Consider the following 288,358-nt stretch of genomic DNA (forward strand, 5'->3'; position numbering starts at 1 on the left):
GTTCATAGCATATGTCTTACTCAGCAGGACAAGGATGACTCCCAGTCCTGCAGTGTGAATTTCTTGGTCAGTCTGTCTGGATGCTCCAGCTCTGTTCTCCAGAAGATTTTTCCTTATCCTTCACAGGGCATGTGGCTTCATGGTCAAAGGGCTGAGCAATCACAGGCCCTTTTTGTCCCAGAGACTTAATGACTTAATTCTGGAGGGCTTTGAGATCTATCAATTTGCTGGACAGAAGGTGTGCACTGTTGATCATGTTTCTATTCTGAGCACTACTACTTTGCTTCTTCATTTCTAAAGGACAGACTGGGAGCAGTGTTTTTCAACTATTGGCCACGAGCAATTAGTGAGGTGTGAAGTCAATCTAATGAGTTGCCACTAGCAATTTAAAAAGAAAGAAAAAACAGAATAGGGGCACCTGGCGCTGGCTCCGTGGTAGAGCATACAACTCTTGATTTTGGGGTTCTGGGTTCAAGCCCCATGTTGGGCTAAGAAAAACAGAAAAGAATAAAATCTATCCAGCACATTGCACATAGCAAAGATAAGTGTTGTTTGTTAATTATTTTGCTGTTATAAATATATTTGAATATGTGTACTGGTTTGCAGTGCAAAAGTATATAGGTTACTGAACATCACTGCAGATCTCATTTTCTAAAAGCACTCTTTTGAAGAGGCCTGATGAAAAGATTTCTGTAACTAAAATGATGACAACAAGTAATTCAGACAGAGGTAGGGTTTTTAAAAAATTGAGGTATGGGGGGTGGTGGTGCCTGGGTGGCTCAGTGGGTTAAAGCCTCTGCCTTTGGCTTCAGTCATGATCCCATGGGATCAAGCCCTGCATCGGGCTCTCTGCTGTGCCAGGATCCTGCTTCCTCCTCTCTCTCTGCCTGCCTCTCTGTCTTCTTGTGATCTCTGTCAAATACATAAGTAAAATATATATTTTTTAAATTGAGGTATTGGGATAATTACTTCTATTTTCTCTTTTGTTTTGGGTATCAAAACAAAGATTGTAGATACTTTAGCAATGAAATTGAGAAATTAGTGCTAGAGTTATTAGAATAGCTCAAGCCATACTTTATAAATTTTGGAGCATTTCTGCTTTCTCCACAGCATTTGCCCAGTTTTTTGCTCATTGGGAACTCTATGAATATTTGTTAAATAAAGGAATGAAATAAAGAATGAAGTAGACTGGGGTGCCTGGCTGACTCAGTTGGTAGAGCGCGTGCGACTCGATCTCAGGGTTGTAGGTTCAAGCCCCAGGTTGGGGGTAGAGATTACTTAAAAAAAAAAGAAAGAAAGAAAGGAAAAAGAATGAAGTGAACCATTCCTGTTGCCTACTTTTTTTTTTTTTCCAAAGATTTTATTTATTTATTTGATAGAGATCACAAGTAGGCAGAGAGGCAGGCAGAGAGAAAGGAGGAAGCAGGCTCCCTGCTGAGCAGAGAGCCCAATGCGGGGGCTCTATTCAATGCCCCTGAGATCATGACCTGAGCCAAAGGCAGAGGCTTTAACCCACTGAGCCACCCAGGTGCCCCTTGCCTACTTATTTTGACCAGAACCTACTTTTCCAGTCTGATTTTCCTCTATACATCTTATGATCCTACACTGTGAATATTAATTTGCCTTTGGTGTTCTGAAAGAACATTTTTAAAATTTGCCAGATTTGAAAATTATACTTACTTTGGGCAAACCAAGCACTCTAGTTACATATTTAATATAAATATTTAAAGAAATGAAACAAAAGCTAACATATGTTTTTTTTTTTTTTTTAATTTAAGGATTTTATTTATTTATTTGCAGACAGAGATCACAAATAGGCAGAGAGGCAGGCAGAGAGAGGAGGAAGCAGGCTCCCCACAGAGCAGAGAACCTGATGTGGGGCTGGATCCCAGGATACTGAGATCATGACCTGAGCCGAAGGCAGAGGCTTTAACCCACTGAGCTACCCAGGTGCCCCAACATATGGTTTTTAAAATGCAGTTTTTCCTTTTACTATGTTTGTGTGGACAAACCTCAACATTTGTCTTCTGGTTAAAAAAAACAGGTGTTAGTAATCAGAAAGGGTGTACCATATTAGGATTCCAAATAGTACAGAAATAAGGGAATTTTCCTTATGTTGTAAATTGCCTTCTCAGCTTTCAAGGCTTTAGAAATTGTATTCTGGCTTACCGGTTTTTTCATTTTTCCTTTCACAGTACAATGTGCTCATTTGTGTACACTTATGTTCAATGTCTATGATAATGATTGCTGTGTATGACTGATCCACAATTGGATAAATTATGAAGATACATTTTTCTCTTAATTATATTATGGGATTCTGCAGGAATGTTTTAACAGTACAATATATGCCATAATGAAAATATGTAAGCCAAAATTTCCTGGGCATAAGAAAGTACTTCAGTTATGTTGGTCCTGCCCAGCAGGCTTTGACCATCTTGCAAGTTGTAGATACTGGCTCTGTGGGAGGTCTTTCTGGAAACAAAACTCACAAAGCTGAGTTGTGAAGCTCTGAGGAGGAAGGAGAGGGAGCTCTGTCCTCTGACACTATTGTTGCCTCTAGAATACTTTATTCCCTGCCCCACCCCACCCCCAACCACCAGGAGAAAACAATGAAACAAATTGCAGGAAAAGAGAAAATAGAGTAAGTTCACTTTAATTAAGCATGCTTTCTGCCTTTAAAAAAGTACTCATTCTGGGGTGCCTGGCTAGCTCTTTAGGAACAGCATTCGACTGTTGTGATTGTGAGTCCCACTTTGGGTGTAGAGATTACTAAAAAAAAAATGCACTTTAAAAAAAAAAAGTATTCACTTAAAAAAAAGTATTCATTTTGTGATGGGAACTGAACATCTTTTAAGAAGTATAAACTGGGTTATAAGGAAATCTTAATTGAATTGAAAGACCTCACCTAGACAGGCACAATTCTATTTTGTCTTTACCTAGCCTTGAGAAGCTAGATTATTTTGCCAAGATATTATAGTAGGGAACCTGGAGTTCAGAATTCCAGTATCTAGTCCAAGCTCTTGTTTGAGTTTGACAGTTTAGCCTGTATCTCCTTATTTGTAAGGTGAAAAGTGCATTTGCTTGTAACGCATGTATTCTTTTTACGATTTTTACGTAATCTCTACACCCAGTATGGGGCTCGAACCCACAAGCCTGATATCAAGACCCACATGTTCTACTGATTGAGCCGGCCAGGCGCCTCTGCTTGTAATATTTTTGATATGTCCATATAGAAAGGGGAAACAATTATATAGGCTTGTTCTAGAAAAAATATGAATAGCCCACTTAAATATGGAGCGCTTTGGGGTGACTGGATGTCTTAGTCAAGTGGCAGACTCTTGATTTTTGCTCAGCTCATGGTCTCGGGGTCCTGGGTTTGAGCCTCATATTGGGCTCCCTGATCCACCAGGAGTTGACTTTAGGATTCTATCTTTCCCTCTGCACCCCACCCCTCCACCCGCTCTTTCTTGTGCTCTCTCTATATGAAATGAATAAATCTTTAAAAGAAATGGAACACTTAAAAATGTTTTTGTCTATTGGCAAAGAGTTTAGCTTTAACTTTTTTCCCTCTGTACACCAAATACATTTCAACATGTAGACTTTGCTAGCATTTAAAATCTTTACATAGGTTACCCATTTAATAGTACCTATAATAATAGTGACTTTTTTACTAAGTAATCTCTACCCCTATTGTGGTGCTCCAATTCACAACCCCAAGATCACGAGTTGCATGCTCCACCAACTGAGACAACTCAGGCACCCCTAAAAACCTGACATTTTTCAGAGCTCATTTTGTGCTAGGCATTTTACTAAGAGCTTCCCCTGTAGTAGTCTTATTTAATTTAGTTGTTTTGTAGGTATGCATTCCTTCCATTAACTAAGAGCCCAGCACTGTGAAAAAGTGTTAATTTATGAAATCAAGTACTTCAGGGGCACCTGGATGGCTCAATTGATTAAGCGTCTGCCTTTGACTTGGTCATGATCCTAGGGTCCTGAGATCAAGTCCTGTATCCAGCTCCTTTCTTAGCAGCAAGCCTGCTTCTCCCTCTGCCTACTGACCCTCCTGCTTCTGCTTTCTCTGACAAATAAATAAAATCTAAAAAAAAAAACCAATTTCTATGAATTCCTCACATTCCTGAATAATGAAAGATTATCAAAATAATAATTTTTGAAACTGGGTAACTGGGTGACCAATACGTAGGGCTTCATTATACTATTTTACTTTTGTTTACCTATGAAAATTTCTGTGATAAAAAGTGAGAAACACAAATAGGAAGCAACTCTTCCCAAGATCAGCTGGTCTGCTTTTATGTTTTTTTCTCTGTTTCCAGCTTAGCATGACAGTTGCTTACATATGGGGATGAATTTTTCTGTAGCTGGGGAGGGAAAGATTGGTGGCGTTTATACTGTGACATCCCTCCCCTGTTCTTTCTAATGAACTCTAAGAACTCTAAAGAGTTTCTTTACTCTTTTTTTTTTTTTTTTTGAAACCTCTGTCGTACACATAGGAATCTATACAAAGATGTTAATGGCTTTCTTTGGTGGCAGGTTCAAGAGATGGCACAGTTGGGGACCTTTGCTCTTTTTATCCACCAGAATCACTTCCTACCCTCATTTGGGAAGAGCAGCTTCCTTCCTATGGAGACCAAATCCTTCCTGACTCCTTATAGTTCTGGTGGGGCTACTACTCAAATTACCCCACCTCTTGTCTATAGGACTGGGTGTATGATCAGAGACTGGATACACATATACTCTACTTGTTGTTGACCACATTAACTGACCTATGGACGGACACACGACCTGAAACAGGTCAGTTGGGATCCTTTCCTACAATCTTATTTACAGATGGTAAAATAAAAATAAAATAAAAGCCTCTCTTTTCCCTGGGATTGCTAGCTGAGGTCATGGAGCTGTCCCTGGTAATGCTTTCTCCACCCACCAGCCTATAGAAGCTCATATGTAATAGGAAAGAATAAGGTTTAAACATTGAAAACAGCAGGGAGAGGAAGAGTAGGATCAAAAGAGAATGAATATGGAAAAGAAATGATGATTCTAAATTCCTGGATCCTGTCATTCCTGAAGCCTCTATCCTTTCCTCCATTGTAAGGTGGGAGTCAGTACTGGCTCCTTTCCTCCAGTTAGTGTGAGTTGGGGTTTTGTTATTTATATCTAAAAGTAAGGTCATGAGGAGAGCTACTGCTCAGTACTTCAGGAGTATTATCTGAATTCTAGCTAAGAATTACCATCTAGCATAGTGTCTGGTACATGGCAAGTACTCAAGAAAGCTGTGTTGGGAGACTTCTAGTTCATCCTTGATAATTGCTAAGCTCTTTGGTTATTTCTGTGACTTTTTGGTGTCTTGATTAAAATAGAGATAATATTCATCTCCTTCACTTTCTTGCATTCTGAATATAACTTGAAGATTATTGCTGATTAAATTCAAATATCTTAAATATGCTGTTTTCGCAACTGAAAGCAATATTTTTGCATAGCTAGAAAAACTGACTTTCAACCCGATTCCTAGTGCAGTTTTCTAAGAAACCCTTTCTGATGTGCAGCGTGGCAGGCCCACCTCAAAGCACATCAATCATCTTCTCAGCTATCAGGCACCTTTTACAGGATTTTCTGTGATCCCGGTGTCAGTGCACATTCTGTATCAAGGCAGAGGTGATATGTGGAAATCTGGCAGCTACTTAGAAGGGAGTCCAGGCAGTTCTGTGCCAGTGTAATTAATGAGAGTCATCGCTCTGGAAGCCCGAGGAGAGTGGGGGTGGGGAAGGATGTCTTTCACCAGTAAATGGCATTTAAGAAAAATCGGTGCTTTCATAGCCCTTTTGCTACACAGAGGAGGTTAAGTCAAAGGACTGCTGTGAAGGGCTTTCCGTAACTTGCTGCACAGAGAGGTCCCCGTGTACAGAGAAGCAAGGAAGATTCAACCCCAGACTTTTCAGCAGGGCTGATTTCAACCTTGAATTGAGCTAGCATAACAGCAGGAGTCCCTTATGCTGGGAAAAGAGGTTACTTCTTACAGAAAGATTGTAGTTTAGGTTACCAATAGACCATGCAAAAAAGGTACTACTATATAGGACCTTTGTTCTACCTGCCCAAAGAAGTGTGAATTTAGATCCCATTTTTTTCTGATTCCCTTGTAGGCTGTGAAGGAAGGGGGTATTATTTGTTTTGTTTTTTTCTATTGACTATTCGGTAACCATGGAAAGGTTTGTGTAACCTAGAGAGGCTGTTTACTGCCCACTGTCTAATCCCTTTGTTACCATTCCCTGTGTTTGTCACCAGCGGCAGTGGGGAGAAATAGTTCTGTCTGGCTTCTAAACACTGAGCAATGTAACAATATTTTCCTGGTTTTAGTTGGTGATTTTTCTATGATATATGGAGTTAAATAAAAAAAAAAAAAGCTCAGAGGGAAAAGGTACCTTAAAAGATTTATGGATCTCTCCATATGCCCTAAACACTTAAGCACATGATTAAGTATGATTCGCGCAAAGGGAGGGAGAAAGGCCAGGAGATGGGGTTTTATCTGTTATCTGTAATGCTTTACTTAAAAAAGAAGGGGTAGGAAGCAGACATATTATATGGGCATTTGCTTTGATTTCAGTAGGTTCGAAATATTGCATAGTGGAAAAGTTTTGAAGTTCATACAGTTATGGAAATTGATTAAAACTTTCAAAATAAAGACTGCATTACAAACCAAGTGCTCTTATTGTGAACTTTGTGTCTGAGCTTATTTTAACCCATGCATCTGTGGTTTTTCAGGTATAAAAGAAAGACAAACCCAGGAGGTTTAGAGTGGGTAACTTCTTTGGTTGAGGGGTTGTCTTGATGGGTGTGTGTGTCTCTCTCTCTTATTCTCTCTTTTTGGCCTTCCTATTCACCATGGAGATTACCAGTAAAACAAAGCTCTAAAAAACATATGTTTGGATGCAAAGCAAGAAGCAGTTTGAGGGTAGAAGAGTAGTTACCTGTTTAATTTCTTATACGCTGGGAATTTTTGTCCCGGCATGTTAAAAAAAAATCAGGGAGCTTTCTTTTTTTGGAGCTGAAAGACCTTATATATATATTTTCCCAAACTGAATTTTTCCTGGTACGCTGACATGAAGAAATTCAAATGACTATTTTGGTGGTTTTTTTTTTTTTTTTTTTTTTTTTTTGAGAGTCCAGGATTGCTTTCAGGATAAAGTTTCTTCTTGCCCATGGTGCTTTGCTGTGACATTGTAATTGCCTCTGTTGAACTGAATAATACAAATGGGTTGTTTCTATGGTATCGGCTAAGTGGGATGAAAAGGTGAAACCCTAGATCTTGCGCTGAGAGGTCACGGTTCTACCACCCCCCACACTAACTGTCCATCAAAGCAGACGGGCAGCCCCAGCCCCGCTCTCCCTGCTCGAGCACTCATTTGTAACTTCCTGAGCAAATTCACGCATGAAAAAGAAAATGACTTTCGTTTATGTTGTCACTAAGCCCAGAAAATCCCTGCCAACCCTATGCTGCCAGCTTTTCTAGGACCTTCTTATTGGTGGAGAATTTTAAATTGAAGGTGAGTGAGGAGCAGAGTCTCGAAGTCCCTCCCAGCCAGGCTTTGAACTAACAATAGGGCAGGTTGAATGAAGGCTGATAAATGCAAATCCTGGAATCTTGAGACTGGATCACAGGGTGGCTGCCGAGGCCAGCGGTTGTCAGCCTTCCAGCAACCGCACCAACCTGGTCAGTCACCCTGTCTGTGCGCACAGTAGATTTCCTCGTTTCCTCGCTATTTGAGTGCCTACTGTGTGCAGGCTTTCCTCCCCCGTGGCTGTGCTCTTACAGCAGGTTCGGTGCTGGAGTCTGCCAGCCGTTAAATTAATTTGATTGAATAATTGACCCGTTAACATGTAGGAGAAGCATCTGGAAGAAGAGACGGTGGCGGGGGGGCGGGGAATAAGAGTGTTACCTACACTCCCCTCTTTCTCAGTCTAAGCTGCAATTTACTTAAGGCAGATCTCCTTGGTTATAAGGCATAGTAAGTGCTAGTTTCTTAGAATGGTAAGGTGACCCTAAGATGGACGGTTCGCGATTTTCATTAAGGGTTTTTTTTTTTTTTTTTTAAACTTTAGTGCAAGCTGCAAACGGTTCCCATTCTCTGCTCTCTCACTTCCAACTTTGTTTCTCCAAACTCCTTTATCCTACAAACACTGAAGCTCTTGAGAGCACTGCCTAAAACTGAGTATCGAGGAGGTGTCCCTGGGTTTGGGAATCTTTGAAAGCTACGCGGGAGAAAGGAAGACTTTATTCTTAGAACTTCTGGCTTTTGCTTGCCAGAGAGCCTCGCAAGGGTGCGTGGGCCCAGGGGTCCAGGTCCAGCCTTCAACCCCCTACCCCTGGCGGGCTGGGGCCCTTGGAGGCGGTGGGAGCTCCAGTCCACTCTCTCCTGCTCCAGTTCCTGATTTCCTCGGGAGCTGCGGGGCTGGGAGGGAGGGGGCTCCAGTGTGAGCGTCAGAATTTGAATGAGAAAGCAGGTTGTGGCGGCGGCGCCCCGCTCTAGCCTGCGCGTCTCGGGGGCTTCTGCTGGCTGTGGCGAGAAGTGCGCTTCTAGGGGGCTTTTCCGTCCCTCGACAGGGTTTTCGACTTGGGAGTCACAAGGGCCCGCAACTCATCACCCCAGCACTTCGGAGGTTGCTCCTGTGCCAAGGACTCCCAGGAATCCGTCAACTGCTGAACACTCAAAGTTGAGCAGGTCAGTGCTTTGAGGGGGACCGGGCGGAACGAGAAAGAGGGCTGGTGGACCAGACCAGGTGTGCCAGAGAGCAGGTGGCCCGAGGTCCTCTCTCCAGTCCCGGCCGGGACACGCTCTCCACCGTGTGAGTATTGTTGTGCGTGGGGATCCTCCAAATCCCCTGCGCGGAGAAGTGGTCCACCGCGGGTCGTGTGTGTGCGTGTGGGGGGGGGGGGTGGTGGGAGGCTCTTAATTCAGAAGATGTGGGTATGCGCGTGCCCGCGCCAGAATTTACTTCTCGAGTCACCCGTGTTGATGAATGGGGTTTGCCCGTTGGAGGGTGAAGCTTTGCTGTAGGATGCTTCACCCACACGCGCGCTCCCAGGAACCCGGCTCTCACCTCCCGACGGCTCCGAGAGAGCAGGTCCGCGTTTCCCAGCAAGGGGAGTGCGGTGTCCATTACACTTGGGGAGTCTCACGGCTCTGCCTGCACTCACTGACCCCACTCAGGACCCTCTCGGTTCAGAAGACCGGGTACGCTCAGCGCCAGGAGGATTTACTCCATTACCCTTTCCTGGAATTAACGGGAGCACCGGAGCGACGCCGAGCGGGGCGGTGGGGGCAAGTCCCGGCCTCGCGGCGTCGCTCTCTGCGCCTGCGCGGGGTTCCCATGGCGACGGCGCCGCGAGTCCGAGATGCCACCCGGCTCGCCCTTAAGCCCAGTCCCCTGTTGAGCGTCGCGGCGGGCCCCCTCTCTCCTCCTTTTCTTTGTTGTTTGTAACTCGGGATGAGTTTATGATCTCATTTTTACGTTAGCAGTTCAGCATTAAAACAATAACCAACTAAATGGAAGTAGAAGACTCCCCCCCCCCCCCCGGCTATTTCGTATTACCATTTTGATCTTAGACGGAAGAAAATGGTGAGAAGTTGCTTATTGAGGCAGTCACTGAGACCTTACCAACACTGAATAAAATATATTCCCTTGGAGGTGAGATATTTACAAAATAAATCAGGTGCTTCTTCTCGAGCAGTAAGGTTACAGACTTGTGCCCCCTTTATGCAAGTGGTGAGTGGGATGAGTGCAAACCCAAGCACCTGTGTCCTCCTTCTGGCACGTTTATGAAAAGAGATGAGCTCCAAAATGGACCAAAGTAAAATGCCAGTGAAAAGAAACAAAGGCTTTCCCAGAAGGGGTGATTGTTTTTCCCTGCTGCCCCTCAGTTTTGGTCACTTCTGGGGTTAATCTTCTGCAGAGAATGTTTCAAGAAGTCTTGATGGGAACCAGTCAGATTTCTCAAGCCTCCTGTTAAACATGTCATTTTCCTTTTCAAATTGTCTCAGCAGCTCTGCCCCTTTTAAGAAATCCCATTTGTTTACACACAGGTTAGCATTTGGCAAGGGTACACATCTTAAGGGTTGTGTAGAAGGAGCTGCATTTTGTTGCTTATTTTTTTAAGGCTGTATTTGGCAGCAGGATTAATATGCCTAGTTGCTATTAAAGAAACACTGGTTAATATCGACATAACTAATCAAAGTTTAAAATGGAGTTACTTTTTCTGGAATAAAGTGTGACATAAAAATACCTTAGATGAAGTACTAGGGCTACTGTCTCAGTGTCCCCTGCTTTTAAACAATTTCCCTTCAAGAGCTGCAAATGTTTGTGAGTGGTAGAAGTTTTCAGACAATATCCTCCCACCATCAGCAAATGAAGTCAACGTAATATTACTTCTCAGATATTAGCAAATAACATGCTGTTAAAGTTACCTCTCCCATCCCATTCATTATAAGTGCTTAAGATGTGATATAGTCCATCTGATGCAAGTGTTAAGAATGTCCAATTGAGTTTTCCCCCTTTTCTCATAATTAAAAAAATAGAAAAACTCTCAATTTTCAGGTTCAGATACTTTGTGACCCTGTTTGGCGGTTTGTAACTGGCTCCAATTCCCTAATTCTCAGTGACATGTGTTTTTGCTGGTTCCAGGAGGTAAACTGCAGTTTAGCAGATCACGGGATAATGAGATTGCGAGTGCTTGGGGGAAGGCTGGGGAAAGGCTATGAGAAGGAGACAAAGGGAGGGAAGGTTGATGGGCAGAGCCAGAATTTATAGCTGCACCAGATTCTGCATAAAAACTGTGAAAGTCCTTGCTTCTGCCTTCGAGATACATTTTCTCACATCATCAGTATCAATTAAACTTACTTTTAGAATCAGTCTTCTAAATAATTAGAAGGATAGAATTATAAAAATAGAATATTATAATGGTGCTTTATGTTAGTGTGCCATAATGTAATATACTTGAAAAACTCTTAATTAAATGTTTCCTACGTTATTTATTCATTTAGTCCATGAACATTTTTTGAAAACTATATATAAGATTATATAATAAATCATTCCAGAGTCCTGCCTTCAGTAAAGTTAGAGTTGAATTCTGAAATCATTCTAATGCTGTTTCAGGTTTTCAGAGTAGATACTTAACAGAACCAACAGAACCCTTAAGGAGAACAGTTGATTTAGTGTTGAGCGATCCTACATCTAGATTCAGAAGCAAATGCTTACACTTTGATTTAAAAAATATGCTGAACACCATTTTTGAGTATTTTTAGATAAAAATTATATATAGTAAGAAGCATTGTGAGCACCTATTTTTTTTTTTCTTCACATTTTTGTAGTGCAGACTGGGCCCTAAAACTTGCTGTCTTCACGAGTACAGCACCATGTTTGGGAGGAACAGAAAAACCCTGTAATTCTCAGATTTCTTAGGTGAAGATAAGGTGAGTGATTGAGTAGTCCTTTGTTCTGACTCCATGTTTCGTGACATCATAAACCTCCTGCAGCTCCCTTCTAAGAATAGTGTTGGTCTGCACGCTTGAAGGATCATGACTATTATTTCTCTGAGAAAAAAAAAAAAAAAGATGTAAAATTGTGATAGAAGGATGAAAGGAATACAGTAGGGCAATTACAAATTTTAACTTTCGAGATGCCACACTTCTAGACATTTTTAGTGAGTTTAGACTCTACTGAAATCCATTAGAGCTATGTCACTTCCCCTGGCATAATACTGACCAAGGTTGACAAAGTCTTCCTCTTTTGTAGAACACAGAAGGGTAGGGAGGCGGTAGTCTCCTCTTGTTTCCACCACCTCATGGGCTTGCCAACAATCATCAGCTCTGAGAATCTTGCTGAAGAGCATGCCCATTTGGTTATTGGTCTTTGTTCAGGAAAATCAGACTCAGCTGTGAAGTGTGGCCCAAGTGGTGCAGAACTCATTACTTTGAACAATGCCTCCTCGGCCTGGGAAGCATGTTTTCTCTTCTCACTCGTAGGTTCTTATTCCAGGCTGGCTGTGCTCACAAGGAAAATCATTTAGACACAGTTCAGTGGACACTCACTCACATCTCTTTGACACCCGTGACCATTTCTGTTTAGGGAGGAATCGAGGACTGCTGTGGTAGGGTGTGCTGAATTAGAAGTGCGTTTTAAGAAGCCCATGAAGAAGTTTACACAGCTTTGTCTTATTATCATCACGGTCTCTTGTCTTCTGTGCTTCAAAGTAGAAGAGGACAGGATGGGTGCAGAGGGGACAACCGCGAGAACTTTTATAGCAAAGTTAAAAACATTCTCCCCAGTCCTGCATTTTGGATGCACTAAGTTAAGCACCTTTGCCTCATCATCATTGTAAAATTGTGGAGCCACATCTCTGATTTCTAACGATCCCGCTGTTCTGGGAAATCCAGGGCATGCTCCTATGAAATCCTTGCTGTAGTCTTGAAATTACTTTAGTTGTGGAGATAAAACGGTCAACAGCCACGTCATATGATTAATCCAATTTCATTGCGTGACATTGAGAGTGGGCACCTCCTGATTATATATTTGGTTATATACATGCGTATCTCTTACAAACACATGGTTTGCATATATGCAAAAGAGTCTTTTTTCACTGACTATCTATTTTGGCCTGAGAAATTCTGGCATCATTACGATTTAACATAATGGGGAACAGCTTTTCTGGTTATTTATTTAGTAAGTATCTTATGGAGTTCTGCAAGAAAAGGAGAAAATGAACATTAATATGTTCCAACCATGTGCCTAGACATTTATTGTCTCTTTAAAGCCCACAGTAATCAAGAGGCAGGAATTATCTCACGTCACTGATGAGGCTCACAGAGGTTTTTCCCCTGACCTAAACCAGCATGGAACTGACTTGGAATTTGAGGTCTTTCTGCCTACCCGTTCAATCATATCATATTGCCACTCAGGAAACAGACTAAATTAAAAAAAAAAAAAATACAGAGTTGGTTTTCTTTTCAGACTCACAATTCTATCCAAAGTACAGATAGCTAGAAATGTTTCTCATCGGCTTTTTGGTGAGTGGAGAATCTGCATTCACTGTATGGAGTTGAGAAGGTTATAAATTCAGGCCTGGTTCCAGAAAGGCTTTGTTTATAAACTGTGTTGGCTATTTGTTTAGAAGTGAGTGCTGTTTAGGTTCCCTTCAGCAGAGGCTTTTCCACATCAAAGTGGCCCACTTATTTATCACTTTGGGATTGTTGTCAAATTGTGGTGGGTCTAAGGACCCTTTGTGATTTTAATGTGTGTTTTCTGGCATCCCAAGACTTTGATATTGTCTTTATCATATATAACCTTTGTCCACCTGCTTTCTTGAAATAGTATTGAGAGACTTACTGCTGGAATGAACCAGAGGGTGTCTTCCAAATTAGAGATCACAATTATCTTGGATAGTTGCTAAAAATTTGTGAACTTAGGCTGGCGTTTTGGTGCTCCCAAGGTAGCTCTGCTTTATTGTTGGGAAATTGAGACTGGGTTGTACTGGGCTGGTTTTAGATTTGTAGTATTTTTGAGCTGGTTTATCCATGCAGAAACTGAAGTTTAGGAATGTCCACACTCACACAGCTGAGTTGGGACTTGAGCCTGAACATTGCCAGCAGACATCTGGTCTAGTGTTAGTAGTGGCAAACCGTGCTGTAAAAGCACACCTCATCCTGGGCCTTCTTTGCTCCCTATGATTGATACAAGCGGGAAAGAGAAAGCTTCAGAAAATGGATGTTGGACTCTGCTTTGGAAATCAGTCTTGGCTATAGGTACCACACAGGACCCTGGAGGGTTCTCTGGGTTTCCCTCTTCTTGAGTAACTGTGGCTTACCCTATTTGCTGTCTCTTTTCTCTGTGGCTGGTTCTTCTGTGCTTCACAAGAGACTTCTGCCCTTGTACAGCCGTTCAGGTGCCAATGAACAATCAATTCTCACTGAAAGGCAGAAGGATCTAGTTTAGTGCTGGCATATGTAGGTTACTTATTAACTGATCTGAGGCAATCCTGGTTTCTTTTCATCTCTCTTCACTTCCTTGTTGCTAATCCACGAGAACCAAACATTCAAATTTAGCTTCCTACTTCCTTTTTCCCTCCCTCTTCAGTTTCATTGAAGGTGCCTCTGGACTGGACAGTGGAAAGGTCTCCATGGGGTGTTAATGTTACCTCTGCAAAACTACCCTTGGTGGGAACTTTGAAGATCTACGCAGTTTTTTTTTCAGGAATCAGAATACTGGACCAGAAATTCAGTGAGTTGTTTTGTCATGTAATTGTATGCAATTTTGTTCTCTAGATCATTTTTAAAAAAAAGATTTTATTTATTTATTTGAAAGGGAGCACAAGCAGGGGGAGAAGCAGGCTCCCTGCAGAGCAGGGATTCCGAGGTGGGGCTTGATCCAGATTAGGACCTGAGCTCAAGGCAGATGCTGAACATAGTGAGCCATGCAGGCCCCCCCCCCCTTTTATTCTTCCTAACAACTTTTTCTTAACTTTGAGTGATATGGGAGATATTGAAAAGAAACTTATCTTTTTACTTTTTAAAGATGTTATTTATTTATTTGTCAGAGAGAGAGAGAGAGCGAGAGAGCGAGAGTGCACAAGCAGGCAGAGTGTCAGGCAGAGGCAGAGAGAGAAGCAGGCTCCCTGCCGAGCAAGGAGCGCAATTCTGGACTTGATCCCGGGACCCTGGGATTATGACCTGGGTGAAGGCAGCAGCTTAACTAACTGAGCCACCTAGGTGTCCCGAAACTTATCTTTTTAAAAGAGATTTCTTTATAGAAAAGAGTTCTATGTGTTCATATAAGGAGTTAAAATTATGTAACGATCCCTTCATATTTTTTTTAAAAAGATTTTCTTTTATTTATTTGACAGAGACACAAGAGTTGGTTCCATACAACCATTTGTGTAAAAGAATAGGAAAGGAAAGGTTGAGGAAAAAAGAAGGTGCAGGAGGGTTTCCTTGTATGCATATAGAATATCTCTGGAAGAATATACAAGAAACTAATAATGTTGGTTGCTGGGAGACATATATGAGGTAAACTGTTATTGTATACCCTTTTGTGCCTTTTGAATTTTGAGACTTAATCTTAACTAAAAGTAAAAAAGAAAAAAAAAAGGACATTTGGGTTTCAATAATAAAGAAATAAATAATCAGGGGCGCCTGGGTGGCTCAGTGGGTTAAGCCGCTGCCTTCAGCTCAGGTCATGATCCCAGGGTCCTGGGATCGAGTCCCGAATCAGGCTCTCTGCTCAGCAGGGAGCCTGCTTCCTCCTCTCTCTCTCTCTGCCTGCCTCTCTGCCTACTTGTGATTTCTCTCTGTCAAATAAATAAATAAAATCTTAAAAAAAAAAAAAGAAATAAATAATCACATCTTGACTCCTAAGTTGTAGAAGTAGGAGACTGGGATGAAATTTTAAAGAAAAACAACTTTCTTACTATCTTTTTTTTTTTTTTTAATTCCAGTATAATTAGCATATAGTGTTATATTAATTTCAGGTGTATAATGTAGTCATTCAACATTTCTGCACATTACTCAGTTCTCATCCTGATAAGTGTACTCGAAATCGCCTTCATCTAGTTCACTTATCCCCCCTCCTACCTCCCTGCTGGTAACCACTCGTTTATTCTCTTTACTTAAGAGTCTGCTTTTTAGTTTGTCTTTTTTCCTTTTCTTTGTTGTTTGTTTTGTTTCTTAAGTTCTACATATGAGTGAAATCATATGGTATTTGTGTTTCTTTGATTTTTTTCACTTAGCATTATGCCCTAGATCCATCTATGTTGGTGCAAATGGCAAGATTCATTCTTTTTTATGCGAGAGTAATATTCCATTGTGTATATAGATACCACGTCTTCTTTATGGGTTGTTTCTATAATTTGGCTGTTGTGAATAATGCTGCAATAAACATAGCGGTGCGTGTATATTTTTAAATTTGTGTTTTTGTATTTTTTTTTAAAGATTTTATTTATTTATTTGACAGAGAGAGATCACAATCAGGCAGAGAGGCAGGCAGAAAGAGAGGAGGAAGCAGGCTCCCCGCTGAGCAGAGAGCCTGATGCGGGACTCGATCCCAGGACCCTGAGATCATGACCTGAGCTGAAGGCAGTGGCTTAGCCCACTGAGCCACTCAGGCGCCCCTGTGTTTTTGTATTCTTTGTGTAAATACCCAGTAGTGGAAGTACTGGATCATATGGTAATTCTGTTTGTAATTTTTTGAGGAATCTCCATGTTTTCTCCAATGTTTTCTTCATTGGCTGCACTGTTTGCATTCCCACCAACAGCATACAAGAGTTTCTTTTTCTCTACATCCTTGCCAACGCTTGTCATTTCTTATGTTTTTGATTTTAGCCATTCTGGCAGGTGTGATGTGATACCTTGTGGTTTTGATTTGTATTCTTTCTTACTATCTTTTAAAATCTCATCGAAGTTTACATTTAGTATTTTTTTTAAAGATTTTATTTTATTTGACAGAGAAAGACAGCGAGAGGGAATACAAGCAGGAGTTGTGGGAGAGGGAGAAGCAGGCTTCCTGCTGAGCAGGGAGCCCAATGCAGGGCTGCATCCCAGGACCCCCAGATCATGACCTGAGCTGAAGGCAGATGCTTACCAACTAAACCATGCAGGCTCCTAGTATTTTTAAAAAAAATATTTTATTTATTTATTTGACGGAGAGAGAGACACAGTGAGAGAGGGAACACAAGCTGGGGGAGCAGGAGAGGGAGAAGCAGGCTTCCCACACATCAGGAAGCCCATGTGGGGCTCCATCCAGGACCCTGGGATCATGACCGGAGCTGAAGGCAGACGCTTAAAGACTGAGCCACGCAGGCACCTGCATTTAGTAATTTTTCAAAGTAGTTTTCCTTCAGCTCTTTTGGATTTCATTAACAGGGCTGAGGAAATTTTTTTTTTCTTTCACTTTTATATTTCTTTCTTTGTGAAGTTTTCTTCCCTCTCATAAAGCATCACCTATTGGCTGCAGCCAGATTCAGTGGGCCAGTGGGAATCAAAGTTGTCCCATTCCTGAGCAACTAAACCTATTTTCTGCTGGCATTGTGTTTATGGAGCAAAAGCTGGAAAGTACCCTCCACCCCTTACCCCATTATTTTCTCCCATAGAGGAATCCCTTCAGTTTATTATTATTTTTTTCTTTTCCTGAGTAGTGTCCAAAGGTGAATGCCAGAGAAATCTTTTCTTCTCCAATTGAAAAAAACAAAACAAAACAAAACAAACTTGTGTACAAATGTTTTATTCTGAACCATAGCTTTTTTTTTGTTTGTTTTAAATGGTTGTAAATTGGAAGTATTTTTCTGTTTACTGGATAAGTCATTAAAATGCAGTCTTGGAAGAGAGTGAACACAAACTGTGTACAAACTTCTTTTTCACTTGTCAAAAGAGAAATGTGAAAACTACTGTTTAGTGTCCAAGTTTTAGTCAAAAGCAAAAACTCAAGTCGAGCCGTTCTCAAAACATTCTTAAATTTCTCCTCTCAAATTTGGTGAAGTAAAAAATTATATATCTGCTTACAAAATTCTTCCCTTTCTTTTTTTTTTTTTTTTAAAGATAACTATTTTTCGGGGCACCCAGTGGCTCAGTTGTTAAGCATCTGCCTTTGGCTCAGGTCATGATCCCAGGGTCCTGGAATCGAGCCCCACATCAGGCTCCCACTTGGTGAGAAGCCTGCTTCTCCCTCTTCTACTCCCCCTGCTTTTATTCCTTCTCTCTCTGTCTCTCTCTGTCAAATAAATAAATAAAATCTTTAAAAAATAAAAAAAAGTTAACAATTTTTCTTTTTCCTTTTTTCTTTTTTAAGATTTTATTTATTTGACAGACAGAGATCACAAGTAGGCAGAGAGGCAGGCAGAGAGAGAGGAGGAAGCAGGCTCCCCTCAGAGCAGAGAGCCCGATGTGGGGCTCGATCCCAGGACACTGGGATCGCGACCTGAGCCGGAGGCAGAGGCTTTAACCCACTGAGCCACCCAGGTGCCCCTCTTTTTTTTTTTAGTAGGCACCACACCCAGCCCTGGAGCATAGCACAGGGCTTGAACTCACCACCCCAAGATCAAGACCTGAACTGAGATCAAGACTCAGATACCCAACAGATTAAGCCATCCAGGCACCCCCCACAAAATTCTTCTTTTTTCTTTATGAAGATTTTTATCTATTTATTTATATTAGAGAGGGAAAGTGGGGGGGCAGAGCGAGAGAATCTCAAGCAGATTCCCCGCTGAGCCAGAGACCCTTGATCTCATGACCCTGAGATCATGATCCGAGCTGAAATCAAGAGTTGGCTACTCAACCAACTGGGCCACCCAGGTGCTCCCCTTTCCTCCCAAATTGTCTTTGCTATGTTACTTTTTATTTGTTAGACTGAGCAGATCATATGTTTTTATGCTTAACAATTTAAAAAACTTAAAAGGGTATTTGGCGAAAATTCTCTCATTTCTGTCCCTCAGCCATCCAGCTGATTTTCTAATAGGCCAACAGTATTACTCATTTCTTATATATATATTTTTTTCAAAACGACACATATGTGAAATTATATATATATAAAACATAGAGTTGTCCCTCTTGTCTGCGGTTTCCGCAGCTTCAGTAACTGGAAACAGGAGATTCTGCTGTTGGTCAGAGGTGAGTCACAGCTCAAGGCTCCTTCACGTCCGTCACTCACCTCTCTTCATCTCCTCACGTAGGCATTTGTCCTCTCACATCACCACAAGAAGGTGAGTACAGATACAAGATACAAGATATTTTCAGAGAGAGACCACATGTCTTACATATATAACTTTCATTACAGTATATTCTCATAATTGTTACACTTTATTGTTAGTCTCTTACTGTGCTTAATTTATATATTAAGCTTTATCATAGGTACATATTGGAGAAAAAACATTGTAGGTATAGAGCTCATAGTAGGTATATTCACCATTTCAGGTATCCACTGGGGGTCTTGGAACGTCTTTTGTGTGGCTAAGGAGGGAACTACTCTATATGCAAATATATATGCATGCTTTTTTTCTCTCCTTTTAAAAAATAGTAGTGCACTAGTCACATAATCTTTTATTTATTTATTTATTTATTTATTTTTTAAAAGATTTTATTTATTTATTTGTCAGAGAGAGAGCGAGCGAAAGCAAGCACAGGCAGACAGAGTGGAAGGCAGAGTCAGAGGGAGAAGCAGGCTCCCCGTAGAGCAAGGAGCCCGATGTGGGACTCGATCCCAGGACGCTGGGATCATGACCTGAGCCGAAGGCAGCTGCTTAACCAACTGAGCCACCCAGGTGTCCCCTAGTCACATAATTTTGCATTTTTTTTTCTAACCATGTCATTTATCATTCTATATCAGCCTATAGATCTTCTTAATTCTTTATTTTTAAAAAGATTTTATTTATTTATTTGACAGAGAGAACACAAGTAGGCAGAACAGCAGGCAGAGGGAGAGGGAGAAGCAGACTCTCCACTGAGCAGGGAGTCCAAAGCGGGGCTCCATCCGAGGACCTTGGGATCATGACCTGAGCTGAAGGCAACTGCTTAACTGACTGAGCCACCCAGGCGCCCCTTTTAATTCTTTAAAAAAAAAAAAAATTCTTTAGAGCAGTTTTTAGTTCATAGCAAAATCGAGGGGAAGGTACAGAGATTTCTCACGTACTCCCTGACCCCACATGGGCACTCCCTCCCCCATTATCATCATTCCCCACCAGAGTGGTACATTTGTTACAACTGATGAACCTATTTTGACACATCATTATTACCTAAAGTTCATGGTTTACCTTACAATTCACTCTTGGTGTTGTAAATCTTAGGGGTTTGGACAAAGGTATAATGACATGTACCCATCATTATGGTTTTATACAGAATATTTTATTATTGTTAAAACCCTGTGCTCTGCCTATTCATCTCTTCCACTTCTGGCAACCACTGACCTGATTTTTTTCACTGTTTTATCTTTTTCAGAATGTCATATGGTTGAAATCTTATAAAAATGTAGCCTCTCAGATTGACATTTTTACTCAGTAATACGCATTTAAGGTTCCTCCACATTTTTTCACAGCTTGACAGCTCATTTCATGTTAACGCCAAATAATATTGCATTGTCTGAATGTACCACAGTTTATTTATGCATTTACCTGCTGAAGGACATCTTGGTTGCTTCCAGGTTTTGGCAGTTATGAATACAGCTGACATTTATGAATACATACAAATACGTGCAGATTTTTCTGTGAACATAAGTTTTTTTTTTTTTTTAAGATTTTTATTTGTCAGAGAGAGAGAGAGAGTGCGTGTGCACACACACAAGCGGGTGGGAGCTGCAGGCAGAGGGAGGAGCAGACTCCCCGCTGAGCAAGGAGCTAGATGCAGATGGAGGACTCCATCTCAGGACTCTGGGTTCATGACCTGAGCCAAAGGCAGATGCTTAACCAGCTGAGCCAACCAGGCACCTGTGTTCCACATTCTTGCCAGCATTTGGTGCTGTCAGTGTTCTGGATTTTGACCCCTTTAATAGTTATTTGGTGGTATCTCATCATTTTAATTTTCATTTCCTGGATGACATATGGGGGTCATCTTTTCAGATGCCTATTTGCCATCTGTATATCATCTTTGGCTGGGGCCTGTTGAGATCTTTGGCCCTTTTTTTTTTTTTAAAGATTTTATTTATTTATTTGTCAGAGAGCGAGAGTGAGCACAGGCAGACAGAGTGGCAGGCAGAGTCAGAGGGAGAAGCAGGCTCCCTGCGGAGCAAGGAGCCTGATGCGGGACTCAATCCCAGGACTCCAGGATCATGACCTGAGCTGAAGGCAGCTGCTCAACCAACTGAGCCACCCAGGCGTCCCTCTTTGGCCCATTTTTAATTGGAGTATTTTCTTGTTGTGTTTTGAGTTTTTTGTGTATTGTGGATAACAATCCTTTTTCAGTTGTGCCTCTTACAAATATTTTCTCCCAGTCTTGTGGCCTGTCTTCTCATTTTCTTATTAACGTGTCTCACAAAGCGGAAGTTTTTAATTTTAATGAAGTCCAGCTTATCAATTCATTCTTTCATGGTCATTGCTTTTAGTGTTGTATCGAAAATGTCATTGCCACACTCAAGGTCATCTGTGTTATCTTCTAGGAGTTTATAGTTTTGGATTTTGCATTTAGATCTGTGATTCATTTTGGGTTAATGTTTGTGAAGGATTTAAGGTCTGTGTCTGGGTTCATGTTTTTGGGATGTGGATGTCCAGTTGTTCCAGCACCATTTGTTGAAAAGACCGGTTTTGCTCTGTGGCATTGTCTTTGTTCTTTGTAAAAAATCATTTGATTCTATTTTTTTTTTTTTTCCTTTGGTGAGCTTTATACCCAATGTGGGGCTTGAATGCATGACCCCAAGGTCAAGAGTCACATGTTCTACTGACCGAGCCAGCCAGGTGCCCCAATCAGGTGATTCTATTTATGTGGGTCTATTGCTGTACTGTCTGTTCTCTTTAATTGATCTATATATTTATATATTTATTTTGCCAATACCAGGCAATTTTTCTTAATTGTTGTAGCTTTAGAGTATGTCTTGAAATTGAATAGTGTCAATCTCCAAATTTGTTCTTTTTCAATATTGTGTTGGATCTCCTAGTTTCTTTAATTTTTTTAATGGCTGCATATTTTCTACCAAATAGGTGTGCTGAAATTTTAAAAAAATATTTTATTATCTTTTTAAAAGATTTTATTTATTATTTATTTCTGAAAGAGACAGAGAGAGAGAGCAGAGGGGAGTAAGTCAGAGGGAGAAGCAGACTCCCCGTGGAGCTAGGTGCCCAATGAGGGACTCGATCTCAGGAGTCTGGTATCATGACCTGAGCTAAAGGCAGTTGCTTAACCAACTGAGCCACCCAGGCGCCCCTTTAATATTTTATTTTTAGGTAATCTTTATACCCAGCATGGGGCTTGTACTCACAACCTTGAGGTAGAAAATCACATGCTCTATGGACTGAACCAGCCAGGGGCCTCTGGATGTACTGAACTTCAATCCAGATTAATGGTCAGTAAGGTTGCTTCTGATATTTGAAAACTGTTGCAATGATTAACCTTAAATATATACCATTTTACACCTAAGTACAGCTTAGTATAATTCTACTTGGAAGTAGAATTGCTAGGTTAAAAATATGTACACTTGTAATTTTGATAAATATTGCCAAATTGGCCTCCATAGAATTTGTGTTTTTATTCCTATCAGAAATGTATTACAGTAACAGTATCTCCACACTCTTATCAACACAGTTTGTTACCAAACTGTTGAATTTGCTAATCTGATAGGTAAAAGTTGGCATTTTGGTATAGATGAAACTTGCTTTTCTCTTACTTCTGGGTGAGCAGAGTGTCACAGCAAAAAGTGTCACTTCATTTTTTTTCAGTCGAGGTCGAAAGATCAACTTTGAAAAGAAACGAATAGTTTTTTTTTATCACTGCCTGGTAGAACAGGGCCAACACACTTAACTTTCTTAGATAATGTGCATTTAGTAGCGTTTCACACCTTACTTTCAAATCTCAACATTTCCCTTATCTCCCTAGGACTAGGAGAGTTATTCTTTTTTTCCTTTTTTTAAAGATTTTATTTATTTGTCAGAGAGAGTGAGGAGCACAGCAGGGGGAGGAGCAGAGGGAAAGGGAGAAGCAGGCCTCTGAGCAAGGAGCCTGATGTGAGACTCCATCCCAAGCCTCTGGAATCATGACCTGAGCTGAAGGCAGATGCTTAAACAACTGAGCCACCCAAGTGACCCAAGACTTATTCCTTGATACCTGAAAGCACCTCCTGGCATGCATGTTGGCAGAATGGTATGAACATTGTTGGCTCTGGCCTTGGTTCTAGTCTTTGGAATCGAAGCTAATTTGAATTCTTTGTGGGGGCATAGGTTCTTATCTCATAGCATTACTGAAGGAGAAGATGAAATTTTGGACATTCAGACTTCAGTGTATTCTGATGCTGTTTGCATCAGAAGGAGATCCTTCTCTTCCTTGAATGGAGATGAGATTCTCATGGGATAATGGAAGATTCTGAGGGCAGCTGTGAATAAGACCCAGCCACTAGGATATTGTATCTCCACTCCAGTTCCCGTGATTTTAAAGAGAACATAGTAGGTATTCCAAGGGGAGGAAGCTATTCAAGAGAATATAATAACTGAAAACATATAGGCCAGTGACAAACAACCAGGAGTTAGTTACAATATCTTTAATCTTTTTTATAGTGGTTTAAGAAAAAAACCCACCAAAATCCACATGATAAATTTCATTTGAGGAATTTTATAATACTGTTTAGTTTTATTTCCCAATGTTTCTCATTAATGTTTTCTATAACGCCTTTCTTCGGATGACAACTTCAGACAAGTTGGTTATTAGTTAGATTTAAAAAGAATGAAGAACTTGCAAGCTTGAAGAGATCAGTTAATGTGAAGTTCAGTGGATATATTTAACTTGTCGTAACTTCACTAGCTAACTATTTTTTCCAGAGCTACATTTTTATTTTTAAAATATTTATTTACTCACTCGTTGAGTGACTGACTCTTGATTTTAGTTTTGGTTGTGATCTCAGGGTCATGGGATTCTCTCTCTCTCCCTGCCTGCTTGTGCACACTCTCTCTCTAAAAGAAAAAAAAAAATTATTTATTTATTAATATTGACCTTTTTTTAAAAAAGATTTTATTTATTTATTTGTCAGAGAGAGAGAGAGAGAAAGCGCACAAGCAGGCAGAGTCGCAGAGAGAAGCCGACTCCCTGTCGAGCAAGGAGCCCGATATGGGACTCCATCCCAGGACCCTGGAATCATGACCTGAGCTAAAGGCAGCAGCTTAACTGACTGAGCCACCCAGGTGTCCCAGATTTATTTATTTTAGAGAGAGAGAGAGAGAGAGAGAGCATGCGCACATGCATGTACATGAGTGAGGGAGGAACAGAGAGAGAAGGAGAAAATCCCAAGCAGACCCCCCTCCCTCACCTGAGTGCAGGTTCGGTCATTGGCATTTGTGCCCATGACCCTGAGATCGACTTGAGCCTAAATCAAGAGTCCTGGTGCTTAACCGACTGAGCCACCTCCCCACCACACCAGAGCTTCTTAAGAATTAATATTTCAGCTCATGAAAAACAAAGCTGATTTTCCACAACTTAAAAATATTTGACTAGATTTTTTTTCTGATCTCTTGAGCTTGATGGTTCTTATGACCAACTCAGGTTTAATATCTTATTTCCTTTTGTAATATTGCTTTGAGGACTTTTTATATTTCCTTCTTTTAATTTCTGATCTTGGGATGCCCGGGTAGCTCAGTCATTAAGTGTCTGCCTTTGGCTCAGGTCATGATCCCAGGGTTTTGGAATTGAGCCCTGAGTTGGGCTCTCCGTTGAGGGGGGAGCTTGCTTCTCCCTCTCTCTGCCTGCTGCTCCCTCTGCTGTGTTCACTGTCTCTCTGTCAAATAAATATATAAGATCTTAAAAAAAAAATGATGGAAATTTGCCAACTCTGATCTGAGCATAGGGAAGTAGAGAGGATTGAAACTAGGAAAGCCTGCATTTTGTTAGTAACTCTGTGGTACCTAGTAGTGCGTGCTGTCCCTCTTTCTGTCTTTCCCTCTCTTACGTTATTTATTGAGAAGCAAAATTGCATGGATCTTAAGAGGGTGCAATCTTTGGGGGAAGAGTGTGATCTTTGGAGTTAGACTTTTCTGAGTTTAAAATCACAGTGTTGTCATTTGGATAACTGTGGACCTTAGGTAATTACTTAATATTTCTGGGGTTCTGTAAAATGGGCCCTTAGGATTATTGTAAGGATTAAATGAGATAATACAAATACTTACCACAATATCTGTCACATAGGAAGTGTTAAAATATCAGCAGTTATTACAAAGTGACAGGCACTGAACTGGTTCATTTTTGGGCTAGATCGTCCTGATTTGGCTGTAAGACTCCAAGGCTCTGTGGCTTTAAACGTGAATTCCCAGGGTTGAGTTCTGTTTCTAGCAATATAGTTTACCAGCACTCTGGCTGAAATAATTTAAAGATGCTGGATACAATGTAATATTTTTTTAAAAAGATTTTATTTATTTATCTGACAGAGATCATAAGTAGGCAGAGAGAGAGGAGGAAGTAGGCTCCCCGCGGAGCAGAGAGCCTGATGCGGAGCTCGATCCCAGGACCCCGGGATCATGACCTGAGCTGAAAGCAGAGGCTTTAACCCACTGATCCACTCAGGCGCTTTAACCCACTGAGCCACCCAGGTGCCCCGATACAATAGAATATTAAATGCAATGAACCAGTGTGAAAGTAATGAATATTCAGGTCAAAAGCTAGGCGAGATGGGATCTGTTGCAATGACTTTGACTTTTTCCTTGAGGGCATTTGCCAAACCAGTTTAACTTGTACTTCTTTTTTTCATGGTCTTGAGGACAAAAGGGATAAGAGACTAGGTAAGACATCTGAGTGGGACCCTTTGGTTATAAAGCTGGGACTTCACAAGGCTTCTCGCTCAATATAAAGGTGAATTAGAATGAAAAATCAAAACTCCTCTCTCCTAAAAACTGTTTAAGACTGTAAGAAAAATCACCTTTCAAAAACTGTGGTTCTGAACAAATGCTTGCTATTTGGTCCCAAGAATTTGTGAACCTAACTAAACTAGCTCCAATACAGATGTGTATGTAGAATTATAATAAAAACCTCAAGATGAAAATTTGATTTAAAGTACTTCCTAGGGCACCTGGATGGCTCAGTCGTTAAGCATCTGTCTTCGGCTCAGGTCATGTTCCCAGGGTCCTGGGATCAAGCCCCGCATTGGGCTCCCTACTCAGTGGGGAGCCTGCTTCTCCCTCGCCCACTCCCCCTGCTTGTCATCCAACCCCCTTTGTCTCCCTCTCTGTCAAATAAATAAATAAATAAATAAATAATCTTTAAAAAATAAAAAAAGAAAAGTAGTTCCTACAGGCCTGCTGGCTGGCTCAGTCGGTAGAGCGTGAGACTCTTACTCTCAGGGCTGTGAATTCAAGCCCCATGTTGGGCATGGAGCCTTCTTAAAAAATAAAAAAAATAAAAAAAATCGTACATTGCAAGTGTCCCTGGAACTGTGCAAAAGCCAATTTCCACCCTTCTTTTGGAGGGATCTATTTTTGTCCTAGACATCAGAGAAACCTCATCAGTACAATTTGAACAAAAATAAGCACTTCATATTAAAAAAAAAAAAAATGATCGAAAACAAGACGTGAGCTGAAAAATAAGAAACTGTAAAGATGAACCAACCTATTTGAAAACCATATAGAGCTTGAAAAAAAAAGAATCACTGAAAATCAGAACTCAGTGAATGGGTTTAACAACAGATTAATCCAAGCCAAATAGGGAAAATAGTTAACGGAATGATCCATCCGAAGAAAGTTTCCAGTGGCAACACAGAGAAGCAAATGACGAAAAACCCAAAAGAAAGGTTAATATGGAAGTTGGAGAATTCAGATCCCACATAAGTTAATAGTTTCAGAAAGAGAAGAGAGAATATGAGAGGAGGCAACATTTAAAAGATAATGCCCAGGACTTTTCAAAGACCAAGAAAAAACACAACTGCCCATAATTCATGAGGTCACATGAATCCCGATCATGAGTAAAAAAACTTCCACACATAGATAAAATATAATTAAATGATAGAACACCAAAAATAGAGAAGCTCTTAAGCAAGGTCAGAAGGGAGAGGCAGTTTATCTTTAGAGACATGATGAGGGGCACCTGGGTGGCTCCGTCCCTTAAACATATGCCTTCAGCTCACGTCATGATCCCAGGGTCCTGGGATGGAGCCACATACTGGGCTCTCTGCTCAGCGGGAAACCCGCTTCTCCCTTTTCCTCTGCTGCTCACCCTCCTTATGCGTGCTCTCTCTTTCTCTCTCAGATAAATTATTAAAAAAAAAGACATAATAAATTATCCTGATAACGCAACAACAGAAGATAGAAGAGAATAAAATATTATCTTTCTTGTACTGACAGAAATTAACTGTCAGTTTAGACTTTTATTTCCATTAAAAATATCTTTAAAAAATGAGAGTGGAGACTTTGCAGACTTCGCAAAAACCTAGATTTTGCTCTGCAGATTATCACTAAAAGGGTACATTTCAGGCAGAGGTAAATTATTTCCAGATGGATGGCCTCAGAAGCAAAAAGTAAGGATGAGCAAAAAAAAAAAAAAAAAAAAAAAAGGGAAAAATTTATAAGTTAAAGCACATACTGATTAGATAAAATAATAATGTCTTTAGTGGGAACTAGATAAAACAAATGAGGGTGCCTGGGTGGCTCAGTCATTGTCCTGATTCCGGAATCCTGGGATCTAGCCCCACATCGGGCTCCCTGGTCGGCGGAAAGCCTGCTTCTCCCTCTACCATTTTGCCTGCTTGTGTTCTCTTTCTCTCTGTCAAATAATTAAATAAAAATTTTTTAAAAATGGTAAAAGTTGGGAGAAGTAAATAGAGTTAATATCTTATAAATTTCCTGCATAGTTTGGGAGGAAGTCAAAGATACTGGTTAAATGTAGATTTTGGTTAGTGAAGTGTGTATGTTAAAATTTCTGAAGCAACCACTAAAAATGATGGAACAACTTTCTAGCTAATGGGGAAAATTGAAATGAGAAAAATAAATCTTGAAGTCAAAAAAGCTGAGAAAAGAAACAGAATAAGACAAATAGCAAGTACAAAACAAGATAGAGAAATAAATAACGAATGTTATCAGTAATTATAATCTGAAGGAACCAAAGATTTTTACACTGGATGAAAAATGAATTCAGCTCTTTGCTGTTTATAAAAGACATGTCTGAAACATAAAGATACAGAGAAGTTAAAAGTAAAAGAATATAGAACAATAAATGGATGATTAAAAGCCAGAAGAAAGCCTGCAGTATTGACATTGGGCAAAATAGACTTTAGATAAAAAACAAAAGAAAGGGGCACCTGGGTGGCTCAGTTGGTTAAGCAACTGCCTTCAGCTCAGGTCATGATCCTGGAGTACCAGGATCGAGTCCTGCATCAGCAGCCAGCTCCACGGGGAGTTTGCTTCTCCTCTCTCATACTCTCTTTCACTGTCTCTCTCTCAAATAAATAAAATCTAAAAGCAAACAAAAAAACCAAAAGAAAGTCTGCAGGATTGACAATGGGCAAAATAGACTTTAAATGCTGAAAAAGCATTTTTAGAAAAAAAAAATGGTTATATTGGTTAAAAGTTTCAACTCCTCGGAATGATGAACTTTTTAACAAAATTTATTTTTTTTAAATTTTTAAGAAGATTTTATTTATTTATTTGACAGATAGAGATCTTTGGGGGAGTCAAAAGGTATATGTGGATTTTCAACTGTGTGGGATATTGGCATCCCTTTCCCGCATTATTGAGTTGCTAACTGTATTACTAGTGAGATTTTAATCTGTTTCCTCAGTACTTGATAAAGTGGGGGAAAAGATCTGTGATCATATACAAGATTTAAGCAGTAGAACTTGAATAAGTTTGAGGTGATAGGCATGAAAATCACTATCTCAAAACTGCAGACTATGCATTTTTTCCAAATACACTTAGAACATTTATAAAAAAAACATTCAAACTTTGTTTGAATGGCAAGTCTTACAATTATTTAAATTGTACAGTTACAATTTTTTAAAGATTTGATTTATTTACCTGACAGAGAGAGAGAGTATCAAGCAGAGGGAGCAGCAGGGAGAGGGAGAAGCAGATTCCCGCTGAGCAGAGCACCCCATGTGGGGCTCGATTCCAGGACCCTGGGATCATGACCTGAGGTGAAGGCAGACACTTAACCAGCTGAGCCACCCAGTCACCTTGAAGTCTTAGCAATTACTGAATAATTGTGTCATACAGACCATATCTGTGACCACAATGCAATTAAGCTCAAAACTGATTAAAAATATAACTATGAATAATCATAGAAATGCTTCAAAATGACCTTTTCATCAGAGAAGAAATCGTCATGGAAATCAAAGTATTTTTATCTTCTAGTAACTAGAAGATAAAAATACTTTCATTTTCTTGATGATAGAAGATAAGAAAAATGTTATGGGTCAAAATTCAGGGTTGGGGAAAGAAGCTAAAGCGTGTATAAATCCTTATATTAGAAAAGAAAACCTGGGGCGCCTGGGTGGCTCAGTGAGTTAAAGCCTCTGCCTTCGGCTCAGGTCATGATCCCAGGGTCCTGGAATCAGGCCCCACATCGGGCTCTCTGCTCGGCGGGAGCCTGTTTCCTCCTCTCTCTCTGCCTGCTTCTCTGCCTACTTGTGATCTCTGTCTGTCAAATAAATAAAATCTTAAAAAAAAAGAAAGAAAAGAAAACAAAACCTGAAACTTAGCTAAATGTTGAATTTAGAAGATTCAAATAGGGTGCAAAAGAGATTCAAAGAAAATAGAAAAGAATAGTAGTAATACTTTCATGTTATTCATTACAGAGGAACAATAATGACAAATTTTGGCTTTTCATAAGAGCTAGTAATGTTTTTGATAAACATATGATGAGAGTGACTTAAATAGAAGAGAACAGTACAAATAAACAATTACAGGATTGGAAAAGCAGATGTTTTAGATACTAAAAAGACTGTATTCTGAACTAATTTATGCCAAAACATTTGAAAGCTTAGAAAAAATTAATGAATTACTAGGTAAATATAAATTTACCAAAACTAAATTTGACAAGATAGGAAGGCTTAATAATCCTAGAATTTTTAAATAAAATAAACCAGTTGAAAACAAACAAACCAGTAGCCAAATATTTCTTTGTAAAGGAAGGTCTAGACTGAGGTTTGGTTTTTTGTTTTTGTTTTTTTTTTTAGATTTTTCTTTATTTGATAGAGAGGAAACACAAGCAAGGGGATTGTGGGAGGGAGAAGCAGGCTTTCCACAGAATAGGGTGCCCCATGGGGGGCTTGATACCAGGACCCCTGAGCTGAAGGCAGACACTTAACAACTGAGCCACCCAGGTGCCCCCTGAGATGGATTTATGAGCAAATGTTTCCTATCAAACATTCAAGAAAAAGATAATTTCAAACTCGTATAAATTCTTCTGGGGATTAGAAATCCATGTTATAAAGCTGTAATAACCTCAATAAAAAGTGTTGAGAACAATATGAGAAATGGAAATTGTAGGCCAATAGGAACAAGTAGGAACATACACATAAAAATCATAAAACATGAGCAAGCTAAATCACCAATGTATTGAAAAGACAATACATCGTGAACAGATTGGATTCATCCTGGAATCCCAGTGTTGGTTTAACATTAGAAAATTTACCAGGTGCTCGCTTCGGCAGCACATATACTAAAAATAGAAAATTTACCAGATTTTGGTAAATTTACAGCAGATTAATGCTGAAAGATCTTATCACGTGCAGAGAAAGTGTGTTAAAAAGTTTAATGTTATGTAAAAAACTGTTCAAGAAATTGAAATACAAGGGAACTTTCTTAATATGGTAAAGAATATTTATAAATAACCTACAACAAACATCACTGTTAATGGTGAAACATTGATTTTTTTTTAAGATTTTATTTATTTATTTGGGGGGGCTGCAGGAAGAGGGACAAGCAAACTTGGCTCTGAGCTCAGAGCCCAACTTGGGGGCTTGATCTCATGACCCTGAGATCATGACCTGAGCCAAAATCAAGAGTTAGAGAACTGAGTGACCATTCAGGCACCCCAGGATCCATTATTCTATGCAATATTGTTCTTCATAGTTGGGTTTTTTTAAAGATTTAAAAAAAAAATTATTTATTTTGACAGAGATCACAAGTAGGCAGAGAGGCAGGTGGAGAGAGAGGAGGAAGCAGGCTCCCCGCTGAGCAGAGAGCTCGATGCAGGGCACAATCCCAGGACCCTGAGATCATGACCTGGGCCGAAGGCAGAGGCTTAACCCACTGAGCCACCCAGAAGCCCAATAGTCGGTGTTTTATATCCTGTTTTTTTTTTTTTTTTTCATATGGCATTTTATCATGGACATTTTTCTACACTCTTTTACAAAACCTTTGCAAACACGTTTGTTAACTACCTACACGACTGGCAAAGCTAACCCAAGAGTTGAATATTTAGAGTTCTGATTTTTTTGTATTATAAGAGATGATGCAGTGAACATTTCTAGGTATACATTTTGGCCTGTATCTTTAATTACTTTTATAATAGTATATTTCCAGAAGACTATTGCTAAACCAAAAAGTAGGGACTCTGTCAAGTGCTGGATACATACTATATTTTAAACTAGTCTTTTCAAAGGAAGTGTGCATGTTCTTTGGAGGGTGGACTGTATCTCATTGCTCAACTAGCTCAGAGCATATTCAGCTCCTGATTGCTGTAAAGAAATAAAATACACCAGGAACTTAGGGTTTAGTGGTGTCCCCTTCGAGCCTTAAAAAAATGAACAAAGTACCCTTTTATTTCTTTCCCTTTGTGGACATAGCTGGGAGGGGGCTCGCTTGGAATTAGGCTGTTTGCAGAGCCCTTTAACAACCAGTTTGGCAGTGCTTGGAAACCTGTGGGAAGGCAGGGAGGGAGCTTGTGACAAGGGGGTGAGGGGGTGGATACAGGACAGTGACCTGCCCGCAGAGAAGTGGAATGGGGCCCCTCTGACCAGGGCCCCCCACAGCTCACCCAGGCAGTGTTCTGAACTGCTTGAAAAGCTGGCAGTTGGGTCTGGTCCAAAGGAAGAGGAGATGGGGCCCTTGATACGCTGTCCTTGCACTGTGTAATTCTCTTTACCTAAAATTAGTGGAGAAATTCTAGAGGAGCTGCTTTCTTTGAAATTTAGCTTTTAACTGAGTTTGGTCTGAATTCTCAACTTCTAGGGATAGCTCGGTACAGAAATTCCCAAATGTGTTTTTAAAAGCCATGAGGTGCAGGATGCAGTTTTGGGAACTTTTCCCATATGCCTTCCTGTCTTTTTAAAAAATTTATTTATTTTAGAGGGGAAAGGGCAGAGGGAGGGAGAGAATCTCTTAAGCAGACTCCCCACTGAACTCAGAGCTCCACAAGAGGCTCGATCTCACGATCCTGAGATCATGACCTGAGCTGAAATCAAGAGTCGGACACTTAACCCACTGAGCCACTGAGGCGCCCCATGCCTTCCTGTTTCTAAGCACTTATTACTTTATGAACATTACTGTCAGAGCCTATTAATTATGTCTTTTATCTCATAGCAAGGCTTAAAGAAAGGGAAATCAGTACTTCTCCATATAAGCTAAATGCTACACTGCTAATGGGAATAAGCTGTGCTTTCTCAGGGCTATTTTAATTCATAATTAAAGGCAAAGCGGGGGCGCCTGGGTGGCTCAGTTGTTAAGCATCTGCCTTTGGCTCAGGTCATGGTCTCAGGGTCTTGGGATCGAGCCCCGAATTGGGCTCCCTGCTCAGCAGGAAGCTTGCTTCTCCCCCTCTCACTCCCCCTGCTTGTGTTCCCTCTCTCTCTGTCAAATAAATCTAAAATAAAATAAAAAGACATAGGGATTGGGATATTGGGGAGGGGTTGCCCATAATCCTTATTAATAGAGTGTGGGATATTAAAGGTCAGAAGGTCTGAGAGAGCATCTCATTCACCACCACCCCTTTTTTGTACACAGATGAGGCAGCTGAAGTACAGGGGTGTGAAGAGATTTACCTGACAATTTAGAGGTAGGACTGGTTTGCACCTCGAGCCTCTTAACTTCCAGTCAGGCATTTTTCCATTGCCCTTTGATGCCTTACTACATCCTGTGAGCTAGTTATTTCTTTTCCAATAGCAGGGTGAGTGCATACATTATGTTTTTTTTTTTTTAAGATTTTTATTTATTTATTTGACAGAGATCACAAGTAGGCAGAGAGACGGGCAGAGAGAGAGGAGGAAGCAGGCTCCCTGCTGAGCAGAGAGCCTGATGTGGGACTTGATCCAAGGACCCTGAGATCATGACTTGAGCTGAAGACACAGGCTTAACTCACTGAGCCACCCAGGTGCCCCCATTCATTATGTTTTAATTTCGGGCTATAGCCTTCTTCCCCTAGCAATCTGGAGAATACACTGATCTCTTCAACAGTTTTCACAATGCTGGCTGGCCAGCAAATTTGGCCTTGGTGTTTCTGAACTTGGTCCAAGTAGCTCACTCAAATTTCATTGCAAAGAAACCTCCCACTATCTGATAATCAGAGGACTGACACTTGACTCTGATCTCTTGCAATCTGTCTACTTCAAAGGCTCCTGGCTGGAGGAACAGGGTATGCAGGTTTTTGAAGTCACATTTAAGCTTCTCCTCCTGCCTCCTTTCCTTCATTGATTGGCCCCTACTGGAGTTGAATTGAAGGGTTGGGATGGGAAGAGTGCCTATCACCAATACCACAGCTCTAGGCTCCTTCCATAGGGAAGCGGAGTGTCAGGGAAGGAACTCAGCTGGACGGAGTATAGCGTTGGACTGGACACAGTGGATTTGGAGTCTGAAGACATGGGTTTGCAACCTGTTGTGTCCTATTAACCTCTTTGAACTCGTGCTTAATAATCAATGACTTGGGGCGCCTGGGTGGCTCGGTTGTTGGGTGTCTGCCTTCATCTCGGGTCATGATCCCGGGGTCCTGAGATCAAGCCCTGCATCAGGCTCCCTGCTTGGCAGGAGGCCTGCTTCTCCCTCTCCCACTCCTTCTGCTTGTGTTCCCTCTCTTGCTCTGTCTCTGTCAAGTAAATAAATGGAATCTTAAAAAAAAAAATTCAACAACTCAGGGCTATTGTGTTAGGTTTTTATTTTATTTTGTTATTTTTAAAGTGTTTTATTTATTCTAGGGAGAGAGTGCACATGCATGGGGTGAGGGGCAGGGTGTGAGTGGGGGTGGAGAGGGAAGTAGAGGTAGAATGTCAAGTGAATTCTGCAACAAGAGCAGAGCCCGCCAGGGGGGCTCCATCTCAGGACCTGAGATAATGACCCAAGCTGAAACCAAGAGTTGGAGGGTTAACCAACCGACTGAGCCACCCAGCCACTCCAATAAGTGTCAGTTTTTTTAAAAGGCAAGATATAAATGGAATATTGTACAAACCATAGTGATTTGCAAAATATATATTGAGAGAATGGGAGGAATGAGAGGGGTAGTGGCAGTTTTTATGGAAGAGGGGTGCCAAGGAGAATGGACTGTGGTGGTAGCAGTTGGGGTAGGTGAACAGGGAGAAGTAGTGGTCAGCATATCAGCGTATCATAGACAGATCCCTCTACTTAAGGGAGGAAAAACAAACAAACAAAAAAGCAACAACGTGGATGGATCTAGAGAGTGAAATGCTGAGAGATAAAAGCCAGTCAGAGAAAGACAAATGATTTCACTCACATGTGGAATTTAAGAAACAAAAGATCAAAGAATAAAAGAGAAAAACAAAAAACAGACTCTTAACTGTGGAGAACAAATGGGGTTACAGGAGGGGGGGCGGGTGGAGGGTTGGTGAAGTAGGTGAAGCGGGTTATCCCGATGAGCACTGAGTAATGTGCCGAACTGTTGAGTCGCTACATTGTACACCCGTAACTAATGTTAACTCTACTGGAATTAAACAATTTAAAAATTGTATATGTATTTTTTTGTGTGTATATACATTTATGTTATATATACATATATGTATATATGTTATATAACTATATATAATGTTCCCTTCATCCTGCAAAGTTCTTTTAAGGATTTTCCTATTTTAATTCCTTAGGCACAGTGTTAAAACTGATTTCCATTTATGAATTTGAATAGTTGTTTTTTATTTATTTGACAGGGAGAGAGAGAAATATATGTATATAGAGAGAGCACTCAAGCAGGGGGAGTGACTGGCAGAGGGAGAGGGAGAAGCAGACTCCCCACCGAGCAGGGAGCCCCATGCGGGGCTTGATCCCAGAACCCAGGGATCATGATCTGAACTATAAGCAGATGCTTAATGACTGAGCCCCCCGGGTGCCCTAAATAGTTACCCTTTACTAAGCCATTCAAGTGACTTGAATAGATTTGCAGTGTTTTATAAAACTCATGTTAAAGCAGTGATAGAGATTTGCCTCACATTTAAAAACCACTAAGGGAATTCTGAAGCTTAAGAGAAAGTTTCAGGTTTTGCTTTGCTTCCTACACCTTCAAGGGGCATGAGGAAGACTTTGCTACCAGAACAAAGGACTTGAATGCAGTAGATCTCCAAGGAAATCTCCAGAAAATACAGAATTATATACTGAAACTCAGGACTAGTTAAAAACACTTGCCCCATGTCCCCCTGAGTCAGTTGTTAGAGAGGAAGCTCGAACGGAGTGCTTATGATTGCCAGGCGGCCTCTCCTTCCATTTTGCTCTGCTGACAAATCTCACCAGTCAAGACTCTTTGGTTGCAAGTGATAGAAAGCTCACCGTGATGTGGCTTAAACAACACTAAACGAAAAAGGGGATGTACTGTCTCATTTACCTAAAAAGGGCAGGGATAGGTGTAGCTTCAGGTGTGGCTTCAATGATACCGGCAGGACTTCCTTTCTTTCCATTCTTCTGGGATGGATCCAGTCTCACACAGATCCTCAAACAGATCCCTTGTTTTGTTTTTAAATATTTTATTTATTTATTTCACAGAGATAGAGAGATCACAAGTAGGCAGAGAGGCAATGGGATGGTGAGGGGCGTGGGGGGGGTGGGGGTAGGGAAGGGGAAGCAGGCTCCCCACTGAGCAGAGAGCTGGATGCAGGGTGCAGGGCTCCATCCCTGGACCCTGGGATCATGACCTGAGCCGAAGGCAGAGGCTTAACCCACTGAGCCACCTAGGCGCCCCAGATCCTCCTCTTGTAGTGACAGGATGGGTGCCTGGAACTTTAGGTTTCGAGGCCTCAAAACTTCAAGTCCAGCAGAAAACTGTTTTTCCAATAGTTCAGGCAGAACCCTATGCCTGGTGCTCAGGGGTCTGAAAAGGCTGTGGCCCTGGGGATGCTGTTCTTTGATTTGGCGGGTCTAAGCCACACGTCCACCTGAGCTGGCTTGGGCCAGACACCAGCTACACCTGTGCACGTAAAGGAGCTTTCTAGAGGAGAGCCAGAGGAAAGGGGTTGGGGACAACAGCTCACGGGATGCCTGCAACTGTACCGCTTTTTCTTAGGGGACTTTTGTGAAGCAGTTGTTTGTGTAAAGGATTTCTTTTTCCTCTGTAGAGTGCTAAAAACGTTTTTAAACATCTTTGCTTGTTACTGAAAATACTTCCTGCTTTTCTTAAAGGTGTCATCCGAAATTTCCCTTTTTGTAGGTGGTCCTGTCCTACACTTACAGCTTTCTAAGCATCATATAATTTGACATTGGCAATTTTAGTCATGAACCTACAGATAAAATGGCAAAAGTAAACAAATGTGGAATGATTATAAAGGTGACTTATCATAAAACAAACTTAGGAACTTGTAAACGTTGTGGATATTTATAGTTCATCTGACAGGTGACTCCTCTCTGCGTACTTAACCTGGCTTCTTTCATTTCTTATGGCTGCCTTATTTCTTATGGAGTTTTTTTTTTTTTTTTAAGATTTTATTTATTAATTTGACAGAGACAGCACAGCAGGAGGAGGGCCAGAGCGAGAAGCAGGCTCCCCGCTGACGGTGGGCTTGATCCCCGGACTCTGGAATCATGACCTGAGCCAAAGACAGATGCTTAACTGACTGAGCCAGCCAGACACCCCTCTTACTGACTTTTTGGAGTGTGAGGTCTTTGAGTAGAGTTGATTACAATTTCCGTTTCAAATTACATTTATTTTATAGAAATACGTTGATATGGCTAGAGTATCACAATATATTAGTAAGTTACTGAATTAAAAAAAGTAGATTGCAACATAGTAGGACCTGATTTATATTTTAAAAAGAGGCCACAGTAAACATGGCAGTTGTCTCTGGGTGGTAAGTGACATCACAATGTATGTTTTGTGAGCTTTTGTGTGTGTTTCAAGCTCTAAAAATGGGTAAAAATAAATTGTTAAAAGATACATGCATTTATATAGCATTTCCTGTAACTTTACCATCCATTAAAAAAAATCTTATTAATCTGAAGCCAGTTTTAATAAACCAGTTACTTCCCTATATAAAGTTTTTTAGTTACTGTAAGTTATTAATTTTATGAATTGTTGCAAGGATTAGGCATCTGTGTGTTCTGTGAAGAGTTCTAAATGTAACATGTATGTTCCATGGACCCCTTGTGAGGTACAGTAAGTCCCAAAGGAAAGTTGAGTCAATTTTTAAACATCTCTGCTTCTGCTTGAATATTGACCAAACAACTTCAAATTACGTGAATGATGCAATGGAAACACATCTCTAATGTAATCTGAATTGGTATTTTTTCTCTTTTTTTTTTTTCTTAACGATTTTCTTTATTTATTTGACAGAGCGAGATCACAAGTAGACAGAGAGGCAGGCAGAGAGAGAGAGAGAGAGGGAAGCAGGCTCCCTGCTGAGCAGAGTCCGATGTGGGACTCGATCCCAGGACCCTGAGATCATGACCTGAGCCAAAGGCAGTGGCTTAACCCACTGAGCCACCCAGGCGCTCCTGAATTGGTGTTTTTTGAAAAATCATTGAAACTGCATTTTAGTAGATATTTTCACGTATTGTGTTCTTGCAAATGGGACCATGAACCCTTGGGGAATCCCAGCTTTGAGACTCCTGAGGCTGGGTTTCCTGCCAGCTTTATTTAACAGCTAAGTTCGGATGCAAGTGCTGCATTGTTTGGGGTCACATCATAATTTCAGCGTCATGGGATTGAGCCCCATGGGGAGCTCTGTGCTCAGAGAGGAGTCTGCTGGAGATTCTTTTTCTAACTCTCCCTCTGCCCCTCCCCCCACTCGTGTGTGTATGCTCTCTGATCTCTCTTAAGTAAATAAATCTTAAAAAAAGAAAACAATCCCACCATATTGTATAACAGTCTAGTTCCTTCTAGCCTGTGATGGCTAGAATCTTGGGTTTGGAATCCGAAGATATGATTTCAAGTCCCACTGTTACCCTTCCCTAGCAGCATGGGTGAATCACTTATGTTAATATCCTCTTCTTTCCTTCTTTCATCTGGTTAAGAGGAAGCCAAGAAAGAGTCAGGTATGTTCATCTGTTTTGCTAATTATTTACAAAAGCACATTATTATTTCATCTTCTAATTCTGCTAACCTTCCCTGGATTGAGAATAAACAGAATGCAAAGGAAAGAATGACACAGGAAACCATAAGATCAAGTGAGTAAGGAAAATTGAGCTTAAATACAGACAGGGTTCTCTTTAATTCCATGTAACTCAAATTATTTCTAATATGAATAATCAGGGCACCTGGGTGGCTTAGTCAGTTGAGTATGTCTGCCTGTGGTTCAAGTTGTGATCCCCAGGTCCTGGGATCGAGTCCCACATGGGGCTCCCTGCTCAGTGGGGAGTCTGCTTCTCTCTCTGCCTCTTTCCCTCCCCTCAGCTCATGCTCACTCTTTCTCCCTCCCTTAAATAAATAAAGTCTTCAAAAAATATAAATGAATAGTCAATATACTTCTGTAGAAAACAGGTACTGTTGATAATACTAAAATTATTTCCAGTTCTTACAAAAAGGTATTATTAAATATATAGATGTCTTTGGGGTGCCTGGGTGGCTCAATCAGTTGAACGTCTGACTCTTGATTACAGCTCAGGTCATGATCCCAGTGTCCTAGGATTGATCCCTGCATCAGGCTCTTTGCTCAGTGGGGAGTCTGCTTGAGGATTCTCTCTCTCTCCCCACTATGTGCACACGTACTCTCTCAAATATTTAAAAAATATATAGATGTCTTTGAAATTGCATGTATGTATATGTATTTTATACACACATGTATACACACACACACATACATACATATGTGAATGCACAGAAAATGAACTGGAATGATACACACCAAACAAAAGTGGTCATTCTAAGAGAGAGACTATGGAATGAAGGAAGAAGGGTTTTTTAAATTTTTAAGGATTTATTTTTTTAAAGATTGTATTGATTTATTTGACAGAGAGAGACACAGCGAGAGAGGGAACACAAGCAGGGGGACGAAGAGAGGGAAAGCAGGCTTCCCGCTGAGTAGGGAGCCTTGAGCTGAAGACAGATGCTTAACCACTGAGCCACCCAGGTGCCCCTAAATTTTTAAGGATTTTTGATGGATTTCAGTGTTGACTTAAAAAAATTCATGAGCATATATGACTACTTTATTTATATAACTAAAGATACTTTTTTAAAGAAGAGCTCTTTGTATTCAGTATTCAGTATTAAGTGGGAGGGGGTGTTATCTCCAGTAATCAACTGTTAGCTGTCATCTTTTGTAGTTGGATCTATAGGTGGTTTTAACTTAGATTTGTGGGGCTCATTTTCTTTTTAGAGAGCTTATTTATTTATTTAAGGATTTATTTATTTATTTATTTATTTATTTGTGGTGGGGCGGGGGGAGAGAGAGAGTGAGCCCATAAGCAGGCAGAGTAGCAGGCAGAGGCAGAGAGAGAAGCAGGCTCCCCGCTGAGCAGGGAGCCCGATGTGGGACTCTATCCAAGGACCCTGGGATCATGACCTGAGCTGAAGGCAGTGGCTTAACTGACTGAGCCACCCAGGCGTCCCTAGAGAGTTTATTTATTTGACAGAGCAAGCGAGCAAGCTCAAGCAGTGGGAGCAGCAGAACCAGACTCCCCGCTGAGCAGATAGCCCAATGTGGGACTCGATCCCAGGACTCTGGGATCACGACCTGAGCCAAAGGCAGATGCTACCCAGGCACCCCTGGTAGGACTTATCTTCAGCCTGAGGAAGTAGGAGCGACTAAGCCAGACTTAGCCAGGCGGGAGTGAGGCATGAAGCCAGAACAAAAATGGATATGTTGGAGTCAGGTGAGATTGCTGCTGGAGAGGGTTAAGAAGGAGCCTTTGAGCCAAGGAGAAGCTCTGGCAAAAGTGTTAGGAGCCTTCACCAATTGTTCCATTGATGAATAGACAAAGCTCTGATAATTTATTTTTTTCACCAAGTGGCTGACTTCATCCTGGAGTATCTTTACAAAACTCTACATTGTTCTAATAGGACAGATAACAAATCGTTTCCCACCTGTGGGTTTTTCTTCGTGCCGGCCCTGCTTGGTGTTGCCTGGCTTTATTCTGTGACCAGGAAAGGAGCTGGAATTCTGAAAAGTTGCTTTAGCCAAATCCTGTGAACAATGGGGGCCTTGTTCAGGGTTATGCACATCAGCTTTTGGAGGAGTTTAATTCATCAGCTCAGATCTCTGCTTTTCAAATGCTGGCTCTAGTTAGCATTGTGCTCTCTGTGCAGGGGCAAGCCTGACGGAGGGGCAGGCACCGCTTCTTGTCTGCACGGCTTGAGACCTGTGCCCATTTCTCCTTACACCAGTGAGTGTAGTGTGCGCTGAGCCAGGCCTTAATGGTCCTGAATGGGCCACCAGTGAAACCAAAAGAGGGAGGCAAGCTTTCTTACCTGTTTGGCTTATCCATGGCTACACAGACATTGTTATAATTTCTAAGATGCCTAAGGATTGATTGCACAGTCTGCCAGAGGGGTACTAAGCCAAAATTCAGGAACTGGGAATGATGGTTACCTTTCCTCCTAGAGATGAAACTTCCTGAGAAGTTATCGGCTTTGCCTGGTTTTGGTCCTGGCCAAACATGAGCGAGGCCTGGAGCACATCAGCCCGTCCTGAAACTTATTCTCTGGTTGTAGATTTATTCCCCCCTTGAGATGGTAATGACTGAATCCCGAAAGGTGCTATTTGAAAAAGCTACTGTCCGTGGTGTGTTAAGTGACGTCCTACCCTCTGGGAAGACTTGTGGGAAACTTCTTAGGACTTAGGGGATCCCAGTTCCACGTTTGGAGAAGTTGTATGGGGCCTGTGTTGCCTCATCATGCCGGGTAACTGATGCATTATGTTACCACGGTGAGCGTGTGGCTGCCATTTTCCTCATGTTTGTCTCCCTCTGTTTCCCTCGACAGAGCAATTTGGTTTTGATGCTGTGCCAGCAATCTCCTGACAATGAGCTACTGGAACTTGGAGAAAAGAAACTGTGTGCAGTACCGCAGGCATTTTCTGGTGGACAACAGTGTATTTCATGGTGAGCTGCCTTTTGTGTTTGTGAAGTTGGAGCTTTTAGTTTATTTCTGACAGCACTTTTATTCCAGCGCCCTGGATGCAAATATGGTGTCGTTGTTGGGTCGAACCAAGAGCTCAAGTTAACTCGTTTATGGATAATTTGCCTGAGAAGCAAATTGGTCTCATCCACTGGTCGCATCCCCTCCAGGTATAAGAAATGTGCCTGCCCCAATAACCATAATGGGGTTACCACTTTCTTCCTTACAAATTAGTTTAGATCAGTGCCTTTCCTCCTTTATGCTGTCAACTCCAATCCTATCCTTTCTGATGTCTGAAATTTTGGGAGGCTCAACCCATAGTAAGTGTTCAGTTAATAAATGCAAGTCATCAGTCTGCTTGTTACCAGCATGGTATGTGTGTACTGTCAGGCCACAGAGCCATTCAGAGCACTTACCTGTCATTCTCAGGTGGCCTTACTGTAGCCACCAATCAGAGAGGAATCGAGACTTGTCATTCCTCCCCGCAAACTAAGATGAATTGCTTTTCCCCTGCTGGCGTGTGTGTTTTGTGATACATAGTCAGGGATAAGCTCTGTCAATCCTGCTATCGGGATATCCTTGAGTGAAATTTATTTAAGAGTCAAAGATTTACTTGTGGTCAGTATTTTTGGAGCAATCTCCATCAAAAGCTGGGGGAGATGTAGAGGGTAGAGGGAGAAATTTCCCAGGGATCAGAGTGCTGTTTAACAATCCTATAATCTCAGCTGCCTTCGACTTTCCAAGTTTAGTTCTTCTTTCCTGATTTGGTGACAGACTATAATGCTTTATTATTGCTTTAAGTTAAGTTTAAGAGAAGCTCAGACTTACTTACTTTATTAAAGTACTTAAGAGTTGGGGACCTGGGTGGCTCAGTGGGTTAAGCCACTGCCTTCAGCTCAGGTCATGATCCCAGGGTCCTGGGATCGAGCCCCACATGGGGCTCTCTGCTCAGCAGGGAGCCTGCTTCCCTCTCTTTCTGCCTGCCTTTCTGCCTACTTGTGATCTCTGTCTGTCAAATAAATAAATAAATAAATAAATAAATCTTAAAAAAAAAAGTACTTAAGAGATTACAATTTTTTTTTCTTTTTTCACATTCATTATGCTATCCCACTATAGGACTTTTCTAGGGTAAGGAGTACTTTATCTCACAGGTCAAGAAAGGGAAGCAGAGATGAAATGACTGTCCCAAGTTAACCTAGTTAATTATTATCAAGGTCAAAACTAAATCCTGCCTCTACCTTTCCAGTCTGGCTCTCCTGGCATTGCAGTATCTTGCAGGTGAATGACTCCTTAGCAAAGGGGAGTTGTGACCTTATCCTGTGACCCTGAGTTCCACTCTGTTTTTCTGTGAACCTCATCTAAAGTTTCTGTTCATTGCTTCATCTCTGTCTCTCTCTCTCTATCTCTCACACAAACACAAACACACACACACGGCATTTGCTGTGGGGTATTTTCTGTTACAAGTTTTTATTTGTAATAAAAAAAGAACAAATATGGTAAGTGAAGAAACGAAGGAGTTAGAAAAAGTACCTTTATTTTTTCAAGATTTATTTTGCATCTAATTAGATAAAGTTCAGATTTAAGTGCTTTCATATAGTATTTTAGAATGCCTTTGTCCAGAGATCTCAAAGGCTTAATGACTTAAAAACAATTTTCTGTGCATTTTATAGTTGGATTACCGCTTAGTATATTATCATATCATGCTGAAGGCTTGATGAACGCTCGTATTGCTTCGGTTCAACATCTTTGCACGGGTTAATGTTCATCCCTTTTCATGTGGAGGAAGCTGAGGTTCAGGGAAGTTGTGAAACGGTGATCTAAATTTCAAACTCTGATCTTTCTAACTCCAAAATGCCATTATTTCTTTTGTTCCAGACAGCTATCTCCCTTTTGGCAGAGAAATCAGCACTCAGAAGCTTAAGTTCGATCCAGGAGTAGTTGCTCTGCTATTAAGTAGCTGTGTTATGATGTGGAGCAAATGGTATAATCCTTTGAGAGCCTCGTTCTCTCCCTGTGAAATGAGCCTGCTGGTCTTGATGATCTCGAGGTTGTCTATAGTTCTAATACCTGAGATTCTATTGAAGTACTTCTGAGAATTACAACAGTAATTTTTGTGAGGTACCTTTTCACTGAACATGAGATACACAAGGGGGCAGTAGAATACTTAAAATATGAATTGGTTGCTTACATGTTAGAGCTACGGTTTTCAAGTAATTAGAGATACCAGATTTTCCCAAGATTGAAAGGATGAAAGCAAATTAGAATTATGATTGTATTCATTTATAATAAGGCAGTAGCTATAAGTATTTCTGATAGTGTAAAATACCATTTTGGATTTTTTTTTTTAAGATTTTTATTAATTTATTTGACAGACAGAGATTACAAGTAGGCAGAGAGGCAGGCAGAGAGAGAGGAGGAAGCAGGCTCCCTGCATAGCAGAGAGCCTGGTGCGGAACTCGATCCCAGGACCCTGGGATCATGACCTGAGCAGAAGGCAGAGGCTTTAACCCATTGAGCCACCCAGGTGCCCACCATTTTGGATTTCTGTGCCTAAGGATATGTAATTCGGGAAACAGTGATGTCTCTACTCCTCCTCTTTGTTTACCTCTGCAAAAATGAACGTCTGTCTGTTAAGATGGGAACTTATTTAACTTAATGGAGATTTGTGAGGAGTCTTGTACATTTTAAGCCAGGGGAGCTCTAGAGACAGTATCTGTGTAGAGGATTTCAGAGCGTGCCTGAGAGAAGAGAGAAGGCAGGACCTGTTGGGTCAGAAATGTCTGATACCTTTGGAAGGGGCTTCTGGAATATGGGATGTGAGTTTGGATGCTTTTTGCCTACTTGGTTTCTCAAGCAGGATGCTTGGTTTCTCCCTGTTTATGCTGAGAGCTCTTCTCATTTAACCAAATCAATCCAAACAAAAAGAAAGAAAATCTGTTCCATTATAAACAGAAAAAAGCCACTTCTGCTGCAAGGTAATAGACTTTTAGACTATGCAGACTTTGTTGTGCAAATTGTGCTTGTTGGACTCCTTACATATAGGTTTAAGCAATAATCTGAGGAGGAAAGAGCTACATGAAAAATGGACTATATGGGCTACAGTGATCAATAAAAGTGAAAAATCACTTTTTTAAAAAAGTAAAACAGGGATGCCTGGGTGGCTCAGTCGGTTAAGCCACTGCCTTTGGCTCAGGTCATGATCCTAGGGTCCTGGGATCGAGTTCCGCATTGCCCTCCTTGCTCAGCGGGGAGCCTGCTTCTCTCTCTGCCTCTGCCCGCCTCTCTGCCTGCTTGTCCTCTCTCTCTGACAAATAAATAAATAAAATATTTAACATTATTTTTATTTTTATTTTTTTTAAGATTTTATTTACCCGTTTGACAGACAGAGATCACAAGTAGGCAGGAAGGCAGGCAGAGAGAGAGTGGAGGGGAGAAGCAGGCTTCCCGTCAAGCAGAGAGCCCGATGTGGGACTTGATCCAAGGACCCTGGGATCATGACTTGAGCCTAAGGCAGCGGCTTAACCCACTGAGCCACCCAGGCACCCTAAACAAAAAATAAACACACAAAAAAGTAAAAATAGTAACATTTGTAACAAAAAGTAACAAAAGTAATAAAAAAGCAAAAAGTAACATTTGTATACTGTTCCACAGTTCCAAAAGCATATTCATAGCCTCATTTTCTGAGTATGGAGGTGGTGGTATGTTTTCATTACCCATAAACCCACAACCCAAAGAGAAACACTGTTAATAGTCTGTTTCTGTCCAGTATTTTATCTTCTCTTTCCTCTTTGCAACAATGCTAATGGTAGGAATGGAATGGCTGGAAAAGTTAAAAAATGATCTGTATTGGCTGACAAAAATGACTTGGTTGAATTGACATGGTTCTGTGTTCAGTGATGAGAGCAGCCCTGATAGGAATTATGAAAATCTGTTTTTTATTTCCCACTCATCTGTCCTTTGCCCAGATTCTTAGGGAATCTAATGATCTGAAGGGACTGTGTACCTACTGAAGAAGTTAATTGCTGATGTTTGTCTGTACTTGGCTTTTATTCACCTGCTATGTTTGAAATAGGGGGGAAATATTTGGGCAAAGAATGATTTGTGTTATATGAATCTTTTTTTTTTTAAGATTTTGTTTTTAAGCAATTTTTTTAAAAAAAGATTTTATTTATTTATTTGACAGAGATCACAAGTAGGCAGAGAGGCAGGCAGAGAAAGAGGAGGAAGCAGGCTCCCTGCCGAACAGAGAGCCCGATGCGGGGCTCGATCCCAGGACCCTGGGATCATGACCCGAGCCGAAAGCAGAGGCTTTAACCCACTGAGCCACGCAGGCGCCCCTTTAAGCAATTTCTTTACCCAATTTGGAGCTCGAACTCATAACCCTGAGATCGAGAATCACATGCTCTACTAACTGAGCCAGGCATGTGTCTTGGAATCTTGTTTTAACAGATTGTACTTCCACGAATTATTCTTACTTGAAAATTACCTACACTGTCTCCTGTTTCTCTTGGTTGTAGTGAATTGTGGCATTTTTTTCTGACTTGGGACAGATTCTTAAAAACAGTAATCAATGTATCTGTAATTAATATATATAATTTTTTATGCACATACATTATTCCACACATTTGAGTTTCTTAATAGAATAAATTTAGACGTGACTTAACTTTTGTTTTTATGCACTGCTAGTTATAATTGTGATGTTGGAAAGAATTATTAATTGCTTTCCTATAAATTATTATGGTATTCCAACTTACACTGACATTTATTTCTGTTGTTATCATGTTACAGTGAATGTTTCTGAATGACCATCACAAATCTAGAGTAGGAAGGTTTTGAACTGAATTATGAGTATTTCTTACTACCCAGGGATAGAGTGAAGGATAGTTCTCTTATTAAGTGTGTAATATGTCTTTTCAAAAAGTGCCTTATATGTATTCTTACTTTGCCTCAAGCAACCCTCTAATGCAACTAATTAACTTAGTTAATTAATGTAATGAATTGCTTTTTGTCTGACCTCCCTTTCTTGGCCAGAGGCCTTCTCAGTGATGGGAGTTTAGAAACTTGACTACCAGTTTGTAAAAGAAAGTAGACTTTAAGTGAAATCCTGGAGATTAGTTCTGTTTCTAGTTTCACTACTAACTTGTGTTGCCTTTGTCCCTTTGGGGGGATCCCTCAGTTTCCCTCTCTCAAAAGTGAGCATAGGGGTGCCTGGGTAGCTCAGTGGGTTAAGCCTTTGCCTTCGGCTCAGATCATGATCTCAGAGTCCTGGGATCGAGCCCCACATCGGACTCTCTGCTCAGCAGGGAGCCTGCCTCCTCCTCTCTCTCTCTCTGCCTGCCTCTCTGCCTGCTTGTGATCTCTGTCTGTCAAATAAATAAATAAAATATTAAAAAAAAAAAAAGTGAGCATTTTGCCAGCTTCCAAAGTTCCCACTAGCAATAGTGCTTGAGGTCCCTGTGTAGTCAGACATCAGGATGGGTATGTAGTGAATGAGAGTGTCCTTCAGGCCAAGATGCAGGAAGGAAAGGCTGGAACAATGGTCATCAGAAGGAGGTAATATTATCATTTGACTGTAAACTTTGTAGTTAGTTTTGCACTGGCAGAACATTACATTTCTCTTTAGGGAGAAGATGTGTGTGTGTGCGCATGCACACGTGCACGTCCAAGCATGCATGCGCCCATAAACACCCGTGAGTTCTGACCATGGAGAGATTATTAGTTAGGACTGATACGCAAGCTTTCAGGACAAATGTCTTTATATTCAAAAAAGAAGAATGGAAAAGTTTACTCCCCCTACACTAGAATTCCATCTTATACTGGAAAAAGAAGGAAGAATTCCAGGTCCTGCCTGGTGTATATGAAAGGACAATGAACTTACGCAGAAGGGAATTATGGTTCTCATTAATGAGGCTGTTTTATTAATGTATTATGAATTCAGCAGCAGCTTCTGGGGCTTGGGGGCATTACTAGATTTTATATTAGTGTCATTACTAAGCTTAATTTTTCCATCCAATGATTGTATAAACATCTTCTAGGTCCAGAAAATATGAGTACACATAGAATTACTATTAATGCAATGACAGTCAAAATTTTGCAAGCATCATTAAGCTGAAAAGTATTACCTCTTGGGAGCATGTGGTTGGCTTAGTTGGTAGAGTGGGCAACTCTTGATCTTGAGGTCATGAGTTCAAGCCCCACACTGGGCATAGAGATTACTTAAAAAAACGTATTGTCTCTTGGGAGAGAAACACTGCATGCAAAAAATTTCAAGCATGAGTTGAGAGAGAGGTTGGGAAAAAAAAGAAGATAGGTCATAAGGGAGAAAATGTATTGAGTCATTTTTATTTTATTTTATTATTTATTCATTTTTTAAAAAGACTATTTATGTATTTATTTGACAGACAGAAATCACAAGTAGGCAGAGAGGCAGGCGGGGGGTGGGGAACAGGCTCCCCGCCGAGCAGAGAGCCTGATGCGGGGCCTGATCCCAGGTCCCCGAGATCACGACCTGAGCCGAAGGCAGAGGCTTTAACCCACTGAGTCACTCGGGTGCCCCCAGTCGTTTTTATAATAGAAGTAATTCTGGAACAGCCTCCCCCAGTCAATTCCTCTTTAGCCCACTTCTCAAGTTTCCCCTCCCCCATCCCTCATCCCCAAAGGATGGCCACCAAGGCAGAAGGCATCTAGTGAGGTATTCCTTCAGGTCTGTGATGTTCTGCTGCCCCTCGCAAATATGCCAGTGTTACTAAAGGCCTGGGCAGAAGCAGAACGAGCCTGACCTAGGTGTGACATGTTTCGGGGGCTGCCCTCCAGCTGGGTTGCTTTGGGTGAGTTTCTCCCTCTGGGATCAAGTTGCCATGTCAGCAAAATGCCATGATTTAGGACAAACGACTTCAACACTTCTTTCTAAGTGCTTGTGTTTAAAATTTTTTTATTTGATTTTTAACCTTCTCTCCTCATCCCACTTTAAGTGGAGGATAATTGGAAAATTTGCTGTGAATTAACTGACCAAATTGATTTACGCACTTTCCTCTTTCCGTTGTCGGGATAAATTACAGCCAGCCTTACAAAAGTGGATACTTATGTACTCGTTATAACACAACAGAAATAACCTTTTAATATGAGCTGTTACGAAACAAAATGGTTTTTTAGCTTTTTGGGAACATGTGCTATTCTTTCATTTCCCGGACTTTCAGAAAAATTCTCAAGGAAACTCTCAATGAAATGCTACTTACTTTACATTTTAAAATTTGAGGTTCATTTCTTTTTTGTATTTCTCTATGATGGACTTTCCATCTGTGGCTGGTTTATGGCATATTCTCAATTGAGTGTAGCATATACAAGAAATTGTTTCGTTTTTCTCCAATGATTGCTCTTTTTTTTAAAAAAAATAAGATATTATTTATTTGTTTGACAGAGAGAGAGAGACAGCAAGGTGGGGCGTGGACAGAAGCAGAGGGAGTGGGAGAGAGAGAAGCAGGCTTCCCCGTCAAGCAGGAAGCCTGGCGCGGGGCTTGATCTCAGGACTTAAGGCAGATGCTCTCAATAGCTGAGCCACCTGGGTGCCATCTCCAGCAAATGCTTTCATTTTATTTTTTTAAAAAAATATTTTATTTATTTATTTGACAGAGATTACAAGTAGGCAAAGAGGCAGGCAGAGAGAGAGAGGAGAAAGCAGGCTCCCTGCAAAGGAGAGAGCCTGATGTGGGGCTCGATCCCAGGATCCTGGGATTATGACCCCAGCCAAAGGCAGAGGCTTTAACCCATTGGGCCATCCAGGTGCCCTCCAGCAAATGCTTTTAAAAAAGTACTCTTCGCAACATCTTGGGTGGATTCTATTACTTTCTGACTACTATTTGGTTGTTGAGGGTCTCATCTAATTTACAACATTCATCTCAAACTCCTTCATGTTCTGTCTCCTTCCTGACCTCCCTGGCACAGGCCTGAGCTGCCAGATGGAGTTTGAGGGTGGAGGCTCAGGGAACTCTGCTATACCTCTTCCCCTTGAGGAATTCAGGCCTGGCTCTTCAGGTTTTGGTAGAAGGAAGAGAGATGGAAAGCAAAGTTCTAGAAGCCACAGCCCGGCACCCGATTTGTCTGTTGGTGGTGGGGAGGTGATCCAGACTCCCTCTGGGTCCATCCTCTGTGAATGTTAATTTCACTTGGCCCCTCACCAGGGACTCTTTCAGAGAGGACCAGGACCTGGCTCCCTCCAACCCCACCCATTGTCTTTCCGAATTCCCTTTGACTGAGGCGTGGCTTCCCTTTCCCCGGGACACTGGGGGCAACTGTCTGGTCCTGGCCCTTTTCTTATCTCTGTGTTTGTTCACAAGATGTCATTCTGCCTGCTCTTTCCAGACCTACTGACTATAGTCTCTCTTGTCTCTTCTCACACTGTTAAATGGGTGACTCCCACAAGCCTATAGAAATCTCTGAATCATTCTTTGGTAGCTCTTCCCCGGCTTGTCTCTGGAGGGGAGGGGTACTTCCTCTGATTTCATTCCTCAAGACTGCTATCCTGGCACTCCAGGCTTGAGGCTGTACACAGAATAGGGGTTCAGGGAATGTGACTTTGAACGGGGAACGCTATCCCTTTAACCCCTTGGACCCCTCCACAGCCACTCTACTCTGGATTTTGCCCACTAAGATTTTGAATTTGGGTGACTTAATTTCCCCAGAGGTTCTGGTGTTCTTCATTGTATTTGCTTTGTGCAAGTTTATGTAGCTGGGTCGATCAGAACCAAGCAATGATCTAGATTCCTATAAGTCCGTGCTGAGTTGTCTCAGCCTCTTTTCCCCATTCGAGAATCTAATGATGGGGAGATTTTGCTGAGTAACTGAATCCACTGTGATATTTCTTGTTATGCTTTCTATGTTGAGGCTACTCACATTCTCTAATGACAAGGGGACGAAAAGATCTGGGTAGAGTGCAAGATGGCAAACAGAAGATCCGGATATTTGGGAAGCCCAGATGGACGAGAAGTAACAATGTTCAGTCTTTGAAGCTTTATTAAGCTTTAGTAGTTAGAAGTAATGAGCCTGTCAGTAACCTTTTCGACATCGGCCACAGCATCTTTTTCCAAGACATGTCTTCAGAGGCAAAGGAAACAAAAGCGAAAATGAACTTTTGGGACTTCATCAAGATTAAAAGCTTCTGCACAGCAAAGGAAACAGTCAACAAAACAGAGAGGCAACCCACGGAATGGGAGAAGATATTCACAAATGACACTACAGACAAAGGGCTGATATCCAAGATCTATGATATCCAAGATCTATAAAGAACTCCTCAAACTCAACACCCAAAAAACAGATAAACATGTGGGCAGGAGATTGGGTAGGAGACATGAACAGACACTTCTCGAAAGAAGACATAGAAATGACTAAGAGACACATGAAAAAATGTTCATCATCGTTAGCCATCAGGGAAATTCAAATCAAAACCACATTGAGGGTAGGAGAAGAATAAATGAAACAAGATGGGATTGGGAGGGAGACAAACCATAAGTGACTCTTAATCTCACAAAACAAACTGAGGGTTGCTGGGGGGGGGGGTTGGGAGAAGGGGGGTGGGGTTATGGACATTGGGGAGGGTATGTGCTTTGGTGAGTGCTGTGAAGTGTGTAAACCTGGCGATTCACAGACCTGTACCCCTGGGGATAAAAATATATGTTTATAAAAACAAAAACAAAAACAAAAAACCCACATTGAGATACCATCTTACATCAGTTAGAATGGCCAAAATTAACAAGACAAGAAACAAGTGTTGGAGAGGACGTGGAGAAAGGGGAACCCTCTTACACGGTTGTTAGGAAAGCAAGTTGGTGTAGCCACTTTGGAAAACAGTGTGGAGATTCCTTAAGAAATTAAAAATAGAGCTACTGGGGTACCTGGGTGGCTCAGTGGGTTAAAGCCTCTGCCTTTGGCTCAGGTCATGGTCCCAGGGTCCTGGGATCAAGCCCCATATTGGGCTCTCTGTTCATTAGGGAGTGCTTCCCCCCCTCTCTGTCTGCCTCTCTGCCTACTTGTGATCTCTCTCTGTTAAATAAATAAATAAAATCTTAAAAAAAAAAATTGAGCTACCTTATGACCCTGCAATTGCATTACTGGGTATTTATCCCAAAGATACAGATGTAGTGGAAAGAAGGGCCATCTGTACCCCAATGTTCATAGCAGCAATGGCAACAGTTGCAAAACTGTGGAAATATCTGAGATGCCCTTCAACAGATGAATGGATAAAGAAGATATGGTCCATATACACAATGGAGTATTATGCCTCCCTCAGGAAGGATGAATACCCAACTTTTGTATCAACATGGATAAGCAGAGGAGATTACCTGAGTGAAATAAGTCAAACAGAGAGAGTCAGTTATCATATGGTTTCACTTTCTCATGGAGCATAAGGAATAACATGGAGGACATTAGGAGAAAGAAAGGAAAAATGAATTGGGGGAAATTGTAGGGGGAGATGAAGCATGAGAGACTTGACTCTGAGAAACAAACAGAGTTTTAGAAAGGATGGGTTTCGGGTTTGGGTGAGCCTGGTGGTGGGATTATGGAGGGCACGTATTGCATGGAGCACTGGTTATGGTGCATACACAATCTTGGAACACTGAAAAAATAAAACAAAAAAAACAAAAAAAAAAAAAGAAGAGGAAAAGTTGATTTGGGGCACCTGGGTGGCTCAGTGGGTTAAGCCTCTGCCTTCCACTCAGGTCACGATCTTAGGGTCCTGGGACCTGACCCTGCTCAGCAGGGAGCCTGCTTCCTCCTCTCTCTCTGCCTGCCTCTCTGCCTACTTGTGATCTCTCGCTCTTTGTTAAATAAATAAATAAACTAATAAATAATCTTAAAAAAAGTTGATTATGGTCATAGGTATAATTAATTTAGAACCAAGCTTTTTTAATTATAATTTTTAATATACTTTTATTAAATAGATAAACATAATCATCAACTGCAATTACTGCTTATGTTTCAATAAAAGTTAAATTATGAAAAGCAAAAAAAAAAAAAAAAAAAAAGTAATGTGCCTGTTGCCTTTAAGTGAGAACCATGGCAGCCCTTCCTGTTGGACTCAAGTTCTTTCTCTTAAACCGTGGCCGTTGGAAGTCCAACCAAGCAGAAAGCCCCTTGATTGTTTTATTCCTTTATGCTTGGGAATACCAATTTTCTGATTACTAAATTAGAAAGAAGAAATAACATGTCTAATAAACAGTCAACGTTTCCTTCAGATTTGCAGACTTCTCACATTTTAAATGGTTGCTTATGAGAATTATTTCCCCTTAGACCGGTGTTACAAATTTAAGCCTTTGTTCTTTAAGCTGCATTTCCATAATTATAATTAATTTTCCCCTGCTCTCTCATTTTCCCAATTGTCTTTTTCTACTCTGTGCCTAATATATGCACAGAGATTGATGGGAGGATGAAATGTCTTTCCATGAGTAAATTCAGGGTTCTTTTAGGGCAACATAATTATTTCATTTAGTTGCACACGAGATCCAGGTTTTTTTTTCTTGGACCACAGTAATCATTATTAGCGATTGCATTTGTAGTCATAAAACCTTGCTATTTCACGTCTATCAAAACAGGTTAAAAAAATGCAAGTTTGTCTTTTTGTACTGTGTAAATGAAAAGTCACCCCAGAGGCTCTGTGATACTTTGTATTTTCTTAGGACTCGTTTCTCTCAGCAAGTGTGTTTGAGGTTTTTGTAAGTTCCAACTCTTGGTGTCAAAGGGGTATTCAAATTTCACACTTAAGGCTCTTAGGCTTAGCGTGAAGTGGTTTCACCCTCCAACAGCTTCCACTCCTGTCCACATGCTGGTAGCTCCCAAGAGTGCACTGTGGCTTAGACAGCCCCTTGGTGCTCCTTACCCTGATGTCTACCCTCTCACCTGACACGACTGATGCTGTCCAGGTCCTGTGACCCCACTCCCCAGATCCAGGACTCCCTCTTTGGTGCCCGTCAGCCTTGCCAGCCTCAACCTACTCTTCCCCTCCCTCATTATGCTGCAGCTCTGCTGATCTTTGCGTTTTTTGCTCACAAAACTTACTTCTTCATTTGTCTAGCTTTCAACTCCTCCTTCAGACCCCAGAGGGAAGGTCCTTTCTGCAGGGAAGCCTTTCTGACCTCCCAGCCTCGGCCAGGCCCTGTTTTAGGCTCTCCTGTCACCATAGGCTGTGGCCTCACTGCCATTCCTTCTAAGGTCCAGGAGAATGGAGACTTCTTTGACGTCTGTCTCCAGTACATAGTAGCGTGCACTGCATGCATTATAGTAGATGCTTAGTAAAATGCTGCTGAATGAATTTATTCCTTTAAGAAGGGAGATAAGAACCATCTACTCTTTCATTAGTTTTGCACTCTGAATTTGGCTCCTAATCTTTGTGCTGTGGAATGTATCCCTTCTCTGGCTGCCATCCCTCTTCTCTCCTTTGCTCATGCTTTTGCTGTGGAGAACAAAAGAATACCCATAAACCATCTCTTCCTGAGATTGAGAGGGAAAAGGTCACTTCTGCTGAGAATCCTAGTATGCTTTAGAAAAGATGATTACAAACGTATCATGTCTTGAAATGGAAAAGGACAAACTCATTTCTTTAAAAGAATTTTGGACCTTTTGCATTCATTTAATACTGCTTTCTGGAATTTCCGCGTTGGCTATATGTGTGTGGAGTTTATTCAACTCTGAATATGGAGGTTTCACTCATTAAAATAACACTATCAGTAAAACCTGCCTAATTGCAGTGTTTTGCATACTATTAAAATTCTCTGCTGCCTGTGTCTAAAAAATCTTCAGTCCACAGAACTGAGGGTTGTCTGTGGGCTAATTCTTAACCCCAGAGAGGATTGCATAGACCTGCTCCAAAACAAAAGCACCAGTTTCCTCCATAAAAGAGGAGGATAGGAGGCCTGGGGGTACCTGAGAAGAATAATCAAACAGCATATTTAAGACTTAAGGAAATGCACCTTTATTTCAGATTTACAAACAAGAAAAGTGGTTCTCATCTAGGCCTTTCATCTGAGAGTCCCCAAGCAATATAAGAGTACGCTCCTGACTTCCAGGATGCAGAAGTTACTCAGAAACAACACCTACATGGGTAAGATAAATGTAGAATTTGTGAAAACATTCTTTTGGTCCAATTTTGTTCTGCCTATTTCTGATCTTGGTCAGAATATGTGCCATATCACAGAGTTCTTTGAATGTTTCGTATTTAAATATAAAAGATGGCGACTTATGCTCAATTAGAAGGGAGAACGGTGAACACATTTATTATTTAGTTCCTATTTTTATTCCTTGCTAACTTGAAATCGAACATCGATGTACATTCACAAATGACCATTCTTTGAAATTACACCGGTGTCAGAATTTCAAGGTATTGTGCTTTTAATCTCGCAGGAGTTTATCTCTGGATGTGGAGATTTGTATTAATTAACTCTTAGAGTCAGTGGTTCCCAGCCTTGTCTGCACATTGGGATCATCTGGGGATATAAAACTGTTGTGTATGACCCCCTTGGAGATTCTGACCTAATTGGTCTGGGGTGTGGCCAGGGTATTGGAGAAGTTTTAGAACTCCCCAGGAGAGGCCACTGGGCAGCCAATTAGATTCTGGTGGGTTGAAAACCCCAGGCTTAAGGTGACAAATACATAGTCCCAACAGAGCCACAGTATTCATGAGTTTGCTAAGGATTATTTTCTGTGATAGCCTATATTGTACTAAATCTTAAAAGTATGGGAAGAGGAACATTTGATAAGGCAGCTCTGGATACAAATAGTGTGAGTATAGAGGAAGCAGGAAAATGGAGAATGGTCATTTATGCTTGGGATTTTGTGGATGCTGGTTTTCTTTAAAAATTTTTTTTTCCACTTTATTTTTATGATGATAGCAATATAGGCTCACTGTAAGAGAGCTGGAGAGTACAGAAAAGACCAAAGAAACAGGAAAAACAATCGATAATCTCAGTATGTGTTTTGTTTTATTTTATTTATTTTAAGCAGGCTCTATACCCAACGCGAGGCTTGAACTCACAACCCTGAGATCAAGAGCCGCATGCATGCTCTACCTGCTGAGCCAGCTAGGCACCCCTCGGTGTGTGTTTTATGCCGGCACATTCTTAAAATGATTTAACAACCAACATTAAGTAGCAATTCTCAACTGTGGTTACACGTTAGCATCTTCTGGGGTGCTTAAAAAATAGTGATGGTTGGGTTCTACTCCAGTCTTGTAAAATAATCTCTTGGGTTTGGGATCAAGATGTCTTCTCCATTCATTCATTCCTTATATCCACATTTTTATCTGTGTATATATAGCTATGCCTCTATATCTCTAGTCTGTTTATCTTTAAGCGATTTTGATGTACTGGGAGGGGTGAGAATCAATGGTCTAATGTTGCTGATTGACTGAAACATTGATGTCCACTATATTAGGTATTAGTTTACATGAAAATCTTGATTTTTATGCAGATGGGGGCAAGTGATATGCCCACCTTCATATCAGTATTTTCTTTCCTAAAAGATTTATTTCGTATTTTATTTATTTGTTAATTAATTTATTTTTAAAGTTTTTATTCATCTCAGTGGGGGGAAGGGAGAGGTCACAAACAGGGGGAGAAGCAGAAGGAGAAACTGACTCCCCACTGAGCTGGGAGCCTGACAACATGGGGTTCGATCCCAGGACCTGGAGATCATGACCTGAGGCAAAGGCAGATGCTTAACCATCTGAGCCATCCAGGTGCCCCTCATATTTTTAATACCATGTTTTCTTAGTGTCCTTAAAATGTGGTTTGTCTCATAGCCAATAGATCTGTTTGTTAAACATACAGAAATAAAACTTTGAGCATTAACTGATCTCACAATGTTATCCACGGCCTCCTGGTGGTGAACAGAAATACTTTGGGAGGGTTCTTAAGAACAGGCAGCAAAGAATATAAAAATAGCATTTTGTTTTGATTAATCCATGATGAGGACTACACAGTTCACAGCAGGATAATTAAAGAGTTGATACAGAAGTAAATATGAAACACAGGAATTGCAGGAACAGTGCCTTCATTTGGAGTAGCTCAGATGTAACCCTGTCGATCTTGGTGAAAGGGGTACCTAGAGACCTGGAGAAGCACACACATTTTCTTGTAGAAGGCAAACTGTGTCAGACATCTGTTCTCCTTTGCGTGAGAGAAAACCAATGCTGGGGACCCCTTCGTTATTCCTAGAAGTTTCAGAGTTAGGAGAAATCTTGTCTTAGATTACTCTTATGTTGCATGATACCTCCTTCTTTGTACGTGGGGTTCTTTGGGGGCCACAGAGAGGAATTTGTAGCTGATGCTAAGATAACCAAGTTTAGACCTATCAGGAGGAATCAGTGGATTCTACACTGGCATATTCTTGGGGCACCATCAGGAAATTTTAGGGTTGATCCTGAATCAAAGTTGCCTCTAGAATTCGCAATGGTTGTTGTTTTTCTAGCTAATCTCTCTTGAATCTTTCAACAAGACAGTTTTACAGATAAAACTCAGAGAGGTAAACAATTAGCCACAAAACACATTGTTAGATGATGGAGCTCAAACCCAGGTTTGTCAGCTGCTGCTTCTTCCATTGTGGTACAATGATGTGTTATACAAACTTGTTTCTTTTAAAGCAACTCAGATGTGGGTTTGAGTGTTTTAGAAGAGCTTCAAGACCCTCTAGAGGCCACTAAAGGACTCCACAGAGGCACCAATGTGAGTTACCTTTAGGCTGAGAAAGGCACTTAGAGAACCAGGTAGGTGTGGGGGCTGGGAACTGGTTGGAAATGGAGCTGTCCTTGGGGTGTGTTGGAAATCCTGCATTGAACTCTGCATTTTTAACAAGATTCCAGGTGATTTGTCTACACTCTGAAATGTAAGCAGCGTTTCTCAGAGAGATCCATTGGGCTTACGTGTGAGCCCTTGGGCACGAGGGGTTAGTTCCAACCTCCAAGGAGCAGGTTGGAGAGGAGGGAGTTAGGGGGAAGGGAAGAACTGTTGCCCACCAAGCAACACATTTAGAGAGTGGAAACATGTGTGAGGGGGACAGCTAAAGCCAGAGACCCCAAAGGCTATCCCAATGCTCAGATTTCCAAGTGAGAGACATGAGGGCTATAATTTTCTTTGTAGAATGGACTTAAAAATGTGAACTTCCAATGTCTAAAACCTAGGAAGGTACAGCTAAGGACATAAGCAGTACCCTGGTCTGCAGTGACGCCTGATGCATCAGGACCAGGAAGGACTTGGGAAACTATCTGACTGAGGGATTCTTTTTTTTTTTTTTTTAAGATTTTATGTATTTATTTGGCAGAGAGAGAGATCACAAGTAGGCAGAGAGGCAGGCAGAGAGAGGGGGAAGCAGGCTCCCCACCAAGCAGAGAGCCCGACGTGGGGCTCGATCCCAGGACCCTGAGATCATGACCTGAGCCGAAGGCAGAGGCTTTAACCCACTGAGCCACCCAGGCGCCCCTGACTGAAGGATTTTAAACCAAACCCACAACTGGACTTTAGGACATTAGTGAAATCACTGAACATTATTCAAAACACTCTTAGGTATATACATATACTTTTGTGCAACCTTCTATGAACGCAGTCTTTAGTGTTTATCACATTTCAAAGTAATCTGATGTGAACGTCTGACTAAAACCGATCCCCTGTTATAGAAAAGAAGGTGACTGGTGCCTATTCATACCAGTCGGCTATTGGGAGAGTTAATTCTAAATGCCAGCCTTTTCCCTTTCCACCTCAACCGGCCTTCATGATCTGAGCTAAGCATTATGAAATGCTAAGTGGATTTTCTGTGGCATAAATCTTGTAAGTCTCTGCTTTTTCTGATTATTGGAACTGGTTCGATCTTAATAGCATTGGAATATTGTGACATAAAAGGAGTTTTACTTGGAACCATTTCAAAGCCTCTGTGTATTGGCCAGGTGAGTATGAAGATACTCACTGCAGAACTGCTACAGGGCAGAATGTTCTGGGCATTAGCCTTGTTCGGTGCATCGCTGAGGGCAGCAGGGTTCCATGACAGAGGGCTCTCTCTACCTGGTGGCCTCCAACGGACTTTCGTGTGTGTCTGTGTAGCTAAAAAGTGATTATGAACTCTCTGTGGGGAGCCAGGTGCTGAACTTTACAAACAGAGTAATATAATCCATGTAGCATTTAGATCAGGTAATGATTTCACTATCTGGTAATTTACTGTCTGGTAAAGCATTGACTCCATGAATCCAAAGGACATTTAGAACTTTTTCATTTCTAAGGATAAAGCTTTTAAAGCTGCTGCCCTGTAAAACCACGGATGAATGGCATTTACTTGTGGAAGTTACCTTGCTGAGGTGGGCCCTCTCGGCATCTACCAGAAAATAATGCGGTACCCAGATCTTTGTGAATTATGTCCAGGTCAGGAGGATGATTTTTTTTTTTTTTAAGATTTTATTTATTTATTTGACAGAGAGAGATCACAAGTAGGCGAGAGGCAGGCAGAGAGAGAGAGGGGGAAGCAGGCTCCCCGCTGAGCAGAGAGCCTGATGTGGGACTTGATCCCAAGACCCTGAGATCATGACCTGAGCCGAAGGCAGTGGCTTAACCCACTGAGCCACCCAGGCACCCCAGGAGGATGGTTTTTGACAGACAAATACTTAGTATCTTACTTTGCGGCCTGTGTTTGAGACCAGCTTTCATAGATGGATGTTCCTATTTTAGCTCCTGAGAAACCATCTGGGAAATAATATTCTCATAAGCCTCTTATTCTGAATCTTTAATTATATTTTTGATCCCCTATCCCTTACCATTTGTCCTAAATAATATAAATCAGTGCAGAGGTTTAATATCTGGCAACTATAGGCACCATGATGCTAGTCATGTATCATTTCTTTCTTGGATACGTAACAAGTTCTGCATATAGTATAGTACTAATTTATTTCTAAATTAGATTAATTTATATAAAGAGATAAAGTGTTATTGGTTTCTTATTTTATCATCCTTAGTATTCATGAAGAAGCAATTCTTTCCTCTTTTCTCTAAGGTCTTTAACAAAATTAGCCTTTGTAACCATTTTTGTGCTAGTTGACTGTGAATGAGAAGAACTAATGAAACAGAAAATTAAAATACTTTTGATGTTTTAATTTTAATACTAATCATTAATCTACACTTCATAGTTATTTTCTCATTGATAAGTTTATGGCTTTAAAAAGCGTTTCTATGTTTTATAATTTTTTTTTTTTTTTTTTTTGCTACAGGGCTTTAGTAGATTTTTGCAATTCTTACTATTTGTATACCTTGTCAAGGAACAAGAATCTTGGCTGCCAAAAATCAACTTGATTCTTGGCAGAAGGCTTATTTGTGTATGCTTCCAAGCATTTCACTGCCCATGTGTACTTTTTTTTTTTTTTTTTTAAAGTTAAACATAGGCCATCTTGAATATATTTTCACCTTTAGGAGAATATGCATTTTTCTATGAGTCCTTTAGAGGGTGGTTGTATACAATAATATTCCTGCTATTTTGGAACTAAAAGCCCTGAAATTGTTGTGTAGAATTTTCAGGGCTGGAAAAGACCTCAGGGATCTCAAGAAAATTATTTAATGCAGCCAGCTTGCAAGATCCTTCTAGAATGAAATCTCTAGAGAACAGGGAATTTGACTTTAGAGCCTGGCACGTGAGAGACATCCAGTCAGTGAACGAATTAGTGACCTCCTACATTCCGTCAGGGAGGCTCCTGAGGTGTGGGAGGTGAAATGGCGGGCCTGAGGGGAGTTTATCTGAACTGTTAGCAGGTGACAAGAACGAAGTCTCTTTTGCAGGGTGTGTTATACACATGCCACACTGTGTGCCTGTATTCACACACTTCTTGGTCTCATGCTAAATAGAGGCAGCTTGTTGGTTCCCAAGTGCTGGTGTAACTATCAGCTTTCTGTTCCTGCCTGTGGTCCTTATTCCTCAAGCTAGTCTGAGCACAGGGTGCTGCTTCCTTTTCTGCTTCCGGCCTTAAATGTTTGTTGACCTAGGCTCTATGCTGGGGATTCGGCAGTTAACAAAGTAAAATGATCCCCATCTGTAGAGAGTTTCAGCCTTGCCTCTCTTTTGCTCTCCTCTTCCCTCCCTGCTTCTTCAAAGCTCACATGGGACCTTTATGTGATGGACGCTTTTTCTTTGGAAATAATTTTATCCTCACAGAAAAGTCGCAAGAATAAGAATACAACAAAGAAACTTCATCTGTCCAGATTTACTTACTGTTAACCTTTATACCATTTGCTTTCTCATTACAGACTTGCATACTCACTCCTTACACATACACATGCACACTAAATTATTTTTTCTGAATAATTTGAGAATAAATTACATACTTCATGGTCCTCTGCTCCTAAATACCTCAGTGTATATGCCCTGAGAATAGGGATCTTACCTTATATAATCATGGCACAAAGTTATCAACTTAAGTAGATTTAAAATTGATAAGGCCTTTTAAATTTTTTTAATGTCCTTTATTTTTGAACTTTTTTTTTTTTTTTTTTTTTAATCTGCTCTCTACCGGGAAATAGACCTGGGGGAAGGAAACTAGCAAACATGGAAAAAATATTGTGACATCATAAAGACCAGAGCTGAGGCTGGCCTGATCTGTGCTTGCTTGATGCTCTGCTGTTGCCACTTTGAAATTCTTTATTTTTGGAAAAAGTCTCGTATTTTCATTTTTGCATGGGACCTGGAGATTATGTAGCCCATCCTGCCTGGCATACCTGAATCTGATTTTGTAGGTAGTGTTGTCGATAAGGAATCTGAGGCTGAGAGGGATTTAAAATAATTTGGCTCAGGTTGCTGAGCTACTTGGTGGGCAGAGATTTTGAATTTCAGTCTTTTCAATTCCATATTCTCTGACTGTCTTGTCGCTTTCAAGTATTCCGTGTCCCCTCCTCTCCCTGCCCTGTGTTAATTATTTTAGATTTAGAATTGTCCTTGCTCCTTTTCTCCTCAGGAACTTTACCTTCTTTTGGCACCATCGGCTATTTCTCTTTTTTTTCCCTAAATTGCTGGGCTAAAGTGCTCACTAGAAGTCCATTTGGAAAACCTCAGTAAGCTGATAATTTTTGTCCCAAGGGAACTGCCCATGAGTAGTTTCCATCCTAATCTTCTCTCAGATTTATAGAGAGAAGGCTGCCTCTAGCCACTCCCTCATTCAACCCTTTATCCCAATCACAGCAACTGGTTTTTTTCGTGCTCCCAGCTTTGGGAGTCCTTCTGTCGTCCTTTGGTATCTGAGGTCCTGCTTCATTCCCAGAGTCTTCAGCTGGGCGTTCGAGAACTATCTGGAATCTGAGTTTCTGTGTTTGGGGGAGTCTTCCTGCTCTCAGACTTTCTTGGGGCTCACTGACAGGCCTGGTGCCTTCTAGGCTCTGGGAAGACATCTGCAAACAAGACATTCACTGTTACTGTTCTTAGGAGTTTCCGTGGTTGTCCTCCTTGTGGCTGTGCCTCATCTGCCTAGGATGGCTATCCGGCAGAAACAGAATTACTTAACCAGGGTTGTTGTTGGGGAAAACAAGATGAGGAGAAAGGCTAAAGAAGCAGAGTCCCTTGAAACTTGGGGAAGAGGGCCTGCGAAAGGAGATGTGGAAGATGCATGGTTGAACTTGTGGAGGATGACCCCTCTCTGTCTCATCCAGAAAGTGACAAAGGACTCCATTCATGACGTAGGTTAGGTTAGGAGTTTAGACTGTTGTGATAGGACTTGCACCGTGACATATTGAAAATTGTTACCAGGGGAGTCGGTACCATCCGTTTACTTGGTTTTCTTCCAGAAAGAGGGCTGCTGTCTCCCTGCCTAGGTCATTTATGGTCACCTTTGCCCTAAAGCTCATCTTTTGTTATGAAAATGTCCTTCCCAGACACTACAGGATTAGATTTTCAGAGGAGCCCATCTCCTTCCTGTCCTTACTGGTTATGGCCATCCAGTTCTCCCTGAAACCCACTTCCCCTTCCCAAGAGAGTCTCTTGTCAGCTGCACTAAGGCAAAGAGCCCTGAAGGCGGCTGGGGCTGCCGGCGGCTCCCTGTGCAGAATGAGCCTTGCAGTCTGGTCACTCCTTAGTCAGGCCTTGGCTTTGGCTGGCCTGGGAGACTTTCCAGAGACGGGGCTGTTGACTCTTCGTCCTGACTGCAGTCAGGGGCCATGAGCTGTTCTCCGCTCTACTCCTCAGAGCTTTGTTTAGAGGGAGGTTGTGTCATAATCGAGAATCTTCTTCTCCCCTTTCCCCCACTCTTCTCTCCCATGGTTATCTTTGTGTTTGCACTCCTCACGGGACCAATTTGAACATGCAGTGCTCTGGGCTTCAGGATTACCAGATACGATGTGGGGGTTTTCATTTTGCTAACCATGTGTGCCTCCCATTTGAATGTACACACTGTAATCCCTATTTAACCGACTGTAACCAAGCCATGCCTGGGCAGATAACATCATTTACATTTTCAGTACACCCAGAGATGTCAGATGAAGGCATGTAAAATGTTCTCCACTAAAATACCAGCTCTGCAGAGGCACGGTCATTACATAAGCAAACAGTCCTGCTTTAGCTGGAAGTGCTGGAGAGAACAACTACTAGGTTCATTCTGGATGCTTAGACTCCCTCCGTCCAGCCCCTCCTCCCGAGGGGGGAGGTAAAGGGGCTCTTCCGCTCAAGGGTACAAGTGCCTCTGGAGTGCTGTGGGGGAGTTTGAATATGTCACTCCTTAAGTTTTGAGTATGTTATTAAAGCTTCAGCCCTGAGAGAAGATACTTGTTTTAATATATGTCATTGTCAACAACTATTAGAGATTCCCACGTGCCTACCTATCTCTGGTTAGTTCTCCTCTGTTGATGTTTACAGTTAAACCTGATCAGAACTGATGGGAGATATCTAAAACAATTGATGCTGATTTATAACTTCTGGGTACCTCTATGTATATCAGGATATTCATTCAAGCAACTCAGATGTCAACTGAATGTTCACATTTTCCAAGTCTCTACCAAAAGCGTTTTGAGGGCTGCTAGTGTTCACTGGCCATGAGCTCCTGGGTTTAGAATAGGGTGTGTGCATGAAATTTTGCCTGTGAGGTCTCTGTTGTTTGTGTGGATAGCTCTAGCTGGCATCAAGCTCTGAGCCGACCAAGGATTTTATTTTGATTTATAGTGACATCTTCATCAAACAGAGAGTGATGTGCCTGTAAAATTTTATGCTAACCTATAAAATTTAAAGCGACATGACCGATAGTCATCTTTCCAAAAAAAATGAGAACTTTTAGTTTTAATGCCCAGAGTCTTGAAGGGGAGATCAATAAATCATCAAGGAAGCATCCTTTCAAAGAGGCAGTGGGGCCAAAGGGTGGCTGGCTCATCTTAGTCCTGCCGAACAGAACAATATTTGATTTGGTTAAAGCTTAGTCTGTTTTGGGATTCGGATGCTTAAAAACGTGTAGCAGTTACTGCCCACTGAAGCACATCAAGTTTTTAATGAAGGAGGAGGCCAAACGGGTTCATTTGACAGGCATGTGTGATCTATAGGACATGTTCCATATTATTAGAATATGTAGTTCTCTCCAGTGATGAATGAACAGCCACGAGGAGCCTGCTGTCTAGGTAGAACCCTTGTTTCCGCCATTCTCGACTCTCAGGAGACATCTTTGTAGTACACTGGGTTTACAGTTCCTAGTTCTCCTCTGTTGTCTAGCAACTCATTCTTGCTGGCAAGGATAGTAAGGGTGCGTATGTGCTATGTGGGAAGAACACTGGATTGGAAAGCCCTGTTTCAAGTAACCCCTGCCCCTGGCACTGTCAGGCACCGTCAGCTTTGTGATCTTGGGCAAGTCATGAAGAGTCTTGGAGGCTCAGCTTCCTCATCTGTGGAGGCCAGATGATCGTGGTGGCTCTTTCTGCTTCATATATCTGTTGTCAGGTTCACAAGGCATTAGTTCCTGAGAGGGCTTTGTAAGGGGTAGAGTATGAGGGACCATGTAGGGGTGGCAAGGTTATCACAGTTTCTGCCATTGGGCATTTAAGTACCTTGCATACACCTTTGAGGAACGCTTAACTTTTTCTTTGAAGATGAACTCACAGTAGTGTTCCATTGTGTCCTGTGGCACTTGATGCCGAAGTTCTAGCAATTTGCTGGGGGTGGTCCTGACAGGGGTTTTGGAGCTTCCTGTAACAGTGATTTCCTTAAATGCACTGGTGATGAGTAGACCACAGGAAGGCAGCAGCTTTCATCTAGTGAGTCAAGTCCATTGTAACTACAAACTGAGAGCAGATTTCTGGTGCTGTCCCATAGACACTTGGGGGCAAAGGTCTCTGGCCTTCAACCAGCTGTTCTCTCATGTCTGTGATTCACACTGACCAAGTGATTGGACAGTACTGTGTCTGCTTCAGGGCCAGGTACTGCTCAGGGCTGGGGCTAGTAAGTACACATAGCCCTGAGTGGTCATGGGGCTTTTGGTGAAGGGCAAGTGCCCAGTGTCCCCAGAACGACCTGAGCTAGCTCAGGGTGAAGAAGGGAGGCTTGGGCGGAGCAATACCACAGCGGATAGGTGGATACCCTCTGTTTTATGAAAGCCAGTGTCCTTGCTTACCCTGAGAGCTTGTGTCTTCCTGGAGCACCCACGTGGAAGTCTCCCAAAATCTAGCTCTTGAATTTTGCATGTATGTGTAGGATTTTTGTTGAGGTTTCATCTGTCTGTGTAGTTATATTGCTGATTTTGCTATACGGTCTATTGAGGATTTGGGGTTTCCTGTGTAGTTGAGTGCACAGTGAAATTTCACAAAAAGACTTGAGCTCTGATAATTCTCATGGGTGTTCTACAAGGCTTTCTGATGAGAAAATAGATTGCAGGGTATAAACTGCATGCTGAAGATCTCCAGACTACCTGACCTGGTGAAGAGCACTGGCCCTGAAGACAGATTGTGGGGATTCAGATCTCAGGTCTATCACTCATTTGCTGGGCCAGCTCAAGGAAGTTACTTGACTTCTCTCTGCCTCAGTTTCCACATCTGAAACTAGAGAAAGGATTATATTTAATTCACTCATACGGGCATTGTAAGGATAAAATAAGGTATGTACAATGCTAGGTATGTGTCTGAAATAGAGTCAGTGCTTCATAAATGTCAGTAATTCTCAAAGAAAGTTCTCCATCATTTCAATAGACCAATGGGAAGGGATTATTTTCTCCCTAGTTGAGAATTACTAAACTGGCTAGACTTTTTATTATTATTTTTTAAAGATTTTTAAATTTTTATATATTTGACAGAGAGAGACACAGTGAGAGAGGGAACATAAGCATGGGGAGAGGGAGAGGAAGAAGCAGGCTTCCTGCCAAGCAGGGAGCCGGATGCAGGGCTTGATCCCAGGACACTGGGATCATGACCTGAAGCTGAAAGTAGATGCTTAACGACTGAGCCACTCAGGTGCTCCCGGCTAGACTTTAAAAAAGAAGTTCTTTTTTTTTCCTGAATAAAAGAAGTAAATGCCAGTTCTAAAAAATTAAAATGTAGTTAAATATCAGAAGAAAATACTAGAGATCTCATTGTTAATCTTTTTCCTATATTTTTCTAGTCCTTCATTCTCTTCCTATATACAAATATTTTACATAATTAAAATATTGTATATTTAGTTTGTATCCTTTTTTTCATATAGTGTACCAGGCATTCTGTAGGTAATGACAATGTCTCAAACATTGTTAATGGCTAGTTAGTATCCTAAAATCTGACTGCATATTTTATTAATCATTCCCTTGTTGATTGGCATTTAGATTGTTGGCAGTAACTATAATAACTAGTACTAATGAAATATTCTTGTATATACATTTTTATACCCCTGATGGCTTTTTAAAAACTTATGCCCTTAACTTACAGTTTCTCAGCAGTGTGTGAAAGGTCCTGCGGAACCAAACCCTCACTAAGTCACCGAGGTGGGAGGACCGTGTCTGCAAGGGGTGTGGTCGGGCACCCCCCCAGAGGCTCTTTCCCCGTGAAGTCACTGCTGCTCTCTGCTTGCTTTTGTACTACTTCAAATGCACATAAAATTGTGACTATGATTTAAAAACTGAATGGCTGATTTGAGATTTTGGTTTTCCAGGTGATTTTCCTTATTCAGCATCTCTGTGTTCCCAAGCCAGAGGCCCTAACAGCTTCTGCCATTGTGGGAAGATTCTCTAACTGGGAAGAGTGAGGAATTCTGAAGCTCGGCTTGAAATCCCGTAGATGGTTTTCATGACCTGAAGCATGGAGCCGGTGGGAAGGATCTGGGCCTGGAGTTAGCATGGGTTTGAAGCCTGGTTCTAGCACAGCTCTTCAGTCTTGGACATCTTGGCCAACTTGAATCTGTCTCCTTCCCTAAGTTTAAAATATGAGTACTAATGTAGCGCCTTGCGGAATTTTCATGAAGATCGGAGAAGGTATTGTTTACAGTGTTTGGTAAATGATAGCTTTTGTAAGAATTGCCTCACAAAGCGATATGGCTCCCATGTTTGTGTCCGTAGGTTTTCTCGATGGACTTGGCAGATTCGGAGCAGATGTGCGCCATGCTGTTGGCCTAAGTTGGTCTCAATTTGGAATTATGTGGCTGGCGAGATTGAGGTCTGTGTGGAGATGGTATAGCATATCACCTCTTCAGCATGGGACTTGATTAAATAAAGTTCTGTCCAGCCAGTGATTGGAGTGGCCATTCACTCACCTTCTAGAGATTGAATACTTATTTGTCTAAGCACAGGGCTGTGGCCCTTGGCCTATACTAACTCATTTACCTTCAGAAATACCCTATGAGGTGGCTGCTAACATCTCTGCATTGAGGCTCTTTAGGCTCAGAGAGACCCCCTTCCGTCAGGTAGTTAGATATAACAAGTAAAAATCCAGGAAATTTTGCATGGGACGTACTTAACACTAAAAAATTGTTTGTAGTTTATCTGAAATCCAGACTTAACTGGGTGTCTGTTTTATCTAGCCACCCTACCCATAACTTCCCCAAGATCATGCAGTGAGTGGAGGACAAAGCTGGGACTTAGATTTTCCTCCATCTGACTTTGAAGCCCATGCCATAGTCGGTGATGTGTCTGTGAGAAATCAGAAGTAGAACTCAGGTGTGAAATGTAAGGAAATCATTGTTAGATGGGGTTTAAAATCCTTCTCTCACTGTCAGTTGACAAGCTGCACTCAGAGACAGTTTTCTCTTTCACCTGATTGGTGGAAGATAATTCCCTATTAGATCTAATGGTTAGAAATAGAGATAGCTAATGAGGGCTTATGAGATACCTATTATATATGCCAAGTACTAAGCTAGAACTACTCTGGAAAGAGCACAGTCTTTTCAAATAAGGAGTTCAGATAAGAGATTAAACATTCCAGAGCTGTGTGGTTCTTGTGGTGACCCAGTCAAAGGAAGCACCACTGACCCTGAAAGCCTGTTGACCTAGACTTGACATTATACATGAACTTCTGCTGCGAGAACTCTGGGGCATAACTCAGGGCAATGTGTGTCAATCACCCAGTGTCTCTGCTGACCCTAGAGTAGGTGTTTCAGTATTAGTCCTTCCAATGGGCTGCATAGAGAATTACTTGTTGCTGCTGAAGAATTGGATATTTAATAAGGTGTTGATATTTCTGGACTCTCAAAACCCATGAGTTTTCCTTGGTGGTCAGACACGCTCAGGGTACATGCCTGCTTTCTAAAGGCTCGCCCGCCTGCTTGTGGGCACTGCCCATTGCTGTGGTGTTGGGCTTGGGCTTCATGTTCGAGCCATAGGTCAGCTTTCCAGGGAGGAGCCTGGGGAGCTTTGAGGGCTAGAAGGCAAGAAGCATGAAGAACCTACTGGGAGAAGACTCGCTGTGGATGAGGAGGGGAAGAGCTGTCTGTTCCCTTCCTCTTTCCTCACTCTCCCAAGACTGTTGTGTGGCACCTCTGGAAGAAAAGGGAAGAAGTTTGCCTTTCTTGGACTGAGTGAGAAATTGACCTAAAGCTGCCTTTTGCTTTTCAGATAACTTTGGTTCTGGCAGATCAGAGGAACGAGAAACCCATCATTTGACACCAATTTTGTGTCTTGGGGACACTAGTGTCTTTTTATAGAAGATTATCTGGGAGTATTAATCATTTGAATTATTTAACAGAAGTGGGTATTTCTGATACCTCAAATTTGGGGGTACCATTCTACATTTAAAGTACTGTTTCATTTAAACAGTGAACTCCACTGCATTTCTAGGTTGATGTAAAGGATTTCAAGACTAATAACCATAGTATGACAATGATAATGCAAAATAACTGATTCTAAGCACTTTATGCATATTAAATTCTTACAATAACACTTGAAGGAGGAACTATTATTATGCCTGTTGTACAAATAAGGAAACCAAGGATCAGACCATTTAAGTAACTTGTCCCAGTTCACACAGATGGTTGGTGGAAGAGTCAGAATTTAAACCCAGGTAGATGGGCTCCTAAACTCTTAACTGTTTTGTTGTATATTTGTGCTTGTGTGTGTATATATATATATATATATATACACACACACACACACACACACACACACACACACACTCACAGTCTTGTGAGAAGGATATCCTAATTATGCATACTCACACACACATCTGTGACATTCAGATTTCTCAGAGGATTTAAGAGTAAACAGTAGGGTCTGCAGATGAGATGAGGGCCATGGCAATTGGGAAACAGGTGAACAGGAAGTGGGGTAGAGCATGATACCTCAGGGGAGAGGGATGGGTTAGTGATCTGGGCTGGGTGTAGATGGGAGCGGAGTAGAGGGGTTGATGGTGACATTTATGGGATAGGCAGTGCTGGGATTGTCAGGGGTTCAGTGGAAGCAGGGAGAAGAAAATGGCAAGAGGCATTCGTATTAGAGAATTCTGGGAGTAAGGGAGTTAATGCTCAGGGTGGAGACACCTAGTTACAAGTCTGAAATGCAAGACTACAGTAAATTGCTTGTGAAAGACATGCCCTGCCTTTTAGTCTGTCTTCCTGTCTCTGTAAAGAAGTTGATAAAACATGCAAATAAACGCTTATGCATATTTTAGGGAAAACTGGACTTTAATAATATGCTGGTTCATTCACTAAAACTGGCTTTTTCAGACCCATTCTCGCTACCTAACTTGCCCACAGGGATGTGATTTTTACCTGAGAAGTAGCCATCACTGCTCAAGTATTTAGAAACTCTCCCCGCTTTCATTCTAAGTTGGAAACCTTCCAGTCTCTTCTATAATCATGGATGTGTTTGTGTGTGGAATAAGGACAGACATCAAGGAAAAGCTTCAACACTGTCAGTAATCTGTGCTTACCTGGACTGGCAGGAAAGTAGTGTGCTGTGGAGAAGAGCACAGATAGCTTCCTTTTTAATGGATTGCTTTTGCCTCCAGGGGAGTGATCTTTGCTTCCGAGAGTGTGCGTGTCTGTGTGTGTGCTTCTGTGTTTTTCTGTGTGTGTGTGTGTGTGTGTGTGTGCATGTTCATTTTCTGCATTCAGCCTGCGTCACTACCCTGGTAATCTGTGTTTCTCAATGGCCCCTTGTAGGTGAGGAGGGTTTTTCTTTGAAGGCTAAAGAGCTCCACTTCCCAGACATAAAATGTGCACAATGCCTTGAGGGTTTTAAGCCCTGCGCTAAGCATGCAAGTCTCATACCCAAACTAGCCACAGCGCCTGCATTCCCACAATAGCGGCAGCCCTGAGCAGATGCTTCCAGTGCTCTTATCTGGCTGTGCTTTTCACTTTGGGACAAAGTTCTGTAATCATATCTCCTGGATTTATTTTCTCCACACCGTAAAGCCTGAATTGTGAAGATCGCATCATGCCATAAAGGGCAGCAGGAGCCAAGTTCTTGGGGCTGCTGAGGATTTCTTTGCCTTTTTTTTTTTCCCCCCCTCTTCTCCTTTCTGGAGATGTGTATCAGAAAAAGGCTTTGCCTTTAGAGAGGAATTTGACTGCTCTTGCCAATAATGTGTAACAGTATTAAATTTAATGGCAGACCTTGAAGTGTATAAAAACTTAAGTCCAGAAAAAGGTAAGAGTCATACTACTAATTTTAAGGTAAGTGGAATGGTCCTAGTGAAAGATGGGATACAGCTGTGATTTTATTTTATGTTTAGTTAAGTTTAAATATTTATTTGAACTCTTGACAGCCTATTTGAGATAGTCTATTTCAGTCTGAGATAAAAAGGTAAAGTATTTTTGATGAGGCGAAGTGGTTTTTTGTGTTTTTTGTGTTTTTTTTTTTTGCTTGTTTTTTTTTTTTCCCCTGGCAAATGTAGACTTCTATAACAGTAAAATTTTCAGGCTGATGAAGAGGAAGCTCATTGTAATGAAGTGGTCAGTGGCAAAACCACTGTATTCTTAGGTTGCAAGTCAGGGATGTAGATATGCTTAAAAATTGTATGTGTCTGACACCTAGGAACAGTGAGCTTTGATGTAAACATTCAAGTCTTACTCAGTTTGAGTTAGGAGTAAAGCTGTATTTTAACTTTCTACAATAATCTGTACAGAATGTATTTGTATCAGTTAGAAAGAGTCATGTACAGTGAAAATAATTAGCTTTATAAAATGACACGGTATAAGTATTCAGCATAGATAAAATGGAGGCAGAATCCATGTATCATGTTCTTAGAATCTGTCAGCTCCTGTAGCATGAGAGAAACATTTGAAAGTAAGAGCGAGGAGATCAGAATTTAAATTATATGGAGATTGCTCTTGAATTATAAGAAATACTCCTGCCTGGTCAGACAGAATAAATGACATGTCAAGAAATGTCTTCCAAACTTGTCTTCCAACTGAAATTCATCTGTCATTTCAGGTTATTCATGTGCGTCTACTCAGATGTAACTTTATCATGTCAGTGCTCCTTGTGAGAGCCTGTCTGGAGACTGTTGCTAGTTTATGGTATCAACTTCAATGTGTCATGTTCACGGTTCCAGCCTTGATGCCTGCTTTTTATTCAAAATATGAATTAGACCATGGATGAGATTTCCAGAGCACAGCTGAGTTTTCTAAGCCTGGGAAGGACCTTTTACATAGAAATAGGGTAGGATTTGGGAATTTGGATAACTCAATATGCAGTTTGTCAGAAGGATTTTCCATTTAGAGTTTTATCTTAATATGTTTGGAAACTCTCCTGTATGCTGAATGCAGGAGTAAGTTGAAATGCATAGCATACTATGAGGACTGTCTGGCTTTGCACGTCACAGAAATAAGGATGGAAAGGACTTCCATTACTTTTACCATAAAAGTAATCTCTAAGATTGAATTAAAGTGAAACATTATGGCAATTTGAGTGAATTTTTCTAGTCATCTAAGCTTGTAAAATGGATGAATGTGAGGTGTCTTGTTTCAGGGATGATGTTTTCACGTACAGATAGTCTTATCTGTTGACCTAGAACCTTGGTACCATCTGCTACTAATTTTCCCCTTGGCTTAGTATAACCTACATGACGGCAGTGTGCACACTGTGTATTGAATGTCCTATGCTGATGTCAGTGTAGGAATGAGTCCTAGATTTCTAGAGCAGAATGAAACCATAGCCACCTTACTCTTTTAAGGAGAAAAAATAGGCTACACATTTTTTTCTCTGAGACATGAAATAGATTTTTGGCTGAAATTGAGCTCTCCAGTTCCCAGATCATGATGGCTGGACCTACTCTATTTAATCATATACATTTTTGCTTTTAGGAGATGCTGAGCATTTTAGATACTTGTGATTTCTGTCTTTATGTCATTTGAATTCTTAGTATAAGGGAGGGGAAAATCGAGAGTTTCTCATGAAATCCATAACTGTTAATAAATAATTGGTACAAAGATATGTTGAATGCTTTATATACCAAGTGCTAGTGGGGGACATGAAAAGTGAATAAAAGTATTAACCTTTTTTTCAGTAATTCATAGTATAGTACAAGGACATGCTTCTATCATGTAATTATGGTAGCACCGTAATAGAGGAACATTCCAGTGGTAGCTTGAGTGTGGAGAAGTAAGCAAGGGATTTCTGGAGGTAATATTTGAGCTAAGCCTTGAGGAATAAGAAGGATTATATCTTGTAGATAAACAAGGATTGAAGATGAAGAAGTAGGCAAGGGCAGAGTGTCATAATAAAGACCTCATAATCCAGGCTAAGAAATTTGAACGTTATCTCTCCCTGCCCCCTCCCCTCACCCCACCTAAAGGAGAAGGTTTTAAGCTGGGGAGAGATTAATGTGATTTGAATTTCAGAAGGATCTCTGACAACAGTTCAGAGACTGGGGGTGGAGAGATGAGACTAGTGCAAGGGAGACCAGAAGGCTTTTGCAATAAATAGGGGAGGGTACCGTGGTCTCAACTTTCTGAGCTTAGACCTTTCATGAGAAAATACTGGACTCTGAAGTTGACATTGGTGTCCTTTGCCCCAGTCAAACCTGCCCTTTGATTGCTTTTTCCTCTGTACGCACATTTTGTCCAATTACTGTCTTGCAGTTGGAATATATTAGCCACAAGTAGGTAATTACCTGATGTGAAATATAATATTTCTGCTCTAAGTTTACAAACTCTTTTTATTAGACAGGATTTTGCCTGACTATGAGTAGCTCTGTTTTTCTTTCTAAAAAAATTTTATTTATTTATTTGAGAGAGCGAGAGAGAACACAGAAGTGAGAGAGGAAGGAGGCTTCCCACCAAGCATGGAGCCAGATGTGGGGCTTGATTCTAGGAACTTGGGATCATGACCTGAGCTGAAGGCAGACACTTAACTGAATGAGCCACCCAGGTGGCCCTCTTTTTTGCTTCTACAGAGAACGAGAAATGTTTTCCCTAAGAAGCTCAGAGCACTCCAGCTGAACCTCTTTTAGGTTATAAGACATTGATTTGAATGTTGTCATGCTGCTTGTGTCATCAGTCCAAATATAACAGTAGGGAGGTCAGTGGCCATATCTTGGTATTTAATTTTGTTCAAAATTACTATTTCCCTATTTAATGAAGAAGGTGAAGCTCATGATACTGTGTACTTTCTTTCATAGATCAATTAGTCTAGTTCTGAACTACCTAGTAGAGTGAGTTCTTTATCATTGTTCTTATTTGGCTTTTCTTTTTCTTTTCTTCTCCTTTTTTTTTTTTCTTTTTATATATTTTCTGTTCTAGATAAATTTTAGAAATAGACTGGATAGTCTCCAAAGTAATTCTGTTTTTTTTTTTTTTTTTTTTTTTTTATTGGAATTGCACTCATTATGGAATAATTGAGGTGAATCACTAACTTTAAGATACTGCCTTTTAGGAACATAGTAGGACTCACTAAATTTTAAGTCTTTTTGATTGTCAGTAAAGATTTCGAGTTTTTTTTTTTTTTCAAAGATTTATTTGAGAGGGAGAGAGAGAGTGTGAGAGCATGAGTGAGGGGGAAGGGTGGAGGGAGAAGGAGAGAATCTTGAGCAGATTCCCTGCTGAGCATGGAGCCTGACTTGGGACTCCACTCACGGCTCGCACCCAGGACCCTGAAGTCACGATCTGAACTGAAACCAAGAGTCGGACTCTTAATCGGCTGAGCTACCCAGGTGCCCCTAGAGTTATTTTTCTTGAGGTAAGTTGTCTACATTTCTTGTCAGGTTAATACTTGTGGTGGTTTTAGTTGGTATTATGAATAGATTTTTGTCAGTTGCATTCTCTCTTTCCTTTCTTTCTTTCTTCCTTCCTTTTTTACAGGGAAAATAACTTTATTTTCTTTGGGGGTATGGGTAGATGTCTAGTCTCAGAATTTCTAGAATTGCTTCTTTGCACCAGTGGGCTTCATGACCTTGAGCATGTTGAAACATCACAGTTTTGCTCAAGGGCCAGCACTTGCACACTGACAACGTTACCAATCTGGACATCCTTGAAGCAGTGGGATAGGCTCACAGACATGTTCTTGTGGTGTTTCTTGAAAGGGTTGTACTTTTGGATGTAGTGGAGGTAGTCTTGGTGGATGACAGTGGTCTTCTTCATCTTCATGTTGGTCACCACACCAGACAATATCTACCCTTGGACAGAGACATTACAAATAAAGGGGCACTTCTTGTCAATATACATGCTCTCTGTGGCCTCCTTGGGAATCTTGAAGCCCAGACTGATATTATTGTATCCCAGGAGCTTCTCCTTGCCAGTTTCTCCAGTTAGGACCCTCTTTTTTAGAAAGATGGTCAGCTGCTTTTGGTAGACACGCTCAGTCTGAATGTATGCCATTTTAAACACAGTAGTATAAAAGAACTAGTACAAGAAGTATGTTTTCTTCTTTTAACCCTCTCTACCTCTTTCCTAAATAAATGACTTCTAACTCTTTTTACTAGCCTTTTTTGTAGGGTTTCAGTTTTACTTTCATATCTCTAAATTATGTATTTATACTACTCTGTTAATTTTTCAGTTTTTTCTTTTTTTTTTTTTTAAGATTTTATTTATTTATTTGACAGACAGAGATCACAAGTAGGCAGAGAGGCAGGCAGAGAGAGAGAGAGAGAGAGAGAGAGAAGCAGGCTTCCTGCGGAGCAGAGAGCCCGATGCGGGGCTCGATCCCAGGACCCTGAGATCATGACCCGAGCCGAAGGCAGCAGCCCAAACCACTGAGCCACCCAGGCGCCCCAATTTTTCAGTTTTTGATATCATCTGTTGATTTCCTTCTATGGTAGATGAGGAATTAGCTCACTAGTAAAATCCCCACATCTCTTTCAGTTACTTTGTTAGTTGGCTATCTATGTAACTTTAACAATTTCACTTAAACTTTTTTCCTCTGCTCTGCCAAATAGAAATACTCTACCTAGTGACCATAGTACTCCCTTAACCCATCCTTTCTCTCACTTGTCCCTCCTTACTTCTCTCATATATAAACATTCTTTCATTCCTTTTCAGTATTCATTATTACTCCTTCCATGTTTCAATCACAGGTTGATTTTATTTATCTTACTTTTTTTTTTTCCCAAGATTTTATTTATTTGAGAGATGAGAGAGACAGCACGAGATGGGAGAGGGTCAGAGGGAGAAGCAGACTCCCTGCTGAGCAGGGAGCCTGATGTTGGACTTGATCCTGGGACTCCAGGATCAAGACCTGAGCCGAAGACAGTCAGCTTAACCAACTGAGCCACTGAGGTGCCCCCGAACATAGGTTGATTTCTTTTTTTAAATATTTATTTATTTATTTATTTATTTGACACACAGAGAAAGAAATCACAGGTAGGCAGAGGTGGGGGGAAAGCTGAGCAGGGACCCGGATGCGGGACTTGATCCCAGAATGCTGAGATCATGACCTGAGCCGAAGGCAGAGGCTTAACCCACTGAGCCACCCAGGTCCCCTCATAGGTTGATTTTAAAAGTTTACTATCAATAAGCAAAGTTTACATACTATGACTGCATGAAGTTATGTGACTGTGGCTACATAAATATTCACCAGAGCAAGTAATCACCTAATTTAATTTTTAATTGCTTAATTTTAGTTAAGGATACCGCTTCAGAACATGGTATCTGAGGAAAAGGGTAGATTCTGGAGATTTCTATACCAGATGATGACATCAAGCTTATTAGAAACAAATCGAGTATCTAAAAGTCATTTTGACAACTAACAATCTTTATCATAACTCAGGGAGATGAATAAAGTTGTTTCTCCACTTTGGGGGTGACAAATCTGAGGTTCAGAGAGAAAAATAACTTGTCATAGTGTAATTTTGTAATTGGTAGAGCTGACATCTGAGTACTGTTGGCTGACTTTGGAGCCTGAACTTGCAGTCATGTTCTCTCTTAGTGATGCTGTTACTTTCTTGGAGTTGGTAAGATACAGAGGCAAGAAACAATTGAGTGCCTTCTCTGTTTAAAAAAAAAAAAAATTTACCATCTTTATGGTTTAATTTCTTCTCTCTGCATGTGGTGTTCCCTGGAATAAATGGGCCTGCAGCTGTGTGAGTACTTTCTGATTAAGAGAAGGAAGAGCTGTGAGGTAGTTGACATAGGGCTTGGCATAGGGAAGCAGGGGCATAAGAATGGTTATAGGGTGGGACCAGATCTTGCAGGTTTTTAATATCCCCCTGAGGAGTCTGGGCTGCATCTAATGAAGAAGGAAAGAAAACGACTACTATGGAACTTTGGAGTTGATGGGTGATATAAAAGTAGTAGTTGAGGAAAAAAGAGTGGTATTTTAAGAAAAACGTGGTATTTTTTTGGGAAAAAAAGAAGTACCATGAAGGACCAATGAAGGATCCTGCAATCTACCTGAGAAATTGGTTCAAGCATATCAAGGCCATGAACCCTATTATGGAGGTTTTCAGGAACAATCCATTACTATCTTTAATTACTTGTCAACAAAACAGAAGTTATCATGAGTGACTTAGAGTTACTTTGGCTGTCTCTTTGAAGAAAGGTAAATGATTATTTCTATTGATCTGTTTATTATTTATTTTTAAAGATATTATTTATTTATTTGACAGAGAGAGACCGCGAGAGAGGGAACACAAACAAGGCATGTTGGAGAGGGAGAAGCAGGCTTCCCGCTGAGCAGAGAGCCCGATGCAGGTTTCGATCCCAGGACCCTGGATCATGACCTGAGCCCAAGGCATATGCTTAATGACTGAGCCACCCCGTACCTCACTATTGATCTGTTTAGAGAGTAGGTTATGATTGTAGATGTATGCAGTATAAGGTTTTCATCTAATTACTGCTTCTTAAAATCAGTGTCCATATTGTCTGTTTTTCCAGGTAGGGTGTGAGAAGATAAACCTTGAAAGAATATATAGGCAGGGGTCTGAGGCGCCCCTCCCCCCAAGAACAGCTGTAAAATCAGAAGAGAAGGGACAAAATAAAAGACATCTTTAAAAGACCGTTGATTTACTCTCTTATAATTTCTCCTTGCACATTTTCCCGTCTCATGTCTTTGTTCATTTATCATCATTTGCCCATTCTTTTTTCCTTAAGTGTCCAAAATTATATCTAATGACTGTTTTTAAAAAGACCAAGCAATACTGACTCATATTAAGTAACTAAGTAAAATTCTCCCTCGCCTTTCCCACTCCTTAGATTTCACCGTAGTTGACACTTTCTTTGGCATGTGGACTTGGCGTCCTTCTAGGAGTGTGTGTGTACATGTGTGTACGCAAATGCGGAAAGGGACCGCGCCACTAGTGCAGGTTTCACAGGGAATTACACTTGTGGGTGAGGAAGAAGGACAATGGAAAAAGCAGATTGTGTGGGCTAAGTCACAATCTACCTTCCTGTTGCTACTTGTTCAGCCCTTGTTGGAAGATGAGACAGGACTTCAGCTTGGACCTAGTAACTAAATGCCTCTTCTATTGTTAGCATCCTCTTGGTGGTAAGGTTAATTTCAGTCATTTTGTGCTTTCCTTATTTTCTGATTTTTGCATTTTTTAAATTTACTCACTTCTTTTCTCATGTTCTTATTGGTGTTTTGAAAAATGAAAAGGCCAAGAAATCCACTTAGAAAATGAGAGAAGGCAGGCATGGGGAGCATAATAAATAGGGATATACAAATTTTGGTGGGCGCGTGGGGAGGAAGAGGGACCATGTCTCCAGTTTCTTCTTTATCATTTTAATTTTAATCTTATGTAAAGAATTTGACCAGTCCCCTTCTCCCATTCTGATGCATAGTCATTCTGAACTTTATTTCATAGTCTCTCACTATTTACTTACTTTTTCCTATCTCAAATGTGTGCCTTTTGGCGCACTGGGTGGCTCAGTTGGTTACGAGACTGCCTTTGGCTCAGGCCATGATCTCGGGGTCCTGGGATCAAGTCCTGCATCAGGCTCCCTGCTCAGTGGGGAGGCTGCTTTTCCTCCTTCCACTTCCCCTGCTTGTGCTCGCTCTCTCTCTCTCTCTCTGTCAAATAAATAAATAACATGTTTTTTTTTTTTTTAAAAAAAACCCAAAATATAAAAAAACAAATGTACGCTTTTTTCCTGAAAAAGTGATGAATGCAAGCAAGATACACACAAGGGGACAGAAGAACAAAAGGAACGGAGAAAGGAGCTGTTCCATTCTCCCTACATTTGAGTTTCTTACTTTTCCGGCTCTGCACACTCACACTCACGCTTCTGTTGGTTGTGATCGTTCCTCCTCAAAGTCTTCCTTTTTCTTTCCAGATGCCCTTGCCCTAGTTTTCTCATTTCCTTTCTCTTTTCACAGAAATAAGGTTTAGGCTCAATTTGGTTTATAAGGCCACATGCGAGTCCATGAAGGTAAGAACCCATGGTTGGCTATTGCCCTGGCTCTGATGTGTATCAGCTGTAAGATGCATCAGCAGTTCCCTGCTCTTCTCTTTGGTCTAGGGGGTCTTCTTAAGATGCCTTTCATGATTTTTCTTGTTCTAAGTTCAGAGAAGTGTCGTTAAGAACAAACACAAAGCAATACAAATATTGGCAAAAGGCCTGCAGAGAACCAGAGAGCAACAAAGTGATGAAGTTCTGAAGTTGTCAGTAGTCAGTGCAAATAGTGTCTGCAGGCCTGGCTAATGTTCTCTTTCTATTCCCAGGTGGTGATCACCCTTATTTGTTTGTTTGTTTGTTTTAAAGATTTTATTTATTTATTTAACAGTGAGAGAGAGAGAGAGAGAGAGGGAGCTCACAAGTAGGCAGAGAGGCAGGCAGAGAGAGATGGGGAAGCAGGCTCCCTGCTGAGCAGAGAGCCCGAGACCTTGAGATCATGACCTGAGCCAAAGGAAGAGGCTTTAACCCACTGAGCCACCCAGGTGCCCCTATCTCCCTTATTTGAAGAGAGAGAGTACAGTTTTGATCACTGCAGTTAAAGAAGGTAGTGGAGGAAAGCAAATAGTAACAGAATGGAAAATGGATTCTTTCTTTAGGAACAGGTTAGGTTTAAGAGGCTGGACATAACATTTCTTGATCGGACCATCCACTTTTATAAATCTGTGGCTTCTAACTATTGGTTTTTTGTTTTTCGTTTTTTTAAAATTTCTTCTTTTGAGGTATATGTGTATTGGGGGGAGGGGGGTTTCCATACCATTGCTTTTTTGTGCTTCTTCTTTATCCTGTATTCATGTATTATTGTCTTCCTGATATGATTCAAAGTTTACACTTCTTTGTTCAATTTCCTTAATTTCTCATTCAAGTTTACACTTCTTTGTTCAATTTCCTTAATTTCTCATTCATTCAATACTTAAGTTTATTTTCTTGTTTTTTATTCATATTGCTGGAATCTTTTCCCATTCTCACAGCAACCTGTTCTCTTTTTTCTTTTCTTTTCTTTTTTTAAATATTTTTAAAGATTTTATTTATTCCCTTGACAGGCGGAGATCACAATTAGGCAGGGAAGCAGGCAGAGAGAGAGGAGGAAGCAGGCTCCCTGCTGAGCAGAGAGCCCGATGCGGGGCTCGATCCCAGGACCCTGGTATCATGACCTGAGCCAAAGCCAGTGGCTTAACCCACTAAGCCACCCAGGTGCCCCTGTTCTCTTTTTTCTTAATCGTTTGTTTGTTTCTTTGTATCCCCAACGAGAAGAGAAGGACGCTAGTGTCAGGGAGAGCCCCAGAAGTACTAATCTAGGACTTTTTTCAGTGCTGTGGTATAGTGCGGGGCAGGAGGACAACTATAGGATTTGAAGTAAAATAGCAGCAGGAAACAAAAGTTCTAATAACAGCTTAGCTCTTTAGATAATCACCTGGGTCAATTTCTCTGGTACTCATTTTCCTCATTTAAAAAATACGGATTCTGTGCCTTTCAAAGAATTGTGAAGATTAATGAGATGAAGTGTGGGACAAGTCTTGTCCAGTGGTTGGTACATATGCCCACTTATTTTAGTATCTGTGTTACATACACACACATTCACACCCACGCACACACACCCCTTTCTTTATCTCAGGATTGACAACCAGTATCAATTTTCTGTTTGTATTTTTCCTCTAACCCATTTGCCTAGCATAACCAAAACCAAAGTCAAGCATACAACAAAGGTCTGAAAGAAAAACTTAAGGAAGTAACAAGTTAACATTTAAGTCCTTCATTGATTTTAATAAGCAAGACTAGAGTACATAAATGTGGAAACACATTTCCCACTCAATTCTGATAATCACAGCTTACCCACAATCCATATCCCTTGAGAATTAATATCTGATCATTTGTTCTAACTTCTTTCATGCTGGTTTTCAAATCCAAAATTTGCTTGACCTCTAGTCACTTAGACTGTTGCATAAATTAAGCACACTGTCTCCTTACTAAATATAACTACTCAATGTTGTGGATTAGGATTTTCCACAGGCCAGAGAGGATGTTTTAAAAAATATGAAGAAGAGGACCAAAAAATTTTTAATTGTGTTTTCAAAAATTAAAAGAATGAAATACTGTTATACGTGTGTGTGTGTGTGTTTTACCTTACCTGACAGGTAAAGGGTTAAAAAAAAACAACAACCAAAAAACCCCCAGATGATATCTAGTGTTGGGGTGTGTGAAAATGAGCACTTTTCTATACCGCCAGTGGGAATTTGAGTTAATATTTCTGGATGGCAGTTTGATAGTAGGCAGACCCTTCAGCTCAGTGACTTTACTTCCAGGAACTATGCCTATAGAAGTACTTGCACATTTGCACAAAGACATGGTGATAGGAATGTTTATGGCAGTGTTTTGTTTTGTTTTTTTTTTTTGTAATGGCGGGAAAAGTTGAACAACCTAAATGTATACTAGTAGACAGTTTTTTTCTTAATGCCTAAATGTGTGCATACGAAAAGGTAAAGTAAGCTCAGAAGTTTATGCCTCAAACTAGTAATACCAGTTATCTTTGACTACAGGATTATGTGTAATTTTCATCTTTATAATTCTTTGCACATTTGTAATTAGCATATACTCCACTGAGAAAAGATCAAGATCAAATCTACTTTAAAAAATCTGATTCTAAAAAAAAAAATCTGGTTCTATATTGAAAACATAGAACAGTCTTTTGCTGGCTCCCAGCTGTGCTCTGGTTAGGCCAGTGGTATTCCGAGACCCGTGAGGTGGTCTTAACTGCTTTCAGCCTCTTCCTCCTGTTGGGTGTGCTAAGAGCAGGTCTCTTGCTCTTTCCAAGTCCCTTTTCCTCAGCGTTGCCCTTTCCCAGTCTTCGTCTTTGCGCCTCTCCTTCCACTGCTTAGGTCGCAAACTTAGCATCAAACCATTTAGAACAGTTTGTTCTTTCTTAAAGGCATCCTTTGTGTTTCTTGATAGATCCCTTGTCAGAAATAGGATCTCTTCCACCTCATAAGCCTGGTGAACTGTATTTCTAATACCTCTGCTGCATTAGTTGAGGCATACTAGCCATTGTAAAATGATTAAGCTCTGTATCTTTAGGTCTTAATATACATCTCATGCTGCTTTCACAGGTGTTCCTGGATGAGTGGCTCTCTTCCAGGTGGTGATTCAGGGGCTCAGGCTCCTTCTGTCTTGTGGTTCTGCTCTTGTCAACGTATGACTCATAAGGTTGCCCACCGATGTCTCTTCTCCAGCCAACCAAAAGGGGAAAAGAAAATAGAGAATCACTTTTAATGCACAAGGCCTAAATTCTGCTGGCCAGAACCTAAGCACGTGGCCAGACCTAACTGCAAAGGAGACTGGAAAGTGTAGTCTTTGTGTTCCCTGGAGGAAGAGGAAATAAGTTTTGGTGAACACATAGTAATTGGTGCCTTAATAGGCAGAAGCTCAACTCCTAGTTCCATGCCTAGCTGTATAATGTCTTTAAATTCTTGAATTTATTTGAGGATTAGTTTTCTTATTCATAAAGGAAGTATATTAAGACCCATCCACTACAAAGTGTTGGTATGAAGGTTACATTTTGAGTCATCCTTCATGAAATAGCTTCATAAACTTGGAGATGTTACGCAGATACAAGGAGGACACATTCATGAACACAGATCTCACTATTGGGCTTTAAAAAAAAAAAAATGTACCTGACCTGTAGATTAGACGAGGAACTGGTAAACTACAACCTGTGGTCCAAACCTGGCCAGCTGCCTATTTTTGTAAATAAAGCTTTATTAGAACACAGCCATGTTGCATAGTTTATGTGTTTTCTGAGACTGCTTTTGCATTACATGCAGAGTTGAATGAGTGCCAGAGAGAATGTATGGCCCACAAACACTACAGTGTTTACCATTGGGCTCTTTACAATAGAAGTTTGCCAACCTTTGGGCTACACTGTGAGTGTCTGAGGTATTATTCATTTGTATTTAGTAGTGTCTGAGATGTAGCGTTTACCTAGGGAGTCTTTACTCAGGCTGAAAGCTCTTTTTACTGCCCTGTACGAAATTTTATGCAGTTGGAAGGCAATTTCTTTCTTTCTTTTTTTTTTTTTTTTAAAGATTTTTATTTATTTATTTGATAGACAGAGAGAGATCACAAGTAGGCAGAGAGGCAGGCAGAGAGAGAGGGGGAAGCAGGCTCCCTGCTGAGCAGAGAGCCCGACGTGGGGCTCCATCCCAGGACCCTGAGATCATGACCTGAGCTGAAGGCAGAGGCTTAAACCACTGAGCCACCCAGGCACCCCTGCAAGGCAATTTCTATCGGAAAGATATCTCTTCACTCGAGTGGATGAACACTGTAGACTCCTTTGCACTCTGAATAGCCAAATAGCTAATATCATTAGGCACCCTGAGTTCAGTCCCAGCTGAATCCCCTCTACGGTGCTGCCTTTGCCAGATTCTGTTCTAAACATAAGCAAATGCCCTTTCTAGAACATCATCATAATTGCTACAGTCATCAAACTGTTTATAGTGCTCTGCTATTGAACTCATTATGTTTGGCAAATATTAAGTGAATGATTATTACAGGGAGTAAAATCCCTGTAATGGACAGTTGACTGAGAAAGGCTTTGATATTACAAGTGCACTGTCTCATTAGTATTGGTTTCCACTTGTTGCATAGCCTGACTTTTGCTAGTTTGAAGACCCAACAGCCTGAACAATAGTGGTACAAACTCGATCTAGTAACTCTTCTCCTCTAATGATTGGCAAAGTAAGAGTTTCTATCAGCCAGTCAATACAGATTCAGCATTTAGCATATATGGTAAGCTAGATGACAGAGGGGAGGTTCGTCGTGCCAACATTTCTTAATGCCCACTAGCAGTTACACATTGTGCATTGTACTAGGTGCCAAGGGTGGTAGGATAAATAAGCCCGTCATCCCTGCTTGAGGCCATGAAGCTTAGTGAAAGAAGAGGTAGAAAGAATAGGTAGATCTCTTCTTATCTTTGACAAACAGGAAGGATTTTGCTGGGAGACACTTCTATAGGCATTAATATCTGGAGCAACCATTCCTTCAACTGTGATAATGAGGAGGTTGAATAGTTTGGCTGATTTATGGAAAGGTAGGGGAGAGGGGCAGAAGAGGAGAGAGAATAAGAGAACAAAAGATTTCAGCAGTTAATGATAGCACTGGGTCAAGATTTACTTCTCCATGCATGTTCTTAGGTACCCAAATCTAACCAAAGGCACTTGTCTAAATTGATAAAATTACATGTTACAAAAGAAGTGTTTTGCAGCTATGTTTAGTACACACATTTTTGTAGCTTTCTCTTTTGTCTTTCTGTTTGAAACAGTTAGATTTTAAAAAGGATGCTAAAAACACAAGGTATGTACTTAGAAAATCTTTGTAGAATTGAACTATTGAAAATACCTGATCTGTTACTCTAAGAAATTTGCAGAACAGGGATAAGGTCTCATTCCACTTGGTATCCTTAGGAGAGACATAATGTCCTACATGGAGTCTGATGCAATAACTGTTTACTCATAAAATATTTGGAATTTTACAATGGGAATGGAAGATTTAATACCCTTTTTGATTACAAAACAAAGGGAGAAAGAAATACATATACCTAGAAGGCAAAGATCAGTGAACAGTTCAGAGTTCTCACTGGGGCTGGGATGTTTGGTTGCAATGCACCCTCTGTTCGGTCTGGCCTCCTACTTTGCCTTGACTCAGGCTTGTGAAAAAAAAGCTTTTAGATGATGGCAGTTGTTCCTCTAATTCTTGAGACTGACCCCAACATAAGCTTGTCTAAGCAGTGCTTTCAAGATGTTATTGAATTACACAGGTGATAAGGCCCCCAGCTGGGATATGGAGTATGGCAGCTTCAATTTGGGTCAGTTGTTAGGCTTTCTCTATAAGTTCTGCTGATTCACTAAGGGGAGCATCCTCCTCTTTTCTTCAACATGCCAGTTCTTCAGGTGGCATTACGTTTGAAAACCGTAGGCAGTTGGGGATTTGGGCTATATGGAATGTTCTGCAGAGCACTTCAGACCTGTGTTACTCGGTAAATTTCATATGAAATTGAATTACCTACGAAGTCACCCTAAGGGAGCCCCTCATCCTGAGGTAACTTAAGAAAAAGAAAATTGTCAATTTATTTTCCAATGAGTGAATTTGTTTTTAAAAAGAAGGGTGTTGATTTTCTTTTAATAATGTAAAATCCAAATGCACAAAACATGAGACAAAACTCATGAGACTGATACCGGTAAACAGGTAAAGGATTATGGTTGTCACCTACTTCCACCACTCTCTTCCTGCCGTAGCTGAAATAATTTAGCTAAAGTTCAGGGGCAGCTGAAGTTAGAGCACCTCTGATATTAGGATATGAGGAGAGAATATATGTTTTTCAGGGACAGAAACAGCACTGTTTTCCTTCATAAATCTCTACACCCATTAGTATAGTGTGGTGTACATGACAGGTTTCTAGGAGCTATTAACTATTGAGAAGTCCTTATTGTATAAGACCTACTATTGCCGGCTGGAAATAGCCTTGGAGTTTTCTGCTGCAATCTCAATTTCAGATGCCTTTAGTTTCTGCACCATTCTTAAGAATTTCAGAATTTGCTCTGAGAGTTAGCTTGGAGAGCGAATAGGTCAGTAAAAGTGGCTATTGACTTCTGAAAAGAAAATAGCTCCAAAGTTGGCGTGTTCTGATGGTCACAAGTCTGCTGTTTTAAGAAAAGTTTGACTTTTGATGGTGTTCAGCCTGTTTGGCCCTGAGGACCACGGCACAGAGTGGGCAGAGCCTTCATAGTTCAGGTGCAGGTGCTTTCTCGAAACTTCCACACATCCTTGAAAACGTCTGGCTCCCCCATCCATGGATATATATAATGAGTCGAAGAATTGCTTTCCATGTTAAGTAAATCACATAGTGGGCCCTTGACATACCAGTGTTAAATGAAGCAGAAAGGTCTTTCTTCTAATGATTGAGTGGTGTTTGAAAAAGATTAGGTGTGAGTGAACATCTCACCCTAAAAAGAGTACCTACCCGTGGCAGGTACTCAGGAGCAGTAAAGGAATATTCTGCAGTTTAGAGCTCCAGAAGCCTCCTTTGCCCTTCCGATATCCTCTGTTCTCCTGATGGACTAGGAGCTTAAATGACCTGTACCCAGCATCCTTCTTGGTCTTTAGCTCTGTTGCTTCTTCATACTTTGGAGAAACTGGGGAGGCTTGGCGTCCAGTGACTGGTGGATGGTGTTGGGCTCCACACATTTCCAAATGGGATAGCTGGGGAGACAGTTTGGATTTTTGCCTTTCAGTGTGGCACTGCCTCATTGAGCTTTAACTGATGACAAGTGGATAAGTTGATTCTGTGGTCTGCTGGGTAATTATGTCTTCTAAGTAAGATTAACTTCTTAATTACTTCTGAAGGAGAAGCTGTAATATTGAACTGTGATTGTTTTGGGCAGGCAGCCAGGGAGAAAGCACAATTAAATGTGTGACTACTTCTTTGCAACTATGGAAGGCATACCTCTAGATAGGATTATTTAACCACTGGATCAAGACAGACTGAAGTCATTGCATCAAAGATGAATAGAGATTAAATGTAGAAAAAAAACTTCTTTTAAATCAAGTTTTATTTTTTGAGGAGTAATTCTTTACTAAATTACTTTGTGCTTTACTGCTAGAGCGTAGGATTAAATAATGGGAAATGATTGGGAATATCTTTTCTTTTTCTCAAAAGTACAGTTTCAGATTTTATAATTCAATAAATATTTTTGAAATAACAGAAGGGAGGGAAAAAATTCTGTTTCCTGCCACTCTCCTAAGTTTTCTGGCTGGGGCCCTGTAAATTGGATGGACAAAAGGCAGAATAATAAGAAAAACATACACATTTTTTAATATGTTTTATATGACAAAGGAGCCTTCATAAGGCAATGAAGAGCTAAAGAAACAATTGAGTCTAAGTGTTTTTACTAGGTTTGATGAAGAGTGAAAAATAAAAGTATTACAACAAAAGGGTCTGAGCTAAGGGTAGTAAACTGGAGTAAATAGCACTAGCGCCATGTTTGGATTTCTCCTGGCATCCTTGTCTTCACAGGTAAGGATGTACTTTATAAGGAGGTTTAGGATGGGCACCTCTCACAAGAGAGCGTTGGGTATGACCTACTTCGGAGGAAGAGGAGGAAGTCAGAGAGTTCTTCCTGTACCTGCCATGTCAAATATTCAGTATGCCAAGGTGCCGTATTTTGGGGTAGTGACCCCTTTAATATTACTATTATAAAGTTAAACTTTGAGTTCTATTTCCTCTAATCCTTTACTTGAGCTAATCAGTACTCAGCTGAAGGGCAACCCTCTGCAAATCTCCAGAGGGCTCTCTCTAAGCACTTCTCTCTTCTCCTGTAACCTGTCATATGAACTCTAGCTGCCTTGTTCTCAGTGGACTCCCAAATTTGTCTTCTCAACTCAAGACCTTTGAACTATTCCTGGGTTCCCCCTTTCTAAGTCTAGAAAACCTCTCCAGACAGTAAGTTGAGGTAACCATTCAATTCACCTCATGTGATTCCCAGCTCTTGGAGATTACTGTTCTTCATGGTCCAGGTTGGGGTGGGGTTCAAGACCTGCTTCCCCAGAATATGGCACCTTGGCATGTCGAGTATTTTAAACCAAAGGACTTAAGAAATGGCATGTACAGGAAGGACTTTCTGACTTTCATCCCGCAGCAGGTCATAAAATCCAAGAAGGACATTATTTCTCAGCTTTATTGAGATATAATTGATTATATTATATTAATAAAACATTCTATTACATTAATATAACATTGTGTAAGTTTGAAGTGTACAGTTTGTTTTATTTGGCACACTGACGCGTTGCAAAATGATCACTACCCTGGAATTAGCTAACATCTCCACCATGTCACATAATTACCATTTTCTTTTTGTGGCAAGAACATTTAAGATGTACTCTCCTCACAACTTTCAAGTATACAATATAGCGTTGTCAACTATACTCACCATGCTGTATATTAGATCCTGAGACTTGATTCAACTTACAACTGGAAGTGTATACCTTTTACTAATCTCTCCCTATTTCCATTCCTCAGCCTCTGGCAACCTCCATTCTATTCTCTGTCTCTGCATTCAGCTTTTTAAAAATTCCACATATAAGTGATAACACTTGTCTTTCTCTGGTTTATTTCATTTAGCATAATGCCCTCAAGTTTCATTCATGTTGCGAATGGCAGGATTTTCTTTCTTTTTCATGAGTGAATAGTAAATATTCCATTGCATTGTGTGTGTGTGTGTGTGTGTGTGTGTGTGCACAAAACCTCTTTATTATTGATGGACACTTAAGTTGTTTCCAGGTATTGGCTGTTTTGAATAATGTGTTAATGAACATAGTGCAGATATCTCTTTGAGACTCTGTTTTCATTTCCTTTGTATATATTCACAGAAATGGGATTGCTATCATATGGTAGTTCTATTTTGAATTTTTTGAGGAACTTCCATACTGTTTTCATAGTGGCTATGGGATTTACATTCCCACTAAAAGCACACAGAAGTTGTTCTTTTCTTTCATCCTTGCCAACACTCGGTATTTCTCTTTGGTGATATCCATTCTGTCAAGTGTAAAGTGATGCCCCATTGTGGTTTTCATTTGCATTTCTCTGATGGTTAATGATCTCAAGCATCTTTTCATGTACTTGTTGGCCATTTGTATGTCATCTTTGGAAAAATGTCTACTCAGGTCTTCAGCCCATTTTTATTTTATTTTATTTATTTATTATTATTTTTTAAGATTTTATTTATTTATTTGAGAGAGAGACAGTGAGAGAGAACATGAGCGAGGAGAAGGTCAGAGGAAGAAGAAGACTCCCTATGGAGTTGGGAGCCCGATGTGGGACTCAATCCCGGGACTCCAGGATCATGACCTGCAACTGAGCCACCCAGGCGCCCCTTCAGCCCATTTTTAAATTAGGTTGTTTGTTGTTGCTATTTGTAAAAGTTCTTTATGTATTTTGAATATCAATCAGTTATCACATACTCAACTCACAGGTTTTTTTTTTTTTTTTCCCCCATTCCTGAGGTTGTGCTTTCATTTCGGATTGTTTCTTTTTGCTGTGCAGAAACTTGGTCATTTGATATAGTCCCACTTATTAATTTTTACTTTTTCTGTTTTGTTTTTGGTGTCCTATCCAGAAATATCATTCTGAAGACCAGTGTCATGGAGCCTTATCTCTATACTTTTTTCTAGTTTAGGATTTCAGTCCTCATGTTTAAGTCTTGAATCCTTTTTGAATTAATTTTTGTCAGTGGTATTAGACAGATCCAATGTCATTCTTCTGTGTGTGGTTATCCAGTTTTTTCACCATTTATTGAAAACACTCTCTTTCCCATTGAGTAATCTTGGCTCCCTTGTCTAATATTAGTTGAGTGTATATGCAATGGTTTATTTCTATGTTGTCAATTCTGTTCCATTAGTCTATGTGTCTGTTTATTTGACAGTACCATATTGTCTTTATTACTAGAACTTTGTAGAGTAGTTTTAAATCAGGATGTGCGATTCCTCCAGGCTTTTTTTTTCTTTCTCAGTATCATTTTGGCTATTGATGGTCTTTCTGGGTCCATATGAATTTTAGGATTGGTTTTTCCTTTTTCTTCTTTTTGGGGAAGATTTTTATTTCTTAAGCAATCTCTGTACCCAGTGTGGGGCTTGAACTTATATCCCCAAGATCCAAAGTCTCATGCTTTACCAGCTGAGCCAGCCAAGAACCCCAGGTATTTTTTGTTTTTTTGCTTTTGTGAAAAATGGCATAGGAATTTTGGTACAGATTGCATTGGATCTATAGTGTGGTCATATTAACAATATTAATTCTTCTAATCCATGAACATGGGATGTCTTTCCATTCATTTGTTCTGCCTTCAATTTCTTTCATCAGTCTTATAGTTTTCAGGGTATAGATCTTTTATCTCCTTGGTTAAATTTATTTCTAAGTATTTTACCTTTTTAAAGTGAGATTTTATTTATTTATTTGACAGAGAGGGAGACAGCAAGAGAGGGAACACAAGCAGGAGGGGTGGGAGAGGGAGAATCAGGCTTTCTGCTGAGCAGGGAGCCTAATGCAGGGCTCAATCCCAGGACCCTAGGATCATGACCTGAGTCAAAAGCAGACACTTAATGACTGAGCCAATCAGGCACCCTGTTTTACTGTTTTTGGTGCAGTCATTAATGGGATTTGAAATAATCTTAAGATGTTGTATTGTTAATGTCTAGAAATGCAACTAATTTCTGTAATTTGATTTTATGTCCTACAGCTTTACTGAATTTGTTGATTTGTTCTAATAGTTTTTGGTAGAGTCTTAGGATTTTCTTTATATAACATCTTATTGTCTGCAAACAAACACAATTTTACTTCTTCCTTTTTGATTTGGATGTCTTTTATTTCTTTTTCTTGCCTGATTGCTCTATGACTTTCAGTACTATGTTGAATAAGAGTGGTGAAAGTGGGCACTCTTGTCTTACTTGCAATCTTAGAGGAATAGCTTTAAACTTCACCATGGTGTATGATGTTGGTTGTGGGTTTGTCATATATGATCTTTCTTTTATTTGTTGTATACTCAACTTCTTGAGTGTTTTTATCATGAAAGAATATTGTATTTTATCAAATGCCTTTTCTGCATCTATTGAGATGATTATATGATTTTATCTTTCATTCTATTAATGTGGTATATCAAATTCATTGATTTGTGTATGTTGAATCATCCTTGCATCTCAGGGATAAATCCTGCTTGATCATTGTGCATGATCCTCTTAATGTACTGTTGAATTCTGTTATTAATAATTTGTTGAGGATTTTTGCCTCTGTATTCATCAGGAATATTGGTCTGTAGCTTTTTGTAATATCCTTTTCTAGCTTTTGTGTCAGGGTGATGCTGGCCTTGTAAAAGGAGTTTGGAAGGGTTCCCTAAAAAGAACTTTCTGACCTTCCCCTGAAGTAGGTCATAAAACCTCTCATGTGAGAGGTGCCTGTAAAGCCCAAGGACATCAGCATCTTTATCTCTGAAAATGAAGGGACACATGCAAACAGGCATGGCTATGTTTTCCTCAGCTGACTACAGTTATGTCATACTCTTTTTCCTACAGTATCTTTCCATGAGTTTCCATTCCTCATCAAATCTAGCATGAAATCTCTCATGTTTAACTGTTTCTTTGGATACTTACTTCCTTATGAAAGCCCCCATGTTATATATATTAAATACATTTGTATGTTTTTCTCCTGTTGATCTGAAATTTATTACCAGGGTCTCAGTTGAGAACTTACTAGGGTAGGGGAAAAAGATACCCAAAGTCTTGAAAACCATTGTTTCATGTATCTTGTTTGTTTATTTTTTATCTTTTTAAAAAATTTTATTTAGGGGCACCTGGGTGGCTCAGATGGTTAGACATCTGCTTTTTGCTCAGGTCATGATCTTGGGGTCCTGGAATCGAGCCCTGCTTCTTCCTCTGCCTCTATTGCTCTGTTTGCTTGGGTTCTCTTGCTCTCTCTGTCAAATAAATAAGTAAAATATAAAAGATTTTAGCCGGGAAGAGGGGCAGAGGGTGAGGGAGAAGCAGAATCACCACTCCATCCATTCCCCACTGAGCAGGGAGTCTGATTTAGGACCTTGGGATCATGACCTGAGCTGAAAGCAGATACTTAACAGATTAAGCCACCCAGGCACCCTTGTTTGTTTATTTACTTGATGTTTTACTCCATTTTGGTCAAAAGCAGAAATCTCTTTTCTGAACTATGCTTGCATGTTTATTTATTTATTTATTTTTTAACTGAAGGATCAACCTGTCTAGCTGTAGAACCATTAAATTTGTGTTTATTTTTGTTTCCGGGATTTTCTTTCCTATTACATCTTCTAACTAGTTACTATATGATTATTTGAAGGCCATTTAATTTTGTATGTTAATTTTATACTTTCTGATGTATTAAATTCTTTTAATTTTTATTTTTGGTTATTGAGTTTTATGGATATGCTGCTGCATAATCTACAAGTAGACACCATTTTATTTCCCTTCTAATTGTCATGTCTTTGGTTTTTGCTTGTCTGATTGCATTGGCTAATACCTTCTCTACTATAATGTTTTAGAGAGATAATGGACATCCTTGTTTCATTCCAGACTTTAATGGAAGGATTCTAGTGTTTCCCCATTAAATAAGATTTTTGCTTTGTGACTGAGGGATACACACACAAAAAACACACATGGAAATATCCATTAATTTCTTTTTTATTGAGTGTCTTTTTTAATTAAAAATTTTTAAAAGATTTTATTTATTCACTTTGTTATTTATATAAATATATAGAGAGAGAATGTGTGAAAGAGAGAGATCACAAGCAGGGAGGTGAGGTAATGGGAGAAGCAGACTCCCCACTGAGCAGGGAGCTGGACTTTGGGCCCCCATCTCAGGACCCTGGGATTTTGACCTAAGCTGAAGGTAGACACTTAATTGAGTGAGCTACCTCAGCACCCTTATGGAGTGTTTTTAAAAAAAGAAAATCAGGAATAGTATTCTTTGAATGCCCTGAAGTCCATTTCATAAGTGAGGTTTGTCTGTAGTTATTTTTGGGCAACCTTTCATGATATTAAGTTAGGTATCAGTATTATATCTGCTTCATAAAGCAAATTTGGCAATAGCTTATTCTTTTTCTATGTTCTGTAATAATTAAGTAGCATAGAGATTATAAATTACTTAAAGGTTTGGTAGAATTTCTCTCATTAAACCACATAGGTCTGGTACTTCTTTCTGGAAGTAGCCTTTATTTGGGGAAATAATTTTCTCTATTGTATGAAAATTGATGTTTGGGTTTTTATTTGTATTGGGGTCAATTGGGGAAAGTGCATCTTTTTGGGAAAATAGCCATTTTTTCTAGGTTTTCAAATTTATAAATGTAGAGTTAGTGAAATGTCATTTTTTTTTCTTTTTTTTTTCTTTTTTTGTATTTTAAGCATATATTCTGTTTGAATATTCTTACCCCTTTGTAATTTTCTTATTTTACCTATACTTTCTCATTTTTTATCTTGAGCATATTTGCTACATGGTTTTTTGGGTCTATTTTCTTGGCTTTTTTTTTCCCTTAATGAATCTGTATTTTAAAGTATTTTTAGGGGGCACCTGGGTGGCTCAATGGGTTGGGCCTCTGCCTTTGGCTCAGGGCATGATCTCAGGGTCCTGGGATCAAGCCCTGCGTTGGGCTCCCTCTTCAGTGGGGAGTCTCCTTCTCCCTTTGCCTCTGCCACTCCCCCTACTTGTGCTTTCTCTCTCTCTCTCTCTCTCTCTCAAATGAACAAGTAAAAAATCTTAAAAAAAGTTTATTTAGTAATCTTACTCTTTTTTTTTAAATAAAAAAAGAATCTTTGTTTCCTTTGCTTTATTAGCCTTTTAGAAGGTATCTTTTCTTCCCACAAGAGATTTTTGTTTAACTTTAACTTCTAGGATCTTACTGTTCCCTTCTTTTTTCTACATGGGTGGTGTCTGATTCCAAGGTTGGCTATGTTGGATTATAGTATTTTTTCTATCACTTATATGTAAATTGAAATTCACAGTAGTATCTGACTCCTAGCTATTCTGTGGATGTGGATTATGGATGGTTTTACTTGCTTTCCTCTGGTGGATATGTGGGCAGATGCTGAAAGATTAATTCAGTATAAGACGAATAAAATAAAAACATGCAAGTGAGAAATATTGACTAAAGGGGAATATTTTAGATAGATCTAAGAAGACCTTTACAAGAAGTAACATTTGAGGAGAGCCCTAAAAACAGTGAGGAAATAAACCATATCTAAGAGAAGAGTGTTCCAGGAAGAAGATACACCCTATGGAAGGTTAAAGAAGGACCGCAAGAGGCCAGGGCAGTGGAAGTGAAGTCAATGATGGGAAAAGCAGCATATGAAGTCAGAGAAGTAGCCAGTGATCAGACCATGGGATTTCCATTTTTTTCTTTTTGAAATATTCATTTATTATTTAGGGGAGAGCGAGAGAGAGAACGAGAGTGCAGGAGAGAGGCAGAGGTGAGAGTCCAGTGGAGAGTCTGGAGGGGAGATTTTAGAAATTATAGAATTAGTGAGAAGTATATCATTAGAGTCTAGGTGGGACCATTGAACTGGGAGGCTAAGTGGGTGGGGAACAAGATTAAAGGAAGTGAAGAGATCCAGGAACAAAAATGCCAGAGCGCTGGGTGTAACCTCCAAAATGAAGTCAATGTCACCAGGAATGATGGTAGGAGCAGAAGTGGAGGCTGGTGCAGAAATCAGCGATGAGACATGGGGGATGAGCAATGTAACCTGGGGGGCAGTTCACGACCTCAGGAGGCCAGGTAGCGGGTGTTACAGACACAAGCACATTCTTTGTTTTTAGGTGTGTGCTGTTAGTGGCGGTGGTGGAGGAACAGCCTGAAAGCCGCAGTGAGGACAAGTGATTGAGATAAAGGGACGTACAGATCTTCCTGCTTATAATAAGCACTCTATAAGTGGTAGCTGATACTTAGTTATAAGTGTCTGGGGAATAAATGATCTTAAAAATGTAAAAACTGTGTCAGGTGGGCTCAGAAAATGTGAAATTGGTTCAACAGGGTCCCAAGCAAAAACCAACTCCCTTACTCACCTGAAGGGGGATTCTGGCCTCCTGTACCGGAATGTGGGATCTGTCCTACTGAGACTTGCTGGTGGATACTAATCTTAGTCTAGCCATCTCTGCCATGCTGGTTTCTCTGTGTGCATTAGATAAATGACGCAGTGAAAATGCAGATTATTGGCAATCTATGAAATGATCATATAAGAAAGAAGTTTAACAAGACGCTTTTTCTTTTAAATGTTAGAGCTATTTGAGGGATCTAGCAGCATGAGTGATTAAAGTTACCTGGCTCCCCATTGCACAAACTCTCCTGGAAGGCTTGGAAAAAACGAGAGTTAGGGTTAGATGTAAAGTCAAATAAATGCTAACATCTAACTTGAACTTTGCCCTGGCCTCCTGCTCATTTAGAATGATTTGATCATTGTGTTCACTGAGAAAGTCAAATTAATAAGCTTGTTCTGCATGGTTAACTGCATGGGTCCAAAGGCTCTGAGGCATAACTTACATATTTTTAGCGATTCCTGGAGGGAGGAAAGCCTAGGAAGTTAGGACTTGAAACATGAAGACAATAGATATTCATGTTTGCTTCTAGTTTAACCTAGGGACTATTGATCATTTCCAAGGACTGATTTAGAAGTAGCACATCTGAGAAGATAATTGGAACATTTAATCTGCCTATCAGCAAAAGTGAAAGAAGCAGGAATTTCTTTTATTAATGTTTCATGTGAGATCAGCTGGTAAGGTAATTTCATATTGAAACAGAGAGTGATCTAAAAGTGAGGTAAGCAGGGGTTATGTTTGTTCAATGTTTAGTTCACTTGCTGAAGGACGTTAAGCTCCAGATGTTTTTCCATATTAAAATATTTGTATTGGGATGGCTTGGTGGCTCAGTGGGTTAAGCCTCTGCCTTTGGCTCAGGTCATGATCCCAGGTCCTGGGATCGAGCCCCACATCCAGCTCTCTGCTCAGCAGGGAGCCTGCTTCCTCCTCTCTCTGCCTGCTTCTCTGCCTACTTGTGATCTCTGTCAAATAAATAAATAAAATCTTTAAAAGGATTTGATAAATTATAATATGAATATGTGGTTATCACTGGAAATTTTAACAATGCTGAAGTCTATGGTGTAAAATATAAATGTCCTCTTTGACACTCTCCTGCTTGCTATTCCACTTGTTCCTGCTTGTAGGTTTTCATGACAGTTTGGTATATATCTTTTCCTAATGTGTACCCTATACGCGTGCAAACGCATTTGAACAATAAAAATGTATCTTTTTATGCATTCTATTCAAATAATCAGTTTTGGTTTATCTTCTTCTCTTTTGTTGTCTATAAACACATTCATATATATATTTATATATATATATATAATATATATATATATATATATATACTCATATATATATTCATATATATTTATATATATATATATAATATATATATATATATATATATATATATACTCATCTGCCTCATTCTTTTTAACAACTGTATTTTCTTTCTTTCTTTTTTTTTAAAAGATTTTATTTATTTATTGGACAGACAGAGATCACAAGTAGGCAGAGAGGCAGGCAGAGAGAGAGAGGAGGAAGCAGGGTCCCTGCTGAGCAGAGAGGCCGATGAAGGACTCAATCCCAGGACCCTGAGATCATGACCTGAGCTGAAGGCAGAGGCTTTAACCCACTGAGCCACCCAGGCGCCCCTCCCTTTTTTTTCTTTTTAAAGAGAGAGATCATGTGTGCATACAGGTTAGTGGGGTGAGGAGGGGCAGACAGAGAGGGAGAGAGAGAATCTCAAGTTCCACACCCCGCACGGAGCCTGTCACTGAGCTTGTGATCAAGACCTGAGCCGAAATCAAGAGTTGGATGCTTAACCCACTGAGCCACCCAGGCACTCCCCTGTCCCCCAGCTGTATTTTCAGTATTTTGGCTGTACCATATTTTAAGAAACCAGGTCTTTTTTGACAGTTGTTTGTTTTTTCTCGTTATGAATCATGCTGTAACAGACAGTCACTCACATTTGCCTTTGTGCCCTTTTTTTTTTTTTTTAAATTTTTTATTTTTTATAAACATATATTTTTTATAAATATATATTTTTATCCCCAGGTCTGTGAATCACCAGGTTTACACACTTCACAGCACTCACCAAATCACATACCCTCCCCAATGTCCATAATCCCACCCCCTTCTCCCCAACCCCCTCCCCCCGGCAACCCTCAGTTTGTTTTGTGAGATTAAGAGTCACTTATGGTTTGTCTCCCTCCCAATCCCATCTTGTTTCATTTATTCTTCTACCCACTTAAGCCTCCATGTTGCATCACCACTTCCTCATATCAGGGAGATCATATGATAGTTGTCTTTCTCTGCTTGACTTATTTCGCTAAGCATGATACGCTCTAGTTCCATCCACGTTGTTGCAAATGGCAAGATTTCATTTCTTTTGATGGCTGCATAGTATTCCATTGTGTATATATACCACATCTTCTTGATCCATTCATCTGTTGATGGACATCTAGGTTCTTTCCATAGTTTGGCTATTGTGGACATTGCTGCTATAAACATTCGGGTGCATGTGTCCCTTTGGATCACTACATTTATATCTTTAGGGTAAATACCCAATAGTGCAATTGCTGGGTCATAGGGCAGTTCTATTTTCAACATTTTGAGGAACCTCCATGCTGTTTTCCAGAGTGGCTGCACCAGCTTGCATTCCCACCAACAGTGTAGGAGGGTTCCCCTTTCTCCGCATCCTCGCCAGCATCTGTCATTTCCTGACTTGTTGATTTTAGCCATTCTGACTGGTGTGAGGTGATATCTCATTGTGGTTTTGATTTGTATTTCCCTGATGCCGAGTGATATGGAGCACTTTTTCATGTGTCTGTTCTCCATCTGGATGTCTTCTTTGCAGAAATGTCTGTTCATGTCTTCTGCCCATTTCTTGATTGGATTATTTGTTCTTTGGGTGTTGAGTTTGCTAAGTTCTTTATAGATTCTGGACACTAGTCCTTTATCTGATATGTCGTTTGCAAATATCTTCTCCCATTCTGTCAGTTGTCTTTTGATTTTGTTAACTGTTTCCTTTGCTGTGCAAAAGCTTTTGATCTTGATGAAATCCCAGTAGTTCATTTTTTCCCTTGCTTCCCTTGCCTTTTGCGTTGTTCCTAGGAAGATGTTGCTGCGGCAGAGGTCGAAGAGGTTGCTGCCCGTGTTCTCAAGGATTTTGATGGATTCCTTTCGTACATTGAGGTCCTTCATCCATTTTGAGTCTATTTTTGTGTGTGGTGTAAGGAAATGGTCCAATTTCATTTTTCTGCATGTGGCTGTCCAATTTTCCCAGCACCATTTATTGAAAAGGCTGTCTTTTTTCCATTGGACATTCTTTCCTGCTTTGTCGAAGATTAGTTGACCATAGAGTTGAGGGTCTATTTCTGGGCTCTCTATTCTGTTCCATTGATCTATGTGTCTGTTTTTGTGCCAGTACCATGCTGTCTTGATGATGACAGCTTTTTTTTTTTTTTTTTTTAAAGATTTTTTATTTATTTATTTGACAGAGAGAGATCACAAGTAGGCAGAGAGGCAGGCAGAGAGAGGAGAGGAGGAAGCAGGCTCCCTGCTGAGCAGAGAGCCGATGCGGGACTCGATCCCAGGACCCTGAGATCATGACCTGAGCCGAAGGCAGCGGCTTAACCCACTGAGCCACCCAGGTGCCCGATGACAGCTTTGTAATAGAGCTTGAAGTCCGGAATTGTGATGCCACCAACGTTGGCTTTCTTTTTCAATATCCCTTTGGCTATTCGAGGTCTTTTCTGGTTCCATATAAATTTTAGAATTATTTGTTCCATTTCTTTGAAAAAGATGGATGGTACTTTGATAGGAATTGCATTAAATGTGTAGATTGCTTTAGGTAGCATAGACATTTTCACAATATTTATTCTTCCAATCCAGGAGCATGGAACATTTTTCCATTTCTTTGTGTCTTCCTCAATTTCTTTCATGAGTACTTTATAGTTTTCTGAGTATAGATTCTGTGTCTCTTTGGTTAGGTTTATTCCTAGGTATCTTATGGTTTTGGATGCAATTGTAAATGGGATTGACTCCTTAATATCTCTTTCTTCTGTCTTGCTGTTGGTGTAGAGAAATGCAACTGATTTCTGTGCATTGATTTTATATCCTGACACTTTACTGAATTCCTGTATAAGTTCTAGCAGTTTTGGAGTGGAGTCTTTTGGGTTTTCCACATATAGTATCATATCATCTGCGAAGAGTGATAATTTGACTTCTTCTTTGCCGATTTGGATGCCTTTAATTTCCTTTTGTTGTCTGATTGCTGAGGCTAGGACCTCTAGTACGATGTTGAATAGCAGTGGTGATAATGGACATCCCTGCCGTGTTCCTGACCTTAGCGGAAAAACTTTCAGTTTTTCTCCATTGAGAATGATATTTGCGGTGGGTTTTTCATAGATGGCTTTGATGATATTGAGGTATGTGCCCTCTATCCCTACACTTTGAAGAGTTTTGATCAGGAAGGGATGTTGTACTTTGTCAAATGCTTTTTCAGCATCTATTGAGAGTATCATATGGTTCTTGTTCTTACTTTTATTGATGTGTTGTATCACATTGACTGATTTGCGGATGTTGAACCAACCTTGCAGCCCTGGAATAAATCCCACTTGGTCGTGGTGAATAATCTTTTTAATGTACTGTTGAATCCTATTGGCTAGTATTTTGTTGAGTATTTTCGCATCTGTGTTCATCAAGGATATTGGTCTATAGCTCTCTTTTTTGGTGGGATCCTTGTCTGGTTTTGGGATCAAGGTGATGCTGGCCTCATAAAATGAGTTTGGAAGTTTTCCTTCCATTTCTATTTTTTGGAACAGTTTTAGGAGAATAGGAATTAGTTCTTCTTTAAATGTTTGGTAGAATTCCCCCGGGAAGCCGTCTGGCCCTGGGCTTTTGTTTGTTTGGAGATTTTTAATGACTGTTTCAATCTCCTTACTGGTTATGGGTCTGTTCAGGCTTTCTATTTCTTCATGGTTCAGTTGTGGTAGTTTATATGTTTCTAGGAATGCATCCATTTCTTCCAGATTGTCAAATTTATTGCCGTAGAGTTGCTCATAGTATGTTCTTATAATAGTTTGTATTTCTTTGGTGTTAGTTGTGATCTCTCCTCTTTCATTCATGATTTTATTTATTTGGGTCCTTTCTCTTTTCTTTTTGATAAGTCGGGCCAGGGGTTTATCAATTTTATTAATTCTTTCAAAGAACCAGCTCCTAGTTTCGTTGATTTGTTCTATTGTTTTTTTGGTTTCTATTTCATTGATTTCTGCTCTGATCTTTATGATTTCTCTTCTCCTGCTGGGCTTAGGGTTTCTTTCTTGTTCTTTCTCCAGCTCCTTTAGGTGTAGGGTTAGGTTGTGTACCTGAGACCTTTCTTGTTTCTTGAGAAAGGCTTGTACCGCTATATATTTTCCTCTCAGGACTGCCTTTGTTGTGTCCCACAGATTTTGAACCGTTGTATTTTCATTATCATTTGTTTCCATGATTTTTTTCAATTCTTCTTTAATTTCCCGGTTGACCCATTCATTCTTTAGAAGGATACTGTTTAGTCTCCATGTATTTGGGTTCTTTCCAAACTTCCTTTTGTGGTTGAGTTCTAGCTTTAGAGCATTGTGGTCTGAAAATATGCAGGGAATGATCCCAATCTTTTGATACCTGTTGAGTCCTGATTTAGGACCGAGGATGTGATCTATTCTGGAGAATGTTCCATGTGCACTAGAGAAGAATGTGTATTCTGTTGCTTTGGGATGAAATATTCTGAATATATCTGTGATGTCCATCTGGTCCAGTGTGTCATTTAAGGCCTTTATTTCCTTGCTGATCTTTTGCTTGGATGACCTGTTCATTTCAGTGAGGGGAGTGTTAAAGTCCCCTACTATTATTGTATTATTGTTGATGTGTTTCTTTGATTTTGTTATTAATTGGTTTATATAGTTGGCTGCTCCCACATTGGGGGCATAGATATTTAAAATTGTTAAATCTTCTTGTTGGACAGACCCTTTGAGTATGATATAGTGTCCTTCCTCATCTCTTATTATAGTCTTTGGCTTAAAATCTAATTGATCTGATATAAGGATTGCCACTCCTGCTTTCTTCTGATGTCCATTAGCATGGTAAATTCTTTTCCACCCCCTCACTTTAAATCTGGAGGTGTCTTCGGGCTTAAAATGTGTTTCTTGGAGGCAACATATAGATGGGTTTTGTTTTTTTATCCATTCTGATACCCTGTGTCTTTTGACAGGGGCATTTAGCCCATTCACATTCAGGGTAACTATTGAGAGATATGAATTTAGTGCCATTGTATTGCCTGTAAGGTGACTGTTACTGTATATGGTCTCTGTTCCTTTCTGATCTACCACTTGTAGGCTCTCTCTTTGCTTAGAGGACCCCTTTCAATATTTCCTGTAGAGCTGGTTTGGTATTTGCAAATTCTTTCAGTTGTTGTTTGTCCTGGAAGCTTTTAATCTCTCCTTCTATTTTCAATGATAGCCTAGCTGGATATAGTATTCTTGGCTGCATGTTTTTCTCGTTTAGTGCTCTGAAAATATCATGCCAGCTCTTTCTGGCCTGCCAGGTCTCTGTGGATAAGTCAGCTGCCAATCTAATATTTTTACCATTGTATGTTACAGACTTCTTTTCCCGGGCTGCTTTCAGGATTTTCTCTTTGTCATTGAGACTTGTAAATTTTACTATTAGGTGACGGGGTGTGGGCCTATTCTTATTGATTTTGAGGGGCATTCTCTGAACCTCCTGAATTTTGATGCTCGTTCCCTTTGCCATATTGGGGAAATTCTCCCCAATAATTCTCTCCAGTATACCTTCTGCTCCCCTCTCACTTTCTTCTTCTTCTGGAATCCCAATTATTCTAATGTTGTTTCGTCTTATGGTGTCACTTATCTCTCGAATTCTCCCCTCATGGTCCAGTAGCTGTTTGTCCCTCTTTTGATCAGCTTCTTTATTCTCTGTCATTTGGTCTTCTATATCACTAATTCTTTCTTCTGCCTCATTTATCCTAGCAGTGAGAGCCTCCATTTTTTATTGCACCTCATTAATAGCTTTTTTGATTTCAACTTGGTTAGATTTTAGTTCTTTTATTTCTCCAGAAAGGGCTTTTATATCTCTCGAGAGGGTTTCTCTAATATCTTCCATGCCTTTTTCGAGCCCGGCTAGAACCTTGAGAATTGTCATTCTGAACTCTAGATCTGACATATTACTGATGTCTGTATTGATTAGGTCCCTAGCCTTCGGTACTGCCTCTTGTTCTTTTTTTTGTGGTGAATTTTTACGTCTTGTCATTTTGTCCAGATAAGAGTAAATGAAGGGGCAAGTAAAATACTAAAAGGGTGGCAACAACCCCAGGAAAATATGCTTTAGCCAAATTAGAAGAGATCCAAAATCGTGAGTGGGGAGAAAGGGGATAAAAAGAGGTTCAAAAAGGAAGAAAGAAAAAAGAAAAAAAAAAAAGAAAAGAAAAGAAAAGAATTTTTAAAAAAAAGAAAACACCTAAGAAAAATGTAAAAAAAAATATATATATATTAGATAAACTAGTAAAAAATCGTTAAAAAAGAAAAAGGTAACAGTTAAAAAAAAAATTTTACCCGAAGGCGAGAAAAAAAAAATGAAAAAGAAAAAATTAAATTAACTGCAAGACTAAAAAAAATCACAGGAAAAAAGCCATGAGTTCCGTGCTTGGCTTTCTCCTCCTCTGGAATTCTGCTGCTCTCCTTGGTATTGAAACCCCACTCCTTGGTAGGTGAACTTGGTCTCGGCTGGATTTCTTGTTGATCTTCTGGGGGAGGGGCCTGTTGTAGTGATTCTCAAGTGTCTTTGCCCCAGGCGGAATTACACCGCCCTTACCCGGGGCCGGGGTGAGTAATCCGCTTGGGTTTGCTTTCAGGAGCTTTTGTTCCCTGAGCGCTTTCCGTAGAGTTCCAGAGGACGGGAATACAAATGGAGGCCTCCTGGTCTCCGGCCCGGAGGAGCCGAGAGCCCAGGGCCCCACTCCTCAGTGCGCCCTCAGAGAACAGCGCCCAGTTACTCCCGTCTGCCTGACCTCCGCCCGCGCTCCGAGCTCACCGAGCCTTCGACCGGTTCAAGGTAACACGGAGCTGCGAGCTTACTGTCGGCTCTGTCTCTGTAGCCGGCTTTCCCGTTCCAATACCCGCAAGCTCTGCGACACTCAGACACCCCCGATCCTTCTGTGACCCTGCGGGACCTGAGGCCACGCTGACCCCGCGTGGGCTTCGCCCCGGTTTAGCCTCTGGAGCGATGTCCCTCAGCGGAACAGACTTTTAAAAGTCCTGATTTTGTGCGCGGTTGCTCCGCCGCTTGCCGGGAGCCGGCCCCTCCCCCCGGGGTCTATCTTCCCGTCGCTTTGGATTCACTTCTCCGCCGGTCCTACCTTTCAGAAAGTGGTTGTTTTTCTGTTTCCAGAATTGCTGTTCTTCTTCTCTTCAATCTGCCGATGGATTTTCAGGTGTTTGCAATCTTTAGATAAGCTATCTAGCTGATCTCCGGCTAGCTGAAGCAGTCTCAGCTTGCTACTTCTCCGCCATCTTGACTCCTCCTCGCCTTTGTGCCCTTTTGCAGTGTATAAATGTTAAGAATTGAAGTTGTAGGCTGCAAAAATAAGAACATTTGGATGCGGTTAAGGCTCTCCAGTGGGTGAGAGTGCCTGTTGTCCCCCACACACTGGATGATACCAGCCTTTTTTTTTTTTAATTTATTTTTTATTTTATTTTATTTATAATTTTTTATTAACATATAATGTATTATTAGCCCCAGGTGATACCAGCCTTTTAAATCCAGTCTACAATAGAATACCATTCTGTTTTATTTATTTATTTATTTATTTAAAGATTTTATTTATTTGACAGACAGAGATCACAAGTAGGCAGAGAAGCAGGCAGAGAGAGAGGAAGGGAAGAAGGCTCCCTGCTGAGCAGAGAGCTCAATTCGGGGCTTGATCCCAGGACCCTCGAATTATGACCCAAGCCGAAGGCAGAGGCTTTAACCCACTGAGCTACCCAGGCACCCCACCATTCTGTTGTTTTAATCTGCATTTCTTGAATTATTAGCCTTGTTGAGCAGCTTCTCCTGTTAACAGAATTTTCTTTTCTCCATGTTATCTAAGTTCTGTAACCATTTTTACATCAGTTTATCTTTTTCTTATTGATTTGTTAGAGTTCGCTGAATCTGAGACAAATACATTGACTGTCACATGTACAGCAAATATATGTACCCATTTTCTTTGTTTTTGACTTTGTTTATGGTGTGTTTTGTCATTTCTTTTACAGTTTATTTTTTATTTTATTTTTTATGTTTTTGAGAGGGAGTGAGAGTGCAAGTCGGGGTGGGGTGGGACAGAAGGAGAGGGACAGGGAATATTTAGCAGGCTCCACACCCTACGCGGGGCTTGATTTCACAATGCTGAGGTCATGGCTTGAGCCCAAATCAGGAGTTGGTCGCTCACCTGACCAAACCACCCCTGGGTGCCCTACTTTTGCAGTTTAAAGATTTATTTATTTATTTGAGAGAGAGAGAGAGAGAGAGAGAGAGAGAAAGAGAGAGAGAGAGAGAGAAAGGGAGAGAGTATGCCCAAGAGTGTGCTTGTGGTGGGGGGGATGGCAGAAGGAGAGAGTTTCCAACTAGACTCTCCACTGAGCACGGAGCCTGACTTTGGGGTTCAGTCCCTTGACCCATGAGATCAAGACCTGAGCCTAAACCAAGAGTTGGCAACCTAATGGACTGAGCCACCCAGATGCCCCGCCCCTGACTTTTGAAGTTTAAAAGAAATATTCCAGTTTAATGACTTGAGGCTGATTTCAGGTTCCTAGATAACATTTGGTTTAAGGGGCCTCTAGCCCCCTGCCCATAGCAGTCCCCCTGCCAGGTATGCCGTGGATAACCTCTGGCAGGCTCTTTAAGAGAATAGGAGCCCACTGAGGGCTTGTTTGTGGTGCTATTCAATTATTGTGTCACTTAACAGGCAATGTGTTCTAGTGGCAAGAGTATGGATTTAGATATAGAAGTGCTTGAGTTTTATTTGTTGTTTTTTTCTGTGTACTGATTGTATGATTTGGGGTGAGTTTCACTTTTGAAGCAAGGATTATACCTGTTATGTCTCACAGGACTGTAGTGATAGTCACAGGATATAACGAAAGCAAAATGACATAAGCTATAAAGGGCGCCATACCTTTTTTTATTCTGTGACAGGTCTTTGAGGAAGACCACAGGAAGTTGTAAAAGTGTGATACTGTCCTGCCCCATGACTCTCTATGCCCTAGGTCACACATTCTGTGTCTTACTAATTCTACTTTCATACTCATTTGTTTTTTAATTTATTGTTACGTGAATGAATACTTGGAGGTATTTCGTTTTTAAAGTAAGCTCTACACCCAACATGAGGCTTGAATTCATGACCCCGAGATCAAGAGTCACACGCTCTACTGACTGAGCTATCCAGGTGACCCCTAATTCTACTTCGTAATAGACTGTGGAATTCTTCTCTGTCCTTCCATTCCTTCTACAACCATCCTAATTCAAAATCAGAGCTGGATTAAAGATGATTCAGCTCAGTAACTGACCAGAGTGCTGTATGATAAGGGAGTGCTAAAACGACTAGAACTACGAGATGGAGAAAATTGGTTAGAAGTGACTAAGGGGGAGAGAAATGAGACCCTCTCCCTCCCTATCCCCTAGTAGGGCTGCTCTGAACCGTAGCATAGGGTGCACACTGTACAATTTATGATCTGCCCAACCAGCACACCATATGGGATGGTCCTGCCTGAAGGATATGCCCTTGTCAGATGGCTCCTTGGTCTGCTTGGAAGGAGAACAAGGTCTACTGAGTGTCATGATTTGTTCTGTTCATCAGGGTATTTGGGGGCCAAATGCAGTTCTGAAGGGCGGCTGAAGAGAAGCTTCTTGGCCTCATAGTCCTTGAGCAGTTTCAGACGTGTCTCTAAATCAGTTTTGAACAAATATGTGAATACCACTGTTAAAGAAGACTCCAAATTATGAGCCCACGTATCTCCATTCTGCCTTGTCTAAGTCTGTCCTAGTGCACAGGGGTTTCTCCTGCTGTCCCCTCAGCCACACTCTTGTCCTCCCAAACTGTCCAAGCTACAACCAAGGCTGATCATAGAAAAGGGCAGCCTCATTATGTTACCTCCCTGCTTGAAAGCCTTCGGTGGATTTCTGTAGCTCTTAGGATGAAAACCCAAATTCTCAGTGTGGCCTAGGAGACCCCATGAGGTGGGTCCTGTTTTCCCTCCCAGCACATTGTCGTAGTGATCCTGTGCGGGTCACCCCATTGTCATGACCTGCTCCCGTTTGTCTTTTGCCTTGTTCACTGCTGCTCCTCCAGGCTCAGGCTGAGGACTGCCTCCCTGGAGAGACCTTCCCTGATGCCCTCGGCGGTCTGGTCCTCTGTCAGTTGCTTTCTCTTTATAGCTTGCTCTTTTTGGCACACTTAGGACAAACAGTATGAACCACTTTGTTGTCTAATTTGTTGTGTCTTGTCACTCACTCTTGCATCATGAGGACAGGCATTGTTGTATTCATTATTGTATCCTTAGCAGCTAGAAATACATCTTGTGCACATGAGGCACCAGAATAGATTTGCTGCAAGATACAGCATTAGTTGTGGTGATTTGGGAAATGTAAAGGGGACCAGCTTTTTATCCCGCGGGGAGCTGGGTGTTTGCCAGGCAAGTGGGGCCTTTTGCAAAGGAGGGGCCTCCTTTGGCTGAGAAGGGCCTCATGACGGAGGCCTGGAAACATACCTAGCCTACAAATGGTCCCACCTTCCCTAACGATGCCTCTTTCATGCCTTCTTGTCTCTTTCAAGGCCACCTGGACACCAGCATCTTATGGTGGTGGTTTCTCTTCCTGGTTGGTCTTTTTGTTTGTAATCTGACTTGATGAACGGGAGAGGATCGAAGCTGGGTATCAGGAAACCTCCACCTCCCTCCCTGCCCCCTGGGCTTGGGGAAGATTTTAAAGTCCTTAGCTATGATCCTCTGGATATACTACTCCCCTGGCAGGGGAGTTTGAGATGACTTTATCACTAATGAAATGAGGCTTTTTCTCTCACTTGATCCAAGAATCAAATTTTCAAGCAGTCTCAGCTTTCAATGTGAAAGCATGTGCCAGTTCCTCTTTCATTGCCTTGCTGGAAACTCAGCAGGTCGAAGACATAAACTGCTCATGCCCAGATCCTGCCAGACTGTCTCTGCTGCATATAGTAAAGGCAGTCAGTACTAGGGAAGCGGAAGAGAGCGAATTAAGTGCCCAGGATATCAGACTCTAGCTTTGCCAGAAGCTCAGAAATTCCTAGACAGAACTGGGTTAGATATTCTGCAGATGTTTAACACTACTTGCTGAGTGGCTGGAAGAACTCTATGTTGGCTCCATCTTACCTTCATGGTCCTTTCTTTTTCTCTGACTTCGGGGGTTTAAGTCTATATTTTTTAAATTTCTAAATTATTTTTGAAAGACTTTTGAAGTTTCTTGTGAAATTTTAGAGCGAGGATGCAGGTGAACCGTGTTTGCTGGTCATCCATTAAAACCTTTTCCACGTCAAAGACCATGTGGGCAGTGCTTTACCCGGTATTGTTTCTTAAAGCTCTTTGAACATCTTTTTTCTCTCTGATCTCCTAAATCGGCTGCTTTGTGGATCTGCAAAGGAAATGCAATTTCATTTTAACTGTGCCCCCTGAGCTACCCAAAAGATTCTGCAAGTTTGGGAGAAAGAGGCTTAGGAAATGTGCCTTGGCTTGATGGTGCTCTCCTCAGGAACATTCTTATTAAAGTACTTTTGAATGAAGCAGTCAAGCATCTTTCATCCTGGGACTGTTAAAGTGTATGGAGGTAGTTATTGAATTGTTAGGAGCACACATGCTTGTTGTTAGGCTGGGTCGGGGAGCACACTCATTTTCCTTATTGACTCCCAGGTTAAGAGTACATGCATTTTTTATTAGCTAAGCTTTTACATCCTCAGCCTGCTAAATAAGAAGAGCAAATGGGGCTGGCCCTGCATGATGCTGCATTTATACAAAATCATTTCACTGTCTGGGAAGAGAGCTGGAAATCAAGAACGAAGGTGATGGTTAATTTTGCACAGCTGAGGAGAGTCTTGGCTCTATATCGTATTTGTTCTGGTGAGGCCTCCTATTTGTGAGATGTGAGTCACGGAGACTAGTTCATATCCAGAGCTAAAAGAATTGGACTTTGTGTCTCCATGACAGGAGTGTCAAAGAATCTCTGGTTCCATTTTATTTTTTTAAAGATTAATTTAGTTGTTGTGAGAGAGAAAGAGTGTGTGTGCATTCACTGTAGTGGGGTAGGGGTTGGGGTGGAAGGAGAGGGAGAGAGAGAAGTCCAAGTAGACTCCCTGCTGAACATGGAGCCCTAGAATGGGGTAGGGGAGCGGCTGGGAGGTGCTCAATCTCACAGCCCCGAGATCTTGACCTGAGCTGAAATCATCTGTCAGGCACTTAACCGACTGAGCCACCCAGGTGCCCCTATGGTTATGTTTGAAAACCACCACAGGTTCGTATTGTAATGTCTTCTGTACTTACTTCATTGTTTCATTGAGTGTTTTTTTTTTTTTTTAAAGATTTTATTTATTTATTTGACAGAGAGAGAGAGATCACAAGTAGGCAGAGCAGCAGGCAGAAAGAGAGGGGGAAGCAGGCTCCCTGCTGAGCAGAGAGCCGGATGCGGGGTATGATCCCAGGACCTTGGGATCATGACCTGAACTGAAGGCAGAGGCTTTAACCCACTGAACCACCCAGGCACGCCTCGTAGAGTTGTTTTATCCAAAGGCAGCCCAGCAGAACGAGTCAGAGACTGTCAGAGGCATGGTGTGTTCACTGGCTCACATTTGCCCAGTTAGTATGGGTATGGTATGTCGAAGGCACGAGCTGAGGTGCGGGAAGTGAGGGTGGCTGTTTGGGAGGGCTGCTCCAGGAAGGACCTGGTTTAGGTTCTCTACTTAGGCCTGTGTTTTCTAAGTGGTGATGACCTTACCCCCTAGGTCATTCGAGGGAGTATCAGGATAAAAAAGGGGTATTCCTAGAAGGCCAGTTTTACCCAAGGATGCTTGGGAAATCTTAGGAGAAAGTTGAAGCTAGAGTTTCTCATATTTTTTAGAGGATAAAACAAGGATTTGAGCCTGGGATTTAGGAGGGTGGAGTTGCACACTGAAAGGGTTCCTGTTGTGGTCAGTACTGAGAAGGGAAGAGGGTGAGGTAGGTCTCCAGGATGTCATTTAAATGGTTTTGGAGAGAACCAGGGTAGGAGATAAAGGACTGAGTAGAGGGGAGCAAGGGGAGGTATGCAGGAGGGAGAGGCCAGACTGTGTTAAGTAGCAGAATAGAGAGTAATCAGATACAAGGACTGGGTCTTCAAGGGAAGGTGTCTCAATATTTCCTTCCCATTCTGTCTCATACAGTTGCTGTGGAAAATAAGGCAGCTTTTGTAGGGCAAGGGTCTATGAGAATTGTGAAGTACTACTAAATAAAAAGTGATCTTATCACTTTCCTTTACAGTCTAGGGCTATGTTCTGTTGAAAAAGCTGTACTTCTCTGAGAGTAAGTGTAAAAGGAATATTGCCATATCCCTTTGTTTTTGAACCTCTATTCAGACAGAAACTTTTATGGGAGTTCCACTGGCTGATTATCTCTGCCACAATACTGACTTGTGTTTGAGTTTTAAAAGAGGAGCCTGTCCTACCAACAGAAAAGGGGACTGTTAAGAAGTGAATATTTTTCTTTTTTATGATCCAAAGGTAGTAATTGGAGGTGTGAAATAAGAGTACACTAACCATGACAGCATAAAATCAAGATTTGGATTTCCTTTCTTGGAAACTAAGCTATGTGATATAAGGAAGAAATATGGTGATATAAGGGAGAGAGCTAGCGACTTTGTTCAAGGAATCCTTATAATTATAAGGTGGCTGCTGCAGCCATCAAATCTACATTCAGATAGTAGGAAGGGTCAAGAACAAAAGGGAACCTGGGGCACCTGGGTGGCTCAGTCAGTTGAGCATTTGCCTTAGGCTCAGGTCATGATCCTGGAGTCCCAGGATCGAGCCCCACAACAGGCTCCCTGCGTAGCAGGGAGTTTGCTTCTTCCTCTGCCTCTTCCCTAGCTTATGCTCGCTCTGTCTCCCTCACTCAGTCTCTCCCAAATAAATAAATAAATCTTAAAAAAAAAAAAAAAGAAGAAGAACAAAAGGGAACCTATTAATTGCACCAGGCCCCTTTTAAAATACCTTTTATAGAAATACACTCATGGGGCACCTGCGTGGCTCAGTGGGTTAAAGCCTCAGCTTTCGACTCAGGTCATGATCCCAGGGTCCTGGGATTGAGCCCCGTGTCGGGCTCTCTGCTCGTCAGGGAGTCTGCTTTCCTTCCTCTCTCTGCTTGCCTCTGCCTACTTGTGATCTCTCTCTGTCAAATAAACAAAATCTTAAAAAAAAAAAATCCACTCATGAATTTGTTCATACATCAAATTGGCCAGAATTAAATCATGCGACCATCCATATGTACATAGGAGGCCGGGATGTATTTTTAAGCTGGGCACATGGCCATGTGCTTGTATAAGCAATGAGCAGTATCTACCAGATGTAAACAAAACAAAACAAAACAAAACAAAATTATCTTACTCTTTTTTGTATAGATTGATTGCTGGTCACTGAGATTGATTACTGATTACCGTAAACCCATCTTTGTTTTCAATAATAGGCCCTGCAAATGTGCATTTCTGATCACATGGGCCATTATTTTTAGGACAACACATTGAAAAATAATGTGCTTACCTGGATGAAATGATTTCTGAGGTCCCAGTGTTTGAGAACCATTTTACCAGGAGAATTTGTTTTCTTTATCCCATAGAAATTCAAATACTACAGATACAGTTCTTGTATATGAGAGCAGTTCTTCATGTGAATTTTTGGCCATTATCCAATCAAGGGTCTGACACCATCCAAACTGGACAAATAGGTGTGCATTCTGTTTCCTATTTTTTAATTGGGTTACTGAATTATCATGGAATTAAAAAAAAATGCTTGTTTGTCTATAGCCTTATCTTCCTGAAACAGAAAATAGGATGTTTGGTCCTAGTTCTGCATTGACTTCTAATTCCCTGATTTTTTAAAAAGCCCAAACATAAACTTAATGTCTAGAAGAGATGAGGCAAAAGGCAAAATTCTCTACTGGTCAGTATGGGAGATAGACAGTTATTTAGAATAAATTGTTAGATTAATGGCTAGGGATGAGGAGGGCTTTAGATCAGTGATTCTCAAAGCATATTCTCATAAAACAAAATTTGGTGAGCTACACTAAGGTTAGTTTGCTGGAAGTTTGTATAATGGAGGTTCTCCCAACATCCACTATACCAACTGGAGAAAAATCTGAGTCAGTGGAAGAATATTCCCCTGCTTTAAAAAACTCTTTTTTGGTGTCTGTTTTCACTTAAATATAGACCATTGACAAAGGACAGGTAGCTAACAATATTAATGTGGAAAACTCGAATAGCTGACCATACTAGGTTGATTTCTTTGATGACATTCTGACTGCTTGCTTTATGACTGGTGTGGTGAGGTGTGTGTGACGGAGTTAGGTATATGAGGACTCCGCAAAGAGCCGGGGTTGTATCTCAGAAAGAAGACTGTAACCCAGTGTTGCTCTGTCCTCCATCCCAGCATACACTGATCGTCTCTCCCATCTTGAGGGTGCAACTTCCTTTGACCCTTAATTGGGAAATGTACTTCACCTCTGGCTGCCGTAGGACCGTTCCTATATTAAAATTATATACATTAGAAGTCTTCAGGATGCCATTTATTTTTACATTTGTCTTTTTTAAAAGTGGCTTTTGGTGGAGAGTTTAGAAACTACATGCCCTTGAGATTAAGAGTCACCTGCTCTATGATTTGAGCCAGCCAGCCAGCCCATCCCCACCAAGACTTCTCTCAGTGGAAGTGATGGGGGCACCTGGGTGGCTCAGCCCTTAAGCATCTGCCTTTGGCTTGGGTCATGATCCCAGCATCCTGGGATCCAGCCCTGAATCCGTCTCCCTACTCAGCAGGAAGCCTGCTTCTCCCTCTCCCACTCCCCCTGCTTGTGTTTCTTGTCTCGCTGTATCTCTCTCTGTCAAATAAATGAATAAAGCCTAAAAAAAAAAAAAAAAAAGAAGTGATGGTGTCCTTGCTGGTAAAGACAAAGTTTCACCTCAAAGTTGTAGGTAAGTTGTAATGAACACATTTTAAAAAAGAACAGCCATATTCTGGCATGCATGGCTAAAGAGTTGTATAACTTGTAAGCAAGATACGCATTTATGAAGTGAGTTAGACAACTTGAGGTGAAATCAGAGTATGGAATATAGATGATGTAGCTGCAGACTGTAGAATGCTCAGGACCAGTATGGGTCAAAGCCCCGCCCACCAAACAGACACCAAGCATTTCCTCCTTACCAGTCTCTGAAGTGCCCTGAGCAGCTGTGGACGGCCAGGCTCGCCCTAAAAGGGCTTGAGTCTCTTGTGAAGCGCTCGCTGGAAGCACCAGCTGTAAGTGAACAGCAGCGGAAGCAGACAGGAGAATGACCAGTCTCTGCACCGAGTAGCTGCCCACCTCATTTCCCTGGTTTGCTTGCAGACACTGCCTCATTTGTTGGGTGAAAACAAGGAAAGAAAGAAAGAAAATACAGAAGAAATTTGTAGCAGAAAAGAAAAAGTGATGGTGGAAACTGCATGGAAGAGCCTGCAATGTACCTTGAGTCAATGTTTTCCTTCTTTCATGGTACCAAAGGACGCAATAATTTCAAATCCAAAGTCACAATTGCGCCTTGAGAAGTTCCGTGTGTGTGTGTGTGTGTGTGTGTGTGTGTGTGAGAGAGAGAGAGAGAGAGAGAGAGAGAATCCTCCGCCAGCTAGCACTTTGCTGGTGGTGTGACCTTGGGGGAGTGACTTAGCTTATTTAATGCCCCCAAATCCTCTGCTGAATGTAGAGCAAATCGTAGCATCTATTCATAGGGTGGTTTTGATTATCAAATAACTCCAGGCACTGTGAATGGTGTATTGTGAGTACATATTAAGTGCTCAATACATTTCAGCTATTCTTCTTTTTTTTAGTGTTAAAGCTTTTGCTATTTTTGTAACTGGAAAAAATTACATTTGACCCTTTTTTTTTTTTTTAAGAATGCAACCCTTCAGCAGCTGGTGAGTCTTTGAATCAGCGGTTTTACTAGGATTTTTGGCTAATCTAAATAGAATTAATTTCTGGCTTAGTATTTAATAACTTCTGTGCCAGAGAAGCAGTAGGTGTTTCTGAGGGTCTGATATGAATTTTTAATTAGCAGGATTCAGGTGCCCTAAGACTGAGTTTCCATGAAGATCTCCCCCACCTTCAAATTTTGAACACAAAATGGATCAAGCTTAATTAGGGAACATTTGGTCTATTATACAAATAGAAATATGAGGCAGTCTAACATCTCTGACCATTCAATTCTAAGATAAGATCGAAGATCGAGGGGCACCTGTGGCTCAGTGGGTTAAGCCTCTGCCTTCAGCTCAGGTCATGATCTCAGGGTCCTGGGATGAGCTCTCTGCTCATCGGGAGCCTGCTTTCCCCTCCCCCTCTGCCTGCCTCTCTGCCTACTTGTGATCTCTGTAGGTCAAATAAATAAAATCTTAAAAGAATTAAAAGATCTAAGATCTATAAAGAGTCTACAGGAAGCACGGATTTGAGTTGTTAAGATTTTTAATTAAAAACAAACAAAACAAAACATGGGCCAGTAAAATAATCTTAAAAGGTGTTGTTTTCATGGTTTATTTTTTAGATTGGAAGTCAGTTTTGAAAATGCATTCCCAGAAACACACCTGCTACGGGCTCAAGTAGTTGAAAGCAGAGTTCATTAATTCATTCTTTCTTTCTTTCTTTTTTTTTTTTCTTAAGATTTTATCTATCTGATAGAGAGACACAGAAAGAGAGGGAACACAAGCAGGGGAAGCAGGAGAGGGAGAAGCAGGCGTCCAGCTGAGTAGGGAGTCTGATGCCAGCCAATCCCAGGACCCCAGGATCACCAGCCAAAGGCAGATGCCCAGTGACTGAGCCACCTCCTGTGGAGACACCTTGGTTCTCATTTCAGTACCTAACTTCTACTCTACCTAACTCTCTTTAGCCAGCCTAATATTCAGTTATATTTAGAAGAAGCTTGGAGAGCTGCAAATCTTAAGGGATTTAGAAAGATTTTGTGAAATTAGCAAAAGTATCTGCTACCAAGTGTTACCTTATGAATTCATTTGTTGAAATTTACTTTTGGAGGCTTAGGAAAGGATCTACAAGATTCAGGGAGAAATGTTAGAGCGCTAAAAGAGCAGTAGAGTGATACTGTCCCTGGGTGATTCTGAAATACGGCACTGGGAAATAATGGACACTCCCTGGTGACTTAACCCTCTAGTCTTAATGATTTAATTACATAATCATGGAGCTTTTGGACAACAGACTAATAATTTATTGTACTAGAGTGACAAAGAGTGAGTTTTCATGTAATGTTTACAGATCTTACATAAAACATGACCTTTTGAAGAGAAATAGCCCATCTGTTTAAATTATGCCAGCAAGCAGCATCCCATATTGGCAACATACTTCCCTGAGACCATGGCTGTTGGATTACCACAAAAACATCCTCACGGCCCTCTTACACCATTCCAGTCTGTCTTTCTCTCAGCCAGAGTGTCTTTAAAGATGAATTTGTGGGTCCCTCTGCTTAAAGCCCTGCAGTGGTTCCTAGAGTCCTCAAAAGAAATCCAGACTGTTACTGCATCCTTTCTCTTCAATTCTTAATTTTATTCTATGCCCCTATCCCCCATTTTATTATTCACACATCTTGGGTATTGAGTCAGTTCAAGGAACTCAAAGATGGCCAGGCTTCACAAGAGACTGGGGCTGGATGCCTAGGTAGTCCTGAGGCTCCAGCTCTGATTCCTGGGGCTCTCCCTGCCATCTGCCTTATTCTCTTTCTGTGCTTTGGCATGCTTGCAGATGGCTACCCGCAAACCCCCTGGCTTAGATCTCTTTCCTGCAGTTGATCAGCTGAGACAGGGACTAGCTCTCAGGTGCTAATGCAAGTTCCTGGGAAAGTGAATCTGATGGGTTAGAGTAAGGTGGGCTCTCTGTTATTCCTCTGAGCCTGGAGGGTGGTCCCACGGGTAGTATTAGCTATGAAAGCAGGCTGTTGTTTTGTTGGATGGGAGTGTTCAATGTGCTCCCAGATAAAAACATTTCCGATTTTCAACATTTGATTTTTCCCCACCCCTGCCAGTTACTCTAAGATATCTTTATATAGACTTGGGCTTTTGTCTTTGGTATTAAGAACTGCGATTGCCATCTGCATGGTTTATGTATGAGAAGCTTAAAGCAACCAAGAATTTACTTTCCCAACTATGTTGTGGAGCTTGTGAATTTTTTCATTTACTCATTCATTTGTTTAACAAACATTTATTATCTAGGTTATTTAAGGTGCTCTAATCTACAGATGCATGGGATATGATCATGTAGTTTAAAGTCTAGTTCATTTTTGGAAGAAACTAGAATTGCATATTTAATTTAAACTGTTATGTACTTCCTTATTTGGTGTTATAATCCTTTATTCATTAATATTTTCCCCCAAATCTTATCCCAATATTATGGTAGACAGTCAAATTCTTTCATCATTTACTTTTACAGATGGCTCTGACTTATTTAGGAGTTTTTATTCTAGTTATGTGTAGGAGAATAGACATGTTCAAAAAACAGAAGTTTTCTGACAGCAATGTTGCATGACATTGAGTTTGACATTAATTAAATATCAGGAGATAGATTTTTGTATAATCTGGGGAGCCGGAGGCATTAAGATTATGAACGCGGCAGCTTGCCCAAATCATTTCTTGAGTTGGAGGTAGCTCAAAGCCCAAGTTTTGACAATAAACATGCACATGCAAAGAGAAAGATCAGAAAAATCATAGCCTAAGTTCAAAATGAAGTCATAGCTGGCTGTTCTAGGAAAAGAAGCATGAGCTCCGAAGGCAAAGTCAACTATTCTGCATGTCCAAATTATGGGTAGCAGACTCTAAAACAGAGTTCCACCTCTCTCATTAGTGAGGCTTCTATTTAACTCTTTGGGAGAACTGCTACTTGGTGGGGCTCTTGTGCGTGGCTGAAGGTTTAGCATTGTATTTTTAAAGTTTAATAATGGGAACTGTTGAAGGGATTAAATCCCTAGATTTCTTAGGGTGATGATGGATGAAAAGTAGTAGACCTCTATAAAGAGACCAGTAGGTGACCCTATTTGTTAAATATTTGAAACTACTTTTTCCTGTGATGAGGGAGGGAGCATACTTAAACTTGAGTTACTAAAAAATACTTGGAGAAGTGTGTCATGTGTCATGATAACCAATAGGAAGTAAATAAGGAGAAATAAGCTACCCACTAACAAATGCCATCAGTGGACGTGCTCAAGTTTAGAATGATTTTTTACTCTCAGCCTTCAATTTGAGAATCAGTTTAGCATTCTCAACCTGATTTCCTTTGTGGCCTGGTTTGTGCTCTCAAGGGATGTCTGGGAGCTTTTCATAAGAAGGTGGCATATTAATAATTGTATAAAGCTCCATCCAAGAGCTCAATTTGAATACATTTTGAAATGGAATGTTATTTTTACAGTTGGTGATTTGAAAGGTTACTTTAAATCCACTGAGTAAATGTATCCAAATGGGTGAGAGTTTCTTTGTTTGGTTATGAAAATGTGCTACTGATGTATGCTAATTATGGTAGAGGTAATCTCCTAATTTTCAGTATTAACTAAGGTCTGTCCTGTCCTTCTTTATGGAGAGATACAAGAATTAATAGGATTTCTGTCTGAGAAAATAAATATGATAAGATATGGGACTGTGTACAAAACACATTTCCATAGCAGAAGAGCTGAAGTGTTAATTGAATGTAGGTGATCTTTCTATTTGAAGGAAAATGTAATATAAATTTGGAATCCACTCCTTAATGACAATGACAGTTTGCTTATTGTAAAGACTTTTCTCATCTTGTGGTAGGACAGGATCTAACATGTTTTTCCAGTAATGCTGATCTGTCAAATTCATATACAGTTTTCTCCTACTCCTACTTTTTTGTTTTGTTTTATTTTTAGCTAGATGTTGTGTTCTGAGACCTAGCCAAAGACAAAGGTCTAGCGTCTTCTGGAACTGACAAGTTGACCAGGCAATGGGTTTCTGTCCTAGGGATTTGTTCTAGCCAGTTTTATCTTACAGTGCAATTTTTTTAAAAAGATTTTATTTATTTATTTGACACACAGAGAGAGATCACAAGTAGGCAGAAAGGCAGGCAGAGAGAGGGAGGGATGCAGGCTCCCCGCTGAGCAGAGAGCCCCACCCGGGGCTCGATCCCAGAACCCTGAGATCATGACCTGAGCTGAAGGCAGAGGTTTAACCCACTGAGCCACCCAGGTGCCCCCTACAGTGCCATTTTTATATTCAAGGAAATTGTACAATTTTCAGACCACACACTTAGCTCTAAAAGTCCTAGACCTTAATTTGGCTTGGAGGAAAAAGCTGTTGAGATTTGTTATGACAGTCAAAGATAAAATTGAAATTGTTCTATGTATAACATTTAAACTACAGTTAGACAAATTGCTTAGGGCAATCTGTCTGATTTTTTTTTTTTTTTTAAATTCTTAGGCCATTGTGGACTGATAATTTTGTAGAATTAGATAAATTATATAGTAAATACAATAAAAATCAACCACTACTAATAAAAAAGAAGACACAAGAAGTTCCAAATTTTTCTTAGATTTAACACATAAAAAATTAACCTGTCAAATGTTATAAAAGTATCTAAATTCTTTCAGTTTCTTCGCTCATTTCCTTTTGGGCCCATCACAACCAGTTTGCAGACAAGCATAGATCCTGGGATTACACTCTGACACACCAAATCTATTTATTCAATTGAGGGTGCAAAAGTTAAATCCTATCTAGAATCTTCTATTCGGAAAACTTCCCAGAATTTTATTTTGATCTAAAGGTGCTCCATTAATACTGTTGCCACACAGGGACCTCTTTTTTTCTAACAGATCGTCAGTCAGGTAAATTCTATTCAAGGGAAGTCTGAATGTCTGCCCCATCTGTGTGAACCTTAGTCAGATTCCTACTCTAGTTTCCTCCAAATGATTGGTGTAGAGAGTGAGCAATTTTGGTCAATGAGATGTGAGGGAAATTGGTATACTAATGAGAAAATTTTCTTCTTAAAAAAAGATACAAAGAAATGACACAAAGATACAAGGCGTAGAGCTACCAAAACCATCTGGCAGCCTATCAGTTTAGGAAGAAACTTGGGTTTTTAATGAATTCTTCAATTGCTAAATAAATTAACCATGTTACTACCTTTCAAACTTTTTATCATGTGGGGCTGAAAAAACTTGTGTTTTAGCAATGTATAGTTGATCTTTTTCTTACTTGCTGTGTAAAGCATGTAAACAGTAATTTAGGTACTCCTGGGTGGCTCAGTCAGTTAAGTGTTTGCTTTTGGCTCAGGTCATGATCTCAGGGACTTGGGATTGAGCCCCATGGCGGGCTCTCTGCTCAGCGGGGAGTCTGCTCTCCTTCTCCCTCTGCTGCTCCTCCAGCTCATGCTCACTCTGTCTCTATCAGTCAAATAAATAAATAAAATCTAAACAGCCCCCCCCACCAAACCAACAGTAATTTAACAGTAGTTCAATGCATAAATTTTTTTTTTTTTTAAAGATTTTATTTATTTATTTGACAGAGAGAGATCACAAGTAGGCAGAGAGGCAGGCAGACAGAGAGAGGAGGAAGCAGGCTCCCTGCTGAGCAGAGAGCCCGATGTGGGACTCGATCCCAGGACCCTGAGATCATGACCTGAGCCGAAGGCAGCGGCTTAACCCACTGAGCCACCCAGGCGCCCCAATGCATAAATTTTAATAATGAGTTTGATTTTTAAGGAAATGCAGTAATTGACGAGTTGCTTAAAAATCAGTTTTCTGGGGGCACCTGGGTGGCTCAGTGGGTTAAGCCTCTACATTCAGCTCGGGTCATGGTCTCAGGGTTCTGGGATCCAGCCCCGCATTGGGCTTTTTGCTCAGCGGGGAGCCTGCTTTGCTCTCTTTCTCTGCCTGCCTCTCTGCCTACTTGTGATCTCTCTCTCTGTGTCAAATAAATAAATAAAATCTTAAAAGAAAAAAAAAAAAATCAGTTTTCTGTGCAGTGGTCTACCTTGAGGCATGGCTTTCCATTGGGTGGCGGATTCCAGATTTGGGGGCACAAAGCCTACCAGAAACACGGATCTCTGTCGGGTTTGTTTTGCAAGCAGACCGTTTTAAGCAGCACATGTAATAAAAACAAAAACAAACGCAGAAACACCCAAGGTGTACTGTAGCTGGAAAGACTTTTGTTTTGAAATAGGGGGTCTTTCTAACCTTTGGGACAGGAAAGGTTGAAATGAAGTCAGTCTTGAGAGTGGTGATGGAAAGTGCACAATGTACGTAATACTGTAAGACCGTACGGTTTAGATTATTAGTAACTGCTCGAAGTTCTGACGCAAGGGTTGTACATCTTCCTTTTCTTCCCCCGCGGCACTCTGCGCCCAGCCTTTAAGGTGTACAGAAATGCCGAGATGGAGGGAGATAGAAGCGGCAGGGCTTGAGAAATACTGAGTGGTGTAAAAAGAGCTACCACAGGAACATTTTGGGAGTTGGAGTGTTTGAGAAGTGGACGAAAAGGACAAAGGAAGCAGAGGCCGAGGGAGGCTGTGTAAGCATGGCTGGCGGAAGAACTGTGAGATTTTAACTTTTTTAATTCCAAAGTGGCTCTTTAAAAGTCTGACATTATTGTGTCCCAGGTATTGTTGTAAGCATTTTTCCTATATTAATTCATTTAATCCTGAATGAAGCAGATACCATTATCGTGCCTTTTTCTGTGCTACTGATGAAGGGAGTGAGTCCAGGGAAGTTAACTTGCCTGAGGTCCACCACCTCCCTAGTCAATGCTTTTACCATTGAACTATACTCCCCCCGCATGGACAAGTACAGAGAATAGCATCAGAATGACCCAGGTAGCCAGCCAGTGCTCCACTGAATCATTTAAAGAGATACAACAGGGGCGCCTATGTGGCTCAGCTGGTTGGGCATCTGCCTTCCACTTGGGTGATGATACCGGAGTCCAGGGATCGGGCCCCGAGTTGGGCTCCTTGTTCAGTGGGGACTCTCCTCTCTCTGCCCCTCCGCCTACTTGTGCTTGCTCTCTCTCTCTTAAATAAATTCGTAAAATCTTAAAAAATAAGTAAAGAGATACAACATTACACACATAGTTGGTCCCTGAGCACCTCCCCCGTTGCTGCCCCTTCAGTCCGTGCTCTTTCTTTCTCTGGCATGAGGTTTGGTTCCGTTTTCAGTAGAGAGACTCCATCTACTTTTTCATATCTCACTGGGCCCTGTTAAGCAGCAGTTCTGAAAGCGATTGGAAGTGGTTTTCTCCTTTCTGAACCCAGAGCCACACCTCAGCTCCATACCCTAGCCAGTGAGCCTACCTCTAGACCCCCATTCTAGGGTGGTGCCTTTTAGTCTTCCTTTGATGCTTATTTCCCTGCCAGTGCCCGCAGTGCCCCTACTGCCCACTGCCAGTCCTGTTGACCTGCTGCCCAAGATTCAGGCCCTCTTATCACCCTGAGCCTTACCTGAGGGAAAATGAGAAGGGTGCTGCCACTGTTGGGTCTTGTGATTTGGGGAGAAAAGAGGCTTCTCTTGTTCAGAGCTCCCTTAGACAGGGCTTATCCCCTTTTTGTTTAGGACGGTTATGTGAAATTGTTTTAACATTAATTTGATATTGAAATGCAAGTTTTCCTGCAACCCTAAGGTGATAAGCAGTGGAAAGTTAAAAGGTATTCTTTAGGATTAGTTATTGATTAATACTATCTATACATCTCAAAGGAATTTGGAGAAGATAAAGATATTAGCCCATCACCTCCTAAACATATGTTTACCTTAAGTAAATAAATTTTAAAATATGATGGAGTCAGGAATGCATCAGCCTGGACTCTGTTATAATTTATCCTTTGATGTATTCATCAACTACTTATTGAGTTTTCATTGGGAGGTATGGGGGGATATAGTAGTAATAAAAACAGATAAAATTTCTTAACCTCATGGAACTTACATTCCAGTGGGAGAGACAGATGACAAAAAAGTAAAATTAGGACATTTAAAATACATAGCCTCTTGGGGCATTTGCATTTTTGGACTATGATGTATATGAGGAGGTGGACATCTGAACAGTAGGCAGCTCTTGGTACTTTCAGCCATGGGAGCTATGGACTACTCTCTACCCTCAAGGGTATGTTCACACTTTGCCCCTTTGCATGTTCACGCTTCCTGCCCCTCCTCCCCTCTGGCCCCAACAGTAGAACTGACCATTATAAAAAAGGGAGAGATGAGGTTTTCACACTCAAGGTGGGGGAAATGCTGAGTCTGGAAATATTTTAGGGTAGCCTGTTGCCATCATTGGCAACTTTAGCAAGTAGAAGTAAAAGGGATTTTCCTTTTCCAGGAAAGAATTTTGATGTATGTGTGTCTAAGTGAGCTAGGGAAGGGAAGTCAGCCTATGAATCTGCAAGTGGGAATGAACATTATTTTTTTTTAAAGATGTATTTGTTTATTTATTTGAGAGGAAAAAAAAAACTGGGGTGGGGTGGGACAGAGGCAGAGGGAAAGAATCTCAAATAGACTTCCCTCTGAGCTCAGGGCCTGACTCCAGCTCAATCTTACAACCCTGAGATCACCCCTGAGATCAGGACCTCAGCCAAAATCACAAATCAGAGGCTTAACCAACTGAGCCACCAAGATGCCCCGGAAATGAACATGTTATTAATATCAAAAATCTAAATGGAGATTACTTCCCTAATGTGGCTGCCATGAACATTCATAATATTCATATTATAGATCATGTGCAGGCTGTCCTCTTTAGTTTACTAATACAAGAGTCCCATAAATCAAAACTTTAAGAAAGCCTGGCTGCCTGTCTTCCTTCATTCTTTTAATTTAATTTAATTTATTTATTTTTATTTTTACATATTTTTTTATTCATTCTTTTCATTTTAAATAAGCTGCACCAGGAACATGTTTTTTTTTTAATTTTTATTTTTTTCTTTCCTAAGATCCTCCTTTAAGCAGAACTCTTAAAAATCTTTTGGGATCTAGGGCACCTGGGTGGCTCAGTTAAAGCCTCTACCTTCGGCTCAGGTCATGATCCCAGGGTCCTGGCTCTCTGCTCAGCAGGGAACCTGTTTCCCTCTCTCTCTCTCTGCGCCTGCCTCTCTGCCTACTTGTGATCTGTCTCTCTGTCAAATAAATAAATAAAATCTTTTAAAAAAATCTTTTGGGATTGAGCATTTTAAAGTGCCTACACGGCATGGCTTTATAGAGATAAGTTAAATTGACTTAGACCGTGTTGTCTCAGAATGAGAAGAGAAAGCAGAAAATCGTATTTTAAAACTACACCCCCCCCCCCCCGGGAAATCGTTAATCTTCAACGATAAACTGCTTTACAAGTGATTTGTTCATCGATAGGATGATGGCTTTAGAAGATAATATACTTGATTCAGTTGCTCTGAATAATTCCAAATTCTGGATTAAATCATGGTAATTGATTTAAAGAAGATAGGACTTTTTCATTGCAATAAAGATAGTGTGTGTTAAAGTGGACTGGAATAAGGCATTTTTTGACTACAAATCTGCTGGTTTTGTGGGGTTTCCACCTGGAGCATTTTGGTAGCTAGAATATTTCTGCCACCATGAACAGTCTTTTTCCAACACAGTAATTATCATTTACTGATGTGGTCCTCTCAAGCCACATCCTCCATATGACAGGGCTGATGGTCACTGTGGAACTACTGGAAACTGCTGTAGGTAAGTCAGGTTGGCCAGTTTGTTTGGCTAAAACTTTGGGTCCCCACATTGCAGAGCACAGAAGGAAGGGAACTTTGGTCAGAAATGTGATTTCAGTTAAATGAAACTTGTCAATTATTTATGTGTTCCTGAGTTGAGAACTTTAAAACAAAACAGAGTCCTTCTGGTCCCTTGTTCACCTAGGATGGACTTGTTTCAATGGCCCATAGTGGTAATTGTTTCCTAAATGCTGACAGATGCTTTTGCATTATTCATCAAAAGTTTCTTCTATCATTAGAATCACACTGCTTTCACAGTGCTGCAAATGTTTTCCAAGAGTTGAAGAAGATGTAGGCCTCCTTGGTGCTTTTTTATCTTTCAGATGGGGATTGTCGGGATAAATTTTGATGTTTGAATTGCCCTGGTTCTGCTAGAGGAGAAGAATTTCTGATTACAGTAGTTATCAGCAATTGGAGTGCTGAATCAGTTGCACAGACTTAAAATAGCATGCAGACTGGCACATATTGTCTTGTGAATAGATCTTTAGGGAAGCAGCCTTATGGGATCAGTGAGGGTCTGTATGTTGTTCATTCCTATACTGAATACTGTGACCCAGGCGGGGAGAGTAGGCATCCCGGGAAGGCTTGTGCATCTGCTGGATATTGACTTGTACTGCTGCTGCAGGTACTGTGTTTTTAACAGAAGTCCTGTTGCTTCGAGCACATACATCATGTTCAAATACAGCATACCTTGCATTTTGCAACAATCTTAGCATTATAGGGGGGCCAATACAATCATTTATATGCAAGAACACCATCCCATTCTTAACGCTTGCAATTTATTGTTTGTTGGGTATCTGCTCTGGGTCTACTCTGTGTTCTTGTGAGTTTACCAAATTACCAGAATTGCTTTCTATGTTCTGCTTAGTTCTGGCTCTAAGCCAGGCAATGTGGGACATAAATGTGGACAGCATAATTTTTTTTTTTCCTTGAGAAAGTGGGGAGGGGCAGAGGGAAAAGGAGAGAGAGAATCATAAGTAGGCTCTATGCTCAGTGGGAAACCTGACGAGGGGTTCAGTCTCACAACCCTGAAATCACAACCCGAGCTGAAATCAAGAGTCAGATACTTAACCCACTGAGCCACCCAGGCACCCCTGGACCAGTATAATTTTTTATAGTAAATTTAGATCCGAATTTTAGGGTTAGATAAATGAATAATCGTTAGAAATAACATATATTTTTGCCTTAAAAATAAAAAAATTAGGAGTTGTTTTGTGGTGAGAAAGAATATTTTGAATTCTGAAATTTTCCATTATGTTAAAGCATTTTTGTCTTCTAATATTGTCTTCTAATATATCTGTCTTCTAATATTCAAATCTTTTTTCAGTTTTTGTTCTGTGTGGACAAATAGCATATTAGATGTTTAAAAAATTAAGTTTTAATTTTAATTATTCAATTTTATTATTTTATTTTAAAAAATCACTTGTTAACTGCAAAAACAAAAACAAAAACAAAAACAAAAAACAAACCCCAAAAAACAAAACTTGAGAAACCACAGCAGAGAATAAAGGAAAGTCATCCGTAACCTTGTATTCCAGAGACAATGAAAGCTGGCATTTTGGTATAAAGCCTTCTAGCCTTTCTCCTTTTTCCATGATGTACAAATGCAATGTTAGAGTTTCATTTTTGTGTGATTCACCTAGTGCCAGAGTCAGAAAAAAGAACATGTAAGATGGAAGACAAACACTCGAGGAAGTGAATTCTAGAAAAACTAAAAGGGCCTGAACTGAAGCGTAATAATTCTGTCTCATCTATAATATGGTGAAATCTCATGGACAGCCCAAAGAGCTCATTTAGGAAGTTTACCTATATTGAATTTGGAGTTCTGGCAGAATAAAATATTTTAATTGGATAAGTTTTTCAACCAGCTGAGTGACTCCACTATACTCTGAAAAATCTAATAAAAACACTTCCGAATCATGTTCTTCATTATTTAGCAGAAGTGACACCCCTTGATTACTATGTAAGTCCATAGTTATCATTTTTCACAATTGTATTGACCCTTAGTCAAATCTTAGGTTTAAATGCTAAAAATCACTATGTGACAAACAGACTGATCTTCAGCATTTATTTGTAAAATACTTTTTTTTTTTTTTTTTTAAAATGGCAACATGTAAGGGTTGGGGATCTTGTTTAGATCTGTTCTTTGAGAACCACAAATTCATTAATCCAATGAACAAAAATGTATGGCATCACTGTTGTGTACCAGCCACTGTTCTAGGCACAGGAAATCATGAATGAATGAAACATGTCTGTCCTCGTAGAGCTTAGATTATAGTGGGCAGTAACAGAAAATAAACAATTAAATGGTATTAATAATGGGCAATCAGGAGGCTTCTTCAGATTGGGTCATCAGGATCTACCACTGTGGGTTACTTAATCTCAGACCTGAATTTCAAGAAGGAATCAGCCCTGCAAAAAATCTGGAGGGGAGAGGGAGCATTCCAGGGAGAGGGAGCAGTGAGTGCAAAGTGGGGAAGTGTATGGATTTCACAGATCAATAAGAAGAGACTAGATAGAGTGATAATCTTATTTCTCTCTCTACAGGGGTTAATTATACTTCCTGTGGGAGGCTGTTGGCTTGTTTCAAAAAGTCTAATTGACCATTAAAAAGTACCACCTTAGCTATGACATGGAGAATTGCTTGTCGGGGGAAGCAGAAGGCCAGTTGGGATGCTCAGACATTCAGGAGAGAGAGGATGTGGAGTTTGGGTCATGGGGTTTCCATCCTGATAGACATGGGGCATTTGGGTAGTGCTTTAGATGGTGAGTCAAGGCTTTGTGAAGGATGGAGAAAGCTTCAACAATTAGTGGGGCGTGGAGCCACTTACTGAGATGGGGTGGCTGGAGGAGAAACAGGTTTTAGGACCTATGTTTAAGATTCTTATTAGACTTCCCAGCTCTGTCATCTGGTGGTTGTACATACAAGCCTAAAACTGAACGTGGAGGATGGTGGTGGAGAGTTACCTTTGACGTCATGTGTGTGCAGACCAGAATGAATACTCCAGGATAGGCTACATGGCTTGGAGTAGCAGAGAAAATCAAGTTCCTTCAACATTGGGAAGCAGTTTTATTATCCTGCCATAGAATTTTCAAGGATTCACAATTTGCTGACAATACCTTGAGCTGCTGCTTTTTCTGAGCTCTGATATCATTTAGGGAGAAGGGAAAATAGTATTTGTTGAAAGTCTCTTGTGTGCTGGGCAAGACATTTTTAGTACTTGATCTGCTGATTCTTGTGTTTAACATGTGAGGAGACTGGGCCAGAGTCGGTGGAGTAGACCAGGTAACAATATGACTGAGCAAAGAATACAGAATTCAAACGCAGGTCTTTTGCCTTGTTTTCTACTTTATCGTGTTTGCAGTAGGCAGAGTTACAAACGAGTGGCAATATTTTCCTTTGCTTTTTCTTGCAAATTATGTGCAATTTTAAAGTAAATATAACATCTCCCATATGTTTTTAAAAAGATGTTTCAAAGCTGTACTTGCTCCTGGCAAGGAGAAAAAAACATGCCTCACAATACAAAAGACTTTAAGGTGGGAGTTAAGTATCCTCCTCTCTTCCTCTCTAAGTATTATACTCCTTCCACAAATTCCAGAAATTTTCTGAGACTATATACATTCAAGTAGAATCATTATGGCATAAAAGTTTGTAGATTTTTTTTTCTACTTAATAATATATCTTGGGCAGCTTTCCATTTTGGTAAACTTAGCTCTATTGATATTCTTTTTAATGACACTGTGATATTTCATTTTATATGGTTAACCCATAATTTCTTTATTATTTCATTTTATGGTTAACCTCATGGCCATTTAGATTGTTTCTAGTCTGTTTTAAAATAGTTACAAACAAGGTGGCAGTGATTGGCCATATACCTTTGTCTCTATTCCTGCTTCATTCTGCTGTATGAGTATAGGATAAATCCCTGATTTATGATTGCAAGGTCAAATGCATGTTTCTTTTAAATTTAGAAAATATTGCCAAGTTGATTCAAATAACATTACCTAATTCATAGCACCAACTTAAAACCTTATTATCAGCCCCACAATTTCATCCACAGTGGTTTTTAATAATATTAAAATTGGTACTTATTAGACTGTTATTTTGCCTTGACTTTAAATTCTTAACCGTGAGTAATGTTAGGCATTTTCCCCTACATTTGTATTGTTCATTTCTTCTGTGAATTTATTTATTTATTTATTTTGCCTATTTTTGCTTGGGTTATTTGTTTTCCTCTTCTTACTGGCTTGCAGGAACCCATTGTATCATAGATATTGGTCCTTTATTCATTATGTGTCTTTGCAAATATTTTCTTCCAGTCTGTTGCTTATTTTGAAATTTGTTTATGATTTACATAGGTTTTTTTGTCTTTTTTTTTTAAAGATTTTTATTTATTTATTTGAGAGAGAGACAGTGAGAGAGAGCATGAGAGGCAGGAAGGTCAGAGGGAGAAGCAGACTACCCATGGAGCTGGGAGCCTGATTCGGGACTCGATCCCAGGACTCTGGGACCGTGACCTGAGCCGAAGGCGGTTGCTTAACCAACTGAGCCACCCAGGCGCCCCTTACATAGGTATTTTTACATGTTGTTAAATTTATCATCCTTTTCCATTAGGGCTTCTGTCCTTTGTTTACATCACAGAAGGTGTAGAGTCTTTACTCTGAAAGAGCTTCTAGGAGGCCAGACTTTGTTACATGGCATTGCTTATGAGTTAAAAACTGTGTAGTCTGTAGGGGCTGACATGTATGCTCTGAATTTCCTTGACCTGCCAAGGTCATGAATTATTCTCCCATCCACCTGTGCTTCTGACATTAAGGTGGCTGTTAGATGGTCATCATTTTTCCTATCTACCTCTAACTTTTTTTTCCTGGACTACAGTTCTTTTGTCTTTTGCTCCTTGTTTCTTTTTCACCATCAAAATAGTTGTTTCCAGTTGCTGCTTCTTGTCACTGCCACTGTTGTGCTTAATATTTCCTACTCTCTTGACCCATCCCTAACCTTTGCTCTGACCTCTATGACACATTTTCTGTCCCTTGTCAGTTCTCGTATGCTGCCCAAGATTTACTTGAAATACTCCACCAATCATATGGTAATTGTGCCACTTCCCAGCTCTTTATACTCGCTTGGTAGTCAGCCTTGCACTGCTAAAGATGTGCGTGACGGCTCGTGTTCACATGTATGTGTATGCATGTGTGTTGGTGTGCGCAGTTATTTCCGAGTAGAAAGAACTCAGGAATTCTTGCATCCAGATAGTTATGGTTTTAATGCTGGCCTTTTTTCCTGGGATTGACGATTTAGAAAACGCTATAGCACATCTGCTCTGATTACATATGCCAGCTTTGCTTCAAAGAAGCTTTCAGGTTTTTTTTTTTTTTTTTTTCCTTTCCATTTTCCTGCCATTTTTAGATTTTTCTATTTAAAAAAAAATGATTTAAGATCTATAGTGCAGTGATTCAGGGTAGCAGCTCCAATCAAAATTGCTTCTAATAAGGCTGTGTGAATGCTCTCAGTCACTCAGTGATGTTTATGTGTTATTAAATTTTAAAAAAAAGGAAGCTTATGATATTAGGACCAGGGTTTGGATGAGGACAAATAATTTTTGTAAAATAAACCTGAGAGGGGACGCCTGGGTGGCTCAGTTGGTTAAGCAGCTGCCTTCGGCTCAGGTCATGATCCCAGCGTCCTGGGATCGAGTCCCGCATCGGGCTCCTTGCTCCGCAGGGAGCCTGCTTCTCCCTCTGACTCTGCCTGCCTCTCTGCCTGTGCTCACTCTTGCTCTCTCTCTCTCTCTGACAAATAAATAAATAAAATCTTAAAAAAAAAAAAAAAAAAAAAAAAAAAAAACCTGAGAGGATTTTCCCAGGCATTTTCTTTACCACACAGAAATCTATTTTTCATGTTTTTTTAAGCATGGATTTTTTTTCCCCCCAACAAAAACATCTGCCCCAGAAATAAGTTGCCTGCTTTAAATGCCATACAACTTGATATCCAACAGGCTATGGCCAGAAGGCGCCAGGCTTGCTTTAGCTCAGCAGGTGGTCTCTGAAACCTCCTAAGAGGCCATTGGCCTGAGAGCAACAAAGGCTTGGAGGGAGGGACACTTTGTTTTCTAGATAAAGGTGACCTCTTGCTCCATTTTATGTTATTTGACTCTTTGATGGAGAGTTTTTTTAGGACCTGGATGGACCAAATTAGGACAGTTTGCATGAAATCAGTTAAGCTTTTTTTGTCTCTCTCTCTCTCTCTTTTTTTTTTTTTTTTTTTTTTGCTGTTTTTAACCCAAAAAAGGGTTAAGTCCCTTAATCAATAGTTAGTGAAGGAAATAGGGGCTTGAGTGTAAGAATTGGGTACTACCTGGGATGTATGAATTTGTTGGAGTACAGAATAGACATTCTCTTTTAAAATGCAATTAAATGTAGGAAGTAGGCAGAAAGTATGTCCAGTGACTTTAAGAAATGAGTGAGACAATAACAACCTCAACAAATACTTGCTCTGTATTAGTGTGTGTAGCACTCTGTGGAGATGTTTTTTCAGCTTTTTAGATGGGATGTGGGTGAGGAGAGATAAAAATACCATTGGTCATTAAGGGCTCAAAACTAAGAAAGCACCTGTGTCCTATTCAGCAGTGATAGAACAGATCTGAAATTGTGAGGTGTTGAGCTGCCTCCAAGTACACAAGAGGTTCTAGAGAAACAATTTTGAATGATTATTTGAATATCAGAATTTCATATCTTGGGGTGTCTTGGTGGCTCAGTGGGTTAAGCCTCTGCCTTCAGCTCAGGTGGTGATTCCAGGGTCCTGGGATTGAGCCCCACATCAGGCTTCTTGCTCAGCGGGGAGCCTGCTTCTCCATCTGCCTCTATGTGCTACTTCGCCTGCTTGTGCGCTCACTCTCTGTCAAATCAATAGATAAAAATTCTTTTTTTTTTTTTTAAAGATTTTATTTATTTATTTGACAGACAGAGATCACAAGTAGGCAGAGCGGCAGGCAGAGAGAGAGAGAGAGAGGGAAGCAGGCTCCCTGCTGAGCAGGGAGCCTAATGCGGGGCTCCATCCCGGGACCCTGAGATCATGACCCGAGCCGAAGGCAGCAGCCCAAACCACTGAGCCACCCAGGCACCCCAATAGATAAAAATTCTTAAAGAAAAGAATTTCTTATCTTTTAACCCTTAATTTAATTAGGATATTTCATATTTTATCAGGAGGGGGTAAAACCCTGTGGTACTGTCCTAACAGGCAACTGAACAGTAAGTCTTTGCTTCTTTCATTTAAGGGACTGAATGAAGACCCAGAGCTGGGCCTAGGAAACTGGGTCACAAGGACCACATGCCATGCAGTGAGCAATGATGGTACCCAGAGCTGTGGTCTCCGAACTGAAATGGGCCTTGGAAATCCTGAGAAGAGCTTTTAAAATGCAGAATCTCAAGAAACAGGGATTTTTGGAGGTGTGGTCTAGGAGTCTGTATTTTAAAGAAAGGCAAGACTGGGGACCAGTTGCCATCTTAGGGGAAGTGGGACTTGTCTAAGGAGCACATTCAACTTCTGACGTCATGTACACTTCCATCTTGATCGAATCACCAATCAAAGAATAAACTTGCGCTTTGAAATTAATGTGTGGTATCATAAACTTTTTATTCTTTTTAACATACCCAGTAGAAATACTTTTATGTTCTGCCATGACCATGCTTGTTGAGCTAGGAGAAAATACCTTGCTGGCTTTGGGGAAGGTTAAGTCTTCCTCATTTAACTGAATAAACTGCCCTTGCCCAGTGTCACCCAAGAAACAGCCAGGGAGATTAGGAATAAGAAATAAGTGAAAATGACTTTCTAGTTACTAAGAACAAGAATTGGAATCTAATTTTTTATATTTATTGATTTATACAAGATTTTATTTTATTTTATTTTTAGATTTCATTTATTTATTTGTCAGAGAGAGAGAGAGAGGGAGAGAGCGAGCACAGGCAGACAGAGTGGCAGGCAGAAGCAGAGGGAGAAGCAGGCTTCCTGCTGAGCAAGGACTCGATCCCAGGATGCTGGGATCATGACCTGAGCCGAAGGCAGCCGCTTAACCAACTGAGCCACCCAGGCGTCCCTATACAAGATTTTATTTTAAAGGACCCTCCACACCCACTGTGGGGCTTGAACTCACAATCTGAAGATTAGAGTCTCATGCTCCCCCACTGAGCCAGTTAGGCACCCCTCGGGTCTAATTTTTTAATGTGGCTAACAGAGTATTTATAATTCATTTCGTAAATTTCAGCTACCATTTATACATTCTAAGTGGGGAGGAAAAATATACACAGACCCAGGACAAGAACAATTGAACAAGAACAATTGAAAAAAAAAATGCACCAAGTGTTCTTACTATGATCTTTGGGGGTCAGGCTTAAATTCTGTCTCCTCTGGGGTGCATCCCAACCCGCCCCGTACCTCCTTGGTCCTTCGTGTCCTTATTTTTTATATCCCACTCCCTATTTTATTGTTAATTTTTACATATTATTTACCTGTCTTGTCATTACCATGACATAGTATCGCTATGATACATGAAGTTTCTAGAAGCTAGACCTAGTATGTTATAGGCTCCTAATACTTGGTAGGAAGGGTCTTAGGAGCCAGCAAAATTAATTCCTTATTTCTGTAGAGCAGAATGTTGGAGTCAAGACTGCTTAAAAAACTTACCAGCTGTGAGCAAGTTAGGGGCCTGGACAGGACCCAAAGGCAGACATTCTGTGGAGTGAAATGGAGAGAGAGATATCCTGGGAAATCTGGATACCTGGTTTCAAGGCTTGTCTCTGCCATTTACAAGCTTTATTATCTCAGACAAGTTCTTCTCTTCTCTAAGTCTGTTTTCATTCACTCTACAATGAGGGGCATTTAATTATCTCTACTTCACAAAGATATTTAGAGGTTAATTGAGATAACATGTCAGTAGTCTTATCTCTGGATTCCCAGTAGAGTCCTTGGGAAGATGAAGCAAACAAACTAACAAAAAACCCCAGATGTTCATCCCCATTCTGAGGGACGGTGACTTAATTGGTATGTGGTGGGACTTTTGTGTTCAACACATCTAAGAAGGTCCTCAATGATTTTGATGTACATAACAGCCAGAGTGGAGAACCATGAGCCTTGTTAGAGGAACATATTCTCTGTAAGTAAAGTCCAGTATTTATTGCAGCTTCGGAATTTTGTTCCTGAATATCCAATACCATGTCATCTCACTGAACAAATGATGGAACAAAATCTCTAGTCTTTTATTTGTGTGTATCTTAGAACCAGATTGTGCAATGGTGAAGACCCTTCCATTCCTTATGTTGAGGCAGAAAACTCTTTACATATTAGATAGAACTAAATTTAGAATTTAAAAATTAATTTATATTCCCCTCCCCCATGGGGTAACATTAAGTAAAGCCAACAAAATCATATTGTTATGAATTCTGTCTTGTATTTCATTTGTTTCCCTGGGACTAATGATTATGGAGCAGACACAATTGTTGAATACAAAATAGGTCTCATTAAAAAAGAAAGTATTATATAGAAGGCTTTAACAAAATAGAAGAAAGGGTTCTGACTTTTGAGAATTACTGATAGATTCCTTCCACCCTTTCTTTGATCTAATCCCCCATATGTATTTACCAACTTTGCAAACATATGGACGTTGTGCACATAAGGTTTGCAAACAAGTTCCAAAATGTTATCACGGACCAATTAGTTTCTAAAAACCTTTCAAATAATCGTATCTTCTCCACAAGAGTGATTTAAGCTTTGGAAAGAAAAATCAATGAACTCTGCATTGTTTGCTTTTCACTGGGAAGAATCATGGCTTAATAAGATGGAGCACTCCATGGTTGTTTGTAAGCACATTTATTCACAAGTTGGTATGATTTGACTTTAAGGCTCAACGGCTAGCAAGGAAGAGCTTTTCCCGTGAAGCCATTCCCTGTGAAGAGCAGCTCTATTTTATATACAGATCATTTAAAAAATTGATGTCTCTAGTAAGATACGCGGATATTAATCAGGTTTTTTTTTCCTTTAAAGTTATTCTGAGAGGCTTTTGGATGAACTAGAATTTTGTCTTCTTGAAAGATAAAATAGTACCTATGAAAGCTAGATCAGCTCTTTTATAGACTCACAGAGCTGAGAGGAAAATGCACCTTTAGGTTGAGGGCAGTGGGATATTCAGAGATACTCCATGACCTTCAGAAGTGCACACGGCTGGTTAGTGACAGGATGTCCCCTCTCCTGCTCCTGGAGCTGCGCAGTGACCACCATCCAGGGGCATGACCCATCAGTGAGATGCTTCAGAGCTTCCTGTGTCATGGGGCCCAAAATATGTTTCCCTCTTTTTCTGCGCTGGTGATTTCAGGAAATCTCCCTTGCCTTCCTTTGAGAGAAGCATTATCTGCATTATTTGGCACTTTTTCCATATAGAGATGAAATTGTTTTCAGAAGCTAATCCCTTTCCGTCACTCAGATTTACTCTAATCTGTGGATGCTGGCAAGAAATCAATTCACATTTTTCATGTACCTTTTGCTGAAAGAGTCTCTTGCAGAGGATCTGGACTTTTTTTTGGTCTGCTACTGCACAGTTTGGTGATCACTGTCCCAGAATAGATGTGTTTACAAAAGCATGCAAGTGGTACTCTTGTATGGCCTTAACACAGGCCTGGTTGAGACCCTGTATGTGAGAAGGTGTCTTGCGGTGACGTTTAGAGTAGAGAATGAGCAGGGCCCTAGTTTTCCTTATTACTGCTGGAAGTGATATTGCTTTTTGGCCTTTTAAAGAACAGCGCTAGGGAATATATGCGGCTGTTTGTGTGTGTGTATCCACATAGACATACACACACAAACATGCACATATATAGACTCAAATACTTACATATGTATGTGTATGTTTCTGTTTGCTTTCTGTGTTTGTTTCCCCTCCTTCTCATTCTTTTTGGCTTAATTTTAATTTGGAATATGGAGGGTATGAAGAAAAGTCACGCCCTCATCCCTTCTACTTGATTTTCTCCCACTCGTGAGAGTAACCAGCTACGGTGTTGTCTGGGTTATCCTTCTTGTGTTTCTTTTTGTGAAGATAAGTATTTGCATCTCTAAAAATTTCCCAAGATTTTCTTACACAAAAGTATCATATTACAGATATATGCTTATTTATTCTTTGCCTTTTTCACTTACTAGTATCTTCTAGAAATTAACCCATATCACTGTATAGAGGTCTTTTTTATTGTCTTGTATGGTTATATAGTAGTGCACTGGGTGTAGGTATATATTATTTTATTCAACCAGTTTCCTATTCAGGGTCATTTTTTACCCTAAATGTCAGGGGAAGAGTTTAATGTGCTGTGAGGAGAGGGGGGAAGAGAAAACAAAACAAGAAAAATGGACACAATCATCATAGGAACCTCAAAAATATGCTGAGTGAAAGAAGCCAGAAACGCAGGACTGCAGACTATAAGATTTTCATTTATGTGAAATATCTCAAGAAGACCCATCTACAGAGATAACAGGTTAGTGGTTGTCCAGGGCTGTGGGTGAAATGGGGAATGAAGGCGAATGAGCATGGAGTTTCTTCTTGGGGGTGATGGAGATGTTCTATAATAGGATCAGCTCACAACTCTGTAGATATATTAAAGTCATTAAATTGTACATTTGAAACAGGTGGATTTTAATGTATGTAGGTTGTACCTCACTAAAACTGTTAAAAAATTAGCATCAAGTGGTATGATCGACATTCCTAGGAGAATGTGATGACCTCTAATTCCAGCATGGCTTAAAGAGTTAAACCCTCTTAGATGTCATGCATGCTTAGTGGAAATGCTGGGAATCTCTCTTATACTTCAGATCAGAAGTTTGTTTGTTTGTTTGTTTGTTTGTTTTAAACAGGATTTTCTGCTTGAGGCTTTTAGTGAACCGATAACCCCTAAAGACATTTACTTATTTTAAACTGACTGTGACAGAATTGATTTAATACCTTTAAAGAATTAAATTCTGAAGGACCTCGTAGACCACTTTGTTATGCCTCTCATTTCACAGATAAAACTCTGTTAAGAGTTTTAAAACTCTAATTATGTAATAAAGTTAGAAATACAGTCTACTGTATTTCTACTCATCTGTTCTACTTTTTAAATATTTATGCTATTCTGTTAGGCAGCCATTAAAATGATAATTATTAAGACTGTGTAGAAACATGGAAAACTGTTTATTATACAAATGAAAAAAAGCAGCATGCCAAATGACCTAAATATCATGATTGCCACCAGTGTGTCAAATTTGTGTACATATTGAAGCCTGGGAGCATAATAGACAAAAACAATATGTGTGTTGTGGGTGTTTCTCTTTTAATATTCCTGAATGTGGCTGCATTTGTGGCCTGCCTTTGCAGACTTTTCCAGACTCCTTCCAGCACCGGGAGTGTGTGTGATAAGGTTACATCATTCTAAGCCCCTGGAACTCTTCCCTTGTTTACCTGCCCCTGGAAGTCTTCCTTTGTTCTCTTGTTTCTCATCTTACTTTATGGAATCTACCGATCCGGCAAGGTTGAAGAATGACTTCTATGTGGGTGGCAACTACTGTTATCTACCTCTACAGAAGGCAGAACATAAAGAAATTGGCTTAAGCCATCACTTTGTGGTTTAGATGACATTGGAAGAATATTTTGTCTCCAACGTTGAATGAGTTACAAAGAATGATTGAGGGCATTCTTTCTCTGGTTAGCTTTACAACTCAGTGGATTGTCTAGAATGAGGTTCGAGGAAGGGAGACGAGGTGACTCACCCCCAAGACTACCCTGGACTTGATGTTTCAGTGTGACTCTAACTAAATGCCTTTTCCATGTGATAAGCATAAAGGAGCTACATAAACTATTTAAGCATCCCACTGTTTCAGATCCTAACTCTGCCAGACACCTTTCAATCATATATGCTTGTTTGCTGTGGTGGATGAAGCTGGAGTCTTAGCCCAAGGCTGAGTTGATGGGATAAATGTGAAGCTAGTGACTATTAATATATTATATAAACACCCTTCCTCATTGAGAGATTGGATCCTACTTTCTAAAATATTTGTGTTTCTCCAAATGATGCTTTTGCTAAATTATAGATGGTGTTTATTAGCTCAGATAGCTGATTATACTTTTTTTTAAAAAAAGATTTTATTTATTTGACACACAGAGCAATCAAAAGTAGGCAGAGAGGCAGGCAGAGAGAGAGGAGGAAGCAGGCTCCCCGCTAAGCAGAGAGCCTGATGTGGGTCTTGATCCCAGGACCCTGAGATCATGACCTGAGCCGAAGGCAGAGGCTTTAACCCACTGAGCCACCCAGGCACCCTAATTATACTTTTTTAAGAGAAAAAGATTTTATTTATATGACAGAGAGAGAGGAAGGAGAGAGAGAGAGCACTTATAAGCCTGGGGATGGGGAGGGGAGGAGCAGAGGGGGAGGAAGATGCAGATTCCCCACTGAGCAGAGAGTTCATCTTGGGGCTTGATCCCAGGACTCTGGGACCACGACCTGGGCGAAGGCAGATGCCCAACTGACTGAGCCATCTAGGCATCCGTGATTACACTTTTATATCATTGTACTTTTCCTGTTGAAGTGTTGAGATGTTATGGCCATAGCAGTTCCATTTTAGGTTGAAAAAGGGGGTGTACTGTGAAAAGGAAAGGGAAAGAAAGGGCAGTGTGAACAAAGCAGAGGACACAATGTCAGATAGATAGGTAGTGCTTGCTGTTAGATCTTTGATTGTATAGTTAATTCAATTTTCCACTCTGGTTTAAGCAATTTATTTTATTCTCTCTTCCCAAAGAGACATCTTCCTGAATTACGGTTTTATTTTGTTTTATTTTATTTTTTTAATCCCACGAATCCTTTGCTCAAATGTCTGGTGAATCTCTCATGACAATGGATTAAGATCTTATTCTACCAACATCCCCGACTTCCTACAGCCTACTTTTTTATCCAGCCCTTGGAACCTTCTGTCCCATCATTTTCCTTTTGAGTCACTCTTCCAAAGTTGGAGACCCATCGTTCCCTATTCTCTGAATATATCTCTACTCTTTCTCGTCCCTGAGCATCTGATACTGTGTCATTACTACACTTCTCCTCATTCTAGCCCACTGTATTCTCCTTTCATTATGGAATCCCATAGTATTTTTGTCTTTACTTTTGACTTGGCATTTATTTTTAAAGTTTTCCATATATGGTTTTATTGTCTTATATATAGTTATATATATAAAACACCATTTATAGTGTTTATGATATGCCAGACACTGTTTTCAGTACTTTACATGAATTGACTCATTCAATTCTCAACAGCATTTCAAGATTATTATCCTTATTTTATAGGTAAGGAAATGGAGGCACACAGGGACTAAGTAACTTGCCCAAGGTCATATAGCAAGTTAAGTGGCAGATCTGGAATTCTTTTTTTTTTTTTTATTAAGATTTTTTTATTTATTTATTTGACAGAGAGAAATCACAAGTAGACGGAGAGGCAGGTAGAGAGAGAGGAAGGGAAGCAGGCTCCCTGCTGAGCAGAGAGCCCGATGCGGGACTCGATCCCATGACCCTGAGATCATGACCTGAGCCGAAGGCAGCGGCTTAACCCACTGAGCCACCCAGGCGCCCGGCAGATCTGGAATTCTATACCACGCTGTCTAGATTCAGATTTTGTGTTCTTGATCACAGCTCTAAACTACCATTAATAAATTGTCTTTTTAGGTGTTTCATTCTCACAAAGTTAACTTCTTTAAGTCAAGGACATGGTCTTGTTCTCTGCTTTGTGCCTGAAACAAGGAGTTTGCTCTGTGAACATCTGTTTATTGATGTGACCTATTATTATTATTACCTATTTTTATTTTTTTATAGATTGTTATTGTTAAGTAATCTCTACACCCAACGTGGGGCTCGAACGTATACCCCTGAGATCAAGAGTCACACGTTCATGCGCCTGGGTGACACAGTGGGTTTAGCCTCTGCCTTCAGCTCAGGTCATGATCTCAGGGTCCTGGGATCAAGCCCCGCATCAGGCTCTCTGCTCGGTGGGGAGCCTGCTTCCCCCTCTCCTTCTGCCTGCCTCTCTGCCTACTTATGATCTCTCTCTCTCTCTGTCAACTAAATAAATAAAATCTAAAAAAAAAAAAAAAAAAGTCACATGTTCTACCAACTAAGCCAGCCAGGAGCCCTGATGTGACCTGTTGTTATCAGTGGTCAGTCGAGTTCTCAGATTTTTCTAGGAGTTTTGGCTTTGTTGGTTTGACTTGATGATTTTATCTCCATACGCTGACACTCCGTTCTCCCTGTAATTACTGGTATGATGTGGTCAGTGTGGCTGTCAACAATTCAAATCTGGGGCTTTTGTTATTACCTAAATGAATGGTACTTAGTAGTGGGTGACTACTTAACGTGTGCAAAACCAAATCTCAAATTTTGCTCTTTGCTTCAAAGTAAGTATTTTAAGTTTGTGTGTTTGTTTTCATAAGTGCTATTTTGTTACTTTTGAATTTTTGATATGTCAGATAAAACGAGAAAGAGCAGCCTATACTACTTTCGTTGTAATATCAAATCCTAAAACTAACTTAATTTTATGCAGTTCTTCTTTGATTTCTTTGGAGAAGAAAAAGCTCTTCATGCAAGGAAGAGTGAAAGTTGGTTATGCTGAAGTTACTTTTAGTCAGTACCCTGCACATACACTATCTCACCTTTAAGATCACCTTATCTCTCCTGGTAAAGACAGGCTACATAGTCATAAAAGCTGACCTCTCATGTTGTTGAAGTTTATTTTCTGTGTTTCTTTGATCTGTTTCTAATGGCATACTGCTTGATAAGATAGGTACTCCAAACCAGATGTTTCTAGTGCTCTCGTGGTTATAAAGGTGCCTTTGTAATGGTCAGTGAAATAAAAGCTATCTCTGGATAATATAATAAGAAAGTATTTGGAAGAGTATTGAATAACTTGCAGAATCCAGAGGACAATGTCAGCCTCCAGGATAACCGTAACAACTATGGAATCTTAGGGTGGCCAGGCAGGAGTGTCTTTTAAGTTTTGGCCATTGAAATAGCTCAGTTCTGTTTCCTTCCCATGCTCAGCTCAGGATTTGTGTTTTTTGGAAGGGACTCAGATTTGCTCTTAGCTTAAGTCAGTCAGGTGCCCATTTCTTAGTTGGGGTGATTGGCCACCAAAAACACATGAAATGGAAAAGGAGTATTTCTAGTTACCAAAGAAGGGGAAACAGGCCACACCGGCAGACGCCCATTTCTAACAAGGTTCATCTCAAAGCAGAGAGAATTTAAATGATAGTTTTAGCTTGGACAGTGAGAGATTTGGACAGTACCTGAATTCAATCACTAAATTATTCTTCTAGGTGGAAAATCTTAGCAGTTTATTTCATTAATCAATGGACGTTTTATGCTGAATTGTGAAAAAGTGATTTTTTTTCTGATCACAGTTTTAAAAGATTTATTTTCGTATTTATTTATTTAAATATTTTTATATTTATTCTATTTTCAAATATATACAGAAATATAATAGTATGAACCCATAGTAGTCATTATCCAATTTCAAAAATTGTTAACATTTTGTCAATTTTGTTTTTATTGATTGCATCTTCAAGGATTATCACAAGATGTTTTTACAACTGACTAAAAACTCACAAATATTCACTATGAAGTCTGAGAAATGCTTTCTAAACATAAATCCAAGCATCAAATGATTACTCTCATACCAAAAAGTATGTTGCCAGTTAGAACAAAAGATGGTCCTGTGTAACATTGATGCAGTGTTTACCTGGAAGTAGAAATTTTCTTTCAATCAGGAAGGCTATTTTTACTGGTTTAAGACTGGTGAATCAGTTCCTCAATGGCTCTTTCCAGATTATTTTTCCCAACTTTAGTCTTCTGGTTCTTGGAATCTTTGGGAGGTGAATCTGAGGTTTTATTTGACAGTAGATTTTCTTTCTTTCTTTAAGACTTTATTTATTTATTTGACAGACAGAGATCACAAGTAGGCAGAGAAGCAGGCAGAGAGAGGAGGAAGCAGGCTCCCTGCTGAGCAGAGAGCTGGATGTGGGGGCTTAAGCCTGGAATTATGGGATCATGACCTGAGCCGAAGGCAGAGGCTTTAACCCACTGAGCCACCCAGGCGCCCCGTGACAGTAGATTTTCTGAACGCTAGTCTACACGTATATGGTTTAACAGCTAAACGTGCTCTAATCTCTCTTGGCAGTTGAAAGATGCATGAGTGTGATGCAGTCGGGGACACAGATGATCAAATTGAAACGTGGGAGCAAAGGGCTAGTCCGGCTCTTCTACCTGGATGAGCATCGGACCCGCCTCCGGTGGAGACCCTCGAGGAAGAGTGAGAAGGCAAAAAGTAAGACCAATCTTTGAATTCTTTGCTTGACATGATATAGTTCCACGTGGGTTATATTTGCTGGGCTGTCTGGAAGCTTCAGATCTATGAAACTTTGATAGTTTTGTAAGTTTTGGGGTCAGTTGCTAAAGGATGCAGACAGACTGAATAAGTAATGACCATTTTGTCTTTTTAATTCCTTGGGGATTTTAATCCACAAAAGTTTTCTTGTCCATGTGAGTGCGGTAAATGTTAATATTTGCCCTGTGCTGGAAACATGATTTATTTTTTAGTTGAGATAAGAGGTTTTATAGCCTGAGTCCCTCTATTTATTTATTTATTATTTTATTTAAATTGTTTTTTAAAGATTTTTTCTTTTAAAGATTTTTTCTTTTTATTTATTTGACAGAGAGAGATCACAAGTAGGCAGAGAGGCAGGCAGAGAGAGAGGGAAAGGAGGAAGCAGGTTCTCTGCCGAGCAGAGAGCCCGATGCGGGACTTGATCCCAGGACCCTGAGATCATGACCTGAGCCGAAGGCAGCGGCTTAACCTACTGAGCCACCCAGGCGCCCCATTTTTAAAGACTTTATTTATTTATTTGACAGAGAGAGAGAGATGGTGAGAGAGGGAGCATAACCAGAGGGAGAAGCAGGCATCTCGTGGAGCAGGAAGCCTGAGGTGGGGCTCGATCCCAGGACCCTAGGATCATGACTCGAGCCGAAGGCAGATGCTTACTGACTGAGGCACCCAGGCACCCCTATTTGTTATTGATTTTTAATAAAAGTTGAAGGGTATTATAAATCCAGTGGACTTAAAAGTGTATTGCCATATTATGAGCAAAGCTAACTGATCAGTGAGTTAGCTTTTAGTGATATCAAGCAAAAGAGTTTTGATCTGACCCCTACTGAAAGTCTCTCTCCCACACCTTGTACATTCAGCACCAAGTTGGTCTTGGGTCCTGAGTAGTGGCTCTCTCATCAACTTCCTTCCTGTTTTCATAGGAACCTCCCTGGTCTCTGGTCTCTTCACCTATCTGGCCTGTCGAGAAGTCTCCTAACCAGTCTCCATTTTGCTAGTGTCTTTTGTTTTTGTCTGTTAAGATGCTTTCATCTTCAAGTAGCATAAGACATTGACTAAATTAGACTTACACGAAAAATAAAGATATCATCTCACGTAACAAGAAACTCAGAGATCGGCAGGTCCAGGTGTGGGATGTTGAGTCTTTAGTTCTGTTTTCCTCAGGGCTCTAGGCTGTTTCCCCTGTATGTTGACCCTGTCGTCAAGGCAGCAGCAACATGGTGCTTCCTTTTTAGGAGAAGGGAACCCCTTTCCAGAATTTTCTCTCAAAGCGGACTGCCCCATGTCTCCTTGGTCAGAACTGCATTATATTCCCACACCTAAATCGATCATAGGAAATAGGAATGGGGCCTCTCCAATGTCTTAGACATTCCAGAACTTGCCCTGGGGACTGGGGGAAGCGGGGAGGCGTTGGCTCATTTCTCTATGAATTGTGTGGGGAATGAGTTGATACCAGAAGAAAATTGTGTCTTTGCCACGAAGGCAGAGTGGAGGGGATGGTATTAGAGGCAATCAGTAAGATTGCAATACTTCTGATCCGCGTTTAAAAACAAGCAAGCAAACAAAAAAGTAGTATTCTAATTTAAGTAATCATCCCTGTTAGTGCTTCTCTGATCCAAATCTGCAGTGTTGTTCCATTACCTAAAAGATGCTCAGCTCTGGTCTCTTATCCCAGGCTCTCTGTGATCTAGCTTCTCCCTACCTTTCTGGCTGTATGTCCCACTATACTCTCTCTTGAGCTTTCTAGTCTTGCACAAGTGACCTATTTAATATCCCTGCAGTGGACCTCTTGTTTCTGTATCCTATGTTTTTTTTTCTTCTGGGATACCATTTTATTCCTCTACCTCTCTAAGCCCTGCTTGACCTTTACCGTCCTGGCGTTCTTTCTGGAGATACCAGTCACATTTAGCCATGCTACTCAGTTACCACCAAACATTTTTTTCCTTCCAATATTTAACTGTCATCTTATGCACAACTCCAGAGTTGGTTCTAGGTCTTTGCATGTTTTCCCTGTGCAAATATGCAAGCTGTAAATTTGATACATTCCTAGTCTCCTTTTTGCCCTGATCTGTATATCGCTCTTCCTGTCATAAATTTCAACATGTCCTGACTCAGTGCCTGGAAAGGCGTGGTCCAGGCCCAAGGCTGCCCGGGAAGGTAAGGTGGCCAGTCTCCATTTTGCTGGCAGAAGGTCCCTAGCGGGAAACGATAGGGCTTGTATTTCACATTTGAACTTAATACCACAGTTCACAGACAGTGAATTTGTTCATGCTTATTTTTTTTTAAAGACCTATTTATTTGAGATAGAGTGAGAGAGAGAGAGAGAGTGTGTGTGTGTGTGTGTGTGTGTGTAGCAGCAGAGGGAGAGAATCTTCAAGCAGACTCCCTGCTGAGTGTGGAGCCCAATGCGGGGCTCGATCTTAAGACCCAGGGATCGTGACCTGGGCCGAGACCAAGAGTCAGAGGCTTAACTGACTGGGCCACCCAGCTGTCCCTGTTCGTGCTTATTTTTAGAATTTAAGATGATTTTGCTGTTTAAAAAAAATTTTTTTTTCCCCAAATCCATTATGCCATGCAACTGTGTGTTCTGCTTTCCCCGCAGTACTTATCGACTCCATTTACAAAGTCACCGAAGGTCGGCAGTCTGAAATATTCCACAGACAAGCGGAGGGCCACTTTGACCCCAGCTGCTGCTTCACCATTTACCATGGCAACCACATGGAGTCTTTGGACCTCATCACCTCCAACCCCGAGGAGGCCCGCACCTGGATCACAGGCCTGAAGTACCTGATGGCCGGCATCAGTGATGAAGATTCCCTTGCCAAGAGGCAGAGAACCCATGACCAATATCCTCCCTAGAATGTTAATGTTGAGCTGTGTGTGTGTGTGTGTATTAGACCGTGTTTTATTTTCCCCTGCAGTTTTGAGGCTTAAAGCCACCTTCCTCTCTCTCTCTCTCTCTTTCTTTACCCCTAGCACCTTTCTGCCCCCTCCTCCCTCTCACCCCAAGTAGATGAATGCACAGAACAGACAGAAATGAGCTGGCATAAACTCCGGCTTCTTAGGAGGAGACTGAATTTAGCTTCACAATCAGAGATCTCCAAATGCAGCCTAAAGTTTCCTAAGAGAGACGTGGTAGCTGGGAAGGTGTTTATTTGGATTAGAGAAAATCCTGCTTTGTGATCAAGTCAGTTTAGTTTAACAGGTACTCTTTGAGTTCTAATTACATATGAGATATTAAGCTCCTTCCTGCTTTTTCTGTCTCTCTTTTTAATTTACAGTATGGAAACTGATGGATACGGAAGGGGAAGTTATTTTTTGCTTCATATCATTTACCTTCTCTGAATTGTAAAAGAAACTAGGGACTTCTCTGAGTGTCCTTGATGAAGCCTGTTCTTGAGGTCCTGTGCTGACCAGATAGTTAGCCTCTTTGGTCTGGAGATACCTCTTGCGCTGGTATTGGCCTGGTCATGGGACATGGACTTTCTGGCCTCAATTTCCTTATCTGTAAAGTGAAGACAATGGAGTTGTTGACTGCTTTGATTTCCTTTATCACATTTTTTTTTTTTTTAAAGAAGACTTTATTTATTTATTTTGGAGAGGGAGTGAGAGAGAGCACATGCAGGGGGGCAGTAGGCAGAGGGAGAAGGAGAGGAAGAAGCAGGCTCCTGGCTGAGCAGGGAGCCTGACTTGGAACTCAATCCCAGGACCTTGGGATCATGATACTTAACCCACTGAGCCACCCAGGTGCCCCCTTTTTCACATTTGGAATGGTCTGAAAATACATGTACCCCTATCTATGAAGGGAGTGGGACTACTTCCTTGCTGTCATTGGAATGTATGCCCTAATTTTTTCCCCCCAGAGTAGTGATAAATTTGTGCTGCTCTAGTTATGATTCCTCACCCAGGGTATTGTTTGAGCAGAGTGGAAATATTCAGCCCATGAAAGGAATTTTGACAGTGTGAAGGTCTGAGCTGATGAGCCATGATGTTTTCATCAATATTCACAGCATGCAGATAAAGGCACCTGGGATTCATAAGTGAGCAAAACACAGACATAGAAACTAACTTTCTGTGCTTTATTCTGTTAATTTAGTTCTTAACTCCTTAACATTTGGTAAAAAAACAAACAAAAATATTGAATAAAATTGCTTTCTGATATAAGCCATGGAACCGTACTGTGTCCCAAACTAAAGGAATATTAATTTTTCATGAACAGGAGAGGTGAGATGGGGCAGTTCACGGGTTGGTTAATCATGGCTCAGTGATGTCATCAGAGACCGGAGTTCTGCCAGGCTCAGCCTGTTGGGATGGTCCTTCAGTGGCTGCCCCATGGTCAGATAGAGGTACACCTGCTTCAGATAGCAGTTCCAAACACAGCACTGCTCTGAGGGATCATAGTTTCTTCTCATAATTCTTTTTTTAAGAACAAAGTAAATTTTCCCAGCCATGCCCTCCCCTGCCCCCCGCCCCCCGCACCCACTGCAAGGACTAAATCTCATCATTGGCCCAATGGCTGTTTTAGGCCCATTCCTAAAGCAATCTTCAACAACATAAACCGATTAACATAATTGGAGCTCGGGACTCTTGCACTCGTAAAACCTGAAAGGGTTTTTGTTTATGTGGGTTTCATCTATTGATAATGTCATATTAGAAATTAAATCTGAGAATTAAAAAAAATTGTTAATACTCTTAAAATTATAATAAACTGGAGCACCTGGGTGGCTCAGTCTTAAGTGGCTGCCTTCGGCTCAGGTCATGATCCTGGGGTCCTGGGATTGAGCCCCGCATGGGGCTCCCTACTCCGTGGGAAGCCTGCTTCTCCCTCTCCCACTCCCCCTGCTTATGTTCCTTCTCTTGCTGTGTCTTTCTCTGTCAAATAAATAAACATCTTAAAAAAATAAAATCATAATAACATTACATGTTAACATATTTTTATGAAAACTATTTTTCAAAACAAATTAGTGAAAAAGAATAGTGTTCTTTCCTCTTTTGCAGGTGTCTTCAATGTCTGTCTGAACAGTACGCATGTATTTTCCTATCCGCTTCTGCATTTAATCTGTACGTTGTATTGTTTTGGTGGAAATACGTGAAGAAAATTTAGCCTCACACAGATAAATGGTTGGAAGAGGGGGACCTCATGGTTAGGGGGATGCTTTGGATTCTACTCTGGGGATGGCTGCGCTAAGGCCAGTCGAAGATTCACCTTCTGCCTCCATGGGAGCAAATTGTTCTTGCATACCTGAACGAAACTGATGTTCTTCAACAAGGAAGAAGGAAGGGAAATGGTTGTTGGGAAGACAAGCAATTGTAGAAGTGCTCTCCTCACCCAGTTAACTCCCACAAGTTCACAGTGTTCCAGAGCTTTTAGCCACGTATATAAACGCTTCTCATAAACTCTGAAGTAGACCAGTAAGAGCAATGGGCATACTGTTGTTTTTTCTAAATGGTGGCAAAATTTACACCTTCACTCGATCGTTCTAGTTAAGTGAGAAATGCATGCTTATTGCAGTAAGCCAAAGAATACAGAGCTGCATAACGAAAAGATCGATTGTCTTTATCCCTGTCTATGAATTTTGTACCCACTCTTCCAAGGTTACTGATGTTAGCAATCTGATACACCCCCGACCTGGTTGTCTGCTTTTCTGTTGTTGAATTTTGAGAGTTCTGTATATTAATTCCTTAGTAGTTACATGGCTTACAAACCTTTTCTTTTATTCCGTTGGTCTTCTTACCTTCTTGATAGTGTCCTCGGTGCACAATATTTTTGAAGTTTCATGAAGTCCAGTTTGCCTGCTTTATCTTTTGTCACCTGCGCTTTAGAGTGTCATACCCAAGAAACCTTTGCCAGATTCCATATTGTGAAAATTTCATTCTGTTTTCTGCTAAAGAGTTTTATTGTTTTTGGTCTTACATTTATGTCATTGATTCATTTGAATTAATTTTTGTGGATGGTATTAGGTAATTATCCAACTTCATTCTTTTGCATGTCAATATCCAAGCTTTCCAGGCCCATTTGTGGAAAAGACTTTTTTTTTCCATCCATTGGTCTTGGCGGCCTTGTCAAAAATCATTTGACTATAGATGTGAGGGTTTATTTGTGGGCTATTTTGTTATATTGGTTTATATGTTTGTATTCATACTAATACAACACTGTTTTGATTACTATAGCTTCAAGATAACTTTTGAATTCAGGAAGTGTGAGTTTTCCAGTTTTGTTCATTTTCAAGATGGTTTGGCTACTCAAAGTTCCTGAATTTTAGGATTAATTTTTCTATTTCTGCAGAAAATGTCATTGGTATTTGGATAGAAGTTGCATTGACTCTGTAAGTTGCTTTGGGTAGGACTGACATTTTAACTAAATTGTTTTCCAGTCCATGAACATGGATTCCATCCAGTTATATCTTCTTTAATCTCTTTCAGCAATGTGTTGTGTTTTCATTGTGCAAGTTTTTGACCTTCCTTATTAATTCCTAAGTATTTTGTTATTTTGATGAGATGTACATGGAATTATTTTTGTAATTCCTTCTCAGATTGTTAATGTTCATATATAGAAATGCAGCCAATTTTTGTGTGTTGGCTTTGTGTACTGCTACTTTGCTGACTGAATTCATTTATTCTAACAACTTTTTTATGGAGTCTTCAAGGTTTTCTGTATATCAGATCATATCATCTGCAAACAAATAATTTTACTTCTTTCTAACTTAGCTGCCTTTTCCTTCTGCCTGACTGCCTTCCTGCCTGACTTCCTTCCTTCTGCTCTGCCTAAAAGTTAGTACTCTGTTGAATAAAAGTGGTGGAAGATGGCACCTTTGTCTTGTTCCTGATTATTGAGGAAAGCTTTCAGTCTTTCACTATTGAATATATTTACTATTTTTTTTCATACGTGTCTTTTACTATATTGAAGAGTTTTCTTTTATTCCTTCTGTCTTGAGTGTTTTTATCATGAAAAGGTGTTGAATTTAGTCAAATGCTCTTCTGCATCAGTTGAGATGATGATGTGGTTTTTTTTTTCCCCCCTTCCTTATGTTGCTGTTGATCTATTCTCATATGTTGAGCCATTGGTATATTCCAGGAATAAATCCCTCTTGGTCATGGTGTATAATTCCTTTAATATACTGCTGAATTTTATGTGCAAGTATCCTGTTGAGCATTTTTGCACTACTGTTTCTTGGTCTGTATATATATATTTTTCTTGTGGTATCTTTGAGTTTGGCATCAGGCTAATACTGGCCTCATAGAATGAGCTAGGAAATGTACCCTCTTGGGTTTTTTGAGAAGGGTTGGTGTTAATTCCTTTAATGTTTGGTAGAATTCAGCAGAGCTGAATTTAAGTTTAAGTATCAAATATTGAGTTTTCTTTGTTAAGAGATTTTTTGGTTACTGAGTCAAGCTCCTTACTGGTTAGAGACCTATTCACATTTTATTTTCTTTGTGATTTAGTCTCTGTAGGATTTGTCCATTTCATTTAGTTTATCCAGTTTGTTAGCATGCAGTTTTTCATAGTACTCTCTTAAAATCCTTTTTATTTCTGTAGAATTGGTAGTAATGTCCTCACTTTTGTTTCTGATTTTAGTAATTTAAATCCTTTCTCTTTTTTTGTTAATCTAGCTAGCTAAAGGTTTGTTAATGCTGTTGGTCTTTTCATAAAGAGCCTACTTTTCATTTCATTGATTTTTCTATCTCTATTTCATTGCTCTTTCCTCTAATCTTTCTTATTTTCTTTTATGCTAGCTTTGGATTTAGTTTGTCTTCTTTTTTTCTAGTTCTTTAAGATGTTAAGTTGATGGTATGTGAGATCTTTCTTGAATTTCATTTTTAGTCATTATTTTTAAAATTGCTTGTTTTTTAATAGAATTAGAATTGAGGTGCAATGTTATATTAGCTTTAAGTTTATTTTTTTTAATGTAAGCATTTATAGCTGTAAATTTCTCCCCTTAGCACTGCTCTTACTGTATAAGTTTAGTGTGTTGTGTTTCATTTGTCTTTAAGTGTTTTCTAATTTCCTTTATGATTTCTTCTTTGATCCATTGGTTGTTTAAAAGTGTGTTGTTTAATTTCCATAATTTTCTGAATTTTCTAGTTTTCCTTGTAGTACTTGTTTCTAATTTCATCCCATTGTGGTCAAAGAAGATACTTTGAATGATATCTATGTTTTAAAGTTGGAGACTTAATTTATGGCCTAAAATATGATCTAGCCTGGAAAATGTTCCATCTGTCCTTGAGAAACATGTATATGCTGTTGGTTAGAGTGTTCTGTTCATGTGTGTTAGAACTAATGGGTTCATTGTATTGTTTACATTCTCTATTTCCTTATCTTCCATCTGGTTGTTCTGTCCATACTGTGAGTGGGGTAATGAATTCTCCAACTATCATTTAGAACTGTCTACATCTCCCTTCAATTCTATTAGTTTTTGCTTCATATATTTTGATTTGTCATTAGATTTGTCATTGTTATAATCATTATATCTTTGAACCTTTTATCAATATATAATGTCATTATTTATCTCTTAAAAATTTCTTTTGATTTAAAGTTTATTTTGTTTGTTATTAGAACCACCTCTGTTCTCTTTTGGTTACTCTTGCATGGAATATCTTTTTCCATCTTTTCACTCTCAGTGAGTGGATCTTAGTTGAGTCTCTTATAGTTGGGTCTTGTGTTTTTATCCATTCTTCCAATCTCGGTCTTTAATCCATTTACATTTAAAGTACTTACTGATAATAAGGGACTTACTTCTGTCATTGTGCTATTTGCTTTCTTTATGCCTTATATCTTTTTGTCTCTTGTTTTCTGCATTACTTTTTTTGTTTAGTTGATTTTCTTTTTTTGGTAGAGAAATTTTAAATTCCTTCCTCATATCCTTTTGTATAACTTATAGCTGTTTTCTTTTTTTTTATAAACATATAATATATTTTTATCCCCAGGGGTTCAGGTCTGCGAATCGCCAGGTTTACACACTTCACAGCACTCACCAAAGCACATACCCTCCCCAATGTCCATAACCCGACCCCCAGCAACCCTCAGTGTGTTTTGTGAGATTAAGAGTCACTTATGTTTTGTCTCCCTCCCAATCCCATCTTGTTTCATTTATTCTTCTCCTACCCACTTAAGCCCCCATGTTGCGTCAGCACTTCCTCATATCAGGGAGATCATATGATAGTTGTCTTTCTCCGCTTGACTTATTTTGCTAAGCATGATACGCTCTAGTTCCATCCAGGTTGTCGCAAATGGCAAGATTTCATTTCTTTTGATGGCTGCATAGTATTCCATTGTGTATATAGACCACATCTTCTTGATCCATTCATCTGTTGATGGACATCTAGGTTCTTTCCATAGTTTGGCTATTGTGGACATTGCTGCTATAAACATTCGGGTGTACGTGCCCCTTCGGATCACTACGTTTGTATCTTTAGGGTAAATACCCAGTAGTGCAATTGCTGGGTCATAGGGCAGTTCTATTTTCAACATTTTGAGGAACCTCCATGCTGTTTTCCAGAGAGGTTGCACCAGCTTGCATTCCCACCAACAGTGTAGTAGGGTTCCCCTTTCTCCGCATCCTCGCCAGCATCTGTCATTTCCTGACTTGTTAATTTTAGCCATTCTGACTGGTGTGAGGTGCTATCTCATTGTGGTTTTGACTTGTATTTCCCTGATGCCGAGTGATATGGAGCACTTATAGCTGTTTTCTTTATGGCTACCATGGGGATTACGTTTTACATCCTAAAGTCATCATATTCTAATATGAATCTACACCATTTTAGCTCAATAGATTTTGTTTGTCCATATTTACTGCATTAGAAAGTTTTCATGTTTGAATTAACCAAGTTGACAGCTGAGGGATTTTATATTCTGAAAATATGCTAACTGGAACTACCCCAGAACTGCACAGGGAACAATTTTATGAGAAACAGAGAAACATTTGATGCTTGTGTCAGTGAGGAGAGAAAAGGAAAGAGGAAATTAATGAATAATAAAGAAGAAGCTGATGTCAAAATTTGGGAAAGTTATGTGGAATTAGGGAACCATTCTCATACAGATTTGCCAGAATTTGATAGGGTTTTAGGCAATACCTTAATAACAGAATAATATCCTTGATTGGGCATACATTTAATTACTCTAGTTGAGACGAACAGCTTTGGGATGTTCGTTATTATTACATTTCAAATAGGCCTGAAACTTTCAACTGTGAATGAATACTGAGAATAATGAATCTTCTGTGGGTATATGAAAAAAATCCATCCAGTGTAAAATGTAATTCAAGTTATTTCTGCAATATGGTTATGTTGCATTGAGGCAGTTGCAGTACTCATGTCTATTATAAGCAATATAGTATTGTGTTTAAGGACTCAGCCTGGCATTGTACTGCCTGGCATTCAGCCCCAAATCTGCCATATACCATATAATTTTGGATAAGTCATTCAGACTTTTTTGCCTCAGAGTCTTTGTCCCCTGGTGATGATATTAATCATAGCATGTGCCTTATAGTTTTGTGAAGATCAGATATCTGAGTTGATACACACAGAGTGCTTTATTTTTTATTTTTTTTAATTTTTTAAGATTTTATTTATTTATTTGACAGAGATGACAAGCAGGAAGAGAGGCTGGGGGGGAAGCAGGTTCCCTGCTGAGCAGAGAGCCCAATGTGGGGCTCAATCCCAGGACCCTGGGATCACAACCTGAGCTGAAGGCAGAGGCCTTAACCCACTGAGCCACCCGGGCGCTCCACACAGAGTGCTTTAAAACACTTATCAAACATACATTAAGCACTTATAAATAATAGCTACTGTTTTTATTGCTAAAGAGAGGTAAGAACTGACACATTTTTTCCTTTCCTATTCAGATAAAGTTTGAAATCTCAGTGGCCCCAGCCTGCAAGCCTCACCACTTTCCTCCATCGGTCCGCTCTCCTCCGTGATTCCCTCACCTTATCTCTTGACCCTATAAGGAAAATGATTACATCCAGAGGACTTTAGGCAGTCCCTTATGGATGTTGTGAACCAAAGGTTTACACCTTGCCTATAACCAGGAACCTTGTAAACTGCAGCCTGTAGGGTACATCTGGCCTATCACCTTTTTTATATGTGCTGCTAAGCTAGGAATTGGTTTTCAATGGCTGAAAAAATCAAAAGAAGAGGAATATTTTGTGAAATTGTGAAAATTATATGAAATTCAAATTTCAGTGCCCATAAGTACAATTTTATTGCAACATATCCCTGCCAATTAATTTCTGTGTTGCCTGTAGCCACTTTCTTGTCACGGGAGCAGAATCAAATAGCTACAACTAAGACCTAATGGCTTACAAATCCTAAAATATTCACTATCAAGCTTTTTCCAGAAAAGGTTTGCTCACCCCTACAGTAAATACTAGCATTCAATGCTTTATATTTTCCTGTATTTTTTTGATAGAAAATTCTAGGCCATAACTTGTCATTCCTAGTTTTTCTTTGCAGAATGATAGTTTCTCTTCTTAAACTATCCCGTATTATGATGAGAATCATTAATTTAGAGCTTTCTTGGGTACGCCTATCTTAATTATGAAGAATGGCTTTAAGATATCATAAGAATTTTACCTGTAATTGTGTTGTATACCATGTGTGCTGTTACTGGAAGAGAGTGGTTTTTTTTTTTTTTTTTTTTTGTCATAGAATCTTAGAGTTGGAAGGGACTTCAGGGTCATCTGGTTGTGTTCAGTGACCTTACAGATGAAGAAATGGGAGGTCAAGAAGTAACATAAGTAACCCTCTGTCACAGGGCGAGGTCAACAAAGAATCAGGACTAGTGTGCATTTCCTGGTGTTATTCTACCTCTTTTTGTGTCATACCAATCCCGTATCCCCTAAACCAATTGTCAAGGCCAGCTTGTGCGTCTACACAGAAGACCTTGCAGATACAGCCTACCCTTAGGGTTTATATCAGTAGAATACTCATCCTCAGGGTTTGCTTGTCTTTGCCTTTTCTCTGGAGAAGTCTTTGAGAGAGTTTGGTGAAGAAGTAAAAAATGAAAGGATGAGAATATTATCACTACTGGACTCATTTCATCACTCTGAACTCTGCCAGAATACCTTTTTGGGCACAGAGGAGCATCCATAGACAAAAGAAATAGATAGGGATGGGCATTGTGTGCCCAGAAAACAGAAAAAAGAAATGACATTCAGGTACTTATTAGTGGCCCAAATATTTCACTTTTGATTCTTCAGCTATTTTTACTTTCATCCTGGGTCACCTGTTAACTTCCAGGCATCATGTATAATGAGCTCCTACTTGAACTCTATGAGGAGAAATTGAATTAGAAAGAACTGGGGTGGTTATTTTCAAATATAACAGGAACAAAATGTGAGATGAGGTATTTACAGTATTAAAATGACCTCTATATAAATTTAGATGAAATAAGGTTTTTGGTTGTTCTTACTTCTTGAGGTACAGTCTCCCACAACCATAATTTGAATCACCCAAGAAATGTAAATGTGCTGTGTTACCATTGGGTGGACTGTTAATATTTTGGCTTTGAAAATCAGTGTGATGTCATCTGCTTGATAAGCAAATATTATCCATTTCCCCTTTTCTCTCACCTTAGTCCCATTCTCCCATTTGTTGGTTTTAAACCTATACCTTTTCCTTACTTTGATTTTCTGGTTTCTTTCCACCACCTGTTTTTTGCTCTTCATTCCCATTCAAATTTTGAAGCTCAATTTGGTTTTCTAAATATACACATGGTTACCGCCTTCTGTAATTTACTCCCAACAACTATGAATCATCCATTTTAAAAAAGATTTCAGTTCATCCACTGGTTACCATTTATTCTGCTTCCTTACCATGTAAAACAACCCAAGAGCCATTCCCCCTGAGGGTTTTTTTTAAAACCTCAGTTCACCTGATGTAAATCTTTTGTATCCAAATTCAGCTTTATATCCTCAGTCACCTAATACTATACTGGCATTTCGAGGGTAACTTGTAGCATATCTGACTTGCCCTGGAGTTAGAAGTTTGACATTATTAGGCAAGAACCTTCAGAACTAGTAATAGGAAGACCAACATAGTCTAGAGATAGGCCTTCTGCATAGGAGACGAGAGTACTAGACCAGGTTGCCAAAAACCTGGATCTCTTAACTAATTTATCCTTAACGAATTCTCTCTTCTCCTCTAGCTTAATATCTTCATCTGAACAATGAGGACATTGAACTAGACCGTCTGAATTTCTGAATGTAGGAGTGGGCCAAGAGAAGGGAACTGAAAACATTGCCTAGTGTGGGGTGTTGTGAAGGTAAAAATACATTAACTGGAAGGTCATAGAGGAAGAAGATGAGGCCTAAATTTGGTATATATGCAGTTTCTTTCTTTGCTTTCTTTCTTTTTTTTTTTTTTTTAAGATTTTATTTATTTATTTGACAGAGAGAGATCACAAGTAGACAGAGAGTCAAGCAGAGAAAGAGAGAGAGGGAAGCAGGCTCCCTGCTGAGCAAAGAGCCCGATGCGGGACTCGATCCCATGACCCTGAGATCATGACCCGAGCCGAAGGCAGTGGCTTAATCCACTGAGCCACCCAGGCGCCCCTATATGCAGTTTCTTCACATCATATTCCTTAACGTATTGGCTAAGAATGTGTGAGGTAAAGCAGCTCTCAGGAGGACATGGGTTGAGTCTCCTTTTAAAGTGAAGGGAATCAGGTACGAGTGTCCAGCCACCCGTTGATTATGGTCACTATTAGTGGCTCACTCCAAAGACTTTCTTCTCAAGTTCTGTGTTTATGAGAAATGTCCTTGTGAGGATTCTGTGAGAGAGCCATTTTTATTTTGATGAAAAAAGTGTTTTTCTTGACCTTTCTTCATGTGGGTGAAGCAGACCTTTGAGGAAGCTGATAAGAATGGTGACGGCTTACTGAATATTGAAGAGATACACCAACTGATGCACAAACTAAATGTCAATCTTCCCCGAAGAAAAGTCAGACAAATGTTTCAGGTACGTTTTCACAGTTGGGTTGGCCTTGTTTAAAACACACGTTGGAGGTTATTGTTATACTTGGATATTTCAAGGGCTGGTCCGTTTTGTTGGAAGTTGATATTATCTGTTCTGTATTATATTTTTCTTTGAGGAAAAGAGGCACTTTGTTTTGTGAAAGAAAAAAAAAAGCTTCTTAAGCTTAACACATATGCACGATTTCACTTCCCAAGATGCTTTTTTATTGTTGCTGTTTTCAGGGAGTGATTATAAGCGCTTTACCTGGCACTTAGATAATGGAGTAAACCCAGTCAAGGGCCTTCAAGGGAGCGATAGCATTTCAGGGGCCCTCTGTGAGGATCAGAATCGGACTAGGTAGTCTGAGGAAATGACACTTATTAAAGTCCTTGAGAGGCTCTGTTTCGTTTCAGAGGAGTTTAAGATTTAGAACCCATGATGCTTAGAAGTGCTATCTCACTCCTACCATTTAGGGAACCCTCCATAAGTTCATTCAACTTCCTCTTGGTATTAAATGAAATGCTCTTTCCCTCTTGGTCCGTCCTTGAGGAAAACCCTTGGGGCCAAACGTACCCTGTGGCCCCCAGTTGGGACTATACCTAGTCCTCTATCGAAGGTACAGAAGTGAGCTCTCTTGAGTGAGTACAAAGACAATGTCAGATTATTAGTAATTGCTAATATACTAATTAAGGAAGTGCTCTTACTTGGAGAGAAGTCATATGCGCGATCCGTGTTTTGCAATAATTTTCTGTTCTAAGTGATTAGGTGATATTTTGTACATGTAAAAGTAAGCCGAGAGTGTGATATTTTCTGATGGCTAATGTTTTGTGCTACTTTTGTTTTCTAACTGTTTGTTTTTCGAGGCGGTAAGGACAGAAATGACATGAGGGATAAGTTGCAATGATGAATGGAAGGTAGAAGCTGGTTCCGTTCTGTGACCTCTTACCGTGGCCCTGTCCTTGGCAAGCTCGTGGCTGGACATGGTTTTCAATGAGGTCACATTGCACTGGAGAACAACAGAAGAGAAAGGAAAAGAAGAGAAGGCAGATGCTGTAGAACAAACCCATGAGATGGAGAGAGGCTTTGGAGGGGAATTGTATTGCCACAAATAGAGAACTGTCTTTCGACTGTATGGAAGGATTTGCCATGTTCCTGGCACTCCCTGTGACATCTCACTTTTGTCCTGTTGTGAGCCCCACACTCCCAGCTGTTCCTTTCCACAGAAAATTCTCATGGTACTAAAGAAGTAGCTTCTGATCAAAGGAGAGAGGCCAACCTTAAAGAGGAAGGCAAAGTGTATACCTACAAAAATAATGATGTGGGGTTACCTTTTGGAAGTTAGATAAGGGAATAACATAAAATATTGATCTATTTTTACTTCTATAATTTTCCCCTTTAGACACCTTTTATTTCTCATGCACTAAGCATTTTGCAGGGCAAATCAGGAAATGTTTATGTCAAATGTCTTATGCGTTCAAAGTAAATCTTTAGACAAGTCTTAAGAAAACATGAGGGGTCTCTTTTTATGACCTTAGGTTTAAAGACTGACAGAGCCAGAAGTAGGATAAGCAGTAGGACCTGCTGGAGAACATGTCCACTGCAGGCCTTGTACCTAGCAGGGTTGTGGAAATGCTCTTTGTCAGAGAGGGTTGGGACCAAAGGTCTTGGTATTATTTCAGGAACATTTTTCTTCTGGTTGAATCGCTGGTGCAGACATTGAAGCCTTCCTAGAATTTTCTTTGCTTTTTTGTTGCAAAGCAAGATTCAAATAAAATGTTTTAAAATAAATCTTTTAAGTTATGGATAGCTACTTTTTTATTATATAATTTTTTATAAACATATAATGTATTATTAGCCCCAGGGGTACAGGTCTGTGAATTGCCAGGTTTACATACTTCACAGCACTCACTATATCACATACCCTCCCCAATGTCTATAACCCCACCACCCTCTCCCTACCCACCTCCCCCCGGCCACCCTCAGTTGGTTTTGTGACATTAAGAGTCTCTTATAGTTTGTCTCCCTCCCAATCCCATCTTGTTTCATTTATTCTTTTCCTACCCCCCAGACCCCCACGTTGCATCTTCACTTCCTCATATCAGGGAGATCATATGATAGTTGTCTTTTTCAGATGGACTTATTTTGCTAAACATAATACCCTCTAGTTCCATCCATGTCATCGCAAATGGCAAGATTTCATTTCCTTTGATGGCTGCATAGTATTCCATTGTGTGTATATACCACTTCTTCTTTATCCATTCATCTGTTGATGGACATCTAGGTTCTTTCCATAGTTTGGCTATTGTGGACATTGCTGGGATAGCTACTTTTGAAGTCTTTGAATGCTGTTGTTTTATATGTCAGAGTTTTATTGTTCTTAATTGTTTATATTTATAAGGAAGTCTTGAAAAATGTTTTTTTCCTCTGTATCTAGGGTTAGATACTTTGAAACAAAGGTATGGCAGAAATTTTGAATATTAGACCCAGTTTCATAAGACGCAGTAACTGTACAAGCAAGCATCTCAGGTTCCCAAACTGGATATTCTATAGACCATTCTCCTGCCTTTGAAAGGACTGAAGCCAGTCAGCTCCACAACGAAACTGTGTATGATTTAAATATTGGTTAAAGTGTGTGCTCATAGTTATCCCAAGGTTAGCAAAATTTTTAAAAATATATTTTTTATGAACATGTTGACTTGCAAAGCTATGTCTAAAACCCCATAACAGCTGAGTATAGATGTTGCAAAACCTGGGCAATTCAAGATGCCATTCGTTCCCTGTCAGTTTTGGTTCAGTGACAACTGTGTTCACTTAAAATGAAGATCATATGAATGGATTGGCTGCTCATCACATATTCCCAACAATTTTAGAGTTTCCTCAAAAATTCAGCCAATCAGTAGGAAGATACACGTTGAAAGATTCTTGCTCAATATTTCTAGAAATGAATAATTCCAACTAGAAATCAGTCCAGGGAGATTTTTCAGACTTCTGTGGAGGGAAAACAAGGAAGTACCAATGATCCTGATGGCTGTAAGAGCAATAAGCTACCGAGGCCGAATTAAGAGAGATTCTATTATACTTAAAAATTGTATTTTTTTTTAAGATTTTATTTATTTCTTTGACAGAGAGAGATCACAGTAGACAGAGAGGCAGGCAGAGAGAGAGAGAGAGAGGGAAGCAGGCTCCCTGCTGAGCAGAGAGCCCGATGCGGGACTTGATCCCAGGACCCTGAGATCATGACCTGAGCCGAAGGCAGTGGCTTAACCCACTGAGCCACCCAGGTGCCCCTAAAAATTGTATTTGATTGAATTACAGTTCAGAAGCTGGTCAGAGACTAGTATTTTCATAACATGTTAAATATTTTTTCTCTTTTATTCCTGGTTTGTCTTGTCCAACATTTCTTTTTCCTTTTTAAAAGATTTTATTTATTTATTTATTTATTTATTTATTTATTTGAGAGAGAATAAGCCTGAGGGGTGGTTGGTCAGAGGAAGAGGCAGACTCCCTGCTGAGCAAGGAGTCTGAAGCAGGACTTGATCCCAGGACCCTGCGTCACAACCTGAGCTGAAGGCATTGTTTAAGCCACCCAGGCATCCTCAACATTTCTTTTTCATTCTTCGAAAGACCAGCTCTTGGTTTAATTGTCACCCTTGGATGATATATCTGTTTTCTATTTCACTGCTTTTTGCTTGTTTATAATTTATTTCCTTGTATTTTCTTTAGCCTAATTTTCTCTAGCTTTTTGAGTTTAATTATTGAGTTGAATTATTATCTTATCTGTTTTCAGTTTACCTTGTTCTCTAATACGTTGAAAAGTTTATTTCCTTCTAATTACTGCTTTAAGTCATCATACGGATTTTAATCTGTAGTGCATGTGTTCACTTGTATGTTTCGTTTCCTATTTAGAAACGTATTATGTTGTCTTCAGACATTTTTTAAAAAACTTTTTTTTGGTTGTTATATAAATTTACTGTGACCAGAGAAATTGGTTTTTATAAGGTTGAATCTTTATAACATAAATCTTTTTTTTTTGTGGTCTAATAAATAGTTAACTTAAATCGACCCATGTGTGCTTGAAAAGAATGTGTTTACCATTTGTGAAATGTGTTCTAGCCTTTTTATAGTAAATATGATTTCCCAGTACTGAGTTTCCTATTTTAAACTGTCACAATACCTTTTTTTTTTCCTCTGCCTTTAGGAAGCTGATACAGATGAGAATCAAGGAACTCTGACATTTGAAGAATTCTGTGTTTTCTACAAAATGATGTCACTGAGACGGGACCTTTATTTGCTGCTGTTGAGCTACAGTGACAAGAAAGATCACCTAACTGTGGACGAGCTGGCGCAGTTTTTGAAGGTGGAACAAAAGGTATCATTAGACTGTTGAATTGAATTGTTTACTTAAAAATACAACTATATAGGTGTCTTCTGGTGTTGGACATAGGTACACTCTACCTTTAGGATAGAGGAGTAAATATTACAATTCCACCAAAAAATCTTATGAGTTATTTTTAACAGATTTCTAGCAGCTTTTATGAGGGAGTGATAAATTGAACACTCACATAATTTTTTAACTGAAATAAGTTGAATATTTTTCCACAGAGTAAGGACATTTCTCATGTGTTTCATTTTAGATATAATGGTTATGTTTTCTTTATACTAAAAATATAGGTCGGTATTTGTTAGGTATTTGTTAAATGTGACATAATTCTTTTTTTCTTCCTGAAGATCTTATTTTCATTTATTTATTTGTTGGAGAGAGAGAGAGAGCATGAGCGGGCTAGAGGGGCAGAGGGAGGAGAAGCAGAATCCCCGCTGAGCAGGAAGCTTGACATGGGGCTCAATCCCAAGACCTGGAGATCATGACCGGAATCAAAGGCAGACACCCAACCGACTGAGCCACCCAGGCACCCCAACTATGACATAATTCTTAACTAGTAATATAGTAATTCATTGATAATTTTGATAGGAAATCGACATTGGATCATATCAGAAGACTAAGTAAATTAAGTCCTGATTAGCAAAGAGAACCCCTAAATATATTTAAAATAAGAACGTTTCTTTAAAAAAAAAAAAAGATTATATTTATTTATTTGAGAGAGAGAATGAGAGAGGGAGAGGGAGAACATGAGGAGGGGGTCAGAGGAGTAGCGGATTCTCCACTGAGCAGGGAACCTGATTCGGGGCTCAGTCCTGGGACTGCAGGATCATGACCTGAGTCGAAGGCAGGTCTGACTGAGACACCCAAGTGCCCTGGCTCTCACATATTAAAGCGTAACGTGGGGCTCGATCCCAGGACCCTGAGATCATGACCTGAACCAAAGGCCGATGCTTAACTGACTGAGCCACCTAGACAACTTCTATGAGTTTGACTTTTTTAGATAATACTTTTTCAGTGAGATCATGTGTCTTTGTCATTTCATGTAGCATAATTTCCTCTAGGTTTTAAAGATGTCACAAATGGGAGGGATGATTTAATCAATCAACCTACATAATGGAACCTCTACCAAAGCCCCTGCCCCACAAGGTTTGCAGAGCTTCTGGGGTTGGCAAAGCTACAGGATGTACTGGGAAGGGGAAGGGGTATACCCTGAGAGGGCACGGAGGATCTGAATACCTTCCCACACACTTGCCCTATGCATTTCTTCATTTGGCTATTCCTGAGTTGTATACTTTGTAGTAAATCAGTCCTAGTAAATAAAGCACTTTTCTTAATTCTATGAGTCATTCTAGTGAATTTTGGGAACTGACAGGCTTTCTCCTTGACTAAACTCTAGGCAGGCTCTTCTGAGTCCTTTTTTTTTTTTTTGACTAGGCTCTGTTGTTGGGCCTTGTCTTCAAGAGTCCAGCTCTAGCAAGAATCCTGCTAAGTCCCTTTAACTAAAACCCGCATCTCTGATACCTGATCACCTCAACAGCTGATAAAATTCCTTATTTTCACCATCTCCTAGGTGATATCACCACTTTTCCTTTAGCAAGAACCCTGTTAGGTAAGTTTACCCAGAATCCCCTCTTATCTCTGATGTTTCCTCCACTGACCCCCACCCAGCTTCTTGGGTATAAAGCCCTCGTATTTATCCTGTATCTGGAACTGAACCAGTATTATATACTGGAGTTCTCTTTTCCCCTATTGTAATAGTTACTGATTAAAATCTGTTTTTATTGCTTTAAATAGTGTCTAGGTCTGTTTTTTCTTCTTTTCTTTTTTAAAAAAAAATCTTAAATTTTTATTTTTTATTGAAGATTTTTATTTATTTATTTATTTGAGAGATTAAGATTGAGAGAGATCACAGAGGGAGAGGGAGTAGCAGACTTGCTTCTGAGCAGGGAGCCCCACATGGGGCTTGATCCCAGGACCCTTTGATCATGACCTGAGTCAAAAGCAGATGCCTAACCCACTGAGCCACCCAGGTGCCCCTGTTTTTTCTTTTTTTTAAAGATTTATTTACTTGAGAGAGAGAACGAGCATGCACACAGGTGCATGTGGGCCATGGGGGAGGGGCAGAGGGAGAGAATCTTTGGGCAGATTCCCTGCTGAGTGCAGAGTCTGACAGTGGGGCTGGATCTCAGGACACAGGTGATCATGACCTGAGTGGAAACCGAGAGATGCTCAACTGGCTGAGCCACCTAGGTACCCCATGGTCTGTTTTTCCTCTGACAGAACCCCCAAATTTGTAGTAGGCCTAGCAGAAATGGGGGTAGCCTGAATACCTCATTTGCGGCTAGAATCTGAGGTGGAGCAGTCTAAGGGATTGAGCACTTTACCTGTGGGGTCTAATGCTAACTCCTGGCAGTTCGTGTCGGAACTAAATTACATTGTTGGATACTCTGTTGGAGAATCAAAAACTTGCTTGGTGCCAGAAAAAGATACACTAGATTTGGTAATGATTTACTTTACCCCATTCCACAATCACATACATTTTAGGAATAACATTCAGATTTAACAGATTTTGGTGTTGCTTTCAAGTATTAGCAAATGTTTCTATCAAAATCAGTTATTTTAGTTCGTTTGCTAATTTGGCAAAGGAAGAGATTCTCCATTAACAATGTTAGCTATGATACAGATACAACATGGGGATGTGGAGTAATAGAAGAATATCCCCCCCCCCCCAGAAAATAAGCCCTACTACATACATTGCTTCTCTGTTTTCTGCTTTTGTAGCTACTTTTGTACTCTCACCTGGACAACTCCTCTAATACTGTAGAAAGAACATTAGACTGGGAGCTCAGAAGATCTACATTCCACGCCCTACAGGCTTTATTGATAGGAGAATCTTGGGCAGGTCATACATAATTGTTTCTGACCCTTTGTTTCCTAATCTATAAAAGGGAGCTGGTATCTACCTTTCCAATCTCACAGTATCAAACTGAACATTGATTATAATGCTGAATGTGAAGAAGGCCTCTGACATAGATATTCAGAAGCACAGCAATGTGACAAATTAAAATTACAATATTTAAAATTCCTGACTTTAAATTCATTTGGACAAGTGGAATTAACCCGGTCCATTTGAATAGCAATAGTGAATGTCACTTGCTAAAAGGCATGTGTTTCTTCCCTCCTTTTGGTTATACTGACATTCAACGGGTAAATTTTTGTTAGGGAAAACAGAAGCCAGTGTTCTATGACATCTGCCCCTGGCAGACGATTGATTACCTGTATCCAGTTTAATTTTCTATATTAGCTTGAAGCTACATATGGGTATAATCTGAAAGGAATTTTTAAAAAATTATCATACATCAAGACACATAAGCCATAAAGGAAAATATTAATGTCTTGAAACTTTTAAGTTTCTGTGTGATCCAATTTATCAAACACCATAAAATTAATGTCTAGCACAAACTAGGAATATATTTGTAATATACAAAGGGAGAAACAGTTAAATTCCTTAATGTGGGAAGTGCTGTCATAGACTACTGAGGAAAAAAGATGAATACCCATTAGAAACTTGGGCAGAACATTGGAAACATTAAACATTTAATAAAAAGTCGGGGCACCTGGGTGGCTCAGTGGGTTAAGCCTCTGCCTTCGACTCAGGTCATGATCTTAGGGTCCTGGGATTGAACCCCACATCGGGCTCTCTGCTCAGCGGGGAGCCTGCTTCCCCCTCTCTCTCTGCCTACCTCTCTGCCTACTTGCAATTTCTCTCTGTCATCTTTAAAAAAATAAATAAATAAAAATTTCATAAAAAGTAAATAAGCCTATTGAAAAGTTCACCCTTCATTAGGAATTCAAATATATGAAATAAAATGAAAAGACCATTTTTTACCCACAAAATCAGTAAAGATTAAAAAAAAAAATTCTATCAGACATGGTGTCTCATTTCCTTTGAAGTTGTGGAATGGTATAATCTTTCTTTAGGACAGTTTAATGATCATATTTTATATAATTTATTAAACTTTGACCAATCTGTTTTACTTCTATGGTTCATTCTAAGGAAATAATTGTGTACAATGAAAAAAAAGGATGTAAAGTTGTGCATTTCAGCATTCTTTAAAATAGAAAAAAATTGAGCACCATCTAAATGTGCACCAAGAGAGTCATTAGTTAAGAGTTTTGTGGGATTTTAAGTTTTAAAACGGGATTTTCACAATGGAACAAATTGGAGACAATTTGACGATTCATGTGGCAGTAATTCATTCATTTCTGATGGCATAAGATTAGTGTAGACACCAGAGTATTCAACTTTTACTGATTCTTGCAGTTGTGAAATGAAATATCACTGCTGGTCACATATGTTGTCAAAGATTATATGAAATCAAATATTGGCCACGGGTCAAATTTTTATTTCACTGAGGCTCTCTGAGACCTGAATTCATACCTTTGACAGGCCCAACTGCTGTTTGATTAGGGCCTTTCATTTTTAAAACGTGGATGTGCTTGGAGAAATTCTCTCTCTGTTTTATACCCATGAAGAAATGCCAGTTAAGAAGAAACCAGCGGGCTGACACTTCTCTTTCACTGCTTCCTTGCAACTGCAAATAAAGATGACCGACATCCACAGGTCTGTGATTCCAGAGTACTAGGTCTGGTTGAGGTTTTTTGTTTTATTTTTACCCACTGTGTTTGCCGAAAAGCAATCTACGTCTTCTCCAGATTTACTATGCATTTGATGGCGCTGGGGCAGAATATGTTGTGTTCAGTTCTTTTCAGAGTTTTGGTTCAGGAGCGATAATTGGATTTCATTCCCCCATCCCCCTGACAGCTTTTTTTAACAAGCGTCTACTTTCTTTCTATCCTTTTGTGTTCACTTTCTATCCTTTTGTGGATGGAGGAGAGAGCCAGGAGGAGTGAAGCATCCTTGCTGTCTGAGCAACCATCTAGCTGTTTACTGAGTGCAAAGGCTACACTCCGTGGAGCAATGGAAAGCAGATTTCTCTTTATTCTGCACTTTCATCTGAAATATACATATGGATGGTTAATTCCAGGGGAACTTTCAGAGCTTTACGGATCTCCTGCTAGAGGGTCTTCTTCTTACTGTTACTGTTTGTCTGGCATGGATATATACATTCTATCATTGTGTTGCTTCTGCCAGTTATCCCCGTTGTGTCCCGTTGTGTCTTTATTCTCTCTGCTCAAGTAGTCCCGTGGTTCTTCTGATCCAATTACCAGTGTCACTTGTACCATCTCGCTTCATTATCCTTTACTGAATCCAGAATGATCTGGTGAGAGTCAGGGTCATTCCACCTTGTCTCTCTGTGAGAAATAATTATAAACACTTCTTCATTTATAACTACCTTTAGTGTCAGTGTACCTTTATTTTTTTGTTAAACATTTTCCTCATCATAAAAGCATTCCTTTTAAGAGTCCTTCTTGAGTTTCTGTTTCATTTACTTAATTATTCACAGTTAAAGCAATTGAGAGTTTTCAGAGTAATTATATCTTGTAATATTTTGCTGCCTCAAATATAGTTCCCAAATGACATTTTCTGTGAAATAGTCATACCTTCTAATGCTTTGAAATTTGTGGTTGAATTTTAGGATGAGTTAGAGGTAGCCAGTTTGGGGAGGTAAATTGTTTTTTATTTAGTTGCAAACTGAAGGACCATTCATTTAGAGATGTTCCTCCACTCCCTTCTGAAATTACCCCAAGATTCAGGAAAGAGACTTCTATTCTTCTGCATAAAATGACAAGGACAAAGAGAACAAGGGAGGATACAGAACAACAAAATCTTGAAATTTGTCTGATCTAAAGAAGACCCTGAAATTCAAGCCTACAGAGCAAGAAACGTGAATCGACTTCACTCACTCAGTGGAATCCCAGAAAGGCTCAAGAATCGAAGTCACATGATGCTCTTGAAAATAGGAGATGAGGCGGGGTGACAGACACAAGCATGGGTTGGAAGTGGGGTTCTGGATCCTCTCTCCTACCTCTTGCAGCAGGACGACTGTTCCTTCTCCAACCTGGCATAACAGGGGAAGTCAGAACTGGAGAAGGATGGCCTGGAAGGGTCCCAAGGCGTGCCAGGCCTCCCTGAGTACTGGACACAGGGAATTGTGGTAGATAGTCTGTGAAGATGGCTGTAGGAATTCCCCTATTCCTGTCTGCGTGCCCCTTGTCAATGTGACCTTCCCTCTTCTCCTATCAAGGAGTGGACTCTTTTCCTGCCCCTTGAATCTGGGCTGGCTACGGAATTTGGTTCGACTAACAGATTATGGCAGAAATGATGAACAAGGAATCCCTGGGTGCCCTGATGGTTCCACTCCTGCCCTGTTGGAACTGTGCAACTACCACATGAAAAAACCGGGCTAGTGTTTTTGAGGATGAGAGACTTCTCAGGGAAAGAGGCCCAGGACCAGCAGCCAGCACCTACCATAGGCATGTGAGTGAGGCCATCTTAGACCACTGAACTGTAGTCAGGGGACTGGGTACCTGTAGTCACTTGAACAACCCCTAGTAGGTGAAAACAACAAAATAACTGTCCAGCCAATCCAGTCCCACTTACCAGCTTGCACAAATGTGATTTAAAGAAAAAAAAAGAAAAAGAAAAAAAGAAAAGTGGTGGTTGTTTTAAGCTTCTAGGTTTTGGGTGGCTTGTTTCAGAGAACTAGGTAATGAGTTCAAGGACAAAGTGAACTTCTGTGCATTGAAGTGGGAGAGCCATACCCCTCTTCTAATACTCTGCTCCCACATTTATTTAGGGGAAATTATAGGTAGGAAATAGGAGGATATTATAAGCCATGGTGGTTGGATAGTGGCCCCAGAAGATATATTCGAGTCCTAACTCCTGATACCTGTGAGTGTGATCTTACTTGGAAATGGGGTTTTTGTAGATGTAATTAAGTTAAGGATGTTGAGATGATAAAATTTTAAATTTAGGGTGGACCCTAAGTCTAGTGATGAGTGCTCTTAGAAATGACAGAAAAGAAAACCTAGACACACAGAAGACCATGGAGGCAGAGACTGTACTTGTGAAGCCCCAAGCCAAGGAATACCAAGGTTTGCCAGCAGCCAGCGGATGTGAGGAGTGAGGCATGGAGCAGATTCTCCCTCAGAGTCTCCAGAGGGAATTGGCCCTGCCAACACCTGGAGTCTGGACTTGGGTTCTCTAGAACTGTGAGAGAATCAATTCTAAGTTTGTGGTAATCCATTAACAGCAGCCCTAGGAAACTAATACACCAATTCCAGGAAGAAAAACCCCAAACCTGAAGATATTTACATCAGATAGCTAGTAAAATAGTACAGCCAGGAACTTTTCCAGCGAAACTCACCAGTCAGTCAGCTCTGCCAGGAATACAGAGGTTCCAACTCATTTATTACTGACTGGGTTTTAAATACATGTTTAAATAATTTTAAAAAGGGGTTTTAAAAAGGCAAGGTTACCATGTTTGAGGAAATCCTCTACCATAAAATACAGAGACCAAGGTAAACTTGGAGGGAATAGAGGCAATGCAGGGAAAAGGCATCTTAAAAACTGCTATTAATGTCAGAGTGATGGAACACAAAACTGCAGCCGTGAAGCCAGAACACTATGCACTGGGAAAAGACGGTTCAGGGGAAGAGCAGAGCAGAGAACTAAATTCAATAAATGGCTTAGAAGATAGTGAGAAAATCACCCATAAAGTAGAACAAACACAAAAAAATGGAAAATAGGAAGAAGAGATAAGGTAATTAGTGGATTGATCCAGAAGGTCCACTCTCTGAATAATCGCAATTGCAGAAAAAGATAAGAACAAATATAAGGGCAGAAATTATAAAATAAATAATACCAAAAATGGTTAGCATGGAAAGTTAGAACTCTCTCGGTTGACAGGGCCACTGAGTGTGAAGTGCAGTGAATATATAAAGATCCACAGAGAGGCACCTGGGTGGCTAAGTCGACTGAGTGTCCGACTTTTGATTTCAGCTCAGGTCATGATCTCAGGGTGGTGAGATTGAGCCTGGGGTGGGCTCAGTGCTCAGTGGGGAGACTGCTAAGGTTCTCTTTCTTTCTCTTCCCGCCCATGCCTCCTGCCCCTTGCACTCGTGTACTCTCTCTCTCAAAAAAAAAAAAAAAAAAAAAAAAAAGATGCACCCAGAGATAAATCATAATGGAATTCACAATGCCAAGGATAAAGTGAAACCCTGAAGGTTTACATAAAGCAAGAGAGAGAGAGGAAAAAAGAAACACTGATCCAATTAACAAACAAAAACAGGTCCTGTCAAAGGATTAGAATCAGTACAGCATCAGACTTCTCATCAGCAACTCCAGAAACCAGAAACATAGGGCAACATTTTCTGACCTAGAATTTTCTGACCTAGAATTTTTCATACACATTTCTACAGTAGAAATGTGTATGCAGAGTAAATGTGTATGCAGAGTAAAACACAAGTACACAAGAACACTTATGCAAGAAATAATTTGCTTTCCAAGCGTTCTCTGAGGAGCATGAGGGGAAGACGTCAGAACCGAAGCTGAATAAAATGCTGGAATCCTACTAGCCTGGAAGAAGAAGGACCTTGGTAGGGGGTAAAAAATTGGAGTTCATGGGTTATTTGTTACCTTTGGTAACTGAGAAGCCATTAGAGCCACTAGGAAGAATTTATGAGAGGGACACTAGAAATTAACCATTGGGTAGGAATTGCAGTAATTAACAGATTGGAAAAAAATTCTGTAAGAAACACAATCATTATACAATAGACTCAGTGTTCAACATTTGCATAATTAGAATAATCTACATTAAACAGTATTTTAATAAAAATTAAGAAATAGCTATCCTGGGTGGAGGGGTAGAGGGAGAAAGTTTGCAGGCCCAAACAGGCTAAATCTTTATCTAACACAATAAAAAAGTCAAGAGACAATGCTTGAAGTGTATAAAAACAGAAAATAGTATCATTAGTATCAATATCATCATTATATATATATATATATATATATATATATATATATATATATCATCATTATCATCATAGTCAGGAATATAAAGACTTATTCCAATGGAAATATCTAGAAATGTTGACTGTTTTTTCTGGAGCGTGGTTCTCAGTATAGAAGGGGGAGTTCTACTTTCAATCATAAGCATCTTAGTTTTGACATTTAATTATGAATATATTACTTTGATAAAAGTAAATTGAAAAGAGCTTAGCAATATTAAAATTTTCTGCAAGTTACATTATGATTTTTGGGTTTGGTGTGCTTTGGGAATCATAGCTATAAGAAATAGAATTATTTACTTCTGACTTTGTTTTGAAATTCTCACTCGTTGTCCAAGCTTTGCTAGATACTGTACAAGCTGGGGATAAAAAGTCAGTATCAGAACAGTAGTATGTGATATAGAGACCTATGACTTTGATTTCTGTAACTAGTCCATCTGAAGTGGGTTGACCTTTAATATAAGGTCCAGATAGTCTTTTTTGGATGAGACTAAGTATTACAGCAAACAAGGAAAGGAGAATGGAATCCAACCTGGACTAGTCAAAGAAGTTAAACTGCAATAACTAACTTGAGACCTCCAAGCATCTCAAAAGGGGATGCCTGGGTGGCTCTGTGGGTTAAGCCTCTGCCTTCGGCTCAGGTTATGATCCCAGGAGTCTCAGGTCACGGTCCCAGCGTCCTGGGATCAAGCCCTGCATCGGGCTCCTTGCTCAGCCGGAAGACTGCTTCTCCCTCTCCCACTCCCCCTGCTAGTGTTCCCTCTCTCACTGTGTCTCTCTCTGTCCATAAATAAATAAAAATCTTAAAAAAAAAAAAAGGCATCTCACAGGTAAGAAGTTAAGATTTAGTAGTTTTAGCTATATTGAAAGAAACCATCAGTTTTGAAAGTAAGCATTTCAGTGTTTCAGTACAAATAAAGAACTCCCAGATGATAGGTATAGTGTAAAAGAAAAGGCTTTGGATCTGAAGTCAGAAGATTGAAATCGGATCTGTGGTCCTGCCTTCTGTTGGTTTTGTGACTTTGACATAGTGAACCTTCCCTAGCGTAAATTTTCCTATTGTAAAATGGGGATTAAAATTCCAAGTTTACAAGACTTTTGTAAGAACTATTTACAATTATGCACGCGAAGGCTCTTTCTAAACTGCACAGCAGTGCCTGCATTATATAAAGGTAAAGAATCATTATTGTATTCAGGTTTTTTAAAGCTCTTTTAGCACCTGTTGCCTGGTATAGAAAGAACAGTTTTCTGTGCTGGAAAAAGCAAGTGGCTCAGATATTGATACCAAACAAAACTTACGAATGTGCTCCACGGGGAACAGTAGAGAGAAGTTGTTTTCTATTTTCCTTATTAGCTATGTCACAAAACAAGGAGAAAGGAACCATACAGGGCATTAATCTATGTTGAACCCTGCTTCATACAGCAAAATCTCACAATAATTTTTAAAATAAGGTCTAAAAAATTGTGTTGTAGAAAATGCAGTCTTTTGCTATTGGGAAGGTTAGCTACTGGGAAGGTTAATAAATTAGACCAGGGAATGGAGGAGGCATGGAAGCTGAATGAGTTATACATTTCCTTTCTCATTATTATGTGTTACTACTATATATCACCGAGTTACTCCTTAATACTTGAATTTTGGTAGGAAATGGATTACCTTTCATTTTTTTTCTTCCTGTTCTTTTGTTTTGTTTTTTTAAGTAGGCTCCACACCCAACGTGGGGCTCGAATTTATGACCCTGAGATCCATAGAGTCGGATGTCCAACTGACTGAGCCAGCCAGGTGCCCCTCACATTTATTTTTAGATCATGCCCAGAAAATTGTACGCTTCTTAGAATGTCTACTGATAGTTGCACCAATTTACTTCCCCAATAGGATGCTTTTAGTTAGCACATTCTGCTTTGAATCTTGAACTAGTGACACGTTCCCTGTTCATTTCAACTAGTTCTATCCCAGGATGATGGTATTTTGTTGTTTATTTTTTAGATCCCATGGGCTCCTGGTAGACTACCTGAGTCCAGGACAAGACCCCTACATGTCTGAACAAATTGCTTCATAAACCGAGTAATTGCAGTGTAAACTCAGGCTTCCCACGGCGCATGAATTTTTAGTTGTTGTTGTTATCAATTTGGCTCTTCTTATTTTGTGAGAAATTATTTGTTTTTTATATTGTATGTGGTAAACCTTTCTAGTATGTTGCGGACAAATTAATGGCCTGCTCCAAGCCTGGGTAGGGCAATAGAGTTCTTATAGGTAGCATGGTTTCATTTATTTTATGGTATTTTCTGATGTTGTCTGGCAATATAAGCCTCTGAATGTAATAAGGGTTGTGAAATTTATGCAATGGATGCATTAGGCGTATTACACAGCTGGTTTGGGGGGAAAAGCCATCTCTGTGTTTGCAAGCAGGCAAAAAAGAGCTGCACAACAGAGCTTTTGTTCCCCTGCAAAAGGTTTAAATGCTATCAAATAGACAGTTTAGAAAAATTAGATTTCACTAAAATGTAACTATTGAACCTAAGACTTAATAGACTATTTGAAAAACACTGTGAAGTATGAAATCCTGGCTCATAGGATTAGCTTCCCCTATCACTATTCATTAGTATTTTTAAATGTCATTGTTAGACTGTGGGGCTCAGTGGAATTTTGATCAAAATATCATATCCTGCATGTTGCTGTTTAATTAAAGAAATTATTCCGGAAGAGTTTGCTTTTTCCAGTGACACTGAGTATGTAATGTTCATGCAGCGAACTTGAGAATGACTTAGTAGGCTGCACTGCCTTTTTGATGTCACATGTTGATTGTAATTAATTTAATTCTCACAGCTGCCTTATAAGATAGCCACAGAGAAGGTAAGTGACTCATTCAAGATCCCACTGTTAATGATGTGAGCTGGCTGATTTGAACATGAGCCATCTAGCTCCAGAATTCTTTGTTATGCTAGCTGCTTCACCTAGCTTTCTGGTTTTACTTTCTCTCACTCACCTTTGTGATCTTGAATCATCACGGCAGATTGCTCTTGTGATTCACTAGGAAGATCTATAGATCTACACCTACACGTATGGATTTACCTAGAGCATTCTGTTTTGATAGGGAATAATTTCTTTCTATCTGTATTTATGATTGGCAAATTTTAGTGTTTGTCTAGAAAATATTAATTTGTAGATAGCTACTAGCTTATAATGTGTAGATTTTGGCAGTGGATTTGCACTTATTATTGGTTCAGTTTTATTAGTTTTGCTTCGTGGAGTACATTTGTCTAGTACTTGAAGGGATGTTCTCACTGATTAAATCTGAAAGATAATGTGGAAGGATTGAGATGATCATTTCCCAAAGATAAAGTTGCTATGACACTAGTAATCTCAAACACTGCTCATTTAACCACTCTGCTCTGCATCAGGAATGCTTAAAAAGTGTGTAGAGGCATGCATCTGGTGAAATTGTAGGTGCTTTACTAATGTTCTGTTTTGTTTAGATGAGTAATGTGACAACAGAATATTGTCTTGACATCGTAAGAAAATTTGAAGTTTCAGAAGAAAATAAGGCAAAAAATGTTCTTGGCATAGAAGGTAAAATAACCAGTATTCTCTCTTTTTTTTCCCCCTTTCAAGATTTCTTTAAATTCATGTTAGTTCACATATAGTGTAATATTAGTTTGAGGAATAGAATTTCGTCATTCATCCGTTGCTTTATAACACCCAGCGCTCATTATATCCCATGCCTTCTTAATGCCCATCCCCCAGTTACCCCATCCCCCACCAATCTCCCCTCCAGTAATCCTCAGTTCGTTCTCCATAGGTAAGAATCTCTTAGGGTTTGCCTCCCTTAAAATAACCAATGTTCTTAATTTCTCATTTTTCAATTATCAGGAGATATTCATGGATTACAGATGATTCAAATAAAACTCACAATACAACATATTTTCCTACAAAACAGATGCCATGATATTGCTCTTTCTCTTACTTCTTTAATGATATGCATTTTCCACTCCAAGCAAATCAACTCTATCCCACCATGCATATGCTAGATCTCAAGAAATATTTGGACTTTTCTCAAATGGCTAATTTTGGAAAGCTTCAACCTGGTAATTGCAAAAAAGGAAATTTGGTCTTAAAATAACCTATGACACTAGTGACTTGAAAGTACATGTTTTTAAAAAAATATTGGCAATGAACTTGTTTTCCCTAGTTGGTAGCAGTGGAGAGGTTGTTGGAATCCTAAATTTTGTTAATACAACTATTTTATTATATAGTTGAGGAAAGTGAGACTCTCAAATTAAGTAATTTGCCCACAGTTATGTATTCAGAATTAGCTTCTAGGATCTTACATATAAATGTGAATTTAGGTACGTATATGTATAAGTTATATTTATTTAAAATATGTGGGAAAATAAACTTTAGGCTGCTACCCAATAGGAGATCAAGTCCCAGGCAGAACCAGCAATCTTAATGGAGGACCCCCACTGGGGCACTTCATTGCCCTCAAGAGCATCCAAAGCCATAGTTTATCTTACTAATTTAGATTGTTGACCTCCTATTCTCCTCTACTTTCAGACTCCGTGTGGACAAGAGGGTTTTGATATCACCGGTTTACTTCCTGGGGTGGAGGGTAATTAAGAGAAAGGAATAATTTAAAACTTATTTCATGAAGAACCATTATTAAAACAACTAGAGAGGATAAATTAATTTAGGCCAAGAATTTTTTTTTTTTTCTGGTGGGGCCCCCCAAAATGGGATTAAACATGATTTCTCCATTATGGACATAAGGATAGGCAATGAAGAAATTCTCCAGAGTCTCAGAGGATATTTACAGATACTGTTTTACCCACGTAATTCTTGACGACTTGAAACAATTTACCCTGATGATTCCGCTTAGGTTGTTGGAGATCATTCTCATATTTATTCATTTTTGATGAGTGCCTCTTCTACTCAGGTGTTCTGTTTTGAAAAACTATGGAAAACTCATAGGATTTTCTACATTATATATATATATATATTTATTTATTTATTTGAGTATAGCTGATATACAATGTCAAATTAGTTTTGGGTATACAACTTAGTGATTTGACAACTTACATATTATGTCATACTCACCACAAGTGTAGGCATTGTCTGTCTTGTTACATTGCTATTACAGTATCACTGACTGTATTTCTTATGCTGTGCCTTGTATTCCTGTGGCTTGTTTGTTCTGGAACTGGAAGCCTAGAACTCCCTCTTCCCATTTTGCCCAGCCCTTTACCCCTTTCCCTCTGGCAACTGTCCATTTGCTCTCTATATTTCTTCGTAATCTTTAAACACTATTTTAAACTCATTAAAAAGTTGCCAGCTACTAGCAGCATCTTCTCAAACCAATTTCATAGTCCAATAATCACACTCTGAATTTAGGCAGTGCCTAACTTTTTACCTGTGGCCTCAACTATGGCACTAACAGTACTGTTTTTTGAATTAATAACTTATCACGTTGCTGGTCAATCAACCAACGGTCGAGCTGGTCAAGCTGAGTCAATATGGCTTGACCACTGCATCAGTCACCCATTATTAGATCATGCTCTGCAGTCATAGCTTGAGTTCAGTAGCTACCGAATAGCTTTGTAGTAAGCCCTCTCCCAAGAACTTAATCAAAATTCTTGAAAAGTTGACTGTAGGTTATGTTTAAACTACTATTTCCCCATCGTATTTATGTTTTTGACACTCATTGACCTGAAGCAAATCTTATTGCTTTAGTATTCCTCCCAGTAGCTGTCCTGAGTGTAAATAAGCTAATGACTTTGAACGTACTTTGACCTCTGTTGTCCCCAGTGGGTTTGAGTAAGCACCTGTGCTTTGAAAACTAGAGTCCTTCACTGTCTCTTTCTTCCATAGGGTTCACGAACTTCATGCGTAGTCCTGCTTGTGACATATTTAACCCGCTGCACCAGGAAGTGTACCAGGACATGGATCAGCCCCTGTGCAACTACTACATCGCCTCGTCTCACAACACATACCTGACCGGGGACCAGCTCCTTTCCCAGTCCAAAGTGGACATGTACGCCCGGGTGCTCCAGGAGGGCTGTCGCTGCGTAGAAGGTGTGGGCCTTGTCTGAGTTCTGCTGACTGCCTTTAGTCAAGTCAGTCAAGTCTAGTATAAACAGTGGAGACTTGAAATAGGCACACGAACCAGAACCATTTTTTTGCTTGTTGTAGCATCATTCTTAACTTGTAATGTTCTCTGACTTCTCCTTACTGTCCAATCAGGAGGCAAGGAGATGAACTGGAAGTTAGGAAGCACACCTACAGTTGGCAAAAGATTGGGATGACAATGAAAGTTTTCCTAGAAAGGTATTTTTGATTCGACAATGGCAGACATAGTTCTGGACCACTCTTTGATTTCAAGACGCTTCATAGTCTCTCAGTCAACGTTTATTAAATTTCTAATGGGGTCTTGCTTGTGGGGACACAGATACAGGTGTCTGTCTTCAAGGAGCTGACAGTCTAGCAGAATGGGTGGCCATTAAAAACGGTAGGACAATGTGAGAATTCCACCAGACCAATCACATACATGGTAAAGAAGTGGAAGTACGAAGAGTAAGGTGTGAGATAAAACGCGATGAGAAATAGGCTGGGAAGGTAAAGTTGGGTCCGTCGTAAAGTGTTAAAGGGCTTGAGGAATTCTAGTCTTTGGTAACAAGGGTCCAATGAAAGGTCTTAGTACATACTGTGGTGTCATCAGACTTGTAGTTTAAAAAGATCACATGCGTCTCTGTGTAGGAGGACAGTTTTTTGTTTTTTGTTTTGTTTTGTTTTGTTTTTTAAAGAATATGTGTTTGTGGAGAGAAACAGGGTGAAGCTAGATAGAGCAAGGAAAATGATGGGAAAGGCTCTTAACAATGATTCGGTCGAAAGGTTATAAAAACTTGGACTTGCATCGATATTAAAGAAGACAACTCAGCAGGACCTGGTGCAAGAAGTGAAGGACGTAGGAAATGAGGGTGAGAGCTATAATGAGTGAATGGTGCCACCATGTACCGTAGGGAATCTGGGGTGAGAGCATTCACGTTTTCTATCACTTGAGTTTATTGTCATTTGGTAACATTCTCTTGGACGTTTTTATCCGTCAGTTGGATAATAATATCTGAACAAAATGGAAAGATGAGGCAAGATAAAGATTCCATAGTTCTGAGTTTTGTATGTGATAGTTAAGGTCTTGGAAGTGTACAAGATCACCCACAGAGAGGAGCGGACAAGCAATGAGGCCTGAGGAGTTAAGTGATCTGGCAGTTACATGCAGGAAGAGCAAGGGGAAACCACCGGGATAACACAGAATGGTCACTGGGATCTAAGGAATGAAATGGGCAAAAATGTCCCATGCAACAGCAAAGTAAGTTAAAGCAAACACTAATCATCCAATCTGGTTGCATTTGACAGCTGGAAGGTTGCAGGTGTCTTGATAGGTTTGGTGACAGGCTAGTGGGAAGTTGGGGGGAGCTGCTGTGGATTCGTCACTTGGCATTTTTTTCCATTTGAAGAAAACTAGGTGATACAGTTTGGGGAGGTTTTGAGACTTGGAAGAAAAAGAAACGAGGACACAGATTCTGTTTTTAGATGGGATATGGGGGCTGAGATTTTCAAAGTGTTTAAGCCTGATCGCCTCTCCTTTCTCTGGGAAGAGAGGATCATTTATGAAGTGTAAAGTGGGGGGGAAGTCAGTTTGGGGGCTTAAGATCAACAAACAATGGGATAGGAGTTGATAAGATAAACTGGAGAAACCCTAATTAATTTCAAAAACAGTCTAAAAACCATCCTTTTGTTATATAAAATCTGCATGCTTAGACTCTTTCCATCCCATTCCCAGGAGATTAGATATGGGCTGGAGTTGTGATGGGATTGAGCCCTACATCAGGCTCCCCAGATGGGCTGTGGGAAGCCTGCTTCTTCCTCCCTCACTCCTGTTGGTTGTGTTCCCTCTGTGTGTGTGTGTGTGTGTGTGTGTGTCAAATAAATAAATAAAATCTTAAAGAGAGAGAGAGAGAAAGATTAGGTATAGGAACAGTGAAGATAGATTATAGAACTGATCCAAGCCTCTGGATTTTTAAGTCGTGTAAAATATCATCAAGGTGTTGGTGGGAGCTCTTTTAAGTAATTAGTCAGTAGGTTCATGAGTCTTAGAAAGGAAAAAAAAGTGAATATGGGGCTACAAAATGAGGTAAGACAACCAAGAGATAAAAAGACGGAGAAAGTTGTCATCACACATACAAAAAAACAAGAACAGAGAATTGTCATCACAGAGTGGGATTTTGATGTAGTTACAGGTGATGATTGTATCCAGGCCGAGTCATGGGTGAACATGAATGAAGAGTGGGGATGAGTTTGTTAGCATTGGGAAGGTCAAAGCTAAGAGACTGAGTAAATTGCCCACGTGGACTTTTAACTCACGAAGGATGTTGACAGGTAGATTCCTTATTAAAAATTTTAAAGATTAGAAGTTGGAGATTAAAAACTGTAAACCAGATACTTAAGTGCAAAAAGAATGCTCTGGGAAAGGCACTTAGAAGATGCCAGAAACGTAGAGTTGGATAAAGTGAGGTTCCAAAGTGGGGGGATTATTTTTTAAATGAATATAGGAGAACAGTTATTTTTTTTTTAAAGATTTTATTTATTTATTTGACAGGCAGAGATCACAAGTAGGCAGAGAGGCAGGCAGAGAGAGAGGAGGAAGCAGGCTCCCCACTGAGCAGAGAGCCCGACGTGGGGCTCGATCCCAGTACCCTGGGATCATGACCTGAGCCGAAAGCAGAGGCTTTAACCCACTGAGCCACCCAGGCGCCCCTAGGAGAACAGTTATTTAAAAGTGCCAATCAAGGCCTGGAGCATGCCCCCTGGTCAGGGATTTATACACAAAAAGCACCTGTGGAGAAACGTAGTGTCCTCCAAGGCAAGCTGGCGGCTACTCAAGGTTCAGAGGTGGAAGGAGAACTCTGCAGAGTTTGATGATAAAAGGGAATTTGTGATGGAACGGAGATTCCACGGAGCAAAAGGGAATCACTTTTTGGTGGGGGTGTGGTGGGGGTTAGCATTGGAAAACAGGGGTGCTGGGCTGGGGAGGTGGAATAGTGTAGGGAAGGGAATAAAGCAGTAAGGTGATAAGACTCGTAACTGGATGGGTCTTTGTCAAATAGTTTCTGGCATGGTCTAAGGGTCAATTAACATTTTAAAAGTGGACAGGCATTAAAAACCGTCTGCATACAAAACAATTAGAGCTGCTACAGATTTAGTGTTCTGGAACCTCATGCTTTAAGACAGCATTTTTGTAGTTGGTGCAGAGAACGCCTCCTGTCACAAGTGACAGACAATTGAGTAGCTTAAGTAACTGAGTAATGAAGATGCTTATAAAATATTAACATAAAGAAAAACCTTTTAAAAGTCTCGAGATGACATCCTGCTCTCAGCCATTATTCAACCCTTTGTTTGTTCAGTGCTCAAGAAGTTTTACGTCTGTGACATGCATAGGGGTTCCCTGGGCACAGACCCTCATTGGATTCACAGTGATGGTTGCCTATCATTTGAAATGGTGACATGTCCTTTGAGGCCAAGGAAGGAAAATGACTTGTAATGACTCTGTGACGTGATTGTTAACTCCAGACTGTCTTGCGATTTTTTAGAAGATTTTATTTATTTATTTGACAGAGAGAGAGAGAGAGATCACAAGTAGGCAGAGAGGCAGGCAGAGAGAGAGGAGGAAGCAAGCTCCCTAGCGAGCAGAGAGCCTGATACGGGCCTCGATCCCAGGACCCTGAGACCATGACCTGAGTTTAAGGCAGAGGCTTAACCCACTGAGCCACCCAGGCGCCTTGAGATTTTTTTAACTGCTGTGTCCTGTGCAGTATTTCTTTCGCTTTCCAGGTCTTTCAGTACCCAGTCTTCTCTTTTTTGGTTTTGCTCCCCAAAAAATCAGTGTCCTACCCAAGCCTAATCATGTTCCCATGATCAGTTCCTTATCCTGAATCAGAACATCTAACCCTCCAGTTTTGTTTGGGGTATTGAGAAGGAAATTATCTGATTAAGACAATTTATAGCAAGGTACAAGTGAATTTTTTTTTTTTTTAAAGATGTATGTATTTATTTATTTATTTAACAGAGAGATAGAGATCACAAGTAGGCAGAGAGGCAGGCAGAGAGAGAGGAAAGCGGGCTCCCTGCCAAGCAGAGAGCCCGATGCGGCACTCGATCCCAGGACCCCGAGATCATGACCTGAGCCGAAGGCAGAGGCTTTAACCCACTGAGTCACCCAGGCGCCCTGGTACAAGAGATTTTTAATCTTAGCTTTTTTTTTTTTTTTTTTCTTAAGGATCTTTTAACTTTAAAATGAGAGCTTTTAGAAATTGTCTGTGGTAGATGATATTGGACATTGGCCTCTCTTGTCTCTCCCTTCTTCTTCCTAACTGCCACTCACCAAAGTAATAGAAGCTACTTGGCTCTCCTTTTCTAAAAGCTTACCTTGCTCCAGATCATGACACCGACTGAGAACATGTACGGCTCTGGTGTAACTTTAAAGGACAGGCAGTCTCTCCAATATCTCCCTCATCAGCTTATAGCCGCAAATCCCTCCCCTATTATTTGGCTTACTTGAAGTTATTGCTATTAGAATAATCTATTGTAAGTGGGCAGTGGAAGTCAGACTACTGTTTCTGGAAGGTTTTTGTTGAGGAGAAGAATTCTATTTATCTGAGGGACTTGATCAGCTTTGTCCGGAATCTGTGTTGTATTCAAAATTATGGTTATCACTTTGGCTTTGAATGTTGTGTGTGGAGGAACAGGGGAACTACTGTGATTTCAGCCCCTTTTGTGAGCCAGGTCTTGACTGAGTGCTTTCCATCCATTCTCATTTGAGTCTTACAACACTAAGGGGACTAAAATAGCCTCCTTGAGAGGACACCCCAACTTGGAGTGGTGAAGTGGCTCAAGTTCCCATAGCTAGGAAGCATGGGACTGGAGATTTGAATGCAAGTTGATTTAACTCCCCTACTCCACTGTTCTCTGTGAAGTCCATGTGCTTTCTGGAGGAGCAAGCATTGCATGGCATGATTAGCCCCAGGAGGGATCAAATGAAGGTCATTAGGTCCCAGAAGGAAGGCTAGAGAAAGCGAAGTGAAGCACTGAGGGGAGGGTGGTTTTTAAAGAAGGAATTAGCTCGGTTCAAGATTGGGACCACCATTTAAATATTTAGATGTTCCTGTAGACTGAGAATTTGATGACATGATTTTTTGCGCTCTCCTGACAATTTCTGTGAGCCCTGTGCTTTGAAGATCTGAGCTCACAGCTGAAGCTTGGGCCCGAGACACCAGTGTTTATAGGTACCAGTGCTATGTCATCTGCCTTGGATCTGGATCACGTTGTTTTTATTCTGAAATAACTAGAGTTAGGAATAAAGAACCTGATTTATAGAACATAGCAGGTCAAGGATTGGAAATTTCAGGTCCCACAGATATTTTTTGGAAGCAGCTTTTGCCGAGCATAGCACTTAGAGGTAGAGCGTAATGATTCCGGACAGGTTCTTCATGGTAGCGTGACCTGAAGAATCTCTCCACCTTTGAGCTTCTAGTTTGATCAAGTTGTGTTTTCCATCTCCATTAGTTCAGTGGCAGGAATGTCCTTGGTCAGGATACATGCAGTGTCTTGGGGAAGACTAACAGGTCTTTTTTGGGGAAGTGGGTTTGTCAGCAAATCAACTGGATAATATTTTTTACATGGTCTTTCATTCCCTTGATTTTCAGCCCAAGTTGCCTAATAAATATGGATGTTCTGTCCGGGGGATTTTCACCCTCATTATGGAACTGATGTCGCATCACTGCTATCATCGGTTTACAACCTTTCCTGTTATCTCTGGGAGGGCTATCAGGATGGAACGCTTTTAAGTTCCATTATGAAAAGCTGTCATGTTAGCTGCTTGGCTAGCCTGTGGAACTGACCAACCCTTTGTCAGAGTGCTTTCAGGGACCTCTAATATGTGACGTGATTGAAAAACAGGCCCCTAGTAATTTTGTGGCCAGGGGGATTGGTTAGAGGATTTTCGTCTTGCCAGCATTCCCGTTAAACAGTATGAGCTCTTACAGGAACCTTCACTGTCATTTGAACCTGGCTGTGACTGCCACATGTTAGGATGCCCATTACCATTTGGGAATGCTGTTATCCTCATTGAGCAGACAGGTGATGAAATGATCTAAAAAGTGAGCATTAGAAGAACGGCCCTTGGACATTGGGAGATGGAGAGAAGAGGGTGGGGGGAAATCGGGGGGAGACAAACTATGAGAGACTGTGGACTCTGAGAAACAAACTGAGGGTTTTGGAGAGGAGGGAATGGGTGAGCCTGGTGGTGGGTATTGAGGAGGGCATGTATTGCATGGAGCACTGGGTGTGGTGCATAAACAATGAATCTTGGAACATCGAAAAAATAAAATTAAAAAAAAAAAAAAAAAAGGAAGATCCACCCTCGGCTACAGATATTCTGCTTATGTTATAAATGTTAGCAAAAGAACATCTTCTTTCATGCCCAATGTAGTTTTAACAGCTGCTTTTCTGTATACGTGATAATCAAACGGGCAAGGCATTGCCTGTCTACATCCCTTCTTTGTGAGGATGTTAGTTCATTTATGAGAAACCCTGTTATGTCCTTTTTCCTCCACAAGGGGGCTAGATCAGGGTCTAAATTACTCAAATTACATTGGAAACATCTGTTCCTTCTTTCCATACCTCTATGCAAAGACAAATTAAAGAATGTTAAGAACATGTCAAGAGATGGATGGAGCTTCTGTTCTTAGAAAATGTCTTTGATAAGTTTTACCTCATTTGTAGGCCCAAAGAAACAGTGCAACTCTTTATGCTGTTATCCCAAAACCTTGGATCTCCTTAACAGCATCTTTAAAATTTGTTTCCTATATTCTTATGGTATCAGCCTTTAAAAGATATTAGTCTTTTTCTCCTCTTACCTTTTCCATTTTTCTTCCTAAGGATAATTTAACAGTCAATGTTTAATTATAATTTAGGTAACTCTATTAGGGTATGGAACTAATAGGATTTCTCTCATATATATGAGAGTGCAAAAGAAAGATTGGTCAATTTTAAGAAATTGGCTTACTCGATCATGGAGATGTGCCAGTCAGAAATACGTACATCAGACCAGCAGGTTGGAACCTTAGGTAGGAGTTGATGTTACAGGCTTGAGGAGAATTGCGTCTTCGGGAAATGGGAGTCTTTCGTCTTAAGGCCTTCCACTGATTGATGAGGCCCACACTTTATGGAGAGTAATCCACTTTACCCAAAGCCTACTGATTTAAATGTTAATCACAACTAAAAAAATATCTTTACAGCAACATCTAGACTGGCGTTTGATTAAATAACTGGGCATTGTAGCCTAGCATGGTTGACACATAAAAGTACCCATCAAATCCTATTAATAGTTATGGTGAACAGCTTTAAAGTTTTAGGGGAAAAATGGACAGATCGTGCCCTGATGTAATACACAAAGCACATGTATGAGGAAGCTACTACTAAAATAAGGAAAAGGTGTGGTCATGAACTGTCTGGCCCTAATTGAAACTCAAAGTTTTGTTTTGTTTTTCTTAATTTATTTTTTATTTTCAGCATAACAGTATTCATTATTTTTGCAACACACCCAGTGCTCCATGCAATCCGTGCCCTCTATAATACCCACCTCCTGGTAACCCGACCTCCCACCCCCCGCCCCTTCAAAACCCTCAGATTGTTTTTCAGAGTCCATAGTCTCTCATAGTTCACCTCCCCAAAACTCAAAGTTTTAACTGGCATTCCATTAGCCAAATCCAGCATGCAGAATGTTTGGCTCGTGTAGTGATTTTAAAAATGGATGCATTCTCAATATTTTAAAAATTGGGAAAACTCATGGCAGTAAGATCTAGAGTTTTGAGTTTTCTCAGCTCTGGCAAGCAGAGTTTCCTGCCTATGATATATCGAAGGCAATGTCACCAGAACTGGCAAGGTTGTATGGGGGACCCCAGCTTAGCCTTGATTGGGATTTAGATAAGGAACGTGAAAGAGGGCATTTTGGTTGACCTTAAATGAAAGAAGCAGAGTCCTGGAGGTAGGGTTGTCTGTGAGGAAACTTGTGTAATGGAAGAACCTGTCTGTGATTGTCAGGTGTAGGAGAAAATAAGTTTGACTTGTCAGAGAAAATAAGTTTGACTTGTCAGACTTTTTTTTTCTAAACATGAAAAAACACATTTTATTGCACTTAAGTTATAAGAAAATAAAATTTCTAAGTGAATCAAACCATAGACACAATCCCTTTAAAGGTTGTTTTCCTCCATCATGTCAGGTTGTTACATAACTAAAATTAACCAACTTGAATCTGATTGTTTTAAATCAGACTATAAATAAAACAAAAAAAGAATAAACAGGAGGAGGAAAAAAAGATCACCTATGATACAGTGTTAAACCACTTTCACAGTTCAGCTTGAGTTGTGGCTCTTGGAGAATGAGGCAAACCATTTGACTTTTTCATTCATTTCATTCATTTCATGTGACGCCTTTACTACAAAAACTGTATAGTTTCTGCTTTGTCAGTTTCTCAGAGCAATAAAACTGTAACAGTTGTTTTCTCAAATACTGTAAAACACTAAGACTGACCAGAGCTAAGGTATTAAGGCAACAGTAGTTCCTTTAAGAGTTAAACCTAAAATCTCTGTGCCTTAAAACAACTGAAATTTCTTTTTTGTTTATGTAAAGTCCAAAATAGGTGTCCCTAATAGGTGAGTCTTTCAAGCAATAACTTAGGGGTCTAGGGTCATGCCATCTCCAGCACATGTCTTCTGTAGTGATCACAAAAGAAGAGAGCATGGATGAGTGTGTAGGGCAAGTTTTCACAGACCAGATGTGGAAGCAGTGCACATAATTTCAGCCCACATTTCAATGGCCACATCCTACTGCAAGAGAAGGCTGGGCAGTGTATTCCGGCTGTGCGCCAGGGCGGAAGTGGTTACAGGCTGAGGGAGCTGCTAGCCAGTCTCTAGCACAAGAGATGGAGACCTTGGCATTAAGCCGGCAGGAGCTGCTGTAGGATATTAATAAATTCAGCATACATGTACTGAGTAAATGCTGTGTTATGTGCTGAGTATACTTGGGAGCAAATGAACAATACGGTGAAAGCATCATTTTGAGAAACCAGTGTATTGGTCGAGTGTAAAACAGGGAAGGCAAATGCCTAGTCAGGGTGGATGGTGGTGGTCGTGGCTCTCGAGCTGGGAGCCGGTGAGGCTGTCTATGCATAGAGCAGTATCAGTGTTATCAGTAACAATCACAGTTGGTATGTATCCTATAGTATTATGAGCAGCTTTACATAGGCATCACTCAAACTTATGATGCAAATACGACCATTCTTTCCCTTCAGTGCGGGAAAGCAAGACTTTAAAACGATTAAATCATTTGCCTGTATTCACATAAATCTCGGCAGGACCTGAGGATTTGAACTGAAGAAGTCAGTGTTATTTTATAGCTCCTGTAGAATTAATAAAATGAAAATCTAAAAGAAACATAATGAGTTTAAGTGAACAGTAATGAAGAATTCTGTTACTGATTTGAGAGGGTCACTGCAATTTACCAAAACACTTGAGTAAGCTGAAAATGAAGAAGTGAAATTAGAGAAACAACCCGTTAAGAAGTATCACTAGTCGTGGGTGTACTTGATTGGCTTTAGATTGATTTCTAACGAGCGTTCTTGGTAAATGCTAGGGCGCTTATAAATATGACATCTTTGTTAACTGTAAGCACTGAGAAACAAAGTTATTATCTTTAATTCCTTATTCTGATAAATATGCCAGAACACCCATCTCTCTGTCTGATATCTTTGTCATGCTCATAACAGGTATAATAATATTTAATCTGATAATATTTATCTGATATAATATAGAATAGTATTTATTTGATAGTTCCAGAAATATTAACAAACACCAGAAAACTTTGCATTGTTGATGTGAAGTTCTGTTCTTGGCAGTTGACTGTTGGGATGGCCCAGATGGAGAGCCAGTGGTCCACCACGGTTATACTCTGACTTCAAAAATTCTCTTCAGAGACGTTGTGGAGACCATCAACAAGCACGCCTTTGTGAAGAATGAGTAAGTACAACACTTGGGAGCTAAGCTAGCACACAGAGCACTGGCTGATGTACCACAACTACAAAACCACACCCTTCCTTCGAGTCTTCGTCTCCCTTTCTGTGACCCTCATTCTCTCCTTCCTTCCCAACAAAGAATTGTGAGCTCCATTGTGTGTACTTTCTCATGCTCCATTTCTCACCCTATTCTGTCTCAGGACATTGCCTTCTTGGAGCCTGTTCTTGCGAAGACTGACTTCAGCATTTCTACAGTGTTCATAAAGTTTGGAAACATAGGTTACTATACGTGATAAATAGGTTATTGATATTATATTACAATATAGTAAAATAAAACCTAGGTTTTTAGCCTTGCTGGGTGTCCTGTATATACTGTGACTTGTCACTTGACTCTTTCTTGGCATTGGATAATAGTGACTCTTTTCTCCTTAAGACTTGCTTTTTGGGGGGCTTCTATTATAACATTACCCTCTAGCCCATCATTGTTTCTCACTCTTTTTTTTTTTTTTTTTTTGGGTTAAGGTCTTCTATTCCATTTCCTCATTCCTCTGTCATTCTTTCTTTCTCTCTTCCTTCCCTTCCTTTTTTCCCTCCCTCCTTCCTTCCTTCCTTTTTTTATTTCCTTCCTTTCTCTTAAGATTTTATTTATTTATTTGACAGAGAGAGAGCAAGAGCGAGCTCACAAGCAGGGGGAGTGCAGAGGGAGAGGGAGAAGTAGGCTCTCTGCTGAGCAGGGAGCCTGATGTAGCACTTGATCCCAGGACCCTGGGATCATGACCTGAGCTGAAGGTAGGTACTTAACCGACGGAGCCACCCAGACACTCCAGTAGTCACTATTTCTTAAATTAGTGCCATTGTTCTACTTTTGGGCTGTTTAATTATATGTCCAGAACTTTCCCCTCAGTTTCAGAACTATGTAGAAAAATTCCTTTTTCAAAAATTTTTTCTTAAGATTTTATTTATGTATTTGAGAGAGAGAGACAGAGATAGAGAGAGCACAATGGGGAGGAGAGGGAGAAGCAGGCTCCCCACTGAGCAGGGAGCCAGACATGGGACTGGATCCCAGGACCCTGGAATCATGACCTGAGCTGAAGGCAGATGCTTAACCAACTGAGACACCCAGGCGCCCCTAGAAAAATTCTTAGTAAAAATTCACCTACGTATCCCATCGGTACCTCAAAATCAGCACATGTCATTACTTATTCAGGTATTTTATGGTGCCTACTCTAAGCCAGGAACACTGCAGTAAGCTCAGAGAGCCACAGCACTGAACAAAAGAGAAGACTTCTACCATCACGGAGCTTACGTCCCAACCTGAACTCAGCACTTCGTTCTGCCAAACGTCCTCTGGCTCTATTTCCCTTTAGTAAGAGGTAACACTGTCTACCAGTGTCTTTAGCCAAAAACTGAGTCATTCTAGATTCAGCCAATTCTTGTCAGTTCTACTTCCTAAATTATCTTTTGACTCCATTGCCTTCTCTCCGTTTTCATTTCCCTTTGGGTCATTCTCCACTCCAGTGCAATATTTTCCTTTCCGAAAACACAAGTATGCTGCCGTATGTCTTAAAGTCCTTCAGAAGCTCCCTGTGCTATGCAGTCATGTCTTCCAGGTCCTTCAGGACGTGGCCTCTTCTCTTTCTTCCAGGGTCTTCCATCATTGCTCTGCAGGGATTCTGCCTTTGTCTTCCCTTGGATTCCCGAGTGACCCCAGTTCTTTCCCAACTCCCTACCTCGATGTGCCTTTCTCTGCCCCGCACATTCTTCCATTCTTCCACCTGCCTAATCCTTATCCATCCTTCAAGAGGGATACTTGAAGGATGTTCAGTATCCTGAACATGTGTTCAGGTACTGTCCCTCTGTCAGACTTACTGAGATACCAGCTGATTTAAATGCTCCTTTCTCTGTTCTTAGCACCCTGAGCAGATTTCTGTTATATCTATATACTCAATTGTAACTGTTAGCTTAGCTTCCTGCCTTCTTTTGAGTCTTTAAGACCATGAGCTCATTGGAAATATGGGGCTATGTCTTATTCATTCTTTCTGGCCTAGCAGGTGCCTGCAAAATACCAGACAGCTAATAAATGATTTTTTTTGGGAATTAAACAAAATTACAATTCTGTAAAATTTAATTTTTTAAAAGTTAGTAGCCTTTGAAACTTTTAATATTTGGTCTTCTTATTTATTAACCATGAGGCTAAAATGCTGTTGCAATGAGAGATGCATGATGCCTGGCAGCTTTGGTTATTGGTATCAACTGACAGGTCTTTTCTACCCTCATTTTTGCTAGTTTCAGCAAAGTTGATGGAGTGGTTTTGCCATTGTTTTCTAAAATGCGAAGTTGGGTGTTTGACGGGGCTTACTTCAAGTTTGGGGCTATTTAGGAGAAAAGCACTTGAAAAGTTGATAATGCTTGTTTAGCACATTTTAAAAGTTCAGTATTTCTTTTCTTTCTTAGGCCTTCTTTATACCCAGGTATCTCAGCCTTGGCACCACTGACATTTTGAATCAGATAATTCTTTGTTGTGGGAAACTGTCTTGTGCACTGTAAAATGGTTACAGTGTCCTGAATTCTCCACACTAAATGTCAGTTACATTCTCCCCCTCCCCCCAATATTGTGAGCACCAAAAATGTCTTCAGATGTTGACAGCTATTTTGGGAACAGTGAGTCACGGTCTCCCTTGTCCCCCATTGAGAAGTGCTGCTTTAACGTTGAATATCATTAGACACAAATAGACTCTTTTATAAACAGGTTGGTAATTTAAAAATTCGTTATTAGAACACCTTGATGTGATTGCATAGATAATCTCTTGCTAGTTTGTTGTTGTTTTTCTTTCTAACACTCTGGGATAAAGTCCATGTGGACACAAGAACAAATAGATCAGAATAAGGTAGCCCACTCTGGTTACAAAGGTTCATCTCTTCTATTATCTTTGGCATCAGGTTTTACTAATGAGGAAAGGATGTAATTTCAGGAGGTTATAGGCCCTCCTGTGAAGCGTGTGTTGCCATACAAGCCCAGAAGTAAAATTTTTTTTCTCTACATGGATATATTAGCCAATTTAAATATTAGCTATATACTCTGGAAAATATATATGGCCTATTACTTCAGAAGATACATGACAGAAAAGAAGTAGGAAAAACCAGCAAGCTAAATTTGAAATAATTTCTTACTCTGAAGAAAAAATGTCAGAAGAAGAGTAAGAGCAGAGATCAGTCCGGGTTCCCTTTCTGCCTTGGCCACCAACTCCGGAGGCTGTCTTTGGCAATCAGTGTACTTGGGTTTCATGTTCTCTGCACAGGAACCTGAGGACTGGGGGAGAGTGAATGCTTGCTTCTTCTGAAAGTAAATACTAGTATATAATTCTATACAAATGATTTTCAATTGTTTGGCATAGGATGCTATAAATTGTGAAATTCCATTATGCTATTTTATCCTCCATAGTGATTTTCAAGCCAGGGGCTGATAATATATTTTTAAATATCTGTACTTAGTGGTCTATTAGATGTCTTTAGACATTTTAAAAAATGGAATCTAAGTTTTTATCCTGAAGTTTATTTTTTTTAATTTGAGTGTAGTTGATGCACAATGTTACATTAGTTTTAGGTGTACAACATAGTGATTTGACAAGTTGACACACATACTGTGCTCCCCACAATATAGCTTACCTTTACCATACAGTGTTATTACAATACCATGGACTGTGTGCCCTCTGCTGTACCTTTTATTCCCATGACTTATTCATTCCATAACTGGAAACCCATACCTCCCTCTGCCTTTGCCCAGTTTGCCCAGCTCCTCTTCCCCCTCCCCTTTGGCAACCATTAGTTTATTCTCTGTATTATAGTGCTGATCCTGCTTTTTGTTTGTTTATTCATTTGTTTTCTTCTTAGATTCCACATATGAGTGAAATCATATGACATTTGTCCTTCTCAGTCTTATTTCATTTAGCATAATACCCTCTAGATCCACCTGTGTTGTTGCAAATGGCACAACCTACTCCTTTTTTATGGCTGCATAATGTGTGTGTGTGTGTGTGTGTGCGCGCGCGTGTACACACCACATCTTCCTTACCCATTTGCTAACAATGCAATGGATACTTAACTTGCTCCAATAAACATAAGGGTTTGTGTCATTTTGAATTAATGTTTTTGGGTTTTTGGGGGGGTAAAGACCCAGTAGTGGAATTATTGGATCATATGGTATTTCTATTTTTAACTTTTTGAGGAACCTTTGTACTGTTTTCCATAGTAGCTGCACCAGTTTGCATTCCCACCAATAGCACAGGAGGGTTTCTTTTTCTTCACATCCTCACCAATGCTTGTTTTGTCTTGGGTGTTTGGTTTTACCCATTCTGGCAGGTGTAAGGTGATGTGTCCTGTGGTTTTGATTTGCGTTTCCCTGATAGTGATGTTGAGCATCTTTCTATGTGTCTGTTGACCAACTGTATATCTTTTGGAAAAATGTCTATTCAGGTCCTTTGTCCATTTTTTAGTTGGATTTTTTGGAGGACTCTTGGTCTCTTGGTGTTGAGTTGTATGGGTTCTTTATATTTTTTACATATTAACCCCTTTTTGGATATATCACTTGCAAATCCCTTCTCCCCTTTAGTAGAATGCCTTTTGTTTTGTTGATGATTTCCTTCTCTGTGGAAAAGCTTTATATTTCATGTAGTCCCAATAGTTTATTTTTGGTTTTATTTCCCTTGCCTCGGGAGACATATCTAGAAAAATGTTGGTACAAGTGATGTCAGAAAAATTACTGCCTGTTCTCTCTTCTAGGATTTTTGTGGTGTGAGGTCTCACACTTTAGTCTTTAATCCATTTTGAGTTTATTTTTGAGGATGGTGTAAGAAAAAGGTCAAGTTACATTCTTTTGCATTAGCTGTCCAGTTTACCCAACGCCATTAATTGAAGAGATTGTCTTTCCCCATTATATATTTTTGCCTCCTTTAGATTTTTGAATAAATAAGACAAAATTACAATATATGAGTTTTCTTTCTTTAGGCTTATCTCTCTTAAAATTGCCTCTTTTTTTTTTTTAAAGAGACATAATGAATGAAACATTTTTTTAAATGCAAAATATTAAATGAGGTCGTCCCACATGGTTGATATTTTGTTCAGCCACTATGCCTAGCAAAACAATTTTGGTCAGCAGAGTTTCTTAAAAAATGCTTTCTGGGGTGCCTGGGTGCTCAGTGGGTTAAAGCCTCTACCTTTGGCTTAGGTCATGATCCCAGGACCCTGGGATCAAGCCCCACATCGGGCTCTCTGCTCAGCAGGGAGCCTGCTTCCTCTTCTCTCTCTCTTTCTCTCTGCCTATCTGCCTGCTTGTGATCTGTCAAATAAATAAATAAATAAAATCTTTTTTAAAAAAATGCATCTTTCATGGGACACCTGCGTGGTTCAGTCAGTTAGGTGTCTGCCTTCTGCTCAGGTCATGAGTCCTGGGGTTGAGCCCTGCACTGGTCTCCTTGCTCAATGGGCAGCCTGTGTTTCCCTCTGCCTGCCGCTCCCCTACTTGTTCTCTCTCTCTCTCTCTCCCAAATAAATAAATAAGATCTTAAAAAAAAATGCATCTTCCATCTTTCTCATTTTAATCATCATAGCTCTCCCAAATACTGTCACCAGGATTGTAAGGACATAATGAATACAGAATGATATTCAAACAGCCCTGTGAGTTGCCTGTATGTGATGCCTTTAGAATCTGTTGCTGTCCTCTTAGGTTCCCAGTCATACTGTCCATTGAGAATCACTGCAGTGTCCAGCAGCAGAGGAAGATTGCTCAGTACCTGAAAGGAATATTTGGAGACAAACTGGACCTGTCATCTGTAGACACAGGAGAGACCAAGCAACTCCCAAGCCCTCAAAGTTTGAAAGGCAAAATCCTAGTGAAGGTAATTACCCCAAGGAATGCAGTCAAAGGCATTAATGACCAACGAAGCCCTCCCTCCCTTAAGGACTAAAACCTCATTTATCAAGAGAACAATAGAGTCAATCCATGAAGAGTCATCTAGATTTGTGGATGCATCTTGTTCCGCTTTATTAATAGTTATATCTACAGAAAGAGCTTGTTATTGACTGATCACATCTTCTGGGATTTGTTTTTGTGATGTGAAAAGATCAATACTGTAAGCCAAATGTTTACTATTTTAGCCGGTAGTAATTGACCGTGGTGTATGTGTGGGTGCAGGGGTACAGAGGAAGAGGAGGCTCTTTGTGTCCATATCTGAAAGCATTTCTTTCAGATTCTTCTCTCACACTTCAAGGTCCGATAACTGTCTGTCAAAAAAAAAGAAAAGAAAAGAAGAATGAGCAGACAAACAATAGTCTTTACGGTTGATCAGCCGTGGTTAGGTAAGTGAGAAGAGCTTGCTTTCTGGAGAGCATGGGCACAGACATAATGCCCCACAGGACTCGTGTGTACGTGAAGGAGCAGTAGGTGAATAGAATGACATTTCATGAACAGATTTTTCTGAGGGAAGAAATTTACTACCTGCAATGAATATTATTAATACACAGAATAGCCAGAAAAAAATAGTTATTTGAGATCTCACATGGGTGACTTTGCGATTTTACGTAATTCCAGTTAACTTTGTGTGTTTGGACTAAGTCCATCTTGGGTAGTCATGTTATTTTAAGACTAAAGATCTAAGGAAGAGTGGCAGGATATTAATATTCAAATGGGGTTACATTTTACTTAAAAGAAATGTGTACCAAAAAAACCAAGTATCACAAAGGAGGCAGAAGAAAGTCAAACAGTGTAATTTCCTAGGACTACTTTAACAGGGGCTCTGAGGGAGGGCAGCAAATGAGAAAGATGCAGAGGATTTATCTTTGGAATTGGTCAAAACCTATTTTTCTGTCAGTGAAATGAGAACTAGAGACTGAATCCGGCAAAGAGTTATCGTCGGGCATTTGTATGTGTGAAAGCATTTTGAATAAAGGCTTCAAATACTGTAAGGGATAATAGTAAGGTCAGTTTTCCTGAAGTCTTGCTAAAACAAACTCTTATGTGGTAAACATTGATTGCTGGGCTGAAAAGCTAAATGTTACCTTAATAGCTTCGTGAATGTGTCCGTGTTTCCTGTACTCTTGAGGTTAAATGCAGAGTAAGTCCATTTGGTTGAAATACTTCCCTTTTGGACAGTGGAATCTAAGGTAGCTATTTGGTATGAATTGAGTCCCTTTTATATAACTGGACTTCGCACCATGCGTCATAGAATGTCTTAGGGCTTATGGGCACCAGGGGATCTTGGACACTCATTGGGAGGAGTGGCCTCGGCATGGATTGCGAGCATTTCAAGACATTTAAGGTTCATTTGCTAGTAGCGACATTCTTCAGACTTTAAGGAGATCTCCCAGATCTATGGACCAATGCATTTCCATTCGAAGCAAAAACAAAGGAACTGATTTTCCTACATTCCTTTGGTCCAAAAGGCACCATTTTAGTGGCTCCTTATAACTTTAGAGGTTGACAAGTTGTTTATTATTAAAATAATAATACACATATTTTCCAACCATATATAGACACACCAATCTCCTGAAAAGCAAATAAAAAGTGGCTTTTGAGCAAAAATAATAGCAAACTTTGTCATTTTCCATAGATTCTTCTTGCTGAAAGAAACTGTAACTATTGGCCCAAGCCTCTTACTTTTTACAGTCGCCAGTCAGAGTCATTACCACATTCCCTGGGTCATGCAGCTTGGAGCTGAGCGGCAGCGATGGTTCTAGTGTCATAATATTTCTGCATGTCATGGACCGGCTAAACTAATTCTTGGTAATTCCTATGTGCAACAGACTGTAAATCAGAAAGAGACCCCCTAAAAGACACCGGAGCATTTTTTGTTTCTATCAGTTGGATCACAACTACGTTCCTTGAGTCATATCAAGTTCTGCCTTACGTTATTCTGTAATTTCCCTTGGCTGTAACTGTTGATAAGAACCATTAAGAGACACCGTTCTCTTGCATTGCTTTTCTTCCTATCTGCCTGGATAAATTATCTTTTGAGAACCAGAAATGTGCAAGAGTTGGTGAAAAACGTGGCCTTGTGTCTTTTAATTCAGTTTAAATGGATGGAAAATTAGGGCTTCTATGGAGGCTCGGAGCAGGCAGCTTTCTGTCTTTGTTCCCTCACCCACCACAGCCCATACCTGAAGGGACGCTAAAGCCCGGTGTGGCTATCCTGTCAGCTCAATGCTGTGTGCCCACCACGGTTTTGCTTCCCTTTTGTGGTATCAGAACTGTTTCTGTCATTCAAGGATTGTTACTCCTTCCTTACAGATGTTACTTCTCATAGTTGTTAGCTCTGCTCTGCTTTACGTTTAAAAACTATGTTGGTTTTGTTCTATCGAAAGATGGAACTGCTGTCATTACATTTTAAATGTCTTGCATATAGGTCCATCTTGGCTGTCTGTCACTGTGCCCAAAACAGAGACTGTGAGTAAGTAGTTGGTGGTGAATGAATGCAGGAGGACATTAGCTTGATGTCTGTCTGTTCTTGAACATGTCTTGTTGCCGCTTAGTTGAGGACCTTTCCTCTGGTGCCGCTGTATTCGTACAGCGACTCTACAGTGCCCCCTCACATGGAGAAAAAATAAATTTTATAGAAGCCTTCCATATCAGAAAAGACTTAATATATAGACATAAATACTTTAATTCTGAGCTACTTTGTTATTAATGATACACGGGAGAAAGTGAAAAGGTATCCTGCCCATTTACTTAGAATTAGAGGTGTGTGTATATCCATGTATCTGCATCTGTCTATCTCTAAACATGTTCGTGTGAAAAAGAAAGCATGTAGTTTTCACTTTGCAGATAGCACGTACAAATGAGGAGAGTAATATATATCAGTACAAAGGAAAATTAAATCTCACTCTTTTAATCCTATAAACAACCCTCTATAAGTTGAAGAAAATAAAGAAGAAACACTTAAAAATCCAAACCCCATGAGTTTGGAGTCTTCATGTAGATCTTGCTTTCATTATGTAAACAATGTAATAAGCTTTGAAACTACGATTGTGTTAAGGACCCAGGGTCAGTAGCTTTGGGTGTCAGGGAAGGTACAGGAAATAGGGACAGAGAGTTCCTGCAAACTTGACTATGCTGGAGATCCTGTGCAGGGAGGGAGGGGGGCAAGGGGAAAATCCAGCATGCTGAAGAAGCCAGTGGTGGTGTGGAGCGCGGGAATACTAAAAGTCACTGGGGTTTGAGTTGAGACAACATCAGCCTGGACAGCAGTCTGGGATGATATTTAGAAATTTATCATTATTTGGCTGCCAGGCATCTGAACGTCTTTCTATCCTCCTCCATCCCTGTGTGTTAAGGAATCCCCTCTTAGTGGCCAAAAATGCTTGACATCAGTGTCCATACGTTCTTGGAACTAGGGTGTAGACACATGATCTAGATGCTTCCAGCCAGGTGAACCTGCCCCAGACAGCACGTATCTACTCTACCGTCATTTTCAAGCTGGGTGTGTTGCTCCATTTCAGGGCAAGAAGTTGCCTTATCATCTCGGGGATGATGCAGAGGAGGGGGAAGTTTCTGACGAAGACAGCGCAGATGAAATTGAAGATGAATGCAAGTTCAAGCTCCATTATGTGAGTTACAGATGTAATTGCACTTTTCCCCCTCGATGTGTTGGGGTAAAAATTGCTGCCGTGTTGGAATCCTCACACTGTGGTGGCTGTGGTGCAAAAGGGCTATTTTGTGAAAGTTACTTCGTTTTGGGGCATATAGATGCTCAGATGCTCACTGACTCAAGGATTTTTGTGTCTTCAAGTTGGAAGGAATGCCCATGATTCACCTGTCTGACCCTCCCTCTAGGGACAAATCCTCTACTGTTACAACTTTGTCGAAACTCAAATTGCTGTTGGAAATGTCATGGTCTTTGATGAAATAAACTGGCTTTAGCCTTCTCTCTGCTTCCTCATGCTAGCAGCGCCACTATGCTACTTGTCAAGGCAGGCCTGCAGGACCCAGCTGTACATGTCTGCTTCTCTAGGGATGCCCATCCTTCCCCTAAGAAAATGTACTTTGGATCAGAGGATTTCCAAGCTTTTCCAGAAATAGGACTCTTGGCTGAATCTTTAATTTACCTCATTTTAGATAAAGTTGCATAGGACATGTGTGATGCTTCAGAACACTGTCCTAGATCAAGGAGCTGCCTTCCTATAAAAGCATGATTTAGCCAGATAATCTAAAGCAAAGGAAATGCCTTCATGGTGGAGGGGGTTGATTTAGGATTTCATGCCCCTCCCCCACCTCTACAACTCATGATCGTCAGGATCACCTGACAGCCTGAGAGTAGCACCCCTTCACGTTAGTTTGTTACAGGGTTTGCAATTTCATTCTGTGGAAAAGCGGTATTCCTCTAGAGATCAGGACTTATTCTTCTCTCTTAAAAAAATGTAGAAATTTTGTACAAAATCTCCTAATTTGCATCATTACCCTGAATTCGTTTATTACATTGCTAAGAACAGTCCATTCTCTTTGAAATAGTAGTAACTAATATCGCTTCCTGTAGTTATCAAAGGGAGCCAGCATGATTACAAAGTGGGCATAGGTAGAATGACAGCCGACCTCTCGGTGGACACTTTTTTCTTGGCTTTGATGTACTTTAGAAGGGATGAAGTGGGAAATACTCAGCTTGAATTGAAAAGGAATAGTTACCATCTATATTCATCTGTTGTCTTTTAATAGTTTATATTAGCTCAGTGAAATACCACTAATAAGGCTATGGTTGCAAGAAATTAAATATATTTACACAAGCGAAATTGTTAAGATATTAAATGGTTTATTTTTTACCCTTCCAGATATTTACTCTTTTTGTTATTCCTATATGCAATTATGGATAATGCAGCTCTGTTTTTTTAAGCATTAGTTTGTAAACCAAATTTTTGTCTCTGATCTTCATTATCTTTGCATCTTTTTTTTTTCCAAGATTTTATTTATTTATTTGACAGAGAGAAAGAGTGCATGCACAAGTAGGGGAAGCAATAGGCAGAGGGAGAGGGAGAAGCAGGCTCCCCACAGAGCAGGGAGCCCAACGCAGGGCTCGACTCCAGGATCCTGGAATCATGACCTGAGCCGAAGGCAGCCGTTTAACCAACTGAGCCACCCAGGTGCCCCTATCTTTGCATCTTATTTCCAAAATCTCTTGATTGCCAGCATCAGAGTAGTCTGTCATTTGAAAGCAGGGAACAGAGAGGCTTGACTAAGTTATATAGTTAGGGAATGCTGTTTTTAGGGGAATTGAGTAGTGGGAATTTAGGTACTATCACAACGTAGTCATTTATTGCTCTGAGTAAAACCCAAGTTCAAGTTTCTAAAAACACCCAGTTATGTAATTTTTCTTCTGATATCAGTGAGCTCCTAAATTTTCATGTTAAGTATCTATAATTATAAAGGAGAGTTGGCTGTGGTTTTATGGAAACAAATCACCCACTTCACCTGTGAAAATACCCAGCTGCTTCCTCGCATCTTCAAAGCCTCCTAGTTGTTTTCTAGGAAGCCACACAGGTAGAGAGTTCAGAACACGATTATGTAAAGATAGATAGGATCTTTCATTTGGATTCTTTGATTTAGGCTTTCATAAAAGCAAAGAGACCTGAACTGTAAAGTTTTACAGGCATCTCTTTGTTAGACTCTAGGAGAGAATATACCTAAAGGAACAAATATCCTACTGGAAATATATATATATATATTATAAAGTTTATACTTTACTTTTTCGAATCCTTTTCCCCTATTTTTGAGCTCTTCTGAGAAAAGGCAATGCTTGTGTTTAAGAAAGCCAAAGTTTTTTTCTGTAATCAGTCAGTTTATAGTCTTATTGTCAGCTCAGGGCTCCAATGCCTTATCTGAGTGTCGAATGTAAATTGCTTGATCACATTTTTGCAAAAGAGGATGTACTGTGCATACCTTATGTGAAGCCAATAAGTACCATAGAGGAGTTCTTAACCTCAGTTTTAAGTTAACAGAATGTGGTTAGATTTACAAATTATGTCTGCATTATTGCAGTAAATAAACATTTTATGTTAGCATTCATGAACACCAGATCACTAACTCTCAAGAGGCTTACACAAGATCACAGACAGGTTCAGCACATTTTTCCTGAGCATCTTTTGGAAATACAGCCCTCATGTTGTAGGTGTTGGGCACCTGTCAGTAAACAAAACACAAAAATCTTTGCCTTCGTGAAGTTTGCACACTAATTGGAGAAGAGAAGGATAAATCTGTGTAAGTACTAGGGAATGATAAGTGCTGAAGGGGAAAAAAGGACAGAGAGGGGACCACAATTGGTTAAGCGACGGACTCTTGATTTTGGCTCAGGTCATGATCTCAGGGCCCTGGGATTTAGACTCAGGTGGGCTTTGAGCTCAGTGAGGAGTCTGCTTAAGAATTCTCTCCCTCTCTCTCTCTGCCCCTCCCTCCACTTGTACACATGTGCACCCTTTCTCTCTAAAATAAAAATAAATGAATCTTTGTAGAAGGGAGGGAAGAAGTGTAGAAAGTGTGTGTGTGTGTGTGTGTGTGTGTGTGGGCACGTGTGTGGGGGGACACATATATGTACCATGTGAAGAGTTTATGAAACTTTAGATACCATGGCCAAGAATGGTCTCATGGAGAAGATAATGTAAGAGCAAATACCTGAAAGTAGTGAAGGGTTAGCCATGTGGCTGTCTGGGGAAGAACATTCTAGGCAGAGGCCACAGCAAGTGCAAAGCTCAGAAGCAGGTCTTGAGGTTCCCCTGCATTACCTGCATTATTCTGCTTCCATTAGAAGCAGAATGGGAGGCAGGACCCTCACATGGGGTTTCTTATCCCTCCTGGTCTGCTGTTACTTCTTAAATCTTTTTTTTTTTTCAAAGGTTTTATTTATTTATTTATTTGAGAGAGAGAAAGAGAGAGGGAGGGAGGGAGAGAGAATCTGAAGGACTGTGTGCTGAGTGCAGAGCCTGAATCAGGGCTCGATCCCACAACCGGGAGACCACAACCTGAGCCAGAAACAAGAGTTGGAGGCTTGACCGACTGAGCCACCCAGGTGCCCCTGCTGTTACTTCTAACTAAGAGATTCAAACCACACTGAAAGTTTTTTGCTTGTGTAATAAATTCTCTCTGTTGTTGAATCAATTAAATCCTTTAAGCTTCTGCCTCATATGATTTTGAGGCATCAGCTGTAGAGACAATCTGGCCCATGATATATAAGGCCCATGGAAAAGCCACTGTGTTGTTCAGTGACTCAAGAATCACATGGCTCACATTAAAAAAAACAAAACAAAAACCCACAAAAAACCAAAAAACAAACAAACACCCTAACACAAACACAAAAAATGAAATCTTGCCATTTGCAATGACATGGATGGAACTAGAGGGTATTATACTATGTGAAATAAGTCAATCAGAGAAAGACAATTATCATATGACCTCTCTGATATGAGGAATTTGAGAGGCAGGGGGTCGTGGAGGGTAGGGAGGGAAAAAAAATGAAACAAGAGGGGATTGGCAGGGAGATAAACCTTAAGAGACTCTTAATCTCAAGAAACAAACAGGGTTGCTGGAGGGGAGGGGTGGGAAGGATCGGGTGGCTGGGTGATGGACATTGGGGAGGGTAATGTGCTATGGTGAGTGCTGTGAATTGTGTAAGACTGATGCTTCACAGACCTGTACCCCTGAAGCAAATAATACATTATATGTTTAAAAACAAAAACAAAAACAAAAACCACATGGCTCAAAGACACGGGGGACAGTTTCCTTTCAACCACAGTACAGTTATCTAACCGATTTGATTCAGTGAGGCCAACACGCCATTATTCATCTTTACGGGGTCCTCTAATGTCAGTGTGACTTACGGACTTTGCACCCCTGTATTTCGACTTCAGTGATTTTTTTCTTCTTCACTGAGTTATTTGCTGTCTTTGTTCTTGTGCTCTGTGAATCTATATTCAGCCAGCTTCTTAGGTACAAATATTAGCTCTCCACCTCGTACGTGACGCTTATCCCATAAACAGTAAGCCTTCGGACCAGTTTTATATGAGCCCTTATCCAGGAACACATAACAACTGTTTCACACCCTGTAAAGAACTAAGAACCATGCCTGACACATGATTTGTGCTCAATACATATTAGATATTGTTAGTAATAAGAATAGCAGAAGCAGCATGATTATTGCTGATGTGAGTCCGGAGCTGGTCCTTAAGCATTGCGTGTTCTCAGGGAGCTAAAGGAGCAGACAGGAGATAGTAGAGGACCAGGAGTACATGCACAGACTTGAGCCACTGAGAAGCTGTTCCTTAGCCCAAGACCTTAAGATACCAGGCTTGGAAAGGCCCTCAAAAGGGTGGCTTGTATATTATCCTTCCAGTCTCCAGATTTCAGCCTAGGGGCAGGGAAAGATGCATTTGGGGATGGTGAGCTCTTCCAGTGATTTGTTTAGTTTTGTTTTAAAGTAAAGGTCCTCCGCGTTGGCTGCACATTGGAATGACAGGGGAGCTTTCAAAAATCCCAACACCCAGGTCCCAACCCAGAGATTCCCACATAATTGGTCTGGGGCGGGGTTTGGGATTTTGGAACACTGCCCAGTGGTTCCAGTGGGCTGCGGCAATAGAATGCCACTGTTCGAGCAGCCCTGTTCCTGCCGTTTCCCAGGCTGGAGAGGTAGCCCGGATTCTGGCTCTCTGCTTTTCCAGTCATTCTCAGATTTCACTCTGGGGAAAAAAACAGGAATGTGTTTGTGTGAGTTACCTCTTTTGGGTGGACATTCCTAGATCACATTGACCTCTTAGAAACAGGAATTAGGAACCCCGAGGTCTTCTTGGGTGGAAACTACTCCCAACCATGTTAAAGGACTGCAAGGGCTGCTTCCTGCATACGCAACCCCCACCCCCACCCCCACCCCGCAGCAACATCCTTCCACCGCTGGCTCAGGGAACAAAAGAGCAAGATGCGGAGGGCTTTCAGCCGTGGTCCCTGCCGCAGCTGCACACTGGCCGACAGGCCTCAGGGTTAAGTGCTGTCTCAGCTTGCTTTCAGCCACACTCCTGGGTTCCAGGACCAAAGGATAACACGCAAATGAAACCTCAGCCATGCATCTATTTGTTCTCCACGGCTGCTAATTTTCTGGTGCTGTACATCAGAGAGAAGAGAAAGATCAACAGGCAGTAATATCATTCCTTCAGCAACACCGAGGGTTTGGAGGGTGTGAAGTGAATAACCAGAGCCTTTGTATGAAGCCGTCATTATTTCCCACGCTGGTCGGCCAGTCAGGCTTTGTGTGTGCAGCCTTGCTTTGCTGCCTGTGAATGTGCCTGGGCGTAGCGGCCACAGTTCGTCTCCTCACCGTCTCTGACTTGTGTGACCCTGGGCCACGGAAGGGAACTGAGGTTTATCTGGGGCCCTCTCGGTGACCTGGGCATGGTGGGTGCTCTCACATGCCTTCCTTTATGGTTCTCCTGACGGATGTGGCCCCTGTCAGGACTCTGGGTCACTTGAGCCCGTGTGTTGGGAGACGGACGTCTAGAATTCTCTTCCTTCTGCACTTAAGTGAGACCTGCTCTTTCCCATAGAGGGATTGTGGGGATAGATTTCCCAGATGCCTTCTAGGTTGTCCAAACATAAGCCTGCTCATGCTTAATTTGACTCAAGAATTTATCTTTATCTTTTTTTTTTTTTTAAAGATTTTATTTATTTGACAGACAGAGATTACAAGTAGGCAGAGAGACAGGCAGAGAGAGGAGGAAGCAGGCTCCCCGCTGAGCAGAGAGCCCGATGTGGGGCTCGATCCCAGGACCCCGGGATCATGACTTGAGCCGAAGGCAGAGGCTTTAACCCACTGAGCCACCCAGGCACCCCAAGAATTTATCTTTTTCTGTAACCGCATTAGAAGGATGGCTGCGGCATTATATGAAGAAATAGACCAAGAATCTTGAACCGGAAGTCTTGGATTCAAGTCCCTATTCAGCCACTTCCTAGGCATGTGTGTTTGGAAAAGTTTTGAATCTTTCTGCCTCTGTATCATGACTGAATTTGGCTAACCCTAGTGGCTGCCTTCGAGGGTACTAGGCAGCTCAAATGAAGTATCATTATATGACTGTGTTTTGTAAAACCTTAGTGTGCTTTACAGCTTTAGCTGCTTTTTCTATATTTCCCTGGGCTTTTTTCTCCACATGCATATGGTCACTGGTGCTTATTGCTACTGTTTGTTTTCTCCACATTTTCCCTCCTGTTGGAATGCTGTCACTCTGCTCTCTGCGATATATTCAACTCTTATTCATTGTAGAACATTGATGTGTGTCCCCCAGAAGATATGTTCAAGCCCTACCCTCTGGTACGTAGGAATGTAACCTTCTTTGGAACAGGAGCCTCTAGATGTTATTAAGTTAGGGCTTGGAGAAGAGATCATCCTGGATTAACGAAGTGGGCCTTAAAAATCCAATGACGAGTAGTTTTCTTCCTAACAAAAGGAGACACAGCAGAAGCCGGGGACACGCAGAAGGAGGCCACATGAACACAGAGGCAGAAACTGGAGTTAGGCTGACAAGCCAAGGAACGGGAGGAGCTCCCATAAACTGGAAGAAGCAAGGGAGCGTCTTTTCCTACAGGAGGGAGTCTAGATCTGCTGATGTGTTGATTTCATGCTTCAGGCCTCTCAGACCGCAAGGGAATACATTTCTGTTATTTAAAGCGACCAGATTTGTGGTAACTTGTTACAGCAGCCACAGGAAATGAATGTACTCATCTTTTAAGGCTTGGCAAGGTTTTCGCTGCTCTTGGAAGTCTTTGCCACCTTCCCAAGGCTGGAGGAGGTGCCCCTCCTCTGTCTGGCTGTGATCTTCCTGGTGCTGTCACTTACACCTGCTTGTGTAGTTGGCCGTTCGTGTGTCCGTCTTCTCTGTGATGCTGAGGGTTCTGTGACAGGGTGGTTGTGTTTTAGTCTTGTTTCTCTCCCGGCATACAGCAGGCAGCTCAGTTTGTTGTGTGCAAAATGAAGTTTGCTCTCCAACTCTCCTCTGTGTTAAATCCCTCCCCAGCACACTGGCCTAGGCTCTCGTGCTGGTGGTGGGAACTAGTGTGTCTGGCTTTTCCTCTCTAGGCCCCTGTCCTCTTTCTGCACAGGCTGCCAGGTTAATACTATTTCTAAAATACTATACTCAGACACTTAGCTACCCAGAGGCTCTCAGCAGCTCCCTACCTCTTGCCTTCATGTCCTTCTGCCATCTGGCCTTAGGGTACCTTTCCAACTTTATCGGCCAGTCCCCTCCTCCATGCGACTTGTGCTCTAGAAAACCTTTGCAGGAGCTATGGGTGACAGGGAAGCCCCTCTCCATCGCTCTTGCAGAACCCCAGACCTTCCCTCTCTTCTTGGGGGACCTCTTGGTCACTGGGGCAGGAAGGCTGTGCTCCTTCTCAGGCAGGTGCATCGGCCATCCATGGTTCCTTGGACCTCTTTAGCATCTCTGCCATCCAGCAGGTCAACTCCATCTTTGCACCTCCTGCAAGACCTGAAGGCCTGCAGTGAAGTGAGGTGCCTTGTTCATTGGATTTACCAAAGACATTCGTGCATGTGATTTTAATACCAGGAAAGTCAGCAACTTATTCCTGATGTATTTATTTCCCCCAGATTTCCCTTATGTCGTTTATATGACTTTTCCTTTATCAGATTCTGTGAAAATAGAAGGCATTACCAGAAAACTGTCTGGCTCTAAATATAATGACCTCTTAGTAACGAATGTGTCAGTGGAAAACAGGCCTTAAACTTTTGGTGAGGAATGTAGGAGGAGGTCCTCGTGGAGGAGGACTGGTTTCCTACCCTGTGGCTGGGCTGGCCTCTGGCAGGTGGCTGAAGAACTAAGGATGAGTGTTGGATGTAGACAGACATGAAAGGAGCTGAGGAGCCTGGGGACGCTGGGGTCGGGCAGAGCAGGGTGGCTGAAAAGCCATGCTAAGAAAGACGTCAAGGAAAACCCTGTCCCTGGATCACCTAAAAATTGCCTAAGTTGTCATTTGGACACGAGCATAACATTTGAAATTATTTGTGATCTTAAAGTCATTTTAATGATGAATCAGGGCACAGGTCAGTCGTGAGTTCCCTTTAATTATACTTCGGGATCAGAGGTAGGAAAGCACTTTTATCTCAGAATAATCCTCAATTCCAGAGATTCCCATTGCATTCTTTTCCCCTCAGTAAAGGAGGTGATTTTTTTTTTTTTAAGTAGCATATTTTTTTTCCCTCAAATTTACCTGTGCAGATACAGAAAACTTAGTTTTTAAGACTCTCCTTTACTTTCCCTCTATTAAAAGTGCAGTGTAGCATGATGGGAAGGATTGGATTCCGCCTCAGCTTCTTACTAGTTTCATAACCTTGAGCAACTTTATTTCTCTGAGCATCAGTTTCCACGTCTCTGAAATGAAAATGATAAGACCTTGTAAGGTTCTCAAGGGTTGAACATAATCATAGTAATCTGTATTTGGGGGGGAGTGTGTATGGAGGGGGGAGGACCAAAATGGCATATTGTGCTTAACTTCTTACAGGTAATTGAAAGCTAATCAAATTATAGAAGCAATGTTGGCTTGAACGAGGATTGTGTTCTCATTCTGTGTTTCTTAAGGGAAATAATTTTCATTGCTTAATTCTTTGCAGAATAATGGGACCACTGAGCATCAGGTGGAATCTTTCATAAGGAAAAAACTGGAGTCACTGTTAAAAGAATCCCAAATTCGAGACAAAGAAGATCCGGATAGTTTCACAGTGAGGGCTCTGCTAAAGGCCACGCATGAAGGCTTAAATGCACACCTGAAACAGGTACCCAGTTCCCTCTTGTACTTGTCCTTCGATAGGAAAAAGGAAAGGACCTCATGCTCTGTTTCTGATCATTTGTCGTTGGTGAAATTCTCTAGTTTCTTCCATTTCTCTCCTATTGCTCAAGAAATGAAACTCTCCCATTGCAAAATGATGGGAGAAATTGTTGAAAGTAGATGGACAGAGGCAGAAGTCCCTCACATATGCTTCACTGGGTCCCTCAGGACAGTGGCTCACCTGTTCTGTGCCTGCTCAGCTGAGGGTCGAGTCCACCACGCGCGGCACCCCCCCTTTCCTCCCCAGCCTGTCGTCCTCCGTGCTGCTCTGACTGGACCTCCTGAGCGTGTCTTCCATCCATCCGCTTCTCCTGGCCGTGGCTGGGTCCTCATCCAGGCCAACGCCAACTGTCACCTGGACCTTTCTTGCCCTCCTTCAATCTGACCTCCATTCTGAAATTAGCATGATGTTTTCAAAATGTAAATCTGATCAGGCCACTCTACTGCTGAAAATTGTGCAGTAGCTTCGTGTTATGAATGGGATAAATTATAAACTCTTTAACCAGGCTTTCAAGGACCTACGTCATTGCATTCTTGTCTACCTCTCAGATCTTCTCCTTTTCCCTGTCACACTGCTTCCCACAGTTGTCCCACCAACCATGGCTGTCTGTACGTCATGGTCTTCCTCACATTCTTTTCCCTCTGCCCAGAACACTCCATTGCTACCTCTGCTCTTGCTAATGCCTACTTAGTCTTAAATTCCAGCCTCAGTCTGATGCCCCAGATGAGTCCTGCCTTGACCTGGGATTAGGTTAGTTATCCCTTTATATTGTCCATGGTAGCCTGTGACAGCTTCTCTTTTCTGAAGGTTTTTTTTTTTTTTTTAACACATATGCAATAATTTGCTAAATATCTGACTTCTCAACTTGATTATAGATTCCTTGAAGACAAGAACCGTGCCAGTCTTAATAACCGTCATTTTTCTGACTTGTTATGGTGCCTGGGCCTTAGTACAACTTTCATAAGAGGTTGCTGAATAAACGAATGATTTGGGCTCCAGCTGAGATTTTAACTCTGCTTTCTAATAGAAGTATCAGAAATGGTTAAGGACAAAGGAGGGTGGGTTTATTGATATTAACATTGCAGGGCAACAGGGGCATTTATTCTGGCCTAGAGGAAATCCAGGCAGTCACTGGCTCTAATAACTGACTTCCCTGGTACTGCCGCCTCTCCTCCAGGACTCAGGGATCCCCAGGCAGAAGGGGAACCACATGGGGTGACCACGCTTGAATCGAAGTGACAACTGAGCATTGGTGGTTACTTTCTAGAGTTTGTGCTGAGCTCTGGTTGGCCAGCTTCGCTCATACACCCACCCCTAACCTAATCACCGTGAGTACATGTCCTGCTGGAATGATAACTTGCCAAGGGTATAGGATAATATTGGCTTGTTAATCCCAGAGAATTTACCACTGGAAGTGGTGCCAAGGTCAGCCACTCTGATGCTGCACATTAGGCAGAAGGGAATGCAACTGAAATGTAGATTACAGTAGTAGTACAGTAGTACTACCCTTACCATTGATCATACAATTCTGAATTTTCTAAAAGATTTTTATAAATAGAAACTGCTTCCTCTTCACCCTCCTCTTCCAGCCACTTAGTTTTAACCACACGAATGTCTGTAAAATTGGTTAGCTCACTCGGTTAGCTCACCTTGATGTCTGCTTCTTATTCTTCGTGAACTCTCATTGGCTAACCTGGGCCAGTCACTTCCCCTGATGCTTCTGGAGAAGTCTCTGCTGCATCCTAGATCATTCCAATTGGACAGGCCATGGCAGGTCTTGCAGATTTGGGAGAAACAAACTAAACCCATCCTTCTTTTGCTATTCATGGAAGAAATCCCAGTGACAATTACCTTCTCAGGTAAGATGGTAAGGGATTTCAAATTTCCAACGTGTGCTGGAACAAAACTCATTCCCCTTTTTCTTATTTTTTACTTTCCATTCAATCTGGGTGACTACAAGAATGCATTAGACTTCTAAAGTGGAAACTGTGACTTTAATAAACTGGGCTATAAAGCATTAAGTTTTTTTAAAAAATTAATTATTTTTATTAACATATAATGTATTATTTGCCCCAGGGGTACAGGTCTGTGATTCATCAGTCTTACATACATCACAGCACTCACCATAGCACATACCCTCCCCAATGTCCCTCACCCAGCCACCCTATCCCTACCTCTACACCCCCAAGCAACCCTCAGTTTGTGAGTCTCCTATGGTTTGTCTCCCGATCCCATCTTATTTCATTTTCTCCTTCCTTACCCTCCAACCCCCCCCACCTGTCTCTCAAATTCCTCATATCAGTGAGATCATATGATAGTTGTCTTTCTCTGATTGACTTATATTGCTTAGCATAATACCCTCTGGTTCCACCCACATTGTTGCAAATGGCAAGATTTCATTTCTTTGATGGCTGCATAGTATTCCATTGTATGAGCATTGAGGTTTTTAAACACTGCTGTTAGCTTTTAAAATGTGGTTTTGGGCTCAGTGAGCAAGGACAAGTTACTGTTGAGATGAGTCCATCTGTGTTGGATACACATGCGTATTGAGAGCCATGGCTGAGGCTGGGCCGTGTGGTCTGGGCAGTGCATCACCCCAGCTTCCTTCTTGCTGGATTGTCATCTAGCCATGCAACACTGCATTCTCCTTGTGCTCTTTTCCCCCTGGAAGGGATTGGAATAAAAGAAAAATGAAGTGCTCATCCTTCAGGCTCAAAGAACATAGTAGACACAAGAAAGATGCCTGTCCTTTGGAGTTCTTAAATCTCCTTTTTTTTTTTTTTTTTTTAAGATTTTATTTATTTATTTGACAAAGATCACAAGTAGGCAGAGAGGCAGGCAGAGAGAGAAGGGGAAGCAGGCTCCCCGCCAAGCAGAGAGCCCGATGTGGGGCTCGATCCCAGGACCCTGGGGACCATGACCTGAGCCGAAGGCAGAGGCTTAACCCACTGAGCCACGCAGGCCCCCCCCCCTTTTTTTAATTATCATAGCACTGGCCACTGTCTGGATGGCCATAATTATTCCCTAAGGGGACTTTTCCTGCTCCTGTGCTCTCCCACCCACTCCAATTTCTCATTTATCTCACGACTGTAGTCATATTTCAGAAACAGGCCTCTGGTAATGCCATTTTTCTTGTTTTTTTAAACCACTCAAAGTCTCCTCAGAGTGTGGAGGATAATGTCCACCTTCCAGGATATAGCCCATAGGACTTTTTCCCCAGGCCCTGGCCCCGGTGCTGACTTGTCCACCTATGCGCATGCGTACAAGTCCACACCCACCCTACTTCCTTTGTCTCCTGGCAGGTGCCATGTTCTTAGCACTGGGCTTTTGTGTTTGCTCCTCCCTTGGCCACCATGCACTTCCTCCTTCTCATGTCACTTAGAAAAGGTCTACCCTTCTTCCGGCTTCAGCTTTTGCTTATCTCTGTGGAAGTCCTCCTTGATCCTCAGGTCTGGTAGGTGGCCTTCCCATGCCATCCTGCCATGCCCTGCACTTTCCCCATCAGAATCTCATTACAGTGTGTTACATTTGTGTCCACCCTTAGGTTACAAGCCCAGGGAGGACAGAGTCTGCATCTCTTTTGCTTGCTGTTCCCTTGTATACATGCCAAGTTCCTAGCACAGTGTCCGATCTGTGGACTCAATAAAAAAATGTGGTACCGATGCTCAGGGAGAGGTCATGTTGGAGATAGGTATTTGTGGGGATTACCCTTCTACATAAAGAGGTCATGTGAGATGGGAGAAGTTGGGGGAGAGCAAGCCAGAGAGACGATGATTTAGAGCTAGGTACCACCCCTGCTTTATCACCACCTAGCTTTGTGACTTTGAGCATATTATCTAACTTCACTGCAGTTCAATTTTTCTTATTTGTAAAATGGGATTTTTAACCCTACTTCTCTTTGAGGGTGGTTTATACTAAATGAGAATATATGTAATGCACTTAACATAATCTGTGGGCTGTAGGAGGTGCCTACAAAATAGCACGACCATGCACTTCACCTTGCACAGGACAGCCCTACTTCATACCTATTGTCCCAGTGTAATTGTTAAAAGTGCCTATTTCACTCTTAAAAGAGTTTGTTTTGGACAATAAATGACATGGTCCCCTGACTGGTAGGAGGGCTATTCGAAATAGAAAGGAACGCAGAGGTTAAGTGATCCATTCCTCTCCCATTTCACAGGTAACAAAACGGGTCAAGAGAAGGCAACCGATGGACAAAGGACATTTAGCTATTTGGTCTCAGAACTGGGTCTTCTAACTTAGAAAGCAGTGTTACTTCTATGACCATAGCTGGCTATCTTCTTAGCTCCAGGGTTTTTGAACAGTTAACATTCAGCTTCAGTAGATCTTCCAAGGCAGTCAATAGACATTAACCAGTCTTGTAACCCCCCTCCTACTCCTGCAGCATTTTCCGAACTGTCTGTTTCCCCAGTCAGTTCTTAACCTTATTCTCTTCCCACCCCCAATCACATCTTTGATTAGTCTCTATGGCTAGACATCAGTGCCTCCCTGGCATTTTGATTTTAAGTAGTTTTGCTCACCCAATTTATTCCATTTATGTGCTTATCTCTGCTTCTTCTCTGTTTAGCCAGAAGGCCCAGGAGGATGGGGCCTGCTGATCTCTCCTTATACTGTGTCCTTAGCCCTGAACCAGCTAATACATATTTTTAGGGATGACCATCGAGGAGGAGTCCAAACCCCTTTGGTGGTGTGGGCTTTCTTTCCCCTAATGAGAGATGGGCTTGGGTGAGGAGATCTCTAGCCTGGAAAACTAACCCACAGGAGGAAAATTTCAGAGGCTGCAATGCCTCTTCTAGATGCCTACCACGCAGGGAATTAATTTCAACAAACAGATAAGCTCTGCTGTGGTTTACTTAAATAAACAAAAACAGTCTTATTACCTAATAGATGTATTTGGGTTTTATTTTTTTAGTCAACAGAATTGGCTCTTAAAGACTTTGAGCCATTTTTCAAAATCAAAATCTATTTTAATGAAAGGTGATTATCCCCACTCAGCGCATTCAGAAGAATATCTCTTATGCTGTAGAGAGTCTTGTGACCAGGCACTGGAGGGACCGGTACAGCTGGACATTTCTAAGAGGCCCTTGACACCAGTTTGGGAAGTGGTTGGTGGTTACTGTCTCCTGGTTGGTACCCACACTTCTCCAGTCCATTGTCTCCCTCTCTTGAGATAGACTCCACAACTTTTGGGGTAGTGAAGGTATGGGACAGGAGGAAATGAATGGGACCTGCTTGTTCTACCTAAGGCAAGGAGGGGTCCCCTGCCATTCCACCAGAACTAAAGCAAAAACAAAAGCGAGGAAGAGAAATAGTCATATTGTGTTTTATTTACTCAGCATCCAGATGTGAAGGAAAATGGAAAGAGATCACATGGACGATCCCTCATGACCAACTTTGGAAAACATAAGGTATGAATTAAGAGTGACAAGGGTGCATAGTCCAATTAATTTAAAAAGACTGAAAAGTAGCAGGACAATATCATAACCTTGGAATAACAGAATATTTCTTAAATAGGACTTCAGAAAAGAGAAAGATTGATAAGCTACTTTAAAATTGAAGAACTTCTTAAGAAATTCTTTTTATTATTACTTGATAAGTAGGCTGCATACTCAAAAAGAGTATTTTTGATACCCATCTCCAACAAAGGACTTATATCCTGAATATATGAAGACTTCTTATAATCAATACAAAAATACCATAATTTTTTAAAAATTATTAATTTGAGAGAGAGAAAGCATGCACAAGTGGGATGAGGGGTGGAGGAAGAGGATGAAGCAGACTCTCAGTCCCACGACCCATGAGATCATGACCCGAGCCAAAACCAAGAGTCAGATGCTTACCTGACTGAGCCACCGAGGAGCCCCCATAGTTTTTCCTAAAGGGGCAAAAGACTTAAGTGGCCTCTTACAAAACAAGATTTCCAAATGGCTAGTGTGGTAAAGGTACTGAGCCTTACCAATCCCCTGGGAAATGCAAATTAAATGATGATGAGATTTTACATATACCCATATATATACCCGTCACAAGAGCAGACATAAAACGATTGACAGCACCAAGGGTTAGTGAGGATGCTGAGCAACTTGAACTTTATTCACTTCTAATGGGAGTATGCATTTGTGCAACTATTTCTCAGTATCCATTAAAGCTGTATTATGCACCATGTCTTATCAGTTCTGTTGTGTTTCAGCCTCATGACGTACACCTAATATTTACAGTGGCATTAGTTGTAATAGTACAAATAGGAAACTGTTCAAACATCTGTCAACAATAGAACAAATGAAAATTGTGGTGTGTTTACATAAGAGAATATTTTTCAGCAAGGAAAATGACAAAACAACAACTGCATACAGTAATATCTTTATAAACATGACATTGAGCCAAAGAAGCCAGACCCAAGATAGTACATGCAGTTTGGTATGATTTAGATGAAGTTTAAAAATAGGCAAAAAAGATCTAAGAGGTGTAAGTCAGGATAGTAGTTACCTTTGGAGAGGAGGTAAGGAAGCTTTCTGAATGGAAGATCAGAAAGCTTTTGGGCACCTAATACTTCATTTCCTCCTTTGGGTGGTATCATTTTGTGACTTTGGAAAGTCATTGGGCTTCAGATTGTTACATTTTTCTAAATGAATGCTATGCTTAAATAAAAAGGTAAAACTCTGTTATACCTTTTATTGAAAAGGTATAACATAGTATATAAGAAATCAGTTATTGGGTGGTAAACTTTATGCATGAAGCTTCTGTAAGGCCATTTCTTGTACTTTAAGGAATGTTGTAGCTGGAGTTTCTTGCTCCATCAATAGGATAATTTATTAAAAGTCTGGGCAAAGTAGTCATTATACTAAAAAACTGAAAACAACCAAAATGTTCACCCATAAAGTCTTCTTCAGTCCATAATTCATTTGCATAATGTACAATTAGGCAGCCATTGAAAGATGAAGAAATACTTTAGCTACAATAGAATTAAAATTTATTAGAACTCAAATCATAAGAATGAATGTCCACAAGACTGTTGATGGGTTATTTTAATAAATATGAAGAGTATTTATTTTGAAAGTCAATATTCTGTGGCTTACAGAATGACTTTACAACCATCATCTCATTTAATCACCACAACAATAATCCTTTATAAAATAGCTGTCATTGTCCTTTCTTTTTTAAAAAAACACAATAGGAAGCTAGAGAGGTTGGCCAACTTGCCCACTTGGTGGGAGGCCAGGCTGGAACATGAGATCATCAGATGCTAGTGTTTGCACACAATGCACCCTGAGGTTCTCAAAACATCAGTAACACCAGAGAAGGTTCTAGACTTTATTTGGCACCTTACTGTCAGTGCAGCAGACTTGAGTGTGTTTATGCCAGCAGTTTGGTTTGGTGTTTTACTTGTTAAGTAAGAGAAAATCTGGAGGGTGATGTGGTCCCATGATTAACACAAGGGTGGTCTCCCTTTTCCTTTCTAAGCCACAGCCTTCAGAGGTCAAGGGTGCTCTCCAAAGATCTTATCTTTGCTTGTGGAAGCTGGTTTTTTTGATGGCAGGTTTTTTGCAATTACAGGATCCCTTCCCATTATTTGTTTTTTTATGTTATGTATTGCCAAACAGTGGGGTTATCTCTAATGTGCTGGGATAAAACTGTGTCATTCCAAAATGTCTTTATTTCTGACAGCCTTTAGTCCTGCAGCCTTTCAGCCTGAACCCTGTGGGTAATAATTTTTATTCTGTTGGTAGAAATTAAAACGGGTCAAAATCTCAAAAGTGCAGTTTGACTTAGACAGTTATTTGAGCGCACGCTAATCAAAAGCAAGAAAAAGTTATTCATTAAAAAATTACTACTTGTCTTTTTTGTCAAATCTATCTTTTATAAGTCAGCAGGAATAGTGAATTTCCTAAGTAAAAGAACATTTTATCCTCTTACAGTCATTTGAATAGATATTATAACTATGACTCTTCTGCTCTTGGAGACCTTCAATGAATGACTAAATCATCTTTCTAAAACCTACATCTTTTGTAGCTTAAAAGTCCATTTTAAGCAAAAAACCCTCAGGTTTGCCTTAATATTAAATATAATTATGATCGTAGACTTGCTTTTTATTAATGGTAAGTCAAGCTGCAATATTTGGCTAATTTGTTTTCTTCCAAGTAATTGTCCTTTTTGCATATATTACAATGCCCAGTCCATTCTCTAGATGTTGCAGGTGTGCCTGATGCAGTGAGTTTGTTGTTCAGTTTACTGTGATTTTCCAGCAGAAAACCACAAAATCACGGTCTAAGTCGTATAGTACTGATGACGAGGAGGACACACAGCAGAATCCTGGCAAGGAGACCAGCCAGCTGTACAGGTGAGACTGTACCTCGGTGTTTCCTGCTTAGACTCCCGGGGCCTCTTCAGTCCCATCAGCTTTGCTGTTTTAGTTGTATGTGTCTAGAGAAGTGGATCACAAGGTCAAGTGCTCAGTGCAGCAGGACGTGGATCACATGGTCAAGTGCTCAGTGCAGCAGGACGTGGGAAGATGAACTGGGTGTGAGATAATAACACAAGGAGGGGACCTACACTGCGCCTGGCCCACAGGGAGCTCTTGCTAAGCGCTGGCTGTGGCAGTGGTCAGGGAAGAGGTCTCTTCGGAGAAGAGAGAGGGGCCACAGGAGCTAGTCCGGGGGGCTCTCCTAGGAGACTGAAGGGGCTGATGGATAAAGAGCACATGCGCAAAGCTAGATATCTGAGGTAGCCAGACTTGAAGCTCTTGTTCCTGTGCCGCTGACATGGGATGAGTTAGGCTTCTCATATGTTTCTAGTTCTTAGGGTCATTGTGAGGATTAAAGGAATTAAATTATTTAGGCTGATAAGCCCTCTTCCAATTAACTAAGCACTCAAAAATATTAGCTGCTGTTTTCTTTATTATTGCCAATAGAATTTGAGATGATAAGATGATTTTCTGGCAGCTCGTGTACACTGTAAAGTCACAGGGGAATGTAAATTATATCATAGATAAGTGCACACGTGCACACACACACACACACACACACACACACCTGTGTGCCTTTATTGAAAGACTGAAGTTAAATGAAATTAGAAGCATAGAGAAGTCTTGTAGGGATGGACATTTAGTGCTCAATTAAATTTTATATTTAGCTTCACTTCAACAGAATATCTATACATAAAAGTAACTAGTAAGGACAGAGAGGATGTATGAGGTTCCTGCCCTTAGGATACAGAAAATTGAATCTGTAGTTACAGTCAAGGATGTAAGAGAAGTGGGATCACCTCCCAGGAGACCTCTGCTGTGAATGTTCTTGAATAGAAGTCCAGGTTCCCCTCCTGCCAAAGTTGAGGAGCTGCCTGATGAACTCCGCTTCTGTTACTTGCTGGCTGGAGAACAGTGGCAGTCAAACCCTTCACAACAGAACTCACAAATACAGGAGAAGACACTGGTTCTCAGCTGAGCAGTGAATAAAACCACATGAACAGGGTATTGTGGTGGCAAGAGAGCTGACCTAGGACTCACGCTTGGGTTCTAATCCTGGCTCTACTAGGGGCAGGTAAGGAAGGTGGAGACCAAACCTCTTCCAGCTCTAAGTGATCTGAGTCCTGGCTGTGTATGTCACAGGTTGGGGCGCCGCAGGAAAACCATGAAGCTCTGCCGAGAGCTCTCTGACTTGGTGGTGTATACAAACTCTGTGGCGGCCCAGGACATCGTGGACGATGGTAAGGAGAGAGCTTTTCTTCTTGGGGAAACATTCTCGACTTTTCTTTGTCAACTGTTTACTAACTAACTGTTTGTTAATCGGATCATCAGCATGCATTCCTGGAACTGGTAGCATCCAACGTGTCAGGAAACTGGCTGGCAGTGTAAGTCTTTGCTCACGGTGAGGGCCATATTAATTACTGCGGTACCCTGGTTGGCTGGACAGAGGAAGACTTCATTATTATATAAAGACAAATGCATTATAGTAGCATCTTGCCCAAGGCGTGAACTGTGGAGACCTGATGTCCTGGTCCGGTGACCAGGAAACAGATGGGCGTTCCTAGTGCGAATGACCAGAAGAAAGAAGAAAACTAAAGTAGCACCTCAAAAGTCCCATATTTTGTCATTGGAAATGTTTTCTTTGATGAAGATAATTTAACCCACAGATTGAAGTTTGAACAGAGCAGGAGTTTCAGAAGCACGGATTCTTTCACTGATTTTCCCCTGTTTTCCGTATCATGTTGCATTGAGAAATCCTAGTCACAGGTGTTCGTACCCCGGGCTTCCCTGCTAGCTGCTCTTCTTCCCTTTATCCTCTTCCTGTCTCATTTGTTTTGTTCAGTCACTGAATGCTCATAGAAACAAACTCCAGGCATGTGGCTTTTCGACCTGATGCTAATTTTAGTGGAAGTGAAATCTAAATTAAAAATCTTTCATTTTCCCAACTTTTCCCAATCTTAGTAAAGGAAAAACAACATTGTGCCAAGTCTTAAGTCTGTCACAAATCTCTAGGATTCTCCTCAGAGATCTCTCTTCTTTGTTCTTCTCATTCCACAAGTGTATTGTTTTTTGTCTTACCTTTGGTGTTGATTCCTTCCTCAAATAAGACAATTAAAAAAAAATAAAATTAATTTCACATGAGAAACTGTCCTTGTAATAACTGCCCATAGCTAGAAAATAAACTCAGTGAGTGGTTTAATGGAGTGAAATGTGTATCTGGTTTAAAGGAATATAATTCTTTAAGAAGACATATTTATTTATTTGAGAGAGAGGGAAACAAATGAGAACATGAGCCAGGGCAAGAGGCAGAGGGAGAGGGAGAGAGAGAGAGGGAGAGGTGCAAGCAGACTCTCCACTGAGCAGGGAGCCCGACGTAGGGCTCGATCCCAGGACCCTGAGATCATGACCCGAGCCAGAACCAAGAGTTGGATGCTTACCCAGCTGAGCCACTCAGGTGCCCCAAGGAATATAATTTTTACTAAATACCTTCAGAAACAATAATTCTATTAGCTTAATGGAAAATAATATTGAGTACTCTTTGCTCTTGAACTTGAGTTTTTGTTGTGTGTGCATGTGTAGCCACAAAATGAGCAATAAATAACGAATGCATGTCTTACCCCAAAGCAAAGCAACTCAGATCTATTCATATGCTAGCTGATAATATGACTAATTAGCAAGGTCATCTTACTGATAGTGTGGTGTACATATTTATGTGGTGAGACAGAGAAAACAGTGGCACTGATTATAGTGTTACTGCACTTGACTGAGGCTTGTCAAAAAGACTGGATTTTCTCCCATCATGTTTAAAACATTACTCATCAAAATCTGCAAGTAAGATTATTTTTAATCTGCTTGACAAACGTAAGCTATGTTAATAAGTATATCAATAAAATATATGTGAAAAGGAAACAGTGTATATGAGGGAAATCGTGTGATTAAAAACCGTAATTTGTTTGCCTCCGTTCTGTATTTATGGTCACTCCAAGTTGCATCCCCAGAGTATAACTGTCGGTCATTTGGCCGGTGTTTAAAGCCCAAGGTTATACAGTCCTGAGGGCAACTGGGGCCCTGAGTGGGGCCCATATGGGCTCTAATTAACATGCACGGGGTGGATACAATTCAGGCCCCGTTGAACCAGCAAGACTATGGAGTTCAACTCCTTGGCTTCGTGAGCCGTGTCCCTCCATCTGGGTTCAGACACACTCGGCTTGTCAGAGTAAACACTAGAATGATGAGGCTCTGGGCAAGTGAGGGTCTTTATTTGGGTCGGCTTCTTCTAGTAGGTCCAGACGACATATGAGTGGTCATTTTGGGAGTGGAATGAGGATGTTCAGTGAAGGAGTAGGAGTAATGGGGACATTATAGACACAGGATTGGAGAAAAGGGGGGATATTGAAGGCTTGGGGGTTACCGCCATCATGACCCACAGATTTGGTGCTTCCTTGGCCCTGGATTGACATGACCTGAGGATAGTCCAGCAGAAACTATAATACAGGCTTCCTATGCTTCTACCTCCCTTTATTTTTTTCCATGGTTTATTTGGATAGTGAAAGATTGTTCTTGTTTCTGAGATTTTGTCTTTTTATAATACTCTTTAAAGTCTTTCTCCATTTTTATTCCTTTTGCCCAAATAGCTTTTGACTGGTTTCATAATTCTAAACAAATCAACATTAAAACTCCATTTTTCTCCTTTAGAATTGGTCTTTTGTTTTCTTGGACCCTGAATGCTATCAGTTAATATGTACTTCACGTGTGCTTTTTAGATGAATGTCTTCAATGAATGCCTCCTTGTCATCAGGATTAAGTTACATAATTTTATTTATCCATGACTGGCTAGATCTTTGCCAAAGATATTCTGTTGGAGTCATATCCCTAAAAAATAATTTTCCTGCCAGTCCTCTTCCTGTTAGCCAGACAGACATGAACTAGTGAGATGACTGAATTCCTGGGGGAGCACGGGACTCAGAAATATGCAGTTACCATTGCAAGATGAGCAGCTCAGATTTGACCCCAAATGGTTAAAGAGTCCCAGGAATGGGATTTTCTGGCTCTTTCTTGGCCCGAAGCTACTCCTACTCTGGTTCAATTCACTCTTTTGCTCTGCATTTTATTAAGGACATAATCTGATGTCTTAGAAAGTCTTTTGTGAGTGGTGGTTTCTCGATGGACGTTCTTGCATTTCTTTTCTCATGATTAAAAACTGCCAGGAACCACAGGAAACGTGTTGTCATTCAGTGAAACAAGAGCACATCAGGTGGTTCAGCAGAAGTCGGAGCAGTTCATGATTTATAACCAAAAGCAGCTCACAAGGATTTACCCATCCGCCTACCGCATTGATTCCAGTAACTTCAACCCTCTGCCCTACTGGAACGCGGGTTGCCAGCTAGGTGTGTATGCCTCGGGAAGGATCGGTTCTCTGTATGTCCTGACTCCATACTGCTGTCTTGCCTAACCTCTCAAACTTTGAACTTGCACAGTGGCACTGAACTACCAGTCTGAAGGGCGAATGATGCAATTAAATCGAGCCAAGTTCAAGACAAATGGCAATTGTGGCTACGTCCTCAAACCCCAGCAAATGTGCAAAGGTGTGTGTTCAATTCATAGTCATCTCTCCAATTGCAGCCACCTTACTGGAGGAGCTCTCTGGAAAATGTGATACATCAGTGTTTTGCAAAATGAATTTTTTTTTAAAAAAGATTTTGTCTATTCATTAGAGAGAGGGAGATCACAAGTAGGCAGAGAGGCAGGCAGAGAGAGGGGGCAAGCAGGTTCCCCACTGAGCAGAGAGCCAGATGTGGGGCTCAATCCCAAGACCCTGAGATCATGACCTGAGCCGAAGGCAGAGGCCCAACCCACTGAGCCACCCAGGTGCCCCTGCAACATGATTTTTAAAAAAGAGATGGGTGAAGGTGTTGCATGCAAATTAAAACTCTGGTCACAACTATTTAACATTTGGGTAGCATGATGTTTACAATGTTTTCTTGGGAGGTTATGTACATGAAGAGGGTCATAAATAGCAATGAATTGTCATCTGAGATCCAGTGCCTCCCAGCGTGATACTCACTGGGCATTACTTATAAATTGTGCTGCCATGTAACGTCTGAGCCCAATCTTTGAGTGAGTCTGAAACCTGCTAGCAGAATTAAAATACCACCTGAGACAATTTTATTAAGCCCTTTTAGTCAGCGTAGTCTAATTATAAAGCAGTGCTAACAATAGGGAAAAGAAAAATACTTGTTTTTGGTTCTGCTCATTAAAATTCTTTAAAAATTTTCCAAATTGGGTTTTTAGCAATTCAGGTAAATTGGGTTTTTAGCAATTCAGGTAAAGAAGTGTTAACAGATGTGCCTTCAGGATTTTATGCTTTGCCTGTTTTCTTGCTCTGCTGTTCGCTTTGTTTTGGGTCTTTCTGTTTGTTATATTCACTTTATATACCTACGATAGTTTAAGTTAGAAAATTATTTGAATTATTGAATAAGTAAGAAAATGCCTCTCTTCTCCCTCTCCATGATTGATAATTGCACCACAGATACTTTAAATTGGCCTGTTCCTTTGCCTTTGGGAGCATGGATTCTAACAGAAACTACAGCTATAGAAATGCTGGCCAGCATTGCCTTCAGGTAGAAGCCACACTGATAGTTATGTGATCATGTCTTTGCTCCAGGAGATACTGTAGTTGTTCAGCACTTGTTGTTTGTTCTGTGTGCTCGAAGGGTGTGAGTGTATGTGTTCCCGTGTTACCAGCCTCAGATTTTAACCTCCGCTTTACTTGCCTTAGGTACTTTCAACCCTTTCTCTGGTGACCCACTTCCTGCCAACCCCAAAAAGCAGCTCATCCTGAAAGTAATCAGTGGACAGCAACTCCCCAAACCTCCAGACTCCATGTTTGGAGACCGAGGCGAGGTAAGCCATGTGTATGACCCAGGTGCTTAATTACATGGTTATTTTATTGTGATTACATTTCATCTGAAATACCTTCAGAGTTCTTGCTCTCTCTCTCTCTCTCTTTCTCTCTGTGTATGTGTTTGTAAATGAGCACTGGCCTCAGCTCATCGGGTATCAGCTGACTTATTGGCAAGCATTGACAGTCCCTTCCGGAATGCATACACCATCTATGTTGGAGGCATGCCATGTTCTTCCTCTCCGGAGTGGTTTATCACCTCAGGCCCCTTGCCATTCCACCTTGTTAAACCAGCATTTTTGGATCTTGAATGTTGAGTGGGGACACAACTCAGCCCTGCTGTTAGCTTACCATAAACTCTTTGTTGCAAATCTCATCTGACCTGTGATGCCATGTGACCGTCCTCTTTACCTTGTCAGCCTTCGATCCTGTTCTCCACAGGGGCTATTGCCAGCCTTCTCTCTCCTCAAACGGGTGTTCCCGTCACTTTCCTTCTCATCTTTCACAGATGACACCATGTCCTACTCCTCAGAAAGTAGGAGCTTCATACGGGATCGTTTGTTCCATTGCTGTTGCCTCCAGCCTAATCCAAACCTCCCTCGTCTCTCGTCCGTTCTGCTGAGGTAGCCCCACAGCTGACTGGTCTCCCTGCTTCCATTCTGTCCTTTTAGCAGCTGCTTGGACAGTATCAGAAAATGTATCCTCATCCATTAGTTCCTTTTTTCTTTTCTTCACTGTCTGCAAAAATGAAGACCCTTGATATTTTTTCCTCTCAGACTTTTTAGTTTGAAAATTTTTGAACCTCAGAAAACTTGTCAAGTGAGTAAAATTAATGTCACATCTCCAGCATCTAGTTTCACCAATAAAATTACTAAATTTTGTTATATTTGCTTTCTCTCCCTTTCATGTGTAGATGTATATATGTCTGTGTATATATGTATGTGTATGTCTGTGTATGTGTATACACACATGTATACACAGAGATGAAGCAAATGTAACAAAATTAAAAAATTATACACCCATATACGTATATTTGCATTTCTTCATAGAGTCATTTGAGAATAAGTTATTGATATCTTGACCCCTAAATACCTGTGTACTTTAGCGTTTATCTCCTAAGAATAGGAATGTTCACCTCTAGAGCCACAATACAATCATGACATTTAATATTGATATAATAATATTATCTAATGTAAAATCTGTATTCCTTTTTCTCCAGTTGTCCCCAAATTATCCTTATATCTTCTTTTTTTTTCTTTTCTTTTTTTCTTTATTTATTCAGGATCCAATGAAGGATCACACATGGCTTTTAGTTGTCATTTCTCTTTGGTCCTTTAAAAATCTAGAACAGTTCTCTAGCTTTCTTATTTTGTTCTCATGATATTGACATTTTATAAAATGTCCAAGCCAGTTATTTTCAAAATGTCCTTCCATTTGAATTTACCTGGTTGCTTCTTCATGATTGGAATAAAAAGAAATATACTTGCCATCATCCAATTCCATTCTTCCAGGATGTCATGGAGATTACAGTCTGAGGAAAGCAGACACTGGGGTCCCAGGTCTGCAGATAAGGAGACAGAAGTATAGGTACATAATTTGCTTGGAGCAACACAGGAGCCAAGTTTTAAAGCAGGAATTTACTCTTCAGGCCTGTGGTCTTCTTGAATTCCTCAGGGACAGTAGTCATCCTCATTAGCTGCCCTCCAAAATCTGAGATACCCAGTAGTTCAGTTTTACCACAAGGTTCAACTGAAAGGATGAATTTCTAGCATCAAATGATTAATTGAGAATGAGTAGACTTCATGGTTTATTTAGTAAGCAAAAAATATGTGTATCCACCCAGTGTTCTCAACATGTTTTTCCAATGTACTTCGAGCTCTTATTCCCTGAAACTCTGTTATTTCTCCTTCCTTTCCAAGCTCCTAAAATGTTTTCTCAAAGTAAATAACTCTCTCTCCTTTATACTTCTCGATCAGCTCTTTCTGGATTCTTAAGGTTTCAGTCTTTCATTGCTCTTTATTCAGAACTTGCATGGTGAAAGAGAGTTTACAAATGACCAACAAAGCAGGGTTCCTCCTTCTGGAGGGGAGGGGATGGTGGGGGGAGGTGGGAAGGAAGACTAAGCATTCATTTTTTTCTATTGATTCTTTTTTAATCTTATTATTTTTGGTACTTTTAAAGTTACATTATAGTACACAGTTGATTTAAATACAGTAAAGTACACAAATCAGATGTGCATAGCTTGATTAATTATTATGCAACACAGATCAATGCAGAACATCTGAGAACCCCCTCAGAAGTCTCCCATTCACCCTTCCAGTAAATATCTACTCTCAACCCCCCCAATTAAACACCAACCCCTATCACAACACGTTAATGTTGTCTGTGTTCAAACTTTATGTAAATAGACTCTTATAGTATATGCTCTTTTTTTTTTTTTAAACTAATCTCTATACCCAACATAGGCCTTGAACTCATGTCCCCGAGATCAGGAGTTGCATGTTCTTCCAGCTGGACCAGGCAGGCACTCTCAGTATATACCCTTTTAGGTCTGAATAGCTGAACATGATGTCTATGTTGCAGAATTTTTTCTTTTTCATTACCGTATGGGAGTCATTAAATGAATAATCCACAGTTTAGACCATTAGGTTGTTTTTAGTATGTGAACATTATGAATACATATTACATATATGAATACAGCTGCTCTGAGCATGGACAAGAGCTCTCATTTCTGTTAGACATATACCTTGAACTGGAGTTGTAGGTTCATTGGATAAAATTTGTGTAGCATCAGTAAATATTGGCAAACTAAAATTTAATCTTTTTTTCTCTTTCATATACCGAAATCTGTTATACAGTTTCTCTTTCTCAGTAAGCACCTAATAAAATGGGTTACTATTGAAACATGGACATTTTGGCCAATATTCTCAAATTAGTTAACATACATAGATAGAGTTGCAATAATACTCTCTCTTTATTTACATAGATCATTGATCCTTTTGTTGAAGTTGAAATTATTGGATTGCCAGTTGACTGTTGTAAAGATCAAACTCGTGTAGTAGACGACAATGGTAAGATGATAATCTATTGACTTTTAATCAAGAAGCTCTAGAAATAAAATTTGCTCTGAAAAAGAAAAATTTGGCTATGTAGAAGAGAAACAACCCTAAAATTCATAACTGCCATCTGAGTTTATGTTAGATGCATGGTATGTTTTGGTGGATTTGTGATTTGGTTCTTAAATTCTTTCTTTTGAAGCAATTTTTTTTCTAATGAAGAGAATTGATAGTATTTTAAAGGACTGAGTTAAATCAGAAAGGTTGAATAACCCAACTTTTGTAGCAACATGGACGGGACTGGAAGAGATTATACTGAGTGAAATAAGTCAAGCACAGAGTCTCAGTTATCATATGGTTTCACTTATTTGTGGAGCATAACAAATAGCATGGAGGACAAGGGGAGATGGAGAGGAGAAGGGAGTTGAGGGAAATTGGAAAGGGAGGTGAACCATGAGAGACTATGGACTCTGAAAATCAATCTGAGGGTTTTGAAGGGGCAGGGGGTGGGAGGTTGGGGGAGCCTGGTGGTGGGTATTATGGAGGGCACGGATTGCATGGAGCACTGGGTATGGTGCATAAACAACGAATACTGCTATGCTGAAAAGAAAAAAAAACTTAGGAAAATGCCTCTATTACATTTTTAAATTGTATTTTCATGATGTAAGTTACTTCAGAGCTCTCACTCATGACTCCTATATGTCTTGATGGTTTTTCATTTTTTTCTGGAGCATGTAAAACTCTAAAAGCAAGTCCAGCATGCTTGGTCCAGTTTACTTCTCAATATGTCCATATGGTGGGTGGACACCATTCTTGTATTCTGGCCATGATGTAAAAAAAGCTTTCTTAACCTAAGCCACATGTCTTTTTCTTGGTAATCTTCTTACATAGTGTTTGTTCATACATTTGACAAACATTACAGAATACCTATTTTTCTCAACCTTTAGTCATTAATACTCTAAACCACAATCCCCAAAACATTTAAGAAATTGGAGGTTTATAGTGAGAGCTTAAGAGGAGTTTTTCTTTTCTTTTTTTTTAAATTTAAATTCCATTAGCCAACATTTTTGTACATCACTAGTTTCAGACTTCTTTTTAAAGATTATTTTAGAGAGAGAGTGAGCACGAGCATGAGCGGGGCTGGGTGGGGGCGCAGATGGGGAGGGAGAGAGAATCTTAAGCAGACTCCACACCAAGTGCAAGCCGAGCCAGATGCCGGGCTCAGTTTCTCTGCCCCAAGATCATGACCTGAGCCAAAATCAAGTCAGACACTCAACCGACTGAGTCACCCAGGTGCCTCCTTAAGAGGAATTTTCCTAAGTGCTAGCTTAAGGAAAGGAATCTGGGGATTCAGGGAGTAGCAGAAACCTATTACTTTAGGAAATAACATGCGTAAAGGAAGTGGACTTCCTATATTGCGTTTTCCCACCAATGGCCATAGTTTTGTTTTTGTTGTTTTCTTGTTTGTCTTTTGTTTTTTATCTAAAGAAGTACTTGAGAAGTCATTACTAATGTAACAAAAACACAGGGACCTGTCAATGATTTCAGTCCATAATTATATCCTTAGTTGAGGCATTTAATAGTAATAAGTAGCTGATGCCTCCTGGATACATGTATTTAATAAAATTTATTAATTTTTAGAAAAGAAACTTAGAGAGTACTTGAATTTTTATCCATTTATATAATTATTTCATCAGAGAAAATTTTATCAAGAAATAAATGTATTCTTACCTTTCAGAATATAGGCTGAATTATATATCTATTTATTTTCAATAACTATGAAAACTTATCTTCCATGTATTAAGGTTTTGCTTCATAGGAAGACACTGGAAAACAACAGTGCACATTCTGAGTTGACTCTGTAACTATCTGTGTGACCTTAGGTGCACTATTTTCTCTGCATATCGGTTTTCTTAACTACAAAATGATTTATAAATACTTTCATTTCTTAGTTTAAAAAAAACATTTGTTACTTGTGTGATTTTTAAAAATTATATAGCTTTGAAAGCTAATCATAATGCCTTCCTTTTTCTTAATTAGAAAAAAACACAAAACTCCTGCCTTGCCATCCTTAGAGGATTGCTATAACAATTAAGTAAGATGCTATATGTACAGTAGCATTGAAACCTACATAACACCTTATAAAATGTTTGCTGGTGATTATTATAGCGGTAGAATCTTTTGTGGGTCTGAAGCATATTCTTTAACTTCTACAAGGCAGGGTCTCTTTCTTCCTTTTTTTTTTTTCCTCCTAAAACATTATTCTTAGATCAATACTAAAGATACTTTTTGAGCTTTTTGAAGCATTTTAAAATCACCTCAAGAAATGTCCCCTACAATGCAATTTGGGCATCAAAGATTATTAGAATTAATGTAATCATTTACAGGCAATCTTCCTACCAATTATTTTCTGGCAGTGGGGCAAATTCCAAGACTTTATGTCAGTGAGGCACCCTGGAGTGGCTTGGTCATCTTCGTGAGTTTAATAACCATTGCAAGCAATTTTCAGTCTGCTTTGCAGATGTTGCTGCCAATTCATTTTTAGCCAAGCCCTTTGCTTTTCTGATTTTTCTCTTCCTATTTCTCTGAGGATTTAACCCCGTGTGGGAAGAAACCCTGACATTTACAGTACACATGCCAGACATCGCTTTGGTTCGGTTCTTGGTGTGGGATCATGATCCAATTGGACGAGACTTCGTTGGACAAAGAACCGTGACCTTCAGCAGCTTAGTGCCCGGTAGGCAGAGGCGGGCCTCTCCTCTCTGGGCAGACCGTTCAGTTTTTTTGGGAAAATTTAATATATGATATGTGATATATACAACGTCTGGCATATATGTTATATAAAATGTGGTATATGTGTGTTAACATGTTTTTGAAATGTAAAGAATTATAGTAAAGTCAAATACTTCATTTACTTGCACCCATGGGAAAGCCAAATGTAAGTCCAAGTAAAAGGAAACTGTTTTCTTTGCTTTTCTCAGGCTACCGGCATGTCTATCTGGAAGGACTGACAGAAGCATCTATATTTGTCCATATAACAATCAATGAAATCTATGGAAAGGTGAGAAAGAGTATAGGGCTTAAAGTCATGTGCGACAATAATATGGTCCTTAACAAAGTTATTTTTTTGACTAATCGCTTCAAAGGCACATACATCTTGACAAAGTTCTCTAGCAGAAAACCAGTGAGAAGCCCAGCAAGCCCCGTGTGCCAGGCTATCAGGTCCTGTCCTGATCCACATATGCTCCTTCCACTGTTTTGGGGTATGGCCTCTCTGGGCTTAGGAGAAAACTGCTATTCTCTCAGAAGCTCCTTTGTATATTTATTGTTAGTACAACAGTAAATATTAACCTAAACATTGAGTTTTATTTTACTACTTAAGAAGACCTAGCCAGCTGTAGCAGGCAATGTGGTGTCTCAGATATTTGATGAATTACCAGCACTAACCAGACTGTGATTCTAGCTTGTTCTTGGGGGGATGCATTCATTTGGTGCCGTTGTATTTAGCCGAAAACCTGAAACTCCATGAATGCATTTAAAGCCACTCACAGGACTTTTAAGGATGTTATAAGGACTTTCTTTTAAGAACTAGACGACAAGAATGTATTCTAGTTTTCTCCTGATGCGACTCTCTTCATTACACAACTCATTTGAGGTTTACAAATCAATAGGCTGTCCTTTAGTCATGCCAAGTAATTGGGGACTTGGCCACTAGAATGAATTCCTGGGACCAGATGTGATTTGGAGGAACTATTAGGATCTTCTTGGCTAGCACCTAGGAATGTCCAGTGCTCTCTATTAGAAAAGTCTGCACTGCTTGGGGTTTCTCTTGTAGAGTTACAGACATTCTCTGTGCCTTAGCTTCCTCATCTATAAAGGTCGGGTAAAAATAGTAGCCATCTCATAAAAAACTACATTATCCTTAGAAAGCTGCCTGACATAGAGTAAATGCTCAAAAATGTTGGCTGATATTAATATCATGACTATAAGTCAATTTCTAGGGAGTGGACCAGTTCAGGCTGAATTAGGGGGTATAAGGTTTTTCCTTCCATCAGTTGGTATGGGAGGGGCACTAAAGATTCTAATGTCTAAGAGTGCTGGAGTTTTCTTCTTTGACTTTCTTGTAGTCCTCGGTTTCTGTCTGTGCTGTTCATCTGACATAAATACACAGAAATGTAAATGTCGGAAGATGATTCTTGAGCTTCTAGGGATCCCAGCCTAACTAAGTAGTATCTTTAGTATTTATCCTCTTGAGGGAAACAGTAACATTCAGAATTTATTTAAAACTTGAGCCAGGAAGGAATCAAAGTGTTCCATAGGATTTCTGTTCTCCTAAATAGAAGCCTACTTCTAAGTCGCATTATGGATTACTTTGGAGGTGTATTTGGGTTGGGATGCATAAAGCACAATGTGGCGGTGATGAGCGGAGTACCTCATGAAGCTGAAATCACTGAAGGTGAAAGGAGTGCTAGATGCATATGCGTTCTCATCTTTTGTTGTTACTTGTACACTTGTACACTTTCTTGAATGAGCCCACATTGTGTTCTGTTGTGTTTGTTTTCTTTCCTTGCAGTGGAGCCCTTTAATACTCAACCCCAGTTATACTATATTGCACTTTCTAGGAGCTACAAAGGTAGTTTCTTGGCATGGTGCCCTGTTCGTGCTGACATGTTTCTTTTTAAATGGTCATGGCAGCATGCTCTCATACCACTCCATTTCCTGCTTCCCACTTGGAAACATGCATCTGTTGCTTTAAGGTGGCTTGAAGTTCATAGCAGTCTATTAAGTGTGGAAACATTTCCCATCACCTTGCCATCTCCGGGTAGGAAGCTTCTGGGTGGCTTGGTTGCAAAAAACGGAAGGTTGCCTCATCACAAAGTAAGGTCCATAAGGCGTGCATGACATTGTGTCAACATGCTGTGAGCTGCAGTTTTCTTGGTTTGAATATCCTTCGATGGTTGTACGATGTTGCTGTGTGTCCACTTTTCATGGAGCTGTCATTTGGAAGGCAAGTTGTTGACACAATGGGATTTGCTTAACCCAGGCGTCCTCCTTTTGTGTCTTCAGAACAGACAGCTCCAAGGTCTGAAGGGATTGTTCAATAAGAATCCCAGGCACGGTTCTTCGGAAAACAATTCCCATTACGTTCGGAAACGATCCATTGGAGACAGGATTTTGCGACGCACAGCCAGTGCTCCGGCCAAAGGCAGAAAAAAGAGCAAAATGGGCTTCCCGGAAATGGTAGAGATTAAGGATTCTGTGTCGGAGGCTTCAAGAGATCAAGACGGTGTCCTGAGGAGGACCACACGGAGTTTGCAAGAGCGCCCTGTCTCTTTGCCTGTTGACAAAAGTCTTCTGGGGGCTTTGTCACTGCCTATATCTGCAACAGCAAAAGACACTGAAGGAAAAGAACACTCCCTGGGTAAGATGCTTTATGTTTCTCTAAGAACAACTCTTTTGAAGCCATATTTTGGTCCCTGATTACCATTATGACCTGGTTGACATTTTATAGTCAAAGTAAAAATATACTAAAAAATAGTTTTTAATGTTAACTTTAGGCCAGATTTTAAACGTCGGGGAGAAGGGGAAAGAACTATTTCCCAGTCCCCTAAAGTCTTGAAATAACACTGACATTTGAAATTGATAGTGAGGGGGATAAGGGGAGCAATCAGGTGTGACAGTATGGAGCCCGGGGGTCTGTGAGGTGTCCTAGGGGAGGTGAAACAGACAAAACTGGAGCAGAGATCTTGGTTTTCCAAGTGGGTTTAATATTTACTGATTGTTCTAGGTAAAATAGAATTATATTGATTTTTTATTTGAGATTGGATACAGTAATATTTCTTTCCTCAACATACAACACATTTCCATGATTAGAAATGTTTATGGAGAAAGAAGTCAAGCTAGATGTCAAAAGCAAGCCATCTTCTTCATTTGAGAAATCTTTGCTTTCTCAAGGGTAGCTCAGGTGGTGTTTTCCTGTGGCCTCATTTCCCTGATCCCTGGATGTTGGCAGGGAAAGAAGCATGTCTATGGCTCCTGTCCAGTTATAGGCTCCTCAGGCATACAGATCAAGCCTTACCTGTCTTTTCCCCTAATCTGAGCATACTGCTTCGCTCATACCAAGAACTTGGTAAAAAATAATGCCTGCTTTGCAAGGTACCAGAGAGCTCCTGAGTTGTGGCAGTGACTCTTTCCTCTGACTTTTGTAAAGGAAGTATCAAAACTGTCCATTTGATGTCTCCATGACAAAAGTGTTTTAATTAAATCAGGATCATCTCAGACAAATATAATGTGATACCTGTTTACTTTAGGGAAATTCTCCTTCTATCATACAGTCTAATTTCAGTGTCCCACTTTCTCACAAACTCCCTGTTCCTTGGATTGATTTTTATTATAAGATATTCTAGGGAAACAAATGAATTTTTGAATGGCTTATTTGAAGGGAGAAAAAAAGTTTAAAATTTTGAAAATTCACTAAGAGCAGTGTCAGAGAAGTGATGAAATATGTGCTTTAAAGTTTATTTCAAAATCCTGTTTTGGGAGAAAATAAAGCTGTACTCAATAGAAATAAATACTGGTTAATCCAGAAAACAGTATTGAGTTGATGCATATTTCCTCCCTTAAACAGCTTTATAAATTTGTCATTCTCATTTATATTATATGAGACTTGTGGTAAATATAGAACAAACAAAGCCATGCAATGATTCAAGTTATAATGTAGAAAAAAAATAAGTGGAGAAAATGCAGAATATATAATTCTGTCCCTCTAAAAGAGCTTATAGTAGCTCTCTCTGAGTGGTAACATCATAGGATATTTAATTTTTTTCTTTATAATTTTTGGATTTGTCAAACTTTTTATGATGAATTTTTCTTTAGTTAGGAAGATATTTTAATAAGATAAATAAATTCTTCTTTCTTATATATCCTGACTGAAAACATTAAAAAAAACACTATTGAGAGAATTAGGTAAAAAATAATTGAACATTTGATACAGTATGAGCATTATCCTAAGTATGATGGGGTACCCCAAATTCCTTTGAATTGTGTGTTTTTATAGATTTCTATTCTGTGCCTAATAACTTACTGCCTCTTTTAGAGGAGAATGCAATATGAAATTTGCATATTAAAAACAAAAATATGATTAAGAAAATATTAGATATTAACAATGGCATAGAATTGGTCACCAAGTCTTTACTTTTACACCTCAGAATCAGTAGATACTGGTATTTTAATACACTTATTGCACCGTCCAGTCTGCTTTTTTTTTTTTTAAATAATATGATTTGTGATTTTTTACTAATCCATGTGTAACTTTGAAAGCTTATAGTATCTTGCTTACAGGTACCGCAATACTTTGTTTAACAGAACTGTCTTGTTCTATTTTTATTGCCATGCTTCTGTGTAGTACAAATCTGAATAGGAAACAACTTAAGGTAATCCTCACTGTAAAAGTATGGTAACTCATTGACATTTTTTTTTGACAATGACTATTACATCCTTAGCTGATGTAATAGATACTCAAAGGGAAGCTTCAGTGAAATTCCTATAAATATATTTTACCATTTATTCATCACACAGACACTTTGTTGCAAACCTCTGCAATCCATAACTATATTTTGTCACGATGTAACAGATTTACATTCTCCATTTGTCTGTCTGAAGACAAACATGAGTGTTTGCAGGGTCTACAAAAAGTAATACATATTACCTAAAATGTTGTTTGTTTCATTCAGCAGAAGATAAGGATGGAAGAAGAAAAGGGAAGGCAAGTATAAAAGACCAACATTTGCCAAATTTCAACAAAAAGCTATCCTCTTCCTCTAGCGCCCTCCTCCACAAAGACATCAACCAGGGGGACTCCACCATTTCTGTTGCCAACACGCCAATCACGGGAGAACAGTTGGGAGTGGCAGGTCCCAAGGGTGGGAGAACCAAAGCAAATGTGTCAGGTGATGGCCAGGAACAGGAGTGCCCCAGCAGATTCCTCTCCCCAAGGCAGCATTTGGCTCTTGATCCTACAGTTACCCTAACACAAGGTCCATGTGGTGTGAAAACCAAGGCAAATGGGAATGCTGGAGGCTTTGCCGAGGAAAAAAGTACATTGTCAGGGAACATTTTTTCTCAAAGCAGCCTGGAGATTAAGAATTTGGAAGGGAGTTGGATTACGGGCCGAGCTGCAACATCCTTTTCTTTGTCAGACGTCTCTGTGCTCTGTTCTGACATACCTGACTCGCATTCTACTGCCATTCAGCAGGAGAGTGAAATTTCCCATCTTATTGACAATGTCACGTTAACCAATGAGAATGAGCCAGGCAGTTCTATTTCAGCACTGATTGGCCAGTTTGAGGAGACCAGTGATCAGGCAAACCTCACAGTTGTTTCTCAGCCCCCTAGCACCACTGTCACGTCAAGTCATCCTTCCTTGCCCACCTTGGAGCAAAAGATGCCCTTCAGGCATGACTTTTCCATGGGAAAATCCAAATCATCCTTCCTGTGCTCGTCTCCTGCCCCGATTGCCTTTTCAAGTCTTGAGACCTCCAAACACTCAACACACACAGACTGTGAAACTACGTGCACTCCTGTCTCCAAAGCCAAGCCAGATGACATCCTTCCCGGTCAGGCCAAGACAGGGGCTGTGGAAAACGACCTGCATGGGTCCTATACTTCTCACTGCTGGTTACCAAAAAGTCCCACCAATGGCAAAGAGTGGGAAACACTAAAAAACCACAGCCCCTCCACTTCCACCGACTTGGCACTGGGAGAGGTCATAGCGGAAACCACTCTCTCTTTAAGTTCTGGAGAGAGCAGTCTCGTGGAAGTGGACGGAGACTCAGAAAACCTGTCCATAACAACCTATGAATATAGAAGAGAGGACACAAGTCACTCTGCTTCTCCCTTAAAACCAGAGTATGGCCAGGATGTGGTGGAACATTTTCAAAGACGTTTGAGGAACGGCTACCGTAAAGAGACTTTTCCCCCTTCTGTCTCTGAAATACTCAACAATATTCAAGATGTCAAAAATCAAAGTATTTCTCGTCTAGCCTACCCGGGTGCTGGTTTTCTGCACAACTGTTCAAATTTAGACACAAAAGTGAACCAGACCTGTGGGCCCCTGTCCAGTGATGAAGGCATGCACGCCCCTGCACCCAGGCAGCCCACGCACCCTCCTCTGCCTGCTCTGAAGCTGCCCAGCCCTTGCAAATCCAAAAGTCTGGGGGACTTAACATCAGAGGACATTGCCTGCAACTTTGAAAGCAAGTACCAGTGCATTAGTAAGAGTTTTGTTACAACCGGCATTAGAGACAAGAAGGGCGTGACCACGAAGACGAAGTCATTAGAGCCCATAGACGCCCTGACCGAGCAGCTGCGGAAGCTTGTGTCTTTCGACCAGGAAGAGGGCTGTCAGGTGCTCTATTCCAAGCCAGATGCCAGTCATTTCCCCAGGGCACTGGTCCGAAAGTTGTCATCCAGAAGCCAGAGCAGAGTGCGCAACATTGCCAGCCGTGCCAAGGAAAAGCAGGAAGCCAATAAGCAAAAAGTCGTCAACCCCAGCCACGCGGGAGGAGTGGTTCTGCGAAACAAACCCTCGGCGCCCCTGCCCGCTGGCAACCGGCACTCCACCGGCTCGTACATCGCTGGCTACCTGCGGAGCAGCAAAGCGGGCGGCTTGGAAGGCCGCGGCATCCCAGAAGGGGCATGTGCCGCCTTGCGCCCTGGCTATGGCGACCCGTTTTGCTCGGATCATTCCATTCTGCAGACCGAGCCCAACAGTGAGGATAAACCAGAAATTTATTTTCTCTTGAGACTGTGAATTACATCAAGCTGCATTTTCAATGTTTACAAGGTATTCTGTAGAATTGTCAGAGTTTTCAGTAAACATGGTCTTGCCTTTGAAATGATTTTAAAAATGTATTTTTAAACTTGTATTTGGTCTCCCTTTGACTCCCCGTGTTCTTCCTGTTTCTGCATTTGTATATAGATTGGGGTGACATTTCCCTCTGCGTATGATCTTTCTCCCCTGGAGTGTAAACGCTCTCTGTATGAAATATGTGCATGCTTTGGTTGTGAAACTTAGCAGCAGCTTGGGTTCTGATGTATGTCTGTTTCTCTGCCATGCTCTCTACTCTGCCCTCAGATCACAGTCACAAATGTACTCGGTTTTACTCTATCATTGTTGAGGTCATTAAGAAACTTCGCAAAGGACAAAGGGATAAATTCTTTATTTTAAAGCCGTTATCATCATTTTAGTTTTTCTTCTTCCTTGAGAAGACCAGATGCATTTTTATAACTCAGTCAAAAGAAGATTAAAATAGTTACCCTACCTTTTAAGATTTCCCTACCCTGTGCAGAATGAGTTCAGAGGAGATTGGTAACGGTTCCCCCTCCACACCCCATACCCTCTCATTTTAGAGTAGACTGTGAGGGTATGAACATAAAGCAAACTTCTGTATATAAGGACAAAATTGTTTTACATAAATTTTGTTACATATTTTTGCTAATGGCTTTGTATGTAACAAGAACACAGTTGCCAAGCTATTTGTTGTACTTTTGAATTTTCTGATTAAATTATAGACTGCAAATAATGGCTTTCAGAATGAGGGACTTCTGTCAGACACTAACAGTAATAGTAACACAAGATTGAAAACATCCCCAGAGCTGTCAAGCAAAAAAAAAGAAGAAGAAGAAGAAGAAGAAGAAGAAGAAGAAAAATATTTTCTCATAATAAAATCCAAGTAAATAGATAATTAGAAGAAACGTTTTCCCTTCATGGAGCCAAGTAACTATATTTTAGTACCAACATATGTTATTTTCGCTGTGAATCCATTTTTTTATTGCATGTTCAGATGTCCTTCTTTGCTTTTTTGTAATATTAACTGCAATGATGTTCTTCTTGGAATTCATGGAAATATAATTAAAGCAGATTTTTAAGCACTTTGTGAATTTTTTTTTTTCAACTGGAGTTCATATGATGATTGCTGAGTAAGGGACCCAGCGTGCTCAGAACTATTTTCCTTTTCATCTTCACAGAAGAAGAGATAACTTCTACAGGGGATAGTTTCAAGCAGCAATTTATGTCTCCGTGTTTTCATTATGCTTTAAAGATCATATTTGTGAGGTGACTTGAAAAGAAATCAAATGTAATGGGTTTCTTTGCATTCTGTGTTAATATTGCTAGTTTAAAAATAGTGCTTCACAAATCCTGCCCTGGGTATGGGGGCAGCCAAGATGCTGTGTTTGGCAAATCAGATCACCTGAAGGTTTTTTGGATGGGGGAAGAGTGGGGAGCAAAGCAATCAGACCCTGATTATCCTCAGTCCGCAACTCTGAACTTCTCCCTAGTGCTGAGGATCTTCCTCTCTGTGGACAAACCCTGGGATGCTGGTTGGGGTAGGAGTGTAATAGTGAAAGGAAGAGGGACCCTTACTAAACCTGGGAGATTTTTGTCTTCTTGGGGGTTCGAAACCCCCAAAGTTCTATCCTTAGACCTTGGCTTGTTTTTAAAAAGATCGACACAATGTAAAGTTGTTGAAATTCATTTGCAAAGGGATAGAATTTAGCTGCCTTATTTGATAGGATCAGTATTATTTGAGAAAAAAATCCAAGAGTTTACATTTGGGTGTCATCTGTGTTTCAGAATGATTTAGAAGTGACATAAATGGTTGGTGCTAAGTGATGGGTGATCAGACCAACCCCCAGACACCATGTGTATCTGTTGTCCATACAAATAGTATTTGTCTACTGATAGGACTTAGGAAAACAGGAAAGAGTGACCTATGATTATATTTGGAGATTAATAATAAAGAAGAGGAAGCAATGATGCTTACATTTTAGTACAAGCTTTTAGTGCTCGGATTGGACTCCTGATCAGAGTTTCACTTGTTCGGAGGATGGGTCAGAGACTCATCAGTCCTGAGGAAATCACACAGCAAGTCAGAACTCAAGGATATATTAAAAGGTCTTTTAATTTTTCTTTTCTCTTGAGAGCTAGCAGGGAGGCCCCAGTCTCTGCAGAGTCTGACTAGAGTAAGCCCTGGGAAGTGTCAACGTTTCCCACTTGGCTCCTTTCTTAGAGATTCTGTAGTAGACGATTCCAAGGCTGGGCAGCAGCAGGTGGCTGGGAGAGTTGCTAGCAGCAGTAGCATGATCCTCAGAGGGTGGAAGTAAAGCTGCTTAATATTTACATTAAGCCATCTTAACACCCTTTAGTGGGTCCCCATGATGTATGAAATAAGGTTCCATAGCCTTGTATACAATGTCATCTTTGATTTGGTGCCCTTGTCTGTTTCTATGGCCTGGTCTCCTCTGCCTTAGAATGCACTTTCCACCTTTGCTCACTACATTTTCCAAGAAGTATCCTGGAGGATCCCTTCTTCTAGAGAGCGTTTTCTAATTGTCATCTTCTCTTCCCTAGTTGTACCCAACCCAGTAGGAATTACCCAAATTTGCCCGTGGAGAAGGGGGCTTCGATTCCATTCAGCGTATCAATTTGTTCACATGTCTGTCTCTTCCACTAGACTTAGACTTCTCTGAGGACAGGGCTTGTGCCTTATGCCTTTTTCCTAGCTCCAGGCCTGGTATCTATTTGCATTGGGTAAGTACTTGATAAACTGGTGAATAAGAAAACTTGAGGAAAATGTGAGTGAAAGCAAAGCAGGTGCCTAACATCTATTGTGTGCGTGGGAGGAGGAAGAGGTACAGAATCTTGTTCCAAGTCATTTGAATGGTGATGCCTGAATTTGTTCTCCTTTAATTTTCTTAGCTCCTTGTTCCCAGCCCTTCCTTCCTTTTCTCTCCCTCTTAATGTAGTGTCTGTTTAGTCACTTACCGTGAGTAAGAGTAGCATATATATATATATATATCATTTTTTCAGTTGTTTTTTGGTTTTGTTGACGGTTTCCTTTGCTGTGTAAAAGCTTTTGTTCTTGATGAAGTCCCAGTAGTTCATTTCTGCCCTTGCTTCCCTTGCCTTTGGCTGTGTTTGTAGGAAGAAGTTGCTGCGGCTGAGGTCGAAGAGGTTGCTGCCTGTGTTCTCCTCAAGGATTTTGATGGATTCCTGTCTCACATTGAGATCTTTTCATCCATTTGGAGTCTATTTTTGTGTGCGGTATAAGGAAATGGGTCCAGTTTCATTCTTCTGCATGTGACTGTCCAATTTTCCCAACACAATTTCTTGAAGAGACTGTCTTTTTTCCATTGGACATTCTTTCCTGCTTTGTCGAAGATTAGTTGACCATAGAGTTGAGGGTCTATTTCTGGGCTCTCTGATCTGTTCCATTGATCTATGTGTCTGTTTTTGTGCCAGTATCATGCTGTCTTGATGACAGCTTTGTAATAGAGCTTGAAGTCTGGAATTGTGATGCCACCAACTTTGGCTTTCTTTTTCAATATTCCTGGCTATTCAAGGTTTTTTTCTGGTTCCATATAAATTTTAGGATTATTTGTTCCATTTCTTTGAAAAAAACTGGATGGGATTTTGGTAGGGATTGCATTAAATGTGTAGATTGCTTTAGGTAGCATAGACATTTTCACAATATTTGTTCTTCCAATCCATGAGCATGGAACATTCTTCCATTTCTTTGTATCTTCCTCAATTTCCTTCATGAGTACTTTATAGTTTTCTAAGTACAGATTCTTTGCCTCTTCGGTTAGGTTTATTCCTAGGTATCTTATGGTTTTGGGAGTGATTGTAAATGGGATGGACTCTTTAATTTCCCTTTCTTCTGTCTTGCTGTTGGTGTGTAGAAATGCAACTGATTTCTGTGCATTGATTTTTGTATCCTGACACTTTACTGAATTCCTGTATGAGTTCTAGCAGTTTTGGAGTAGAGTCTTTTGGGTTTTCCACCTAAAGTATCATATCATCTGCAAAGAGTGAGAGTTTGACTTCTTTGATTTGGATGCATTTAATTTCTTTTTGTTGTCTGATTGCTGAGGTTATGACTTCTAGTACTATGTTGAATAGCAGTGGTGATGGTGGACAGCCCTGCTGTGTTCTTGACCTTAGGGGAAAAGCTCTCAGTTTTTCCTCATTGAGAATGATATTCACCGTGGGTTTTTCATAGATGGTTACATGATATTGAGGTATTTACCCTCTATCACTACACTGTGAAGAGTTTTGATCAAGAAAGGATGCTGTACTTTGTCAAATACTTTTTCAGGATCTATTGAGAGTATCCTATGATTCTTCTTTCTTTCATTAATGTATTGTATCACATTGATTGATTTGCGGATGTTGAGCCAACATTGCAGCTCAGGAATAAATCCCACTTGGTCGTGGTGAATAATCCTTTTAATGTACTGTTGGATCCTATATTTTGGTGAGTATTTGGTGAGAATTTTTGCATCTGTGTTCATCAAGGATATTGGTTTGTAATTCTCCTTTTTGGTGGGATCTTTGTCTGGTTTTGGGATCAAGGTAATGCTGGCCTCATAAAATGAGTTTGGAAATTTTTCTTTCATTTCTACTTTTTGGAACAGTTTCAGGAGAGTAGGTATTAATTCTTCTTTAAATGTTTGGTAGAATTCCCCTGGGAAGACGTCTGGCCCTGGGCTCTTGTTTGCTGGGAGATTTTTGATGACTGTTTCAATCTCCTTACTGGTTATGGGTTTGTTCAGGTTTTCTGTTTTTTTCCTGGTTCAGTTTTGGTAGTTTATATGTCTCTAGGAATGCATCCATTTCTTCCAGATTGTCAAATATGCTGGCATATACTTGCTCATAATATGTTCTTACAATTGTTTGTATTTCTTTGGTGGTGGTTGTGATCTCTCTTCTTTCATTCATGATTTTATTTATTTGGGTCCTTTCTCTTTTCTTTTTGGTAAGTGTGGCCAGGGGGTTTATCAGTCTTACTAATTCTTTCAAAGAACCAGCTCCTAGTTTCATTGATTTGTTGTACTGTTCTTTTGGTTTCTATTTCATTGATTTGTGTTCTGATCCTTATTATTTCTCTTCTCTTGCTGGATTTAGGCTTTCTTTGCTGTTCTTGCTTTCTTTCTCTAGCTCTCTAGTGTAGGGTTAGGGTGTGTTATTGAGACCTTTCTTCCTTCTTGAAAAAGGCTTGTATCACTCACTGTATTTACTCTCAGGTCTGTGTTTTCTGTGTCCCACAGATTTTGAACCATTGTGTTTTCATTATTATTTGTTTCCATGAATTTTTTCAATTCTTCTTTAATTTCCTGGTTGACCCATTCATTCTTTAGTAGGATTCCCTTTAGCTTCCATGTGTTTGAGTACTTTCCAGCTTTGCTCTTGTGATTGAGTTCTGGCTTCAGAACAGTGTGGTCTGAAAATATGCAGGAATGATCCCAATCTTTTGGTACTGTTTGAGACCTGATTTGTGACCTACAATGTGATCTATTCAGAAGAATATTCCATGTGCACTAGAGAAGAATGTATTGTTACTTTGGGATAGAATGTTCTGAATATATCTGTGATGTCCATCTGGTCCAATGTGTCATTTAAGGCCTTTATTTCCTTGTTGATATTTTGATTGGATGATCTGTCCATTTCAGTGAGGGGGCTTTTAAAGCCCTCTACTATTATTGTATTATAGTTGATGTGTTTCTTTGATTTTGTTATAATTGGTGTATATAGTTGGCTGCTCTTATGTTAGGGGTATAGATATTTAAAATTGTTAGATTTTGTTGGACAGACTCTTTGAGTATGATAAAGTGTCCTTCCTCATCTCTTATTATAGTCTTTGGCTTAAAATCTAACTTATCTGATATAAGGATTGCCATTCCAGTTTTCTTTTGATGTCCATTAGCATGGTAAATTGTTTTCCACCCCCTCACTTTAAATCTGGAGGTGTCTTTGGGTCTAAAAGGAGTTTCTTATAGACAGCATATTGGTGAATTTTGCTTTTTTATCCATTCTGATTCCCATCCATTCTGATGCCCCTATTGATTGGGGCATTTAGCCCATTTACATTCAGGGTAGCTATTGAAAGATACGAATTTAGTGCCATTGTATTGCCTGTAATGTGACTATTACTGTATATTGTCTCTATTCCTTTCTGGTCTACTACTTTTAGGTTCTCTCTTTGCTTAGAGGACCCCTTTCAATATTTCCTGTAGGGCTGGTTTGGTGTTTACAAATTCTTTTAATTTTTGTTTGTCCTGGAAGCTTTTTATCTCTCCTTCTATTTTCAATGATAGCCTAGCTGGATATAGTATTCTTGGCTGCATGTTTTTCTCATTTGTGCTCTGAATATATCATGCCAATTCTTTCTGTCCTGCCTGGTCTCTGTGGATGAGTCTGCTGCCAATCTAATATTTTTACCATTGTATTTTACAGACTTCTTGTCCTGGGCTGATTTCAGGATTTTCTCTCTGTCACTAAGACTTACAAGTTTTACTATTAGATGATGGGGTGTGGACCTATTTTTATTGATTTTGAGAAGGGTTCTCTGTGCCCCCTGGATTTTGATGCTTGTTCCCTTTGCCATATGAGGGAAATTCTCTACTATAATTTGCCCCAATATACCTTCTGCCCCCCTCTCTCTTTCTTCTGGAATCCCAATTATTCTAATATTGTTTTGTCTTATGGTATCACTTATCTCTCGAATTCCCCCCTCATGGTCCAGTAGTTGTTTGTCTCTTTTGCTCAGCTTCTTTATTCTTTGTCATTTGGTCTTCTATATCACTAATTTTCTCTTCTCCCTCATATATCCTAGCAGTGAGAGCCTCCATTTTTTTTTAATTGCATCTCATTAACAGCTTTCTTGATTTCAACTTGGTTAGATTTTAGTTCTTTTATTTCTCCAGGAAGGGATTTTATTTCTCCAGGGAGAGTTTCACTAATATCCTCCATGCCTTTTTTGGTTTTTTGAGCCCAGCTAGCACCTTGAGTATCATCATTCTGAACTCGATTTCTGACAGATTACTAATGTCTCTTATTGATTAGGTCCCTAGCCATCAGTACTGCCTCTTGTTCTTTTTGTGTGTGTGTGTGTGTGGTGAGTTTTTCTGCCTTGCCATTTTATCCAGATAAGAATATATGAAAGAGAAAATGCTAAAAGGGTAGAAAAGACCCCAGAAAAATATATGCTAACCAAATCAGAGGAGACCCAAAACCGGGGGGAGAAGAAAGGGGAGGAAGAATATATATATAGAACAGAGCCACACACTTGATTTTGGGTGTATTTTGGTGTCTTAGAAGAAACTACCTCCCAAAATTTTAAAGAAAGGGAAACTTAATGTATATATAAAAATAAGAGTAAACGTGATGAAGGGATGAAATGTGACTATAAAGATGAAAATTTTAAAAAGATTCTAAAAAACGAATGGTTAAGTTGGTTGGAAAAAAGAAAAAAAAAAAGGAGAGAATATGATCAGACTGGAGGCTAGAACAAAGCCATGTGCTAGATTTAGGGTATATTTTGATCTATTAGAAGAAATTGTATCCCAAAATTTTAAAAGAAAAAAGCCTATATGTATATAAAAAATAAGGTTAAGTTCATGGAAGAGATAAAATATGCATATAGCAATGAAAATTTTAAAAGGTTTTTTTTAAAAAGGCATTGTTAGTATAAGTAGTTTAAAAATGTTAAAAGAGGAAAAGAGGAAATGTTAAAAAAACAGAATAAGAAAAAATAAAATAAAATAAAAATTTGCAAGACTGAAGGATCATGGGGAAAATGCCATGAATTCCATGCATTGCTTTCCCCCAGCTCTGGAGTTCCGCAGTTCTCATTGATTGGTAAACTTGGTCTTCGCTGGATGTTCTTCCTGATCTTTGCGGGGAGAGGCCTGTTGCAGTGATTCTCAAATATTTTTGCCCAAGGTGGTATTGTACCACCCTTGCCAGGGGCCAGACTAAGTAATCTGCTCTGGTTCACTCTTTGTAGCTTTTGTTCCCTGAATGCTTTCTATAGAGCTTTGGAGGATGGGAGTGAAAATGCAGCCTCCCAGTCTCCAGCCTGGAAGAGTCAAGAGCTTGGGGCCCCTCTCCTCAATGTGCCCTCGGAGCAAAGCAGTCAGTCCTTCCATCTTCCTGGTCTCAGGTGGCACTCTGTGCTCACCTGGCCTGTGACCGAGTATTTTTCTCTCTGGTGCATGGCCCCATTTGGAGTCTCCAAACCCAACAGATTTCTGCTGCACACTCCTGTGCCACTCCTCCTGGAGGAGGAAGGAGGGGGTCTCTCCAGATATGTCACTTGTGGGGTCCCTGCTTGAAGAGCAGTGGTCCAGTTGTGCCTTGGATCACAGTTTAAAGTAACCCCGGGGTGAGAATCCACTCCTCGCCTCTGTCTCTGTAGCCAGCTTCCCTGCCCCAACAGCTGGGAGCTCTGCCACACTCAGACATCCCCAGTCTTTCTGTGACCTTGTGAGTCCTAGACCACATTATCCCCATGAGGGCTCCACTCCCACTTAGCCTCTGGAGCAATGTCCCTCAATGGAGCAGCTTTCTAAAAGTTCTGATTTTGTGCTCCACTGCTCCACTGCTTGCCGGGATTCAGCCCCTCCCTTCATGGTCTTCTCATGATCTTCCCATTGCTTTGGATTCACTTCTCCGTCTGTCCTACCTTCCAGAAGGTGGTCAATTTTCTGTTCCTAGAATTGCTGCTCTTCTATCTTCTGTTGAGTTTGTAGGTGTTCAGAATGATTTGATAACTATCTAGCTGAACCCTGGGACCTAATGCTGTTTCAGTCTGCTACTTCTCCACCACCATGCTTCCTCCCCTCCAAGTGTTATTTTTTCTAAGCAGTTTTAAATTCACAGCAAATTTGAGGAAGAGGTACAGAGATTTCTCATATGCCCTTCTCACATACACACAACTTCCTCCACTATTTACATCACCCACTATAGTGGGTAAATTTATTATAATTTATAACCCATATTGACACATCATTATCACCCAAAGTTCATTGTTTGCATTAGAGTTCATTCTTGGGATTGTATATTTTGTGGGGTTTGATGAATGTATAGTAAGTATCCACCACTGTGAAATCATATAGAAAAGTTTCAATGCCCTAAAAATCTTTTGTGTTCTGCCTATATACCCCCACAAACCCTGGAAACCATTGTCTCTTCACTGTCTCCATTAGTTTTACCTTTTTTATAATGTCCTATACTTGGAACTATATAGCATGTTCACACTGGCTTCTTTCACTTAGTAATATGCATTTAAATTTCTTTCATGTCTTTTCAGGGTGTGCTAGCTCTTTTTAGTGCTAAATATTCCATTGACTGGATGCATCATAGTTTATTGATTCACCTACTAAAGGACATCTTGATTGTTTCCAAGTTTCAGCAATTGTGAATAAATTTACCATAAATATCCATGTGCAGGTTTCTATTCTTTAAGATTTATTTATTTTAGAGAGACAGAGAGAGAAAGAGAATGTGTGCATGAGCAGTGGGAATGGCAGAAGGAGACAAAGAGTAGCAGACTCCCCACTGAGTGTAGAGCCTCACAAGGGGCTGGGTCTTGCCACCCTGAGACCATGACCTGAGCTGAAACCAAGAGTTGGACACCTAACTGATTGAACCACCTAAGCACCACTGTGTACAGGTTTTTGTGTAGACATAAGTTTTCAATTCATCTTGGTAAATACCAAGGAGCATGGTTACTAGATCCTGTGGGATAAGAGTATGTTCACTTTTGTAAGATCCTTCTGAACCTTATCTTCCAAAATGGCTGTACTACTTTATTCCCACTAGCAATGAAGAAGCGTTCTCATTCCTCCACATCCTTGCAAGTATTATTATTTTTCTTCAGTATTGAGTTGGTTTTTCTAGGTCTTTGGATTTTCATATAAGCTTTAGAATCAGTTTGTCAATGTCCATTAAATAACTTTCTGGTTTTGGTTGGGATTACGGTGAATCTATAGATCAATTTGGGAAGAACTGACATCTTGGCAATATTGAATCTTTCCATGAACATATAATATCTCTCCATTTATTTCATCCTCTTTAGATATCTTTCATCAGTTTTATAGTTTTTCTCATACAGAGAGTTCTTCTTTAACAAGTGTTGTTAGGTTTAAACCTAAGTTTTTCATTATGGGGGGTGTTAATGTAAATGGTAGTATATTTTTAATGTCAAATTCCTTATGCTCATTCCTGGTATAAGGAGAACAGTTAACTTCTATATATTAACTTTGTATCCCGCAACCTTACTGTAATCACTTATTAGTTCCAAGCAGCTTATCTCCCACCCCAATTCTTTTACTTTTTCCAACATAGACAATCATGTCATAAAACAAAGAGTTTTATTTCTTCCTTTCCTATTTGAATACTTTAAATTTTCTTTTCCTTTTTCCTTTTCTTGTCTTATTTCAATAGCCAGGACTTCCAACACAATATTGAAAAGCAGTGGTGAGAATGGATATCCTTTCCTTATTCCTCATCTTAGCAGGAGAAGTTGAATTTTCTCACCATTGTGATGTTAGCTGTTGGTTTTTTGTAAGTGTTCTTTATCAAGTTGAAGATGTTATATGTATATATAAAAGTTCCTGTATGTATATATTTTATATATATATAAAATATTAAATGTACATTCCTAGTTGTCTGAGAGTTTTTTAAATCATGAATTGGTGCTGGGTTTTGTCAAATGTTTTTCCTGCATCTGGTAATATGACCATGTGATTTTTCTCAGCTTGTTGATTTGATGGATTACATTAATTGATCATTTTTAAAAAGATTTTAAAAATTATTTTATTATTATTATTTATTTATTTGACAGACAGATCACAAGTAGGCAGAGAGGCAGACAGAGAACCCAATGTGGGACTTGATTCCAAGACCTTGGGACCATGACCCAAGCCAAAGGCAGAGGCTTTTAACCCACTGAGCCACCCAGGTGTTCCCATTAATTGATTTTTGAATGTTGAACCAGCCTTGCATAACTGACATACATCCCACTTGATTATAGTGTATAATTCTTCTCTTGCATTGCTGGATTATATTTGTTAATATTTTATTAAGGATTTTTGCATCAGTGTTCATGAGAGATATTAAGTGAGTATTAGTCTGTAGTTTTTGAGCATCTTGTCTGGTTTTGGTATTAGGGTAATACTGGCCCTGCTGAATGAGTTAGGAAGTATTCCCTCTGTTTCTATCCTCTGGAAGAGATTGTAGAGAATTGTAGAGAATTGGTATAATTTCCTTCTTAAATGTTAGAATTCACTAGTGAACTGGGCCTCGTGCTTTCTGTTTTGGAAGGTTATTAATTATTGGCTCAATTTCTTTTTTTTTTCAAGATTTTTATTGATTTATTTGAGAGAGGGAGGGAGGGAGCAAGAGAAAGAGAGAGAGAGAGAGAGAATGAGAGGGAAGAGGGGCAGAGGGAAAATGAGAAGCAGAATCCCTGCTGAGAAGAGAGCCTGACATAGGGCTTGATTCCAGGATCCAGGACCTAAGGATCATGACTTGAGCCAAAGGTTCACCAGTGAACCCATCTGGGCCTCATGGTTCTGTTTTGGAAGATTATTAATTATTGGTTCAAGTTCTTTCCCCCCCGCCCAAGATTTTTATTTATTTATTTATTTGAGGTGGGGGGGGGGGAGAGAGACAGAAGAATGAGAGGGAAAAGTGGTGGAGGGAGAAGGAGAAGCAGAATCCCCACTGAGAAGAGAGCCTGACATAGGGCTTGATCCAGGATCCTGAGCATCATGACTTGAGCCAAAGGAAAATGCTTAACTCACTGAACAACACAGATGCACCTATTGGTTCAATTTCTTTAATGAATATAGATTTCTAGGTTACTCAGGAGTGTAGTGTTTAATTTCCAAGGATTAGGGATTTTCCAACTATTGATTCTAGTTTAATTCCATTGTGGTGTTTATAGCAGATATATGATATTTATTCTTTAAAACTTATTAAGTTGTATTTTATGGTTCAGAATGTTGTCTGTCTTGATGAATTTTCATGTGAGCCTCGAGCAGAATGTGTAATCTCTTATTCTTGGATGAAGTAATCAGTAAACATCACTTATATCCGATTGACTTATGGTATTGTTGAGCTCAGCTATGTCCTTATTGATTTTCTGCCTATTGGATCTGTCCATTACTGATAGGGAAATATTAACATCTCTAACTATAATAGTGCATTGATCTATTTCCTTTTTTTCCTCATGTATTCTGATACTCTGTTTTTAGGTGAAACACATTAAGGATTATTACATCTTCTTGAGGGTACCAATGGACATATAATGTCCATTATATCCCTGATTACTTTTCTTGCTTTGAGTCTATCTGAAACTAATATAGCTATTCTTGCTTTTTAAAAAAATTAGTGTTAGCATGGTATATATTTCTCTTTTCCTTTGCTTAGGTCTGTATGTATTTTTATAGTCGATTTTCTTATAGACAACATATAGGTGAGTCTTTTTTGGATCCACTATGACAATATCTTTTAATTGGTTCACTTAGATCATTGACATTTAAAATAAATATTGATATAGTTGCATTAATATCTTTCATATTTGTTACTGTTTTCTATTTGTTGCCCTTCTATTTTTTCCTATTTTTGTCTTTCATGCCTTTTTTTTTTTTTTTTTTTTTTTACCTTTCATGGTTTTAGCTGAGCATTCTATAGCACTCTTCATTTTCTCTTTTTTTACTCCTTTTAGTGGCTTCCCTAGAGTTAGCAATACCCATTTACACCTAATCCACTTTCAGGTAACACTACATTTCACAGGTAGTGTGAGTACTTTATAATAGCAAAATAATTCTAATTCTCCTGTCCTGGTATCATTATTGTCATTCATTTCACTTATAGATAAGCATACATAAGCATATATACACACGCACACACACGCACACACTTAAACATGCATAATTGAAAACATTATTGCTATTATTATTATTTGAACAAACTCAATTGTTACATGAACTAAGAATAAGAAAAGTAAGTTTTTACTTTATCTTCACTTATTCTCTGATGCTCTCCTATTCTTTATGTAGATTTGAGTTTCTGACCTATATAATTTTTCTTTGTCTGAGATTGTCTTTATTTCTTCACTATTGAAAGATAATTTTATAGGGCACAGAATTCCAGTTTGATAGGTTTTCTCACTTAACACTTCAAATATTTTATTCTACTCTCTTTTTGCTTGTATGGTTTCTGGGGAGACATTGGATGTAGTTCTTATATTTATTCCTTTATAAGTAAGGTATTTTTTCCCTCTCTGACTTCTTTCAAGATTTTTCCTTTATATTTGATTTTCTGCAGTTTGAAAGCCAAGGTATAGGTATTTTGTTTGTTTGTTTGACATTTATCTGCTTGGTGTCCTCTGTGCTTTCTGATTCTATAGTGTCTGACATTTAATGTAGGGAAATTCTATCATTGTTGTTTCAAATGTTTCTTTTGTTCTTTTTTCTCTTTCTTTTCCTTCTAATATTTTCATGATGTGTACATTACACCTTTTGTAGTTGTCCTACAGTGTTTGGATATTCTGTCCTCTTTTTTGTTCTTGGTTTTCAATCTTTGTTCTTTTTCACTTTTTGAAGTATCTGTTGTCACATTTTCAAGCTCAAAACATGGGCTTCAATGAGCCCATCAAAAGTGTTTCTTGATCTCCAGTTTGATTCTTTCTTAGAATTTCTATCTCTCTGCTTATATGTTTTTATTCTGTTTTTGCCTACTTTTTCCATTAAGGCTATTAGCATATTAATTACATTAAAAAAAATTCCTCTTCCAATAATTCCAACATTCCTGTCATATCTCACTCTGGTTCTGATGCTTTTTTATGTCTCTTCAGACTTTTTTTTTTTTTTTTTGCCTTTTAGTATGCCTTGTAATTTTTGGTTGGAAGATGGACATGTACAGGGTAAAAGGAACTACAGTATATAGGTCTTTAGTCATTTGATGATATAGTGTGTAGGTGGGTAGTGGAGTCATTCTATAGTCTTATGATTAGGTCTCTGGCTTTTGGTAAGTCAGTGCCCCTGGACAGTGAACTTCACCAGTACTTCTCAGTATTCCTCCTCCCCTCCCTTAGGTGGAACAGGGGTGGTGCTGGAGTTGAGTATTTCCCTTCCCCCGATTGGTTAGGCTCTAATAAAAGCCTAGCCGGTTAAGTTCAGGTAAAATAGTTTGTCCAAAGGACTGCCTTGTTAAGAACAGAACCTCTGGAATATTTCAACATGATTTCTTTCCCCTTCACAGCTGGAATCTTGAGGGGATTTTCCTCAAATATTCCTGGTAAGCTCCTGGAGGTAAGACTGGGACCCTTCTGTGACTGAGTTCCCCTAGACTTTTTAACTTTCAGATTTGTCCACATTGAATCTTCATCACGTACAGCTCAGGTTTTCCTACCCTGACACTGGTTCCCCTGGAGGTGTCTGCTTATGGGTTTCTGTTCTGGTAAATTGTGATTTTCTGTGTTCACCTGTGTGTTCCTCCAATTTTGGGAACAGTTTGCCCTGTGACCTCACTTCTCTGCCAGATCTAAGATGAGTTTCTGATTTTTCCTTTTGTTCAACTTTTTACTTGCTGTTGGAATGCAGTAGGTGACTTTAAGCTCTTTACATGTTGGACCGGAAACTGAGAGTCCTGAATTTCTCACTTTTTTTCTAAAAACAAAAATAGCTGACACCTTAGCTCAGGATCTCAGAAAAATTGCCTATGACAAAATCTAACACATTATCATTTTGTTGGGGGGGATACATTCTCAGAGAAGAAAGAATGAGATTAGAGGGGAATTGAGGCAGAAAAGGAAGGAGAGAAATTCAAAGAGACATGTTACTGAGAAGGTCAAAGTTTCACGACACAATCAACCAGATGCTTAGATTTGCAGGATGTCTCCAGAGAAGCCATATGAAAAGACTGCATCTCAGAGCAGTCCCTTGAAGAGGAGGAAGGGTAGAAAATAAATCCCTGGATGTCCTTTCCATCTACTTTTTGTGTACAGTGAAGTCTACCCTACAAGACATTAACTTCCTGTGTGTCCAAGTTGTGTTATGCAGGCACTGGGGCAGCCAGAGCCTCTGGCCAGCAGTGCAGGAGTCTCTCTCTGTCAGTTCAGGCTACATAATGGGATCCTCAATGCATGATGGCAACAACAGTGGCTGGAACTTAACCACTCCAGGAATATTTTGAATAGCTGAAACATTGCAGATGGTTGATACCTGTGCAAGGATGAGTGGATCTAGGGTGATACATAAATTGTGTTTCTTACACTACATCCCTTGTTCCGATCGGATTTACTTTCATCCTTTTATAATATCCTAGACCTTGTGTGAGGACAAGATACCTTTTCTACTTCCTTGAGATGAGTGGTGAGATGCAAGGCCAGTCCTTCTAGGTAGTAGTCATTTTCAATCCCTTAAGCAAGATTCAGAGTGGAATCAGCAAACCAAACTATAGTCTTCACTGGTACAGTTGGTTCCAGGGTCATAACTGATACTTATCAACTCCTTCACTTGTCAGCCATTCTAGTTTCTTTCACCTTCACTTAGCATTTCAGCTGCTATAGGTTACTTGCCTGATAGAATGGTTGTTTTCCTTTGATCAGGCAATAGTTGTTCTGAGTGTCCATTTACAACTGTCATGGGGCACAGAACCACCAAGAGATGCCTCAGTGAGTCCTGTAGTCCAGATGTACTCATATTTGTCCCATTTTGTAGCAACAACCCTAGCTTCTTGTAATAGTCAAGGTCAATTAAACCGTAATTCTTATCTTGCTTGTCCACTAGCATGAGGAGTTCCAAGTGGTTTAATTTCCAGTTCAGTGGAACATTTAAGTGTTTTCTAGAAAGCAATGCTACCCTGGGAATCAGGATCTCTAATCCAGCAGATATAAGTTGTAGAGACCAAAAAAAAAAAAAAAAAACAAAAACACAACCAAACAAACAAAAAAAATTCTGCAACAGGGTCATTGAGAAAGATAGCGAGATGGGCTGATCCTAATTCTACACCTTGTTTCCTGGAGTCCTTCCTTTAGATCCATGTCTAGGATCTGAGCCTGCTGCCATGGCCCCTTTTCATCAGCCGACCACAAGCAGTGGATTGACCAAGGAGAAAAGCTAACACCCAGGGAATAGGTCATTCTATTTACCTAGTTGTTGGGAGCCTCCTTGCGGTAATGCTTATTCTTTCAGTCATTCATAACAGAGACTGTGTTGTTGCAGTGGCCCATTTCTGCTTTTTAATTGGATTCAAGATCTTCTTTCTCAGTTGGTTGAAGGGAATATCCCTTGAGGCCACAGGTATGGACTGAGGAAGTGGCACCAAGGCAACAGAGATGATATGGTCTAGCCCAACAAGTCTTATTTTTTTTTTGCATCTTCTAGATTGTTTGAGTCTTTTCCTTAATCTTCTATTTCCTTTATACAGTAGTTTGTTTCTATGTTCTTGACCTTTCGGGAAGGAGTTTCTGTTAACACCAAGCTCATGATGGACAACTCCCAATTATACAGTTACGTGGTATACCACAGTCAGGCTTTCAGGCTTTACTTCAAAGGGTATGTCCCTTCATGTTCCAGATCACTGGACCACTACAAATTTCACTGATGTTGCAGGCCCTTAATCATTAAGGACTTACTGACTACTCTGTGACATATGTGCTTCATTAGGGCATTCAAATTACTTGACCCATTCTCCTTATTAGGTCCAATTAGTAAAATGTCAATCTATGTAGAAGGCTAGAGTGATGCACTGTGGAAAATCAATATGATTGAGATCACTACAGAATAGACCACAACTTTAGGAAAATTAACACAGAGCTAGAGCAAGACAGTGAAGATTTATTACTGTCCTTACAATGGAAAGATGAGCTGCTTTGGATCCTATCTATTGACAAAAATCAGGAATAAAGTATTTGAAATAATAGCTGCAAATGAAGTGCCACAGGTTGAGTTGATTTGCTTCAATAAAATTCATACCTAGCCCAGAAACTGCAATTGGGGCTACCATTTAAGTTTATAGTAATCCATTGGCATCCACCATGATCCATATGATTTTTTTCTTGCAGAGGCCAGATAGGTGAAATGACTAGATAGGAGAATAACTATCCCTGAATCTCTTTGTTGGTAATTATTTCTGCAGTTCCTCCTGGGAGATGATATTTTTTCTGATGTACTATGTTGGCCAGATAGGAAGATGCATTTCATCTTAATTCACAGGTCAGGAAACCAAGGTCCAACTTCTAAGTGTAAATAGTCCTATTAGGCATTCAGAGACTTGAGGAATGCAATGGTGCATCCTTGGACCTACTGGATTCACAGTGAGATGGCCTTGAGCTCAAACACTATCTACACCCTAGAATCTATAAGGTAGCATACTGGAGGATGATGGTGGTGATGTGGGTTCCCTGATATCAGTGTCATTTCTGACCTCATTCTAATTATTCCCAAGAAGTCTGGGCATTCCCTTTCCTTCATTGCACAGTTACTCTGGCAAAGTTGAGGAAAGGCTAGAGAAATATTTACCATGCTTGTGGTGATGTTTTGGAAACCCAGGTTTCCCTCCAATGGGCTCTGGCTCTGTGAACTGACTTTGATGTAGTAACTGGAAATTGACAATTAACTGAATCTATCAAGGATTTCAATGCCATCATATGTAGTCATCCACTGTGAAATTTCTGTAATTATCTTACCCCTGTATTGATCAATTACCTCCATGGGTGTTTCTCTGGCTTTCTTGATGTATTTATGATCTGGTCTTACCACCTGCTTCAGAGCCATCTATAACTTTCAAAGTATGCCTTAAAATGACAATTAACTGAACCTATCAAGGATTTCAATGCCATCATATGTAGTCATCCACTGTGAAATTTCTGTAATTATCCTACCCCTGTATTGATCAATTACAGTGGCAACTTGATATCCCAAAGTTCACCATAAACCTCCACTGTATCCTAGTCAACCACAAGTGAGAACATCAGCAAATCTGATGCCATAGCATGCCAGCCATTATTACTAACTCACTTTGGGTACCAGTTGTCTTGTGCTGGCTTTCTCAAAGAAGACGGTCTGAGGGAATAGTTTTATGCCAATGTTTTGTTGAGGTACAGTCCCAGGGAAGCAAGAGTAAGGGGAAAAGGAAAGAGAGGAAAGGAAGGAAGGAGAGAAACCATAGGAAATATGCCAAGCCGGCCATTGCTTTATAACATACAGCGGGGTGCCTCGTCTTACAGAGGCCAAATAAAATGACTGCATTTCAGTCCATTTGGGGAAGGAATGACAGACAATATCTCTGACTCCTTTCTATCTCTTGCCTTTCACTACTAAAATCTTCTTCCTTAGGGTGTTAACTTTCCCACTTCCCAGCTGTGTTTCCCAGCCTTTCCCAGCCACCCTGAAGAAGACAGGTATCTTCTGGCAAGTGTTCAGACATGGTGACCTCTCCTTGTTGAGCTGCATGGAAACTTCTCAGTCAGTGGTGGTGGCAGTGGCCGTGGCAGTCATGTGTGATCCATTGCTGGGCTGTTCTGGCTGGGAAGTGAGGGAAGCAACTGCAGCAGAGCTAAGCAGGGACGGTGCATAAATTAGGTCCAGCTCAGCCAGTTAGCATATGTGTCAGGCCTTTTAAATACAAATCAAAGGCCTATTGAGCAGAACCAGATTCATGGGCATGCAACCAATAGCTCAGGGCCCCAGTCTCAGAAGTGCCCATGCAGGGGGTAATACTTTATGGCCCCCTTCTGAAATCCTTAATAGTTTTAAAGTGAAGTCCAGAGGGACAATGAAGTATATGCCAAGGACTTAAAGCCTTGGCTCGGTGCAATTCCACTTTCCACTGCTTCCGTCTCTTCAGGAGAGGTTCTCAGCAGCGCATTCCCAGCTGGCTGAAGCCATAAGGCCTGAATATTGCCATTACTTTTTACCCCAGCAGACACCAGGGCATAGGAGGAAGGAGGGTCAAGGTCAGGTTTGGGCACTGCAGCGTCTTGGGGTGGGGCAAGGTGGCAGTTGTCCCCACCCTGGTCTGGCAGTGCCACAGGCATGTTTCACAGGCAACTTGATGGGGCCTCTCTCCCTGCCTCAACTGAGGTACCAAGGGTGTCCCTGTGTAGAGTCTACAATCCCTTGGGTTGGATTGGCCAGCTGTGTGGTGGGGAGATTGACTACACCCACATTCCCATTTGGCACTGGGCCCAGAAAATTATTGATCAGGCTGTCTGAGAATGATCATGCTGGAATGGACTCTTGAAGAATAAATAGGAATGTTCTTGGTGAAAAGAGGAGGAGAAGGAGCTGAAAGGATCTCCTAGGAAGAGGGAAATGCATGAACATATGGAAGCATAAAATTAGACCATATATGCAGAAAATGCTTGTGAGTGTGTGTGCCTTGAGCAACTTGGTGGATGGTGCTTCCATTTCCTTAGATGGGGAGGAGATCAGGGGAGAGTTCTCTCCTGGCCATGATAATTTGAGATTTCTGTTAGACATTGATTTGGAGATGGTGATTTGACAGATTCTGTAGAGACAGGTAGAGGACAGGGCTGGAAAGAGTTTTGGGAATCTCTGGCACTGGTGGCTTAGGACTGTGGGGTCAGGAGAGGTTGCTCAGGAGGAGGATGTAGCTACAACAGAGAAGGGGATCCAGGACACCCTCATTTTAGGTGATGAGCAGAAGAGAAGGATCCAGAAAAGGAGATGAGAAGCTTCCAGTACAGAAGGAAGAAACTACCCAAGAATGGAAGTATAAATGTTTTTTTTTTTTTTTGAAGATATTTATTTATTTATTTATTTATTTATTTGGCAGAGATCACAAGCAGGCAGAGAGGCAGGCGGGGGGTGGGGGGAAGCAGGCTCCCTGCTGAGCAGAGAGCTTGATGCGGGGCTTGATCCCAGGACTCTGAGATCATGACCTGAGCTAAAGGCAGAGGCTTAGCCCACTGAGCCACCCAGGTTCCCCAAAAAAGTATAAATGTTTTAAGAAGGGTGTCTACACATAGTTTGAAAAGTTATAAATAAAGATTGGCAGGTCAAGATATTTCATAGAAAAAGGTAGCTTTTCCAGCCTCTCTTGACTAATCAGCAGGTCTGACAACACTTGGGCTCATGTTCTGCATGGTAAAAGCCAATTGTAGACACACAGAGCATGGTGCCCAGCAGTTGGCATGCGCTCTCTAGCTTCCCATTCTCCCCCCACCCCCAACTCCCTCTTCCTTCTGATGATTAGTGCTAGTCAGTCCATATTTATCATCATGCTTACATTGTTAGATATCCCACAGGACAGAACTATTTCTCTGTCCATGTCTCTCCATCAAAGTGAGGAAAACAAAAGACAGTCTGAAAGTGCTGTGTGTTTAAAAGCAAAATTGGAGAGAGCTTATTTCATTGTTGAAGTAATGAGTGGAATATGTGTTTAATAAGGAAACAAAGCCTCTTCAAAAAAAAACAGTTCTGCCTGTTTTATTTGATTGTAATCCATTATCTCCTTGGCTTCTGTCGGCTTTTGAATTGACCCTCCTCTAAATTCATTTGCAAATTCTCCCAGAACAAATATTAGTCAAATGTTTTCATCATGTTATTTTTCCTATTCAATTAACCTTAGTGTGTCCTGACTGTTGGTGTCCATATATTCTGAACACAGACTATATGAAGTAATTGTGGATGTTTTTCAAATCTAAATTCACGTGTAGGAGAATCTGTTCATTGTCTGCCACTGACTCTCCTCCCAGATGCCAATTTGGAGCCAAAAGATACCTGTGACAAGGCCTAATGTCACCAGTTTAAATCCAATTCTACCCAGAAGACCTTTTCTAATCATTCCATGTGCAGGAGACCATCCTGGGGTCTACAGGGAGCATCTGTATAGCAGAAGTTCACTCTGGTCCCTTGAGATCCCTTGCCGCTAGGGGAGCTACAACCATCCTCATTGACAATGAGGGCTCTATGTCCGGAGGTCTGAGCCTTCTCACCATTCACCCACTTCCCTACCTTCAACTCCTCACCCTGCAGCCCATGCCCCAGTCCATCCCCTCCGATTGACAGGAAGGTCCTATTTCTGGGAACTATTATATTAAGGCATTATAGTACTGTAACTTAGAAATTTCATCTCCCAGGAGAAGGGGAGACTGGTCTGTTTAGTCAAGTCTTTTCTTGCAAATTCAAAGCAGTGCAATCAGGTGGTTAACAGCTTTACTTCTGGGTCAAACTGCTTACGGTCAAATCCCATTTTTACCATCATCTGTAAAAGGGGAATAACAATACATCCACCACCTATGTTGTGAGGATTATGTGAATTAACCTTAAAATTGTTGATTAAGAGTGGCTGGCATACACTAAATGGTCAAATTTTGGCTGTTATACTATATCATTATCTTATAATATTACATATTCTTTTCTTTTCTTTTATTTCAGTGTTCCAAAATTCATTGTTTATGCACCACACCCAGTGCTCCATGCAATACGTGCCCTCCTTAGTACCCACCACCAGGCTCGCCCAAGCCCCCAACCCACTCCCCTCCAAAACCCTCAGTTTTTTTCTGAGTCCACAGTCTCTCACGGTTTGTCTCCCACTCACTTCTCTCCATCTCCCAATGATTTCCGTGTTATTCTTTTCATTTTGTTGTTGCATAACCACTGGGCCGATCAGTTTCTTGCTCTTCAGAGTACAATCCCCATTTTTTCACAGAATTTTCTAACTTATGTACAATTCCCTATATACACCCTTTCCTTCTTACAGAGATAGAAATTTCTATTTATAATTTATAGACACATACATACTTACTAGAAAAAAGAGAACATCTATATTCACGATAGAGATGTACATATTTCTAAGTATCAGAGATTAATAGGAGAAAGGAAATCACTCGTATCTGGCAAAGTCCTTCACTTGTTTCCAGGCACGTTTTTTTTCATACTGCCAAATCGTTCTTCAATCAGTTTTTTCTGAACTCCTTGACATTTATGCATTGAATAAGTGGTCATTTTGCCTTGTTCTTCGTGCTGTTCTGTGATTTTTTTTTTTTTACATCTAGTTTCTTATTTCCATTTTGCTTTTCACAGTGAGATCACAGCTTGCTTTGAACACAGTATGATTTCAGAGGGCCTAAACAATATCTGAGATATTTTTCACATTTATTCCCTCAGTGTATCTTCTATCTCCAGTTGCTATTTCAGCACATGTTTGTGGAATGAACTCTAATGTTTTGAACTTACTTTTTTTATTTTTGAGCTTTTCATTTTGAGATCACTTAAGACTTATAAAACAGTTGCAAAAATAACACAGAGAATTCCTGCATACCCTCCACCCAGCTTCACCAACTGTTAAGATCTCATATAACCACAGCACAGTTATCAGAAACAGGAAGTTAATAGTCATATAATACTACTAATTCATCTAAAGTCTTCATCCAAATTTTATCAATTGTCCCATTAATTATGCTTTTTCTGGACCAGATTCCAATCCAGGATCCCACATTGCAGTTAGGTGACATGCCGTCTCGGTCTCCCCCAATCTGTGGAGGTTCCTTAGCCTTTGTCTATCTTCCAGTGAGTGTGGGGCAGTGTCTTCACTGTCAGAGAAGTCTCCTCAGAACTTAGGAGCTCAGTGTTCCCAGCTCTATCAGGGTCTTCCCACATAGCCACATGCTAGCTTACAGGATCCCATTCTTCCTCAACCAATGCCCTCACTCAACAGCAGATACTCTGTAAGTCTGGGAATTCAATTTGTGTCCTAATTCAGCTAATCACAGGATGAAATACTGCTTTTTATTTTCAGCAGTTTCAGTGCTACAGCTTCAGGGCACATGTAGAAGCTTCCAGGTCATTTGTGTGGTGCCTCAGTTGGGAATGTGAATTCATGAGTTCATCCTTTTTTCTTCCACTGTTTATGTAGTAACATCAGGAGCAACCAACCAACTTCATTATATTAGCTAGATTTCCAAAAATGTTTGAAAGTATCATATATACCTATCATCTAGCTACTTCTTTTAAGTGGTTGATTAAGAATATCCAATGCAAATATTTTATATCTGTATCACCAAGTCATGCCATGGACTATTAGTGCTCTGTTTATGCCTGGAGACAGAGTCATTAACATTTTTTATTTTATTTTACTTTTAGTTTATTAACATGCAATGTATTATTTGCTTCAGGGTTACAGATCTGTGAATCATCAATCTTACACAATTCAAAGCACTCACCATAGCACATACCCTCCCCAATGTCCATCACCCAGACAGCCCATCCTTCCACCCCCGTCCCCTCCAACAACCTTCAGTTTGTTTCCTGAGATTAAGAGTCTTTTATGATTTGTCTCCCTCCCTGGTCCCATCTTGTTTCATTTTTTTCCTCCCTTCTCCCCACAGCGCCCCTCCCTGCCTCTTAAATTCCTAGTATTTTCAAATCTAGTCAGATAGGAGAATCCATTCCAGACAGCCCAGAATCAAGTCAGAAAACTTATCTTCAAATTCTGTTCCAATAAAGCCATTCTCAGTATCAAAATACCTGTTTTAATTAGGGTTTTCCAGAGAAACAGAGCCAAGTGTGTGTGTGTGTGTGTGTGTGTGTGTGTGTGTGTGTGTGTACTTGCCTCATTAATTATGAAGGCTGAGAACTCCAGACCCAGGAGAGCCAATGGTATAGTTCTAGTCTGAGTCTGAGAGAAAAAATTCTTTCTCATTCAGTCCATTTGTCCTGCTCAGGCCTTCAACAGATTAGACGAGGCCCACTCACATTGGGGAGAGTAATTTGATTTACTCATTCTACCAATTCAAATGTTAATTTCACCCAGACACACCCTCACAAATACACCCCAAATGATGTTTAGCCAAGTATCTGGATCCCTCATTACTCATAAAATTAACTATTATACCTTCTCAGCACATCAAAACAAAAGACACATAATGCCATTTTGTCTTTTACTGGTGATATTAACTTGGATAACTTGGATAAGCAGAGTGGTCCAAGTTCCTCCACTATAACATTGTTATTTTCCCCTTTGTATTTGATAATTATCTTGTGGGGAGATATTTGAGACTATGTAAATATTTTGTTTCTTATCACACTTTTCACTTGCTAATTTTGGCATCTATTAATTATTCTTGACTGAGATAATTATTACTATAATATCACCAATTGATTGTATTTCCACTATTCCTTCTACATTTATTAATTGGAATTCTCTTCCATTTATTTATTTATTCAATTGTTTATATCACTACGGACTCACAAATAGATATATTCTGGGTTAGAATCCATTACTCTCATTATTTAGTTCATTTCTCAACTTGCCCTAGATGTAGTTATTAGGAGCATCGCCCTAAATCATATTTAAATAGCTTTTCTCTACAAATGCTCATATTCAAGTAGATAAGATTAGCATAAAGTTTCTCTATGATTATAGCATTATGGATTTCTTTGCATAGAAATCTCTTAAGAACTTTTTACTCTTTTTTTTTTTTTTTAAAGATTTTATTTATTTCTTTGATAGAGATCACAAGTAAGCCGAGAGGTAGGCAGAGAGAGAAGGAAGCAGGTTCCCTGCTGAGCAAAGAGCCTGATGCAGGGCTTGATCCCAGGATGCTGGAATCACGACCGGAGACGAAGGCAGAGGCTTTAACCCACTGAGCCACCCAGGCACCCCAAGAGCTTTTTACTCTTAAAAATATTTAATTAAAGATTCTATACCAGATCATGGGAACTTAATAGCCACCTCAGTTAAAAATGAAACAACCACCATGACCACCAAGTTATTTTACTCTTCCAGATTAATAACGGTTTATGGGAATTATGTTAAAATATTAGAAAATAACCTCTGGGACGCCTGGGTGGCTCAGTTGGTTAAGCAGCTGCCTTCGGCTCAGGTCATGATCCCAGCGTCCTGGGATCGAGTCCCACATCGGGCTCCTTGCTCAGCAGGGAGCCTGCTTCTCCCTCTGCCTCTGCCTGCCATTCTGTCTGCCTGTGTTCGCTCTCTCCCCCTCTCTCTCTCTGATAAATAAATAAAATCTTTAAAAAAAAAAAAGAAAATAACCTCATCAGCTAGAGATGCCATTTCAAGTAAAATGTGCAGAAACATGAAAACATTGACATTTTAAAGTGACTTCTATGGATCTAAATACATAGCATTTAGTACTCTTATACTATTTATAACTAATTCATTTTTATCACAAAATCTTTATAGCTGAAAGAGGCCTAATATATCACCTAAATTCATTGATTTCTTTGACTGCAGGTCCCAGAAAGCAATTCTAGCTATCTCAGCCCAAAATGAATTTATTGAAAGGTTATGGAATAACTCTTAGGACTGGAGGAGAGGGGGACCAAGAAATCTGGGTCAAAAAAGACAGGTGTTAGGAGGGGCTGTAGGAATCTCTAAAGAAGGAACTAATGAGTAGACCCTTTGAAGAGCCTCTGCCTCTTTAAAGATAGTCTTTGTTTGACTGCCTTCGAGATCCAAGTATCAAAGATAGAGCAGGTATTGTACCTTTATTGACAGTTGCAAAAAGATTGGGTCTGCTTGGAGAGAAATAGTGTCCTGGGCTGGGTTCCCCCAGACTCTGAGACAAGGATTCAAGAACAAGTAGTTTATTTGAGAGCTGATCCCAGCGATGTTTTTTGTTGTTGTTGTTGTTGTTTGTTTGTTTGTTTTAATAGTGTGGAGGAGAGACAGGGAAGGAAAAGAAGCCAATAAAAGATACATTACCAAAGCAGTTCTCACGCTGGGCAACCAAACTCTGACCCCAAGGGAGACAGTTTAGAACAGATCAGCTAACTGAGAGATGAGGAAGACAGGATATTTCTCAACCATATGTCTTTACAAGATTTGTTGAGGACTTCTGGGACATTAACCATTGGGTACTGCTGGCTTACCCTGTGTAAAAATTGAACATGCTGTTACAACTAGAAAAAAGTTCTCTGACAAAGAGTCCTAGAGGTTTACGGCAAGCAGCTTTCTGTGAATAGAAGTGAGTGCTGACAAGACATGGTCCATGAAAGACATGTTTACTATGATGGTTTCCTTAAGCAAAATTGTTACTAAAAGATGGAGGCTGGAGACTAGCCTGATAAAAATGGTAGATACTCCCCTCACCATGAATGCAACCCTCTTATTTTACAGAAAAAGTTGTTTACAGCTCAAATGGCTATACATGTTGTATCAGTTAGGATGCTTTCAACTTTACTAGGAGCGTATCAGGCACAGTAGGCTATATTATACAGTGGTAACAAACAACCCCCGCCAGTCCCTTAACACAACAGAAATTTGTTTCTCACTCGTGCTAAGTCAGCAGCGAGTTCAGGCAGTTCTCCGCAGCGGCTGATTTTTAGGCTTTGGTTCATCATTCCAAATGCTTGGGTCTTAGGCAACACCATCAGTGTATGTGCTCCACTGATTACCACTGCAGGGAAGAGCAGCGGGGAGTCAAACACGGGACATGGCCACAATGCTTCTAGTCACATTGCATTTCAAGTCAATGAGCCATGCTTTGGTGGCAGAGAAGTGCTGTGCTCCTGTGTGACCAGAGCAGGATATTGGCCACCAAAGGCAGCAAGTTCTCTCAAGGACTTTTTTCTTCCAGTAGAAAAATCTGGAAGTATATAGTCCCAAGGTTGTTTCAGTAACTCAGCAGTTACTGAAGACGGAGTTGCTGCTTCCTGTCTTTCCACTCTGGCATCTTTGATTTGTCAGGGTCATCTTTTTGTCACAAGATGACTACTACAGGTCCAAAGATCACATCCTCTCATGTCAATATCCAAAAGCTGGAAGAGAGGGGTGGGATCTCTTTGCCTTTTTTTTTTTTTTTTTTATCAGGAGGAGTGAGGCCTCTCTGTTTCTCAATTCCCACCCGGGTTTCTTAATCAGGGCAGAAAATTGTTCTTCACATCAGACTTCCCGTTATACCTCATTGATCAGAACTGGGTCATATGGCTATTCCCTAATCGTAAGAGAAGATGACAAAGTAAGCATCTGACTTTTCATTCTCTCTTATGAGAGATAGGCTCTGCCAGTTTGGGTTCAAAGGAAATAGGATACCAAGAGTTTGCCGTGCATGAAAATAGTGTTATCAATGTCCAAGTATGAGGTGTCAAATATTTGCCCCAGATCACCATGTTATTGAAATGCAACTTCCTGAATTCCCACCTTGTGGGATTCTGAATCACAGTCACTGGTGGCACTGTTGTGTTCAATCACAACTTCCTATTCTTGAGAAAATTGAGTATTTCCTGAGATCTAATATAAGCCACCTCCTGGGAACAGGTCTGTTTGGTGGATCAGATGAGAAATGATGGCTCTTGCTTGATGACTCAGAGCAATTTCAAAGAAGTTTCCATTACACAGAGCTTTTCAGATCTCCCAAACAAATTGTAGACTACAAATGAATAGGAAACTAGGGCTTGATTGTGAAAATTTTCACTCCTGAAAAATAAACTACAGCTTGGCTTATTTTTCAAAGAATCAACTTCTCAGATTCTAGGCAGAAAAACAAACACCACTAAATAAACTGTTACTGTGTATTTCAGAATTGTACATGTTATCTGGGACTTTAATAACAGTTACACTATAGAAGAGATGGTAGTGGAGGCTCCTGCTTCAAATGACAACCATCTAACAGCTTCCAATTAAATCGCTTATGACAACAGACAGAAAGGTTGCCATACCATCAAAAGCTGAAACTTAAAAACGATTATAATAAGCTGGGTAGAAATATACTAAGTCTAAAGCAAATGGAACTGGGCCGAGGGAAAAAAATCCTATTCAGTATTTTGTTCTGGAAACAATGAGAGCATAAAAACAGTAGGAATAGACTTTCTATCTCCTCTGTCTGCCTCAGGGAGCCAGGTGTACCTCAACCAAAAAAGACACTTGCTTCTCTAAGAAGGCTAGAGGAATTTCTCCTGATTCTGCCCCCAGATTATTTCAGAGATCTCACTGCACGCCTTACCCCCTGAGAAGTACAGCAGAGGAAGTGGGAACGCTACAGTTTCTAGAATGCAGTGCACCATCATGGACTTCCCAAGTCTCTTGCTGGGGGAAGGGGGTTGGATAGGAAGAACTCTGGTGGCAGTGTATTCCTGGGATTGTAGAATTCCCTGAGTTGTTCCCCTCATCGGATGCCACAACCCGGGTGGGGTCAAAGACTAGCAACACCTTTGTGAAGTCAAAAGGGCTTTGTGGGAAAACCCAAACTTATTGGAAACACTTCTCTTCTACCTTCAGCACCTACAAGCGCTACTTGTGAGCACTTGCTTGTTTTATGTGTGTAATATGTAATAACTAACATTTCCTGACCACCTGCTGTGGGCTATGCACCATGTTAAACACTTCACATGGGTCAACAAGTAATCTTTACAGTAACTCCATGAGGGAGGTGCTATTAATATTTATTCTCACTTTACAGATAACCTGAAACATAGGGAATTTAAAAATCGTGTTCACATTTTTAGTCAGTAAATAGCTGAGTCGGGATTTGAACCTAGAAGATCTAGCTCCTATTTCCATCCTCTTAATTACACTTCTATACTGTCCTTGAAATATACATAGTGAAATAGAAGTTGTTTGTATTAGTGTGGGTATTTACATAAGTATAAACATATATATGCTTACATACATTTGTCATGTGATCAAGATGATGAAAAAGTCATTACCTAATAAGTGGGTGCTGATATGGTGCAAGGCAGAGGAAGGGATATATTAGTATAAGTAAAATTCATATTTCAAGCCAGGAGCCCCCCAAATGCAGAGAAAATAGGTGAGGAGACCCAAGTGGAGAGAAAGATGGACACTCACACTAGGTAAAATACTGCTGCTGTAGATTAGGCTCATGGCCATGCCCACGTGGTCAGACTAGAGTTGGCTAATGGCATGGCAATGCTAGGCAAGTTGCTTCGAAAAGAAATAGCTCCTGGACTGCGTCTCATTCCTCCTTCCATATCATCTGCAAAGTAGTGTAGGAAAAGTGCTGTCTCCTTCTATTAGCTGCATGTTCTCTATCTTTCAGTGCCTACCAAGACCTAAGGGGATGGATGATAGGACTTTTTCCATCCTTCCTTTTCTCCTTTCTGTTTAGCATGGGTAAATAAGGAGCCATGGGGAAGGGACGAGATCAATCAGTTCGGCCTGCCTTTATGTTCGCTATCAGGTCTTAAGTTACTGTTGGTAGCATCAATGACGGAAGAGTGTGAGCTCAAATGTACTTTAATACTCTGGAAGGATAGACATTGGCTATGTAAAACTTCTACATTTATTTTTAAAAGGAGGCAAAAAGTGTAACAAATTACAAAACAAAATAAAATCGAAGTATAATCTGTGAAAAATAATCACAGAAAAATAAGATTGCGGAAATAAGTTTGAAGCAGTTCGATACCCATAATAATTGTGAGGGACTTTCAGACTGGATTCAAGTCTACGAGTGATGTGTACACGAGCTATCTGAAATGAAATGTCTTAGAAAGACTGAAAAATAAAGGAGTCAAAAATATATCCCTGGCAAAAATTTGTTAAGGGCATGTTCTCTCGTCTTTAGCTGAACTGACAGAAACTTCAAGGATAGCCTAAGGAGTGCCAAAGTCATCAGGGGCTCTTAACTTGGGATTTGTCAACTTGGATGGAAAAACAATTTCACCTTTGTTTTCACTAATCTCTGACAGAAATTCAGTATTTCTTTCAATCACCATAGCATCAAACCATAGTAACTAAAAGTAATTCTGAATTCCTTGAATACCACCAGTCTTTTCTCCTATGCTAAGAATCCTCAGGAGTATAATAATCAAATAAAATAACAAACAAAGGCATAAATGAACAAATACAATAAAAACAAAATACCTGTTTCATAGCAATGGCTGTCAAATAGAAAACAAAAGAGAAAGAGTGATCCAATACCAAATAGCTGCTAAAAACATTAAATGTTTATTCAGTAAGTTCTGTATAAGACAGTGAAAATATTTTATTGCAGGACATGCACAACTTGATTCAAGAGAGCTGGTGAAGGGAAGATTCGATTTGGTGGAACTGTCGATCTCCCTTCCTAGGATCAAAAATATAGTCTTAATCACATAACAATGGATTAAAAAACCAGAAACAACAAAAATTGCAGAATGATCTTAACAAAGGATCTATGTATAGGAGATTTTTCTAAAAAAAAAAAAGAAGCGTGATGAATAGGTTTAAATCTATGTTGAAATTATGAATTATTTAATAAATTGTTTACCAACTGATTAACGTGCTATGGGTGGGGTAGGGAGCAGAGGAACAGCTAGTTTCTTAGTTCACATTTAAATCCACATAAATTCCAAACCTTAAGAGGCTCTTAATCATAGGAAACATAGGATTGCTGGAGGGGCAGGAGTTGGGGGAATGGGGCAATTGATCAATGGACATTAAGGAGGGCATGTGATATAATGAGCACTGGGTATTTTAGAAGGTTATGTATATAGAAGATTATAGTGGTGCCTGGGTGGCTCAGTGGGTTAAGCTGCTGCCTTCGGCTCAGGTCATGATCCCAGGGTCCTGGGATCAAGCCCCGCTTGGGGCTCTCTGCTCAGCAGGGAGCCTGCTTCCTCCTCTCTCTCTGCCTGCCTCTCTGCTTGCTTGTCATCTTTCTCTGTCAAATAAATAAATAAAAAATCTTTAAAAAAAAAGATTATATATGTAAGTGTTATATATATCATATAACTCTACCTCTGAAACCAATAATACATCATATGTTAATTAATTAAATTTAAATTTTAAAAAAATTTAAATAAATCTAAATAAATTCCATATGGATTAAAGGTATAAGTATAAAAATAAAGCCATTATAAAAAATTAAATTAAAAAAAAACACCATAAAGCCTGCAGAAAATGTTAGTGGATATTATATAGATTCAAGGTAAAAAAGTCCTTGCTCAGCCATACACCAAAGATAGAAACAGCAAGATATGATAAAGAGAGTTGATGTCATGAAAATTTAGAACTTTAGGACATTAAAGCCACTTTACAAATTATAAAAGCAGATGATAAAATTAGAGAAAAGAAAAAAATTTTATAACATTTATGAAAGACAAACGGTTAATAATATTAATACATAAAGAGCTTTTACACCAGTAAGAACAAGGTGAGTGAATATACCAGAGGAGAACACATGCAAAGGAAACAGTCATTAAATTGGTAACAACAAATATATTTTCCAACTTAAAATCAAAGACATTCAAAACAAAACAATGAGCTACTTTTTTTAATGATCATGTTAACAGAGTAGATCTGTATTTTGAAAATCATTGCCAATATAGGGGAAAGAAGATTTTTCATTTGCTACTGGTAGATTTGTAAGTTAGCCTTTGTGGAGAGCAATTATGGAAATTTGTCTGATGTTACTAATGATAGGAAAAATGTTCACATTACTTAGCTAAGTAAAAAAAAGTCATTTATAAAATGATTTATATTGTAAATATATTTTCATAGATGAATTTTATATGAAAGTTACACATAATTAAACATAGAATGTTTACAACTAATACAAATTACTCCCTAATGAGACAAGAAAATAATTTCATAGGTAGTAACTCTTTCAGTAATTATAAATCACTGTATTTAATAAGAAATTTAAATACCAATGAAATTCCTTTAGAATTTACTGATTTAAATCTAGTGCTTAAATTTTTGTTTAAATTTGCAGACTATAATGTAAAATGTATAAGGAGAGAATGATTTACTGCAATCTTATGTATACTCTCTGTTCCCGTGCCATTAAACTTCACCCAGAGCACACAAAAAGGAAGAAATGAAGTAAAAAAGTGGGCGGAAGAGAGAGAAAAGGTGTATTCCACACTGTATAAAATTTTTATAAAACCTATTGGCTAGATAATCTAAGGGTTGGTAAGCTAAATGGAATGTATTTCCAATATTATGCACATTATAGCATACTATAATTATGTGCAATTGTGGAAAGGCAATTATTTCTCTCTCTCTCTCTCTCTCTCTTTTTTTTTTTTGGCTTGAAAGAATCTGATTCCTGATTTTGTCTGTTCTCTTCCATTTGTCTTATGTTGGTGTTCCCCCAAATGCCTTCATCAACAATATAATTCTAGGTCAAGTTAACCTGAGTGAATTGGGGATTTTCAATGTTCTGTTCTTGCTCTACAAGATAAAGGAATGAAAGCAAGCATTAAGCAGTTTATGTGCTGCACAGACCATTGAAAAAGAGCAGATTGAATGTGTATCAAGCCTACTGCTGGCTGCAGATATGTTCTGGGCCGAGTATTGTTAATTGTTGGTTTACCAAGAAATATATAAGCTTGTGAGCCAATGAAAAAGAAATCCCCATTTCCGTGACTTAAAAGGAAACAAGTCAATGGAAAGTAAGCTCCTGTTTTTCATGTGACAATCCCAAGGGCTGTGACTTTTGATGGTTAATTTTATGTGTAAACTTGCCTGGGTGGTGGGATGCCCAGATATCCAGGGAAGCATTATTTCTGGGTGCTTATGAGGGTGTTTCTGGAATGGATGAGCATTTGAATTGGTGGGCTAAGTAAAGCAGATGGCCCTCCCCAGTGTGAGTGGGCCTCATCCAATCTGTTGAGGGCCTGCATAAAACAAAAAGGCAGAGAAAGTCTGAATGAGGTCTGTCTGACTGTTTAGCTGGACATCAATCTCCACTTGCCCTCAGCTCCCCTAGCTCTCTGGCTTTCAGACCCAGGCAGGAATCCACACCATCGACTTTTTGACCCTCAGGACTTCAAACTACATCACTGGCCTTCCTGGGTCTCCAACTTGCAACTACAGATCATGGGAAATCTCAGCCCCATAATCATGTAAGCCAATACCTTATAATAAATCCCTTTGCATGTATGTTCCTTATTGGTTTTGTTTCCCTGGAGAATTCTGGCTAATATGTGGACCAATGAGAAATAATCCTCAATTTCTAATAGCCAACTTGAAGCAAAGCATGGAGAACAGAATGCTGGCATGGCATTGAAAATAACCTGCTAGTGTAGCAAATGCTTTGAGATCAGTTTTCACTTCTCAGCTTCCTACAACTGAGAAACTGAAGTGGAAACCCACCACCACCTGAGCCATGATCCAAAAGGAGGCATCCTCTGACTGCCAGCCATTCCATAAGAAAGCTTCCTCTGAGATTGGAGCTCTTCATCACGTCAAAATCGAGGTGATTAAATTGCTTATACAACTGCTAAGTACGGATATATCGCTCATAATTGCCCAGAAGAAGAAACTGAGAAGCAAATTAGTTCACAAATCCCAAAACTATTGAAATGCCGGTAACTGCGTTCATTGGGTTAACCCTGGCTAAACAGGAGATGTTGCCTGGGATGGGGAAACCCAGAGGTAAAGATGTAGGGATGAAAATGAGGGTTGCTCTTAGGAGCCAGCTGAGCTGGACTGTCAGTTTCTCAGACTTCTACCTGACAGACCAGGCATAGTTGTACCTGCTGTGGGTTCAAAGAGGTCAACCCCCTCAAATATTCAGACTGAACAGTATTGAGAGAGGATAAGTAGGCTGGGAGATCACCTGGGGCACATTTCTGAAAAAATATACTAAGTCCAATAAAGTTAGCATAGAGGGATATTAACTACCTATATTCCGAAGTGATACTGGATGTTAACAAGCTGTCTCGGTTCTTGAGTGTGACACATTCTCCCAGGTGTTCTGCCTCCCTCCCCAGCCGTCACACCATCGAGAACTGGCCTGATTCAAGAATGTGAGGCTCAGATGACCTCAACCTTTCTGAAAATTTTGCGTGACTCAATACTTCGTGTCCTTCACCTAAATGTAACAGAAGAAAGGGCTCATATTATTTCTCAGCATTGATTCTTCTCATTGGATTTTCATTTGGGGGAATCTCCAGAATTCTTTTTGGTTTGCATGGCAAGACAAAGTATTTGGATTTTTATGAAAAGATAGTGTTGTTCTAAGAGCATTTGGGGGAAAAATAGGGTTTAGGCTTTATCAAAACTTAAAAGCTGAAAGCAAAAAGTCATCTTGGTTTCTGAAATAGACTCTGGGCCTGAGGGGCAGGTGTGATTCTGAAATTTCAAATCTGTGTAAAACCAATATCCCTTCTAGAAACCTTATTTTCTGTCTGGCTTAATTTGTCTTACAGTATCATTTCTTCAAAGGACAACAGAAGAAGGGTTATTTTTTCAAAGAATAAACTTCATTTTTAAAAAGATGTATTTATTTTAGAGACTGGGGGGAAGGAGCAGAGAGAGAGAGAATCTCAAACAGACTCCCTGCTGAGCATGGAACCCAATGGAGGGCTTGACCCTGAGATTAGGACCTGAGCTGAAACCAAGAGTCAGATGCTCAACTGACTGAACCACCAAGGCACCCCATCAAAGAATAACTTCTAAAGTAGATGACATTTTTCAAATTTCACCAAACATTTCTTTAAAACTTTTTTTAAAATTTTTTTATTGTGTTATGTTAGTCACCACCATTAGTTTTTGAGGTAGTGTTCCATGAGTCATTGTTTGCATGTAACACCCATGCTCCATGCAATCTATGCCCTCCTTAATACCCATCACCAGGTTCACACATCCCCCCCTGCCTCCCTTCTAAAATTCTCTGTTTGTTTCCCAGAGTCCATAGTCTTCTCATGGTTTGTCTCCCACTCCAATTTCTCCCCTTCATTTTCCCCTTCTCCTGTTGTCCTCTATGCTATTTCTTATGTTCTACAAATAGGTGAAACCCTATGATAATTGACTTTCTCTGTTTGACTTATTTCACTTGGCATAATCTCCTCCAGTCCCATCCAAGTTGATGCGAAAGTTGGGTCTTCATCCTAATGGCTGAGTATTATTCCATTGTATATATGGACTACATCTTTATCCATTTGTCTGTTGAAGGGCATCTTGGCGCTTTCCACATTTTGGTTGTTGTGGACATTGCTGCTATGAACATTGGGGTGCCTATGGCCTTTCTTTTCACTATATCTGTATCTATGGGGTAAATACCCAGTACTGTAATTACTAGGTCATAGGGTGGCTCTATTTTTAATTTTTTGAGGAACCTCCACACTGTTTTCTGAAGTGACTGCACCAACTTGCTTTCCTAACAACAGTGTAAGAGGATTCCCCTTTCTCCACAACTTCTCCAACATTTTTTGTTCCTTACCTTGACAAATTTTGTTATTCTGAGTGGCATAAGGTGATATCTCAGTGTGGTTTTGATTTGGATTTCCTTGACAGCTAATGATGATGAACACTTTTTCATGTATTTGTTAGCCATCTGTCTGTCTTCTTTGATGAAGTGTCTGCTCGTGTCTTCTGCCCACTTTTTTACTTGATTATCTGTTTTTTGGGTGTTGAGTTTGAGAAGTTCTTTATAGATCTTGGATATTTAACTTTTAAAGAACTCCTCAGAGCCCTGAGCTAAACTGGACACACGTGAGTGGTAATTTCTTGATCTTACAGAGTACAAAACTATGTTGTTACTGCCTAGGCAGTGCAAAACAAAAAATTGGCAAGTGGAAAACTCATTGTCTGTGCAACTTTATTCACTCTGGCAATTTATTCAGCACATTGTTAATTCACTAGAGTTAATAAATTTCAGCAAAAAATCCCATTATTCTGTACAATATTAGGAACAAAATTAATTGAAAAATACCAAGAGCCCTTTAAAATTACCTATTTGAAAGTTGGACCTTTTTTTTTTTTTATTTACTTAACAGAGAGAAATCACAAGTAGGCAGAGAGGCAGGCAGAGAGAGAGAGAGGAGGAAGCAGGCTCCCTGCTGAGCAGAGAGCCCGATGCGGGACTCAATCCCAAGACCCTGAGATCATGACCCGAGCCGAAGGCAGTGGCTTAACCCACTGAGCCACCCAGGCACCCTGAAAGTTGGACTTTTAAGATGCCAGGAGTTCACATTACACACAGAAATTTGGAATAAAAAAATGTTTATATGTGATGCAATCAGTGAATCTGTGGGTGGGAGTACAGTATTTTGTTGTTGACTGAGCATCAATGTAAGAACTAGACAGAACTCTTTTCTAGTTGCCACTGTACTCTTAGTCTTATACTACAATGATACTAAAGTATCATTAGTATCATAGTATCATTAGTATCATCACCATACTTTAGTCTGGGGGTTTTCCTGAAGAGTCTATGAATGGGAAGTGTTGTGGTTGAATTGTGTGAACCCTTCTCCCTGCCAAAAAAATATCTAGGGTCTTTACAGAGGTAGATAGGTTAAAATGAGGTCTTTAGGGTGTGTTCTAACCCAAAGTGACTGGTGTCCCTATAAAAAGGGAAATTTGGACCTAGAGATAGACATGGATTGAAGAGAAGCCATGTGAAGAGGTACGGAGTGAAGATGGCCATCTGCGAGCCAAGGAGGGAGGCTGGAAATAGATCTCTTCCTCACAGCCCTCAGGAAGGACCAACACTGCTGATGCCCTATTTTTGAATTTCTAGCTCCCAGAACTGTGAGACAATAAATTTCCATTGTTTAAGCCACTCAGTTTGTGGTACTTCATTGTGGCGGCTCTAGCCACCTTACACAGGTGGTAAAAGTGTATCTTCAAATCGTGTACAAGATTGTGTGTGTTTGTGAGTGGAAGGACCAGGTTTTCATACTTACCCTTCCTCTTCCTAGCATTAGACATAAGAAGTGCTAGGATGATGAAAGGAGACAGGTTCTATAAGAAAGCATAATAATATTAAACAAATGGGCACAAGTGGATCAGTGTGCTGTGCTGCAGGTTCTGAATGCCTCAGACTGTTGGGAGAAGAGCCCCTGTTCTCAAGTTCACTTTGGAGAGCTGGGTGTTATCAGACCCCTGACTGAGGAAGACAAGATGAATGCTGGAAAGATGTTCACATTCTGCTGAGAATTTTTGTCAGGCAAGACTCCTCACCACGGCCCCTGTCGGAATAGGGTGGGCAAAACCCTCAGTAAGAAGCCTGGGGGCTGTGGGCAATGGACAAAGAGGAAAGTGAGCCCTCTAGCAGGGAAGGTACATGACTTTTCTAGGATCAGGAGGGCCCTGCTCTAGAAATGAAGTGTCCTATTTGGAAATAATCCCTTCCAGATCCAGGGTAGTGCATGATCACTTGAACTTGGGGAGCAAAGTTGCAGGGGTGGGTGTTTAGGGTCATTCTTCTGTCTCTCACAGTGGGGAATGTGGTGACAAAATGAGACTGCTGGGTCTGCTGTATTCAAGAAAAATTATCTTCCCAGAAGTCAGTGCATCTAGACATCATTCAATCAGCAGACCCCTAGAATTAATCAACACTGACTTTTGCTTGTCTGTTTGAGAGCTAGACATTTGAACCTCGGTGATATATTGGTGGCAATGGATTATTTACCCACTTGCCCCCTCCACCACCCCAGGCACATATCATACAGGTTCAGAAAAAAAAGATCTTAACAATTTAAAAATTCTTCTCTTGGGTCCATTCTTATCAAGGAAGAAATTTTGAGAGTTGTTTACCAATGACAGTGGTTCAATTGTTTAGGATGAGAAAGCCTAAGACTAATCCCTTGTCACCTGCAGAGGAATCAGCAATCCAGGGCGCTTAATAGATGGTACTCAACAGTATTTGAAACCAACGTTCAGTCTAATGAAAGGCCACCTAGGATACCTTCAAATTTATGAGGTTTGTTTGAAGTTTGGACCAAGCCAAGGGCTCAGAATACTCTCTTATTCCTCTGGGAGCTGGTAGGGAGAAGATCTGTTCTTTTTCAGAAAATTGACCTCTCTTCCACGAAGAGGTTAATAGGCTTGATTCCAAAGTCAAGAAGAGTCCCCTCTACTCCATCTAAAGTGATGCTGGAGGGCCTAGAGGCTCAGTGATTCTTCCCCTCAAGGGTATGGAGATATTTTTTTACCATTTCTAACCAGGGAGGAAATGTACCCCCTTGTAAAGAACTTAATCTGGAGCTAGCAGTGTCCAGATGGGGATTATAAATAGTATACTGGGAGCAGTGTGACCTCTGGTGTGGGCGTGCAGGTTGACAGAGGGAGTGTCATTGGTGGAGAGCAGTATATAAGCTGTTGGTCCTGGGAGCTATGAGTCAAGAGACTGAATGGTGAAGGCAAAGTACATATGGAGAAACCTAAGTACTTTTTCACACACAAGTAATGTCAGAGCGAGACACTGGCCTTCGTGAGGGCCGAGATGTTACCACACAAGGGACATAGTAGGATGTGTCTGTTTTTCTCCCTTCTCCTTTTCTCGCTAGGAGAAAACACACATAAGAACACTTCGGAGATGCCCACAAGATTTTCTGGGCAGTGTGAGTGTGTTCATCATCAGGAAGCTACTGCATCTTAAACGGAGACATCTCTGAATGCCTCTTTCCCTCCTCTCCTCCCTCCTCTCCTCCCTCTCCCAGAATGCTCTGCCTGAGAACCATCTCGATGGCATCTGGTGGAGTGCAGAGATGATTACTGGCACCCAGAAAGAGAATGCTCTAAGGGCACAGAATGAAACAGGAACCTCTTTGTTTCCAAGTTAAAGTTGGGAAAATAAAGTTGGTGTAGGAGGGGTTTCTCTGCTGTCCGTTAGGTGGTGGCTATGTGGATGTATTAAGTATTAAGAACTAAGGTCCCACCCCAGTTAGAAGTCAAATCTGAAGAAATGCATTGTTTTATATATTTCTTTGGATGCTATGCTTTGGCTGACGGTAAGACAATTTGGATCTAGATTTTACTACCCACCCTTTCCGTGAGAAGCCAATAACGCTGCAGTTTCAGGAACATGTGTGATTCATTTTTTTTTTTGTAGACAGAGGGCATACTGCTAAAAACTCCGGATGTAATTTAGGAATCATTACTTGAACTAGAGTTCTTGTGTTTTTCCTTGCCAACCTGTTACAGCCGGGGAATAGGGAAGATGAAAGATGTGATGACCATTATTGGATGTGAGCCTACTGTGTGCCAGGTTCAGGGATACATAATGCCTTATTAATCCTCACAAAACTCACAAAAAAATGGTAGATATTATTACCTCCATTTTCCTTTGGAAAATGAAGCTAAACAAGTTTAAATGGTTTGATCAAGGTGAAGAACTTGGATTCAAATTTAGTTCTGCCCTGTCCAGGCTCTGCTCCTTTTACCACACCCATCACCTAGGATGTGTGTGTGTGTGTGTGTGTGTGTGTGTGTGTGTGTTTGTGTGTGTGTAAAGACTCCTCTTTTGAGTAGAATGGCACCACTCACATGACCAGAGGCTTTTCTCTCTTAGGTCTTCATCTTGGCAGCTTTAGAACAAAATGGTATGACTGAGCCCCATCTCCATCTTGAAGGCTCAAATGAGGCTTCAAGGTGGGCTCATCTCATTGAATTATTTTTTTAACCATCACTATCAAGTGAGACACTTTTAAAATGCCTTATTCCCCTGAATGTATTCTTATGCGGGACACTGAGTAATTCAGTGGGAGACTAAAAGGATTTGGGGGTCTTCAACAGAAATGTTGATTTATATGCACATATTTTGCCAAGTGAGATTTGTAAATTATAAGATTTTATTCAATCCTTTCTTCTTAGCCATGCAAAATATTCTGGAAACAACTTAATTCATCACACTAAAGAGCACAGAAAGAGCTACGGAGGTGATAGTACTGGGTCTGTTGTGGTGGGGGTGGATCGGTGGGGCAGAATGAAATAACTTTTAGTGAAAATTGAAATCCAAACGGCTACAGATGATGCAGTTGAAATTGTGCCATTTAACTTGTTTTAACGACTACACTTTTTAGCATCTCCCATAGTCAACAGAGGTAAACAAAACCTTTGAAAATGTTACTTCTCAGAGGTCTTAACCACCACAGGGGGAAAAAAATCTGATTCTAGCCATTCTTGCCTCTATTTGATGAGGAGATCAGAATTTCATTTGCTTGTCCATTTTGTGATGTGCTTACAAACATATTTAACATGTTGATTCTCAGCAGTTTTTCTTCTTAATGTAATCACTGATCAGGGGCGCCAGGATGACTCAGTCAGTTAAGCATCCCACAGTCCCAGGGTCTTGAAATCAAATCCTGTGTTAGGCTCCCTGATCTGTGAGGGGTCTGCTTCTGCCTCTCCCTCTGCCTCCCCACTTATGCGCTCTCTCTCTCTCTCTTTGTGCTCTTTCTCTCAGATAAATAAATCTTTATTTTTAATTTTTTTAGTATCTTAATTTTATTTTTTTCAGTGTTCCAAGATTCATTGTTTATGCACCACACTCAGGGCTCCATACAATACTGCCCTCCATGATACCCACCATCAGGCTCACCCAACGCCCCACAACCCTCTTCCAAAACCCTCAGTTTGTTTCTCAGAGTCCACAGTCTCTCATGATTCATCTCCTCCTCCGATTTCCCCCAATTCACTTCTCGTTTCCTTCTGCTAATGTCCTCCATGTTATTCCTTATGCTCCAAAAGTAAGTGAAACCATATGATAATTGACTCTCTCTGCTTGAATTATTTCACTCAGCATAATCTCCTCTAGTCCCATCCATGTTGATACAAAAGTTGGGTATTCATACTTTCCGATGGCTGTGTAATATTCCATAGTATATATGGACCATATCTTTATCCATTTGTCTATTGAAGGGCATCTTGGCTCTTTACACAGTTTGGCAATTGTGGCCATTTCTGCTATGAACACTGGGGTACAGATGGCCCTTCTTTTCACTACATCTGTATTTTGCAGTAAAAAAAATTTTTTTTAAATGTAATCACTCATCACTTATATATTTGGAGACATTAACATACTTTTAGCTTTGGAAGGGTCTCTGAATCTATTGTATCTTGCAAAGCTGTGCTTAGTCATAACATGGTGTTATTCAGAATGAAGGAGGGAGCTTTTCTCATCTCTCAGTTAATGCTTAACATGCTTTATTTAGTGGCAGAAAGCAAGGAGATAGTAGATGATATGTGAGAGCTATGAAATCCAGAACATTTTCCTAGAATTCTGAAACAAATTAGTGGTCCTCTTTTATTTATTTTTATTTTTTTTTAAAGATTTTTATTTATTTGACAGACAGAGATCACAAGGAGGCAGAGAAGCAGGCAGAGAGAGAGGAAGGGAAGCAGGCTCCCCTCTAAGCGGAAAGCCCAATGTGGGGCTCGATCCCAGGGCCCTGAGACCATGACCTGAGCCGAAGGCAGAGGCTTTAACCCACTGAGCCACCCAGGTGCCCCAGTGGTCCTCTTTTAATATATTACCTAAGGATATGATTAACATTAATATTCAAGGGGCTATGCAGCCCACTACTAATGAACTATGAGGGAGAAAATTTATGTTTGGTTCTGATGAGCCAATGATAAGAGAATGATACTGTGTTTACAGATATTTTTCTCCACGTAAGCATACCTGCTCATTTCCCACCACCCCTGCCAACTCTACCTCTAGTTTTGAGGTAAAACCTGGTTTCTCCTCAGAATCTGCTGTAGTTTTCTAGGGTAGGTGCTGTAGTTATCAACTGCTACTGGTATGTGGAAGCCCTTGTTAGGGCAGTGGAAGGAGCCAGAAAGTTCCTGTCCCTTCATTGTTTCCTAGGTGTTGTCAAGCTGGATAGTTTCTTAGTATATAGCTTCCTTCTCTGGGGTCTCAGGCCATTGCTATAGTTGAAGGCATTATAACATGCATGATTTTTCTTCACTTCCCCTTTAGAGTTGTGAAATATTTTCCTTAAGGGAGTGATAGTTACTTAAATAAATATAGAACACTCCTGTAGCTGCCTCCTTATGTCTATTCACCTGGAATGAGCCTAGTTCCATTCAGAACATGCATAACCAAAAACACAGGGTTTATATTCCCTCCCGTCTCAGGTTTATAAATGCTCACAAATTGTAAAGACTCTTCTTCAAGAGGAGTTTAAATGATATTTAGGTGTGCTGATGTTACATTTTAAAAGCATAGACAATTCTTGGTTTTGATTTTTGTGTAATAAACACTTATAACAGTTCCAAGCTGAAGATGTTTGTTAACTTTCATTCAATATTTCGTTCTCTCTTTTCTTAGGTTATATTAGATCTTTCTCACCAATCGCAAAAAGAACCATTGGTGGGATTATTGTTAGTATTATTTTATCTAAGTGTTCCTACTACAGAGCATACTGGAAAAGTTTATAGCCCTCTGCCTATTTCTATTCAGGTTCTTTATTGGATATAATAGAAATCTTAATGCCGGTGGTAAATAACTAGTCCTGGTTTTAGGAACAGGTCCACAAAGAATCAAATAACACAGAAACATTGAAAGCAATAGGGGAGAGAAAAATGTTAATGAATGCCCCACAAGAGTAGTAGTCATTGTAATAGAAAGTGTCTTAGTCTAATTGGGCATGCTATAACAAAATGCTATCAACGGAATGGTTTATAAACAACAGTAATTTATTTCTCACAGTTCTGAAGCCTGGGAAGTTCATGATCAAAGACCCCCGTGGACTTGGTGTCTGGTTAGATCCACTTCTTGGTTCATAGCTTACTTTTCACCACAATCTCACATGGCGGAAGGGACCTTTTTTATAGGTGTCTTAATCTCATTCATGAAGACTCCATCCTCATGACTTAATCACATCCCAAAGTCCCCACCTCCAAATATCTTCTTGATGTTTAAAGAATATAGATTTCAGGGGGAACACAGACATTGAGTCTAATGCAATACAGAATTGAAATACCTCATTATTTCTCCAGAATTTATTTCTTTAATGTCTCAAGATTGAACTACGGAAGAACAGACAAGAAAAATCCCTCACTTTAAGGGCTTAATATAATGGAGATTTCTTTAGTATCCAGTGAATTATCCTTTGCCAGAATAAGGATATTCAAAAAACAGACAAATAAAATAACAAGAGGCTGAAGAGGGGGTCTATATAAAGTATCCAAACTGGAGTAATAGAGAAACAAAATTTAGAATACAGAAAGAAATCTCAGAAACATGTGGGACGCTGGTTAACACATATGTAATTACAGTCCCAAAAGGAGATGGGAAAGAGAATGTGGCAGAAATATTTGAAGATCTAATGGGTAAGAGTTTTCAATGATCTCTAAAAGACATCAACTCACAAATTGAAAAAGGCTCACAAACTATGAATGATCAAACCTCAGTTACATAATAATATTTTTGAAAACCTAGACAAAAAGATTGAAAACCAGAGGCAAAAAGAACATCTTAAAAACAGAATAAAGACACAATCCTTTCAAAGATCAACAGTAAGATTTATAGCAGACTTCTCAACAGAAACAATAAACGCGTTGGGTGAACTGAATGATATTTTAAAAGTGCTCAATAAAATATTTTTCCAACCCAGAATCCTATATAAAGCTAGAAAAAATGAAGTTGAATAAATTTTGTCTAAAGTGTCATATTCTCTATCCTTAAGAAACGGTATACTAGGGGATATGGATACAAACATAAATTACAGCGAAATAACACCACAAGTATTATAAGAATTATATCAATAGCTGGCATTATTGAGCATTTCTCAAATCCAAGGGATTATCTTTTTTCCCCTAACTTTACTGAGGTATAATGGGTATGCAAAACCATACATAATTAATATCTATATACAGTCTGGTGAGCTTGGACATATGTATGCACTCATGTTACAGTCAAGGTAATAAATATATCTATCACCTCTAAAAGCCATATCTCACCCTTTGGTAAGAAAACAACATCTATCCTTCTAAAGTTTTTTTGGGTGTACAATACCTTATTGTTAAATATGGGCACGATGTTGTACAGCAGGCTTCTGGCGCTTACTCATGTTGTATAACTAACTATATATCCACTAAACAATGACTCCCATGTCTCCCTCCCCCCAGCCCCTGCTAACTACCATTCTAACATCTACTTTGACTAATTTAGATGCCTCATATAAGAGGAATCATGTAGTATTTATCCTTTTGTGACAGACATTTCACTTAACATAATGCCTTTCATGTTCATCCATATTGTCACAAATGTTAGCATTTCCCTTTTTTAAAAAGCTCCATAATATCCCATTGTATGTATATACCACATCTTTTTTTTTTTTTTTAAGATTTACTTATTTATTAGAGAGAGAGAGATGAGAGCGAGGGGGCAGTGGGAGATGGAGAGAGAGAATCTCAAGCAGACACCCCACTGACACCCCACTGAGCACAGAGCCCAAGGCAAGGCTCAATCTCATGACCTGAGCTGAAATCCAGTCAGATCCTTAACTGACTGAGCGACCAAGGTGCTCCCCACATCTATCCATTCATCTGTCAGTTGACATATAGTTTCTTTCTATATCTTCACTTTTGTGAATACTGCTGCAATGAACATGGGAGTGTAGGTGTATCTTCAAGATCCTAATATCAGTCAGGATATATATATATATATACATATATATATATACACACATATGTGTATACATATATGCATGCACACATATATATGTATATATACATGGGGTTGCCAAATCATATGGTAGTTCTATATTTACTTTTTTGAGGAAACTGTGTATATTTTTCCATAGTAACTTTACCATCTTCCATTCTCACCAACAGTGTACAAGTGTTTCAATTTTCCTACATCCCTACCAACACTTACTATTTTATTATTATTATTATTATTATTATTATTATATATTTTTTGGTTATAGCCAACCTAATAGATAAGGAGATACCATGTGGCTTTAATTTATATTTCCCTAATGATGAGTGATTTTGAGCACTTTTTCATGTACCTGTTTGGCCATTCTCCATTGTGGAGAAATGTCTATTTCTCTTTGCACATTTTTAAATTGAGTTTCTTTGCTATTGTGTTGTAGGGATTCCTTATGTCCTTTGGAATATATATATTAACCCTTTATCAGCTATATGGTTTGTGAATATTTTCTCTCATTCTGTAGGTTGCTTTTTTCACTCTGTTGATGTTTCCTTTGCTGAGCAGAGTTTTTAAGTTTGACGTATCCTGTCAATGTTTCAAAATAGACAAAGTAAAACAAATAAATCACTAAAATAGTAATTGTTAAAATTTATTGTGCACATATTAAAAAAAGACAGTTTACCATCGAGGAGCACTCAAGCCAAAACATGGAATGAGGCTCAGGGACATGTTATAAAGTAGCGTATATACTGAGAAGGCAGTGACTGTGTATTCTTTACAGTGATTGGTTATATTACAGTTTTCAGTGATTACCTCATATCAACCTGGGGAACCAGTTCAACTTTTGCTTTTCTTTTCCAGGGGCACAAGCAAGAAATGATCTATATCAAGTCAACCTTGCAAACTATGTTAAATTAAGCTTTGTTTCCCATTTGTCTATTTTTACTTTTGGTGACATACCCAAGAAATCATTATAGAGACCAATGACAAGATTTTGCCTCATGTTTTCTTCTAGGAGTTTTATGGTTTCAGCACATGCATTTAACTATTTTATCCATTTTGAGTTAATATTTGTGTATGGCATAAGATAAGGGTCCAATTTTGATTGTTTGGATATGGCTATCCAGTTTTCCCAACACCATTAAATGAAGAAACTATTCTTTTCCCCACTGTGTATTCTTGGCACTCTTGTCAAAGATCAATTGATCATATCTGTGTGGGTTTATTTCAGGGCTATCTTTTGTGTTCCATTGGTTTCTATGTCTGTTTTGATTCCTGTAACTTTGTAACATATTTTGAAATCAGGAAGGGCCGGCGCACCCAGGTTGTTCTTATTGCTCAAGATTTCTTTGGCTGTCGGGGGTCTTTTGTGGTTCCTTATGAATTTTAGGATTGTTTTCTTCTATTTTGGTAAAAAAATGTCTTTGGGATTTTTATAGGGATTGTATTATATCTGTAGATTGTTTTGAATGGTATGGACATTTAAACAATATTAATTTCTCTACAGCGCCTGGGTGGCTCAGTCAGTTAAGCGTCTGTCTTTGGCTCAGGTCATGATCCCACGGTCCTGGGATGGAGTCCATGCTGCATGGGGCTCCCTGCTCAGTGGGGAGTCTGCTTCTCCCTCTGCCCCTCCACCTGCTTGTGCTTTCGGTCTCTCTCTCTCTAAAAATAAATAAATAAAATCTTAAAAAGTAAACAGTATTAATCCTTATAAATCAAAACGTGGGCTGTCTTTCCATTCATTTGTGTTTGCTTTAATTGCTTTCGTCAGTTTTTATAGATACAAAACTCAGACTGAGAAAGATTACTTTCTTTTTATTTTCTTCTCAAAGTTAAAACCTTATCAGGAGAAATCAGGGTTTAAATCTTAGCCATCTGATACTATAGCCAGTGTACATAGATTTCTATGGTAACAGGAAGACTACCTATTTTAGAGGAAGAAGGAGAGGAACTAGGATGTTATATCTAAACTAAATCTTGAGTTATCTAGGGACAAAAGAGGAACAATGAAGAAGTATATATAAAGTTGTATATTGCCTGTGCAAAAGAGCTAGAAAATTTAAGAAGTTAGGGGGAATACTTTGAGGAATCCTTACCACTTTTGCAATAAGCAAATTTACCATTCTCCTTTCTAAAGTTGGGATTGTGGTTCTTAAAAAAAAGTAAGACTCAGGCTCTGGCCATTCCTAAGGAAGAAGGTCAAGGTCCTGACATGTACAAGAAGATCAATTTCCCACTGTCCCTCTTCTATATACAATGAAAATTGAAGGAGACAGTTCTACATCTAAGCACTTGGTGTTTTGTTTGTTTGTTTGTTTCTCACTCTGGCAAGTTGGAAAGAGATATAATAAGAAGTATTGAAAAATGCAAACCAGAGGAATGAAAAGTTGAATATTATACCTTTTCACTGTGGTGTGCTCAACTTTTACCTTTGAGCAATCACATTCATTTTGAAACCTCACATGACCTCTAATCTGAAATGATGAAATGTTGTAGGTCACTTCACCTTGGAAGAATAAGATGAATCACTTCAACTTTGCACATGTACTTTATTTTTTTCTTTAGAGTAAAGATGAATTCTTGCCAAAAGCAAGGAAAAAATCCTCAGAGTATTTAATTTTTTTTCTGACAATGTCTGTCACTTATTAGTATTCTTTGAATGAATCGTCCTTTAATTTTTTTTGGTGGAATAAAATGATCTTCTCTCCATACTGAATTTGAACTAGTCATGGGAGGAGAGAGACAGAGGTAAGGAATGGGAAATGAGAGACAGACACACAGAGACAGAGACAGAGAGAGAGAGAGACTAAAAGCAAAATAGATTGTGGGGGAAATAACGTATTACCATGGCCTTCTGCAAAAACATTCACCCTTTCTTCTCTTCAGCTACCTTTTAACATTTCAGAATAGAAGTTTCTAGGGAAGAACTACGGTGAGTTCATACAGGGGTAAGAGTTGGAGTCTTGGAATCTCCTTTGTTGGTGGCTCAGATTTACAATGTCTTCCCATCTTTACAGGCACAGTATACCACTTGACAGATGTTAGGTAAATGAAAGGAATTTTTAATTAAAGAATATTTAAAAATATTTTCAGTATGGTCACATCCTAATTCTAACAGTGTCTAAAATGAAATTGCAGTTGAGATTACTTTTGTTAACTAGTGTTTCTAGCTTAGTCTACCAACTCCACTGCTAGTGCTGCTTCTTGGGCTGGGTATTCCTTGGACTAGTTCTGGCAATGGTTAGCTGAGTTAGCTTGTATCTAGGTGAGCAGATCTTGGAGACAGCCTGAAATCCATGTGATGTGTTATAGTGCTCAGAGCATGGCACTAGGTGTCTTAAGATCTGAAGTCAAGTTTGTTTAGGGTCCTCAACTTGTGGCTGACCATTGGAGTCTCTTCTGCATCTGCAATCCCTGGTGGTCTAGTGGTTAGGATTCGGCGCTCTCTTCTGCATCTGCAAAATGGGAGTACCAGATCTACTCTCTTTATTTGCCACAGGGAGCTATGGTAATGGTCAAATGAAACTGTTACCTGTGAAATAGCTTTGACAAGTACCGAGAACTCCTCAAATGTAACAGAAGACCATTACCAAATAGCAAATTGCTTATTTGGAAGGCTGGATGCTTGTGCCAGCCTGCGGAAGGACTTGGTTAATGCAATAGCTTCTTATTCTTATAAGGGATGTTATGAAGAGGACACTGGGCTTGTTGCCAAGTCTAGTATTTTGCTTATAGACTGTGCCAGAACCGAGGGCACCCTGATGAGGTGTCTTACATCTTGGTCCTGCTTCAGAGAGAAAAAGCTGGACCCCAGGGGAAGTCTGGAGTTCATCCAACAAAGGAACTATCTGAGCTCTGGAGAAGTTTCCTGTGAAAAAAGACCTGAATTGTTGTACCTGCCAGCTCTGCTACAGGTGTCCCCAGTGACTCTGGGTGGGGCAGAGGGGAAGAGAGTGGGTCACTTTGACAAACATCACACATGCAGTTGAGGATTATAATCTGCTGTTTTTCATTATTTCTTCAAATAGTATTTATTGAGCATCTGCTCTATGCTACATCACGTATTAGGAGATTGAAAGAGAAAGAGATGCAGATGTGACTCGAATGTGGTTCCTGCATTAGGATGCTTCTGGGGCGGGGGGGGGGAGTGGTGGACACAGACTTGGAAAGAGCCCAGTGGTACAATGGTGTGATGCTCTCCAAACACAGGCAAGAGAGTGGTTAATTCTGCTCAGAACAGGGTGAGGAAAGACTTCACAGACTTCACTGAACTGGATATTCAGGAATCAGCATGGACTACCAAAGATGACAAGGAGGGGAAATTCTTCCTTGTTGAAGGAAGCAGCATGTTCAAAAGTGTGAAGAGGGTGAATAGACATGGTATGATTGTTGGGCATGTAAGTAGAGTATGGGGATGGGAATGGAGAGTCATGATGGGAGATGATGTCAGGAGTGTAGAAAGATGCTGGATCGTGAAGACCCTTATTTATTTGGCTAATAGACCAAGAGTTCTTAATGATTGTCTTGCGTTCCCATTCTATAATCTCCAAGATCCATGAAGATAACTTACTCTGTCAGTAAAGTGGAACCCAGTAGTTGTTCTCTGCTGGGTTGGTGTTAAAGAAGGATTCAAGTATTTTAAATTCCTCTAGGATACAAATAAGAAAGAGCAGATAAGCTTGAAAAAGCACCCCCAAAGATTCTCAATGACCCCTACAAGAAGTCGCAGGACCAATTTGGGTTGAGAGGAGCTGGATAGAGCTCTGTTCACTCAGTGTTTGAAGAGTGTTGCTGCCTTCCTGATTTTCAGGGCCAGATGCCCTTGGAATGTGGAGACAGCTCTCACTAAAGTCTGGGCCGAAGTAGAACCCAGATGATTCTCACTAGAATGCTTCTATGTAAATTCCTTGAGATTGACCTTCTGAGATACCTACAGAATTGCAGAGAAGCCTTTTACTTTTTCACCATCTGGAGTAAGCTTGCAGCCTTTGATTTTTCCCTTAAGGGGTTTGAAGAGCTGGGACAGGATGAAGAATGTCCTTCCATCGTCTGGCGATTCAGCATATGCAGGCATCCCCTGTATTGAACCATCTTCTCCCTTTATTTAATAGGTACCTACCATTTTAGATGCCATTAATTTTATTACCACAGTTATTAAACCACCTAGAATATCGCAAACAAGATAGCACTTTCTCTTCTATATGTTGTTGTAGTTGATTATTATCATTGGTTCCAGTAGTTACAATCATAACTACTACACTATTAACAAGACTTTCTTGATCAAAATTTTTTTAAAGATAGGGAGAGGGAGGGAGAATAAACAAAGGGAGCAGCAGGGAGAGGGAGAAAGAGAGGCAGTCTCCCCACTGAGCAGAGAGCCCAATGCAGGGCTCAATCCCAGGATCTGGGATCATGAACGGAGCCAAAGGCAGATGCTCAACCGACTGAGCCACCCAGTTGCCCCACCTTGACCAAATTTTATATGAATATTTATTTTGATTCTTTGAACTTACTGAAAGATTTATCCTAATTTTATTTTGATCCAGAATAATTTTGCTTATGAGGCACCTGGCTGGCTCAGTCATTGAGCGTCAGCCTTCGGCTCAGATCATGATCCTAGGGTCCTGGGATCCAGCCCTGCATCGGGCTTCCTGCTGAGTGGGAAACCTGTTTCTCCCTCTCCCATTCCCCCTGTTTGTATTCCCTCTCACTTTGTCTCTCTCTGTCAAATAAATAAAATCTTTAAAAAAAGAATAGTTTTACTTACGATGACATATTATTCAGGAGCAAATTTAGACCTTTGGTTACATAGAAATAATATGAACAATACCATCAGTTGGATCTTCAGAATATATTGTGAGTGAGTATATCATATAGATACCATAGAAATAACATAGAAATATACATATTTCATAGTTTCTACAATAATTATTGCTTGCCTAATATGGGTAAAATTATTCAGTTGACTAGATGCTTGATATAGAAGAAATATTAAATGATGGCCAGATATACTATAATCCTTAGGCTTTATTTTCCTATTTACCATTGTTGGTTGATTTTTTTGTTAATTTGACTGAACTATAGTATCCAGTTATTTAATCAAACACTGATCCAAGTGTTGTAGTGAGGTATTTTGTAGACATAGTTAGTATCTACAATCAGTTGACCTTAAGTAAAGATTAATCTTGATGCTGGGGGTAGGCCTTAACTAATCAGTTGAAAAGCTGAAAGAGCGAGAACCTAGGTTTCCTGTAGAAGAAACTTTGCTACAAGACTGCAGCATTAAGTTATGCCTGAGTTTCCAGCCTACCAGATGGTTCTACAAATTTCAGATTTTTCTCATTTCCCCCATGTCCTAGCTATAGGAGTGTGTGGCTTTGTATACTGATTCCCATTATTTTCAAGATATGCATCATGTTACATGAGCCCAAAGCCCACCTTACAATGATATTCCTAGGCAGGGGTTTAATTTAACTCCCTCCACCCAAACAGTCTCAGTCTTTCTACTCAGCATGAAACATTGTCTCATCTATAGGGTCCTTTACTTCACTAAAAATAGTAATCCTAATAATAGTTAGCAACTGAGACAAGAAGTGTGCCCTCCATCATATCAAGCACTTGAAGAACCAATTTTTTATAAAAGCTTAGGTATTCCAAACATTTGAAATACCAAAAGACCTAACAGCTTGAGAATCAAGTTTCTCAAAATTAGTTTCAATCTCATAACCCTAAGGATTTTCTTCACAGATAAATTATTAGTAAAAATACAACTTGTCAAAGTGCCTTATTGATTAAAATTCCTTTGTGCTATGATGGTGGAGCATTCCAGCTGTAGCTTCACAATGCAAGTTCTCCTATTTTTAGAAAAGTTGTTCTATTTCCATGACCATGCCCTTATAATTATGTTTCATTATGTGCAAAATCATCTTCTGCAAGCACAATAGACATTCACGGAGTAGAAACCGTATTAGCTACGTTATCTGCAGTTATTTTCATTTTTTTATACTTGTGAATTCTTTGCCTAATTTCCATTTTTAATGGCCAAGATTTTAGTAACCTGTTCTTAACCATGAAAACAGGACATCAATGATATTGAAGTTATGAATATATAGGCTATGAAACCTTAACTTTGATTCATACATAATTTCAACAGAGACCGACCTAAAACCTGGAAAATTTCATCGACTCGAGCTTGATAATCAGAGAGTCCTACTCATAAAACTTTAGATCCATATATGACACTTATCAAAAGATGTGCTCCACTCATGAGCTGTGTCAGAGATTTAAAGAGACGGATGTTATTTCAGGAGTTTTAAATCAAGCAAAATTCATATTCGTAAGACTTGGTATCTGTTAAGAACTGTGCTTTGAAATCATGATTCAGCCCCGAGTGCTTGAAATGGCACCTATAGAATATTTCCAAAGCTGCTCTGCATGCATACTATAAATTGAGCTCATATAACATCAACGTTTTCAGTTATACATTGAGAATTTAAATTGCTCCTCAAAGACATGACCCAATTAGATACAGCAAACACTCTTATCAGGAATCCTAGCATCATTTAACAATTTTCCACTTAAAATCTCTCATTTTCTTTTTCACACTATCAACCTCGCTCAAAGCACTTGAAATACCAAAAACACCCAGGCTCTTGAGAAACAAAATAAAGCACAATGTATTTTCCTCTTTCATTACTCTGTAATATTAGCATTGCCTATTGTAATCTTGGTTATATTTTTAATAATTCTGTTCTTCTTCTGAAACTGTTTTATTAGGAACTGCATAATTCATTACATTCCAACAGCGATTAGTCTTTTTGACTTTATTTATTCATTTTTAAGAATTTATTTTTTTATTTGAGAGAGAGAGAGAGATACTGAGAGAGAGCACAGCAGGAGGTTAGGGGTGGAGAGGAAGAAGCAGGCTCCCCGCTGAGCAGGGAGTCCAATGCAGGACTCGATTCCAGGACCCTGGGATCATGACCTGAGCTGAAGGGAGACACTTAACTGACTGAGCCATCCATAGTCTAATGACTTTAGAAACAAGTAAAGTTAATTCAAAGCCACTGAGAACAAACTGGATTGCTACTATTTGTGCCATTTATTTTTACTTGTTGGGACTACAGAGCTGTTAAAGGTGTTATACCAGACATTCACCCCAACTATTCAAATCTCAATAACCCTACAAATAACAGTCCTACTCTAATCAGCACAACAATTATTACTGCTTTCTGCTACAAAACCAAAACCTCATTGTACATTTTCCACCCCAAGGCATGTCCGTTCCACTTATCCTCATGTTAATAATCATCCAATAGACCTTGCCATGTAGCTTACAGCAAATGTGACAGCTGACCATGTATTAACTCACCAAATTTGAGAAAGGATATTAGCCCTATTGTCAATTTGTCCATTGATACTGTCAATAGAACTTATTATTTTAGTACTTCTTACAGTTTTAGAGTCAGCCGTTGCCCTAATCCTCATGGTCCTCACTCACTCGGGAAATAAATCAAAACTCACCAAATATATACTGACCATAACGGACCATAGAGGAAACACAAGCCCTTAGCCATTAATAGGAGCAGCACTGATCCTATTACCTATTAACAATCTCAGAATTGACTATATGATTCTATTTCAGTTCATTAGGCTTCTTAATACTAGGATTATTAACCAACACATTAACAATATATTGATGGTGGTGAGACATCGTATAGGAATGTATTTCCCAAGATTGTTGCACATCGGTTGAATAAGATGACTTTGATATGGAAAAATTCCTCTTCATTCTGTTAGAAGCACTTTTCTTTACAGGATTTTTCTGCATTTTCTCAAACATAATGCTTGTGCCAGGAGTTGACAGATGCTGACCAACAATAGACATTTATTTACCTACTACATCCACTAGAGGTATCATTATTTGATGCTTTAATCCTTGCAGCTTCTGACATTCGTATTACTTGAGCCCACTGCTGTCTAATAGCAGAAAATCTCAAACATATATTATAGCCAGTATTTACCACCATTGCTTAAGGAGTTTATTACAAGCTTCAGGGTAATATAAAAGAGGTTCACTGCCTCTGACAACATCTATGGCTCAACCTTTTCTAGAGGAAGAAGATGTCATGGGTAGCATGTAATCACTGATCTAACACTCCTTCATCACATGCTTTCTGTATCAACGAAAGTTCCACTTCGCATCCAATCGGTGCTTTGGGTTTAAAGTTGCTGCTTGATGCTGACCCTCTGTAGATGTCATGTGACTATTACTTTGTGTATTAATTTATTGATGAAGAGGCTACTTTTCAAGTATTAATAGTATAATTAACTTCAAATCAGCCACCTTTGACATAAATCTAAGAATAGTTTTATAGGATTGCTAATAGTTAATACACTATTCACTTCTGTATTAGTAATTATCACAATCTCATGACTCGGTTAAATATAGTCACAGAACATCAAGTCTGTATCATTCAGTTTGACCCATTAGGATCTGCTTGCCTACCACTTTCAGTAAAATTCTTCATAGGATCAATTACATCCTTACTATTTGACATAGAAATTAGGTCACTATTGACCTAATCAATTAGGTCACTATTTGACCACTATCCTGGGTTTCCCACATAATCACCCTACAAACTATGTTATAGCATGTATTCTTATTCCATTATTAGCCAATCCACAAATGAATCAAAGAGGTACTTGAAGGAGTAAAATGAACCTATGCAGGAAGTCTTGCTTTCATTTTTAAGTTCTCTCATCACTGTCTTAACAACTACAACATAACTGTCTTAACAACTGTCTTAACACTGTCTTAACAACTACAACATAACTGTCTTAACAACTACCATGTCAACACCTCATGGCTTTGAAGTCCTTGACATGGAGAAAGTGCCCTGTGGTAGCAACTTCCCCTCTCCTCTCATTCTCCTATAGTTCTGCTCTGGAGAGACTTGTCTTTGTATAAATTTTGATTGTTTGTTTGCTTGTTTTTTTTTTTTTTTTTTTTTTTTTTTTTTTTTTTTTTTCCTGAATGAGCCAGTGAAATCAAGGGAGAGCCTCAGCCCACCATGGGAACAGACAAGAAGCTCATGGGAAGAAGCTTGGTGTCATGTCCTGTGGGCACTTTGCCCTGTTCTTAGCACTCCTCCCTTTTCTCCAAGCCTGTTGAATCATCCACCTCACAGTTCTTCTGCCTGAAGTTATTCCATCAGGAGCAAGAGCTTATTGCCTTGTCTTACTTCTTCCTCAGAACTTCTCAAAGAGGTGGAGCCTAATTATTATTGATTTTACCACTTTACTCTGCTCAGTGCACACAGTTTAGTGACACATAGAAGTCAAAGCCTTCTTCAAGCTCTCAATCAAGTGGAAAAATACAAATCTATCCAGTTCATTTTATGTCTAAAGCAAACATACCAGATATCAAATAGGACATCCACCCTTTTGGCTCCTAACATCACAGAGTGAGATAAGAGACAGAGAACGATAAGAACACTTCAGTACAGGAGGTGATTGTAGGTCACTGGCATGCTGGGGCACCAAGAATCATTCAGGTACCCCCTCACTTTCTCAGCTCTCCTTTTTTCTCATTTCACATATAACCAAAAGACAACAGAACTAAGCATTTCCTTTTGGGGATAGGCTCTCATTTAGAAAGCCAGTTTCGGTTTGACCAGATAGTGTGGACCCAGTTTTTGCTCTCGGCCACTCCTCTCTGCCTCTTTGGGTCTGCATTTTAGTTGACTCGCTATCATCTTCCTCCAACCTCCTCTCAAGGTAGGATCTGGTAGGAGCTGCTGTCAGTTGTATATCTTAGCATGGCTTGAAGTCCCTGATAACCTGTTGTTTTCCAAGGACAAGAAGCTTGTTCTCAGTTGAGAATCTCATAACTGGGTTGTGTATGTTAGTGGAGGAGGGTTGGTTCGGCGGGGCTCATTATGTCCCATCCCTAAGGCCCCTAAAGTGGCAGTTCTCTTTGTGTTGTCCTCAGATCAGCAGTATCTGCATAAGCTGGGAACTTCTCAGAAATGCTCACACCTTGCTCACACCAGATCTACTGCCTCAGAGATCTGGGAAAGTGAGTGGGAGAGGCAGTGATGCAGACTTACCCTCAGAGTGGAGAACCACTGTCCCAGGAGTCACTATTCTAGGCCCATACAAGCAAGGGAGGCCCAGTTGTTGTGGCAGCATCAATTGTGTTTATGTGGGGAAAATTTGTTGTAATCATATGAACAAAGCACTGGGCCAGTCCTAGGGATTAATACTTGTGATTATGGGAGACCCTGGGATTAATTTTTGTGATGAATATTACTCTGTAATGGGATTTTATGCATGCAAGAGAATATAATTTGCTAATGGAATTAAGAGCACAAGCCAGGGAAATGTTCATCTATTTGTGAGCCTGAATTTGCTTTCGAACAATGAACAGGCTAATTACAACTCTGATCCGTTCAAGTGCAAGGCTTTCTTATTTCCTTTTCAAAGTGTTATCTTTTGTCCTTGGAATTAATGAAACTGTATTTTTTTTTTTTTAAATGTTCTCAGACCTGCCAGACCAACATTTGTCCTCAAATAGGGAAAACGTGCAGGATTTTTCAATTTTGAAAATCCTCAAATCTAGCATCAGAGAAATGAAACCATTAGCAATGAGGAAAGGAAAGAGAGAAAGAGAAGCTGCTGGTATGAAAGGTGTAATTTGGGAAGAATGTCAACCTAAAAATAAGAAACCAGCTCAAAGGGGCAAAGTGTTTATTTAGAAACAAAGAATTGTAACTCAGGGTATACAAATTTAGGTAGAAACCCAAATAATGCCCTGATTATAGGGGATAAATACAGTGTTTTTATGTGGGAAAAAAGGTTAGGTTGAGTTATTTTTAGGAAGAGATCATTGGGGCTGATGAGCAGGGCTAGATTTGTGCTTTATTGACTGGTCAGGCAAAGTGGTCAATAGGCAAAAGTTCACTTCTACTGGTCTTTTCAAAGAGCATTTTCTCCTTCTTGATGACTTCTTGGAATGTTGATGGTTTGGCCCAGCTCAAAGGTTCAGAAGATAGAATATGCAAGGCATTTCCGAAAATAACTTCTCTGGCTCTATTTTTAAGGAGATTCACTATTTTATCTCTTTTCACAGTTCCCCCTTTTAATCAAGTACTTCACCTGAAAGCATCGTTGAGCAACCACTAGAATTGAGTTTTCTCACGTTTTTGGTATCTAATCCTTCATTGCCAAGGAGACTCATTAATTCTTTGTGGCCAGGAAGGCTTGTTGCAGATGCCTCTTTTCATGGGTCGGAGGGAACATGGCTTCTTCAGTAGCCTTTAAGCCACATTTGATCAAGTGCATCAAAACAGAGGAAGACTTGTTATCAGGTTTTATAAAATAAGCAAAATTTGGTAAAGTTCTTTTAGCTGGCCAAATAAATACTGGAAATAAATTTCTAATGTTGGACTGCCATTATTGGTGTGGAGTTTTATAGCACTATGATGAACAAAGAAGCAGAGTCTTATAATAATAATGATCCTGAGAGTCACATGTAAGACACACATTCCAAGCTGTGTAATAGATCTAAACCATAAGACTCTCTGAGGGATGCCAACTAAATAGGTCAAAAGACCAATGGCTTTCTAATTAAAAAAAATATTCTATTTATTTATTTGAGAAGAGGGAGCATGAGAGGGGAGGAACAGAGGATGGGAGGGAAAGGGATAGGCCCACTCCATGCTGAACTCAGAGCCCGACATGAGGCTTCATTCCAGGACTCTGAGATCATGACCTGAGCTGAAACCAAGAGCTGGACGCTTAACTGACTGAGACACCCGAGTGTCCCAAGACCAAAAGCTTTCTAAAGGTTCCAGTGGGCTCATTCTCTGATTTTGTGCAATTGAGTTTCAATTGGTGGTATTAACAATAGAGCAGATGCCACCTTGGTATTAATAATAGAGCAGATGCCACCTTGCTCTGCTAAGAAATAATCAAGAGCAATTCTGTTATGCAGAACAGCTCAAGCACATGAATTGAAAGATTGTTCTTAGGTGTCTGTTGCCTTATCAGTAGATTCATCAATATCTCCTAAAGTTTTTTATAAGTTTATGGTCATGTATGCTTTCCCATCAGCACCCCACCATGGAAATAAAATTCACAAAAATCTTACTCCTTTAGTGTCAGAGACATCTTCTGGTAATTCACATTTTAATGTGTGATATGGATTAAAGGGGGATGTCCAAGTCTGAGTCTCTAATCATGTAATGAAGTAGGTGTGGCCAATAAGCCAACGGCCTAATAACCTTCAAGTTGATAAAGATTTAAGCAATGTGTTCCCCATAAATCTTTCTGTCACTACAAGTAAAAATAAATCTAAATGGGACATGGATAATGACATCATCATAATGATATTGATTGAGCCAAGGATTTGAAGAATGCAAGTAATTAAGAAGGTTATCAGCAGGTGGAGTAAAATTATATTGACATATAGAAGTAAGGGTTGCAGAAGAAAAACTATTGAAACTTGGGGTGCCTGGCATGCTTAATGTTTCATTTTTATAAGTGTTACCTCTTAAATCTTTGGAGGGTCTCTTGGTTAAGCAAGTTGTAGAAGGAATCCAGGTAGACCTTATACAATACAATGGTTTAATAGGACACTAGGAATTAGTACAAGGAATTGGAGGAGGAATGGTGGAAAAATTGGTAATTAAATGTACTAACAGATCTCTAGATTTATGTACAGAGTGAGGCTTTTGATGGCCAACTGTGTTGATTTGTCAGGTTAGCTGGGAGCAGGAGCTTTCTTTAAATGGGAAATATAGAATCCAGGAATCAATACCATTGAGGTTTGCAGCACAAAGTTTAGGTAAGAGTACGATATGTTCCTTCCCATCTTGGTTGTAAGGAATTCTTTTGGAGACACCATTTTCAATTAAAAAAAAAAAAAAAGCCTAGTTGTAAGTTGTGGTCTTTTATTTCTTTGTCTCTTGGGAACACAGTGAAAGATTGCTTGACTTTTGTTCAGGACCTTAATTAGTCCCTTGAAAAAGTGAAGAATATCTTCTTTAATTAGTTGATCATTAAATGCAGCCACGGCCAGATGCAAAGTTCCCCCAGTTATACTCTTGTAGGTAGAGAGTTTGTTTTCTGAAGGGAGTGGCCCTTAAATTTAATAGGACCATAGAAAATGCTGTAGGCCAGGTCAATTTGAATGTTTCCATAAATTTAGCCAATTGTGTTTTAATGTGGCCATTTATTCTTTCCACCAGTTCACAGGACTGAGGGCAGTAGGCACAATGGAAATGTAAGATAGGCCAAATAGAGTATATTTGCTTCATGGTATGGCCAGTGAAGTATGTTTCAGGGTCACCATGTAATTCCAAGAGCATGCCCCAAGGAGGTATGAACTTTTCTTTTCTTTTTCAGTTTTTAAAGATTTTGTTTATTTATTTGACAGAGTGAGAGAGATCATAAATGGGCAGAGAGGCAGGCAGAGAGAGATGGGGAAGCAGGCTTATCGCTGAGCAGAGATCCCGAAGCAGGGCTCCATACCAGGACACTGAGATCATGACCTGAGCCCAAGGCAGAGGCATTACCCACAGGGCCACCCAGGCACCCCAGGTATGATCTTTTCTATCAATACTTTTGCAACAGTTAAAGCAGTAGCATGCCAGCAAGGAAATGCCTCAAACCAATGAGAAAATATATAGATCATGACAAGGACATACTTGTAAATCTGAGAAGGAGACAGCTGGATAAAATCTATTTGCTGAACCCCGAAAGGCCCACTAAGTAATGGTCCACTAATAAAATGGCCAGCAGCTGTCTGAATCATTTTTCTTGGGTTAAATTTTAGACAAACAGTACAAGTGAACTGGACTTTGTTAGCAGCCTTAGAGACATTTCCTCACCAGGATTGCTTCATAAAGCTTATAAGTTTGTCAGTTGCCCAGTGAATCATTTAATGGGTCATTTCAAGTAGGATTTTTTCCCATAAGTTTTGGTAGCACTGGTTTATTGTTTGGACCACACCATAAATTTGTTGATGAACTGAAAATACAGCCATTGTTGGTTCAATAAAGTTTTTTCTATGGGAAGCCTTGGCTCAGACACCCTTAACAATAAGATTCAAATATTCTTTTAGAAAATAATCAATATTTGCTATAAGGTTCTTAGTTTCTGTGGAACTCAAGGCAGCTGTTTTTGCTGCTTGATCA

The 288,358-nt window shown here is 40.1% G+C and overlaps 1 protein-coding gene and 1 pseudogene across 6 annotated transcripts; one reads left to right on the plus strand and one right to left on the minus strand.

The window, feature by feature from the left end:
* Nucleotides 1-8,499: 8,499 nt before the first annotated feature.
* On the plus strand, nt 8,500-229,965 carry PLCH1 (phospholipase C eta 1). 6 transcript variants are annotated; one of them, XM_059163689.1, is made up of 24 exons: nt 8,500-8,729; nt 40,932-41,050; nt 139,114-139,260; nt 141,920-142,163; nt 153,144-153,273; nt 157,469-157,639; nt 170,099-170,192; nt 172,488-172,691; nt 182,626-182,746; nt 188,465-188,636; nt 192,232-192,339; nt 201,378-201,539; nt 206,951-207,022; nt 209,855-209,949; nt 211,216-211,313; nt 214,281-214,460; nt 214,551-214,658; nt 215,852-215,976; nt 218,961-219,045; nt 221,621-221,767; nt 222,012-222,091; nt 223,604-223,663; nt 224,098-224,452; nt 226,764-229,965. In XM_059163689.1, the coding sequence occupies exons 2-24, from the start codon at nt 40,972-40,974 to the stop codon at nt 228,839-228,841; spliced, it is 5,115 nt and encodes a 1,704-aa protein (XP_059019672.1). In that variant the 5' UTR covers nt 8,500-8,729; nt 40,932-40,971; the 3' UTR covers nt 228,842-229,965. The 6 variants fall into 6 exon arrangements, with proteins under 6 accessions (XP_059019672.1, XP_059019673.1, XP_059019677.1 ...); XM_059163690.1 differs by lacking the exon at nt 8,500-8,729 and adding an exon at nt 8,743-8,853; XM_059163694.1 differs by lacking the exons at nt 8,500-8,729; nt 223,604-223,663 and adding an exon at nt 14,078-14,280 and having other exon boundaries at nt 209,858-209,949; nt 226,767-229,965.
* LOC131824960 (small ribosomal subunit protein uS17-like) lies at nt 73,774-74,243 on the minus strand (annotated as a pseudogene).
* Nucleotides 229,966-288,358: the final 58,393 nt, after the last annotated feature.

This window comes from Mustela lutreola, chromosome 2, assembly GCF_030435805.1.
Source record: "Mustela lutreola isolate mMusLut2 chromosome 2, mMusLut2.pri, whole genome shotgun sequence".
NCBI classification, from domain to species: domain Eukaryota; kingdom Metazoa; phylum Chordata; class Mammalia; order Carnivora; family Mustelidae; genus Mustela; species Mustela lutreola.

Excerpts from the sequence above, each read along its gene's own strand:
- PLCH1 (XM_059163689.1), top strand. The coding sequence starts at position 40,972 with ATGAGCTACTGGAACTTGGAGAAAAGAAACTGTGTGCAGTACCGCAGG. Across the intron at positions 170,193-172,487 it reads AAATGTTCTTGGCATAGAAG|GGTTCACGAACTTCATGCGT; the intron begins GTAAAATAACCA and ends TTTCTTCCATAG. Across the intron at positions 211,314-214,280 it reads CCAGGACATCGTGGACGATG|GAACCACAGGAAACGTGTTG; the intron begins GTAAGGAGAGAG and ends AAAAACTGCCAG.